Source organism: Coturnix japonica, chromosome 28, assembly GCF_054131305.1.
Source record: "Coturnix japonica strain WE chromosome 28, WE-NBRP24, whole genome shotgun sequence".
Classification (NCBI taxonomy): domain Eukaryota; kingdom Metazoa; phylum Chordata; class Aves; order Galliformes; family Phasianidae; genus Coturnix; species Coturnix japonica.
In genome coordinates this window covers 4,303,805-4,592,162 of record NC_140690.1, presented here as the reverse complement: position 1 = coordinate 4,592,162, position 288,358 = coordinate 4,303,805, and the positions used below count along the sequence as shown (strand labels likewise).

The 288,358-nt window shown below is 43.4% G+C and overlaps 3 protein-coding genes and 1 long non-coding RNA gene across 10 annotated transcripts in view; 2 read left to right on the top strand and 2 right to left on the bottom strand.

Annotated features, from left to right (window-relative positions):
* LOC146756115 (uncharacterized) overlaps nucleotides 1-3,938 on the top strand; it is a 4,766-nt gene extending 828 nt beyond the window's left edge. The window contains exons 1-5 of the mRNA XM_085524863.1: nucleotides 1-2,740; nucleotides 2,824-2,895; nucleotides 3,007-3,078; nucleotides 3,183-3,251; nucleotides 3,360-3,938. The exon at nucleotides 1-2,740 is cut by the window's left edge and continues 828 nt beyond it. Of these exons, the coding sequence (XP_085380989.1) occupies nucleotides 2,155-2,740; nucleotides 2,824-2,895; nucleotides 3,007-3,078; nucleotides 3,183-3,251; nucleotides 3,360-3,931 (1,371 nt within the window). The 5' untranslated portion in view covers nucleotides 1-2,154 and the 3' untranslated portion in view covers nucleotides 3,932-3,938. The remainder of the gene's footprint in view (nucleotides 2,741-2,823; nucleotides 2,896-3,006; nucleotides 3,079-3,182; nucleotides 3,252-3,359) is intronic.
* Nucleotides 3,939-27,299: 23,361 nt separating this feature from the next.
* Nucleotides 27,300-29,057, bottom strand: LOC146756114 (uncharacterized). Of its 3 annotated transcripts, XR_014937587.1 has the most exons (5): nucleotides 28,925-29,042; nucleotides 28,788-28,823; nucleotides 28,201-28,236; nucleotides 27,814-27,882; nucleotides 27,300-27,641 (listed from the first exon to the last, which is right to left on the bottom strand). It is a non-coding gene; the product is annotated as an uncharacterized LOC146756114 (long non-coding RNA). The 3 variants fall into 3 exon arrangements; XR_014937585.1 differs by lacking the exon at nucleotides 28,788-28,823 and having other exon boundaries at nucleotides 27,300-27,450; nucleotides 28,925-29,057; XR_014937586.1 differs by lacking the exon at nucleotides 28,788-28,823 and having other exon boundaries at nucleotides 27,300-27,428; nucleotides 28,925-29,057.
* A 22,081-nt stretch (nucleotides 29,058-51,138) lies between these two features.
* LOC146756113 (uncharacterized) lies at nucleotides 51,139-54,788 on the top strand. Of its 2 annotated transcripts, XM_085524927.1 has the most exons (6): nucleotides 51,139-51,755; nucleotides 52,178-52,249; nucleotides 52,341-52,442; nucleotides 53,144-53,287; nucleotides 53,812-53,953; nucleotides 54,139-54,788. In XM_085524927.1, exons 1-6 carry the CDS (start codon nucleotides 51,728-51,730, stop codon nucleotides 54,233-54,235), a joined length of 585 nt encoding a protein of 194 aa, XP_085381053.1. In that variant the 5' UTR covers nucleotides 51,139-51,727; the 3' UTR covers nucleotides 54,236-54,788. The 2 variants fall into 2 exon arrangements, with proteins under 2 accessions (XP_085381053.1, XP_085381055.1); XM_085524929.1 differs by lacking the exons at nucleotides 53,144-53,287; nucleotides 53,812-53,953; nucleotides 54,139-54,788 and adding an exon at nucleotides 52,583-53,017 and having other exon boundaries at nucleotides 51,142-51,755.
* An 11,164-nt stretch (nucleotides 54,789-65,952) lies between these two features.
* LOC146756112 (receptor-type tyrosine-protein phosphatase T-like) lies at nucleotides 65,953-280,942 on the bottom strand. Of its 4 annotated transcripts, none has more exons than XM_085524866.1 (10): nucleotides 280,757-280,942; nucleotides 276,044-276,128; nucleotides 274,523-274,743; nucleotides 215,995-216,120; nucleotides 163,690-163,961; nucleotides 159,469-159,550; nucleotides 156,438-156,553; nucleotides 154,111-154,285; nucleotides 119,708-120,001; nucleotides 65,953-66,272 (listed from the first exon to the last, which is right to left on the bottom strand). In XM_085524866.1, the coding sequence occupies exons 3-10, from the start codon at nucleotides 274,644-274,646 to the stop codon at nucleotides 66,262-66,264; spliced, it is 1,200 nt and encodes a 399-aa protein (XP_085380992.1). In that variant the 5' UTR covers nucleotides 274,647-274,743; nucleotides 276,044-276,128; nucleotides 280,757-280,942; the 3' UTR covers nucleotides 65,953-66,261. The 4 variants fall into 4 exon arrangements, with proteins under 4 accessions (XP_085380992.1, XP_085380991.1, XP_085380990.1 ...); XM_085524865.1 differs by lacking the exon at nucleotides 65,953-66,272 and adding an exon at nucleotides 116,953-119,066; XM_085524864.1 differs by lacking the exon at nucleotides 65,953-66,272 and having other exon boundaries at nucleotides 119,192-120,001.
* Nucleotides 280,943-288,358: the final 7,416 nt, after the last annotated feature.

Here is a 288,358-nt window from a genome sequence, read left to right as displayed (position 1 = left end):
CCCAGCTTTTCCTGCTGCAGTTGAGCTGCTGGAAGTAGGAACTACTTCTATCTGCCCCCTGCTGTTCCAGATACAGGACGAACAAACAGATTTCTCCAACCTGTTACTTCATTTCCATTAAAAAGAATCTTGTAAGCCTAATGGTTTTGTTCTTGTTGCTGTGGTGTTATTTTGTTGTTGTTTATTTGTTTGATTTTTCCTGTCATGAGACATGTATGTCTTCATTTCCAGTAGTGAACTCTGTATTAGGGTCATGACCAAACTTACAAAATAAAAATGTACAGTCACTTGAGAACACCAGGTATGGTATCTGCTTGAGATTTTCGCTCTACGGAGCCCTTAACCTCTATGCCAAAACTTAACTGTTGCAGCAACGTGAAAATTATCATCTCTTTCTGAATGGAGAAAACTTACCCCACATAACATAATTTTCTAGTGCACAGAATGTTAATTTATACTGTTCACTAACGTGAATGAAATGATCAGCAAAATATATTTAGGATGTAAAACTTCACAAGTCAGATAAACAGGACAGCAATCACTATATCCCAGCAGTCTAAAGTCTGTACATATATACTGGCAGCAGCAAGACCAGCAGATTTTTATTCCCCATCCTGCAGCAATCTCCATTACACTTCAAAAGTTTCAGTCGCAGTAGATAGCAAGCTGGATTTAGGATGAGGTACAGCGTGCCAAGAGCTATGACAACCTTTTGTGAGCTGCAGACTTGACTGTCTCACTCCAGAAGCACTTCCAGCAAACACTAAAAGCTTAGCTCATATTTTCCATCATTTTGGTTCTTAGAGAATTACTGGTCATGTTGAGAACATGTCCTTCAATACAGATGTCTTTAACTAGTTCCTTTTCCTGTTCAATCATATAAAATCACACACAAATACATGAGTATCTTTCTCCACCCCAAAAGTAATTCTGACATAGAGCTGCGGTGCAGGCACTGGACACTGAGCAGAGCAGGAGAAGAGCAGCAGACGGGAAGAGCGGATACAGGTAAGACAGAACTAAAGAAGAGCAGAAGAGAGGAATGAAAAAGGATGCAGGTAAGAAAGAAGAGCAGCGGACAAAAGGGGCAACACAGGAAAGGAGCGGAGGCAGGCAAGGCAGCAAAACAACGGTAAGAGGAGATGAGCAGAAGAGGAGAAGAGCAGAACAAAAAGGAGAGGGTGTAGGTAAGGAAGACGTGCAGACAAGGAGAAGAGCAGAAAGGGAGATGAGCAGACAGAGGTAAGGCAGAAGGGCACAAGTGGAGAGGAGCTGAAGAGGAGAAGAGTGAATGGCTGTATGGCAGAAGGATGGAAGACGGGAAGAGAGGACAGCGGTCAGTGAGAAGTGCAGAAGAGGAGAAGAGCAGAAGGGAGGAAGAGAGGGCAGAAGAGCAGAGAAGGAAAAGCAGCCTGGAGCAGAAGAGCAGAGAGTGGTCGGAAGAGAAGAACAGTAGAGAATGAGAGGTGCAAAGAGGATGCAGTGAAGTGGGAAGAGCAGATGAGAAGAACGGGAGAGGATGCGGGTAAGAAAGAAAAGCAGAAGAGGAGTAGACGTGCAAGAGAGGAGTGAGAATCCAAGGAAAGAAAAAGAGCAGAAGAGCTGAAGAGGAGTCAGGGAGAAGAGTCAGGGAGAAGAGCTGAAGGTTGGATGGTGGATGAGGAAAGGGAAGCAGCCAAGAGGGAAGAGCAGCAAAGACACTGCGGTGTGTTCTGCCCCAAGATACGTTGGAAGCCAGGAGAAAAGGCCCACGCTCTCAGGTTAGAGATGGGACGGGAAGGATGTTTGGGTCTGACAAATGGAACCATGGCAAGCCTGGGGGAAAGGGGCTGAGCCCAACGGCCACAGAAGCCCCGTTGGGGGAGGGGCTCCCCTAACTGCCACTCTCCAGCTGTCATGGCAGGTAAGGCAGCAGGCTCCCCCTGCTCCCGTGCTTCAGCTGGCCCCAGCTGAAGCCCCAGATCCCAGCTGAAGCCCCACATGCCACCCTTGTGAGCCACATCTCAGCCCAGCAGCCCAGCAGCCCAGATCTCAGCCCAGTGCCCCTTCTGGCCTTTCCCCACAGAGAGAATCCCTCGAGGAGCGCTGACGGTGCCTGTGACGCCTGAAGCCACTTTCATTGAAGCCACTGTGCCGCCACCGGACCCCGCCTGGATGCAGCCCACCATCCGCGGACCGATGCCGGTACCACCCCAACCCCTCCCTGTCCCCAGTGCCACCCACCTGGTGCCTCAGGCCTCTGTCTGGCCTGGGGTACCAGGTGTCTGGGGACAGGCAGCACAGCAGCTCCCACCTGGGGGGCTGCCCCCAACTGCGGGGCTGCACTCACCGCTGCTGCAGCTGCTGCCTGGGGGGCTGCACCCACCAATGGCTCCCCCCGCTGCCCCTGCTCACTGCTGGGGACATCCCCTGCTGGCAGGGACGCTGCTGCCCCAGCAGCCCATGGGGCTGTGGCCTGGGGCCGTGCCCCATGCAGAGCCTCCGCAGCCCGCAGGCACCTGCCTGCCGCAGGCCCCCGGCCGCCCCGGCCCCCCGCCACTTCTTTTGCAGGTACCGGCTCTGCAGCAGCACGTGCTCCCCGTGCCCTGCACCCTGCCCGCCAGCTGGGAGCCGCCCATGGAGCCCTTGCAAGACGCCGTGCTGCTCATGGAGGACCAGGGGCACCCAGCGCCCACCCATGGCTGCCCCCATCCTGACACGGCTCTGCTCACCTGCAGCGCTGCCACGCCGCAATCAGGCGGTGAGTTCAGGGGCTGCAGAGCGGGCGGCTGGCTGTGGAAAGCTGCCGGCATTGCCCCACTGGGGATCTTCTGGCTTTTCCAGCAGGGACAACAAGCACAGGCACCCTGCAGGACACAGCAGACATGGATCATCTGCTGGCATGGATCGACCATGGTGAGTTTGTTGGCAGCAGAGCTGGCCAGGCTTGGTGGCACCCAGTGCTCCCAGCTGTGGGAGAGCTGCCAGCATTGCCCCACTGGGCAATGGATTTTCTTCCTTCCCCAGAAGTCACATCTGAGACGGCCATTCAAGACGACAGCGCAGACTTTGACCAGCTGCTGACGTGGATCAGCCAGGGTGAGTCTGGGGGCAGCAGAGCTGCTGGGGGGGTGTCTGCACCGAGTGGCCGAGTGGGAAAGCTGGCACTGCCCCACTGGGGATTTTCTTCCATCCTTTTCCAGAAGAGACACCCAACAGCAACAGATGTGAGGACGACATGGAAATGGACAGTTTCCTCACCTGGATTCTTGGTGAGTTTGTGGCTTACAGAGGTGATTGACGGGTGGCTGTCTGCACCCAGCAGGTGTGGGAAGGCTGCCATCATCCTTCTGCTCTGGGGGATGCTCTTGCTTTTTCAGAAGCGACGAGTGCTCTGGAGGTCCCCCAGCACAACCAGGGCCTGCCTGCAGTCACAAGAGAGGGGACCAAAGAGAATAAGAACAACACAGAGCACCCTGACTCCCTGGGGGTCAGCAGGGAGCTCAGCAAAGAGCCTGATCCTGAATCAGGGCTCCTCGCAAACCCGCTCTGGCGGCAGCCAGCATTGCCTGAGCTGCCTGAGCCGACCCCCCTGGCTGCCCCCGCACCTCCGTCGCCCCGCACCGCACATCTGATGGAAGAGGCGCGGCGGAGGCAGCCCCGGGTGCATCTCAGACGCCTGGCACTGCCACCCGGGTGCATCTCCTGCCGGCTGGCAGACAAGGACAAGCAGCACAGGGACAGCAGCCAGCCGGCCAAGCACCCCGTGCCTCCTCTGATGCAAACTGGACAGCTCATGGAGGAGGCACGGCGAAGGCAGCCCCGAGTGCTTCTCACCCGCCTGGCACTGCCCACCCCCCTGGCTGCCCCCGCACCTCCGTCGCCCAGCACTGCACACCTGATGGAGGAGGCACGGCGGAGGCAGCCCCAGGTGCTGCTCAGCCGCCTTTGACTGCCACCCGGCTGCATCTCCTGCCAAATGGCAGACAAGCAGCACGGGGACAGCTGCCAGCCGGCCAAGTGCCCAGCACCCACCTGCACCACCACAAGAGGCCAGAGCAGCGCGCACAAGCAGCACACTGGCAGCCAGTGTCCCCGCCACAACCAGGAAGCCACCGCGCTGCCAGCACGTTCCAGGCCACAACCACCGGCGCCAGGCGAAGCTGCCTGTGTCAGCATGGCGGCCAGCAGGAGGACTCGGTGCCCATCACACCCCAACAGCGGCTCCAGCGGGAGCGGACCAGGAAACCGGCCCACTTGGTGGAGCAGGAGACGTGGCCGTAACCGACCAAGGCGCTTCCCTGTAGCCCTGGGCTCCTGGCTGGCCCCCACCACACCCAGAGAGCAGCGGCAGTGTTCCAGGGGCACCAGCACCGGCCCCAGCCCTACCCCTCCCAAACTGGGCTGTCCGCAAAATGGCATCTTGGACTGGGGCACTGCGGGGCTCTGAAGCTGATGGACCGACAAAGCGTTGCACTGTCAAAGCTCCGGGCTGGGAAATGCTGGGTGGGGGGGTGGGAAATGGTTGGGGGGGGAAGGGGTGGGAATTCTTGGGGTGGCCAATATTAGGGTGGGAATTGGGGGTGGCTGGTGGGTGGGAATTGGGGGTGGGGAATTTTTGGGGTGGGGGAGTGGTTGGGGGGCGGGAGTTTCGGGTGGGAATTCGTGGGAATTGGCGGTGGGACCTTTTTGGGGTGGGCAATGAAATGGCTGCACTCTGCTACTGGTGGGGTGGGAATCTGGGGGGCCGTTGTAATACCAGAAGAATTTTACAGAGCAGCAGCCATGCATCAAGAGAAGGGCTTCACAGAGCAGCAGCTGTGGAGGGAGAAACAGCATGAGAACCAAGGACACCTCTAGGAAAAGAATGAGTAGCTCACGGCTTTCAAGGGGGAGTTTTTGAAGGGGGGGTTGTTATTGCGGTAGCTTTCCTCCAATTGGTGTCTGTGGTTTTTAAACACCCTCGTCTGTCTGCTATAAAAGCATGGCTTTTCGGGCAGTCGATGGACGCAGCCATATTTAACCATACTGCTGTCTGGCTGTTTGTCCTAGCGGGCTGACCTTTTGCCTTCAGGTTCGCCAACTACTGTCTCAGGAACCAGAGTTATTAGGCATTATCCAGGTTATCGTGTGCTTCTACTATGTTAATAGATTGGATGTGAATCCAATGGGGTCTGATGTTACCAATGGTGCTGGAATCTGCGGCAATAATCATTGAATGTATTAGTAATGCTCGGTTATGATGCTATTACCTCTCTTATATCCAACTAATTTGGATTTTTCAAATATGACCACGCATCACTTGAGAGGAAGGTGCACGCTCATAGAACTGAATGGGGGAGTTGATTTCATTTTCCAAGCAGGTGTTCCACTTGGGCTCTGTATCACGCACTGGCCATGCGGATATGGAGTACAACTGGAAGAAATACTTCAGACCCTGAATGCAGGAGAGAATGTGTGGTGGGTGAGAGAGGAAAGGTGCACTTTGAAGCAGGGGACGCCCTGCTGGCACTGCCTGTCGCATCCACCACCAACACGGTTTGCTCTTTATCCTGCTCCACAGCTGCTGCTCTGTTAAGTCCTTCTCTTGATCCATGGCTGCTGCCATTCTTCTTGGATTACAACAGGGGGCTGGGAGGTTTTTTTGCACAGTGAGGGACCTATTGGTGGGAGGGAGCGGGGGGCGAGAAGTTGATTGGGGGTGGGAGTTTGAGGGGGTGGGATCAGAAAGGATTGTTAGGATGGGAAATGGTTGGGAATACTGTCATTTCTTGACTGTTTGCTACGTTCAATTATTAAATTCCTTGCATTCACTTTGCTACACCTCTGCTTGCAGCCGCTAGTTCAGTTACAAAGCCCACCAGGCCCCCAGGCCCACCTTCAGGGCAAAGTGGGCAGCAGAAAGGGCAGTGTCCCAGATCTGCCACCACCATGGGACCCATCCCTCCTCTCCTCAGTCAGTTCTGCGTGGGAATGGAGGGATGAGAAAGGGGGATGGACGGGAATTCTGGGAGAGCTGAGTGGCTCAGCCTGGAGTGGAGGAGGCTCACTGCCATCCCAGATACAGCCATCAGTCCCCAGGTGCAGAGAGGACTGAGCCAGGCTGCACCCTGCAGCACCCAGCAGCAGGATCCCAGTCCGAGGCCTGCCTAGGTCGTGTGGCTGCGCTGCAGGCTGAGCTATGGAGAAAGCCCCACTTGGAGATTTCTTCGCTCCCTGAATGTTCCCCCCTTTCTCCATCTTGCTCTGCTCCATCCCCAGCCGCAGCCCGGCGTCCCCGACATGTTGCTGTGCTTGCAGAGCTGGACTTGGCCCTTGACCTGTACAGGCCCCTGTCCCCACCTGTCGGATATCCACCTTGCCTTCTCACCCCTCTCTCTAGATCCAGTTCATGCCCCATCTATCTCACCTCCATGTCCCACCTACGTCCTCTCTACGTCTTTTGGTCTCCCCCAAACCACCCTCACGGTGCCTTACCTCCTGGCAGGCTCAGGGAAGGAGCACCCGGTGCCCTGAGCCCACAGGCCCAGCCCTGCACAGCACTGCACACAGCACTGTCATGGCGGCGCCCGGTGCTGCCGCACAGCATCCTGGGAGTGGTAGTTCCTGCGGGGCCTGCAGCTCCCAGCAGGCCCGGGCGAGGGCAGAGGGGAGCAGTGCTGTCAGCCGGGAGCTCGCCCAGAGAGCCCGATGTTCGGAGCACTTCACACCAGGAACTTTGGACTCGGCTGCTTCTGTCCACAACGTCCCTGAGCTGCTCAGGAAGCACAACTGTCTCACCCTCTGAGAGCTGGGCTGTGCAAAGGAGGCTGCAGTTGCAGGCTCAGCTCTGCCCTGTTCCAGCAATGCACTTCCTTACAACTGGAGCACTGTCACGCTTGCTTCTTGCTTCAACGGAGCAATCGCCCACCGCTTTGCACACCTCTGTGCTCGTGCAAATGGCCACCACCCCATCCCTGCACACACACACACACACACACACACGTACCACCCCATCCCTGCACACACACACACACACACACACACGTACCACCCCATCCCTGCACACACACACACACACACACACGTACCACCCCATCCCTGCACACACACACACACACACACACACGTACCACCCCATCCCTGCACACACACACACACACACACACACACACGTTCCACCCCATCCCTACACACCCTGACATTCAGCCCCATCCTTGCACACATACACGTGAAAGAACATCCCTTCACACACTGCTTAGGCACGTGCATCCACATGCTTGCAGACACTCTGCACATCCACATGCAAATACCATCCAGGAACACTTTTGCGTCTTCACACATGTACAACCCCACCCCTTTGCACACCCCTCTGCTCATACCAATGTGCACAACCCCATCCTTGCACTCCATGCACATGCATGCACACACATTTCCCACCCATCCCTGCACACACTCACACTTGCACTCACACACTTTTGCTACCCCACTTCTCCGCACACTCCTGTGTACACACTTCTGCAGCTGCTTTTCCCATCCAGCAGCCGGCAATGCTCCAACCTGAGGCATGCCTGGCTGTGAGAGGAACGTCTCAGTGGAAGCGTGGCTGTTCCTCCCCTCTGACGGGGCAGATGGTGTGGGATAGAAGAGGAAAGCAGAATGTGCCCACACTTTCTTTGTGGCTCCTAGTTCCTGTCTTATGGTGGGAAACGAGCTGAGCCTCTCTGCCTCTCTATGATGCTCAGCTCTGTACCTCTGCCATCATCTCTATACACAGATGTTTCTTGACGCAATGCTCCACACAATGAGCCTGCAGATCCCAAAGGAATCCTTGGCTGCTCTCCCCCACATGGAGGTTGCAGGGTGCTGGGCCTCCTGCCTGTACTTCCTTCCTGGCGTCATTTGCAAGACCCTGTATGTAAAAGGGATATCGAAAGTTTTCCTTCACCAGACACCAGCCGTACCAGCACCTCAGTGTACCGAGGTACCACTGGGACAAGGACAAATAGGCTGTGTAAACTCCCCACTCACTAGTGGAGAAGTCAGACGTTTTATAAAGGAATTGAAATCCTCGACTGAAGATCCTATAAGAGAAGCAGAACAATTAGATCAATTTCTGGGGCCAAATTTGTACTCGTGGATGGAAATGATGTCTATTATGGATATGTTGTTTACTGGAGAAGAAAGAGGCATGATTAGGCGAGCAGCTACACAAGAGTGGGAAAAGAATAACCCTCCTGGGCGTCCTGGAGTGGTACCAGCAGAGCAAAAATAGCCAGTGGAAGACCCCAGCTGGGGTAGTAATAACACACAACATCGGCAAAATATCGGTGAGACATAATAATGGCTGGGATTAGGGAGGCAGTCAGTACCCAAGTCCCCGAATCTTACCTAGGCATTTGGGATTCAGCAGGATAGGGAAGAACCCCCCAGTGATTTTCTGGAAAGGCTTAGAGATAAAATGAGAAAATACTCGGGAATGAATCCTGAGGATCCTATAGCCCAAGGGCTTCTAAAAGTTAACTCTGTAACCAAGGCGCAGCCAGATGTGCAAAAGAGGCTTCAGAAGACAGAAGGATGGAGTAAGAGGTCTCTGGAGGAGATCTTACGAGAGGCTCAGAGCATGTACGTTAGAAGGGGAGATGAGAAGGAAAAACGAAAGGCAAAGTTAATGGTTTCCATGGCAGAACAGGTGGTGAAACAAAGAATGGGTAATAGGGAAAAGAAAATTGGAGGAAGGTTGTGCCCTGGAGGGAGGCAGGGAGAAGGAAGATCCTAAGGATATCCAGTGAGGCCCCAGTTGCAACCAAGTGTAGGGAAATGCTTCTGGTGTGGTCAGCCAGGACACATAAAGAAAAACTGCCCAGAACGGAAGAGAGAGGAAAAGTTACCAGCTGCTTTGAATTCAGAATAGGGGGGTCCGGGGTTTTCAAAACTGTGGTCCCACCAGGAGCCCCTTGTAAATATAAAAGTGGAACCTGAGGGGGAAGAATTTGTGTTTTTACAGGGCCAGCTTGTTCATCGCTGGCCCATAAGGTGTCAGGACTCAAATTAAGAAATGAGACCTTAAAGACAAATGGGATAGAGGGAAATGGGATGAAAGTATCGAGTTGAAACTGGGGTTTAAAGCAATCACAGGACAATTATTCTACGTACCTGATGCAGGGACTAACTTGCTGGGGAGAGTTCTCATGATGAAACCAGGAATACAAACAACAACGTGTCAAGATGGAATTACTGTATCAATAAATGTATTAACTGAGGCAGATGAGAGAAGGATAGACCCTGTGGTTTGGGTCAAAGAAGGAAACAGAGGGGGATTAAAAATAACCCATTTGAAAATAAAAATGCAAGCAAAATATGAAGTCATAAGACAGAGACAATATCCACATCCATTTGAGGGACGTATTGGCCTTAAACCTGTAATACAGTGATTACTAAGGGATGGGTTGCTGGAACATGGCTGTCACCTTTCAATACCCCCATTTTGCCAGTTAAAAAAACCCGATGGTTCCTACTGATTAGTGCAAGATTTGAGAAAAATGAATGACATAGTACAAAATATAGTGGCTCCAAACCCATATACCTTGATGAGCAAAATCCCAAATGGGAACAGGCGGTTCAGTGTTATAGATTTAAAGGATGCCCTTTTGGTCTTCTCCATTGGATCTGAAAGCAGAGACATATTTGCCTTTGAGTGGGAAGATCCTGAGCGTGGGCGGAAACAACAGTATTGGTGGACAGTTCTAGCCCAGGGGTTCACAGAGTCACCCAATTGGTTCGGGCAAACCTTGGAACAAATATTAGAACATTTTCAGCCACCAGAGGGAGCATTACTCCTACAAGATGTAGGTTACCTCGTGTTGTCAGGGTCAGAGAAGGTGGGAGTTAAAAGAGCCACAAATGAACTGCTAAACTTCCTAGGGAAACAAGGACTGAGAGTGTCAAAGAATAAGCCACAGTCTGTGGAAAGAGAAGTCAAGTCTTTGGGACAGCTGGTCTCTGAGGGAATGTATAAAATAACCCCAGGGAGGATTCAGGGAGTTATCGAGCTACCCATGCCCAGAACAAAGAGGAAACTGAGAAAATTCCTGGGGGTAGTAGGATATTGCAGACTCTGGATAGAGGCATATGCTCAGAATATCAAGGGCTGATACCTTAAGTTATTAGATGAAGAACTCAACATGCTTCAGTGGACTACTGAAGAGAAGGAACTAAGAAAAGAATTAAAACAAGGACAAATTACAGCCCCAGTCCTAGCTCTTCCTGCCTTGAAGCCCTTCCAGCTTTTTGTTACTGTAGATCGAGGGGCAGCACTGGGAGTGCTAACCCAGGAATGGGGACATAAGCGTGAACCAGCGGCATACCTATCTAAATTGATAGATCCAGTATCACAAGGGTGGCCAGAGTACATCCAAGCCGTAGCAGCAACCGCCCTTTGGGTAGAAGAGAGCAGAAAATTGACCTTTGGACGGCAATTGGTAGTCACAGCCCCAGACCAGGTTAGAACTATTCTAACTCAAAAACTCATCCTCGCGCTCCCCAGCTGCATGCATACATGCACCACCATTCTTGCACTCCCTGCCTGCACACACACACACACACACACACGTACCACCCTGTCCCTGCACACACACACACACACACACACACGTACCACCTCATCCTTGCACACCCTCCCACATGCGTGCACAAATCTCTGCAGTGCATGGACACACCTGTGCACACCCACGTGTGTGCAGCCCCAGCACTGCCCACAGCTCCGTGCACGCTCATTTGTGCATGAAGAGGAACGTCTCAGTGGAAGCGTGGCTGTTCCTCCCCTCTGACGGGGCTGGTGTGGGACAGAAGAGGAAAGCAGAATGCGGCCACATTTTCCTCGTGGCTCCTAGTTCCTGTCTCACCATGGGAAACAAGATGAGCAACTCTCCCTCTCTGTGATGCTTAGCTCTGTACCTCTGCCATCATCTCTATACTCAGATGCTCCTGCATGTAATGCTGCACACAGTGAACCTGCAGGTCCCAAAGGAATCCTTGGCTGCTCTCCCTCACCTGGAGGTTGCAGGGTGCTGGGCCTCCTGCCTGTACCTCCTTCCAGGTGTTATTTGCCAGACCCTGTATGTCCAGCTGGTTGGAACTGCAGTCAGCTAACACAAACAAGATGTATGAAAGTAGTCTTTCCATTCCCCAGGCATTCATCTTTATAAAAACATGTTGTGCTGTGAAGCACAGCAGGAAGCAACTGAACTGTGCAACAAATACTTGGAGCCTTGTTTCATCCCTCCCTAACCTCACTGAAAGGCTGACTGACACCTGCTTGCCAGCAGTGACTGTGGGTCTTTCCTCAGAGTCCAGAGCACATTAATCTCTTCTGATACTCACACTCATTCGTGTTTCTTTTGTAGTTGCTGTTGCATTCATCAGGAAGGAAATGCACTGCACTTATTCTGCTGCATGTGCAGGCTCACTCTGCAGTGCCCAAGATGCCTTCATGAGGAGGAAAGGCAGCAAAGCCCTCTGTCAGCAGGGCCATGGAATCGTATGTCTACGGCACCACATCTCAGCAGAGCACTCACTGCGCCTGCTCCTCCCTGCTGAAATACACGGCCACCTCCACAAAGCTCGAGTCTCCTGCAAGCAAGCAAGAAACGCCAGTGCCAGTGGCTTTTCTGTCCCCGGCACACAAATGCTGGCTGAGAGCATCTCGCTGTCTCCCTGCACTCCCATCTCTTGCCCCTTGCCTTCTCCAAAACCTTCCCTGGAGAACCAGGCTGATCAAGTCCATGCTCATCAGCATCTCCCACAGGTACTGTTCCAGCTCTTGCTGTCTTTTTGGCCTTCTCATCCACCGGCATCCCTCTGTCTGAGTCTCACCAGCTTTGTCACCAGAAGAGATTTCAACACTCGAGAATGAAGAACGCACATCTGGCTCCAAGGAATGTAACTCTCCTGTCTCCCAGAGATCCACGCCCTCTGTGTGCCATCTCACCTGGTCGTGAGCGTCCCTCACAGCCAGCCAGAAAAGCAAGCAGAGGCTGAGACCAAGGAACCCCTCCCTGATGTGCAGCTCTCTGACAGTTTCTCTTTACACAGAGTGCTGGCCGCAGCCGTGTGCATTATCACACGCACTTGTATGGGCAGTTGGTGTCTAGACGTGAAGGAGACTTGCCAAGTGCTCTGCTGACATGTAGGGACAGAAAGAAAATTTCAAGGGGGAGCTGGAGCATGTATATAAAGGATGTACGGACCTACAGTTAAGGATGTGGATTTGCATCAGAGTCCGTGCCTGCAGACGATGCAAGCGCTATGCATCGTCACCCAATGGAAATGATCAAACAGCTGCTTTGGGACAGACTGTCTGTAGGGCTCAGGAAGTGTGGCCTTCCCAGGTACTTCAGGTGTCCCAAAGAACAGAGGCAAGCAGTGATGATTCCTTTCTCTCTTGATTCTAATACTTGTAGGTAGAGCGCTTGAGAAAGACTTTGGAGGCTTTCCTCAGCCTCTACCTTTCCTTGTACCTTTAAAAAAGCAGACTGTCTTAAAACAAGAAGACTGGACACACTTTTTGGGTTTGGTTATTTTTATTAGTATTTTTTTAATATTATAATATATATAATATAATATTATTTATTATTGTATTTATTATATTATATATATTATGTATATAATGTATATTATATATATTATAATATTATTATATAATAATAATATAATATATATAATATATAAATAATATATAATATATAAATTTTGTAAAGTTGTTTTGGTTTTTTTTGGTGTTTTTTGTTGTTTTTTGTTGTTTTAGTCCAGTCCAAAATAAATTCTCAGTCTTACAAGGGATGAATTTTTAAGGCCTTCCTGCTGATGGACCACACTCCACTTGAACATCAAGTGGAGCATGAGGTAGCCTTCATCCAGAAAGGTGGAATCTTGATGGGATGTTGCTGTCTTATGGAGAGGAATCTCGGCGTCCCCCAGGCTGAGCCAACACACGGACACAGATTTCTGGATGGTGACCATCACTTTCTGCCCCTGCTCCTGCTGCCTGGTCTCTCTTCATCATCGGTATCCAGCAGGAGATCACGAAGCCCTGGAGGCATGGTGGTATCCAGGTCATCATCTGAAACTTCTTCTACCAGATTGGAAGGGACCAGTCCTCTTGTGCCGTCCGTCAGCTCTCCCAGAAACCAGCCATCCTCATCCATGTCTCCACAGATGTAAACGTATTGTCCAGCTGTCAGTGGAAGCTCGTTTTCTGGGTCCTCATTAGGGCCCTCATAAGGATTTTGTAGCTGTGACGAGCTAAGAAGCTTCGTTTTGGTGGTGATGGTCTGCGAAAATGTAGATGCAGACTGCCACTGGCCACACTTTTGACTCCCTTGGCTTTTCCTGGGGATTGGGGCATTCCTGTTTGGGATTTCTGTGCAGCCTCATCTTCTTCCCCATCTCCTGGAGCTGTGTGCATTTTTCCTCCAGGCGCAGCATAAATTGTCAGTATTTCTGTATGTAGCATAGGAAAAGTTGCCTTTCACAAAGAAAGCTTCCGAACAGAGTAAACTTGAGACTAGGGCATTCTGACCACAGTAAAATTGGCATAGGCACCAGGTGAGGTAATTATGTAGGGCAGGGACAAAAAGACAAAAAATGGACACAAAATGTACACAAATCGGACAAAGGATTAGACAAAAAATAGAGAAAATAATTGTATTAAGAAAGTAAAAAGGAAAAGAACTGGACAAAAAAAATTGGAATAAGAAACTTAAAAGGACAAAGAATTGGACAAAAATGGGAGAAAGAACTTGAAAGGAAGAGAACTGGACCTGAAGCTTCATCACAGAATCACAGAACTGTAGGGGTTGGAAGGGACCTCTAGAGATCATCGAGTCCAACCCCCCTGCCAAAGCAGGCTCCCTACACCATGTTGCACAGCTCGGCATCCAGGTGGGTCTTGAATAGCTCCAGAGAAGGAGACTCCACCACCTCCCTGGGCAGCCTGTTCCAGTGCTCCGTCACCCTCACCGTAAAGAAGTTCTTGCACACATTAATGCGGAACTTCCTATGCTGAAGTTTCAGCCCGTTACCCCTAGTCCTGTCCCCACGCACTACTGAAAAGAGACCAGACACACCACTATGGCTCCCACACTTCAGGTATTTATAAACCTGGATCAAGTCCCCTCTCAGCCTTCTTTTCTCAAGGCTAAACAGACCCAGTTCACTTAGTCTCTCCTCATAGGGGAGATGCTTCAGGCCCTTCACCATCTTTGTGACCCTCCGCTGGACTCTTTCCAAGAGATCCCTGTCTTTTTTGTACTGGGGAGCCATGAACTGGACACAATATTCCAGATGAGGCCTCACCAGGGCAGAGTAGAGGGGGAGGATCACTTCCTTCGACCTGCTGGACACGCTCTTTTTAATGCACCCCATAATGCCATTGGCTTTTTTGGCTACAAGGGCACACTGCTGGCTCATGGTCAATCTGTCGTCCACCAGGATGCCCAGGTCCCTCTCAGCAGAGCTCCTCTCCAGCAGCTCTTCCCCCAGCCTGCACCGGTGCATGCAATTATTTCTCCCTAGGTGCAAGACTCTACACTTGCTTTTGTTGACCCTCATCTGGTTTCTTACTTCCCAGCTCTCCAGCCTGTCCAGGTCTCGCTGAATGGCAGCACAGCCTTCAGGCGTGTCAGCCAATCTTCCCAACTTCGTGTCATCAGCAAACTTGCTGAGGGTGGTCACTATCCCCTCATCAAGGTCATTGATGAAGCCGTTGAACAAGACCGGACCCAGTACAAACCCCAGGGGGATGCTGCTAGTTACAGGCCTCCAGCCAGACACCCTACCACCAAGGACAACTCTCTGCGCTCTGCCAGTCAGCCAATTCTCGACCCACTTCACTGTCCACTCATCTATCCCATATTTCCTCAGCTTTGTTATAAGGATGTCATGGGGGACAGTATCAAAAGCCTTACTGAAATCAAGGTAGACTACATATACTGCTCTCCCCCCGTCAACTCAGCTAGTGACATCTTCATAAAAAGCCACCAGGTTGGTCGAGCACGACCTACCCTTGGTGAACCCATGCTGGGTACTCCTGATAACCTCCTTATCTCCCAGTTGTCTGGAGATGGCATCCAGCACAAGCTGTTCCATCACCTTCCCTGGGACAGAGGTGAGGCTGACTGGCCTATAATTACCCGGGTCTTCCTTCTTGCCCTTTCTGAAGACCGGACTGACACTGGCCATCCTCCAGTCTTCAGGCACCTCCCCAGTTCTCCAAGACATCTGATACATTACAGAGAGCGGCTCAGCAGTGACCTCCACCAGCTCTCTCAGCACCCACGAATGCACCCCTTCAGATCCCATGGCTTTATGAACATTGGTGTGGCCTAGGCGCTCAAGGGCTACCTCTTCCTTGACTAAAGGAAGTCTTTCATTCCCCAGACCCTCTCAGTAAGCTCCAGGGTATGGGATTCCTGAGGTTGACCTTTCTCACTGAAGACAGAAGCAAAGAAGGTCTTCAGTATCTCCACCTTCTCAGCATCCTTGGTTACCAGAATATCCCCCGTCACATAGTACAGGACCTACATTCTCCCTAGTCTTCCTTTTCCTGTTAGCATACTTTAAAAAGCCGTTATCACCATTGCCAGATTCAATCCCAGGTGGTTTTTAGCCTTCCAACAGCAGCAACTCATGTGCACATCTGGTCTAAGCCAAAAGGAGTCCCATCTCCCATGAGTCTGTGGGGAACTGAATCTCATTTCAACCCCTGGGTTTTACATCTGAAGATGAGAGACCCGCACTGACTGCCTCAGCTGAATGACAGCCCTGCAAATGGGAAGTCAGAGGGTCCCTGTCCTTGTCAGCGTGTCTTTTTTATTAAGGGCCAGGAGCAGAGCTTTCCAGATGAGGCATTTGCACTTCTGCCAGGAAAACACGATGTTAGGACAAACTGGCATAGTAAAAGAGATCTCAAAGTCAAAAGTCAGGTACATGGGCCCATAAACAAGTAGGATGTGCGGTTAAGACAAGGGAAGAACATCCTGCACACTAAAGGGAACATGTCTCAAGAAGTAGGCCAGAACCAGACTACTTCTATCAAACAAGATAGGGTAAAAAGGACAGAGCAAGGAAGACTTTGAGCCTTTGCAAGAAAGACGTCTGACTTCATCCCCATGACCGCTGGAGGGAGACCCCCGCTATAAACAGCACGTGCACCAGATTGAGGGGAAGAATGTAAATGATTTACTGGAAACAATGAATATGTAGATGAGTTCCAGGAAATTTGTTGGATATGTATCAGCTTGGCTTTCAAATATGTATCACTTCTGCTTGCTGCTGTGCAAGATAGGAGTGATCCCCTTTGCACCCAGTGCCTAATAAACGTATTCCTACTTAATAATCTAACTCTGGATTATAGAGTTTGATTCCACAACTCAAAATCATGCTTCTAGAATGAGTTAGTCCACTGGTGAATACTTGATCTGACACCCATATGCCTGTGCAGAGATGACCCTTCTGTCTGTCAGGAGCTTTCAGCCCTGGAGCCCCAGGGAAATCTCCAGGGGAAGCAGTGAGGAAGAGAAATTCAAATCCTCTGGTGTGCTGAGCTGTGCCACACTCCTGGGACTCAGGTAGCTCATACAAGTGGATGGTGCTGCAGAGAGACAGCTGTGTCCAGGAGCAGCTCTTGTGCACAGCACAGCCTGCAGCTGACAGAAGGAGAGGAGAGAAAGGGGAGAGAGTTTCCAGGATGTGTATGGTGTGAGCAGGCTGTGAGCTGGCAACAGGAACATTGCTCACAGACCATGACACGGTAAGTCTCATTGAAGACAATGCAGCTGCTATTCATAGAGTGTTAACTAAAACTGAGACATCCCATAGCAGATCTGGTTGCAGGCACTGCATGTTACTTTTCTTTGGAAAAAGACTTCTGCTTTGACAGTGGGCTTCCATGCTGCAGTATGAAAGCACAGCCCTGAGGGCTGCGTGGACCAAGATGGCCGCAGGCTGTGCAGCCAGGGCTCTGCAGGTGGGTGCTCAGGGCTGTCCTGCAGTGCAGGGTCCCTGCTGTGCCCCAGCGGCTGTGTGCTGAGGCAGAGACGCTGCCACCTGCCAGGCTCAGCACTCAGCCTGCCAGGGGAACTGCCCAGGGCGCTGCGGGGAGACGGGTGGGGGGAAAGAGTCCCCCGTCAGGGCTTGTGCTGCCACAGCTGCTGCCTGGGGCAGGGGATCACAGCTCCACTGCACAACAGAATGTTTTGCAAGAGCAGAGCCAAGGCAGGGATTTTCCATTTCCTGTTCTGAGGGAAGGCAAAAAGGATTGGAGGCAGAAATCTAAAAGGGGCTGTCAACTTTGAACACAGCTCTGAGACTCCTGAATTTTTCTGCAATCAATCGCTTGTTTTGTGAACAGTCACACAGGCTGTGCTTTCAGCTTCTCCTCTCTTGAAGGGTGATTCTAGTTAAAATTATCATCATTTTCTGTTTATGTGTATAATGCACTTATCCTGCCAACAGGCAGATTTCTCTAAGACAAAGTGCACAGAGGTTGGGACTGGGGACACTAAGAGAAGTGCGAGTAAAGGTATGAGACATAAAACAGACCAAAATATCCAGGGATATGGAATAAGATCAGAAAATGAGAGGAAGGTTAAGGCTCTATATGCTTTATTTGCTTAAGGAATGCTGAACTTCATGAAATTAAATTCAAATAATGGTGCTAAATGAACATTGTCATAGTAGAATTTCATTTCATGATTTAATAATACATCATTTCATAATACATCAGGAAGAGTGTGTCTGAGAATGGTCTGGACTTGTCATTATCTTCTGCACTCTGAGCAGGACTCCAAGCCCAACAACAGCAGATGCCCAACAGCAGCTCCATCAGCGAGTTCCTCCTGCTGCCGTTGGCAGACACGCGGCAGCTGCAGCTCCTGCACTTCTGGCTCTTCCTGGGCATCTACCTGGCTGCCCTCCTGGGCAACGGCCTCATCAGCACAGCCATAGCCTGCGACCGCTGCCTGCACACCCCCATGTACTTCTTCCTCCTCAACCTGGCCCTCCTCGACCTGGGCTGCATCTCCACCACTCTCCCCAAAGACATGGCCAATGCCCTCTGGGACACAAGGGCCATCTCCTACACAGGTTGTGCTGCACAGCTCTTTTTCGTTCTCTTCTTCATCTCAGCAGAGTATTCCCTTCTCACCATCATGTCCTATGACTGCTACATTTCCATCTGCAAGCCCCTGCACTATGGGACCCTCCTGGACAGCAGAGCTTGTGCCACCATGGCAGCAGCTGCCTGAGGCACTGGGGTTCTCTATTCCCTGCTGCACACTGCCAGTACGTTTTCACTGCCTCTCTGCCCAGGCAATGTTGTCAACCAATTTTTCTGTGAAATCCCACAGATCCTCAAACTCTCCTGCTCTGGCTCCTACCTCAGGGAAGTTGTGTTTATCATTTTTAGTGTCAGTTTAGGCTTTGGGTGCTTTGTTTTCATAGTTGTGTCCTACGTGCAGATCTTCCTTGCTGTGCTGAGGATGCCCTCTGAGCAGGGACGGCACAAAGCCTTCTCCACATGCCTTCCTCATCTGGCCGTGGTCACCCTGTTTCTCAGCACTGTCCTTTATGCCTACCTGAAGCCCCACTCCATCTCCTCTCCATCCATGGACCTGATGGTGGCAGTTCTGTACTCAGTGGTGCCTCCAGCAGTGAACCCCCTCATCTACAGCATGAGGAACAAGGAGGTCAAGGATGCAGTGAGGAAAGTGATTATTAAATGTGTTTCACAAGCAGTGAACTGCATGTCTCTTTGAATTCATGACTTGTATTGAGCTTTTTACTGAATCAAACTCTCCTTTTTGTATGTATTGTGCAATTTTATAAGTGTAATTTATTAAATCTTATTCTTTTTTTTTTTAAATACTGTAATGTTTTTCACTAAAACCTTAGGATTGAAATCAATTCCTTTTCAGCTTGCACCTTTGTAGCGTAGCCACACTGTACATTATGAACTAGCCTCTCCATGAACCGTAACAAAATAAAGAACATGCGGTCACTCTGTCTGTCCTGCATCTTCTGAGACATTTCTGGAGCTGTTGCGGTCAGATGTTCTCAGAAACTTACAGTCCAGCAGGAAGCACACAGCTGTTCATCAGATTGTGCAGTGACTACAGCCTTCAGCAGCTTATGGACCATCCCTGGGCTCCTGGCTGGCATCTGTGCTTTCAGGCTCACATCTGTCAGTGCCTCTGTGTTGTGGGTTTATGATTTCTGTTGTCTGTATTCCACATCAGAACATCATACAGACCAGTGGAAGTTAAAGAGTTCATGTTCTCATTCTGTGTTACCACCATTTTCGGCATTTTGGGTTCCCATAGTCAGGGAGGGAGGGGGGGGATCATCCCCAGTGGACTTGGCATTAAAAGGAAGCGGGGTGAGACTCCGGACTAGACCCCAGCTGCTCTCTGCCTGTGGCCTTCTCAGCTCCCCACAGAGAAAAGCACGTGCTGCTCTCGCACTATCATGGTTTGACTCCTACTTTGGGTACTCTTCTCTCTCTCATTTTGTTTGATTTTTCTGCTCTCCTGAAGGCTGGGATGATCATGGCTGGAAGGCAGAAGGTGAACTGGAGCCTGCAGGGACAAGAGAAATGGCAGGGAAGCTGTGAGGGAACACAGCAGTCAATGTGCCAGCCCAGCCCTCCCCAGCCCTTCTGCAGGGGGTGTCACAGCAGGCCCTGCACAGGAAGACAATGAGCAGCAACACTGATAACACTCTGGCTAATGTGGATTACAAATGCAGATGTTGCCCGCGGGGTCCCCAAGGGGAAACTGGGAGCTGCTGGGGCGGAGGGTGGGCAGGGGAGTGAAAATTCCCCCCTTGGAGACTTCACATTAAGACACTCAAAAGGAGGCATCGGGGAGTTTAAAGCTACAATACAGTCCATGTATGTAGAGCTGCGGAGTGAGGTCATCTCGTGTCTCCTGCGGCCCAGAGCAAGTAAAGCAGTCCCAGCTGCACTCTGAAACAGAGAGCCAACCGGGCAGCAGAGAATGCTAACCTCTACTCCCTTCCTTTCTGTCCCAGCTGCAACCCCTTCCTGTGCCCCTCGGAGCCCAACCCGGGCTGCAACACGCCTGGGAACCGCTGCTCCCCTGGTTGCAGCCCGTCTGGCCCAGTAAACCTGCTGCACTGGGCAGGAGCTGGAGCCGGGACCAAGGTCCCGCCTGGGGTATGGCAGTGCCAGGCAGTGTACTTGGGGATGACCCTACGTACCCAGTGCAATACATTCCAAATAGCCACAGACATCAACTGACTGCCATACTTTTCTCACCAGACATCGATATAAATGGACTGCTTGGTGGTTCTGTGCTATGGCTGTCTTCTCGCCACAAGCTGCACATCTCTCACTGAATGGTAGCACCACTCATGAGAAAAGTTGTCTTGGAGAATCATGTAGCACTGGAAAAATGGACAGCTATCCAGGAGGGTACCTGTGCCATCATCAGCAGTGATTGTTGTGAATACATTCCTGACATTTACAACATGGAATTCCTATGATGACACAGATGGAAACCCAAATTGTTCCAATCAGCCCACTAAGGACAAACAATCGGACCATGTCTCAGTTCTCCAGTAGTGGCTGTGGCTGCCCTGGTTCAGCCCAATCTACATTGCTCTCATTACATACATTGCTCTCATCTACATACCCCTCATTAGAGGTGCTGAGGTGCTGTAAGGCATGCCTGACTCAGAAAGGGGAGAGCTGTTCTGAGGAGCTTTGCAGTTTCCTACAGCTGTTGTCAAATATAAAAGGATGAAAATAAATTTAGTTGTGAGAAAGGAAAGCTATTGCTTGTGGGGGGCTTCAGGTAGGCATAAAGGACAGTGCTGAGAAACAAGGAGACCACAGCCAGATGAGGAAGGCACGTGGAGAAGGCTCTGTGCTGTCCCTGCTCAGAGGGACCGCTGCCCAGGAGGTTACTGTTATAGATTCTCATGACAAAACCAGACAAAGTCCAGTGTGATACATAAAGGGAGAGCTTTATTTAATTAAGCAAGGCAGTAAAGTGAGCAAAACAGCGCTGGGCACCCAAGGGGAGTCTACACTCCACCAAGGTTGGGATTTGAACAAAGGATTGCCTCTGTATTTATACAATTCCCATCTCCTGCATAAATTCCAGTCATTCTTGCTGCTGCACAGGTTGTTGCTGGTGTCACAGGTTGTTGCTGAGGATTGGTTTTCCTGCCTCTTGGTGGTCAGTAGTCTTTTCCATTATTCTTTGGTTATTTTCTAGCAGCTTCTGTGCCCTGGCAATGTGTAGTTTGCAATGCCTTCAGCTTCTTAGTTTCTGTCATCTATTACAACACGATTTAAATTTTACAACACTATTTAAATTCTCGGACACCTGAGAAAGCACCACTGAGTTTTGATTTGACTAACAAACTTAACCCTTTCCTATCACAATCCCCCCTCTTCTATTTTATCCTGATTTTGTTCATCAAATAGTTTTACTGCTTCTTTAGCCCTTTGGTGGATAGATTCATCCTCTTCCTTGCTATCGATTTGTTCATGCTGTTTTCTTACTAACATTAAATGGGCTATTTCTAACCGTCCCTTAACAATAGCAAATAGTTTATCGAACAGAAATGGTCCAAAAGTTAGTCCCAGGATTAATAAAATAAGAGGTTCCACTAAAGTAGACAGCAAGGTAGTCAGCCAGGAAGAATATCAAGGGTATCACAGAATATGGGACTACTCATCTAATTGCTTAGTTCTCTTCAGAGTCAGTTTTAGTCCTTGGGGGGGTCCCACCACTTTCCAGTTCACTGATTCTCAAAGTGCCTTCACTCTAGACACGTGTCCATCCTCACTCAGTAGTCCGGATATCAGTCTCTGTGGTGAGAAAGACAAGAAAGGGTCCCTCCCAGCAAAGAGTAATAGATGACTCCTTGCAATTCTTTATTAATACTTTATCTCTTGGTTTTACATGTCAATTTCTAAAGGGGGTTGCTGTACCACCATTGCCTTTTTACGTACTTCTTCTCTTCTGGACATTAGTTGCGTAACATAAGGATGCAAGTTCCTTTCATCTAACATGGGGTGATCTAGGGGAAGGTCGATGTTGTAAGGCATATCGTATAACATCTTGAAAGGTGAAAGCCTGGTGTCAGCACGGGGTTGTGTTCTAATATTTAGAAGGGCTAAAGGGAGACATTTCACCCGTGATAATTTTGTTTCTAACATTAACTTTGTAAGTTGTTTCCTAATCTCTCCATTCATCCTTTCTACCTTTCTTGAGCTTTGGGGGTGATACGGTGTATGGTATTCCTATTTAGTACCTACTAATACCACCACCTCTAATACCATCTCTGAGGTGAAACAAGGTCCCCGGTCGGAATCAATGACAATGATGACCCCGTATCAGGGAATTATTTCTTCAAACAAAATTTTTACCACTGTGTGTGCAGCTGCTCTAGCCATAGGGAACGCATCAAACTATGTGACGTGGTCCACCGTAACAAGAAGATATCTAAATCTTCCAACCTTAGGGAGCTCATTAAAGTCTACCTGTAACCGTGCAAACAGGAGATGGGTCATTTCCCTTCCCCCATGTATTTTCTCTCTTAATTGATGTTGGTTAATCTTATGGCAAGGTAAGCACTCCCCTACAACTCTTTTAGCTACATTTTAGGCCCCTATGCACAAAAAATTTATTGCAAAATGATCGTTTAGTGCTTGCTCTCCCCACTGTGTTCTATATTTATCATGATATCTCCTCATTACTCTGAGTGCCATTGCTTTCAGGAACACTTCCTTTCTATTGGGTAATCTCCACTTCCCACGTCTCCTAAAAAATCCTGTTTTAAATAAAAAGCCTGTCGCAAGTCCATGGAACCAGGTGGGCTCCACCCTTGGGTACTGGGGGAGCTGGCAGGGGTGATTGCTGAGCTACTCTCTGCCATCTACCAGCATTCCTGGTTATCTGGATAGGTCTCAGAGGATTGGAGGCTTGCTGATGTGACTCCCATCTACAAGAAGGGCCGTAAGGAGGATCCAGGGAACTACAGGCCTGTCAACTGAACCTGGTACCGGGGAAAGTTACGGAACATATCATCTTGGGTGAGATCATACAGCTTCTGTGTGGCATCTAGAGGATCAAGCAAAGCAAGCATGGGTTTGAGAAAGGCATGTTGTGCTTGACCAACCTCATTTCCTTCTATGACTGGATGACCAGACTCGTCCATGAGGGAAAGGCTGTTGATGAAGTCTACCTAGACTTCAGCAAAGCCTTTGGCACATTCTCTCACAGTATTCTCCCAGGGGAACTGGCTGCCAGTGGCCTGGACAGGTATACCCTTCTTTGGGTAAGGAACTGGCTAGAGGGTCATGCTTAGCAGGTAGCTGTTAATGGAGTTAAGTTCAGCTAGTGACCCATTACAAGTGGTGTCCCCCGGGGGTTAGGTACTGGGGCCCATCTTGTTTAATATCTTTATTGATGGCCTAGATGAGGGGATTTAGTGTACCCTCAGTAAGTTTGCAGATGACACCAAGTTGGAGGTGGTGTCGATCTGCTGAGGGTAGGGAGGCCCTTCAGAGGAATCTGGATAGGCTGGATCGCTGGGCTGAGGTGAATGGGATGAGGTGCAACAAGACTAAATGCTATGTCCTGCATTTTGGCCACAATAACCCCATGCAGCACTATCAGCTTGGGGTTGAGTGGCTGGATGACTGTGAAGAGGAAAGGGACCTGGGGGTGTTGCTCGATGCTCAGCTGAACATGAGCCAGCAATGTGCCCAGGTGGCCAAGAAGGCCAACAGCATCCTGGCCTGTATAAGAAATAGTATGGCCAGCAGGAGCAGAGAGGTGATCATCCCTCTGTACTCAGCTCTGGTGTGGCTGCATCTTGAGTACTGTGTTCAGTTTTGCCCTCCTCACTACAAGAAAGACATTGAGGCCCTGGAACGTGTCCAGAGAAGGGCAACAAAACTTGTGAGGGTTTGGAGCACAAGTCTTATGAGGAGCAGCTCAGGGTGCTGGGATTGTTTAGCCTGGAGAAGAGGAGGCTCAGGGGAGACCTCATTGCACTTTACAACTTCCTGAAGGGAGGTTGTGACGAGGAGGGACTTGACCTCTTCTGCCAGGCAACAAACAGGGCCCGAGGAAATGGCCTCAAGTTGTATCAGATGAGGTTTAGACTGGACATACGAAGGAACTTTTTTTCTCAGAGAGTGGTCAGGCACTGGAATGGCTGTCCAGGGAGGTGGTGGAGTCACCATCCCTGGCAGTGTTCAAGAAGCGTCTGGGTAGGGAGCTAGGAGATATGGGTTAGTGGTTTTCTGTAGGTATGGTAAAGGGAGGATGGTTGGACTAGATTCCCTTGTAGGTCCTTTCCAACCTTGTGATTCTATGATTCTGTGATATATACTGCCACACTTCAAAAAGTTTACTGCGAAAGTTTTGGGGTTTTTTAGTTAACATAAATCACAGATGGTTTCAGTGATGGACATTTGAGCTCAAAAGAGAATTCTTCAATTGCCACTTTTTTTCTCAGGGTGTTTAGATATGTCCCATGTGAAGTCGTTTCTGCTGGAAGTCAGAAGGGAGGGGCTGCAAAACGGGGCCGATGGCTCTTGGTGGATGACTAAAACTTCTGTTGGATGATAATATGTCCATGAGAACAAGTGCTGAATTTCTCTTGTTCCTTTAATCTGTAATTGCCCACATTTCATTTTCTTCTTTTTCTTCTTCTTCTTCTTTTTTTCTTTTTTCTTTTTTTTTTTTTTTTCTTTTCTTTTTTTCCCCTATTTTCTAAGCCTCACATTTCCTTTTGGGGAATTATCTGCTATGTTCTCTTTGCTGCAAGGAAGCATGACACAAATCACTGCAGAAACCAGAAATAATTACTCTGAAGTCAAACACAAATTCCATTCAGCTTTTAGCCACCTGTATTCCAAGGCAAACTATTTAATAATATTGGTTTGCCCCCCCTAGGAAATTACTCGAGATGATTTTAATGAGGTCTCAGTAGATGTGGTTAAAAAGTTGGTGCCTGACAAATGACAGTGATGCAACTCAGCGCCTGAGTTTAAGCTTGTTTAAATTGTCTCCACTGTGCATTATTAGAGTCTCAAGGTTTCTCTCCTTGAAGTTAGCAGCTCTCCAGTTAGGCACCCAGGCTTGACTATGGCTCTAATGTAGGGGACAGCAAGAGACTGCCCCAAAAGAAATATGGCCTATGAGAACCGGAAAGATATCTACAGTGCTTTAGTTAGATCCCAAGAAAAGTGAAGGTACTCTTGTCTAATCAGTGCAATTTGTAAATCATGGGTCAAGCAGAGCTAGCTGCATGTTGGTGGCTGGTTCTAATGCTGTTTAGAGTGGGCTGGTTTCAAACAGCTTCTAACTCTCCTAGTCTCAGAAATGGTTCTTAGTGAAAATAAGGCCAATTGAGAGCACACCTGGTCCTCCCCCCAGCTGCCCTGGGGCTCCCGTTCTGCAGAACTCTCATGGACATTCCTTCTTCCCAGACCCTGTATGGTCATTGTTGGAGAGAGTGACACTGAACATGAATAAGATGCACACTAATGATTTTCCGCTGTACTACAGATAAGCAGCAGCAGGTGTATGGGAGATCCACCACACACATATCTCCAGGTTGCTCTGAGGTGAGGAAAACTACTCGGGAAATTGGAATTTGACTTGAGTCTGAATAATGCCTTCTCTCCAGGCAACATATGATGTGCAGGCATTTGGACTTAAGACCTCATCCTTTTTCCTGAACAATATTTCAGCGTTGCTGCAATGACTGCACATGTACCGAACATTTCAGTCTCTGGTGTATGCAGAGGCAAGAAGTCTAGCCTTATAAACACACAATTCACTAGGCCTTGGTACGCATGTGGTTAATAAAACTGATTAAAATATTTGCATGACACAACACAGCTGAGGAAGCATTTGGTTACTGATGACATTCACAAGAGTTTAAAGGCTATGTTTGCACGTGGTAGATGGGAGTGGTGTGTGTGTAGCTCATTATGACCTTGGGACTTAGTGGTACCTTATCTGCAAACCTGGATATTTGCAGTCTTATGGGAACAACATGGCAAGTAAGCTCTGCTTCTGCTGGTGGGTGAGGCTTTCTCATCCTCTGGCTAAAAGTAGCTAGTAGGGTCTTCCTTTGATTGACCTGGTGGAGGTCCACAACTTGCAGCCTAAGGCGTCAGCAAACTTAGACACTTTTGCTGAGCAAGACACATTAAGTTCTGTATAAGTATTATACAATATAATGCTTTTGTAAGCTTTGATTTGTAGCTCACTTTGAATGCTAAACAACTGAAGTCCTATTGGGCTATAGGCAAATACACTTGGGGAATGTACTTCATCAATTGTGGAGGCTGAGTTATTAGCACTGGGTTGTTAAGAGCAGGCCTGGGAGTTGGCATACCAGTAAGCAAACAGCCCCCACACAGAGTGGAGGCCCAATCATGATTCTACAGACTTGCAGGATGTCTGTCACTTGTTCTTGGGACTGCTGTCAGTTTACATGGGCCTTATGTCTGTGGTGATGAGTTAGCTACATAGAAATTTTGGCCCTAGTACAGGCAGAGCTGATGGCAGGAGTCAATGCCCAGCCAGGTGTGCCCGACCCAGCCCAGCTGGGCAGGGATAACAAGGTAACCCGCAGGGCCATTGGCTTAGGCTGCAGCTATCTTACACTGCTGGAGGTTGTTCCAGCCTTGTCTCTGTGCCTCTGCTGGATCCAGAGCTCAAGATGGACGAGCAGAACCTCTGTGGGAGTTGTGTTTTAATCCAGCAGGTGCTTGAGCAACATATGCTCATCTGCTCACTCCCCACTCTTCCTAGTGATCACTGATCAAGAGAGGGTGTCACTTGGTCATCAGGAGATTTGAGGCGTCCATGGGAGGGGGTGAGCAGACCTTGTTCTGGGAGATGGGGCACCAATGCAAGAGGACTAAAGCAGACCCAAAGGAGGGACAAGTGGCTGCAGAAAGACTGGGGGTAAAAGGAGGGTGATGTAGTCACGCTGTGTCCATGGATCAAAGTGTAATGAGTTTGGGAGGAAAAGTATGGATGAGCTGAGAGAGAGCAGAGGGAGGGTACTGGGGCTGCTTGGCAGCATGAGGATCTCCATCCTTTAGGACTTTGAGGCAGATGATGAGAGAGGGTGGTGAAGCCCACAGGGGTGCAGGACATGGTGCGCATGGCATGGAGCTGGGGAAGCTTCCCAGCACTTTGAGGTGACCACTGCCAGGCAGAGACAGATCCAAGCAGTCCATGCTGAGCATGAGAACAAGGACACAGACACACAGAGTGTAGCTTTGCTGAGGGATTTATTGATCATCAGAGGGTGTCATTGATCATCAGGGTCTTCATTGGTCATCAGAGGGCAACACTGGTCATCAGAGGGCAGCAATGGTCATCAGAGGATGTCAGAGGGCATCACTGGAAAGGAGAAGCCTTGTCCCTGCAGGGTTTGTCCCCAAGGACTTAGGGCAGGAGAAGGACTGGCAGCAGCCAAGAGACCCAGGGCAGGATGTGGGTCCCATGGGAACAGAAGCCATACCCCCTGTCTCAGCTGCATGGTGACTCTGGGCCATCCATAGGGCACCCTGAGCCTGCCCCCTCCAGATCTGTTCCTCTGCACATCGCTGTAGACTGCAAGGGAAGGGCTGGAGGTGAGAGTGCCCAGGTCCCCCTGGAACAGGTCAGGGACAGTCCCCTCCATACCATCAATTCCCAGCACCTGATGCCCAGTCCTCAGGGCTCCAGATACAGCCAGGGTCCCCTAAGTCCCCTGTGGGGTTGTAAGCATCCCTGTGCTGCTCACCTAGACATGTAAATCCAGGGCCACACGTCTCACGCGCGGGGGATTCTCCTCTGTCCTGCTGAGCACATCCTGGGGAAAAAGGGGTCGTTAGGGACACACAGAGGGTATGGGGAGAATGGAACACACTGGGAGCAATAAGACACAGGGGACACCCTGAAGGTGCAGGGACCCATTGTGGGCACAAGAACAGCATGGCCAAGGCACGGTCCTGTAGCCAGCTCAGCCCCAACTGTCCCCCATTGCCTCCCCCCCCTGACCATTGCCCTCCCACATCTGGAGGGAGCCCAACAGAGGCTTTGGGGCGGCAGGAGTGTCTCCAAGTCTCAGGGGAACTGAGAACAGCAAGACATCCCAGCCCCATCCTTGCCCCATGGTCACCCAACTCACCAATCCAGGAAGGGCAACAGCAACAGGTGGTGGCACCTGGGGAAGAAGAGCCATGAGGCAGCAATGAGGGAACTGTGAGTCTGGGGGATCACAGGGTGACCCCATCCAAGCAGCCTGGTTGGTCGCAGGGCTGCCCCCAACCTCATGGTTGCCAAGGTCTTTGTGCACCTCTGCCCATGGAGGAGCCCAGGGCTGGGGCTGGGGCTGGGTATAAGGACAGAGCAGGGGTTTGGGGGGCCCAAAGGAGGGGAATAGGGGTGCCAAACAGAGAGGAACAGAGAATGAGGGAAAATGAAACACAAGGGATTGGGGACCTAAAGAGATGAGAATTGGGTTGCCAATTAAAGGAGATCTGTTGGTGCAAAAAGCATGGGATGTGGGGACCCAAAGAGAGGGCATTTGGAACAGCCAAGAAAAGGGATTTGGGGGAGCCAGAGAAAAGATGACTAGGGTGCAAATGGAAGAAATTTGGATGTGCCAAATATAGGGGCAGCCTCTGCCAGGCAGGTACAGACCCCACCCGCTCCTTCAGAGCTCCCTGCAGGGCCATCCTTGGGCACAATCAGCATGGCTGCCCAGGCACTCACCACAGCAACTTCAGAGTCCGGCACTTGCACAAGTGACTGTGGGGAGAGGAGTAGGAGAGAGAGTGAGAGATTGTGTTGGGGATCCCCAGTAGCCAATCACCTCCAGCCCCAGCCCACATCCCCCACAGATGCTTCACCTGAGCTTCCACTGTGCAGCACAGGGCAGCAAGGAGCATCACGAGGCTGAGCACAGCTGCCTTCATCTTCCTCTGTGCTCTGGGAGCTGGGTGAGGCTGCAGGAGGCAAGGTCTGCATTTATCCTCCCTGAGCCCCTCCCACTCCCCAGATGCCCCTGGGCTTGGCAGACTCCCCTGACATGGACTGAGCCCAGCATGCAGCTGTCCCCTTCCTTGGCCCCAGGAAACATGAGGAAGCCAGGGATCAGAGGAAGAACACTGAGTGCTGGGATCCTGATGGCATTGAGCCCAAAGCCCTCAGGTCCCAGCACTCAGCACACACGGCCTTTCTTTCCCCCAGGACCACCCAGAGATAATGCTGTCCTCATACCATGTCTTTGTCCAAGGACTCATCCCTGAGTTCTGTCCTGTCCTGTGAGACTACATGGTGTGAGGCTGATTCTTCTTGGGAACTAGGATACAGCATTTGGGGACACTGGGAGGTGAGAGGGTAATAGGGACATGGGTAGTGAGGAACTTATGGAGATATTTGGAAGGCAAGGGGACACAGGGATATGAGGACATGAAGATATGAGAACATCATGTGATACGAACACATCATGGGAACATGAGTATGTCACGGCAGTTTGGGGAAGTCATGGAGATATGGGAAAATGGGGACGTGCAACCAAATGGGAACTTCTTGGTGACAGGGATCTGGAAGTTTGTAGGTGGGGCCATCATGGCCAGGCTGGATGTAGCTTTGGGCAGCCTGGTCTGGTGATTGGTGACCCTGCACATAGCAGGGTGATTGAAACTAGATGATCATATGGTATGTTTAACTCAGGCCATTCTATGATTCTGTGTGGGCAGTGGGGACAGTTGGGTGATGGGGAAACATACACACAGGAAGGTTGGCAGTGTTCACTCAGTGCCTTTGTCATCATGCTGGAGATCAGGAGTGAATAACAGAACTTGGCTATGGCTGATTGGTTTCCTCCTCATTTATTGCTTCAAAGCCCAAAGACCATGCCTTTTAGAATCATGGAATCTCAAAATCACGGAGTACCTGAACCATGGAATCACAGACTAGAATCAGCAAGTCATGGAATCACAGAGCCATGAAATCACAGCACCATAGAACTATAGAATCATGGCATCATTCACGTGGGACAAGACCACTTAAGTCACGTCAGGAGATGTGTCATGTATTTTCTGCTGTCTTTACATAGCCAAGAGCAGAAGTCCCCATGTTACGTCCAGATATCTGCATTGCATGTCTGAGATGGCAGTAGTGCTGCCTCTGTCCATGAGGACAGTTTGCCATTAGGACACGCAGGCACGGAATCCAAGGCTGGGGGTGAAAACTGGCTGAAGGTACCTGAATAAGTTCTGAAGTCACTGGGCTGTGTGCCTGAGCTTCAGCAGAACAAAGGTGTCCTGCGGGTTTTGTTCCCATGATGGTCCAGCCTCCTGTCATGGCTTCAAAGAAAGTGAGTCTTGTTGTATCTGGATGAAAGGAAAGAAATAATAGAGAGCTGATAAATGGCTTAGAACTGCAAACAACTCAAGGATTCTACAAGGAAACATGATATGCCAATTTGAAGTGCTTCATCTGACAGAACAGCCAGCTGGTCACAGCTTTCACGGGGCATTTCCCATAAACAGGAGAGCTGCTGTGGACAATCTCTGACAAGAACACTTGAATGTTTACGTTGGAAATTGCCCAGAGAGCAGCCAGCTGGAAGAGTTTCCTTTGGGCTGCTTCTGCTCTGTGCAGTATTTGTCAGAGCTGATCAGTGCTGCCTCATTCACTGCACTTAAATGTAACGTGGCATTATCCCTACTCTGGGGTTCTTTTGGAAAGAACCAGCCAATTGCCCGTGCTGCCATCAGTGAGGAATCTTGACTGAGGTGAGGTACAGGCTGTCTTTGAGATCAGTGTAAAGTAGGTGGATGACATTTGATAGCAATTAGACGTGAAAGGTTCTCCTTGGGAAAACCCCTCGGCTGGTTTGATATCTAAAAAGAAACACCCAGGCTTTTGTAACAGTCAAACACTGAACAAGTGAAATGTGACATGGTTGGAGTTCTCAGGTTGCTCAGCCAACAGCCTCCCCTGTAGTGATTTCCCCATCACGGCATCATTTAGGTTAGAAATTACCTCTCAGGTCTCTAACTGTTAACTCAGAGCTGTCAAGTCCACTGCTAAACCTGTATCTGTGACACATCACCTGATCTGTGCTATGGCACCCTGCTGGGCCCTGAACTTGTGGTGCTGGGGAACAGGTGTAGGGACTTCCATGGCAAAGCATGTTCTTGGCTGGGCTTGATGACCTTAGAGGTCTTCTTGTACCTAGATGATTCTGGGATTCTAGGACTTTCAGGTTCCATCACGATAGTAGGATTCTCATATTTGATGTTGTTTCTCCAATTGTAGATTTCTAGGATTCTAGAGCTGCAGGAGTGTAGAAATTCCAGCACGTAGGATTCTTGCTTTGTAGGATTCTGGATTTTTCCTTTTCTTAGGTTTGTAGGATGGTAGGACTCCGTTTCTTAGATTCCTAGATTTCAATGGGTCGCTATGCCCCCTGGTGGCCGTCTTTTTGTCTCGGGGTGCGGCCCCAATGTTCCGGGCTCTGTACCGCTGTGTCAGAGAGCTGCCGCTGTGAGGAGAGCAGTAGCAGCTGTCAGCTGCTCCCTGAGGAGATCCTTTGCTTCTGCATGGAATGTGAACCTTCCAACCAACTTCCCATTACGTGTTGCTGCCATGTGACAGATGACAGCAGAGAGGCAGTCTGACAGAATGGCATCTGACATGGAAGTGCACATGAAGCAAAGGTGTGCCATTGAATTCCTCCAAGCAGAAAAAGGTTGCACTCGTTAACATTCAACAATGTTTGCTGAATGCTTCTGGAGACCAAACAGTGCATGTGAGCAGAGTGTGTCAATGGGAGGTGTTTTTCAGCAGTGGTAATGGCTTAGAACTGCAAACAACTCAAGGATTCTACAAGGAAACATGATATGCCAATTTGAAGTGCTTCATCTGACAGAACAGCCAGCTGGTCACAGCTTTCATGGGGCATTTCCCATAAACAGGAGAGCCCTCGTCTGGACTGATGACATCTAAAAAGAAGCAGGCTTTTGTAACAGTCAGACACTGAACAAGTGAAATGTGATGTGGTCTGAGTTCTCAGGCTGCTTAACATACAGCCTCCACTGCAGTGATCTCCCCACCACGGCATCATTTAGGTTAGAAATGACCTCTCAGGTCAACCAACTGTTAACTCAGATAAGAGCTGCTTCAGAAATAATGCCTCATCTTATGTGACACGGACCGTAAAATCAAAGGCGGATGTTGGAGATGTGACTGTAGAGGATGAACCTTCCCAACAACATCTCATTACGTGTTGCTGCCGGGTGACAGTTGTCAGCAGATGGGCAGCCTGACAGAATGGCATCTGACATAGAAGTGCATATGAAGCAAAAGCGTGCCATTCAATAACAACAAGTGTAAAAAAGTTACATTTGTTGACACTGACCAATATTTGCTGAATGTTTCTGGAGACCAAACAGTGGATGTGAGCAGAGCTAGGCAGAGCGAGGTGTGTTTCAGCAGTGGTAATGGTGGGTCACCTTCTCTGGTGGAGATGCATATAAGCAGGGCATGTAGGCTCCTCTTCCTTACCCTCACTCTCCCATCTCTGTTCTCCAGGATTCTCCTGACCTCATGTCAGTCATCTCACTAGGGGCAGCTTTCTACCTACATCCCTATGTTCCGGAATGTCTCCTGTAGGACCTATCAGAGCTTTGTGCACAGTTCCTCTTCCACATACCATCCAGGAGGCAGTGACCACCTCTCTGTACAAAATGGAAGAAGCCCTGGAGGAAGCTTGGACACTTCTGACATGATAACCCATATCCAAGAACTTGTCCAGTGCAGGGTCTCACAGGGAATGAGGAAGAAGGAATCTGACAACCAACGTACAAACCAGCTGCTGCTGCTGGACACTCAGAGGCACTGACGATGTGAGCCTGAAAACACAGACCCCACCCAGGAGCCCAGGGATGACCCGTCAGCTGTTGCAGGCTGATTGCACAGACGGATGAACAGCTGTGTGATTCCTGCTGGACTGTGGGCTTCTGAGAACATCAGACCTTGACAGCTCCAGAAATGTCTCACAAGAAGGAGGATGGACAGAGTCACTGCATGACCTTTATTATGTTATGGTTCACAGAGAGCCCATTTCACTATATACAGAGTGTCTGGGCTAAACTACAAAGGTACAAGCTGAATAGGAAATGATTTGAGTAATGACTTTGTAATGAAAATCACTATAGACTTACTTTTAAAATAATAAGAATAAATTACACAGATAAATTGGCACAAAACAAACAAAAAGGAGAGTTTGATTCAGTAAAAAGCTGCATTACAAGTCAAGAATTCGAAAAGGTGGGCAGTTCACTGCTTTTGAAATACATTTGGTCATAACTTTCCTCACTGCATCCTTGACCTCCCTGCTCCTCATGCTGTAGATGAGGGGGTTCAATGCTGGAGGAACCACTGAGTACAGAAGTGCCACCATCAGGTCCATGGATGGAGAGGAGATGGAGTGGGGCTTCAGGTAGGCATAAAAGTCAGTGCTGACAAATAGGGAGACCACGGCCAGGTGAGGAAGGCATGTGGAGAAGGCTTTGTGCCGTCCCTGCTCAGAGGGCATCCTCAGCACAGCAAGGAAGATCTGCACGTAGGACACAACAATGAACACAAAGCACCCAAAGACTAAACTGACACTAAAAATGATAATCACAACTTCCCTGAGGTAGGAGCCAGAGCAAGAGAGTTTGAGGATTTGGGGGATTTCACAGAAAAACTGGTTCACAACATTGCCTTGGCAGAGAGACAGTGAAAACGTACTGGCAGTGTGCAGCAGGGAATGAAGAACCCCAGTGCCCCAGGCAGCTGCTGCCATGGTGGCACAAGCTCTGCTGTCCATCAAGGTCCCGTAGTGCAGGGGCTTGCAGATGGCAACGTAGCGGTCATAGGACATGATGGTGAGAAGGGAATACTCTGCTGAGATGAAGAAGACAAAGAAAAAGAGCTGTGCAGCACATCCTGTGTAGGAGATGGCCCTGGTGTCCCAGAGGGCGTTGGCCAAGGCTTTGGGGAGAGTGGTGGAGATGCAGCCCAGGTCGAGGAGGGCCAGGTTGAGGAGGAAGAAGTACATGGGAGTGTGCAGGCAGCGGTCACAGGCTACGGCTGTGCTGATGAGGCCGTTGCCCAGGAGGGCAGCCAGGTAGATGCCCAGGAAGAGCCAGAAGTGCAGGAGCTGCAGCTGCCATGTGTCTGCCAGTGCCAGGAGGAGGAACTCACTGGTGGAGCTGCTGTTGGGCATCTGCTGTTCTTGGGCTTGGAGTCCTGCTCAGAGTGCAGAAGGTAATGACAAGTCTAGACCATTTTCAGAGACATTCCTCCTGCTATACTATATAAGTTTTCCTTTTGCTTAGTAAAATAATTATTTAACTCCATAACTTGTGTTTACTTACATGAGCTTCACCATCCCTTAAGGAGTAGAATACTGGGGAGCTCTTATTTTCTTCTCATTTCCTAATCATACCCCAACCTCCTGGGTATTTTCCTCTTTACTGCAGCTGCTCTTCGAGACCCCAGCCCTAGCCTCTGTGCACTTCAGTTTGTCTTAGAGAAATCTGCCTGTTTGCAGGACAGTGAACTATTAATGCCTGCAGAAAACAACTATAACTTTTGCTTTAGGTAGGTGAGGCTGAAAGCACAGCCTGTGTGACTGTTCAAAAAACAGCCAAGTGATTGGAGATATATTTGGGAGTCTCCGAGCTGTGTTCAAAGTTGACAGCCCCTCTTAGATTTCTTCCCCCAATCCTTTCTGCTTTCACTCAGAACAGGAAATGGAAACCCCCTGCCTTGGCTCTCCTCTTGCAAAGTGCCCTAGAAACATTCCGTTGTGCAGTGGAGCTGTGATCCCCCTGCCCCAGGCAGCAGCTGTGGCAGCACAAGCCCTGCCGGGGGGCTCCTTCCCCCCACACATCTCCCCGCAGCGCCCTGGGCAGCTCCCCGGGCAGGCTGAGTGCTGAGCCTGGCAGGCGGCAGAGTCCCATACCCGGCACACAGCCCCTGGGGCACAGCAGGGACCCTGCTCTGCAGGACAGCCCTGGGCACCCGCCCGCAGCCCCAGCTGCACAGCCTGCAGCTGTGCTGGGACACGCAGCCCTCAGGGCTGTGCTTTCATAGTGTAGTATGGAAACCCTCAGCTAAAGCAGAAATCTTTTTCCACAAGAAAGAAACATGCAGTGCCTGCAGCCAGATCTGCTATGGGATGTCTCAGTTTTAGTTAGCCCTATAGGAACACAAGCTGCATGGTCTGCAGTGAGACTTACCGTGGCATGTGAGCTCTCCTGTCCCGAGCTCTCAGTCTGCTCATGCTGTACTCATCCTCTCTCCCCTTTCTCTCCTCTCCTTCTGTCAGCTGCAGGCTGTGTTGTGCACAAGAGCTGCTCCTGGGCACAGCTGTCTCTCTGCAGCACTGCCCACTTGTATGAGCTCCCAGTGTCCCAGTAGCCTGGCCCAGCTCAGCACACTTGAGGATTTGAGTTTCTCTTCCTCACTGCTTCCCCTGAAGAAATCCCTGGGGCTCCAGGGCTGAAAGCTCCTGGTAGGCAGCAACTATGGCCATACCAGGTATGCAGGAGTCCACTGGGTTCCATCTACTGTGGAAATACAAGCATACACTCGGCCCTATGTGAAAAGATCTGTGGGATCCTCCCATTTAGAAGATTCGGGCATTCAACACAGGATCACAAAATCACAGAATCTTAGAATCACAGAATCACAGAATGACCCGGGTTGGAAAGGATCTCAAGGATCATGAAGCTCCAACCTTCCTGCTTGGCAGGGCCACCAAACTTACACCTTTACTAGATCAGGTTGCCCAGGGCCCCGTCCAGCCTGGCCTTGAACACCACCAGGGACGGGGCATCCACAACCTCACTGGGCAGCCTGTTCCAAGACCTCACCACTCTCCTAGTAAAGAACTTCCCCCTAACATCCAACCTAAATCTTCCCTCTTTCAACTTAAAACCATGTCCCCTTGTCCTGCTATTATCGGCCCTTTCAAAGAGTTTACTCCCCTCCTGGTTCTAGGTTCCCTAGAATACTAGATACTGAAAGGTTGCAATGAGGTTACCCGGCATCCTTCTTTTCCCCAGGTTGAACAAGCCCAACTCCCTCAGCCTGTCTTCACAGGGGACATGCTCCAGCCCCCTGATTATCTTCTTGGCCCTCCTCTGGACCCTTTCCAAGAGCTCTATGTCTTTCTTGTACTGAGGGCTCCATACCTGAACACAGTACTCCAGATGGGGCCTCACAAGAGCAGAGAGGGACAATCACCTCCCTATCCCTGCTGGCCACTCCTCTCCTGATGGAGCAAGAGCACACTGCTGGCTCATGTTAAGTTTCTCATTCATCAGGACACCTCTGCTGAGCTGATCTGAAGGACTACTCCCAGTCTGTACAGATGCCCGGGGTTCTTATGGCCCAAGTGCAAAACCTTGCACTTTGGCATGTTGAACCTCACTAAGTTCACCCAGGCCCACCTTTCAAGTTTGTCAAGGTCCCTCTGAATGGCACCCCTTCCTTCCTCCATGTCAACCTTCCCACTCAGCTTGGTGTCATCAGCAAACTTGCTGAGGGTGCACTCAATTCCATCATTGATGTAGCTGATATAGATGTTAAAGAGCACCGGTCCCAAGACAGACCCCTGGGGGATTCCACTTGTTACCGGACTCCACCTGGACATTGATCACCATCCCTTGTCTGTGGCCTTTCAAATGATTTCTTATCCATTGAGTGGTCCACCCATCAAATCCACATCCCTCCAATTTGGAGATGAGGATGTAGTGGGGGACCATGTCAAAGGCTTTGCTCAAGTCCAGGTAAGTGACATCAGTTGTCTTCCCTTCATCAATCAATACCTTCACTCCATCATAGAAGGCCACAAAATTGGTTAAGCATGACCTTCCCCTTGTGAAGCCGTGCTGGCTGTCTCAGATTGCACGCTCATTCCTCATGTGATTAATCATGTCGTCCAGGAGGATCTGTTCCATGATCTTCCCAGGCACAGAGGTGAGACTCACCAGCCTGCAGTTCCCTACGTCCTCCTTGCTCCCCTTCTTGTATATGGGAGTGATGTGACCCTTCCTCCAGTCATCTGGAACCTCATCTGACAGCCACAACTTCTCAAATACGATGGAGAATGTCTCGGCAACCTCCTCAGCCAGCTCCTTCAGAACCCTGGGATAAACGCTGCCTGGCCCCATAGGCTTGTGCTCATTCAGTCTCATGAGGCACTATCGGACTTGCTCTGCCCTTACAGTGGGAAGGTATTCACCTCCCTGGTCCCCAAATAGAGGTTTGGGGATGCAGGGCTTAGGGACGTGAGAAAGACTAGAATCCTGCCCGCCAGTGAAGACTGAGGCAAAGAACTCATTCACTAGCTCAGCTTTCTCCTCATCCTTTGAAACCAGTTCTCCTTTTAGATTTATCAAAGAAGGTACACCCGTTTTGTCCTGTCTCTTCTGACCAATGTACCTGTAGAATGTCTCCTTATTGTTTTTCACGTCCCTCACCAAGTTCAGTTCTACCTGTGCCTTGGCTTTCCTGATTCCACATCTGCAAGTCTGGACGGCATCCCTGTATTCTCCCCAGGTGACACGGCCTTGTTTCCAGAGCTGGTATGTCCCTTTTTTTGCCCTCACCTCACTCAGCAGGTCCTTGCCAAGCCATGCTGGTTTCCTACATCATCTGCCCACTTTCTTATTCAGAGGGATGGAGACCTCTTGTGCTTTCAGGAGGGCATTCTTGAAGAGTATCCAGCTCTCCTCAAAATCCTTGTCTTTAAGGACAGAGCTCCAGGGGATCTTGGCCCTTGATCCATTGAGTAGCTTGAAGTCTGCTCTTCTGAAGTTCAGAGTCCTGCCCCCACTCTTTGCCAGGCCCACATCCCTCAAGATCACAAACTTGACCAGGGCGTGGTCGCTGCAGCCCAGGCTGCCTCCAACCATAACGCGTTTGATGATCTCCTCCACATTGGTGAGCAGCAGGTCCATCAACGCTTCACCTCTGGTCGGTCTGTTCAATATCTGGACCAAAAAGTTACCATCAATGGATTCCATGAGCCTTCTGGAGCTCTTGCAGCTTGCCCTGTGGTCTTTCCAATAGACGTCTGGATGGTTTAAGTCCCCCACCAGGACGGGAGTCCATGAGCATGAAGCCTCCTGCATCTGGAGCAAGAAAACCTCATCTACAGCCTCGCCTTGGTCAGGTGGCCTGTAGTATTCCACTAACACCAGCTGACCTTTATTAGTCCCATCTTTAATTCTAACCTGCAGGCCCTCAACCTGTTTCTGACTGTTTCTCAGAGGGATCTCCTCACAGCCTATCCACTTGTCACGGGTTACTTAGATTTACCTAGGCCCGTGACAGGGGAAGCCACCCCGTAGGGCCCCTGGAGCCCGGAAAGGAGGGGGAAAAGGGAAATGGGATAAAATCAGTGGCAGTCTAAAGAGGAAAAGCTGATTTTACTAAATATGATATCGGAATACAAGATAACACAATATAATATAATTGAGGTTAATAAATCGAACGAAACAGAGAGAGAGAGTCCCCGAAAACCAACAGGCCTACTGGGAACTCTAGGCGACACGGCTGGAATGCTTCCCACTCTCCGAGAAGTCCAAGAGAGAGAGAACACTCCAGCCTGGGAACAAGATCATATAGCGTCCTGGTCCCGTGACTCATCCCTGACAGTGTTGTTCTCTGGGATATGTAGTCTTCTGCACTATGGGACCTTGATGGACAGCAGAGCTTGTGCCACCATGGCAGCAGCTGCCTGGGGCACTGGGGTTCTCTATTCCCTGCTGCACACTGCCAGTACGTTTTCACTGCCTCTCTGCCAAGGCAATGTTGTGAACCAGTTTTTCTGTGAAATCCCACAGATCCTCAAGCTCTCCTGCTCAGAATCAAATCTCAGGGAAGTTGTGTTTATCTTTTTTGGTGTGAATTTAGGCTTTGGTTGCTTTGTTTTCATAGTTGTGTCCTATGTGCAGATCTTCATGGCTGTGCTGAGGATGCCCTCTGAGCAGGGACGGCACAAAGCCTTCTCCACGTGCCTCCCTCACCTGGCTGTGGTCTCCCTATTTGTCAGCACTGCCATTTTTGCCTACCTGAAACCCCGCTCCATTTCCTCCCCACTCCTGGATCTGACAGTGGCACTTCTGTACTCAGTGGTTCCTCCAACACTGAACCCTATTATCTACAGCATGAGGAACAGAGAGATCAAGCACGCTCTCAGGAAGGTGTTGCAATAAGCACTATTCCAGCTACAATAAAATGGACAACTTCCTCATAGGATTCCCAGTGATGGTTCTTCATGTTTTATGCATCTTTGATTGTTTGATTATGTGAGATATAGCAACCTGCAAAAAAATGTTATTGAACTTATAAATAAAAATGTATTACACTTATTTCCTACCTAATTTCCATTTTTTCACTCCAAGAGCTCATGTAAACATGTATCCAGATTCCCCGAATACGTTAAAGTATACCTAAAAAGGTTTCAAAATAGACTTTTACTTAGCTTTTCTTTTTTCCTACTTTGTCTGGATTTGGGGAGGTACAGCCACAGACAGCAGCACAAAGTGCTCTTTTCATTTCTGATCTCTACACCACCACAGTGCTCTCAAGTCCTCTCATTTGTGCAGTCCTGATGGTCTTGTGTGTCTCACAACCGTCCTGTTGTCTCTACAGCAGCAATCCAGGGCTGCAGTCAGTAGCCGGCAATATGAACAGCTGTGTCAGAGCTGGTCTCCTTGCTGGCACTGCCATAACAAGAGGGCCCCTTTAGAGCAGGACCAGAGAACTGGAGGGAGGCCTCTTCCAAAGCTGGTGTAAGGAATATACATCAGGAGCTGCTCCCTGAGAAAACCTCGAGATCTTCTGATGCTCTTCAGTGTGTGACCAGATCAGATTGAATAGTCCCAAGGAGATCTGTAAGCGTCTCAGGGCAGTGCTGTGGTTTAAGGTTTATGGGTTGAGACAAAGAGAAAAAGAAAAGGATAATAATTATGACAAATGTATTTATACATATATAATATATTTAGTGTATTTTCACACATATACAACATATGCAGTTGCAAACATATATGAACTAATTCCTATGCGCATCTGTTTGCAAGTCCAGGACTAGTTGCAGGGGTTTTAACAGCCACAGGGTTCACTGTAGGAGCTGAAGTGGCTGTTGGGCTGTTGCAGGAGTTGAAGTGACCTCAGAGTTCATTGCCAGAGCTGAAACCACCACAGGACCTGTGACTATGTTGGAGCAGCCACTGGGCTCATTGGAGGGGTTGGAGCCACCGCAGGGCTGTACTTCCTCCCTTGGGAGGAATTTGTAGCATTTTCTTATTACCATACTTGGAACAGCTACAGGACCCATAGCAGGAGTGACTGCAGAGCTCATTATGAGGGGTGGAGTGACAGCGGGATCTGTCCCAGAGCTTGGAGCAACTGCAGGACGTGTAGCAAAACCTTGGAGCTGCTGCAGGGTCTGTGCCAGGAGTTGCAGAGGCTGCAGCACTGTCAGCAGATCCAGCTCTCTGGATCTGGCACACTGCAGTCATTTGTGCCTCTTGGGGATTACCAGTGCCACAGCAGACCTGCCCCCAATATTCTACCAGTTTCTCAGGATCCTGCAGTTGCTCGGATATGAAGTTCCAAAGCCCTGGGGGTGCCCACCACTCCAGGCAGCTGCCCAGACTGTCCCACACCCCCTGCCATGCAGAGCCTTCTCACCTTGGGGCAGATCTCTCACTGATATTCCTGAATAATTGTTTAACCTCAATCCTAGATTCATAGAATCACCAATGTTGGAAAAGGCCTAAAAGATCATCCAGTCCAACCGTTCACCTATTACCAGTAGCTCCCACTAAACCTCATCCCTCCACACAATATCCAGTCACTCCTTGAATAACCCTGGGCTCCCAGAAGACAATGTAAAATGTGTAATTCCTAATCATACCAGCAATATTACTTCCAAAACCCAAAGATGACCACAGAGCTGAATGTGCACAAAACTTCACTTTGTCAGCTGCCAATTTTATCGTGGTACAAACTGAGGTCAAACAGCATAGCAAAATAAATACCCTAATCCAGCAACCAAGCACCAAGTAAGGAGCTGTGCAGTGAAGCTTCATGAGAAGACTCAACAAGCTCCACAAATAGGGAAACAATTAGCATCATGGCCTGCACTTTTCCAACTCCCACAAAGCCCTGAGTCTCACTCTGGACAGTTGTGCTGCTATCTCAACCCTTGGAGCCTCACATCAGGCACCGAAATGACAGTGGTTGTTGAACCCAACATATGGCTCAGCAGCACACAGTGCTTTGTGCACTGCCCTATTCACTGTGGGATGGGGAAGAGAATTGGGAAAAAAAAGTACAGCTTGTGGGTTGTAACAAAGCAATTTACTAAGAGTGATAAAAGGAGAGGAGTAATAGTTATCACTATATATCCGTTGATATAGAATCGTATGTAACAACTGATGCACAAGCACTTGCTCAGCACCACCAGACTGATGCTCAGCTGGGCCCTGGGCAGTGAAGAGACTGAGATGAACTCCCACCCATTTCAATACAATTTCTGCTTGCTGTCAGCTGATAGAGAACGTCCCTTTGGCCACTTTGAGTCAGCTGTCCTCACTCTGTTCCCTCCCAGCTCCATGTGCCCTTTACTGACCATGGCCTTGGCTCCGTACAACACTGCTTAGCAGCAGCTGTAAACACCAGAGTGCTATCAGTGGTTTTCTCCTAGAACCAAAACAGTGCACCATAGCAGGCAGTCTGAAGAAAACAATTCCATCTGAGCTGTAACTCAGATTCCTGCCTGTCCCCTCTTCTTGTTCTTACTGATCAGGAAGCAAGGAACAGAATCTGCCGCTCTCCTCTTTGAGCCCTTTCCATCAGTTCTCAGCTGGCTACTCTGCCATCCCCAGGCAGAGCTCAGTGCACTCTCACAGAGGGCAGCAGCCGTTCCTCATCTTCCTTGGCCATCCGTCAAAAAGATTCTCTATGCCATTTGCTACAGCTAAGAGGTAGGAACCATCCCACCATGTCTCTGCGAGACAAACAAGACTGTAGGCCTGAAAATGCACAGTGATTTCGAGCTCACTGAGTGAATGCTTGTGGTCTTCTCATTAGTGTAAAGACTCTTCAGAAAGCATCTCTTTCAAGAAGCATGACTAGATTTAGCTTGGCTTGGTCTCACATCTACAACATGGTACTGCTGTTCAGAAGGTGCCACACAGGAACGAGACCCATTGTGGGGCTCACAGTTGTCCAGCAAGACTGATGCTCAGCTGGGCCCTGGCTTAGGGTGTGCTGGAGACCCCACGGAAATGCCATTTAAATGAGAGCCCAAAACAAAGAAAGGTGCCATCAGTGACAGAATGTGTGTTTGTCACAGCTTTGGAATGGCATCAGCTCTGGAATTTTCACTAGACGTATAGAGAAAGATCTGTCTCTTTTTTTGGTGTATTCATCCATTTGGTCAGCTGAATAACTCTGCACTCTCAGGTGCCTATTACTCACAGAATCACAGACTCACACAATCTTAGGGGTTGAAAGGGACCTCTAGAGATCATCAAGTCCAACCCCCCTGCCAAAGCAGGCTCCCTACACCATGTCACGCAGGTAGGCATCCAAGTGGGTCTTGAATATCTCCAGAGAAGGAGACTCCACCACCTCCCTGGGCAGCCTGTTCCAGTGCTCCATCACCCTCACTGTAAAGAAGTTCTTGTACACATTAGTGTGGAACTTCCTATGCTGTACTTTCATCCCATTACCCCTAGTCCTATCCCCACGCACTACTGAAAAGAGACCAGCCTTGCCACTATGGCCCCCACACCTCAGGTACCCACTTCTCTGACTTGTCCACATCTCTCTGCAAGTCCTCTCCACCCTCAGTGGAGGCAACAGCACCTCCTCATCTGGTATCATCCTCAAACTTGCTAAGAACTACTTCTAGTCCTGCATTCAAGTCATCTGCATAAACATGAAAGGAAACTGGCCCTGAAATGGAACCCTGGGGAACTCTGATAGTGACCATGTACCAGCCCGATGGAACCCACTGACTATAAGCCTTTGGGGCAGACCTACTGGCCAACTGCTCACCCACCACTGCTGGTGAACCTGAAAGGCAAAATGTCAGTGTGCTGGGACAAACAGACAAACACCAATATGGTTAAATATAGCTGCATCAATTTATTGCCCGAAAAGACATACTTTTATAGGAGACAGACAAGGGTGTCCAAAAATCACACACACTAATTGGAGGAAAGCTACTGCAATAACAACCTGTCATGGTTTTGTAATTTTGTAATTTTGCTATCAGTATTCCACATCATAACATCATGTAAAGTATGGATACTTCTATTGAATGTGTAGTCCACAGAAGAAGACTACATATACCAGAGACCAACAGGGTTAATGATAAGTCACGGGACCAGAACGCTATATAATCTCGTTCCCAGGCTGGAGTGCCCTCCTTCTTCTCTCGAACTTCTCGGAGAGTGGGAAGCGTTCCAGCCGTGTCGCCTAAAGTTCACAGTAGGCCTCTCGGTTTTCGGGGACTCTCTCTCTCTGTTTCGTTCGATTTGTTAGCCTCAATTATATTATATTGTGTTATCTTGTATTTCGATATCATATTTAGTAAAATAAGTTTTTCCTCCTTAGATTGTCGCTGTTTTATCCCACTCCCCTTTTCCCCTCCTTTCCGGGCCCCGGGGTGGTAGGCCCACGGGGTGGCTTCCCCTGTCACGGGCATAGGTAAATCTAAGTAACCCGTGACACACCGTTTGTGTTAACAGCAGCTATCCCAAAGGCCCATCGATACCCCTTGGGATCCTTAAAATATCCCATCCTAAGGTAATCGATACCCAAAATACATGGAGCCTCTGGACGAGTCACAATAGGGTGTCTCTGCCAGTTTTTACCAGTGAGGCTTATTTCGGCCTCCAACATAGTCAATTCTTGGGAACCCCCAGTCACTCCATGTATATATATTGGTTGTGTTCCTTGGTGACTTGAGGGCATTAGGGTGCATTGTGCACCAGTGTCCACCAAGGCTTTATATTTCTGTGGTCGAGATGTGCCAGGCCACTTAATCCACACAGTCCAGTATACTCTATTGTCCCTTTCCCCCCACTGGCTGGGGGCAGGGCCCCTCTATTGTTTACCTCAGTGGCTTGCAGCAACTGGAACTTTCCCCTTCTTGGAAGAGTTCACCTTGGTGGTTGTTTCACATTGTAATTCTTTCACTCGTGCCTGAAGTGCAGAAGTGGATGAATTACACCACTTCTTCATGTCCTCCCCATGACTACAGAGGAAATACAACAAGGCAAGACGTGTAGTCTTATCATTGTCATTTGCTTGAATATGAGGACGTCTCTTTTTTATGGTTGAGATTTTCAATGATACGGGTCGAGAGGAACTCATGTTGTTTAGCTTTCTCAATAGGCGATCGTGGAAATCCTGGTCTCCGTCATCTTGTACCACCGTGGATTCATCTACATCAGGCACATTAGCCAATTTGTCAATAATATCACTTTGTGTTCCCTCCATTTTCTTTAATCTTTCCACAATTTTGACAATGGCTGAAGTATACAGATTAACTTCTGTAGCGCTTATAAATAATTCACGTTCCTGAAGTCTGCTAATTAGTTCATTCATAAGGGGTTTACTTTCCCCTTTGCCATATACTAATGCAAGTGCACTGGCATGCTTTTCTGGAGCTGCCTTTGTAAAGTCACGCCACATTTGTCGTGGAACGCGGACTGTTTCAGGATCATGTAATTGGTTTGGATCGTTACGATTGAACTCGGGGCTGTATAGCATTTCCACCAGAGCACTTTCTCTCAAAAATTGAATACCTTTCTCTATATCAGTCCATTTCTTTTTCTCAGGCTCCAAGTCCCGTTTAAAGGGGAATCTATCTCTTACCGCTATCAACATCCACTTCCAGAGGGTTTAGGACTGATTTTGGCATGTGCCAATACCTCTGTCCACACGTGAGTCCCTGGAAATGCTACCCAGTTGGCGAGCTTCACTGCCATCGAGCCATGCACTGTTGGCACCATTGTCCCAGCAGCGAAGAAACCAAGTGGCCATATTTTCTTTTGGCTGACGTGTGAAATCCTTTCTTAGATCTCGAATTTCACTCAGTTTAAAAGATCGATCAATAATGGTTGTAATACTTTGCTCGCCTTTGGCTCTATCAAGAGTCCCAGGTGTTGATGGTGGCAACTGTGTTGATGAGGCTGCCCCATCTATAAGTTTGGACTCGAGAAATTCTCGTAATGAAAATCTAACTTTTGGCTCCTCTTCTTCTTCTAACTCTGACTCTTGTATTATTTCCTCCAGGTAACCCTCCTTCTTTTTCCTCTCTCCTAACTTCCTCTGCTCCTCTAACATCTTCTTATACTCCTCTAACATCCTCTGCTCCTCCAACTTCCTCTGGTCTTCTGACTCCCCCTGCGCTCCTGAGTCCCCCTGCTCTCCTGAGTCTCCCTGCTCTCCCGAGTCCTGCTCTCCTAACTCCCTCTGCTCTTCTAACTCCTTCTGCATTTTCTCTAACTGAGTTGAGACTCGTTTTGGTTTTCGCCCTCTTACAGGGGCAACCAACATTGTATCTGGTGCCCCCGGTGGTTTGTTAAGTTCGAGTATATACGGTTCAGACTTGAGGGTGTTGCATTCTGCCCTGAGGATGTTATAACTAGACTGGAGGGCGTCGTGCTTGCACTTGAGGGCGTTGCACTCTGCCCGGAGAGTGTCATACCTGGACCGGAGGTCTTTGTGGTCAGACTGGAAAGCGTCATGCCCGATCTGGAGGTCATCGTACAAAGACCAGAGGGTGTTACGATTGGCTTTGAGGGCGTTGTAGTCGATCATGAGGTCAGTGTACAAAGAGTCAATAGCGTCATGCTTGAACTGGAGATTGACGCACTCAGATTGGAGGGCATCGTGTTTGGACTGGAGAGCGAGGCACTCGGATCGGAAGGTGTTGTGCTCAGACTGGAGAGCATTATACTCAGACTCGAGGGCGATGTGCCTGGCCCGGAGAGTGTCGTGCTCAGACCGGAGGGCACTGTGCTTGGACTGGAGAGTGTCATGCTCGGACGGGAGGGCGCTGTGCTCGGACTGGAGAGTGTCGAGTTTGGATTGCAGGGAGCTTTTCTCATTTCGGAGAGCCTCTCCCTCATACCAAAAGGTGTCTCTTTGATATAGGAGATCTTTTCTCTCAGCTTCAAAAGCTTTTTCTCTCTCTACCTTGTCAGCCCAAAGTCTTTCTCCCTCAGCTCTAAGACTCTCCTTCGCATACCAGAATGAGTCTCATAGATACAGGCAGTCTTTTCTCTCAGCTCTAAGACTCTCATTCTCGGCCCTGAGACTCTCTCTCTCAGCTTCAAAAACTTCCATTCTGTCCTGTCCCAGTTTGGTCCGTTCCGTTCAGTCCAGTCCTGTGGTTCCGTTCCCGCAGCAGAGCCCTCAGCAGGGCCGGCAGCCCCATGGAGTCGCACCACGGCTCCCATATAGGGCCGTGATCCCTTATAGGGCCCTGATCCCATAGGGGGTCCTGATCCCATATAGGGCTGTGCTCCCTTATAGGGCCGTGCTCCCCTATAGGGCCATGCTCCCTTATGGGGCCATGCTCCTCTATAGGGCCCTGATCCCATATAGGGCCCTAATCCCATATAGGGCTGTGATCCCTTATAGAGCCATGCTCCCATAGCCGTCCATGCTCCACTACAGGGCCGTGCTCCCGTTGCCGTCCGTGCTCCATTCCCGCCCCCAGCCCTGTCCCCCACCTCCTTTATCCCCCGACTCCCCCCCTTATCCCCCCCCATTGGAGCCGCCTCGTCTGCCCTGTGGGGCGGCGGCATCTGGGGCTGCTGCCGTGTGGGGTTGGTGGTGCTGCTGTGGGGTGGGGCTGGCACCGGGGGAGCGTTGGGTGGGGGGCACCTCATGGGGATTGGACGAGCTCGGGACGGGGAACGAAGGCACCTGGCGACGGGGAAACTGCTCCTCAAAGCCGCACCGACGAACCTAAAATAAGGGCACAAGCAAACCGGTTAACCCCTAGTAATTTTTGTGCACGAAGGCCGAGCGAAGACCCACTGAGTGGGTAAGTATAGGCCGGTGAAGCCGTTCGGTTGGGGTTGGGTTCCCCGGGGCACAACAACTGAGACGTCCAATTGCGGGCGAAGCAAGTGCGGACCCCTCGGTAGTGTGGTTCCCACATCCCGCGAGGGACTGGGTGACGAAAAGGGGGAAGCGTGTGTGTGCATGTGTGCGTGTGTGTGTGTGTGTGTGCGTGTGTGTGCGAGTGTGTTTGCGTGTGTGTGCGTGTGTGCGTGTGTGCGTGTGTGTGTGTGTGCGTGTGTGTGTGTGTGCGTGTGTGTGTGTGTGCGTGCGTGTGTGCATGTGTGTGTGTGTGCGTGTGTGCGTGCGTGTGTGCATGTGTGTGTGTGTGTGCGTGTGTGCGTGCATGTCCGTGTGTGCGAGTGTGCGTGCGTGTGTGTGTGTGTGCATGTCCGTGTGTGCGAGTGTGCGTGAGTGTGTGTGCGCGTGCATGTCCGTGTGTGCGAGTGTGTGTGCGTGTGTGTGTGCGTGAGTGTGTGCGCGCGTGTGCGCGTGTGTGCATGACTATGGAAAAAGAAAAGATGATACAAACGGGAATTTGGGAAAATGAAATGGGAAAATGGACATTACCTGATGGATGGGTGGTTTTACCAAAATCAGTAGCTATGAGGGTGTTACGGAGGTTCCATGTTACATTGGGGTACTCAGGCCTTAGTGTATCAGTTTGCCAATAATTATATGTGTACAGGGCTATAGAACATAGCAAAGGGGATTGTTAATGGATATATGACTTGCTGGAGGGTGAATGCAAAGAATATGAGAAAAAGAATCCCAGGAGGGCGAGAATTGGCTTATCGACCCTTCGCAAGGATCCAGTTGGACTTTACTGAACTCCCTAAAACTGGGAGATATAAATATTTGTTAGTGATTGTAGACCATCTTACAAACTATGTTGAGGCATTCCCTAAAGCAAGGGCTACAGCACAAACAGTAGTGAAGGTACTATTAGAAAATATAATTCCTCGATATGGAATTAGAGAAGCAATAGATTCTGACAGGTGACCTCATTTTGTGTCAAAGGTTACACGTGACACAATGAAAATTCTAAGGATTAAATGGGAATATCATACTCCTTGGCACCCTCAGAGCTCTGGTAAAGTAGAACGAATGAATGGGGAAATTAAAAAACCACTTAGAAAATTAATGATAGGAACTAAGACATCTTGGATGAAATGCTTGCTGTTAGCTCTGTTAAATATATGTGTGAAGCCCAGAACTGATCTGGGAATTTCGCCTTTTGAAATGCTGTATGGTATGCCCTATAATCTTGAAATACCTCTTGGTCACCCCCATTTACAAGATGATCAATTAAAATCTTATACAATTAATGAATGGGTGCAAGGAACTACAAGAAGGATCTGATTGCAGAGCAGTCCCCATTGGAGATAGCAATCCATAGGATACAGCCAGGGGATGGGGTCCTAATAAAAACTTGGAAAGAAGCTACACTAACACCACAAGGGGAAGGTCCCTATGTTGTTTTATTTACTGCAGAAACAGCTATTCGAACCGCAGAGAGAGGATGGACTCATGCCAGCCGTGTTAAAGGACCCATTGGTGACGAGAAGTGGGAGGTAGCTCCTGGGAGTGACGACTTGAAACTCACACTGCGACAAGCCCAATGGGTATTCCAGGTAAAGGCTTCCCCTGAAGAACACTACTGCTGCTGAGAAGAACTAAAAAAACCCCTCGTAGCTGGTTGCAACCCAGTTGACGAGTGAGGCAGAGGAGTGAATTGTGGAGAAAGATGGGCCTTAGGGGTATCCATTGGTACTTGGGGATTCTCACAGTGATCACATTTTGTATAGCAGCACAACGCCACCCACACCAAGCTTCCTTACATCCCTGTGTGACCTGGTACCTATACAGCCCAGTCTAAACCAAAAGGGTTACTATTTTTGCCTAAGCTCAAACCCAGGGAGGGGATACTGTAACCACCCAGGCTCATATTACTGTGCCTATTAGGGATGTGAAACTATTGCCTCAGATTGGGCACCTGGGGCTGGGCAGGATAAATATCTACAAGCAGGGCATGGACCCTATGGGTGCACACCTCCTAACCGAAACCCACAGTTGGGAAGATGGGCTGTGTGGGATTAAAGACAGAGAGAGAGAGAGAAACATCTGCCAGCAACTATGGATATGTGTAACAAATCCAGATAACCCAGTGTGGCTGTTAGGGAAAATATGGGGTGTAAGTGACTTGCGGAATCAAACTCTATAACACATAGATGGGTTATAAAGCAGGTATGTTTATTCCAGCGCTGGGTGCAAGGGGGATAGCTCCACCAGACTTGCACACGGACTTGTAAAATCGTGACACAGATATAGGTACATCTCATACATAGTCAATGATTTCTCAGAATTCTGATACATATTCAGTAGTTGTTTAGCATGCAGACCCCCTCTTGTTCTTATCAGGGGGATGCAACTCCTCTTCTGGTATTTACAACGTCTATTCTCCTCCTTGCCTGATGTCTTCCGTGAGGTCTCACTCCTTATCTGCATCCTTCCTGCTCTCCCAGACCCCTTGTTTCCTTAAAACAAAGAGGGAAGGAAGGGAGGGGTGCTCTGGGGGGGGAATGGGAGGGGTGGAGGAGGGTTGATGTCAGACTGTGAAATCAATTTTTTTAATCTTAATTCTGCTTCAGAAACAACATCTGATTCCCACAATCTCTGCTTGGTATTTTGTCTTTTGATGCAAACATGTAAGCCCCATTGGTGCCTGGTTCAGCAGTTCAGCTTCCTTTGCGCCCTTTGCCTGGTTGTAGGGAAGGTGGCAGGCTCTGTTTCAATGAGGGTGTTGTATGGACACAGTATTTATCGCCATGTATCCAAAGGTGCAACAGTTTCTGGAGACCTGTGTGGGATCCTATAGGTGTTGGTTCTCTCGCCACCAAGCATCCAGTTGCCAGCAGTGGGTGAGTTCACTGGGACTTTGGGGATGGGAGGTGCCAACTAGCAAGCCTTCAATATCTGCTACTAAAATCAGGCTTGGAAGCACGTTACTCGTGGGAAATACACTTGGTGCAGGAAAGGGGATTTCCTTAGCCATCAAAAAAAGATGAAACTGCAGATCTATCAACAAAAATGTAAGCACGTGACACTTGACTTGGCGGGTCTGTGGGAAGGTCAGCTTCTCTGTGTTTGTATTTCAGCCATCATCCTCCACACTGGAGAGGATTTATCCGCTTGGCTTGCTTAATTGCAGCACGTTTCACACGCGTGGATAACCTGTGCATATTGCGTCACTACCTCTGTGGCCTGAGGTGGTGCACCAGGCTGGAAATAATGCCTTCTTGGGGTTGTTGAAGCTCTGCAAAAGTTTGCCAAGCAAAGTTGTGGATGCTCCATCCCTGGAGGTGTTCAAGGCCAGGCTGGATGGAGCTCTGGGCAGCAAGACTCTGTGGGTGGCATCTCTGCCCGAGGCAGTGGGGCTGGGGTTCTGAGTTCTTCACTGTCCCTTGCAAGCCAAGCCATTCTATGATTCTGCATTTCTATTATGTAAGCACCAGCCCCACACAGCCCTGGTGCAGTGCATCACAAGAGCAGCAGCCTGCGGGGAGCCACCACCCGGAATCACAGAGATGTGAGGTCACAATGCCCCATCCTATGACTGTGCTGAGCTGCGTCATGAGCTCACAAGGCCTGGCTGCAGGCTTGGCTCAGTGCGACACTCACTGTGGCTGCAGCGGTGGTGTTGGAAGCGTGGTGCAAGTGTGGGGGCGGCCATGGACCCTGCCCGCCTTGTCCTCTTCCTCCTATTGGTGGCCATGAGTTTTCATGAGAGCTGTGCTGCTCCATGGCGAGCACGGGGAGCAGGTGAGTGGGTAGAGATGGGACCCAAACTGAGCAGCGCTGGGAGCAAGAAGTCAGGCTGTGTCCCCACGGCCCTGTAGTACACTCGCCTGGGGCCTGCCTTCCATGGGGGTGTTGCTGGGTAGGGGGTGATGGGCAGCACTGCAGGAGCCGGGCAAGAGCCCGTGGCTGCGCTGCTCCCCAGGGCTGGCTCCAGCCATGCCAGGCTGTAGCTCTGCTAATTGCTGGCTGCAGCACAGCCTTCGTCCTGGGAGATGCCCGGGGAGAGTTCAGAAGAGGCGTGCTGGGCGTGCATGAGCAATGCTTCAGGCTCATGGCACTCCCCAGTTTCCAAGCCAGAGCCCCAGTCCACAGCCCAGGGGAAGAGACAGGTGTGCTTTCCTCCAGTGCCTCAGTGTGACCTTGCTGTCCATCAGAGGCCTCCCAGTAAGAAAGCCCTGGGGGGCTGCATCTTCTTCCACGTAATCTGTGAGAGATGTGGCACGTGGCCCGGAGAGAGCACTGCATACGCTGCCAGGTGCCAGCCTATGGGTCATCCCGTCCACCCTGCAACTTTGGAAATCATGACCTGAGTTATTCTCCCATGCCCCACATCCAGTTACTGAGGGAGAAGTAGATCACACCATATAGTGTATATAAGTGGGAACTTCTCTCATCTGTTCTTGATTCTAGATGATGAGCTTCGTGCTCCCTTTCCGGATGCTCCTTTGGATCCGGACTTCATGCCTGTGCCTGGGGGACAACCCAGGGGTAAGTTGTGAGTGTCTGTTTCCTTGGAGGCTGAAACGTTCATGCTCTCATGGTTTACCTGGGTGCAATTTTACTGGAGATCCTCTCCAGGTCTTCCAAGCCTGTTTGTGCTCGGAAGGGTTTGCACAGATGAGCCATGAGTATTTTTTCTCTCGGAGAGCTGCCACTTTTCAGTGGGAAGGTTACCGCTGCCCCTCTGCAGCTGAGGGAGCCCAGACCTTTGTATTCGGGCTGTGGCATTCCCCAACCACCGCCAGACCCTACAGGTCACTCAGGGAAAAGGAGGCCCCCACATGTGCCGGAAGCTCTCCTCACCTGTGTCTGATCACACTTGTGTCTGCAGGCCCTGTCCCCTGTACGCTCTGCTACTCGGTTGATGCTGTAGTGTGTGACTAAAACTTTTCATGGGTCTTTGGTTGCAGAAGTGCCCCCAGTGTGGGCCTTGCCCGGTCATCGGTTTCCTCCTGTGCTGGAGCCCAGCTGGAATCCCAGCAGTGAGTACTCTGTCTTCACTGACTTGGCTGACTCGCCGCTGATCTTCAGATCTTCATGCACATGATATTTAACTTCATACATTATGTTAAGGTCCGGAAAGAGAAGAGGATGAATCCAAACGAGGAAAATACTCTCAGGGCTCATCCCGTCTCCTGAAGCGACTGCTGAAGGAAATGGAGAAGGCAGAGCGTGGTGGGTATACTTCAGTCTGTTCACTGTGGGACCTGGGAAGCTGAGGTGTGATATACAGGTGTGGGCAGGCTGTAGCCTGCACAGCAGGAAGGGATGGGTCAGAGCCGTGCTGCAGCCGTGTTCCATGTATCACCTTGCAGGTGCTGTCAAGCACCAGAGCTGGTCTGCTGCCAGATGGTCTGCATCCAGCCAAGACCCAGAGGCAGCTGCTCCCCCAGCACAACCATTACTTGTCAGAGCTGCTTTGTGCAGTCGTTGGCACCCAGATGGCAGCAAGTGGCAAGCGCTGTGCTTCTGTTCATCCAAAGCCCTCCGTGCAGCTGAGCAAGTTCAAGGCAGGAGGAGCATCCCGAGCAGGGTTGGCTGCCTTTGCTAATGCTGGAAATGAGGTGGAGATGCTAATTCTGAAGGCTTGGACTGTGTGTTAGTGCTTGGATTTCAGCCTGCAGCTACCTGGCTGTGAAAGGCTGGTGACAGCACAGTATGTGAGGGCCTTGCACAGGAGCTGATTCCTCAAGAGGTGTGAGGGAGTCAGCATTGTCCAATAGCTGGGAGGGCCCAAATGCCCTTGGGTAACAGAGGGGCTCACAGTGTACTTGGGGGGGGGCCCTGGACTTTACCTGAGTTCGGGATTGGAGAAGCTCAGTTTTTGATGAGGGCACGTGACATCCCAATCCTACTACCCTGCTTTCTTTCTAAAGGAACGGACCAACAAAGTGAGCCGGATGCACTGCAGGAAGGTGGATATCCCACACTGCCCGTCCCGGATGCACTGCAGGAAGGTGGATATCCCACACTGCCTGTCCCGGACAGAGGAATGCAGGCAGCACCAACCGGCATGCCAGGTAATTTCTGTCCTATGATCATACGGTGTCACGAACCAGAGTCACTGCGTGCCTGCAGGCTCTTGCTGCCAGCTCTTGCACACCAGGTCAGCAGCCAGACCTGAGCGTGTGAGCATAGAGCACATGTAAAAGAAGCAGGAGTGTTTCTCCCCTGTGCTGGCTCTGGCTGTGCCCTGTGCTGGCTGAAGCCTGACCTTCAGCCTGGGGGGCGTCCCACAGGAGAGCTCAGGACACGCATGCCGGGAAAAGCGTGAGGGATTCTGCTCTGTAGCTCTCCCCACGGACCAAGCCCAGACCCCAGAGTACAGCCACAGCTCTCGGCCCAGAGGAGGACACAGGTAGTGCCTGTGCAGCCTCTCTGTACCCAACGAGAGGTGGAAGCAATCCTTCTTGTCCTCCGGTGCTTCGGCACCAGAGATGGAGGCACCCACTGACAAAATGACCTCTTGGGTCCATGAAACACACTGAGAGATTATCTGTAGCGCAGCTGAAGGTAACGTGGGACATTGTCTCATTTTTTCCAGGGATGAACACAGGCAAAAGCACAGAGGCTGCTGCTCACACATCTGTGCGGAAGCGCCACATTCCGGTGACGGTCTCAGCGATGCTGCTGCCTGCGCTGGTGCTGGCCGTTGGTGTTGGGATATGGGTGCTCAAAGACTACCTGTGAGTTGGCCTTTCCCCAGAACACCTTATTGCTGCATTTGGCAATGAAGCATTTGTGGTGCCAGGATCCTGGACGGCCAAATCAGCCGCTGGCAGTACACTGCCAGGACTTAGGTTGCAAAGTCTTTCAAGTTTCCCCTTATTTCCTGTCACTGAGTAGTGCTTTCTGAAACTCATTCTCACAGAGCACGCAAGAGGGAAAAGAGAGCAGCAGAAGCAGCAGATGGAGCTGGGGAAGGCAACGAGACAGATTCTGACCGAGTCAAACAGGAATCTCCGTAATAGCGCCAGTCCGTTCCATTCTGCCATTGAAGAGGCCCGAAGTCTTCAAGATCATCTGGAAGACCAGGAGCTTGAACTGAAAGCCATGAAAGAGATCCTTGGGAACAGTCCTGAGTGCTGCCTTCTGTCAGAGGATGGCCCTGAATGTGAGAGCAGAGCTTTTGTCCTTCATCCTGCATTCTCCAGGACAGGTATAACCAGCAGTTTGAAGATTCTTAGCTCGACACAGCTACATTCCTGTTGAGGGTCCTAATGAGGACCCAGAAAACGAGCTTCCTCTGACTGCCGGACAAAACGTAATGTCTTTGGAGATGTGGGTGAGAATGGCTGGTTTCAGGGAGAGCTGACAGATGGCACAAGAGGACTGGTCCCTTCCAATTGCATTGCTCCATCTGCAAGACTACCATTGCTCCACTCAATGGAACAACTCGATGTTGAGCAGAATGTGGTTGAGCTCCTTCGGGAACTCTCTGAGGCGACTGACAGCGGAACTGCATAGCTTTATTGTATATTAAAAACAACCAAACAACTGTCCCCTCCCTCTCCCTTCCCCTCGCACCCCTCCACCCCTCCCCCTCTCCCCCCCCCACCCCCCCCTCAAAAAAAAAAAAGACAAAAAAAACAAAAATAAACCCTAAAAAACCAACAAAAAACAACCCACCAAAACCAATTAAAATCTCAATGCTGTTCTTTTTCTGGGATACACTGAGGTGACGCTTCTTCTAGCTTAGACTTTGCAATGAGTTTGTGTCACGGAGTTCTCTCTGGAGCTCACTCGGTGACAGTGGGAACAAACCCAGGGAGAGAAGGAACAAAGAACCTCCCCTCTCTAACAGCGCGGTGCGGCGCGGCCGAGAGGGGAAGGGAAGGGAGATTGTGAATGGGTCTAGGAGGGAAAAAATGAAAAAAAACCAACGATCTGAGAATGAACAGCAGTTTAACGAACCCAGTGACACTAAACAACAACGATGTTGCAGAACGGCGGGAGAAAAGCAGACAATCACACCTGTCATTGACATGATCAGCGAATCTCGTTTATTCCTTGGCTGCGTGTACCTTTATAATACGGATAATTAGCTCATACATATTGCAAAAGTGGAGCTCATCATTGGTTCCCAATTACATACCATCCCCGAGTATCTTAACAGCTTGTTGTTATCATCCTGAAAGATACTCCCTTGCTGAGTTCCCAGAACCATGGCTAGTTTCTAACCATCACAGGGCATCCTGATGTTCTCACTGTCCTTGCAGGTGTTATGGCTGCTTGATTAACCGCACCGTGTTTACGACCCTTCTCAGCTAACTAGCTGTAAAAACCACTCTCTACAGGACCCCACAGATTACCTTCAGAATTCAACAGTTAGTTCTGTTTCCTTTCGGAGTGCATAACAACCTGAGCAAATGAATTGAATGACGTGGCTTGTTAGTCTGGTACAAACTCTGCTGTACACTGGAACGTGGTCCATTTGTAAGCAGGACTTTGTCCATCTCTGCAGGACAGCAGAAAACCCTTTGTGCTAATCATGATGCCAAGAAGCAGAATGCGGCTAATGGCAGATGATCCAACTGCTTCAGGTGTTCATTTCCTTAAAACTGTGAATAGTTTTGGACTGAGAGTTTGTAAGCAGAACGGAGCTCTTAAAGCTGTCAGAGATTATTTCTGCACTGTTCAATTCTATCTGCCTAACATACACAGGATCTCAGAACTGCGTTGCTTGAACTGGTGGAACTTGTTGAAGTGAACTGGGATGAGCAAGTTTTAGAACTTAGTCAGAGTGCTGTAAAAAATGGATAATCTCATGAGTATTAAGGTACAGGATTGCTATTTCTGCACTGAATTTGTTTTTATTTTACATGGCTGTGATCTGAAAGTTCCTAACCTTTATTCTGATTCTAAAATCGTCCCTAACTCCAAATGTAACAACAAAAATGATGCTAGAAATTTGTAGCAAAAGGAACCTTAACCCTGATCATAATCCAAAAAACAATCATTAAGGTAACAATAATCTTTACCTTAAGAGTAATATTAATCAGAGCCCAGATGATGCCTGCATCCAATCAGAAGCATGCTTTGTATTATTTAAGAGTTGTATTTTTTCCAATGAACTCTCTCTATTATCACTTTTATAAAGTAACAGAGTCTGTTCTTTTTCTCCTGACACTATGCCTTACTCCTGACATCCCCTGTAAATGACCCAGATAGGGCACCATCAAAGTAATGCTAATAGTAATGTCAACCCTAAGGGTATCTCTAGCCTCAGTGTTAATGGGACGCTAACAACAATCCCAACAGCCTTAAACATCCTGGTGGTGTGAAAGAGGTGCTGCCTTGCACATGCTGGGCAGTCCCATTGCCTGTTAAATGCAGGCGGCAGCGTAGAAACATGATGCCCGTGGTCAGAATGCCCTGTGGCAGATCCTGGCACCGGAGAACTGACCGGAGAACCATGAGAGAACTGACAACAAATCACTCGACATCAGAACCGACCCAGTGGTTATTTACAAGCCTTGGGTGACCCAGACAGGATCTCAGAGTAGTGAATGTAGGTACAGAAGTTGTTACTACTCTGTTTTCTTCTAAAAGCTGCTCAGCTGCTTTGCGTTTCAGACCATCCCTGGCTTCACTGTGTGCATCTGTCCAATTGATACCAGGTGGTTTTTTTTCATCTCAGAAGCTGGGGGGGGGGGGGGGGGGGGGGGGAAGGGACATCAATTCAATTACTCATTTATTTATTGACAGAGATTCACGTTTGCTACGTTTGGAGAAGTTTTTATTTGTTTTCTGTGGTTTGGTTTTTTCTTTTTTTCTTTTTTTTTCCCCCCTTCTTTTTTCTTCCATCTTTCTGTTCTTCTCCTATAACCAAAAGAGAACGGATCCCCAGGGTCTGTCCCGCAGACGTTCTTTCCGTGGTCTCTGCTGCCACCTGCTGGCCAATGCACGGAACTGCCACTGTTGGGTGTTTGGTGCCGCAGGAAGCACAACGCAGATCTGAGTTCTGACCGGTCTACGCAGCAAATCCGCCAATCTTTATTGTGATAAGCCCTCCACATGGCATCGCGCATGCACTCGAACACGCAGCAGGAATAGATTTCTCCTAACTCCTTGAGGAGCAGGCAAGCAGAACAACTGAGCGCAGCACTGCTTGTGATTGGGCCACCCCCATCATAGAGATGTGTGTTAGATCTTTTACCCACCCCTGGACTGGCCTTGTTGTTTAACGATAACCTCTTAAATCTGAGTTACTGGATCTACCACCTGTAGTGTATAATAGGTAGCCAATAAATGCTTTTCAACTGTGATGTATCTTTATTCTGCTCCATGCCAAACCTGTGACCAAAACCTCATAGGGGTTCACAAAGAACTCTGGCTCTGCCAGAGCCCCCATCCAGACCCTTCTTGAGTTACATTCACATCTAGTTTGGCTGAAAAGGTTGGACTATAAATACTCAGTGCTTGGGCCTGTTTAACAGATATTTTTTCCTGATTATGCTGTCCATCGATCTTTTTAAACTGAACTCCTGCTCTAATCTGGTCTTTAAACATTTGTTGTCTCAAGACCCTAATGGGTCCAGACTGGATTACCTTAGGGGCTGGACGCCTAAGTCATGGCAGCAGATGGTTCTTTGACCTTTCCACCACCATTCAGAGCCTGCATCTGGCCATAGGCACTCTTGTCTCCCCATCAATTGGGCAGCCTGTTGTATTACAGCACCTGAGGGCCACTGGGGGGTTCAGTATGGATAACATAGACCCATCCTGATGTAAAGGTGATGGCTGTAGGATGAGATCCCTCGTTCCTGATGAAAAATTTATGGACTGGGCTCTCAAAATCATCTTCATAGATTGCCTCTTTCATGCCTAATTCTCTAATATAATTTTGTTAGTCCTCCATAGAGGACCACAGGCTGATATTTAATGGTATGTCATTCTTATTTGGCCATGTTATATGACACACAGCCATAAATCATTCACTGATCAAATGGCTATCATCATTATGTTGGACTGAGCATACAGTCTTTGCCTGAGGGCAGGGTGAGTAGTAATGGATGTCAGTTTTGAAATTTCCAGTCCATTCACCACAGCGCTTTCTGCCTCCATGTCCCATAACCAGAGCAGCTATGCTGGCATGCTCTCTTGGTTTCTGTCTAAACCACTGTACTATATCCATCAGTTCAGCTGCTGTATTATGGGCAGCAGGGTTTGGGGGGTTGGACACTGGTCAGGGCACTCCCACCAGCCTATCCTGCATTTATTTATGTTTTTTTTTCATTTTTGGGTTACAATCAGTCAGATCTCAAATAGATCTAGTCCAAATGGAACCTCAAAATCTGACCTTTTAGTGCCTTCATTTACAGAGTCCATTTTATACAGATTCCCTGTACAGGGTCCCCATGGTCTTCCAGAGAGATGTTCCTGATCTTCCATAGGAGAATGATTGAATTAGGTTTTTTCCCCATCAAAACTGCCACCTGTCTTTCCAGTTTTTCAACACTATCATTCAATAGCTGATTTGCATCAGCCTGAGCCTCTTCAGTTATGTTCAGACAGTTCAAGGCCATCAGCAGTGGCCATGCCACCATGAACGCAGCTAACTGTCATTCTCAAGTTGTAAGTATGTCTTTGCTAAGACCATGGAAATACTCAGTCAGGTGGGCCAGGGACTCATGGACCCTCCCTCCAATCCACACAGGGCCCCATTTTTCAGTGACAGAAGCAGTGCTGCATTTTGAGGATCCTAGGAATCCCAGGACATGCCCTGACAAAAGGTCATTCAAAGGGGTAGTCTTTCCCCATCCAAACCACCCCATGATATTCACAGAATCACAGAATTGTAGGGGTTGGAAGGGACCTCCAGAGACCATTGAGTCCAGCCCCCCTGCCAAAGCAGGTTCCCTACACCACGTCGCACAGCTCAGCATCCAGGCAGGTCTTGAATATCTCCAGAGAAGGAGATTCCACAACCACCCTGGGCTGCCTGTTCCAGTGCTCTGTCACTCTCACCATAAAGAAGTTATTGCACACATTACTTGCCCACTTCACTGTCCACTCACCTATCCCATACTTCCTCAGCTTTGTTATAAGTATGTCATGGGAGACTGTATCAGTTATAGAGGTTATAGAGTTCAATTCCTGTAGTCAATTTGGCGGCCCAGGTGGGACCAGCTCTGTTCGCTGCAGGACCAGCTGAGAGGGAGACACTTTTGGTGCACCCTGAGATTTCTCTGAAGGACTCCCTTCCTCACCTGATCACTGCAGGGACAGACAAGGACCACCCATAGGTGGACCAGGTATGTGTATGGTAAGTGGAGCCCATATGTCTTGAGGAGACATCCTACACAGTTTACAGCCATACGTGCTGCTCCCAGGGAGGTGAGCTCATGGCTTTGGTTGCCAGCTGGGGTAGGAAGACTCCTTGGGTGAGTTCCTATGAAAGGGAACTGTATGTCATATGAATGGAAACAAGAACAAATACTCTCTCCCAGGTAGCTGACAAGAGGAGGGACCTAGGTTGGTCTCTCCTACGGGTATGGGATATAGTGGATAGCCTGTCAAATGGTAGCCTGGGTTCTCCAAGTTGTAATCATGGGGCTTATAGGTTGTATGTTCAGTATTATCATCTGCTTTAAGTGTTTGGTACCGTGTGTCAAGCCGACTCTGGGAAAAAACATTAACGTTTGCAACTGGTCGACCAGAGTATGAGTGTTATTAAGATTCCAGCTAGAAAACATTGTCAGCATTGTGTAGTATGAATTAACCATGGTTTTTGATCTAAATGTCAGAGTGAGTGTGGTGTGAGTGAGACACAGAACAGCTGCAGGGTGAGTGCCGAGTCCCGATCCATGTTTCCTTCCTCCTGTGAGGGAAATGGCCAGACACGGACAAAGTGAAAGACTGTGTTGTCTGTCCACTCATATGTACTTTCTGCTTGTATGTAAGAAGATGGGAGTTTGTACTCTGTAGATTAGTAAGATGCTCAGGACCAGTGTGTCATGACTGTGTACATGTACATGCTCAGGAGAGGTGTACATTCCACCCGACCAATGAGTGTCAACCCATTTATGTAATACTATGTACTGCTTGTGAGGAAGTGTGTGAGGGAGGTGATTCAATCAGTGCTGGTTCTGTGGCACAGTGTTTATAACTGAAGAATACAGACTGTATTAAGGGAGTTTATGTGAACTGAAGAACCGTACTGTTTGACAAACTGTTTTGATGGTATAAGAAAGTGTAATTGTTAATTGTACATGAAAGTGTACTTGAGGGAATGTGGAAGTGTATCTGAGCATAGAAACAGAGGAAGCATTTACAGAGGAAAAAGGGTTAAAGCGAGTTTACCTGCACTGACATGAGAGCAACACCCTGCACCGCTGCCCTGTGAGCTGAGCAGAGCAGAGCAGAGACACAGTCCCCATGTATCAGGTAGTGTTATTCTGCTTACCAAATGAATGAGTTCACTACAGAAGAGGCAAATCTTCCCCTCTGCTCCATTTGTGGCATACTCTGGAGTTCAAGGCATTGCAAAGCTATGGCACATCTACTTTCTTTCAATGATGACACCTTAGTGTGCTCTGGGCTGTCATTTCAATTGCATCTAAAGAAGTCTAGGGTCATGCCAGCTGACAGGAAGCTGGCAAATGTTGACTCATTGTAAGGAAGAGCAAGAAAGATGACATGGGCAATTATGGACCTGTCAGTCCAGAGCCTGGTAAAATTATGGAGAAAATGATGGTGGGAGTTATGGAAAAACATCTGAAGGACAATTCTGTCATTGGTCGCAGCCAACACAAGTTTGTGAGGCAAAGGTCCTGTTTAATTTAAGCTCATTTTGTGACACAGTTATCCGTTTAGTTGACCAAGGGAAGCCAGTTGATGTAATCCTTGAGGATTTCAGTGGAGATTTTGATACTGTTTCTCACAACAACCTTCCGGACAGAATGTTCTGCATATGGCTAGACAGAAACACAACGTGGTGGGTGAGCAGTTGGCCAGTAGTTCTGTCCCAAAGGATTATAGTCAGTGGGTTCCATCAGGCTGGTAGATGGTCACTGTCGGGGTCCCCAGGGTTCCATTTTGGGGCCACTTTCCTTTCATGTTTATGCAGATGACTTGAATGCAGGACTAGAAGACGTTCTGAGCAAGTTTGCTGATAAGACCAGATGAGGAGGTGCTGTTGCCTTGACTGAGGGTGGAGAGGACTTGCAGAGAGATGTGCACAAGTCAGAGAACTGGGTACCAGTTGGCACTAAGCACCAAGTGCATAAAGTATAACAAGAACAAGTGCCTGATTGTGCACCTGGGTAGGGGCAATGCTGGACATACACACTGACTGGATATGGGACACTGGAGAGGAGTCTGACTGGAAAGGATTGGGGTGCTGGTCAGCATCACACTGAATGTGAGTCAGCAGTGTGCCAAGGCAGCCAGGAAAGCCAACAGTCCCCTGGAGTGCATGAAGCAACTTATTGCCAGCTAGGTGAGGGAAAGGATCATCCCTCTGATCTGCATTGCTACTGCCTCACTAGCAGCACTGGGTGCACTTCTGGGCAGCGCAGAACATAAAGGACATCAAACTCTGGGAGAATGTGCAAAGGAGGGCACTGGAACTGAGAGATCTGAAGTTCAGAGTTTTACAGGGATTGACTGCTTGTTCATACTGGGCCCTTCTCACATCCCACATCCTGCGATGAAACATAGGTCTCATATGGGACATGAACCTCACAGCGTCCTTGCACCACATGTAGAGCCTGGGATCTTCTGTCCCCATGTCTTTCATTTAACATCATACAAAACTCCAACCCATTGCCCCAGGAAATGCCCAGAGCCAACATGAGATACAGGACCTCTCTACCACTGGTCTTGCAATCAGGGCTTGACCTGTCTGCTTTGTAAGGCAAAGGAGAGGTTTCTTAGCATGCCAGTGCCTTTGCCTGCCTTTAGTCATGGCTTCCAGTTATCTTCTCTAACAAGTCCCTTGGGAAGCTTGCTTGTTAATGTTCCTCAGTGAGCCCATTAATACTCCAAGAAACTTCACTGTTACTTCTGACTTTGTCTTGTTGAGCACTTTGTGCAAACTTCTCTCTGCACTGGAGGCTGATGAACTCAGCATCAAATGCACCCTGGGACCATTATAACCTAAAGAATCTCCTGTGCCTTATGCCATCTTGTTATCTTCTTCAGGTTATCAGAACTTGTTCAGCAAAAAGGAGGGATATCTGGAGAGAGCTTAAAGAGAAAGAATCCATTATAAATTTATTGTCTCTTTATTTATAGCTGGTATTAAAGCAGCACTGTGCAACTGATACCAATCCAGGATGTCCCAATGAGTGGGACACTCAACTGTGTCCCCATGGTCCAAACAGGAGCTCAGGCCAGCAGCTCTACCAAGATTTCTAGCTTCTTGTGTGTTGGTGTTTGCATTAGTGCAAAACCACATAAGTAAACATCCTAATTGAAAAGCATCACTGGACATAGCCTGACTGGATAGCTCATCTATGGTATCAGTGTGCAGAAGGTGGCACACAAACATTAGACCGATCGTGGGTCTTGGAGGTGACGTAGCAGCACGGACACACCATGGGCATGGCTTTGCTGAAGGCCCTGTGCTGCACTTGTAGCTGTGAGTGAATTCACCGGACAGCCGGTGCTATCCCCTCTCTGGCCCTCAGCTGAAGCCCAGGAAGGAACTGTCTATCTTAGGGACTTCCCACACAGTTTACAAGCTCTGGCACACATCAGGAGCAGCCCAGGCACCTTGGGCATCACCCAGTGTCTGTGTGTGAGCAGCTGCCTCCCAGCTGAAGAACCGAGGACTCAGAGCAGGAGCTCACATGCAGGCAACTCCTTGTGCACTTCTGAACTGAACCAGAGGAATCCCAGCTCCTGTGGGTGTGTAGGGAGCTGAATCCCATTTCATCTCCACGATTTCTGTCAAGGGATGAGACTCCTGCACTGCCTCAGCTGGATCACTGTCCTGCACAGGGAAAGTCCAAACCTCGCCTTCCTTGTCTGGTTGCCCTTATTGTTTCATCAAACGAACTCTGGGAGCACTCCCCATATGTCTCCAATCAGTCACTGACCACTGGACATGTGGTGGTTAATTGAGTGGATTTCAAAGCACAGTCATGATGCTGTTGTCTTTCAGGAGCTGTTGGCCATGAGGACCCAGGGACATGTCAGGGGAAATGAGTGGAAAGGATAAAAATGACATCATCTGTTGCTGAGCTGGGCCAGGCTCCTGGGACACAGGGAGCTCATAAATGAGGGCAGAGCTGCAGAGAGACAGCTGTGCCCAGGAGCAGCTCTTGTGCACAGCACAGCCTGCAGGTGACAGAAGGAGAGGAGAGAAATTGGAGAGAGCTTGCAGGATGTGTGTGGTGTGAGCGGGCTGTGAGCTCACTGCAGGAGCATTGCTCACAGACCATGACAAGGTAAGTCTCACTGCAGACCATGAGCTGCTTTTCATTGAGGGTCAACTTAATTTGGGATATCCCATAGCAGATCTGGATGCAGGCAGTGCATGTTTCTTTACTGTGGAAAAAGCCTTCTGCTCCAGCTGGGGGCTTCCATGCTGCAGTGTCAGAGCACAGCCCTGAGGGCTGCATGTCCCAGCACGGCTGCAGGCTGTGCAACCAGGGCTGCAGGCGGGTGCCCAGGGCTGTCCTGCAGAGCAGGGTCCCTGCTGTGCCCCAGGGGCTGTGTGCCGGGTATGGGACTCTGCCGCCTGCCAGGCTCAGCACTCAGCCTGCCCGGGGAGCTGCCCAGGGCACTGCAGGGAGACGTGTGGGGGGAAGGAGCCCCCCGGCAGGGCTTGTGCTGCCACAGCTGCTGCCTGGGGCAGGGGATCTCAGCTCCACTGCACAACAGTATGTTTAGGAGGGCACTTCGCAAGAGGAGAGCCAAGGCAGGGGATTTCCATTTCCTGTTCTGAGGCAAAGAGGTTTGGAGTCAGAAATCTAAAAGGGACAATAAGAGTTATGAGAATTTTTTGTCAATCAATTGCTTGTTTTGTGAACAGTCATACATGATGTGCTTTCAGTCTCCCCTTTCTCAAAGGATGGAATTATCATCATTTTCTGTAGGCATGAATAACAGCATTTTCTAACTGAAACTGAATGCTACAGAAGCTTGGGTAGGGGGCTTTAAGAGCAGTTGGGGTAAAGATATGAGACTTGAAACAGATGAAAATATCCAGGGAGAAGGCATAAGAAAATAAGAGGAAGGTTAGAGCTCCATATGCTGCTTCTGCTTAAGGAATGTTGAAATACATGAAATTAAATGCAAGTAATGGTGCTAAATGTACACTGTTGTAAGAGAATAAAAACATTTCATAGTATAGCAGGAGGAGTGTCTCTGAGAATAGTCTGGACTTGTCATTATCTTCTGCACTCTGAGCAGGACTCCAAGCCCAACAACAGCAGATGCCCAACAGCAGCTCCATCAGCGAGTTCCTCCTGCTGCCGTTGGCAGACACGCGGCAGCTGCAGCTCCTGCACTTCTGGCTCTTCCTGGGCATCTACCTGGCTGCCCTCCTGGGCAACGGCCTCATCAGCACAGCCGTAGCCTGCGACCGCCGCCTGCACACCCCCATGTACTTCTTCCTCCTCAACCTGGCCCTCCTCGACCTGGGCTGCATCTCCACCACTCTCCCCAAAGCCATGGCCAACGCCCTCTGGGACACCAGGGCCATCTCCTACACAGGATGTGCTGCACAGGTCTTTTTCTTTACCTTCTTCATCTCAGCAGAGTATTACCTTCTCACCATCATGTCCTATGACCGCTATGTTGCCATCTGCAAGCCCCTGCACTACGGGACCTTGATGGACAGCAGAGCTTGTGCCACCATGGCAGCAGCTGCCTGTGGCTCTGGGGTTCTTCATTCCCTGCTGCACACTGTCAATACGTTTTCACTGCCTCTCTGCCAAGGCAATGTAGTGAAACAGTTTTTCTGTGAAATCCCCCAGATCCTCAAGCTCTCCTGCTCAGAATCAAATCTCAAAGAAGTTGTGTTTATCTTTTTTGGTGTGAGTTTAGGCTTTGGTTGCTTTGTTTTCATAGCTGTGTCCTATGTGCAGATCTTCATGGCTGTGCTGAGGATGCCCTCTGAGCAGGGACGGCACAAAGCCTTCTCCACGTGCCTCCCTCACCTGGCCGTTGTCTCCCTATTTGTCAGCACTGCCATTTTTGCCTACCTGAAACCCCACTCCATTTCCTCCCCACTCCTGGATCTGACAGTGGCACTTCTGTACTCAGTGGTTCCTCCAACACTGAACCCTATTATCTACAGCATGAGGAACAGGGAGATCAAGCACGCTTTCAGGAAGGTGTTGCAATAAGCACTATTCCAGCTTCCATAATATGGACAACTTCCTCATAGGATTCCCAGTGATGGTTCTTCATGTTTTATGCATCTTTGATTGTTTGATTATGTGAGATATCGCAACGTGCAAAAAATCTGTTATTGGACTTATAAATAAAAATGTATTACACTTATTTCCTACCTAATTTCCATTTTTTCACTCCAAGAGCTCATGTAAACATGTATCCAGATTCCCCGAATACGTTAAAGTATACCAAAAAGGTTTCAAAATAGACTTTTAATTAGCTTTTCTTTTTTCCTACTTTGTCTGGATTTGGGGAGGTACAGCCGCAGACAGCAGCTCAACGTGCTCTTTTCATTTCTGATCTCTTTACACCACCACAGTGCTCTCAAGTCCTCTCATTTGTGCAGTCCTGAAGGTCTTGTGTGTCTCACGACAGTCCTGTTGTCTCTACAGCAGCACTCCAGGGCTGCAGTCAGTGGCAGGCAATACGAACAGCTGTGTCAGAGCTGGTCTCCTTGCTGGCACTGCCATAACAAGAGGGCTCCTTTAGAGCAGGACCAGAGAACTGGAGGGAGGCCTCTTCCAAAGCTGGTGTAAGGAATATACCTCAGGAGCTGCTCCCTGAGAAAACCTTGAGATCTTCAGGTGCTCTTCACTGTGTGACCAGATCAGATTGAATAGTCCCAAGGAGATCTGTAAGCGTCTCAGGGCAGTGCTGTGGTTTAAGGTTTATGGGTTGAGACAAAGAGAAAAAGAAAAGGATAATAATTATGACAAATGTATTTATACATATATAATATATTTAGTGTATTTTCACACATATACAACATATGCAGTTGCAAACATATATGAACTAATCCCTATGCGCATCTGTTTGCAAGTCCAGGACTAGTTGCAGGGGTTTTAACAGCCACAGGGTTCACTGTAGGAGCTGAAGTGGCTGTTGGGCTGTTGCAGGAGTTGAAGTGACCTCAGAGTTCTTTGCCAGAGCTGGAACCACCACAGGACCTGTGACTATGTTGGAGCAGCCACTGGGCTCATTGGAGGGGTTGGAGCCACCGCAGGGCTGTACTTCCTCCCTTGGGAGGAATTTGTACCATTTTCTTATTACCATACTTGGAACAGCTACAGGACCTGTAGCAGGAGTGACTGCAGAGCTCATTATGAGGGGTGCAGTGACAGCGGGATCTGTCCCAGAGCTTGGAGCAACCACAGGGCATGTAGCAAAACCTTGGAGCTGCTGCAGGGTCTGTGCCAGGAGTTGCAGAGGCTGCAGCACTGTCAGCAGATCCAGCTCTCTGGATCTGGCACACTGCAGTCGGGATTACCAGAGTCACAGCAGACCTGCCCCCAATATTCTACCAGTTTCTCAGGATCCTGCAGTTGCTCGGAGATGAAGTTCCAAAGCCCTGGGGGTGCCCACCACTCCAGGCAGCTGCCCAGACTGTCCCACACCCCCTGCCATGCAGAGCCTTCTCACCTTGGGGCAGATCTCTCAGTGATATTCCTGAATAATTGTTTAACCTCAATCCTAGATCAATAGAATCAGCAAGGTTGAAAAAGGCCTAAAAGATCATCCATTCCAACCGTTCACCTATTACCTATAGCTCCCACTAAACCATGTCCCTCAACACAATATCCAGTACACCCCCGGACTCACAGAGGCGACAATGTAAATTGTGTAATTCCTAATCATATGGACAATGTTACTTCCAAAACCCAAAGATGACCGCAGAGCTGAATGTGCACAAAACTTCACTTTGTCAGCTGCCAATTTTAACATGGTACAAACTGAGGTCAAACAGCATAGCAAAATAAATACCCTAATCCAGCAACCAAGCACCAAGTAAGGAGCTGTGCAGTGAAGCTTCATAAGAAGACTCAACAAGCTCCACAAATAGGGAAACTATCAGCACCATGGCCTGCACTTTTCCAACTCCCACAGAGCCCTGAGTTATCTCAATCTGGACAGATGTGCTGTTATCTCTACCCTTGGAGTCTCACATCAGGCACCGAAATGACAGTGGTTGTTGAACCCAACATATGGCTCAGCAGCACACAGTGCTTGGTGCACTGCCCCATTCCCTGTGGGATGGGGAAGAGAATTGGGAAAAAAAAGTACAGCTTGTGTGTTGTAACAAAGCAATTTACTAAGAGAGATAAAAGGAGAGGAGTAATAGTTATCACTATATATCCGTTGATATGGAATCGTATGTAACAACTGATGCACAAGCACTTGCTCAGCACCACCAGACTGATGCTCAGCTGGGCCCTGGGCAGTGAAGAGACTGAGATGAACTCCCACCCCTTTCAATACAATTTCTGCTTGCTGTCAGCTGATAGAGAACGTCTCTTTGGCCACTATCAGTCAGCTGTCCTCACTCTGTTCCCTCCCAGCTCCATGTGCCCTTTACTGACCATGGCCTTGGCTCCGTACAACACTGCTTAGCAGCAGCTGTAAACATCAGAGTGTTATCAATGGTTTTCTCCTAGAACCAAAACACTGCACCATAGCGGACAGTCTGAAGAAAACAATTCCATCTCAGCTGTAACTCAAGCACCTGCCTGTCCCCCTCCTCTTGTTCTTCCTGATCAGGAAGCAAGGAACAGAATCTGCTGCTCTTCTTTTTGAAACCTTTCCATCAGTATTCAGGTGGCTCCTCTGCCATCCCCAGGCAGAACTCAGTGCACTCTCACAGATGGCAGCAGCCTCTCTTCATCTTCATTGCCTAATCGTAATGAAGAGTCTGTACCTACTTTGCTACAGTTCAGAGGTGGGAACCATCCCACCATGTCTCTGTGAGACAAACAAGACCCTAGGTCCACAAAGGCACAGAGATTTGGAGTTCGCTGAGTGAATGTTTGTGGTCCTCTCATTAGTGTAGGGATTCTTCAGAAAGCATCCCCTAACAGAAGCATGTTTTGATTTAGCCTGGCTGGGTCTTCCATCTACACTGTGGTACTGGTGTTCAGGGCCTTGCTCAGAAGCAGCAGCCCTCATGAAAGGAAGTGCTCGGTGGTTTTCTCTTGATTTGTCCCGTTTATTTCCCATGCTACCTGCACTGGTCTGCAGGCACTTTAGGGCAGCAGTAGGTTGGGGTTACCCCCGAGGGTTCACAATAAGATTTAGGATGGGGTATTGGCAACAAGACTTTCTCTGAGGAATCCTCACACAATCCTATAGAACAACTCAGAGGCTTTCCATTCAATCTCCAACAGCAACAACATCCCTCAGCCCTTCTCTGTCACATCCAATTCCCCACCCTTCCCCATTTGGACCTGGTTTAAAGCCCTTTAATCAATCAGTGCAGGAGCATTTCAGATGGGGTCATGGAGGAGGCAGACTGCCATTCTTGGGGTGGCCATTTTCCCAGGAGGGCATGGTGGGAGGGCTTTGTCCCATCTGGTTCCACCAACACTTGCATCCACCCAGCAGAAGGCTGTGCCCTCTGTGTCCCACTTGAACTCTGCATGGAGCTTACAGTTGGCAGTGACATGGCTGAGAAGCTCTTGGCATGGATTAAGGGACAGGGAAGTAATGTGCCTTCCTAACTTCCTCCCTGCATGCCTTAGCAACTTCCTTGTAATCTCCCCAAGTACCCAGCCCCTTCTTCCAGAGGACGGAGATTCTCTTTTTCTTCCTGAGTCTCAACAATTGTTCCCAGTTCATCTGCACTGGTCTTCTTCTCCTATGGCTCACCTTATGGCATTCAGGGACAGCCTGATCTTGTGCCTTTAAGATTTCCATCTTGAGGAGTGTCCAGGCTTCCTGGACCCCGTTACCCATAAGAGCGACTCCCAAGGGACCTGTGCTACAAGTGTCCTGAACAGGTCAAAGTCCGCCCTCTAGAAGTTCAGGATAGTAGTTTTGCTAGTCACCCTTCTGACATCTCCAAGAATAGAGAATTCTACCATTTCATGGCCACCCTGCCCAAGACAGTCCTCAGCCTTCTCAACTCCTACCAGTCCTTCACTGTTAGTGAAGAGCAGGTCTAGCAAGGAACCACCCCTGGTAGGCCTTCATACCAGCTGTGTAAGGAAGCTGTCTTCCATACAATCTAGAAACCTCTTGGACTGATTCCTCTGCTCTTTATTATATTCCGAGCATATATCAGGGAGGTTGAAGTCTCCCAAGAGAATGAGTGCTGGCGATCGTGCGACTTCAGTAAGCTGCTCATAGAATGCCTCACCCATCAATTCACCTTGATTAGGCGGTCTATAAGAGACTTTTAGCAAGATGTCACACCTACAGGTCTTTCCCCTGATCCTTACAAACATGCACGCATCTTGATGGTTCTGAAGCCCAAGCTCTTCAACATCAAAACTCTCTTTAATATAAAGGGCCACACCACCACCCTTCCTTCCTCATCTATCCCTTCTGAAGAGCTTGTAACCATCCATCACAGCACTCCAGTCATGGCAGTGGTCCCACCATGGGTCGGTAATAGCAACTAGGTCATGGTTTTTCGGATGCACAGTTGCTTCCAGCTCCTCCTGCTTGTTGACCAAGCTGCGTGCGTTGGTGTAGATGCACTTCAGCTGAGGCATCTGCCTCTCTCCCAGTTCAAACAGCATTTCCCTAGGCTTATATCTGGTAAGCCCTGTTTTGTCCCCTCCCCCATCGTAGCTAGTTTAAAGCTCTTTCGATAAGCCCCGCTACCGTCTGTGCTAGGATTCACTTCCCCCTTTGAGACAGTTGGGTTCCATTCATGGATAACAGACCATGGGCCAAGTAAACTGCCCTGTGATCAAAGAACTCAAAGTTTCTGGCTCAATACCAGTCTCTGAGACAACTGTTCATTGCTTTGCTTTCCAAGCCTGCTCCGTGTCCCTCACTGCCACTGAAGGTATAGAACAAAAAATCACTTGATCTCCCACTCTGTGAACTAAATGGCCTAAATTCCTGAAATCTCTTTTTATAGTTTGTAGTCTTATCTAAGAAATTTCATCACTGCCCACCTAAACTATGAGTAGTGGAAAATAATCAGTGGACCTAACCAGCATTGGGAGTTTCCTTGTTATGTCCCTGACCTGCAGCCAAGAAGGCAGCAGACTTCCTGACAACTCAGGTCCAGTCTGCAAATGGGGCCCTCTATTCCTCTGAGAAGGGAGTCACCCACCACGACCACCCTTCTTTCTTTCATGGCAGAGGAAGTCACAAGGCTTGGTAGTGACTGCCTTGCATTAGGTTCCCTCCTAGGCAGATCCTCCATTGCCTCCCTATTCTTATCTCCTTCAGATTTCAGAGTGTCAAACCTGTTGCTTATATGGATCAGGGGTCGAGGGCTATGCAGGCATGGGGGGGCTCCTGTGATGTTGAGTTGGGACTCTCTTCCAACCCTCCTCATCAGTCAGGTCTGTCTGACTGTGACAGGGCAGGGAGTCAACCACTTTTCTGGGGGTATCTGCCTGGCAGCCTTCCCTCGGGGATCCCAGCAAGTCACTCCACCAGCCCATCTCCCGATCACACACCCTGATGGTAAATTGTGAGTAAAACCTTGAGTAAAGAGAGAGTTCACCTAGATAAAAGTATGAGTAGAAACCTGGATTGACGTGAGGGTAAACCCAGAGTAAAACCAGGATCCCATCCATCATCATGCTCAGCCTCTAAGGGGAACATTTTCCAGTGTTGCTGTGTAAAAATATAGGTTCCTCACATCTAACCTATGTCTCCCCTTTTTAATTTAAATCCGTTTCCATTTGTCCTGTTATCAACAGACCATCCCATCCTTATTCTAGTGTTAGGCATCTCATCCTCAGATGGAAACCCTGGGGCCGAATTGGGATCAGTTTTTCAAAGAACCACGGGAGCTGCAAGTTCACCTAGCTGAGTTCAGATGTGCACAGTGAGGTGTCTGTGTGTGAGTCCCTCATCTGAATCCTTGGTTTTTATTCCACAGCGACTGCACTGCTCGTACACAGTCTCTCAGTGATGCCCAAGGTGCCTTGGGTGATCCTAGTTTTGTGCTAGTGCTTGTAAACTGTGACGGAAAATCTATGAGATAGACAGCTCCTTCTGGAGCATCAGCTGAGGGCCAGAAGGGAGGTATTCTTGGCCATCCTAAATACCACTGCAGCCCCATGCTTAGGGCACCCAGTGTGTCTTTTGCACCTGATCCCATGGAGTACATAGTGATATTCAGCTTATCGAAAGGATGAGCTCAGAACAGAAGAGGCAGATTTTCCTCTCTGCTCCATCTGTGGCATAGTCTGGATTTCAAGGCATTGCAAAGCTATGGCACATCTATGTTCTTGCAGTGATGACACTTTAGCATGCTCTGGGCTTGCATTTCAATGGAATCTAATAAATCTAGGGTCATACCTGTTGACAGGAAGCTGGCAAATGTTGTCACATTGTAAGGAAGAGCAAGAAAGATGACACGGGCAACTATGGACCTGTCAGTCTCACTACAGTGCTTGGTAAAATTTTGGAGAAAATGATGGTGGGAGTTATGGAAAAACAACTGAAGGACAGGTCACAGACAACACAAGATACAGAGGGGAAGGTCCTATTTAATTTCAGGTCTTTTTATGATACCTTTATCCATTGAGCTGAACAAGGGAAGGCAGTTGATGTAATCCTTGAGGATTTCAGTAGAGCTTTTGATACTATTTCTCCAGCACCCTTCTGGACAGAAATTCCTGCATACAGCTAGACAGAAACAGAACGTGGTGTGTTGTAATACAAGAAGAATTTTACAGAGCAGCAGCCATGGATTGAGATAAGGAGTTCACAGAGCAGCAGCTGCGGAGCAGGATAAACAGCATGAGAACCAAGGACATCTCTAGGAAAAGAATGAATGGCTCGTGGCTTTGAAGGGGGGTTATAGGGTTGTTATTGCAGTAGCTTTCCTCCAATTAGCGTGTGTGATTTTTGGACACCCTTGTCTGTCTCCTTTAAAATCATGGCTTTTCGGGCAATAAATTGACGCAGCTATATGTAACCATATTGGTGTTTGTCTGTTTGTCCCAGCATGCTGACATTTTGCCTTTCAGGTTCACCAGCAGTGGTGGGTGAGCAGTTGGCCAGTAGTTCTGTCCCAAAGGATTATAGTCAGTGGGTTCCATCGGGCTGGTAGATGGTCACTTCCAGAGTTCCCCAGGGTTCCATTTTAGGGCCACTTTCCTTTCATGTTTATGCAGATGACTTGCATGCAGGACTAGAAGATGTTCTGAGCAAGTTTGCTGATAAGACCAGATGAGGAGGTGCTGTTGCCTCCACTGAGGGTGGAGAGGACTTGCAGAGAGATGTGGACAAGTCAGAGAACTGGGTACCAGTTGGTACTAAGCACCAAGTGCATAATGCATAACAAGAACAAGTGCCTGATTGTGCACCTGGGTATACCTGGACATAAACACTGTCTGTATATTGGACACATGAGAGACGTCTGACTGAAAAGGATTGGGGGTCCTGCTCAACATAAAATTTTAAGTGAGTCAGCAGTGTGCCCAGCCAGCCAAGAAGGCCAACAGTCCCCTAAAGTGCATCAAGCAATTTATTGCCAGCTGGGTGGGAGAAAGGTTTGTCCCTCTTTGCTCTGCACTGCTACAGCCTCACGTGGAGCACTGGGTGCACTTCTGGGCAATGCAGAACATAAAGAACATCAAACTATGGGAGAGTGTGCACAGGAGGGCAATGGAACTGAGAGATCTGAAGTTCAGAGTTTCACTGGGATTGACTGCTTGTTCAGACTGGGCCCTTCTCACACCCCACATCCTGTGATGAGACACAGGGCACATGTGGGATATGAAATTTAAAAGCATCCTTGCACCACATGCAAATGCTTTTCCCAGTGCTTCAGTGTTCCACCACCCATTGCTTTCAACGTAGTTTTCAACACCCCATTGTATCTTTTAATTTTACCAGAAGCTGGTGCATGGTAGGGGATATGATAAATCCACTCAATGCCGTGAACTTTGGCCCGAGTATTTATTAAGGGAATTTTTGAAATGTGTCCCATTATGAGACTCAGTTCTTTCTGAGGTGTCATGTCTCTATAGGACTTGTTTCTAACAACCCAATATTGTGTTTCTGGCAGTAGCATGGGGTACTGCGTATGTTTCAAGCCACCCAGTGGTTGCTTCCACCATGGTAAGCACAAAACACTTATCACTATGAGATCCTGGCAAGGTGACGTCATTCACCTGTCACTCCTCCCCATATTTATACTTTTGCCTTGGCCTTCCCCCCAGAGAGGCTTCATATTCTTGGCTTGTTTAATTATGGCACATGATTCACAGTCATGAATAACCAGTGCAGTAGCATCCATAGTTAAGTCCACCCCTCAGTCTCTAGCCCAGTTATATGTTATGTCCATTCCTTGATGGCCTGAGGTCTCATGGAACCATCAAGCTTGAAATAATTCACTCTTGTTCTGCCAGTCCAAGTCTATTTGAGCCACCTCAATTCTGGCAGCTCGACCTACCTGATGGTTGTTTTGTTGTTCTGCAATAGCCCGACTCTTGGGCAAGCGTGCATCCACGTGACACACCTTTACAATCATATCTTTTTTTTGAGCAGTTATGTTTTTCTACAGTTCAGCAGCCCAAATAGGTTTACACATCTGTTGCCAGTTATTTTGTTCCCACTGCTGTAACAACCCCCATAAGGCATTTGCCACCATCCATGAGTCAGTATAAAGATACAGCATTGGCCACCTCTCCCGTTCAGCCACATCTAAGGTCAGCTGGACAGCTTTTACCTCTGCAAACTGACTTGATTCTCCTTTACCTTCAGTGGCCTCTGCAACTTGTCGTGTGGGGCTCCAAACAGCAGCTTTCCATCTCTGATGCTTCCCTACAATATGAAATGATCCATCAGTGAAAAGAGCATATTTCTTTTCATTTTCTGGTAGTTCGATGTATGGTGGGGCCGCTTTAGCACATGACACCTCTTCTCCTGGTGATGTTCCAAACTTTTTATCTTCAGTCCAGTTCATGATCACTTCTAAAATTCCTGGACGATTGAGGTTCCCCATCCGCGCTTGTTGTCTAATCAGTGCAATCCACTTGCTCCAGGTGGCATCGGTAGCATGATGGGTGGAGGGAACCTCCCCTTTCAACATCCGGTTCATCATTGACAGTCGAGGTGCCAGAAAGAGCTGCATTTCAGTACCAGCTACTTCGGAAGCAGCCTGAGCCCCCTTATACGTGGCTAAGATCTCCTTCTCAGTTGGAGTGTAGCACTCTTCAGACCCCTTGTACGCTCAGCTCCAAAGTCCCGGGGGTTGGTCATGGGTCCCTCCTGAGGCTCTTTGCCACAAACTCCAAGTGGGACCTTTCTCTCCAGCAGCAGTATAGAGGATGTTCTTTACATCCTGTCCAGTCCGTACTGGCCCCAGGTCCACAGCACAGGCCATCTCCTGTTTAATCTGTTCAAAAGCCTGCTGCTGCTCTGGGCCCTATGCAAAATCATTCTTCTTCTGCATCACCTGATAAAGGGGGCTTACAATGAGGCTGTAGTTTGGAATATGCATCCTCTAAAAGCCCACTGCACCCAGGAAAGATTGTGTCTCTTTCTTGCTAGTTGGTGGAGACATGGCAGTGATTTTGTCAATCACTGTTGGGATGTGATGACATCCATCCTGCCACTTTATACCTAAGAACTGAATTTCCTGGGCAGGCCCTTTTACTTTGCTTCACTTAATAGCAAAACTGGCTCATAGAAGAATTTGAATTATTTGCTCTCCAGCACAGCAGCACTCAGTGGGGGTGTGACCTCATTCAGGCCACGGTAGTCTACTGTCAGCCTCCATTCTCCACTGGCTTTACGCACTGGCCATATGGGACTGTTAAAAGGTGAGTGAGTTTTACTGATCACTCCCTGATTCTCCAACTGGCGAATCAAATCATGAATGGGGAGCAAGGAATCCCTGTTGGTGCGATACTGCCATCTGTGCACTGTCTTTGTAGCAATCAGTACCTGCTGCTCTTTTATTTTTACTCGTAGCAGCCTCACAACAGACGGGTCCTCTGACAGGCCAGGCAAAACAGAGAGCTGCTTAATGTTGTCCGTATCTGAGGTAATCAATACCAAGTATGAACGGAAACCCTGGGCCACTCACATAGGATGGTTTTTCCAGTCTTTACCAGTGAGGCTTATTTCAGCCTCCAACACAGTCAATTCTTGAGAGATATCCAGAAATATGGATTGATTCTGTCCCTTCATGACTGGAGGGCATTAGGGTGCACTGTGCACCGGTATCCACCAGTGCCTTATATTTTTGTGGTTCTGATGTGCCAGGCCATCAAATCCACACAGTCCAATAAACTCTATTATCCCTTCCACTCCCTTGACTGAGGGCAGGGCCCCTCTATTGGTTACCTGTGATAACTGGAGCAGCCGTACTGGTGGTTGGACTGTTTTGTAGTTCCCTCACCCGTGCTCATAGTACAGGAGTAGGCTGGTCATGCCACTTCCTCATGTCTTCTCTGTGGGCACATAGGTAACACCACAAGGAAACACGTGGTGCAATTGTACTGTTGTTCCTTGCTCGATCTGGAAAGCGTTTGTGTCTAATAGCTGAGAATTTTAATGATACACATGAAGGCTTTATGATCATTAATTTCTTTACGATCTCTCGCCTTCAACTGAAGCAGCAGCTAGGCCAATTACCAAGTGACACCAAGGAGATGAAGTGGCAAAATGGCGATTTATTGAAACAGACACATCCTTATATAACCTACGCCTTTTTGTCTACACCCACTGTATTACACTAAGATTCTTCCAGAATATGGGGAAGGGACTGTCACATCACAACAAGCTACCGTCCCAGCTGTCCCAACAGCGAAGCAACCAGGTAACAAGAGATTCATTCTGGTGCCGTGTGTACTCCTTTCTTACGCCTTGGATTTCAGTCATCTTCAGGGGTCAACAAACAGTAATAGAGATTTCCTCCTCATCACTCTCTTCTTCATGCCACTTTTCCTTTTGCCTTTCTCGGTGCTGATCCAAACCTGTCACCTGGATCTTCTGTTGACTCCTCCTCCACTTCTTTTTTCCGTTCTAGACGTGAGGACATCCATTTCCATTTCTTGCCTTCCACAGGGGCAACTGATATTGTTACTGGTGCCTCCTGTGACTGATCAAAATTGACTTGGGGATTTCACTTTTTGGCTTGAACCTCAGCTCGGAAACTCTCTCTTTTCGGAACAGTGTTCTATAGAGCACGGTAAGCACAAGCCAAGCCCCAAATAAGTCGTACCCCCTTGGACATCTCCAGGGATGAACAGGGCATAAACCTCAATGTCTAAAAGCAACAAACCTACAAGCATCATTCCCCATTGGTTCCCCTAGAAACTGTACCAAGAAATTACCAACAAGCCATTTTTGTACTCTTCTAGACCTGTTTTATACCAGCTGTGTGGTATTCACACTTAATGTCTGGCAAGTTGAAGTCACCATAAGGACAAGAGTGCCTGATCCACAGGTACCTCTCAGGTCCTTAAAGAATACATCATCAGTGTCATCATCCCAGGCTGGTGGCCTATGGTAGATGACACTTCACTTCCTCTCCCACAACTGCCCTGCCTGTCACTGATGGTCAGTAACAGTCCATCAGGACACAACAGGCACAGGGCTCTTCCCAACACATTTTGCTAATGCCAATGACACTGCAGCTATGGGACAGAGCCAAGACTTCCAACTTGCTCTACCTACTTCCACCTACTGTGAATTGGTGTATAAACATTTCAAGTGTGCTTCACTGTACCCTATTACTCATGGAAATGTCGGAAGGATCTCAGTAACACACAATCCCTAAAATTCTGGAGACTTCTCCCATGGTTTATCACCAGTGAGCCTGGTTTTATTTCTTTTCACACTTCAAATCATATGCACCCTTCATCCTCCTTCAAAACCAGCGCCATTGCCTCCCCACGCCCAACACAGCCATGTTTTGGTCACCATGGGACATTCTAACGGTCACAACTGCCACAGCTTTCTGATGTCACAAACCACCTCCCTGACAACCGCTATAAATACAGGGACCCTGACAACAGAACATCAGTCTTCAGTAGACTCGCGACTTGGTTGCACGCTTGTGGCCCAAGGAGCAATTCAAAAAGTCCCTTCCCACCTTTTGTGTTGTCCCTCGTGGAGGAGGATGGATCCTCCTCCACCAAAGAAGCCGCGGCTTCAGGGGAGCAGCAGCAAACCTGAGCCGATGGATGTCGATCCACCTGAGAGCAGCGTCGAGCCCATGGAGGTGGACATCCCTCTGGAAGAGGAACCCATGGAGGTGGATCCACCTCCATCGAGGCAGGGCAGGCACCACAACATCGTGTCTGCCTGGCGACGCTGCTACATCCATCGGCGGCACACCAGGGGCTCTCCATTTCCATCTTGGCGTTGAAATGGCACCATCCGCCAGAGAGCCCCTGCGCCAGCTGCTGCTCCCTGCCGCCCTTTCTTCCCCGCTCTCCATCCTCAGCCTTCCCCAAGACCTCTCACCTCTTCTTCCCCTAACTCTGAGGAGACGGGAAGGACTGGCACTGCTGTCCTACAAGCTGCTGCACTGGGACAAGACAAGGAGTCCAACAGATGGCTTTCAGCTTCCTGCAGCCTCCAGCTGAGCCCTGACAAGAGGGCAGGACTGGGACTGGTGTCCTCTCAGCTGCTGCACCACCACAGCACGAGGAGTCCAGCGGACGGCCCCGAGCTCCCTGCGGCCTCCAGGCGCTGGCACAGAAGCTACAGAGGCGGCTGTTCCTTTGGAGAAGCAGAGGACTTGGCTTTGGATGGGAAGAAGGGCTCAAGGGCAGCATGAAGGTCCACCGCAGTTGCTCCACTGGGACTTTTGTTTCAACACTGGGCCACAACCGATTTAAAAGGACAACACAAAATAATAAGAATAAAAACCTGAGCAATTCTTAAAAAAGCAAAACCAGTCTGTGCCTCTCCATGTGGGTACTTGAGGGTCTGCCCAGGCACGGCCTGTGCTCGGTGCTGGGCCCAGAAGGCCCAGGGGGGACAAGGGCGGTGATGATCTCCCGGCACGGCCCCCACCGGGCACGGAGCCGCGGCCTCCGCAGCCTCAATAACCGCCGCAGCCGCCCGGACGCGGCTCCGCATCCAACGTGCGGCCGGGCCTCGGGCTGCAGGGCTGCCCGGCTCTGTCAGCGCCCGACGGCAGCAGCAGGAACCGCTGCGGGAGCTGCACCCAACCCGTGTCCCCACCCTCGAGGCAGACGCAGCTCCTCCCAGCTGAGGCGCTGAACACGTGCTGACACGTTTCAAAGTGGACAGTAATTAAAAGAAACGTGCTCCATGCCGTAGTTTCTTTCCTTAACACGACCTGTTCATTACAGCAACCCACGAACAGCAGATGGGTTTGACTTCCTAAGCCAGAATCTAAACTATCAATTTCTGCTATAGGACTGAGACCCCCCTACACAAGCACAGAACATCCTGCATTCTCTCCTTCCTCAAAGGAAATTTGGATCTTCAGACATAAGAGGACAAAGCAACATGTCTGTCACCCATTAAGCAGTCTTACCTACTTCCTTTATATATATAATATATATATAATATATATAAAGGTCAGCTGGATATATACATACATACATACATACATACACATATATATATGTATGTATGTATATATCCAGCTGAGCTTTGAAGTTCATGGGTTGAGCATCCTTAGCAGTGTAGCCATTGAAATAGGCTGCAGTAGCCACATATGCTGCAATGCAAGTACCAACTCAGTAAATGCTGGTTTCTGAGCTGCTGCTGAATCCCAGGCTCTTCTGGGCTATGTGTCCAACAGGTCATTTACAAATCACCTTTGGATAACCGCAAAACCCACAGACAGTAACACCAGAGAGCAGTAAAAAACATGGATATGCAGTAAATATGCAAACAAACCATCAGAGAACAAGTACTGAGGAAAGAACTAGAAACGGAGGAAAGGAAATGTTCAGCCACAGAGTTATTGTGCTTGTGATAATAATCCTCCTATCCAAGATATGACAAATCCAACTCCCTAGGAGATGGCTTTGAGAAGTGAAATAAAGCTGCATTCAGCAGCAGTGGACAGAACACATCTGGTGCTTCTATTATAGGCAGAAATTAATACCCAGGTAGAAATAACCATAAATCAGTCTTACTTAGCTCATGAGCTGAAATACCAGCCTTTACATAAGAATACATCTTTGGCATTTCCAATCTTGTACGTCACTGTGATAAAAAGTCAGCCCTGTCAGTTAATCCTGGTCTGCTAATCAGGCAACCTGAGAAGAGGAGCTCACATCCCATCATTCCACATCTGAAGCAGCAGTGTGATGGAAGCTGCTCTGCTTACAGTGTGCATACAAATCTCTTTCCTACTTTTCCAACCCCTAAGTTTTAGGGGTTCCCCACTCCCAGCCCTGGCGGAGCAGTTCCCCACTTGCTGCTCCAAGTTCTAAATTTGCCATTGAATTCTAAACATTAAAACAAACCTTGGTATTCCTTCCATGAATGTATCAGCAGTTGTTTAGTTTAGCATTTCTATCTTTGAATTTTTAGCAAACTTCTGCTTTAGTTCATTCTCAATGCTTGCAATAGCAAGGACTGAGTTCTGTATCTGGATGTCATTTTGTCCACTCCAGGCAAGGCTTTTGTCAGCTGATAGTTGTAGCTGATATGCTTATACTGACCTATTTAGAATCTCAAATGGTTATAAAAGATGGGAAGCTTTTCAAAAGGCACTTCCAGAAGTGTTATTCAAAAGTAGAATGGTCCCATTTGTCAGAAATGTACGTTTGCCCTTTAGCACAGACCTGGTGCATATAATTGCTGACAAACTCCTTTCAAACCAGCTGCTCTCTTTGGGTTTCCATTGCCAACACTGAAAACACACTTTGATCTCAGTGCAGAGGGCATCCATTTTGCTTTAAGCTGCTCAAGAAGAAGAGGAAGTTGATCGTCCCTGGCACCAGCAGCCACCACTGGCTTCTCTTCATTGGAACATGCTCTTAACACATCTTCAATCTTGATAGACTTTAATTTGCCGTAAGGAAGAGAAGGGCAGGAATGAAATGCCTGTGCTGAAGGAGCACAGGATGAGCCCTACAGTGTGAACCGCTGTCATGGTTATGAGGTTTTCTTGCTGCTTTCAAACCATTTTGGATTGTGTTTTAGTACAATTGCTGCACATCCTTTTCTTTTTGTCCTAGCGTAGGTAACCTTGGAGATAAATTGTTCGTGAATCAGCAAATAGTTGCATGTGTTCTTAAGATTTTCTGAAGTGAGATATTTACATCCTTAAATAATCCTAAGAGGAAACAGGTGGCTCTTCAATGTACTTGTGGCTTTTTCAATTACATGCTCAGGCTCACAGAACAGGCACTCAGGGGAGGGTGGTTAGTTGCTGTGTAATTGCCCTGCCATGGTAGGCAGTGTTAGAATAGCACTGAAATCTCCCTTACTAAACAGGAATGCATTGGTTTGCTTGTATGCAATTTGTACTATGGTATTGGTCTTGAATAGCTTTGCATTTGAATGCAAGCTGAACACATTTATTTCCATCTACTTTCACAGTTTACTTTGCATCCAGATTATAAGAACTTGTATGCACATTATGCTACAGACTAAAGAATGTAAATGGGGGCTGTTCTGGGATACACTGAGCAACTGAAACAAGAAACAGGTCTCAAGTCCTCGCCTTTCTCCCAAAGCAACAGAAAAACACTGTAGCTTGGATGGGTGCTGTGGAGATGGTACTGAGATCATTACATCAGAAACACAACCAAAGAGATGAAGGAAATCGGGGTTAGGAAGCAATACATTAATTATTTCTTCATCAAAAAGGGCCTTAAGCAGTCCATGCAAACAGGAGGGTAAAAAAGCGTGCACTGGCATTCTGACACAGGTGCTTTTTATGGTCCCTGTACAATGCCTTGGAGATTTCTCTGTCAGTCAAACTAAAGGCATTCGGATTTGCTCGTTATCTAATGCATCCAAATGAGTTTCATGAGGTCTGGAGACTGAAAGCACATTTGTAAATTAGCAGCTACTGACCTGTGATTGGCCTTCATGAGTGTGATCAATAGAGTGGTCAGTACCAGAGAGGATTAAAGACTGAAATTCTTCGAGCAAGTCCCAGTGAGATCAATCACATCGTGATCAGAAGTCCCCGAACTATTTTACAACAGATTTCCTTTTAAATACAGCTTTTCCTTAGACTTTTTTTTTTTTTTGGCCACCTGTTACTCAAGGCCTTTTAACTAAAAACCTGTTGTAAAATGAACAAGCACAACAAGACATGTGCTGTCACACTGCTCCAATCATCCACCACATCCATTCTGTTTCCATGCAAGAGGTTCTGTATGACAACCACTCCTCCTGAAGCAACACGTTTTGAACTGGCATCCTTCTAACCCATCAACACAAACGCTCACACGTTTGTTCATATCTAAGACCCGATATCAGAAAAAGTGACAGAAAAATATAAATGATCCTCTTTTCCAAAACATTACACTTACACAAACATGAAATTTAAATTAGCTCTGCCTCAGGACCACAGATCATTAAGATAATGTCCTCTGTCTCTGTAAAGCATGCTGTAGGAAATGAGCTGGCACTGCAATTTCCGTTCTAATCTTAAATGCCCCAGGCAGAGGTTACTAATTCTAATACATTTCCCAAGACTGAGGTTTATAATTATTATTTTGCTTTTGCTTTCTTTATTTCCATTCAACTATTCATAGCCATATTCTCAGTGTCATCCCAAATTCTTCTTCCCTCTCAATGTTTACAAATGTGTAAATTATTAATTTTCACTCTCTGCCCAGATGTTGGCCAATAGAGGCACAACACGTACATCTAATTACCTCTCCACAACCCACGTCTCTTTCCAGTTCCCTGAGCATTTGGAGTACTATTATTTCTAATCCTTCCAACTTTGCAGCATCTTGAAGATACCTGTGGATTACAACAGCGTGTTCATGAATGCAGCTTCTTCCCTTCGCATCTCTTCATGCTTCAAGCAGAACATGAGATGAGATGGGATGCCCCATCCCTGGAGGCATTCAAGGCCAGGCTGGTTGTGGCTCTGGGCAGCCTGGTCTGGTGGTTGGTGACCCTGCAGATAGCAGGGGGTTGAAACCAGATGGTCATTGTGGTCCTTTTCAACCCAGGCCATTCTATGGTTGTAAGATTCTATGTGCCTCTAAGACCCCTAAGGTCGGTAGGTCCAGCAGTCATTGATGCTGGGAAGCAGGCAGCTACCTGCCTCCCTGCCTCTTTTTGTCCTCCTTTTGAACTCAGCATCCAAAAATACTGTGAAAAAGAAGTATCTGAAAATGAATTTTAATGCCAAAGTTTGTGCATTATGTGGGGACAATGAGGAAGCATAGACAAATGTCACAAATAAATGATGAGGAAACAAATCTATCAAACAGGCATGGGGGGAGATGGGATGAGAGCTGGGCAGAATGTTTGCAGAACCACTAGAGAAAGGGTCAGATATTTCAAACAGTGCGGACAGAAACAGAGAGCTTGGAAGGTATTTCTGTTTGGAAATGGCAGGGAAATTCTAATCTATCCCTTTCAATCACTTCCCAAAACCCTTCTAAAGTTTGTTTATTCAAATGAAGGACTTGGGCCAAAATGTAACCGGAGACATTTACTGCAGCCCAAATCTCAGTTCTAATTCTGAAACAGCAATTACATCTGTGCTGAGATATGCCAGTTTTGCTTTAGAAAGCAGCAAAATACAGGATTCAGAATCCATTTGATTCAATTCAGAAGTTCCCGTGGTACATAAATTAGTTTCACTTCTTTCTCTAATATTCAGCATCAAAATTAAGGGTGCCTCCTATTCTGGGAGCACAAACCGACTGCTGCATGTTTCCTGCTGATCTTACCAAGAACTTCAAGAAACTTTATCCCCACTGAACACCAATGAGCATAAGACTCTGTTTTCTCCCATTTTTATAGTGGCTAATTAGCACGTCGTTGCAAGAGGTTAATAATCTACTGTCTTCCAAGGAGATGTTTGTTTAACAGTCAAAAATCAGCACATGGTTCACATCATTCACTGAAGCAATCAGAACACACTCCAGTCAACACCATTTATCAATGTCAACCCGAGGAGCAATTATATTTCATCCAAGCAAAAATAAACAGGCATCACAGATTGGATGGCACACAAACTACCAGCTGGAAGGCTCTCACCAAGTCCCCACTGACAACCAGTTGTACGCAGGTATTGGTGCTGGCAAGGGAATGGACTTGGTTGGAGTAATTAGAAAACAAAATTAGAACATGCTTGAAGAAGGTAAGTGAAGAACATAAAGCCTGGATGATGAAAAGGAAAAATAACAACATCAACATATATAATTCTGTGCTGTAAAGCCAGCATAACCCCACTAATATAAGCTCTCTGGTGGATGCAAGGGGAAGGACTCCGATGTAGGTTATTTTATGAAGCTAACACATGGAATCACAAGCCTATTAAACATTCAGCACTCTTCTCTGCTTAATACCAGCCACAATATTCTTTATTGCCTAATGTTTATCTCAAAGTGGTACCTGGAGAATCCAGTCAAGGTTAATGCACTGACATGCACAGAGCTCCATGAAGTCATAGGGGCTACTGAGTGATTTAGAATATATTAAGAGAAGTCAAACAGAAAAAGCAGGTAAGATACATATGCATTTGTGTACATTTTATTCTTATAAGGAATATAAGCTAACACCACATGTACCTACTGCTTTGAGAGCCTTATGGCTTTCAGCCACTTCTAACCACACTACCTAAATTTCCCCTCTAAGACCTGCTTTCCTTGCTCTTATGTATGAATCTGGTTCTCAATAGCAACAAAACACTCCAAGCAGGAAATTACTAGATATTAATGAATTTCTCAGGTGGTTTAAGCCACTTAATCTTTGGCCTCATGCCTTATAGTAACACCCAAGGCAGACTATAATCACCCTGAAATGCACTGCTTGATGTGTCTTTATTGCTTAATTATCAAGGTGAGATGCTCATATTTAATTAGGCATTTAATCATAAACACACAACTCTAAGCATTACTACCAAAAAAAGTTTACTTAGATAAATAATTTCTATTTTTGTTGTTGATGTTCCATTCTTGCATGATACCGAATTATACTTCGGAGCACAGCTGTTACCTTTGCCAAATGGATCTTGAAGCAGAAACTATACCAAGCTTTGGCTTATAGACATTAATGTTAGGTCAAACTGCAAAGCTGCCATTTAACCTGACTGCATCTCTCTATGCTCACTATAGACATGGGAAATAAATTACTCTCTTCTTTCCTTTAATGTTCTTGAAGAACACTATGTGCTTTACATGCTGTTCTCCAGACAAAACCACCCTAATGATTAATCTTGCCTTCCAGACCTCTGATTGTTCTTAATGCTTTCCCTTGGGCTCTTCCTATTGCTTTCCAGGTCTTACTTTGCAACATCCAATACTGGATTTGATTCTTCAGCTGCAGCCTTATTAATGCCTTATTACAATTGAGAGATAACAATGGTAAGGGGAACTCGGCTCAACAGCTGAAAGTTATGATGGAAAACAAAGTTTGTCCCTGACAGAGGTTAAAAGATTCAGGGTTAGCATGCAAAGATGTGGCTGTCCAGACTGACCTGCTTCTGGGACAACAGGCATCGTTTTTTCATAGGGTAAGAAGGGTGGCAGAGACCATTTCAGCCCATTCCACACACACTTGAACAGATACACACCGTACTGCAAGTTTTCCACAGACTTCAAGTACTGATTGCAGCATCTGAAGCTTGCCTAGAAACAACAGCTGACTGTAAAAGCAACATACAACAAGCCTTGGGAGATTAATTATTCCATTTTTAATAATGCTGTCTTGTTCCCCAAACACCTGCAGGCCACTTCTTCATAGGAGCCTTTTTGCATTACATTTGCAAAAGCAGTCTGAGTACTGCGATCTCTTTAGGATTTGCTGCAGGTACTTCACAAGCCAACAATAGAGGTAGAAGAGATGAAATCTACTACAAGAGCCCAAAAACTTTGCTGTAAGCAACCTGCCATAAAACACAGGCTGCCAGAAATGTCGCCCTTGGTTGATGAGCTTTTGGGGTTTGTCCATTGTGCTTGTTTTCTTCCTTCCTAGATAACAGCTCACTCTCCTGAGAGATCAGATGTATCATTTTAGACTTTGAGGCATGGAACAATTCATGTACTCCACAGTCACATCTGGAAGCTGATAAAATAGGGAGGAAGATAACCAGTATCTCATAGTAATGAGTGAGGGGAAACAACCACGAGCCACATTCCCACCTGCCAGACCATGTAGGAGCGGCTTAAGGAGAGAGGGAATCATTCTCCTCTCCTCTCCCATTTCCTTGAATCCCATCCCCAAACCAGGCGACCAGCTGGAGCTTATTAGAAACGATCTTCCCCATCTACAACATCAAGCTTTCAGATCCAGACAAAATGAACTGAGTTACAGCGTAAAAGAATATTTTAACATCTTTCTTCTCTTCCTGCACTATTTTAAGACCCACATTTAGAACCAGCTTAATGATCTTAACGTTCTCTTCCACCTGAACGATTCAGTGACTCTCAGAGTTCTGGAAAGCTGAAATGCAATACTACAAATAGGGCTGTTACTTTGGAGGCAGTAACTTACCTCAGACCAGCCACTGCAACTCTAATATTTACAGATAAGCATTTTTCTGGTGTTTGATTTTGTTTAGTTTGGGGTTTTTCTTTGCTTGTTTGTTTGGTGTTTTGGTGTTGTTGGGTTTTTTTTTGGCTAACTGGATCAAAAGCTCTCATGTTTGTGCTGGAAATATAATCAATCAATGTTTTCTATTTTATTAATCATATGCAAGAGAAGAGTTCCTGGTTTTACATGACACTTCTGCTAGAACTGGAAGCAGTCCCTAAAACCAAATGTATTGCCTGTGCCTCACACAGGAGCCCATGCATCTTTCTGAGCATCCGATATGGCAGACTAATGGCAAAAGCAGATGAGAAAGGCTGCATAAAGACACACACAGCAGAAACACCACCGACCATCAGCATGCTCTGCCACCTGTGCTCTCAGTCTCCAAAGTTCCAGATATCTTTGAGACATGAACATTATCTGTGACACTCCTTGAACAACGTGGGGTTTGCATTTTATCTTATCAGCCTCTTTCCTACCACTGCCCCACTCTTCCCAAACACACAACATGCATCCCTCTTCAATACACAGCAGTGAAGAAACATAACCTTGGGAAACTACTCTTAAGAAGCTTTTCATTCCAAGCACTGCAGTAAGCATGAGAGGGGGGAGGTGTTCTTTGATCGGCTCAAGATAATTCACTTTGCAATGCGGGACCGTAGGACAGCAAGTTTGATATCCTGCAGTTTGACACCTAATCCTTACAGTGCTGCAGGATGTTTGATCTGTTGGGTTTGACCCAGTGGGCATCCTTTGAAACAGTCCTTGAATGAGCTGCATTTTCTCTGAGTTTAGCTTTGTCGTGTTAATAATTACACTTGTGTTTGGATAATGAACTTAGATTTATAAAAGCGCCTTTCTGGCCTGTCAAAGAAGAGTAAAAAGAAGGTCCTGGCAATAAGCAGCCTCCTCCAGGGCACGAGGAAATGCATGAATGTACCATAAAATTAAAAACCAATAATAAGAAATCGACTGAGTCCCCATTCCAGAAGCAGCCCATTTGCTATTATAAAGTCCTCTCACAGACAGAAACTGCTGACTATTTCACACCAACAGGCACTAAGCCTTTTTTCCTCCTCCTAGAAATAAACATATACTCCCCAAACACACCGAGTTGCAGAGCCTACAATTAAGTACTAAAGTTTGTCATTGCAGTGCTACACTCCCATAGCCTGACACCAACTTCTGTCCATCTGGACAGGCACAGCAGTGCACAACATGACCTTGCACATGTGGGTATTCATGTGTTTGAGACCTCCTATTTCTATGTCTTATTTCTTAGAGCAGAACAAAATATTCTAAGTGCTTTTTTTCCCCACCGAAGCACAGCATAGGAAGTGGTGATCTTTCCCTCATTCACTTTATATACTCTATTGGCTTCCTATCTCACAAGAAGTGAAGAAACAATTGACATACAATGCCAACTCAGCAACAGAACCCAGTTTTAAAACTGATACTTCTCCGCAAACAGTCTGAGCAGCCCTGCTACGTTCAGAATTGCTCTTCTGTCTTTAGCAAACCATTCTAAAATCAGGTATTTCATAATGTGAAATACAGATGTCCATCAGATTTGTTATATATCTACAGTTCTCCCACGGAAAAACGCAACACGAGAAGATAAATGTGTAGCTCCTGCTTACGGGAGCACCAGCTGACTGCAAAACTTCCCATCTTTTTAATCATTCTCAGAAAAGCAATGGAAAACTTGTTAAACAGCCTGTGTGCAGCACTGGGCAGCAGAGGGACACCCTGCAGTGCTCCAGCTCTGTTGGGAAGATGCATCCTACTAATCTAGCTTGACAGAAGGAACCAATCTCATTCTATCTTTCCACTTGTAAATACTCCCACGTACTTCTCACCTAGTGGACGAGGATATTACTTCTCCACCTCTGAAAGCAATAAGAATTCATAAGACAAGAGAAAAGCTGCTGGTGTGATCCAAGGGAAAGGAAATAAGGTCTTCAATTCCAGTAGCTAGAAGTGCAACTAGAGAGAGCACCTAACCATCAGTTAGCATTCACATGAACATCAGACAAAGGGAATCACTATAATGGGCCAGTCTTGGATGACTGCAAGAGCGGAAAGGGAGCAAACAGACTATGCTTTCCATTTATCACACCTTCCTAGCTCAATTAATGCCAAAGGAGAGGTGTTAAATGGACAGAGCAGCTCCTGGGCAAGGTGCATGTGGGGAAACATAAGAGAAATTTTCTCATTTAGAAAAGAAACAGAACCGGTGGATCAAACCACTCATTGCTTCTGCAGGCCCAGCTGGCAGGGACACCACACTAGAGCCAGCAGCACAGTTTAGAGGGCACAGCAATTAAACTGGCATTTTACTGTCAGGTTGTCAAAGCTGTTCTTTTTCTTCTTTTCACTCTTTTATCAATTCAACATCAACAACTTCCCCTGACATTGCGTATGTGGCGCTGCAGGCATGGAAACCTGAGCAACCGGCACAGAGACTAACTATGGCAATTTGAAAATTATCCAAAGGGAAAAAAAATACCTGAAGAGAAAATACATGATGTTCAAGCAGTTGGCTTTTCCTTCCAAACTGTGCTCTGGGCTGACATTCTCCTACAGTGCCAGGCTGGACTCTGTCTTCTGCCCCAGGAGGTATCGGTGCCCAAACTCTGCAGTGCTCCATGGCAGGGATTTGCTGCTGGCTGTGGGATGCAGCCACGGCCTTACATGGATGCACCAAACCGGGAGGCTCTCAAGAAGTCCTAATCATGGTTCCAAATGAAAGACTTCACCCAGAAATGCCTCGTTTTTGCTCTACTCTTCAAAAACAGGATCTTATCACAATGGAACTAGTGGCATAAATAGCAATAAGAGGCTATTGCATAACTTCTCCTTAACTCACAGAAGATAATTAAAGCAAAAAGCACCAACCCCTTCTAACACCCAGTAGTTAAGAACACATCCAAAGAGAGTCATTAGGGATTGCTGAGACAGAATTTCAATGTTCTTTGAACATTTGAACCTGCACTGTTAACACCTCAGGTTCAATGCAAAGGAATTCACTCTGCATTCCACTGAGAAAAATCTCTCACTTTGCCCTGGGAGGTCACTGCATCAAAACCAGAAGGAAACTACATTAGTAACCAATACCAGCTCATCTGCACAGAGTTAACTTTTCCTCTATCTGAAAAGCCATTTAGGGAAAAGTATTCATACTAATCTGGAAGGAATAAAATGTGTGTGTCCCATTAGCACTGTTATTAATACCTGACTGCCCTGATGCAGCACAAGTATGCAGAACAGAAACAGAGACATAAAATGCGAGTATATTGGCATAAAGCATTTTCTGCCTACATACAGTAGCACTACGAGATTAATACTAATAATGCAACTCCCCAATCCCTCTTAGGGCCGAAGGTTGCTAACAACACCCAAGAGCAGCTCTGGGACAAGACCTGCTGCCTTATTCCCAGCTCAGAGAAAGGAGGGCTGCCAGCTGCATCCCCGAACTCTTAGAAGTGTGGGACCCAAGGAAGAAGAGCTGACATCACTTAGGAGAACTGCTGGTGTAGAAATGAGAGGTAGAATTTTGCAGTTGTAATGTACCATGCATCTTTTCATGCATGGGTGGCTCCAAAATCAATAGCGAGGTGCCCTGCATGAGGAAACATACAGCAGTTGAAGCACTGCAGCTTATGGGTAAGCTGATAGACTGACAAAAATCCTTTGATTCCTCCTGGGCAGATCTTTGATGTTTATGCCACAGCACATTCCGTTTGCTGTTTTTACATCTTCAAAGGCATCTAAAAACATTTTCTCTGGCCAAATTTCCCTCTAGCAATTCATTTATAGAGAAATGAAAAAACGAAACAGAACAAAACAGACAGTGGGGATGGTGTGAACAACCAAGTTCCTGCCTGCAAATGAGCGGCATCCAAACACATTTGTACTCATCCTCCAGGAAGGAAAACAAAATGAACACCTTGGTTTCAAAGCTGTAGCCGCCCCTCTGTATCTGAGCACCGCCGGGCTGGTGTGTTATTCGTGCCTGGGTTCTCTGCAGTAATACTCTTTCATTTCAACACTGCTGTCACATAAGAGATCCAACAATATCAAACAGAATTTATAGAAGCATACACTGCTCTTGCCAAAGGCTACAGCTATAAAATCCAGATTCTGCCTGCTTTTTTATTGTTTGTTTAATTTTAAATATATAGGGAGCAATAACAAAGTTTTAGTCCATCTATTCCAACGTTATTAGAACGAGGCACTAAATCAAGAAGTTCAATTAGATTTCTGTTTGAGCAGACTGACGTCTAATCTCATCTGCAGCAATACAGCACAAAGGTAAAAGCATAAAACAATACGAGTCAATAACGGATGGTGCTTTGCTACTCTGCTTGTGCATTGTATTTGAAGGCACTGTGGCATTAGAAGGCTCAGCCATCTTCTAATTAGTCACAATGGGCAGACAGAATATTTGCTTGTTGGCTGGCCATGGTTTTATAAAATATTTACACATCTATCACAGCCTAAACAATATTAAGATTGCTTTCTGTTTGCCCCTTTTCTAGTTCACACTGGGAAAGTTCACTGCTCAAAACATTTTAAAAGCAAACACAAAAACAACCAAAGAAAACCACCCACAAACAGCATTTTTGGTCAGAAATTAATTCCAATCCCCAAATCCAACAACCCCTGAAATGATACCACTCTCTACTTTGAAATGCTGCCCATTGACTTCTGTTGCGCTCCCTTTCCAAGCAATGCATTTTCCTTTCTTACACACACACCTCTTCCACAGCACAGAACCAGCTATTGCACACTATTGACATTTTTTATATCGTAGCTATGAAGAAACCTGAGCATTAATTGCACCTATAATGAGCTGCAGTGGGAAAGGTTAGCTACCTGTTAATGCTCTCTATGCAAACTGCCCTCACAACCATCGAGGCTTTGAGCCTCATGATAGCATTTAAACCTCACTGAAGAGCCAAGAGAACAAAGTCATCTGTTGGCAAATGTTTGGGGGATCTTCTGAGGAAGAATTTCCGCAAATGCAGTTCCTCCAACATATCACAGATCATGAGCTCAGGTGTCACTTACTTATAACCCAGTTTCTGAGTTTTACACAATGAAAGGCAAAATAAAATCTCACAGATGTAACCGATGACCTGAACAAGTAAACTCTGTGACCAGCAGCCCTCAGATGGCATCCAAACAATATCCCTGTGCACAAGAAACAGCGCTGTGTTGATGATGCATTTTATCCTCTGCAGTCTGGGTGTGCCCAGTGGTTTGGTTTGGGCTCTGGGTCTGTATGGGGCAGCATGGGGAGCTCCAGTCACTGTTCTGCAGCTGAATTTAGAACACCAGTAACATTACTGAGGCTATTTAGGTAAAAAATAAGACCCTCATCTCTATTTGATACCACAAATGCCAGAGATCAGCCTTTCCTCATCCTACATACTGTATTCATTGAGGTCTTCACTCCCCATGAAGCACTGGAAGACTCTAACAGCGCCTTTCTGTTATGCAAACACCACTCAGGGATGCTTTTCCCATCTTTTTCTACTGCCCAAACATTTTTGCTGTACTTCAGAATGGTGTATGTTCGCTGAACTGAGATGTATTATCTTCTCTTTGCAAAGAAGTTGTTAGCTCTTTTATCCACTTCCAAATTGAATTTCATATTGATTAGAAGTTCAGACAGACTAGTGATGTCTAGTTATCCCTGATGGGGAAGGACCTCACAAAATATTTAATTTTTCTATTACCCTCTATATTCAGTGTTTTCATATCACTGTATATTTTATCGCTGCTATAGAATTTTATGTGGGAAAGTCTTAAAAAAACACATTAGGAATAGACATTATAGAACCACAGAATGGCCTGGGTTGAAAAGGACCACAATGATCATCTGGTTTCAACCCCCCCTGCTATGTACAGGGTCGCCACTGCCCAGAGCCACATCCAGCCTGGCCTTGAATGCCTGCAGGGATGGGGCATCCACAGCCTCCTCGGGCAACCTGTTCCAGTGCATCACCACCCTCTGGGTGAAAAGCTTCCTCCTAAGATCCAACCTAAACCTCCCCTGTCTCAGTTTAAAACCATTCCTCCTTGTCTTATCGCTGCCCACCCTCACAAAAAGCCATTCCCCCTCCTGTTTATACACTCCCTTCAAGTACTGGAAGGCCACAATGAAGTCTCCCTGGAGCCTTTTCTTCTCCAAGCTAAACAAGCCCAGTTCCCTCAACCTTTCCTCACAGGAGAGGTGCTCCAGCCCCCTGATCATCTTAGTGACCCTCCTCTGGACCCACTCCAACAGCTCTTTATTAATTTCTGCTGCTTTTAGAAGCAGGATCCTGTTGGTTTCATCCTTCAGACACCATTCACGGTGTTTTGCAGGACACACAGAGATCAGCAGTGCAATACCTGCAGCACCCTCAAGCACTCAGGAGCTAGCTGTCATCTTCCCTGATGAATAACTGTTTAAATCAAACAGCGTATAAGGGTCAAAACTATGAAGCAATGAACCTGCAGCAAATGCTTTTTCCACCTAACAACGGTTCCTTTGAAAATAACTGATGTGCTCCTTTCTTCTAATTAAAGCATGAAATGAAACCACTAGGAGAGATGTAGAACAAGATATGGAAACAAACCACAATTGGCTGCGTAGCTGAACGTGTAACACCAGAGAAAAGGAAAAACCTGGTTTGAAACTCAGCAGTGACTTCGAGGGATGGATGGGAAAGGAAACAGTGTGAAGCAGTGACCCACAAGGGCGATTAAATGCCTGCTCACTCTAACCAAAGCGTTTGAGAAGAATAAGGCAATGCAATTCAATTGGGCTTCTTCATCAAAACACATCTGACTTCAGCCACCTTATGCTGGAGCTATGGAAATGCACTCCTACATTTTAGTTCCAGAGCCAGGAAGGTGCTGATGGGATGCTCAGCACCCAGCAGTGCACACTCACCTTCAGACAGCTCCGTCATTGGTGACACTTTGATTTCCTATCCTGCAGGACTGGCGTGGAACCAAGCACGCAGAAAAAGGAAAGATTAACAATATAGGAAAGAAACAAGCAGTCCCAACATTATAGCAGTGGCCTGAGGGCACATCCTAAGTGTTTTCAAGCATTACTCCAGTGTATTTTTCAAGTATCTCATACTTCCAGAAGCCTCTATAAAATGCAGCCAATACTCATACTATATTGCTGTGGTCACTGCCACAAAATGTGTTCTGGAAACAGCTGGGAATGTTTTATTGCATGGCCTTAATAGGAAGTAGCCTAAAGGTTTATAGGCTTAATAGCGAAAAAGAAATCTGCTGCTCCCCAGCCTTGTTGTTCTGTGCATTCCCATTACTGATGGCTCCATCACTGCACTGTATGAGCGCTGCAGTGCTGCACATTCGCCTGTACTGACATAGTCAAGATATTTTTTTCCTTCTGCCAGCGTTTCCTCTTCCATCTGTCCCCACACCATCCAGCACCAAGCTCATTTCCCATTTAAATTTCATTCTGGAAACTAAAAGGAATGCTCACAGATCCAGGGCTGCCAACCTGGGATCACTTGGGGTTTCCTATTGAGAAATAGAGGATGAGCTACAACTCCATGAATTGTTTTGAAAAAATGGTTACCAATACTGCATTTAAAAGGATTTCTATATTTTTCTGGTTTTCTTGTCATCTCATAGATGCAAATACAGCCTAATTCTTCAAGCTATATACACACGGGGGCTTCATAAAGTCAAGGTGGGTGGCTGCATGCAGGTAATTAATGGGGTCACAGGACAACAATCCTACCCAAACCAAGGGGTGCTCCTGAAGATGCTGTTTCCCCTTCTGCCATGCAGCAGAACATTCTTTTCCCCCCAACCAGAACACAGTCCTCAGCAGCCATGGGGCACTTCATACTATGCCTGGTCCCAGCAGACTTCAAATAACCCATGGGGAGGGCAAGGCAAAGCAAAACAAAAAAAGCCTTGATGTGGGTCTTTAATGCCACTCACGGAGCACATGAGTGCTGTGAAACAAGGGGCAGGGCCCTCATCCCACATGCACTGGCAAGGAAGCAGAGCTGCCTGTGCTTCTCCTACTGGCCTGATGCTTAAGCTCTCCCAAAAGCTCTGTAAAATCATTGAGTTTCTCTTTGCAGGCCTATATGCAGATTACACAGATTTCCATCAACAGAACAGCTAGGGAAATGAATCAAAATTTAAAGCAGATAAATGTGGAATTATCTGCACCTTTGTATTTTTCAAGCTTCATGCAGGAACTGAACTTTTTGATGCAGTTCCTCTTATCACTTGGTTGGCAACGGTCTCTGAGCCAATCAAACAGCCAGGGTGTGCTCTGCCAACATCATCCATATTCCAAAATCTCTTTACAACAATGGTTCCAAGTTTCAGAACATGGAACACCACCAAATCACACAGTTATCTGCAGTGTGTCAGGTCACATTTACTACGTGTCACTGATTTTCATGTATATGAAATGAACTGTTATAGTCCACGTGAATGCATGCATGCACGCATATGCCTGTCTGCATATGCCTTCTGTCTTCCCATTCTATTTCTTCAGCAAGCCATGGTGTACACCAAAGTGTTCTCTAGGATGTATGGTTTTTACCTGGGAAATAAACCTTCATGCAATGCAAAAGCACCTAAGACTTCTTTATTTGTTTTTAAAAGGGGGGAACAAGCACGTCCTCCTCACGTTTGCTACATGCTGAGCTACAAAAATCCAACCAAGGACTGCTACTGCCTCAGATTTTTGCTTCTGTTGACCTCTGGAAGTGAAATGAGAGGATTCTGTTCTGACTCTTGTGGAAGCTGGCAACAAAACAAGCCCATGAGCAACAGCAGGAAGAAATCCTCCTTCACCTCTGCACACTTGTCTGGGATGCTTCAGCCTTCTTCAGGGGCAGCTCAGGCAGCAAGGAGCAGCATTTCAGCCTCATGTTCCTCACTGAGCTTCTTGCTGGAGCACCCAATAAGTACATGGGTCTTCAGGAAACAGAATTGAGATTGCAAAATTTCACATAGAAGAAAATGGGAGATATATTTTTCTAGCATCTACAAGCTGCTTTTTAGGTAATTATTTCATCTTCTGGCCTTTTTTTGTTTTGTTGTTTGCTTTTTGTTTTAATGCTGATTTTCCCAGGCTCTTTAGTACTACAGACCGTACACATTCATTAAGCTTTAAACAAATGTTGCATCCCAGACTTGCTTGGGAACTTTGGAACAGAACAAGTTGCAGCTGCTGCTCAGGAGCCATGAAGATGCAGCAGTCGTGTCACTCACTGAGCCAGCTCAGCTTCACTCCTGCAGCTGGGTGCTGAGAAGAGGGGAATGTCCCTCTGTTCTCCTCTGCAAGAGGTGCAAGAAGAAAAGAGCTCTTTCCAAACTTGCATCTCCAAGAATGAATCAATATCACTTACTACAGCTAACAATTCTTCAAACAGCAGCCTTGAATGCAAACCTGGTTTTGTTTTTCTCCTGTAGCATGTTCAATCACCTTTACTCCAACTCGAAAGCATTGATCTTTGCACTCCTAACAGTTTCAGTGGAAAACAGCAGCATCTGTCTAAAAAGCAGGCTGAGATAAGCTGCGACTTCTAAAACTTAATCATAAAGATAAGCAATGTAACATAAGCAATGTAACATTATTTTCTCAACCTCATGAACTACAAAAAATGAAGAGGTCACTGAGGTCGAATAAGCCTTTTCACCTTCACCTGTGTAATGGACATGGCTCCTGCAGGGCATGCTGCAGATAAGGATGTATGACATGGACCCGTGCTACCAGCTCCTTGTGTTAAGGTGCTTTCTGTCTCTAGCTGTGATGATACTAAGACAGGGATAAGCAAACTCTGTGAGCTGCTGCTGCCATCACAGAGGGGCAGAGCAGTGGAATAGCAAAGAAGAGCTGTTCTGGAGGCTCCCAGTGCAGCTGTCCCATAACCAAGTGGATCATAGGGAACTGCTCCCTGGGCTCTTCTGGGCCAGTCAGGTGGGTTGAAAGCTCCAACTTTCAGCTTCAGGTTTGCTTTCTGTTCAGACATCCTCTGCAGCCTGGGTCTGATTGAAAGCAGCATGTCAGCGTGGCTCTGGATGGAAGGCTAACGATGGTATTTGGAGAGATATTTAGCGGGAACATATTGCCATATAAAATATCTTTAAGTAGAATGTTAGCCTACTGGGAAGACTCCTGGGCTCTTTAAATTTGTGCTTTTTATTTCTGACTCCTCAACAGAAAATCAGGCTTGCTTTATCATTTAAATCTCTAATACAGCAAAGATCAAAGTGCGGTGCTGCACAGTTTGCGCGCCTGATGAGCTAATCAGCAGCACTGCCTCCAGTTTGGGGGTATGCATAATGTAAGCAACAAAAAGCAAGAGGCAACTAAAAAGCAATCTGTACAAGAGCCTCGTGGCAAACCCACCCCCCTTCAGCAGACTAAAGCTCAGCTGGGCACAGCACAGAAGAGCTCGGCTTTCTACACAACTGAGACCTCACCATCAGAAGCAGCACAGTCCTCTCAGGTCTCTTCCATCTCAGGTTATTTCAGTACTGCTGTACCTGTAACGGCTGCTATTCTGCTATACTTGATGTGACTGCCATCCCAGCGTACAAAAACAGTCCATAAATGTACAAACCAATGCTAATGCGTATCAGAGCATCATATACATGAATGAGGACAGGAAAGCACTGCAGGACCAATACAGAACCTGAAGAGCCAATGCCCATTTTCTTTTTTACCACTAAGTAAAACAGACCCTAAGTACAAACCCGGGTACTGAGCATCCTGTTGTAAATGCCGCTGTGATATTGGGCCACTAAAGTTTGCACAGACACCAACATGCATCTCTGCACAGCGGTTTGCAGGCACAAAGAACTTTGGTTTATGATCGCAACTGAACCACCAGGCAGAAAAAAATGCATCCAACACAAGTTGTGATTGAAAACAAACCTCATCGACCCCAGTCTGACAGGAAACCCAGGCTAATGCAGCGATGCAATGAAAATCGTGTGGGCTCTAATGAAGCCAATGACACTTGGAGCTTCCATGGGGTGTGGCAGACAGACCCGGCTCCTTCCCAAAGACCCAAAGCAACAGATGGAGCAATTAGCTCCCTGCCCCTCAATATTGCTGGGCTTGGAACTGAGGGTGCCAGGGAAGATAATTGCTTTCCCTGCTCTCTTGGAGTATGCCACACTGTTTGCTGACAAATTCTCTTACTCAAAGCACACAGCAGAAAGCCCAGGGCACTGAAGCATTTGTCTGCCTTTGTAAACACATGTAAGCACCAAAACTCATCCCTAGTGCAACATCCAGCATGGGGAGGTCAGTCTCTGGAGCTGGGGATACATCAGCGTGCTGCCTTTATGTGCACTAAAATGGAGAGTTAAGAGATGCCTCCCCCCCCTCGTACCTCAAGCTACTGGTTAGTATATAACGTTCCCAAACAACATTAAAATGCCTGCCGTGGCTTCTCCTGGTAGCCACATTTCAGCAGCAGGCAATTTATGCCTGGCATTGTGGCACAGAGAGGAAAACTGGCTACAAAATGATAATTAAGCATTTTGAATTAATTATTATTATGGCCCTGACATTTAAACTTGTCAGTTCCCTGTAAGAGAAATATGACTGTTAGGGCTGCTTCAGCCTATGGTTCTTTACTTCTCCCTGCGAAACGTTATTTATACAATTAAAGCAAAGCATTTACAAACACATTTACAACCTCCATGTTCCTCAGCACACTGTAGCTGTGCACATACTTTGGTTTAACAACATTAGCAGGCTGAGAATAATGCTGGGTCATTCCTCACACCTAAATGGTCATGGAGACCATCCCTCCCCATAGAAACCCTTATAGAACCACAGAGTGGTCTGGCTTGAAAAGGGCCACAATGCTCATCTGGTTTCAACCCCCTGCTGTGTGCAGGGCTGTCAACCAACAGACCAGGCTGCCCAGAGCCACATCCAGCCTGGCCTTGAATGTCTGCAGGGATGGGGCATCCACAGCCTCCTTGGGCAACCTGTTCCAGTGCATCTCCACCCTCTGGGTGAAAAACTTGCTGCTCACACAAGTTGTTCTGCTTGCAGAACATATCAGTCTGGTGTTTTTTCCAACTGCTTTAACAAGCCACATGTGACTGATCAGGAACAACGCAGCCAGAGATTATTTCCCAAGACATCTCATGTCAGGTAGGTTCAATCCCCAGCTTTGCAGCATATTAATGAGCGTCACCTGTAACATATTCTGCCTTGAGATTATTTATGCAGTGCCCCAGAATTTGCCAAGTGCCATCCTTGATGATTTGCATCCTTAGTGAGATCTGATCATGTAAACCAGACTTGAAGATCTCCATGGGTTTGGACAGAACTCAGCACCTGCCAAAGGCTGCTCACGTAAATCTATTACAGGACTGACACACAGAAACGGTAACATTTGCTATGAAACGACACATTTTAAGCACAGCATATTGTGTGATGTTTCTCCCTAATGGAGCCGTCCTGCTCCTCGCTGTTCATTTAGCAGCTGGTGAATTCCAGCCCCCAGCCAATGCTCACTCTGTCACTGCTTGACTTTCTATCTTCAGTTTCTTTTCCAGAAGAACTGAGTGGCTGTCAGATAGAGCAGGGCCACCGGACTCTATGCCTGAAGCCACACACACATCGTTTCTGCCAGCCCAGCAAAGCACCTCTGCAGAAGCAGCTCCGTGGCCTTGGTGTGTCAGAGTTCTGCAGGATGCATGTGGTTTCATAGTGGAAATAGGGCATTATTTATAGTAAGTGGCAGAACATTATTTATTCATTTGGCATTGACTGTAAAGACAAAATGAGCCATCATGTCACTCGCAGGACCGTGCACAGCACAGTTCTGCTGCAGTTCAGCACAAAGGACACCGAAAGTATTTGATGTGAGAATGGTTCTTCAAGGATGTCTACAAGCAGCAGGACAGTAGTGGGAATCTACCCATGCTACTACAGCCCTGCTTTATCAGAGATAATTTGTTGCAGGGCCATTACCTACAACATGCAAAGTCACAGTATTTATCGGAGGGTCTGCCAAATCCTACTCTTTGCAGCACCGTGTGCTCTCCTGCTTCAGAACCTGGCACCGTGTTTCACTTGTGAAGTCATCAACGTGTTTATCTGGAAGATGGGATATTTCATATCACCACCTTCTGCTGTTGAATTCCCAGCAAGGAAAGCAGATGCTATGGAAAATCCTCATTGACAAGAGGCCTATGCCCCCAGCACAAGGGGCAAAAGCCCACTTGAGACACAAGTAGCAGCACACAGCATCCCAAGTGCCTTAACCCAGGCAGTGCTAGGACCGGACCTGCCCTTAGCAGCTCCCAGTAGGCAGCACCTCCTGCCCCTGAAGTGCTCCAGCCAACACAAACCCACTTGGCTGCAACCAGCGGTGACTTTAAGAAGATCCTGATGGAAACTGCATCATTTCCATGACCATGGAAGCACTGAACTACTTCTCCTCCCAGCTGCCACTGGAAGGCTCACTGTCCTTTCTCTAGTTTTATCCCTCAGAAAGACCTGATGGCAACAACAGATGCCACTAGAAGATCTTTTTGCACTTCAGTCTGCCTCAGCATCCTTTGTGCAACACTACTACACAGATCAGGCAGGGAACAAACATGAAGGCAGCACCCAGCTGAAGCACACTGTAAACACTGTTAAGTGCACCAGGATAACTGGGGTAACATCTTGTTGCTGTTTACCAAAGAGAGGATGGCAATGTGCTACAGATATCGTAGGGCTCCTACAATTGCAGTACCTAAAATAAACAAAAAAACACTATGCAAAGCAGCATTGCTAATCCTTGTTTTACAGATGGGAAAATGAAATGAACTCTTTATTTCCCCAGTGACTTCCAGGTCCTTTCAGGCTTTCCAACAACTCAGCCTTCCAGCTGAACCAACCCTACAAAACATCCAGTGCTTACAGGCAAAGAAACCAAGTCACAAAGACAGCAAGGACACTTTCTGCCCCTTCAGTCCATTAGAGATAGCACTTGGCAGTGGTCCCAGGGCAGGTAAAACAAACTGAGAGGTCCTCCCCACACTGCAAGCTTCCAAAAGACTATTTAGATATACCTGTGTTCATCCTGCTCTTGTACCTCACATCACCACCAACATCCTGTACCCCTAGAAGGGCAGATTCTTTGCCCAAAGTATCTGGCAATCCCTTCTGCACTCCCTGTTCTGAGGTTGTAAGAGAAAAAGAGATTATGAGTGTCATCACTGAGCCCCAGCACTGCACCAATACACAACATGTGCTTCAGTCTTGCACCAATGACTGTGCCGTCCTGCCAAGATGGCCATGGAAACATGTTAAAACAAGAAACACTTCCCTATCCCAAACCAGCATCAACTTCAAGCTCTTGGAGAAAGAACTCAGCTCCAGACTGGTTTAATCTTAATTTTCAGTAGTTTGAAATGCCCAAGTTTGGGAGCTCAAACAAACTTCCCTAAAAGTGACAAATGCTCTCCATTAGTGAAGTGCTATTGCCTCCTCCATGGCCAGTCTGTAATGATGGCCTGTGCAGGGCTGTTCAAGGTCAGGGATCTATTGCTCTGCTAAATATTAATCATGCTGATTTCAGTCATAAAATATGAGGCTATTGAATCCTCATCCATGTGCTTATACATACTGTGTACTTGCCTGCTCAGCAAAACCATCACCAGCCCAGCAGTGATTTTTCTTTCATAATGGTAACATTATGGAGTCTCCAAGGTGACAGAGAACCTATGGCTGGGGACTTCCCTTGCCCCATGATTTTTCACATCACCCTGCAGAGCTTTGAGCGCATGATAAAAGTTCACCCAAAGAAATCTCAGTCTAGACTGTACATGAGCTATCCACCCCGACAAACGCTTGCTGTAACAGATAGCACAATGTCTTTCTTTTTTTGTCTTTTCTTTTGTCAGGGATTCCTTTCTGTTATTATAATCTTTTATCAGCTTTCATTCTCAGTTGTCCACTTTGATTTAAGGTACATCTTTCTCTAGACCAACGAGGCAGCACGAAGCGGGCATATCAAAGATGAAGCCTTATTTACTTGGGAAATGCCAGCTTTGAAGATCTCTTTTTCCCTTAAATGAAGTCTTTCAAAGTCCAGTGTCTGCAATTCCCCACTGAGTAAAATCACTACACTTCTCATGCTGCTGCTTTTTGGTAGTTTGTGATACATCTGGGAGCTCTGGCAATTTATAAACGTGGCATAATAGAGTTAACACAAAATGCTGTTACCTCAGAGTTAAAAACACAATAAAGTTACATGAAGAACAGCGTAAAGAAGGTATTTGCAGAAAGAGTTCTCCATCAGTTCTGCATGCAGCAAGGCCTTTGTTCATAGCACCCATGGGAGAACAGCTGGCTTTTGCAGAACAACAATCCCCTCACAGGGTGACCTTAAAGTCGCATTTTTTCCCCTGTTCTCCTGAATCCTTGACTAAAAGTCCTCTGGTCCTTGATTTAGTTTGCAGCTTCCTCATCCTTCCCCCCCCCACCACCAACACCAGCCAATAGCTGGTGCAGCAACATTAAAAATCAAGAGTAACACACTCCTGGTCAGAAGGCAGAATTTGTTGAATAAGTGGAACAGTAAATGAAAAGTGTCAGTTAAAGGACAAGAGAAGCTGTTCTATAACCCAGTAAGGGTTGTGATGAAGAGGGATAAAAGCCAAAGAGGGAAAAAAGCCAATCCTGACGTCATTCGGGTTGGGGGAAACCTTTGCAAGTCATCTGGTCCAACAACTCCACATCCAAAACAGAATTTCAAAGTTACATTCAACTTCAAAATTCAACAGATATATTCTTCTGATCCTCTCCCTGTGCATCAAAAGGATGATTTCACTGTGTTCTCTCTATTACAGTTCACATAACAGCTACAGCAATCAGACACCATTCCCCTCCAGACCCACGTTTTCAGGTGGAACAAACTCATTTTAACTTCTCCTAGAAAGGCCTGGGCTGGAAAGGACCTCAAAGAGCATCCAGTTCCAACAATCACCTACCAAATGATTCAAGTTCTAATCTTTTTCATAGAATTGTTCTTGCTGCACTCCAAAAGCTTCTCGGACTGTTCATATCCTGCCATGCTGCCCTCCCAGCAGATGTTGGGGTTATTGAAGTTCAGCATGGGAATGGTACTTCCAAGAGGGTCTGTGGGCTTTCACAAGACCCCACAAACAGGCTTCATACCTCAAGTCCTGCCAGTCCACAGCTCTGTGTTACCACCATTGACCTGAAAGCAGCCGCACAGCCAGTTCATCCCCATCAAAACTACACTAGCACAAATAAGTGATCTTCATTTCACAAGCATCAAACATTGTAGTGAAAAGAGAGTAGTTGTATTTTACTATCAAAGAGAAAAAATATATATAGCAAAAAAATCACCATACTGAACATATGTTGCTTATGATCTTGGATAGGGAGAAATCTCTCAACGCCCTTCTCATTCCTTGATGTCAGAGAGCTTGCCAGGTTCTCCTTCTTCCCATTCACACCAGAGGTTGGTTTTGTGGGTTTTTCTTTTAGCTGAAATATACTGTATGAAGTTTTGACAGCCTTGACAGCATCGTGTGTCATCCAAAGCTTTCCAGCACAAACAAGAAAAAAATAGAAATGAAAAGTGAGTATAATTTCATGACTCACTAAGGGACAATTTGTGTGAGAGTCTGCACAGTGCTTTTGGTTAACTCATCAAGATTTTACACCAAAACAAAGCTCCCGTGACTCTACCCTGCTCTCCAAAAAGCAGGTAGGGTCCCCGCATCATTTTTGACAGCTCTCCCTTAAAAACGGAAAGAATCGCCTTGCAAATAGAATTCATCCCTGGAGGACATTAAACCCTGTTAATTTCAGTGGCCTTTATTCTTTATTTGACATCTCAGTTGCCTTGCTAGCAGTGTGGAATCAAGGCTTGATGCCTACTTTGCTGCTCAGCTCACCATGCAAAGAGCAGGTGGCAAATCTATGGATAGAATACTGAAACACAAAGCAAGTCCACAGCATTAATGCTGGAACCACGTTATGTGATTTTACACAGACAGGTTTTCCAGATTGTGACCGACTGGGAGATGCAGAATTTCATCACATATCTCAGAAGCACCAAAAGTGTTCAGTTAAATCCATTGCTGATGTGTGGCTATTTCAGTCCATGACTCTACGGTGATGTGCACCTGTTAAATACATGCAATCAAACACTAGCTATGTAAATGAATGCTGTCAGATTGAGTACAGGCATTAGGAAGAGATTAAGAAGTCTCTTCAGGAAACTAGTAAATTAACTAATATTGAACAGAGTATCAGGTGCCTCATTAAGAATGTAGAGCAACGTTCCACTGTATTTCCTTTCACTAACTTCTAAATTTAACAATACACTCAACAATTCAAATTCTCTCATTAAACAACTCACAGTAACATGCAATCTGCATTACAGATGTCCAACTCTGCTTTCAGATATGTGCCAATAGGACTCTAGTATGCTGGGCAAAAGTCTAGCCAAAGTTTATCTCAAAAGGTTTAATCCCCATTTCCAGTGGAAGTCCAATTTCCAGTTAAGGTCAATAGAACAAGGCTTCCCTGAATGTGAAAGACAGAAGATAAAATCAAGAAAACCACGCACCAGCAAAGCATGAAGAATTACGTGTCCATCACACTAAACTGTGAGCAACGCTGAGCCCATTGAGACCTGGGTCATCTGCATTTCTGAAACCACCAAGATTTCTAGTACATCCAACAGACTCAGCATACATGTGCTGCTTGCAAGGCCACATCTGTGACAGAAAAACCAACAGCACACAGCATCAAGAAGTCTCAGCAGTTTTCTAGAGCCTGGGATTCTCCCCGGAGTGCTCCTGAAATGCCCACCCCAAACACACACTAAACCTCTGTCCTTACTGAAGGCTGTAAGGTCTACATCAGTTGATTTGCACCAAAACCTCAGGGAGCCAAGTCTCAAGGAACCACACACACTTTTTATCTCTTTGAAAAGATAGATGGTGAAATAGATACTGAGTGGCAGAACTTGCAGGCTTGTTCTGCTGGAGGGCTGAGAGCAGTGCTGCTGACAGAGCAGTCCCAGCCCAGTCCAAAAGGAAGGACAGCACAGCCTCACCCCTGGCCATGTGCATGGAGCAGAAACTTCGCAGGTATAGAACTACAAGTGACAATCTTGCTCCTCCCCTGGTGAAAACTCTAGTTGAAACTACAGAAGATCATCTTTGCCTTTAAAAAGATTAAAAAGTAATAGCAGCTAACGAGTTCCTGCAGCATTCTATGCTGTCTAGTATTAACCAAGCACAATGTAAAAACGTTGATTCTCCATAAAGCTACAGAAAGCAACAACCATCAGGCAAACTATTCCGTAAAACCCACAAATCCTTCACGACTCGATGTGTTTAATAACAGTACTTCACTCAATGAATAACACACAACAATGACTCCACTAATATAACAATTACTTTTTTTGCTTCCCAACTATCTGCCACTACATAAAGTAGAATTTGGATCTATTATTATTATTAATTTTATCATCTTTTTTTTTTTTTTTTTTTTTTTTTTACAATTACCATTTTTTTCCTCTATTTAGAAACAAATGTAATTACTTCAGCTAGAGAAGACAGAATTACTTCTGCAGTCAGTCTTCTGCAGCACAGTCAAAACATGCATCAACACTCATTTTCTGTAATTATTTCACAAGCGCTCTGTCTGGCATCATTCTCACATGAAAAGAGCTTTCAGAAGGGCCTTTGGCTACTTGATGTGCGGCGCACAATCACAGGCACAGCTGAAGAATGAAACGAAAGGAAAAGAGAGGTTCTCGCCATTCATTTAACCTTCTCTTTTGGTGTCTGCCTTGAAACGAGAAGTAACTTCAGAGAACAAGATGAATCTCTTCATCCCCTCTCTTTCCCGCTGTACTTGACAAACAGAAGAGTTGCCAATCTCTTCTATGACCGAGAGGTGTCAAAACTGGGATATAAATACATACTGTGTGCCCATGTTTCACTTCGTAGTAATTTATTATTGGAGCACCTTGAAAAGTGTGTTGTCATTAACCTTAACTTTTTGAAATGATCATTTGTCAAGGTTGTTGTCTAGACAGAAAAAATCCAGCTCCCAAATCCCAGGCGAATCAGCGCACCCTAGAATGTCCATACTTAAAACAGTTGCGGAGCTGAACATAACGAGTAGAAACAAACATGGTTTAGAGTAACCTTCAGAAGACAAGAATAAGGCACATCATCGCGTTCACTAAAAGCCAGTAGCATGAGCAGGGCAGTGAGCATCGCCAGCTGAATGCCTGGATTAGCTGGAGCTTTGTTTCTGCTGCACATTGCAAGGAGTGGAAGCTGAGGATTGGAGGAACAAAGCAGGCAAGAGGAGACAGGCTGATCTTGACAGCCAGATTCTTCTCCTCTCTCATCAGTCTTAAGCTAAAATAAAATGTGACACGAGCATGACAAAAGGCTATTCCCTTCCCACTAGCTTCCTAAAGAAAAGATATGCAGGAAGTCCTATGTATTCTTCTAGCCTCCGCTCACGCAAATTCATCCCCTTCTGACACCCACAGCCTGACAACTCCTGCCATGAGCTTTTTTGAATTAAAAAAAAAAAAAGTTATTTTAAATTCAAATATGGTGACACAGTTATTTTTATACTCCTCTGCACTTCTAAGACAAACTTCCTCCAGGTCTCTTCCCAAATAGGTGCTCTGAGGCATGGATGAGTGAACTGTGCACTTTGCTTCCTCTCTCCATTCATTTTATTGCCAATAGCCGTCAGCATCACAGCAAAACACATTAAACGAAAGGGCTGAGGAGTCAAGAGTGGGTCCAACCTGAAGAAAGAACAGTTCCAAGAAAGTGCCGCAGCAGTGCATCATGCTAATAAGTAATGAAAGCAACGAGGAAGCTTCAGGTTTCAGCAGTACTAAGCTCAGATCATTGCGAGATTAGCGTTCATTTGGCAGGGAAAAAATTAAACTTCTAAAGATAAATCTGTAGAATCACAGACGATTTGTAAAACGGTGTCAAACAGTTTGCTATATATTTAAAAGATATTCAATGCAGCGAACAATCGTAAGATCTCCAATCCAGATAACAAGGCGGAACAGAATCTGGATGTTTCAAGAACCAAAGATGAATTTTAATGACTTAGGAGAAAATTGAGAAGGGAAATTGCCTTTCAAATCTTCTTCCACAGCAGTTAACGCTTCAAACTGCCAGTGACTGCACCAGATGAAACCTCATTTTGTCTCATCTCAGGATAGCAGAAACAGTAACCGAGAACCCAGAGCTGAACCTGCGCTGCATTTTAAATGCCACAGTTACTGCGTGGGTCAGGAGTCAGACTGAAACCTCATTTACCACAGACTTGTTTATTTCTGTATTTAGAACCTAAACTAGATCACTTATTTTCACTAAAACTATTTTTTGTATGGCATGCAGGGACAGGAAGGAAGCTGCTCCATTTGCTGTTTGGATGTCAGAGGCTGTGTTTGAAGAGCAGAGGAAGGCCACAGCCTGCTGGCCCTGCAACGAGTCCCATCCAGGGAGCAAGGAAAAGGACTCTTAATGCACTTCATATATTACACTATACACTATATATATATACACTATTAACGCTCAATGCTACAGACTCACTGAATGGGCTACAGGCCAGAAAGAAATTGATCAAACATTTGCAAGCTACTGATAGATACTTACAGATATTATATACAGAAAATTGCTCCTTGGTACTGATTCACACAGAAAGTTAAATAGAAAATTTCTTACTTTCCCCGTTAAATATTAAGCTTAACATCCCTACAATGGAAATGTTTTGTTGCTCATGGGGTTGAAAGGGATTCAAGATATCATTGAGTCCAGTCCCTGCTACAGCAGTTCCCTACAATAGGTCACACAGATGGGCATCCAGCCAGGCCTCGAATAACTCCATAGGAGACTCCCCAACCTTTGTGGGCAGCCTGCCGCAGCACTTCATCACCCTTACATAAAGAAGTTCTTCCACACGTTAGTACTGGACTTTCTATGTTCAACATTAAGGAGGCCATCGCTCCCCGTCCTATTGCTACACAACACCAAGAAGAGCTTGGCCCCATCCATTCGACAGAACACCAACCAAACACCAGTATTTAGACTTGGGTAGAATTAGAAGATTCTTCCTCTTTTGTGCAGCCTCAGCGACACTAAAAACAACAGAAGCCTTCAGTCTTCAAGTTTTGTCACAGAAATGGCTGCTCACCCACTTTTTGTGCGTGCACATTCAAGGATGGAGAAGGGCACAAAGTGCATCCATCCAGTTGCCAAAGTCTGATGCAATTCAATGATGCTCTTACCACATTTCACATCTCCTTCTACATTTATTAGTATTACATCAGTATTTTGGAGCCCTGGGTCCAGTTCAGGTTCCCACTGCACAAAAAGACAGGACTGCAGTTTCTACTGAGCACTTCTATGCACACAGACAACATGCATCAATACAACACACCGCAGGAGCATGATGTCTCCAGCTTCTGTTATTACAAAGGATACTCTATATGGTATCAAATAATGAGATCTTCCACAAAGCTGCTACTAAGCAAGTGACATTGCTTAGATGTTTAATTGCCACACATTTTATTCAGAGGTTTTTTGCCTTTCCCCACACAGATAATTTTTAAAATTTAGGTTCTCGGGCAATTTGACCTGGAGTTATAAAACCGTATCTAAGGAATGTTATAAGAGTTTGATTATTTGAAAACGTGGTGTTTTCCAGTGACATGCAAGGCCCTAAGGAGCTTAAATATAACCCAAAGGCTTTGCAGATGACACAGTATGAGGGATGAAAAACCCCCATTCCGTGATGCTTCATCCTCCTAGGACAATACCTGGAATTCACGCACTACCCACCTGACACAGCAGTCAAAGCAAGGAGGCACTCGAGAGCTGAAAGCTGGCACAGTGCTTAAAGAAAGCAGAGATCTGAGACTGTGCTTGGAGGGAGGAGAAGGTGAGCTCTTATTCCCGTGAGGATGAAGCATCAGCTCAACTCTGAAATTTAAAAATACTTCTTTTTCAGCGGAAGGAAAAGAGATAATAAAATTTAAAGAAAATAATGGAAACAGAAGCAAGAGATGTTAATGTGAAAGCTGAGCAGCACTCAGCCCAGCACTGCTGTATCTGCAGTAAACTCAACAGCATTCCAGACATCACTGCTCTTCTCCACTAAATTCAGCACTGCATATTAATACCATAATAGCTCTGTATATATATAAAAAATAAATATACATTGGTATAATGCAATGCAAAGGCTGCCAAGAAGCTGTGCTGTTCTGAAGCTTCATGTCAAACCTCCCCTTATAAATGTCTCTCTAGTATGGTACATCTTGACACCCATATGTTGTCTCAGCAGTGTAGGAAACGTAAAGCTTTGCAGATCACACTGACTGGCACAGTTCCTGAGCTCCCACGCTTCCTTTCAAGCAGACAACATACTACACAGAATAAGGCTCCCTAGATAGTCTAGGATAATATTTTAGTGTAAGTAGAGCTAAAATTATTGCAAGCTACATGACTTGGCAATTAGCATTGCAAGAAGCCCAGGTAGCTCAAAGGAATTGTTTGAGTTAATTGCGACCAGGTAAAGAGCAGTGCAGCAAAGATGCTCCTGGTGCTCTACAGAGACAGCAGGAGCAAATACCAGACCCTCTGCCATCAGCCCTGCAGTGCAAACAAATAGCACAGTCCTGGGGCAGCACATCCCACCACCTGCTGACTCTTTTGGGGCTGGACTCGAGGACAAACAGGCAGCAGAACCAACAAAGCAGTTTTTAGCAGCCTGCCCCCCAACTTGCCTTCTAGACAGAAAAGCTGTTGGTTTTACCACTGTGGAAATGTATTCAGTCTTGAAGTGGAGCAATGCAGAAGAGAGGATGCATGTAGATGGCAGCCTGGAGGCACAGCTCAATGCCTGTGGTTTTTGCATGGAGAACAAAACATCCATTTATGACTGTTAAATACACATGAAAGCATAAGCAAAAAGAAGGTTTAAAAACAAAAACCAGACCAGTTTTCCTGAGGTTGTTGGATGCAGGGAGTGGCGAATCAGATAGATGGTTTCTGACTCCAAAATTTTCAAGCTCTTTGGACCAATGGTACTAGAACTGTCATAAAAATCACAAAAGCAAACCAGAAAGGGTTTTTAAGGATAGACCTGTCAACACAATCTGGGAATCGCTCAGCTTTGCTGCCCAGAATCCGATCACGTTGTTGTTCCTTCCATGCTCTGAATACACAAGAAGGCAACCTGCAGCTGTGTGAAGGGTGCCCAGAGCATCTCACACTGTCCTTGTGCTCTCAGGAGGGAACAGATGGACGGCTGCAGGCTACAATTTGCTATTTTTCAGCCTGACTCCTTTGAGAAAGACCAATTGAAAGGAAATGCTGAAGGTGATACACCACCAGTGCCCCAGTCCTTAACCCAGGGGACAACCCAAGGTAGGATTTTTTTTCATAAACCCTTTAAGGTATTTAGGTTTCAAAGCTGTCAACACATTCAAGTACATTATCTGAGGCAATGGCATTTCATGAATCCCATGCAGCTGCCATGCAAAGTATGGCCATTTTTGTCCTGCAATGGAGAATACTGGAGATTTCTTCATGATGTTTATGAAGTCTGTCACTCAGGCAGCAGTTTAATCATGCCTTCTTGGATATATCTTTTTCCCCCTTAACCCCAGGGAGGATAACCTGGTTTTATTTACCCGAAATGGAAAATATATGGTCAAACAGATGTTGGTATAAGGGGGTAACTGTTAAGGTTTGCTGACAACTGGAAAGGTCTGAGCAATCAAACTGTCAATGGTTAAACAGATAAAAGTGACCGTGCCAAGTGGGACAGCTAACTGAGGACAGGCACTCCAGCAGAGAGAAAACCATCACCGAGTGCAGGCAAGCTGTTTGCAGGGACCGGAGGGCATAGATTCCAGGCATGTAAGAGAAAACTCAACTCTGATTTCAGAAATCAGAGATAGAAGAAAATATTATTTGAAAGGAAAGGTTGAATTAGATGAAAGCTTCACAGGCAGGAATTTGTTTAGAATTGAGGCAGAGACAGAGACAGGAGAAAACAAAAATGCATACGGATGTCTAACTCTCCATATTCTTATAGCAGCAATTGCTTGAGATTTCTTTTATAAAACCCTGTCACAAGCACTTCCAATGATGGGCCATTCCCAACGAAATAGCTGGAAGCCCTGAATTCCCCCAGCTGGTGGTTCAGAGGAATCCCCCACCTCCAATACAGACTGCCCAGGGCAGAGCTTCGGCCACAGCACCAGGTTTGGAGTGTCCAGGTCACAGACCTGTTCCTGGATGGCAGTGACAAAGAGTGCCTGCCCCACAGCTGTTGGGCCCTGCTTCCCAGAGCACGGCTGCTGCTTTGGCTTGAAATACAAATGCATAGTTCTACATCTCAGATGCAACACCAGAAACCTCTGGTGTCTCCCGCAAGCTGAGCTGTAGCATCATGCTGCTCTAACGTTAATCTTCCTATTACTCCTGTGAGGAAACAAAATACATAATATATCTATAACGTGAATAGCATAATGCCTCATAATCCGTTCTATCTCACTGTTTATATGATTCCATATGTACTTCTGTGGATACTACCGCTTCCAGATCTGAAACTGAGGAATCAATGCAGCAATTATGGACAAAGAAATGCAGAATTATACACAGGGTTATTTTTCATGCTGTGAATGAAGGCAAGTGCATTGCAAAAACAAAACTCATTATCCATTCTTTAAAATAATTATTTTCATGAAGCCAAAGTATTCTTTAGGATATTTAAATGCAGATTCAATCCAACACCTACCAACTTCACCCAGCATTTTTCTTATGCAAAAACTTCCAACATGTGCACAATTGCACATACGCCAATATTTATGGTGGCCACACAAACTGCAAGTCAAACACCACCGAGATATTTTGCTAGACAAACTAAGTTTCACTGCACATATGCAGACTGACTTTACATTTGTTCATTCCACTGTCATCCGTGTCATCTACAGTTAAGACTCAGGTATGTTCTGTGTTTTTATAACTCCTATTACTTTAACTTTCTCTTGCCACATGCATAGGAAAACAAGATCCAAGGATCTCAGGGTTACTGGAGGATCACATGGCTTAAGGATGAACGCGAGGAGAACATTCTTCATTTTTAATTACTGTCTCTGAGTGAAATGATTGAGAAAATTTCAGGTGAACGTAAATATTTTGTAGCAAACGGCTCCAATCAGAAGGAAAAACAACATCAAAAAAAACCACAACAACCCTTTTCCTGCACAAAGAAACTCAGCACTGAAGTGATTCAGCTCAGAACACACACATCCCCAGAAAACAGCCTGTGATTTGAAACCAATTTTTAGAGTGTTTTTCAGTACAGTGAGAATATCCCCCCACTGCTTTCATTTTAGGTTCTTCCATTGCACTTTTGGAAATGTACCCTTTGCTTAACACATCTAAGCAATCATTGAATGGTAGAATTGCTCAGGTTGAAAAGACCTTAAAGATTATCAAGTCCAACCATAACCTAACCGTACTATCCCAAATCTTAACAACCCTCCACTAAATCATGTCCCCGAGTACCACATCCAAATGGTTTTTAAACACATCCAGGGATGGTGACTCAACCACCTCCGTGGGGAGCCTATTGCAGTGTTTAACAGCTCTTTCTGTAAAGAAGTTTTTCCTGATATCCAACCTAAACAATGCAGTGCCTTCCCCTCTTTCAACAAGTGCTTGCTTTTAAAACCTCCTTGTTCTACTCCCAAGGGACCCCCAGTGTCCCAAAGAAAAGGCAGCAACAACAGGGTGATGCTGCTGATGCCCCCAGCCCCCAGGTGCAGCCCTGCAATACAAGGAACTGCCTGCAGCCTGAGATTGCACCCCTGCTGTGCTGCAGCAGTGCAGGAGCTTTGGGAGATTCAGCTCCTGATAGGCTGTAACATGCTGTACTGCTTGCTCACCTGTTTGCACAGAATGCAATTCCAGCTCTTTTACACTGAGGTTATTTGCTTCTGTGGGAAAAGAAGTAAATATTTGCTCTGCTGTGCCAGCTGGATCAAGGGAAAGCTATATATTGCACAAACCTTTGAGAGGAGGTAGGAAGAAGGCAGGTATTTGCAGTACACATGCACAGCACAAACTGAAACCAGCAGTGACTGAAAACCACTTTGGAACAAGCAGGAGCACAGGCAGCGCACAGAGGGCTGAGTTTAACTCTGTGGGTTTTAGGCCAGGTCAAAATTCAGCTTTCATGTCTGTGTTTCATGTTCTCTTCATTGAAATTAGGGTGATTTAGAAGGAAGACAATAACCTGTGGAGGACTGAGTATCCACGCTCACAATGATCACAGCACATACAGTATTTGGTACCTGAGATTGCCTTTGGTGCAGCGTTCATTGCCTTGTAGCTGATGTCCTGTTTCTTTGCCTCACTCCCTTCTCTGTTAAAAATAACTCAGTACTAACAACTTACCTATTACAAGCATTGCTAAACCAAACGTACCTTAAAAATTCCACGTTGGACAAATAGATCACTCTAAGACTTCATCTCCAAAGTGATGGACTTCCTCGATAAATAGCCTTCCTTGATAAATAATCTTTCAAGCTCACCAAATATGTTTCTTCACCCTTCCTTTACTCACAAATCAGCTTCTGGAGATCTGGATATATTCAAGGACTCCTTCCCTCCTGCATTATTCTTCATTTTCTAGTAAATGCTGGAAAAATTTTCCAAGTGCCACAGGGAGAAATCTGTTATGTTAAGGTTTCAGAGTTTGTTATTTTGGCACTTGTGGTTCTCCACGTAAATCCCTTTCCAATGGTTTCTGCACCAAGATTTTAGTTTAATACTTGAAGGATTATTGGCAGCTAAGGGGAGGATTTGTGGATGTTGAATGAAGTACATTGTAATAACAACTGTCAGGCTGATTATGATGCTCAGGCCTGTACGCCTCTCCAGCAACATCTGAATACTTTGATATGGTCACAGCTATGGCCTACATGAAAATGTCTAGAGTCAAAAAACAGTCTACTACTAAACATGCTTTAGAAGCACAGCTTTTATTAAATCACAATAAAAAGCTTTTATAAGCTAAAAGCTTATAGATTAAGTTTAAAGGAGGTGAAAGCATTTCCTTTCACTTACTTTGAGCTCAGTGGAATAACAAAGAATTAAGATGGCAGCAAAGCTTCCGTCTCCTATCAATCCCATGGCAAACAAACTGCACCACAATCCAAAGACTGTGGAGCTCGGGGTCTTTGCTTCTCCACCTGCAAAATGCAAACTGAGATACAGAGGGATTCTGGCACCCTCTGAGGAGGGAGGACAAGTCTAGCTCATTCCTGGCTTTGTCATATTCAGATGCCATAAAGTAATGGATCATAGAAGCATCCACGAACAAAAGAGGGGCTAAAAACCCATGCAAACAGACAAACCCACAACGAACTTTCAAGCTCAACCAGGGTGAGATCCAAATGAAAATGAAAAGTATTTATGAAGGTGAACTCACACACCAGCACATAAAAGGCTCTGTACTCTCATACTCCACCTGCTGGCTCTCCTCAGTAGGGATCAGTTGTATTTCTATGTTCAGTTTGGGTTTTCTACTTCTTTTTTCCCCGCTTCTCTCATAAGCTGTGCACCATCCCAGCTGATAGGGGTAAGCTGGAGAGCACTGGGCAGGAAGCCACACTCACCTTAATATTTCAACATCCAGTGGGGAAAAAGTAAAAGGGTAAAATATTCACGGCAATGTAAAACAATTGACAATGTATGGAACAAAACACTTTCTAAATGTTTCACAAATATTTCAGGGTTAAAAGAGTAAAGCGAGGCTAAAGATGCAGTGTTCTATTCAGTTCAGCCCCTACCTTGCTTTTGTGTTACATGCTGGAGCTTCTAAAAAAGCCAATTAAAGTGCCTTTTATTCTATGAAATGTTTAAAATTGGGCACTTTTGGTATACAAACCCTAAGCATCTGTTATTATTTGGGTGCTTTTTCATGCAGACTCGCGTACATCAAAATGAAAAGGCATTTATTTTTCAGCTGCCTTTAGAAAAGCAGAAAGAGAAGCGTAAGCAGGAAGCAGCGTTAGTCCCAGGACAAAGGTAGGTTCATGACTACACAAACACAGAGCTTCATGAATGCTTTGCAAGTGTGGGGTCTGTCATTTCACAATGTGAACTGTATAGAGAGGAAAAACAGCCTCCTCTCTTGGGTCACTCCCCAGTGGAAGCTCAGTGCTTCCCACAGGCACGGCAGGAACACACACAGTGTTCTCCGTTCCAGTTTCCTCCCACTAACTGGGCTTTTCACTCTCGTATAAAGCAACATCTGGAAATGATCATCTCATCGCACCCTCAAAAAGGCAGAGAAGCAGTAATAATATGGTAATAAGGGATTAAATTTTACGAGAGATGGCACTTAACTGAAGACTAAAAGACACCATGCAATTTCCATAAATTGCTTTTAGCAGGGGACTGAGTGACAATCAGGAAAAAAAACCACAACCCCACTCCCGGCCCTTTTTTTTTTGTGCAAATCATGGGCCCGACTTTCAACTGGTGTAAAATGGTGATGTTGGTACAGCAGTTCTGGTTGCACACAAACCCCTGAATACCATTTTGTGCAATGGCACTTTTAGGATCGTGTGGTGAAGAGACCCTCAAATCGAGGATGCTAAAATGAAGCTGCGAAAGCAAAGCGTAAAGAAGCCATCAGCGCGCCAAATATCCGCTTGTTTTGTTGCTCTCCCTTCTTTAAGTGAGCTTAAAAAGGAGAATCGAGCCATTATCTCCCCCCTCTGCATTTCCGCCTCTTCAGATCTGTCAGTTCAGGGTGAAACCCAGATGGGACTTGAGAGACAAGGAATATCAAGAGTGTCCCAACACAGCTGGCATGGAAACAGGTGCCAGGTAGGTTCTGTTCCTTTGGGAAAGAGATGCTGTCCCATCCCCGGCAAGATCTCCTCCTCTTACCATGAAAGCCTCATGCCTTTCTGAAAGGCTGGCCAGCCAGCCCACTCAGAATATGGTGCTATATTCATTCTGTAGTGCTATATTCAAACACCACTGTAGAAAGTCATTAGATTTAACACCAACGGCACCAAGCAGAAACAGGGGGATGTGGAAATGAATAAATAGACTTCAGACTAATAAATAAAAATAACCACTTCAGGATAACAAACTGCCTTTGCAGATAAAATGAAATAAATCCCTAGAATTTAAATCCATCATGAGCAAAATCCCACTGGAAAAAAACCTCCAGACCAAAACCCTATCATGACTGCTTCTACATTCATGAAAGTATTTATGCAGACTAAGATAAGGGTAGTCAATCCACACGCCTTGGGACAAAAGCTGATCTCCTGCAGGATCAGGATAAAGAAATTTCCTCACCACATGTGTCCTGATTCAGGGCAAAAGGAGACACGCTTTGCTAGGCTCGGGAGCTGCTAGAAGCAAGCCTTAGATCTGTGCCATGCTGATGAACTCCCACAGTAAATCCCAGCTTCTCCTCTGCACACTATCATTTCCCAATGCACTGAATGTACTGCCTGAACTTTGGCTGGGCTTCTCAAGCCTATCCACATAACCTGTCATACTCCAATCTGGCTCTTCAAGAGTCCTGTACTGTGAAGCATCCTGCTTCTCATTTCACCATTTAATTACACCCCTTCCTGCTCCCAGATTCTTTCTGTTCCTTGTAAGTCATCACCTTGTTACAGCTCAGACAACACAGTTGGTTGATGGCATTTTCCTCAGTTCCTTTCTAGTGTCCATAACTCCTAGTTACATACAATCAATCCTCTGTTCTCTGAAAGGTGTCACTTTGCTTTGACCACACTTCCACAGCTGGTGCATCTCTAACCTGGTATTGGCAGCTCCTCCAAGAGACACCTTTTGCCTGGGACACCCCTGGCACCAGCAGCACAAAGACAAAACAGAAACAACTTCTTCCTATGGAACTCAGCTCTTCAAACTGACACCATGTCTGCACTGTCCAGGAGGTCTGAATGTACCTATTATGGGCTACAAGAAATTAAAACCTGACAGATGAGGAAATTGCTCCACTCCAGCACGTCGACAGCCACAAAATGCATGTCATCAGGAAACACTACGCCCTTTCTTGCTGTTATTTAAAGGATAGATGCTGTTCTTCTGCTCCCCAAAAATTAGGAAGTGAGGAGGGAAAAAGGAGAAACCAAGAAACGTGCGTTATCTATTGAATCAATTAGACAGAGAAAGTCATCATCTCTCGTAAAAGGACATAAGCCATTAAGATGAAGTCCCTATTTTTCAATAACACCATCAGACTGTTTCCAAGCACCAACTGGGGATCAAGAAAAAGGAATATCATATTTCCTAAGTCTATTCTTATCTCTCCAGCTGCCATGCCAAAGGCTATTGAGGTGGAATGAAAGCAGAGTTTCAATCATCAACAAAACGCTGCAGCTCACGGACAGAGTCGCTCAAACAGGTACAAGTCCCACAGGCTTTGTGGGATCCACATATCAAAACGCAGATGTAAGATTGTGCCATCCTCAGCAGCTCACCTGCAGGGCTCTGTGGCTCTTGGGAACAGAAGCTATCAAGAGAAGAACAACTCATTTCATTGTGCTATACAAGCCTTTTTTTTGGGGAATATAGCAAAAACCAAACATGAACGGAACATGTGCCACTGAGCCTTGTGCCTTGTCTAGTGCAGTAAGAATAGAAAGTCCCTTACAACATTTACCAATAAAAACAGACAAGAAACATAAGTAAGTAACCCCAAATGTTATTTTCCAACATCAACAGGTAACGTTTCCCATTTAAGGGGAGTTATCACCTTAAAGGTAAATACAAAATGTTTTTGAAACTGTAAAAACTCAGTGTTTACCATGAACAGATGCTTTGGTTGCTCAGTTCACTCAGAAGATGGTGCTGAGCTGAACAGATCATTACTGGGAGCTGTGTTCAGACATATTATTTTGACCCTATTATCCCTTCCCTATTATTTTTGGGGGGAAAACAACCTAACATTTGATATCATCCTTTCCTCTAACTGCTCCTCAACCCTGTGTCTGGTTTTAACCTCCAACAGTCTTTCTCTTGTTCTCTTGTCTCTTCCCTGTGACTGCCAATGCACTGCCAGACCATTTAACCTTCTCATACCCCAAGTCAGGACCTATCACAGCCTATGGAAACAAACTACAAACAAAAATAATCATTTATTTGCAAGGGCAGGGTTTGCCCTTTCCCTGCATCTGGCTTTTTCCTGGAAGAAAGCAAGGTAGGACTTACTTCTCAGTATCATTTCTAAATATCAAATATAAATGAAGTCCTGCAATACCATCCTGTGTGAAAGCAAAAGCTCCACCAGTGGGATAAAAAAAGAAATTATAAAAAATTATATACATTATATATATTATATATAAGTTATAAAAAATAAGATATTATCTAGTTTAATAAAAACTTTGTATTATTTCTGTTTATTTAAAGCAAGACTCGTTACAAACAACATAAAACAGGACCATTTCACCACTTACTGATGACATACAAATGTGTGGGAGTTTGGTACTTCCCTCCCTGCTAAGAAAACACAATGACAAAAGAAAATAATGGGCTGAAAAAAAAGTGGAACTGCTCATCACTGAACTATTTAGAAAACAACAACTCTCTTTCAATTGATGTCATTCATTGGGTGCTGTAAGGAAAACCAAGGAGGTAGCGCTGCTTTCTTCATTCAGTACATTTCTGAAAGCCTTTACTATGAAAATTTTGTATAATTATACCAGAAATAGGTTATTTTGTAGTCCTGCCACCACATATGAAAATCAGGAAATACCACATGTTTTCTTGTCTATCATTTCAGTTAGCCCTTTCTAGAAGGCATACATCTTCAGACAGTAGGGAGGTCTCTTCCTTCGAGTCCATAAAGATCGCTACAAGTTCCCCCACCCAGTGCCCTAAACAAAACATAAATGCCACCATCATCAGCCTTAACAAGCTCTAAATTGCAACATATATTAACAGAATGACCTTCTCCAGTAAGATTTTCATTAGCAAACTAGGACGGAAAACAGCAAGTAGCACCACTTAGCCAATTTTAATAGATTATCTACATCATCCTTTATGACATCAGTTGATAATCAGAGCAAGAAATTGAGCAATTTGGGTTCCTGTACAAGCCGTCATAATGCACAAAGTTAACCACTTTTTTTTTTAATCCTGTATTACCTAGAAAGTATTACCAGACAGGCTTGCAAGTTTGGCTGTCGCAGAAAGTTGGCCTGCAAAGCTGCAAGAAACCCAACCTCAGCATGTCATAATTCCACATGGAGATGCACTGTGCCAGGTTATTTCTGCTGAAGGTTAGAAAATTTGACACCGACGTGACCACAACACTAGTGAATGAGGACAGCTGGAAGCACAGCACATGCCATTTCCCAAAGAGGCCAGCAGAACATCCATACCACTGAAGTAAAGCCTCCAAACATCTGTCTTCTGCCAATGTATAAGTGCTGAATATAGCAAACACCCAACTGCCAAATCCTTATGCTAAAGTTTCCTTTCTATTTTTTTTACCAATCAAAACTTCTCAAAGAGACTCCAGATGTTCACTGCTGTATAAGCCACACAAAAAGCAAAGGCAGTAGGGATGTGCCCCCAGCTCTGCCCTGCACTCTCAACCTGCCAGGCTTCTTTGGCAAAGGAAGAGGATGATGCTAGGGATACTTATGCTGTGAGAGACAGTGAGGAGCACTATTCTTGATTTCCATTAGTGATCCATTTATGAAAATGGGATGAATATACCTGAAACATGAAGAATGTGATCCTTTAATTTTAACTGATAAGTCCAAAATGCTTTAGAAAGATTTTTCATAACCTTGGATCAAAACTGATCTGTTCCAATATGAAAAGCAAAAAGGAAGACACTGTGCAGTGTTCAAATAGGTTTCTTTGTCAGAAGGTAGAGGAACAATCAGCACAATCAAATAGAATACAGAAATATATTCTAACAATTCAATGCTTACCGCTTATCCCTGTTGCACAGAATAGCCAACACTGAACTGCTTCTACTTAAGAAGAACACATATTTTGCTATAAACTTGCAGGGTGAAAATGTGATAATAGTCAAGTCCTAGGATCTATTTGCCTACTGGAGAATCAGTTGAAAAGCTCTCGTTTGCTTGTCCGTTTCAACAGAAAGCAGACATACCCTGTGGAAGAAAGTCTTGCAAGCAAACACACTGCATGAATAAAAACAACACTCTCAAACACTTGTCCATGGATAAAAAGTCAAAATATACCTACAGCATATCAAAATCCATAAAGTTCATTCAGATCTCCAAAGAAGCACATCTACAAGAAGGACAGGTAAAGTCCTGTCTGTTAATGCATCAGTAAGCAAACCAAAACATCCATGCAGTACTGGAAAGCAGCAGAAACACTACCTGCACATTTTGTCCTTGTTGTGAGTGGTGGTCCAGGTGGTCCCGTGCCTCCTTCTCCAGGGCGAGTCAGCAGCACTCTGATCTCATACTCCACATCTGGATCCAGATGCCACAGTTTGTAATTGGGAGAGTCCACAATGTGGGTTTCTGCCCAGTTCCCAGTGGTCGTCCGATACTCCACCTCTTTCAGTATGATGGGCCCGTCTCCGATGATGGAGTTGGCGTTGGGTTTGATCCACAGGTAGGTGGCTCCGACAGCCAGCAGCTCAGGAGGAGCAATAGGAGTTGGGGGTTCTGTAGACAAAAAGAAATCATGAGAGGCCTGAGGCCTTCCACTATGTACCTGTAAAGCAAGTCTGCCCCCAGTCCACTGTTAGTTATTGAATTTTTCCTGTTATTTACCAAATCTTTCATTTGGAATATTCTTTTTATGAAAGTATTTATTGCTTTACAGAAATAAAACAATAAAAAGGCACTATATTTGTTTTGAAGTTATTGCCCCTTGCACTGCTGTATTAATGCAACTGGTAGCATTACCAATGCAGAAACACCACTTCAAAAAATACAGTGCTTACAAAGCAACTTCTGCTGAAAATATAAAGCACAACAGTCATACATTTAAAAGAACAGAAGGTTTGTACTTATTTCCTCCTTTACGCATACACATACTGGCAGTCAATAGAACATAGGAGGAGGAAAAGAAGTCTTAAATAACACAGATTGAGCACACCTGTGTAGTGCTTAAAATGACACAACTAGCAAAGAGCAGAAAACTCAAATCACTTGTTCATTCTGAAGTTTTATAGAGGCAAACATACATGAAAAATAGGACAGATTTGCAGTGAAAGCACTGGCTATTTGTCTGAGAAGGTACTGCAGTTACAAACACTGGGGATCTTTCAGTGGTCCTGCACTCCAGGCACCACTAAAACTGACTGAGAGCTTTGATAGCTCAGAGCTAAAAAAAACAAAGGCACCAAGGATTGACTGTGAACTTGCTTAATTTCGTGAGCAGAAGTACCCAAATAAAGTCTGTGTGAGACTTGGAAGAGTGCCCAGATGTCTGAGAAGCATCACGAGGAACTCAGCCACTGAATATAACCTCTGTGATAGAAAAGCAAAGACAAGCACTGATATCTCAGCAGCACCCTGTGACAAAAGCCACTGATGGTCTCCTGAGCCCTGCCTGCCTGATCATCCCCCTCTGTTGGAAATAACACCTGGGTATTGGAAGCCACATGAATAGCATATGCTTTGTGGTTTTGAAAACCCGAGCTGAACTGTGCAAGATTATGAGCAATTTCATTAATTTCATTTAGCTTTTGCTCTGCCACACTCTAATGCAGTTTGCCTTCAGCCCAGAGGACACAAAACCTATTCTCTTGTGAAAACAAGGCAACGAAAAGGACATTTCTCTCTGAGAAAAAAAGAAACCTATGAATGTTACATCACGACATTAATTTTAGAGCCCTATGGGAATTACTCTGCAACTCCCACAGCTGATTCCTCACTGAGCACAGAAAACAGCAAGAGGGCAGAACCACGGGAATGGGGAAGAAAGGAGATGGAGCAACACGGGATGGAGGACCAGAGCACTTCCCCCTCTGGAGAAGTTTTGCAGGTTAACATCTGCTGAGTGAAGAGAAACAAATATACAGAAACCAGCGTAAATACAAAAGTACCAACTAAAGCGTTACCTAATTCACCTCCTCTGGCTATCTAATCACAATCAGCTATGCAGTAAAGTTATTTCTCTAAAAATAAAATAATTAGTTTTCAAGAAATGCATGTTGATACATTATCATTAAAAATCACATCATTATAAATCTTAAATTGTTTATTGCTTTTTTCTTGGTGCAAGAGCATTAAAAGATGGACTCACTGATTTTTATTCCCAGTGCAAAAAATGACATCTTGCAAAGTCACATTACAGCTGAGCACAAGACAAATGAAATATTAAGCATCATTCTCCTGGGCTGGTGATGCTTCAACAACAGCATGATCCAGGTTACTCTGGGATTTGATTGCCAGTTAGAACAGATTTATGGGCCTGAGTTTAATTAATAGAACAGTTTGTCCTGCTAACCAGACATTAAAGTCTTGTCTAGCAAGTTTAGAAACTAATATTGCCAAAGCAATTTAAATTAAGACGGCATCCAGCATTACTTCCCTGCCTACTTCAGGACAGATCTAAACCACCTCCCCTCCACCTCTGCCAAAACAGGGTTTCCATTTTCATCTACCCCTTCATTTTTGTCTCTCTAATAACATTAGAGGAAGAGATGTTGCAGAATAATGGAATATTAGGAGTTGAAACTGTTGTTCTCATTTTCCAAACAGAAGGAGCAAAGATGAGCAGATGTAATTGCAATTTTTCAAGACTCAGTAACACCTCACTGCACATAATGGGCTCTTTCCTACTGGCACCAACTGGACAGGAAGCTACTTTTCAATATCACTCTTTGCCAAACTATTGCAAGTGATCTTAACTAGTTATTCACTATTTAGCACAACTAGAACATAAACCAGGACCTTTTTTTTGGCCATTATAACTAAACCCACTTGTCAGTTACAGATGACCAGCCTCATGCTAACAGCTTCCTTTTGTAATTAAAACCTTTCTGCAACCTCGATTAACAGGGAAACAGATTGGGTCTGTACACATGTAATTGCAATCAGCAGTATTTTAAGCATCATTTGATCCATCCAGCCCATATTTTATATAGCAAGCTTTGTCCACCATGTTGCTCCCTTTCAGCCTTTATCCCTCTTCCTGCAGACACTGCAGGGAAGAGCACACCTGGAACTGGGCTGCTGCAACTGGGACGGCATCTAGCCTGAATGCCAGTCCCAGGATGGACACAAAAATGAGGGTTCAAGAAAAGAAAAGACATAGTACAAGCCCAAAATAGTTACTGAACATGCATAGATTTTACCCTGCACACAAAGTAGTTCCAATTATGCAGTCAGTGATGGAATTCAGGGTGTACTCTTCTGCCCTCCATAAGAAGAGAAATACTTCACATACAGCACCCATTTTACTCTTGGACAACCGCTTCTGGGTATCTCTACCCTTCTACTGGAATACTTCTCTACCTGACAATTCTAAGCAATTGCTTTAATTGAGCTCAAAAGGCTCCAAAATGAGGGAGAGAAAAGAGGATGAACCGAGTGCTCCGTGACAAAGCACTGGATGCAGCATGGGTGAAAAAGCTTGAAATGAGAACAGAGTTTATGTTCTATACTTAGTTTTTCAGTTATCTGTATAGTTCAGTGGTAAAACACTGTAAAGTGGACTAAAAGATGGAGAAAGTCAATAGAAGACTGCTAAGCTCTGTCCGTTGAGATCAATCGCGAAGGAAAACGGTATTACAGAAGACAAATTATTTGCTGGAGACACCTTCAACACGCTACTTTTTTTCTCTCCCATAAAGATGATGTAAGAAAATGTTATGTTGGAAAAAATCAACAAGTCTGTTAGAAACGTGGCAGGAAGCAGCTGGTCCATCAGTCCTTGGTAGAGGTCTAAACAGTTCTGGAGCTTTTAATGGAGCTCCCAATGAAAACATGAAATGTTACAGATTTTGATTGCTGCAGTTAAAGAAACTACAGTTATCTTCATAGGAGGTGCTGGGTAATCCTTTAAGTAGTAGATCAGTAGATGACCAATGTGTAAGCAACTGTAAAATGTACTAGATTGACTATCATTCAAGTAAAAGGCATGTAGTTGTTCTCCCAGCAGTGTGACAAATACTCCCCAATCAGCAATGACTTTCATCTCGGAAATGCACCCAGAGGTACATTAAGATTATTTCACAGAGTGCTTTTTCTGAACTCTTTTTTGCCAACTTCAGCCCAACTTACCTCTCACATCTAAAACCCCTGTGTGAAAAAGCAAGATGAGATTGCTGAAAACTAAGCAGCCTGTTCAAAAGCCAAATAGAACTGAGGGAAAAACTCCCTTTTGGCAGAAGCATAGGAGGAAGCAGACATGGCAAAAATTGTTTGAAAATACAGTTGCAAGAAACACACTCAGCCTAACTGGAACAGAGCTAAAGCCATTAATTTTATTATCCATTACTAAATACAAACAGAAACTGTTGATTATATTCCATATGGAGATAATCATAGAAGAGGTAATACCCACTAGGACAACCAATGAGCTATTTAAATGTTGCAGTGAATGTCACTTGCATTAATTCTGTCTGAAAGTTTGTATCATCTTTAAGAAAAAAGAGAGGCGATTCCTGAACAAGCCCTTGCTTATTGCCTATTCTAAACCACTGCAATCCCAGATGGAAAGCAATAATCCCCTCACTAAGAAAAAGACCTGAGCACGAAGCTGGAAAGGAGCACAGCTGAGATCTTGCTATATCAATCCTTGTGAAAGAAGGCTGAAGTTCCATCACCATGACATCCCTGATCTGTCCAGAGGAAAAGGGCAAACTCTACCAAGAGACCTTTAGAAAACCTCCATTGTTCTCCCAGGCACCAGAAAGGAACTGCCAAAGAAGCTGTCTCAAATTGAGACGTGAAAACAGGAGAATGTTGAGGGGTTTTTTTGTTTGTTGCTTTGCTCTAAATCAGAGCTTCTGATTTCTATAATAAAGTAAAAAACGTTCTATGCCAAATTGGCACGCTGCTGATGTTATTTTTTGGGGTTGCTGTTGCAATTAGATGGCTGTTTTTTGCTTTTTGGTGTTTTGAGACTTCATGCAAGTATCTCATGACAGAAGGGAATTATGTGAACAGCTTACATCAATTACAAAAGATTCAAGAAAATTAATTGGCAAAACTGAAGCCATGGAATGTTGCTGCTTTTTAAACAGGGATAGAAGAGACTGATCTGAGAGTAAAACAAAAGGGAAAGTAGCTGATGGCTTTACAGAGAGTTAGTTAATACTGGATACTTTTTCTTGCCCTGCTTCCATAGACAGCCATACACATGGGAACACAACATCAGCTCAACCTGATCAGCCCAAAGGTCTGTCACACTCAAAAACCAGTTCCAAGTCTACTTCTAGCAAAGCATAAGAACAGAAGAGTTACATGTTGATTTTCTACAGCACATAGTACTACGTAAGGACTTCCCAAGCTCCCTAAAAGAGTCTCCCAGTATCTGTATCATCCCAAGTAGTTTCACAGGACAAACCTCCAGCTGACCAGAGTCTCCACCTGAACTTAAAAATGCACCAAATGCAAGAACTCAGCTTAGAAATGTCAATAGCCGATTGAATACTGAAACATCAGAACTGTTTTCACTGTCTACTGTGATACAATTCATAAGAGAAAGGCGTTAGAAAAAAATCAACCCTGCATTTGCATGTTGGCCAAGAGATGATTTAAGATAAAAAAGAACCCCTATTGTTACAAGGCTGCCTGAGCCATCCAGTCTATACCTGTCACAGTGCTTGATATCCTGTAACATCAGTAGTACATGTCCTGTCTGTAGCCAGAAATCCCAAAGAGCAGCAAGACAGCTGCAGCCTGCCCAGACCCACATGCACACAGCCAAGAGCACAGGCTCCAACTACAAGCTCAAAGACACACAGTGCTTTTCATTCTTTGGCGGTTAAAGAGCTGAGGATGGGGAGCTGCTATTTGCTGGACAAGCAGGATTTGTGTTTCCAAACCTGATATTGCTTATTCCCCTACTAATAGGAACTGTAACCACAATTTTCTCACGGCATCCTCACTGAGCAGGTGAAACGGGTAAAGATGAGGCCAGAAGGCAAATGTCAAGCTTCTTAGAACCCTTTTTCTTCGAATAAAACAAAAACTGCAGAACAGAACATAATTGTGTGTTTTTTGGCACAACAGCCACAAACAGTGGCTACTGAGAATGTACATAATTAAATTTACATTTAAGAATGCAAACCCAGCTGTTTTAAGAAATGAAGTGGCAACACATTGAAGTGCCACTGTTGGGATTTTTCGTACCTCTGTCCTTGAAGATAAATCTGTCACCTTAGCACAGCTGTGTTGCACACCTTGTTTGTAATGACAGCTTCGAGCCAGTCATGTAAATGTCTGAACAGCATCTGTGTGACTCCTTCTACTTTTACACCCCTGTAATGAGCATTTTAAGCTCTGAATCATGGTATTTATATTGCTTATTAAGAGCACGTTACTGTTACAAATGCAGCCATTGAATTTTGCTTTCCAGTGACTGTCTGAACTTCCAGTTCCATTAACTGCACAAAGAAACAGCATGAGGATTTGACGAAATTTAGCATGAGACCATTTCACTGCACTGACAGACACGGTACTAATAGCTCTTTTGTCTATAAGAGAGACATTCAAATCAGTCTCTCGGTAATGCAATAGGCTGACAGCAATGGCATATGTCAACTGTGTTGGAAGAAATGTGCCAGTGGCGTTAATAAAGTGATTCATTAATTCACCTGCATGGGTAAATTGCACCAGTCTGCCTACTCTCAAAGAAAAGTGCCCAGAACCAGCTCTAAAATCAATAATTCTGAATATTTAATTAAAGCAAAAATCCACGGAAGAGAGAGAAGACAATGCCGGGTTTCTACAGTCTACAGAACAAAGATTCATACATCCTAAGGATGCAAAAGCCTTTCTTGCGAGAAGCTGGTTTTGTATCCCGTTATCCCATTTGTATCCCAACACAGCAGTCCCAACCTGCAATCACCACCCTTACAAACATTTCACTTCTCATCCTTCACAAGCACTCCTGCACTGCATGCAGAGGCCCAGCGGGTGTGCAGGTGTCTCGTTGGCCCTCTTGAGATCAACACTGCAGCCATTCCTGGGAACAATCAGAAGATTTTTATGTGCTTAACAATCAAAGACTTACAGAAAGAATGGGAACTTGGCAGGCTGGTACTTAGCTAAAGATCCAGGACACTGGAGTAGTAACTGGGGAGATGCAATTAGATGCTGCCATATTGTTTAATGCATTAGCAAATTAATGTCAGTCCTTTCCATGTGATACTCCTTCCAATGCAGAATTTACTAGCACACAGTAAGTAGCTTCAGTACGGTATGATACAGACCACACGTCATAGCATGTCATCTGCTTCTCACTTTTGCTTTCACGGCTAATATCTCTGCCTGCAAGGGACTGGACACAACATCATGATTTGATCAACTGTCTCCTGTCTTACAACAAAAAGGTCACCTACAAATATTAGCCAATGTCCACCACGTCATGAGGCAGGAATTCCTTCCCAAAAACTGAAGTTGTAGAAGACTCGGTCAAAAGTACTGGCATCAATGTCATGGGGAAGCAGAAGGAGCAGATACAGTGCAGATCTATGTGACAGATTAAGCTAGGAAATGCTTTAGTTTCCAAAAGCATAAGAAACAAAAGGTTGTTGGTATTTACAGTGGGAAAGGTGGAAAGTGGGAGGTTTTGTGTAGAAATGGAATTGCAAGTTGACAGCAAGGCAATCACAGCGATCTGGCTGAGAAGGACAGAAGTGAGAGCTGAAAAGGCACAAGTACAGGAGATCATACAGAGAATAAAAAGCAGTAAAACAAAGCCCATATGTAGAAGAAGCAGGGGAGAAAACATATGCGATCCAGAATGGTGTCAAAGAACTAAACAAAGTGGTCAAAAAACTCAACGCAATGGCAATAAAACAAGAGCAGAGCAGATCTCTGGGGATAGTAACTGTAATCACAGAAAGAAAAAAGAAGCTATTGGAGCAAGATAACCAATATTTGACAAGATGCTCATCTTCTGACACTCCCAAAGAGCTAATAGTCAAAACGTATGGAATTATATCCTTTACATCTCACAGCAGGGTAGGTGTAGTACTTTTGTTCTAAAGAACTTGCAGCCTGATGAGAATGAGGAACACACTCTCTATACATTTCCCCCTTAAAAAGCAGTGGAAATACTCCTCAGTGATTTGAATATGTCTGTTCTAAATTAAGCAACAGAGCTGCCTGGGTTTAAAGAGGGGAATGCAATGAAGTTTGTTAAGAGGTAAGATAATTCAGAAAACTTCTTGAAACCTTTTTGAAAGCACTGCAGTCACCAGATAAGACAGGTGGAACAAACCCTACTTAACAAAGTTTATCAGTGTCATCCTATTAAACAGAGATTTATGAACTTACCCTGAGACCAGAAAGAGTTGGTACAGTCCATCACCCCCTACCAACTCTTCTCCTAATTCTGTTATAGGTTAAAGGAGTGGGGCACGGATACTGATTGGGAATTACCATAGCATGCTATTTCATTAGCCTTTCATACTGTTTGTCTCTCAGAAGCTTAATCTGAATCCCACCAGAGCCTCCAAGGATGCTTTCATTCTCTAATAAAGAAGAAAATAGCATCGGATTAGTTGAACAGTATCTCATTTCCCAGCGTAAATTAAGTGAATTAGATGGAAGACTGCTCTAATTGTAAAGCTTATTACAAGAACCCACATAGATTAGAACTGAATGCTTCTCTTTGAGTCATCATTTGTAGTGTAAAAGAGGGAAAAAAGAAGGTGATTGTAGACTCTCCCAAGGCTCCCTAATGGCTCAGTATTGACGAGACACAACTGTATAAAAAGAATCAAAAACCTCCACTACTGTAGCAAGACACACTCATAAGTATTGTGCTCTCAGAGTGCTAGAAGGCAACCTTTCTTTACACAGATAGGAGTGCACAGGCAGTCTCCAGCTAATCTATGCGAGCATCAAGCTCCCCAGGGTTGCGAGTAATGGCCATTTAACTCATTTTTAATGTTTGTGTGATCTTCTCAACCACAGAATAGCTACACAATGACATCATGACAAGAGAAACAGCATCATGCTCCTTGTTGCTTATGGAATGACACTATTATGGAATACCATTCTTGTTACGGACATCTTTCACGAGAGACTCAACACAACACACTCCTATGTGTTAAGAACTTACATATCCATGAACTGATGGCAATACTCTAAAATTTAATGTGTAGCTTCTATATATTCAAGCTTGTACTAATCATCTCAAGTTCCCTCTATAGTCAATGGAGAGAAATGGACAATTTCAGACAATGTTCAAGGTAACTTTCATATCCAAGACAGATGAAGTCTCCTTTCTTATGGCTGCAACTACTCTGTACAAAGATACTGAAAACTGCATCCACATCCCATTCAAAAACAAGGAATTCTCAACAGCCAGTAGTCAGGGCCAGCTTTAGCTCTATCTCATGCTTCTAACTCTGGGCGCTACTTAAGCTCATATATCATGTGTTATTAAATCTATTTCAGCTTTCTGCATGAACAAGCTGCTAATCTCCCACAGGGACTGCAAATGTAAATTCAACAAGCACAAAAAAGTAGAAAGGCAGTAGTAGTAGTAAACACATAAACCGTGAAACATGTAATTTCAGGTCAACTCAGGTTCAAGCAGCTTCATCAGTTGCTATGCTACTAGCTTATGATGATGGGAAAGGATGGAGACAACAAGATTTTATAGGTTCTTCTAGAGAGGTTATTTAGCAACTTTGGCTTTCTGGCACATCTCTGTCTGCAGAATGAAGGATTGTCTGTCTCTAAGCTGCTGAAATGGCAAGTGACTGGTGGTATTGACTACTATGAGCAGCATGGAACAGTTTGTCCAGATTGATTAAGTAGTTTAATCCATAGCAACCTGCTAGGTTTGCAGGAAAAGCCTCAGGCAGGGTTTTTTCATTTCGTTTAAGGCAAACTGGGGAATTAAAACATCCCACTGCCCTTTACCATCAGCCACCTCTGAAAAGTATGTGAAAGATACTCATGCAAAGTGTAAAAAAGTCCAAGTGTGTCCTAATAGCACACCATGAAGCTCCATTTTGACATCCAGATCATAAAGGGATCTCTCTCCACCCTTAGCTTATATGCCAGACTCTTGTACATACTTCATACCAGCCAGAAAGAAAGAAATCTGCCTATTACACCAAGAAATACTCCCCAAACTGGTTATTTGTATTAGTACTTATGATTTCCAATGTGTGGTGTTGTTGTTTTTATTTCCATGAAGAACAAACTTTCTACTTCTGAATGTACCTAACAGAATACCTGAGAGTCGGTCCTATTAACCCCAAATACACTCCAACAAGATAAGGAATTCTTCAAAAAACCACTTTCACTGTCTAGTCCAAGTAATCTTAATGTAAGTTAAATGGGGCTTCAGACCAAGACCTTCTCCTTGCTGAAATGTTACAGTCCAAAAAGTGCCTGACAATATCCGTACAGCCCTAAAAGCCCCGTTATTTCAGAGATGATACAAACTGCACTCAATTTGTTTTCTATGTATCTGCTACTTACGTTAATCATGTGAATAAAACAAAGAATTTCTTGCAGAAGGGCTTGGTTTGTGGCATGGGGACCCATGAACACTGAAACCTATCATAGGTGTACAGCTCTAATAGAGCACTGCACTTGGGAAACTGCGCCTGTTGACACCGGGATTTTCAGGCCTGATAAATCCCCATTTTATTTAAAAAGTCTCACCCTGTATCATAAACTTCCCCCTGAAAAAGTATAAAAGAGGCATTTCAAAATCTCTTTTGTGTATGAAAGAATCTATTTTGTAGCCATTAAAGAAAAGAGATTGAAGGTCTAAGACAGCAATCTACAGTGGTGAACAATGAATGACATTTCTACCCAACTATTCTTAGAGCTACCAACTGAGTGAGCAGCCAATCGCAGAGAAATTACAGGGGATGAGAAGTAAGAGCTGGTAATTTCCTCAGCTGCAGCACAATGGAGAAAATGTCCCAAACACAGAGTGCAGCTCCCTAAACAAGAGGCCAGACCACATCAATAAATCTAATAGTCCAACTAAGCGAAGGCTGGTAGGATATTTCCTTTAGACTTGAAGACCAGCAGAAATCCAAGATCCCAAAAAAGGTGCTGCCATTTTACTGGTTTGGGTGTGCTTTGGCTTTTTGTCAAGCAGTCTCCCAGTATTCCCAAGGATGTCTGTAATTAGTTAATAAACTCTTTCAGTAAGTACATGTTCACTGCTTGTCCTGTTGTCACTGAGGGAGTTAGTTTGAAACAAGATCTCCTATAACCAGACAAACCTGGAAGCTTATTTGGTCATGGCTCCTGGAATACAGACTGTAACTGTAGAAGAGCTAAAGCAGGTTTTGATGTAGTGTACTGTATCTAGAAGTCAATGCAAAATTAGTATTAAGACAACTTGTGTCCTCCACAGACAAGATCTTGTACTTGAGCTTATGCAACAGAACCCTGTCCTTCTTGAGAAGATGCTATTTCTCATTCACGTCGCATCAAGTTTCACACACTTCCTGCATGACCTCAAATCAACTTCCTCCAAATAAAATCTCCATTATAAAAGTGTGTGTTCCAATGATATAAAATGATAGACTAAAATGATTTATGGAGGAACTAATGGATGGAATATTCACTTTGCTACAAATCTTACCTAAACAGAATCTGCAGGTGTCTGAGAACCATCTGCATATAAGACTCATCAGATTATTAGTAGTTTGTTCACTGAAGGACACTTTTCTGTCCAGAGTTTTCTGCTTAAAGTACATTATTACTCCATCTACCCATGCAAATTGAACCTGGGCAATCCTGAGTAGGTTCAGAATCTACCTGAATGTACTGATGTAATGAGCTGAGTGCTTCCCAAATAGTTTAGTTCCCTACAGACAAACATTCAGCGAAGTCTAAAAACAGAAGGGAAAATCTGTTAAGACATGCAAAGACAGCTTTGAAAACAAACAAAAACCCACAACAACCAAAAACTACAATCTCAAAAACACTTCAAAGGATTCAGGTCACAGCGACTCATCCTTTCAAGATGATGTGCTGTGGTACACAAGCTTTGATATACAATCTGTCAGCTTCTAATAGCAACACTCCCTAAGCATGGCCATCAAACAGGTCAAGAATCATCAAGAAAGAGCAGTTCACACATGCCTTCTGGCCGAAACAAGATCTGATTAAACACTACATTATTCCAAAGTGTGATTTGAGACCACTGCTGACAGAGAGGAGTGGATTACACATGTATACATGACTACACACCTGCACACGTTTTCACTGCCATACTATCTGTGTTATGGTGATAAGCACTGCACAGATGAAACTCTACACCAGGCTCATACCTGTACACACAGACAGGAGAACAGGAGCAGCACTGACTCCCAGCAGGAAGACTGGCTGGAACCTTTTTGCACCATCATCCTGTTACCAAGTACTTTGTAATCACAACAGCTAAATTGAGAGCTGCCAATTACCTTAATAGCTAATACGTAATTAGCAGCAGCCTGAACAATGTGTCATCCTGTGAATGTGAAGAATCAGCAACTAAAATGCAAAATGACCAACATACTATTCAGTATGAAAAAGTGTTATGCCTAGCTTAGATGAAAATGATGACTGGAAAAAAATATGTTTTCCTCAGTAAGGGACGTTTATCACTTTGTACAAGGTCTGTACTTCTTAACTCAGTGGAGAAGTCATTAATTTAGATCCATTTGAGTCACTGATGGAAAAACAGGTTTGATTAAAAAAGCCACAGAATTTAGAAAGGTAGGCTGTGAACTCTCAAGCTGTCATTCACATTGAAGCAACACAGCAAAGGCCATATGTTGATTATTTCAGCCTTTGGTACGTACATAAAATTGAGTTAGGGTACATAAGGGGTTTCTTTTTGCCCATTACTTTGTACGTGTGGAACTCCTGCTGATGCAGATCAATGGAGAACTTTAAGCAGACAAGTCCTCCATAAGCTGTCATTTACATAATCATGAACATCTGTGCTAAAAAAGTCAGCAATTTTCTCATTATGTAATTATGAGGCACTGGGTCAAAATTCACTTTTATTACTGTCAGTAATACCTGCCATGTACCTGCTGAAACTCTCAGATTCTTAATGCCTCTCAACATGAAGCAGCATTGCACTATGCCACTGAAACACAGGTACTGTAACAAAGAGCAGCAACAGAAAACATTTAGAACTGTCCTGTTATTATATGAATGGATAAGACCTGATTATACTGAGTTAAAAGTTCAGTTTCCTACTTTCTATCTGCACAAGCAGAAACCTAGTGTCCAAACAAACTGCGGGTAATACCTGATGAGATCTCCCTCCAGTGCAATAGAAAACCCTCTATTTCTTAGACTAGTGTCTAATCACAAGTGAATTGCTGCAGATAATCATGCACCCTAGAGGAGCTAGAGTAAAACACTACAGGTCAAATCTTACCCAAAGTACTTGCACAGCAAAATCTACTGCTTTGTAAGCACCGGTTAGATTGCATTCCTCAGAGTTCTTTTCAAAGCATACCCCTAAAAACATCTCCTGGTTGAGAACAGGAAGATATGGATTATGGTATAATATTTGGCTTTAACGAATAGCATCTGATCCTCTCACTCGTTAAATATTCATCAGCATAACTCCTTGCAGAATTGGCTGATTATTTAAGAAACACAAAGATGACTTGGCTCTGTGCCTAATTCTTCCCTAGTTTACTCTGGTACAAATGCAAAATAAATGGAGTTACCACTGTGAGGTAAATAAGCCAAGTTCCTGCTCTTTTGTCCCCGAGTAATCTGAAATATTGATAAATTCTTACCCTTCATAGGCAAGCTGGTAAGAAGATAAGCACCAGAGGGAACTATTTTCTAGCAGTATCTGTGCTGTGCCTGCTCTGAACCCATTTGTTGCTTAGTAGGACCCTGGCACAGCTCCACAGCCCAACAAACATGATTAAAAATGATTTGATGAACTTAGTCTGTTGAACAGGTGGCTATAATGAGCCTGGAGAGATACGAAAACCACTGTCAGCTACGTAGAAAGAGTTGATGCTTTCTAGAAATGTTTCAACACCAACAGATCTATGAATGTGAGTACAGATAAATGTTGAGCACCCCGCTGGTTGTCAGAAACTGTGATGACCAAGTGTTGAAAGTGAGGTCAAGAGAAAAGAAGCCATTGCACAGCTTCCTTTACTTTTTGCTCCAGCATGAATTAATGAGTAAGTCCTGGGGTGCTGGGAAATAGGAGATTATAAGAGAGTTTGACAGGAAAGGGTGGAAAGGATGCTACTTGGAGACAGTGGTTGCAAGCAAGGCAGTGGAGTGAAGCCGGCCCCTGAGGGTCTGGCTCAGCTCCCCAGCAAGCACAGGGAGAAGCAGAGCCAGCAGCTTGGAGTCAAAATAAGCCATTGCCAACTGGATAAGAAGTGACTGGAGACAAAGGAAGTGGATGGGGAGCTACTCAAACCACTAGGCACGCACTGACAACATCCAGAACTGGCATCTCTGGGGCACTAAGATAAAATACGAGAGTCTAAAATAGAGTTGTCAGTAGATTTTTAGTTTTAAGATCACATAAAACCCCAATTCTAAGAACTAGGCAATAATTTTATAAAAGGAAATAACTGTGGCAGTCAAATCTATCTGGAGTTTCTGAGAAGCTATGTTCATTTGTAGGTATTGGAAACCCTAGATAAAGTATTATAGTATATAACTTCCAGGAAAATTAGTTATAATTCAGAAAAAAAAGTAAACCAGGACTGATGGAACAGATACAGAACCAGACCCAGAACTGTAAGCAACCTTCTGGAATAAGCTCAATTACAAGTTGACTTGATTAATAAAAGTGAGAGAAGAAAAACGAACAGCGGAGATGAATCTGCCGCTTTCAGATTCAGCAAAATTTATTTCACAGGTTTTCCACAAGGAATTGGATATTTAATATGTTTTGTCCATGCCTTCAGCTCCTGCTGGTGATCTTGACAGCGGCATTTTAATTTATTTGGATAACTGTTATTGAAACTTATTCAAGTAAAACACAGAACGCAGTGAATCCATGCAATGATTTAGGACCATTATATATACATCTGTCACAAGCTGCCAGTGTGAATGCGATCTGCTGGGCAATCACTTCATTGGTAATAAAATTCGTGGCTGTATTTTCTTGGGATCTACCAATATTCACTGCATAAAAGCAGCAGGGCAGAAAAACTGAGATAAATTCATGTGGAAAGTGCAAGCATCAGATGAGAAGATAACAACAGTCTACTTCCTCTGATGGTGTTGGAAATGTATTATAACTGGGAATGTAACTCATCTCTGCACATGCATTAAAAAACTCCCGATGATGCACAGATGATAACCTGATACTATGAGGATTACAGGGAGGGACTAGCAGTCCACACATGCACTTCTTTCTTTTTATAGGGTTCTTAGGAGCTCGTTTGGAATTTACCGTGCATGTAAATGCCAAATGAATTTCAAGTACTGTGTTAGCTGCCAATCCATTACACAACCAACGCAATTTTCACTTACAACTCTTAACTGCCTGTGGTACCAATTCTGGATTCTAGTCCTCACAATTCATTGCTTAATATTTAGACAATCTTGTTATCTCATGGAAATCACAGTCCTGATATTTCATACCTTCTCCTAAACAAAGGTGTACTTACAACAGAACATTGCCCACTGTTTTATAAAGGGAACGAGCACACAGGAAGCTGTAAATAAGCTCTGCTCCATAGCAAAGGATTTCTACAGCTAAATGACTTTTACAGACAGTTATTAAATTTAACCACTACAGTTTAAGGTGCTTCTTTATAAGAGATTACCATAACATGGACGAGCATGAGGGGAAAAAAGCAGCACTGCCTCTCCCATCTAATTAGCTGCCATGACAGCCTTGTATTCTGCCACACCAGTATGGAAAATTGCAACTCCTTCCCCAGGAAATCCAGCACTCTGCATTTTGAGAGCTGTAGGGGTAACTGGACAGATCTACCTCAGTACTTCCTAAAAGGAATTTGCAAAAACACAGAGAAGACCTGCAGCTCCTTGAAAGCATTCAGGTTATAAAAATAAAAACAGAAATCTTATATTAGCTAACACAAGGGAAAAATAATCTCAACAAGACAAGCCTTACCAGTGTATGGTATGCAAAAGCTTTCAGTAAGCTTTAATTTTATAAAGACAGCAGGCAACGTAACAGACCATGAAGAAAGCAGCACACGCGTTGTTCCCATGGCCCACCCCCACAGGTATGCACAAATCTGGGCCAGAATGCAGCGCATAGGTTAAGATCCACAATTAGCTAACTTGACCCATGTGGCCTTTTCAAGTATCTTTGAAGTGCTTTTTACTTGAATTGTGCCTTACAAATCCCTTCATTTATTTGATTCATTGAGTTCAATGCCTCCTTCACACTTCTGGTAACAGCAGTTATCTGGCTCTTCAATCAGTGTAATCCTTCGGGAGACCTCAGTTAACCACATGAAAGGAGGACAGGTATACGAAAGTGGAGAATTTGAAATTTCCATCTGATACAATTAATTACTCGGCTAGGTTAATTTACCACTGCCTTGCACCCAATTCCTTTCTTCAGAAATCACAGCACAGATTTATGATGATCCTAATGATTCATATTAACCATACTTCAAAGACACAACGATGAAAATCTACCTACCTATTACCTCTGCAGGACAATGAGCTCCTGCAATAGAGCTCAGGTAGAAGAGCAGCAGCACTACCAGCTCATTTGCCTCTGGGCAGCCTATCTTGTTTTCAAATCACTGGAATTAAGAAAGTAAGAAAGATGTCCTAATGTGATATCAGCTAAAAGGAATTACTTCATTCTTCATTGCTCAGTTGAAAGTGCCTGGACATTAAAATTAGTTGTTTGTATAAGAGATCTCTCACTGAAAGAAATTTATGTAGATAATAACAGCATATGCATCTCAGAAGCCGTTATGAAATAAATCTTAAGGCACTATTATCTTGTATGTAAACAAGAAAAAATGCCTAGCAGCTGCATGTGAGCAGGAATTAGTTGGCAGACCTGAGTTCCTTGTATTTCTTTCAGGATGTTGCTACAAATTATTAGTAGAACTACCCATAGAGTAATTTAACACAAAAGGTAAATGCAGTGACTCAACCAAGCACTTAAACAGACACCACAACTCTCCTATACAAAGCCTATTTCAAAGCAAACTTAACAAGTCATGTCAATAAAGGACTGAGAATCTTGATTAAGTGATGTTTGAACTCAACAGTTGAACACAATCACGGCTAGACAAGATACAGATGTATATGCTGATTAAAAAAAAGAAGCAGCAATACGGTTCATACTTGGAAAAATATCTTCTCATTACCTCCACTCTAAGATCATCTGTATTGCGGGATTTACAGGGTACACTGCTATTGCTTCATTTGTTGGAAGGAGCAGTGGCAAATGTGATCATGGATCATTTATGATTGCTCAAACGACAAGCCACTCAGGGAACAGTTAAGAAGAATTGCAAAGTGAATATGCAATACACTTACATTTACAGTCTCTTCTTTTTCCAACAACAGGACAGGATGGTGCACTAACACACAAAAATTCACTCTGTCAGACATAAATCTTTTGATGTGCTTTAGCTTAAAAATAAAATAAAAGTACATCAAGGAAGACCTGGTTTGTGCTATTCCTGCTTTCCTGGTCTTTATAGTTATTGGTTAATCCACATAAGCGCATCCACATTAAAACCAAATAGATCCAGCCTTAGTAAATAATTAATCCCACCTATATTAAACACCACTGAATTCCTTTTGTCATACCAAGCTAACAAAAACAACAGGGATTCACTCTTGGGGCTCTAAGAACTCTTCTTCCTCCTCTTCCCAAGGAAGTAGATGGTTCCTACCAACATAAAGCATTCAGGATTCAGTCATTGAAATATTCCCTGCTCAGTCACTTCACAGCTGGAGGCACGTACTTTATCACCCAAGTTAGATGTTTCTCATCCTATAATCACCACCTACACATCCATTATATGGTGATATTTGTTCATCTGACAAGACACCTTTCCAAACAAAAAAGACCTGGTGCAAACCTTGAGTGCACCCATACAGAACCACAGAGGTGCAAAGAACTGGGCTTCTTTCATTCGTTCAACACATGGAACTTGGGACTGCCAGGTATGCTCCAGGATTCATGCCTGCTATAGGCAGTTTTAAGGCCAGCTTGTTTAATGGGTTATCTTTTCCAGTTGTTTGCCAGAGCTCAGTACCTCTCATAATGCAGTGTGAAGGTTTAGGGGGTTGTTTACTTCCATTAATAAGCTGAACAATAAACTGAACACATATTCAATTGATGAACCAGTGAGGTACAAAAGTATGCATTTGATATTGCAGCAACGGTTCCTTCTTAGTCTTTAAATGTAATGACAGGTCCTGTTACTGCAGTTGTTGTCATCACATCATTCTTTAAGTAATGGTTTTCCCAACGGCTGGATTGAGAGATCAGAATGTTTAGCCTTTAATATACATCACCAAATCTGGTAAGTACAGTAAAGGCAAATCTGGCAATCACAGTAAAGGAGCAGCTGTCAAAAACTGCACTATGCCAGCAATGTGAAGGAAAGCGTTAAAATGGTTTTCCTTTTTCAAAAGCACAGAGGAGTCTCCCAAACTCATTACCTAAGACTATGCATTCTAAAATACCAGCCCTATTGACCTTTCTTGTTAAAAACACACACACAAAAAAATCCATGAAGTAAAAAGGTGACTTCCACACTGCAGAGGTGCCAAACAGAAAGCAAAGCTCCTAAGGAAGCTCTCAGAGTAAAGAAAACAGGGCTTATAATGAGGCAGCCTAAATCGCTTCTGAAGAACAGAGATGAGGAAGGAGGGATATAATTACCCATGATCTGTTATTTCCTTTAAAAGCCACATTACAATAAACACAGAGCTGACTGCATTTATGTTCCAGTCCATCTCATCAAGGAAGTAAGAAGCAAAGAAAGTTTAATACTTAGTAAGTATTAAATGAAAATTTCCAATGAATTGGAGTCATGCAGACCTATTTGCAATGGACTTGTTCTTACCCTGTCTGCAGCTCTTTGCCAATCAGCACGACACAGCCAGACAAAGTGACTGCAAACAACAGCGGTGTGGATAAGGGTAATTGGACAGGGAATTACTTTCTCATTTTTGCCTCTTTCGCTCCTATTTCTCCATAGTTTCATCCTCTCTCTGCCATGTGTGTGGACACGGACAAAAAAAAAATTGGTGTCCTATGGGGTTTATTATTGACAAAGAGTAGATGAAGTTAGGCAGATTACTACTTAATACACTGTATTTGAGTCTGTCATCCTTTCTGTCAGCACCAGGTACTAAGCATGGACGTCCAGCTATCAAGTGTGTACCCTGCCCCAGTACCAGTTAGTTGTTGGCACAGTATATATATATAACCATCCCTCCTATTTAGGCAATATGTCTGGAAAAAAGAAGGGGAGCCTTCTTCCAACTCAGTAAAGGAATCTATACTCCAAGGAAAGAAAGTCACAAACAACCACTTTGCTACGAAATCACAGGATGCTGTTTTCTTGTAACTAGAAGGATTGTGGTTGCCCCATATCTAGAAAAGCTAAGCAGACAAGAAAACACTGCAGTACTAAATGACACATTAAAGGCTTATTTCTCCATAGGCATCCATCTTCCTATTTCAATGACAGCTCACACACCTGTGCTCAGTGCCTCAGTCCCAATTACATCAGATGTTTGACTTCTCCTCTATTAATCAGATGAGATTAACCACAACACAGATAGTGTGGGCCGCTCTCCACAAGCGTCAGAAATAGGCACACACATCCTAGGGAGATAAGACTAATATTTCTTTAGAAGCACCAGAACCTGAAAGGAGGAGGTCTTGAATGCTGAGCAATTATCTTTATCTCAAAGTGGACATTGCTATGTCCTTCACTCTGCCTTACACCTCTGTAAAGGAGGAATTTCACTCGCTTGTAAATAACACACAGATACCCAAGTGATGAGCAGCGCATCCCAGGTCCCACAGTTCATCTGCACTATAAATATCTCTTTTTCTCTAATAATAGCAGAAGTTCTCACTGTCCAGTTGCACAACAGGTGGAAAAACTTACACTTTGCTGAATTTTAATATCTTATCTGCCCTTCAACTTCACTTGCTCCCAAACTTCTCTAATCAAACTGAGTGCATGCAGACAGAAAAAAAATTCTTTTCAATTGAAACAGTGGCTACAGAAAGGGATTCCAACTGAAAAATTCACCCATCAAAACATTCTGCTTTCCTATGCATCTCTTTAAAGAGTCTTGCAAATGCCAATGGAAATGATGGGGCGTCTGATATTTTGACAGAAGCAAGAACGTCACTATGGTAAGAGCTGTCAGCAGGTATTTTATTTTCTCCCTGAAGAATCAGGCTACAGTTTAGTTTAGGCATTACTTTTTTTTTTTTTTTAAACTAAATATCTTTTATTCGTTATTTCCATTTCCAACGCAATCCCGAAAGATGGCATACTTTATTTCCCTGTGAACTAGATAGATTAGAGAATAACAGTGACAGCTTGTGAATAAAAGCACTACAACCATGCAAGATTCAAGTCAGTGGCCAGCAGAGATGCACTAATTGCCTTGCCACTGGGATAACTGAGGGAAACTATTCTGTACACCAATGTTTTCCTTATTAATACACTCAGAAAAATAACTAACAATGCTTAGGTGTAACGATAAGTGAGCAAAATTATACAAAATATTATTATTTCATACACATTGATATAAATTGCATTAATAGGAAAAGATGGCTTTCTGGATGTATGTAAAAACTCATAAAACTCATTGGGCATGACGAGCAATACGTAGTCAGACAGGTGGGTGACATCAAGCACGCAGGGAGCAGAGTATGAGCAGCCATGTCCAATGGATGACTTTGGGGTCTTCCATCACACTAAACGAAGATGAGAAACCAGAGCCAATATGCCACCCAAACCTGGGAGTGGGCACAGGAAAACAGCCACAGGCTGTGAGGTAACTCAAACTCAGTGATGCTTATTTAGCTTACATAGAGTAAGAACTAAACTCCTTTCCCAAGGAAGCGCTTACACATGGCCTTGGTACAGCAGAAGAGAGAGGTCAAAGGAGATTTACTAGCACGGACTCCTCAGAAGATATTTATTAATTGAGGAAGGGTTGAATCAGAAAGAGTAAATACAGGCTATTCCTTTATCGACAACAATACAATAGATGTTTGTGCTAATTGGTTTAATGGTACTTATTCAGAAATGCTTATTTAGTTATTAAAGAAACAAGAGGCACGTGAATAAGTATTGTTAGATGCCTTGAATACTGAAGAGAAGGCATTTTCTACGGCAGACGAATGAGAGAGTGAGTCAGATACTTATGTTCCCTTTCTAAAATAAAATTAGTAAGCTTTTAAAGGAACACACTGCTTCCAGATAACGGAAAAGGACGCATGATTATATCTGCAATTTACAACCAATGTAAAAGTGTTATTATTTTATTTCAGTGGGTACATGGCATTCCTTCCCATTTGTGTGGCCCACAATAGGGATCAACAAACACTTCCTTGGAGAGTGAAATAATTTCTGGAATGGGTTTCCCAGATCTTGCAAGGACATTCACAGCCCTAAAAGTTCTATCTCAAGTCCCTAAAAGTCCTATCTGAAACAAGTGGCAGCAGTATTTCCTGTAGGCTTTTTTTTCTCTCCTAAAAAGTCACAAAGAAAAAGCTGTTCTCAGTGATTTTTTTCTTTTCTACCATACAGCACCAAAATAAATCTTGTTACAACATTCCAGCTGATCTAATAAGAACTTTAACCTGCTTGAAACCAACACTCCCTAAGGCTGCATTTAAAGAACAGGAAAGACATTCTGTTGACTAATTATATTTGAAATTGTTTATTCAGTTGGAAAATAAAACACTAATTGCCTATAACTGATGTGAACAGAGATATCCCAGGCACTATGCTAATGGTCTGCTTGCCTTTCACTTGGAAAGACTTGGAAAATTCAAACCTTCCTACCCAGCAGGATTAGCCTCTTGATGGATGATACAACGACCTTGACTAACAGCAGTATTAATCTAGAAAGTATCATGTTTTGCCCTCCTGCTTCACAGAAACACGTGTGACAGAGATGATTTAAGTACGTTTCCTTCCAAGTTGTGTCTGGGAACAGGAGAAAAACTTCTTTTCCCTTGATACAGACCATAGCATGTCTATGCAAAGATCCAAACAGCATCATTGTTTTCTAAGGGCATTAGCAACAGGTTAAAGGTGTGTTTTCCTGATTAGGAGGCAAGGACAGGACTGAAGGAGTGAAATAAGAAAAATGAGGTGATGGAGGACAGATAGAGGAGGACAATAAGTAACTCAGAATGCTGTGGTCGTAGCAGACATTCAGAAGAATAAGAGAAGAAAGTATGGATTTAAGTGCATATAAAGCCCCACAGAGCTAAGGACAACCACCACAACTACAGACTGTGGGCACTGACTAGCAATGCTGCTCAAATCTGCTGAAGTATGTTCCATCTCAAAACAATTGTCAGTGCAAATGAATTGTATATAACTGAATGAAAAGTGAATTTTCTCACTCTAACAAGATACTGATCATTAATAAGAGCAGAGGAGGGGATGCAGGGGCAAGCAGGTGCCAATCAGTGTATTTAAACAAAAAACGTACACCTGCTACACTAATTCAACTTTCTGTTGTGTAGATCTGAACAAAACATCTATTATAAACTGCAGATGGATCCAAACATGCATTCCTACAAAAATCCATTTGCTTTTTCTTCTTGGATACGTATTTCATGCAATATTAACCACACCCCATCCTTCACAATTTTATTACACTAATTAAGTTGGCATTTGTTAATTTTCTTGAAAATTGAACCCAGTGGGGTTTTATTGAATACTCCCTTTTTTCCACCCCACCTCATCCCCCCCCCTCCTCCCCCCCCTAAAAAAAAGGATGGTTCCAAACAGGAATATATTAATGCATATAATGAAAAGAGGGCTGCAGATCCCAGCAAGATATGTGACAACTCATTTAACATATAAATTGTTTGAGGTGCTATTTCAGCTAAGTGATCTTAATGCATTGCCACATTTTATGCCATTAGCCTCAGGGCCCCAAGCACAATCATTTAGTTAGATATCATCTTAAAGTCCCCTGGGTTCATTTTTGCATGCATGTTAACAAATATAGGCTTAGATTTGCAATATGGTAAATGCTTACTTTTGCACGTGTGACACAATGTGGAGTGAGATCTGTACTTGTGCTTGTACTCCAGTATGATGGCATCCACTGTCCTAACTACAGAGATTATTTTAAGCCTGCTGTGCCTAAAGCTACAGCCGCTTTCGAAATGATATGCACATTAACTTGTACAAGTATAGCTATCCTGAGGATGAATTCCAGTCATCTAATGAAATGGCCTTGGAGAACAAGTGCCTCAGTCTCTTACACAGTTCACCCTGAAAGGCGGATGCCTTTGAAGCCATTGAGAGAAAGATCTGCTCAAGTTCAGATAACTCAGCTTTGGCAGACTGGATGCCATCCATTGTCAGCCAACCATCACATTCCTGTTTGAAAGCTTCCTAGAATTATAAATACCACCAGATCCACTGCCTTTGAGTTTGGCGAAAGCTTGTCTCCTGTCTCCATCTATTTACAAGAGTAAATACCCAAACTGATTCACTGCTGTGTACGTAGAACATGTTTTTCCCTTCAAGCATCAAAAGGCACAGGAAATGTGGTGCACGTCTGGTGACATGAATCAATTTGGAAGCAGTATTAGTAAACAGAGCTGCCACCCAGACCAGACATATATAAAGCATCAGAAAACATAAAATTAAAAAGAACACAAAAAAACAGCAGTGTAGGTCTCCAGATATTACATCTTTTTCAAATAACCACTATGTAATATTCAAGAGAAAACAACTGAAGAGAGTCACTGGTGAATCCCAGAATTGCCCACATAGTCAAGACTTGACAGATATATATGACTAAGACATCTCTATCCTAAAAATGAACTTTTAAGATGATTAAATCATGACAGATTCTGCAACAGCAGATGGGACAATAAGAACACATGGAACAATCAATAGTTATGTTTTAAGTTAGATTCTCTCACGCTTTCTACTAATCTGTTATTTGGGTTTTGTTTATTTTTTTCTACACATTTTGATGTAGAACACTATCAAATCATAGTTTGATCAGAAAAGTTGACTCATTTGTCCCCAAAGATATAAACACCTCACACATCCAACTACTAACTGAACTCTCCTCTCAATTTGTGATGTAACTGTCTGGACTCTTGGCTTGTTGGACACAAATGGCAAGAGAAAGAACGTATAGAAGACCGTAACCTTACAAATGTCACTCTGAACTCTTGGGCTTAGTGCCCAAGGAATTTCAGTTTAATGGAGGAGCCAAAATGAAAGAACATTTTGTGTACAACACTCTCACTACTTGTTTTGAAATACACTGGCTTTTCTCTTTTGCTTTTCTCACAAACATATCTAAAGCAAGGGGAATCAATAGTGCAGTCCCACGCAAGGAACTGAACTGTTGTAATTATACATAAACCTCTCCTATTCTGGAGTAACCCTAGCAACTCAAGTGTCTTACTTGTCAATTATCAGTAATTTGCTCTATTCCGTTCCACCAGAATTACCTACTGCTCCTTTCTTTGTTCAGACTGGAAACAGGATAAATATACCTTGCAGCAACCAGAGGGACATTTGTCTGATCTTACTGACAGAAGTTTGACTGATGTAAGGGAAATTATCACCTTGTCTGCAGCAAAACATTTTGATGTGGACAGACAAGTCAATGAGTGGATAACATTATGGCCTGTCATTTGAGTTGCTCCTCTTGAGAGCAGCTAACAGGAAAGAGAAGCAGCAGGTGCATATAAAAGCATAAGAACTGACACAGAGATGTGCAGTGGATTCACTAAGGATAGACACCTTACTTTTTTACTTATAAACAGATCGTACAGCATACAGCCGTAAATGCAGTAAATACGGAAGGCTGCTGATTTAGTGTACACAAACCACTTGAAATAATTGTCTCCCAGAACACATCACCAACTGTACAGTTTTAAACTTCAGAATTACTTTTTCATGCTCTTATGCTGTTCTCAGCTGATGCTTTTTGTGTCTTCCTGTAGTTCTTGGGAGCATCACTGTGGAAGCCCTTACCCAGGGGTAAGCAGTAATTCCATTGCCCAAGTGCTTGCCTCTACCAATGCTTAAGGTTCCTTGCTGAGACTTGAGAGAAGTTCATCCATAACACACACAAGGAAGCAGAAGTAAGCGATTTGGCAAGGCTCAACAAGTAGACAAAGGTATGTGGAAGACTAAGTAGTAGAGTGATGGCAAAAGAAAATGCAAGAGGAAACACAAAAGTGCTTATATTGAGAATTCCAACCTCAAAACCATGGAAAATACTGAGAAATACTGAGTTTGGAACAAAGGACTGAATAATACCATAATGCCAAGTAAGAGGGAATAAGATCTTCTCAGCACTGCTCACACGGGCCAGTCAGAAACTTAGAAACAGCAGAAACAAAAGAGAGAATTAAAGAAATAAGCAATTCAACCCTTTTCCATTTTAATTTGTGTCTGTATCCTGCTGAGGGAACAAGCAGTTTGTAAGTTGTAGTCTGCCATGTGATTCAGTATTAGCTGCAGGCTCATAAATAGGACAGTAAAGCACACGCAAAGACTGATTTATAGGATCCAAAGAGAGAGAGCCTAAGTCGTGCAGCTATTTGCATCCTCCTCACATACAAACGTGCACTGATAGAAAGTTTCCTGCCGAGAAAGAGAAGTGAGAGATGCTCGGGAGGGAAATCTCACCTGTAGAGAGATAGGTCTAGTCTGTACAAAGCCAAGAAACTTCATATTATGTTGATGTTTGTTTTTTTTTTCTGCCCTCAAATCCATAGGCTAAGGATTACAATAGAGGCAGGGCTTGCTGCAATCACACTACTTAACTGCTGCTCAGCAGGTTTCTGCCCCTACATCTGAAGGCATCTCTCAAAGTCACAGCAGGGCAGAAGTAACAGGAAGGATGTGAAGTGAGCAAAGCATCCCAGCACCAGTAAAGGAGGGCAACAAGTGGTGATATTTATCATGGAAGAAGATTAACACATCAGATCAAAGCTGAAAAGCATCACAACAGGTTTTGGGGTTTGTTGGTGATCATCTGGGATCTGCATTTCCTCACCTGACAGCTACCATGGATTCTGGGAAATCATTGGCTCAGATAAATTCCTCAGTGGAGCAGGGGGGAAGAAGTGGGACTGCAAAATCTAAATGCAAAACTGCAACTTCGGATATTTTCCTACCTCCAATAATCTCGAAGCTGAGTGGGAGCTGACTGCAGAGTGAGCATTCCTTCCCTAACGTTGAAAAATGCTCTTTAATCTTTTCATTTGGATAGGGCGAATGTTAACGTAACCAACACCCAGCTTCTCCCTGGAGTTCAGTTCTGCCGGCTTTGAATGCAAAGCAGTTCAGCTCCATCATTCAGAGGCAAATACTGTGTGAACTTTAAAAGCCCTGTTTCCCTCAATATCTAACAGAAGCTGGCTGAAGGGCCTCCATTCAGCACACCTGACTTCATTCAGTTGTCCAGTAGCAAATGTAATACTTTTGCAGCAAGCCTATTAGCTGCAGTAACTACTGCATTCCTGAAAGAGCTCAGTAACTATGCTTCCTTACACTCTGTGTGTCTAGCACCACAAACTTCCTACAATCTCCAGTCATCATGATCTGAGGCACCTGCATCCCAATAGAATGAGTTTACTCCCTTCATTTGAAATTCAACCATTTCTCACATATAAATGGAATCCGTGCTGTTTTGCCAGTTTACTCTGACAGGTTCTCTTATTAATAATGACCATTGCACACTGAGAAATCTAATGAATCTTTGCCCACATTTCATATTAAGTATAGCACTACAATTTGGGGCTTTTTTTCCCCCCTCCTGCAACAGAAAAGATATTTTGATGTAGAAAGGATATCCTTCCTGCGGAGATAACAGCTCATATCCACCAATTATATCTAACAAGTGTCAAAGGTCTCCTAATCATACCAGACTCCTCACCAATATCCAGTACAATGACAGATGGTACTTCAAGTGCCTTCTCTTGAATTAAAAGCACTTAACAGGATTGTAACCACAGCATGGGCAAATTAAGAATAGTTCTAGGTTCCATTTGCCAAGAGGTTTGAAAGTTCATTAATAACTTCCCTACAATTAAAGAGGCAGAAGAAAGATGAGTGGAAGAGAGACAGTTAACGACGCATGTGACTCAAACCTTCTGCTAAATTTCATAGTTGAGTCATAAGGTGGGTGGGGGGGCGTCATTTTGAATTGTAATATCATATGAGCATCACAAGCAATCAGCTGTTAGAAAACACCGTACCTTGGAAAGAAACAAAGAACAATGGAAAGTTCCAGATACATTTTGCATGGTGTACATCTGATCATCTGAGTTGCCAAGCTATCCTAACTGCAAGAACGTTTCCAGCTAGCAAAGGCTTTTAAGATATCTCCTTAGCATTTGATGCTTTTTTTCCTTCCGATAGCAGCACTCCTGAATTAATTTCTTTGCAGCTGCCTTCAACTTTTCTGATGATTTTAAATGGGCACGGAGAGGGCTGTGTGTTCTGACTGACAAATATCAACTACAGGCATAACCCAGCAGGATCAAACCCTACTAGAAACAGCAGCATAGATTGCAGAACAATTAACAAAGGGACAATTTTGTATTTTGACTATATTTTAGCCACCAAGCAAGAAAGCTAATGGGGACAATAAACAACACTGGCCAAGTAACTGCTACCCCTCCCATCCCTTTAAAAATAAACAAATGAGAATTGGTATTAGCAAGACTACAGACTGTCATATGAATACTACAGAACAACAGAAGCCTCCAGCAGTGAAAGTCCCTCAACATAAGTTAATACGCTGTACGCCCCAGCAGCAATAGATACTTGAAAATTGCATTACTGCTATCTTCCTCCACGATGTAAGGCAGCATGAAATATACGAAATTACCTTGTCTGTACTTTTCAAGCATGAGTGTAATCCTAGGCAGACTGAAACACATTCATTTGTTCTTGCAAGCTTCCCTCCTTCCACCAGCTGAACTGTTTGTTGGGAGCTTTCTCTACAATAGGAAGCTAATAGGTAGATGTTTACTGGAACACTAACCAAAAAACAACATATTATTTCCACCAACTTTTGGACCACATCTTTTATCTGAAGACCAAAACCTTATGTAAATTGTTTTGGCAATTTTAACATACTAAGATTGAAATTGTTATGATTAAACAGCTCATTTATTTACTTCGATTCCCACTTTATCCTTTGTATTTGTCTGATGTGGGGAGACACTTCTCAGAACAGCAGGTAGAAGAATAAGGTTATATAGAAATATGCAGGTCTACATGAATAGCTGATGGAAAAGTCAAGGAATGCCAGGGCAGTCTAGTGAGATGACAAAGTCTATCACACAGCAATGCTTTTCCTTTCATTACTTTTGCTCTTTGGAGATTTCCTCTCCTCTGTTTGGTAGAGGCAGGTTAAGAGGGTATAGGACAGGGCACAATTATTTCATACATTCAATACATTCATAACATTATCTTACTTAAAAGCAGCAAGAAGGCTTCTTCCCACAACAAATCTTGCAGTTACTCAGGTCAAGTTGAGAGGAAAGATTTAAAGAAACAAAACTAAAAACAAACAAGCCTTTTACTAAGTTAATCATTCCTAGCTATTTCTAGAGTCCTCTTCTAGAGAGAGAGAAGATGATAACCCTGGGAGAAGCCTCCTTGCTCCTACAAAGCTGTAACAGCTCTCTCTGCCTAAGACTGGTGAGGACTGCTTGCCCCATGGCTTTCAGCCAGCAGAACAACAGCTCACATGAGCCGTCTGCTCCCTGCACCATCACAACCGGTTCCTGAGATACATCAGGGAGGCTGCAGGTAACCACACTCAGAAAGCACAAGGATTTACTCAAGCTCCTTCACTTCAAAAAGATTGTTTTGTATTCTTTTTTTTTCTACTTGTTATTGCATTTTTATCTTGTATTCAGTTAAGAACTTTATACATCATGAGCATCACGCTTAGAAACATGCATATTAAGAACAATCCTAAGGAACTCAATCCCATGCCTACTTGTCTACCATGCTCAGTCAGGATTAAAACATAACTCCTTAATGCATCTCTAGGAGGAAAACAAACAAATCAAACACCACCAACCTCCACCCCCCCCCTCCAACGCCCAGCCTTCCCCCCATCCCAATCTCCAATTTCTTTCCTATATGCACAACACTGATAGTTCCTGAAACTCAAGTCAGTGCTGTGACAGGAAAGTTGTATTCATTTCCCAAGTGCCTACAATGAAGATAAAGTTCATACAGCAATCTCTGCTTGCTTAGCTTAGAAATTGAAGAGCTATGGCAGAAAGAAAAGAAATTGGAGACCTGAACTGTCAACAATTAGCTTAGGAAATGTCCTTGTATCACAGCTGTAGCTTTGTATTCTTCCCGGAAACACCCATTCTAATTCACACATCCTTGGCTAACGTAAACACTGAAAACAAGGAATACAAACATGGCAACACGACTGCAAGTCCACATTGCACAGTGCAGCTCTGAAAAATGGATCCAGTCTATAATATCATGTATGTCTATCAATCAGCTCCCAAGAAAGGCTTCATTTCCAGTTCTATTTTGGAGGTTAAACAGAAGGAGAAGGAAATATTTTCTTTTGAAATAACACGTATCATTCTTTCTAACTGCCTATTTCTATGAAACAACGGCTTTGTCCTCAGCGCTCTCCCCTCTTCCAAAAGCTATTAAGGCAGAGTGAAAGGAGAGGAAGCAAAGCTCTCAGTGAGAGGGAATGAGTGTTCAAAATCTCATCTCCCCTTTTCTCAGCACACAGACATCCAATGATTAGATCTCAGTTAAAGCAATAGCTATTGGACAACACCAAACTAGATGATTAAAACAGAGTGAAGAGTTCGAGTAATTATTAGCCAGATTTGAACACCAGGGTTTGGAGCATTGCATTCCCTACATCACTGTGACTACAGAGGAATAAAGGAATGGCAGCAGCTTCTTCAGGCACCCCGCAACCACAAAGTCAGTTTCTCATGTTCACTAATTTCATAACCTTCACAAATGGTTCACATCCACACATACACTCTGTGGTAATCCAAAAGAGCAACATTAACACACACCCGATCAAATCTACACTTAACTTCTCCTGGTGCTGCACACATTAACTCTGCAGACAATCCAGTTGTGTAAAAAGGCAAAGAGAGAACATGAGAGTGTGAGAGCATGAAGCCTGAGGAAAGCCCTCCCCATCACAGCTTTCCTGATACCGCTGACAGTGCCAACGAGAGATGCTTCCCTGTTCATAAAGTGATAACGTGCAGGACCTTGATTAATGCATATTACTCAGGCAGATGAATTCAAATCTACTCAGCAACTTTCACAACCTGGATGAGCCCGATTAATAGCCGTGAGGCACAAAAATTCCTATCTGAATTTCTGCACACTATAAAAAAATATTTTAACAGTGAAATCTAAAAAGCATTTATTTCCGACCATAGATGAGTTTCTCACCTAAATGGCTCCAAGTGAGGGGCCAGGTTAGGATCTTCCAGCTACTCTCAGGCAAAAGAAGATGACTGCAACATTGCTACTATTCTTATCAGTACCCCCAGCCCAGGGATCTGAGTACTGTTATGGCAATAGTTGCTATATTATCTTGTGATGGCAAGGGTATTATGATACATTTAATGAGTACTTTTCATACCAGTATCCTAAGGTACAAAATTATACATGTACTGTGGATGAATATGAAGTGAAAGACTATGGAGTTTATGGTCACAGAATCAAAGAATGGGTTGGAAGGGACCTTTAAGATCACCTCCTTCCAACCCCCCGCTGTAGGCAGGGACACCTCCCTCTAAGCCCAGGTTGCTCAGCCCCATCCAGCCTGGCCCTGAATGACGGCAGGGAAGGGGCATCCACAGCCTCAATGGGCAACCTGTGCCAGTGTCTCACCAGCCTCGCAGTAAGGAATTTCTCCCTGATATCACATCTAAATCAGCTTTAAACTGGAAGAGGGCAATTTCTGCTCATCCTGTCACTACAGGCCCCCATAACAATGTCATCCTAAGGAAGTACATTGAAGTCAATTGTATTTTCAGTCCAGATGCAAGCTCTAATCTGCAGTACATGCATAATGCCATATAATATACTTTCATATCTACACTCCCACTTGTTTCACCCAAGCAGACCTATGGAGGGCCTGATGCAACATCTCTATGGCCAGATCCAGCCTGGATCAGATGTGCGAGACATATCTTTATTTCTTATTTTTTTTAGGCTTTGGAAAGTTCTTTTTCCTAATAGTTCTTCCTGAAGCTTAATAATTAATTGAAACTACTCTGGATACAACTCCAATGGTACATACTGAGACTGGTCAAAATGCAGGTAGAGGTTGTCTACTTCATAATTTTTAATAGTGAATTTGCAAGGTATATCTCTATATATTTAATACTGAAGCAACTTAACCACATACATAGGTATTTTGTCTTAATGCATAATTATTTATTGTTATTTGTTGTCTTGACAGGCATCAGACCAGAAAAGAATTAGAGAAAAAACAGTAAGCAACACTGAGGAAAAAAACAACAACCCACCTCTCCCTCTGGCATCATTGCAAGTATCAGCTTCATGTCTGAAAACCTCAAGAAAAAAGTGACTGATAAACAGATGAGCTGTCCCAAACATCACATGGATGACAGAAAGCCACTCAGCTAAGGAACAGACTGTCTTACATCTGTGTTGAGTAATCAAATACTATAAAAATCAACAAAGGCAAAACTGAAGGGAAAAAGAACATATCCTGAGAGGTCTGTAAAGGGGTTTTGTCGCATACTGCAACTCCTGTTGTGGCAGCATAGAACAGATCTCATAAAAATCATCAGGTAGCAATAAAATGATCTCAAGGGACCTGCTGGTGAGCCAAGACTGCAAAAACAAACAGGTTCAAGAAAAAAGAAGTTACAAATTTCTACCACTCATTAATTTGGGCACTCAAACTACCTGAAATGGATCAGAAAAATAAATCGCAAACAACTTGCCAATACAAACACACGCACAGTTTAAAATGTTATTCACACTCCCACATGAAGTAAGAGGCTTTCTGGAAGGACACTCGAATTGTATCATTAATACAGATCTCACGTGTTCAGATCCTGGACAGTTTTGTAGTATTTTAAACAATCTTTACACAAGCAAAATATGCATTTATTTCAGAATATGGATAACTGCCATGCAGCTTTTACTTAAAAGAAAATTACGGACTAGAAGCATTCCATCTGCATGCGATCAGTACAGCAAGATGTAGAAGCTCTAGGATACTCGAAGCCTGCCCTACACAAAATTACTGTATGAGAGACTGTGAAAGTTAAGAAATAGAGGAGAGCTATTTTCCAGAGGAGCACCAAAGGATGGTAAGGTGTGCAGATGGAAATGATGGGTTTTGCAGGCTTTGTGATTACGATTCTGAAGTGCAAAGAGAAGAATAGATTTACTGCCACTTACAGAAGATATTTGCACATACAGTGAACAGCTCTGCAGTGGCAGTTCTCTAGCATTCTCAGTATTGGAAATATAATGTCCACATAGTCACGTATGACAACCGAAGGGGCTGGTTTGTGTTTAATATCACTGGTTTATTTGCTGAAAGAAGTATCTACGGTTCCAATTTCAAGTGTTGAGGTAGTAAATGTATTTCAAATAAAGATTCCTCAATCTGTGTCTACTAAATTATGCAGCATCAAGAACTGTAAATCACTTTCTCATTGCTGTAATAAAATATCTTACGGCTAAGGGAAGCAAACAGATCTTCACATGAGAAAGATATATAGATAGTTTTTTCAACCTTGACCTTTGTTGAAAAAATCCTACATGATTTTATGTTCAGCTAACTGGGAAAAAGCATGTGAGGCAAAGAATTAGCTTGGATTTAGTAGGTTTAGGGACAGGACTATCAATTGAGCAGAACTTCAATTACAGACTAATTTAATGTATACCCAAGTACATTACTGCAATTCAATAAACATCTCTTCAGAATTAAACAATTCCAATTTGCTTTCATTTCAGTCTGTATATATGTGTTGCGAATTTGCTATTACCCACGCTAAAATTAGCCAGACTAGAAGTACTCATCCATGCAATCCCAGTGTTTCACAGTGCTGCATCAAGCTAACCTCAAATGAACCACTTAACTTTGCCTGCTTACTAATACAGCAGCACAGAGCAGAGGAGTGTGCCTTCCCATAACAATATTCCTCTCCTCAAGTTTCTCTGCCTAGGTGTCTGCCTGGGTAATTCAGCAGTGAGTCTACCAATGTCCATCATGTTGGATGTCCAGCCATTCACATTTACAACTCACTCTTCTATTTTTCTCCTCCTCATACTGTTAAACATGAAAGTGTCAGGCACATGCCCAACTCTGCATACTCTAATATTGGTTGCTCTGGAAGACTGCCTTCCCTCTACTTAACAATTTTACAGTACCAATATGCTGCTTTTGGCAACTCGATTTCATTTTAATCATAAGTTAACTCCTCTAACAAGTGAGATAGTAGATAATTTGGTGGGAATTAAAAGCATTTCGCACCTAATCTGAACATTCTCTTCATGATCAGTGTAGCCTGAATATCTACAACATTGGATATTTAAAACATTGTGAAGGTGCTAGTGCTAAGTGACAGAAAAAGTTGCTAAAAAAGTACTACAGTAGAACAAAGTGATCTCATTTCTCCAACAGTCCTCTATCTCCATAACGTACAAAAGTTTTGATCAATAAAACTATATTCTCTGAGAAGATTCCTTCCACCCACATCAGTATTGCCTTCAATAGACACTAAAGCAGTCTAAGGGGAGACTGTCACCTTCTGGTTTGTTCTCCTAAGACACAGTGAGCATCCTTGTGGTGCAGCTTGGGTAACATTAATAAAGCAGCGCAGTAAATAGCATTTCATTCCGTGCATCATGGATGTTCTTAAGCAAATACCACCTTGCACGTGTCAGGCACAGCATCACCTCCTGAATCACAGTTAATAAGAGAGCTGAAACCTCCAGCTTCCATTAAGAGCTACTGATATCTGTACTGTGTGCTTCAGGACATCAACAGAATCATTCCAGATCACCTGCACCCAACAGTCTTGAACAGACTCTTCTGACATGCAACACTACCATAGGATTATTTGTGTCTGATGAAATGTAAAGCAAGCCAGATGAAGCTGACTGACAGATAAACTATTCTGCTGACTGCATTAAAATTATCCACAGCTACCATACATTACTTCAAGAGCTCATGAAGAAGGCTGTATTCAGATAAAGCTTTGATTCAAATACTCGTTTTAAGAAAATGATTGAAATTCATGTCACTTTTACCCATTTTTCCTACTTGAATCTAATAGGATTGAAAGAAAGAAAGGCCCAATAGGACGTCAAATTTTACACACAGTTGACACAGGAGGAAACGCTCAACTAACACCAAGTTGCTGTATTAATACAACTTACCTTTCACTATTAGTTCTGCATAATTTGAAACTCCAGATCCTCCATCTGAGCGAATGACACACCGGTATTTGCTGATGCTGCGCTGCGAAGTGTCAGCAACGCTGACGGTAGCAGAGAAACGCCTGTGGTTGACGACTCGAGTAACCATTAATGCTGTGTCCCTCCCATTCCACTGCTGTGGAGACAGATGAAAACAACTCACATCACAAAGGCACACAAATTATTCACTCTTCGTTACTCTTAAAACTGCTCAGACCTTCACTAGGTTAGATTTTGTACGAGTACAATTCATTCAGGAAAAGACAGCTGGTAACGTCCCTGAAAAATTTACAGGCTTTCTGGGTTTTATGAAGTAGTGGGCTTAAATGTTCTTATATATTTAAGTTTTTTGTATCTACTTAAACTCTGACATATTTTTGTGCGTTTGATGTGTTATGTATACTGAAAAGCCTGGAGAGTGACAGCTAAGACTATTTGTACTGGGTATATCCAGAAGCTTATCCAGGACATGAAAATACTACAAATGAATGCATTTTGTACTCCTGTGAAAATACTATAAGTGAACAGATTTTATAAACCTGTCATTTTCAGGCATAAAACTTTGTTTCCAGAACAATTTAAATACATTGCTTGGATGAACAGCAATGTTTATATGTCCAGCAATCCTCAATAAATCTTTCTCCACCAATGCCATGCAGCATTTTCCCAACTGGAAAAGTGACAGATGATGAATTAACTGGAAATCAGCATAAACACCTGAACTTGCTCAGTTGGTCTATTTTATTAGAAACCTCAATGGAAAACACAGAGTCATTGTGCCAGTTTCCAGTAATCAATTTTGGGAAGTATTTCCAAGGCTGTTTTCATTAAATCCTCCAGTTTAAAAGAATGGAAACCAGGATCCCCCTACCAATGATGATTTCCTCCCAAATCCCTTCTTCTCTTTGGAAAAAAGGTTCACAGTGCTTCAGATCGGAAGTTTTTTCACACACATATAATCTTTCCGTGGAAAGATTTCACAGAAATAATTCAAAAAAAGATATAGAATAAGCCAAAATATGTTTCTGTTAATGCTAAAAGTACAACATAGGCCAATAATTTTCAGGCTAAAAGGTATATTTTAAGATAACAGCTTTAATAATGTACAGTTAGAATGACTGTTATTTTTACAGAACGCCAACCACATTTCTCACCAACACAATCTTTTTCCCGGTATTAATTTTTGTTTACACCATTAGTAAACTGATTCTTGCCTGAGTATTTAGACTAGTGCAAGGTGGAATGATACAAAGATGGTAACAGATATTCAGAAGGTTATTTATGAGGAAAAACTCACTAATATGGATGCCTTCGCTGGGAAATGCTGAAGCAACCTCCACCAGGGAGCAATCTCCAAGAGATACTGCCTCAGTGGTGGTCAGCCCTTAAATGAGGTCTAGAGGAGGTGGAGTCAAGCTCCACCCCTTCTGGGACCACAGCCAAATTAGTCTCACCTGTGCTCCCACAGCTGACCTAACATTTGCCTCAGCTGATTAATCAGAGGTTCAGGCTGTGATTACCAATTTCAAACAATTTTCAACTCAACTATCTTCAAAGTCTCCAGAAGAACTCTAGTATAGAATATGTAAATGCTGGAACTCCACAGAGCCAAGTACTCCAAAGGGCACAAGTAATAACTTTGTCCTTCACTGGCAAACAGCACTCCACCCTTCCAGTTTGCTAAAAGCTCCATTTCTAACTCCAGAACTGAAAATCACTTAAGTTTGTCACTACGTGAATAGCACAACACAGTTTTTGAAGTCCAACCAGTAGAATGAAAATAGACACAAAGAGAAGGAACTCTTTGGTCATTTAGTGAGCAACCAGAGGAACATTCTGCTATCAATATAGAGCCAATGCAGAGCAAAAGCCAACGGAAACTGGGAGGAAGAAACAAAATGAGTACAAACTGGCTTTGTCCTTTTATAACATACCTTAAGGAATGTTTTCATCTCAACATACTTCCCTCAGCCTTTGTCAACAATATTTTTGGAGGGCAAAAGGAAAGAAGACCAAAAATTAAGCAGAAGGGAGGGATTATTGCACCTGTTCTGCCTTTTCTTTTTTATGAAGGAGTGCTTACAGGTCTGAAGATGTATGTTTAGAACTAACATTTTGCTGGCCACTTTTTCCATCTTCTGAAGCACAGTTCTGCATTTTATCATCTTGAATTCTGATCTGGAAACAACTCAAGGCAGTTCTCAAAGGATTTTGATGATAAACATTTGCCCCACCACCCTGCTGTCCTCTGTCTATTTATTTTACTTGAAAAAATTGCATCACTTTACCTGAAGCCAGAGTTTGTCATGCTGGGACCACTTCCCCCCGGCAATGCACTGGAATGTCGCATTCTGTCCCACATTAACCTCCACATTCTGAAGCCGTAAGAAATGAGGTGCTTTTCCTAACAAGAAATGCAAAGAATAGGAAGGGTAGAGCAAGGCAGCGATTGTGTTACATCAACACAGATATCAGAACAAAGCAAGTCATCCTACTCCTGACAAAGAGATTTAGCAAAATAAAGCTGTCCCTCAGTACTGAGCTACTTGGTGCAGAGCAAGGGGATCTTACAGATCTTTCATGGTCACCAAAACAATTTGTTACTCCCTTCTATTAAGAGTAACTGAGAACCTTTTTTCTCTTTAGGAAACTGTGGCTCTACCAAGGGCAAAATGAAATGAAATTGAGGTTGTCAAGTGTGGCTGGCCAAAACAAATTTGTATAAAGAATTTTCTCCTTTCAATTGTATTGACTATCAAATACATCCTGTAACTGTGGAGTAACAATGCCGCTGATATAAAATCACTGATATTAAATGAAACATTGATATTACTGATAAGTGTTGGATTGCTGCACTGGTTAATAACGCCAATATCTGCTTTTTGATGACAATAAATTCAGTATTCGTTCAACACTAAACCACCAACATCCAAATGCTGATATCACCAACATATTTTGTGACAGCAGAAAAAGATCATCTGATTAGCTTTGTGCTTGCTGGGCTTCAGAAGGAAGTTTGTGCACCAACCAAATACTCTCAGAGTAGGACACACAACAGCCTTCTAATACAGTAAGGGTCAGCATTTTTCAACTTCATCTTTACCTTTTGGATATAAGTAGCCAAGGAATTACATATTTTCAGAGCACAAACTAACCTACATTTTTCTATTGGAATTAAATAGGTTCAGAAGATGTAGGCATGTGTGTGCAGGAAGCCTGGCAAATAGATGGTTGTCTACTACAGGCACATGAACAGAAAACCCTTGCCCGCATGCTACGTCAGAGGTTTTTATCTAATTCCTGTGCCACATTCTCCATATGCACAGTTTGCTGACAACTCAAGCAAAGTGCAGGGATTCTGTACTATCGTGCTTTCTAGGGGTCAGAGCAGCGTGTCAAAGCCAACTGGTAAACCACCTCTGGGTGACAGGCAGCAAAGCAAGTACTATGTGCTGCTTGCAGGCTATTTAGGAGTGACTTCTGCCTATGTTCAGGTATGAGTGAGCTCCAAATCAGGCACATATAGCCACACCAGCCTCAAAACTAAAACATAACACCAATAATTTCAAGTGCCATTCAGGCTCAATCAGAAGCTTCCTCATTCCTGTGCTTTGAGTTTTAACAATTGTAAAATGAACCCGAGGGGCAAAGTAAGTCTGTACAGTGTCACTACTGAACAGCAAAGACAACACTGGGAATCAGACAGAAGTATTTGCAAAGACTGCAGAGAACTCATAGCTTGTAGGGACCTGCACACACTGCAGGTTGCCAACTGATTTCAAATGCACTGGATATAGTCTGAGTAATTCCAGCTTTGGGTCACCAAGATTGCATTTAATTTTCCAGAGGAACCTGCATGTACTTGGAGATGGAGTTTTAAACATCAGTTTTAATAATTCACCAAGCAGGATTTGGGGTTGCTATATATTTTTTAATCCCATAACCTTCTTGTCTTTGCCTCACAGTTGGTTCTGTGGCCTCTTTCCCAGTAAAGGGATCAGTCACCACCAAACATGCTTTGGAATGCATACACATCATTTGGGGGATTTGTTTGGAGGCTGCCAGTTATCAGCAACATCTGGTCAACACAGATTGTAAGTATTTCTTAATGAAGTAAATACACCCAAAGGCCCGAGGAACAAGCACATGGTAAATACAAATATAATTCAGTTAAACTGCAATTAACCATACTGCAGTCATCAGAAATGTCCTGTTAAACTTGAGCAGAGCCATGTACCTCACATTGCGAATGGTTGCTATTCTTTGAAATAAAATGGGTGAACCTCACCCACAGAATTTTGTTTGGAAGAGCTGCTGCTCATTTACTGAAACTAAGAACCAGTGAAAGGGGCTGTTAAAGCTCCAACCTGATGGGGGTGGTGGGCTACCTTCCCAAAGGACATCAGGCCACCTGGAAATACTACAGCATCAAAGTTATAAACAAACCTAAATATAATAAGCCAAAGTATCACCCATAAATTCAATTTAATCTGCTACATAACAATTAATAATTCAAGCACTAAAAGACATTAATTTATTATGGATTACTTTTTAAAAATACTATATTTTAAAGAGATATGTCTAAACTCATCAATGAACATGAAAGCTGTTAAAAATCTGTATGCTCCATACACAGTGTAGGGATACAAAAGTCCTTGAGCCTCTCAGTAGATGCACAGAGAAACCAAAGAAGTGCGCACACAAATGTAGAGGCTTAATGTCTCTATGCTGGAAAAATGTAAGCTGGGCATAGTACAGCTAAGGTAGGAGAAACAGAACAAATATTTCTGAACAGTGTAATGAACCTGCATTAGTTTTCGTTGCTGTGTAAGTCTAAATGAGATTTATTTATTAAATAACTCATGCAGAATCAAAAACCTTTCTTTTGAGAGATACCTTTAGGATATGTCTTTTCTTATTTTACTACTTTATATATCGAACCAATTTGTCTTATTTCCTTAAGTTAACCACGCAGGACATTATCAGAAACATTTAGATCTTTTCCTACAGCAGAACAATTCCGAAACAACAAAACAGAGTTTTATGTTCTTGTGACTCTTCTACAATGAGAAACTTCCACAAACATCCTGGCACAAGTGACCGAATCAGAGCACCTTTGCCTTTTGCACAAATTGTCAAGTTATTTAATTGCACAAGGCTGGCTGTCTTTAGTTGTTTTGGGGGATACCAAAACAGAAGAGATTTTACAGTTGGCACTATTGGATAAGTCACAACTTAAGACTGCCAAGCCCAGTATTATAGACTGCAAAGCCTGGTATTTAACGCATTGAGACGGTTAGAAGAACAAAGAATACTCACTGCATGGATGGGCAAGAACTCTGACTTCATCCACAGCTATGTACCCTGGATGTCCTTTCAAAGAGACAGATTCAAATATCACCTGAAATACAAAGAAAAGGTTTTCTTAGAAAGAACTGCACTAGTCATTTGGCCAGTCACCACATTCCACTCCTATTCCAATGTCTGATACATTCAAAGCATTTTATCATTAATAACAAAGGGGTACCTATGCAATACAGCATGAAGACACATGTCAAAGACAGAAAATCAATTTGACACAGATAACAAAAAGAGCAATATTAATTAGGATTAGTGAGAACTATGTACTGCTTCCATTTGGAAGAGCAAAGAAACCAATTACACACGTGTGCAATTACATCTGATTTGAAGTGTTCTATAAGTACAATACAAATACTGTGTGCAAAGAGTTTGGGGCAGGGCAAGGGGACTTTGGGAGACTGGTAAAATTCAAACTAATTAACTATTGCCAAATAAGCAAAATAAAATTCAGGAAAAAAACAGTATTAAATGCTGTAAAGTTTACAAGGACAAAGCTAATTAATGTGTTCAGCTGGCACAGTTACTACTACTGCAGCAGCCACTGTTTTTGCAGGATAATTCGTGACTATCAAAATCATTACCGGAACACCATTAAGTTTGTTAACTACTAAAAGCCAGTCTTCAACACTGCTATTCCCACTTTAAATAAAATTTGGCATTCCTAGCCTGTCACTATTGAGCCTTTTCTTCATCTCCTCCATTGGAAGATGTAACTCAACAAAAGATTCAGCTTTTTGAATGCCGACCACCACAGCTCAAGCTACAAAAGTGGAGCAGCATGTACTTCATAATCAGGTTGCCATTAATCATTTTGCTTTGCATTTGGGCTTCCATAATTTAGTTTCTACTTATATTCCCATTATATCTTAAGATCTACTCCCTCAGTTCAAAGCATTCCAAGTGGGAGCACTCCTGAAATAAGCCCTTTAGAAAAATGCCATGATAAAAACAGGTAGAATAAAGAAATAAAGGGGAAAAAACAAAGTAAGAAAAGCTCAGGTGCTAGCAATATAAACAGAGTTCTGCAGCAGATGAAGGTGGGCAAAAAATAGGTTGTCCGAAGGATAAGAGGAGGTAGCAAATATCTGGAAGATGATCAAACCATCAATAAATGTTTCCTGTGTTCAAGAATACTTTCTAAGGACTGTATAAACAAGGAATAGAATGCATGTCCTCAGTATGGAAATGACAATTTATTTGATAAATGAAAATTCATTCATGATAAACACGGCACTTACTGCTAAGGTCACACAGCAATTACTGTGACTCCCTTCAGACTAGGATTAAACTGCGCCTTCATAGCCACCAAACTTTACTTTGCTTATCTTATAGCTGAGAAGTTACAAGCTTTGCTGAATTACTACCTCAATTTCCTGAAAGCCAAGAACTTGGAAAGAATAATTCCCCGCTTCTTTGAGGTAAAAACAAACACATAGCGGACTGACCTCTGTTAATTAGTGACACAGTTCAGTGTCTTTAATAGAGCACAAAATAACCTAAACCTTGAGTCGGTAGCAGCTGTGTCAGCTTCTAAAAAGACCATGGATTTAATCTTCACATTGCTGCCAAAATCACTGACAAGAGCAGAGGGTCTCAATTCACACTGCTTTGTTTGGACAGCTATTTTATTACCTTTTTAACTCTACTCTCAGATCTCTTTATTTCTCAGTTCAGATTTCCACACTGTTCTCACCCTTTTATACAGTTTTGCACCACTTCAGCCCTGTCAGAGTGGGCAGAGCAGAAGCACCTGGGCTGAAGAACAAGTGTTTAATACTTAACAGTTTTGGAAGTTCTCAGAAATTAATATAATTCGCAAATGCAAAGTTTGGCTCTTCAACATTCTTAAATGCTCCTGAGAACTGCAAATACCAAGATTCATTTCATGTTTCCTTACCCATAAACAAACCCACATTTCACTGCTGCTATCTACCAGCAATGTCTGTGTTAGTGATGTAGCGTGGCTCATCTGTCGTGGTACGACAGACTTCTTCAGGCATGGATCAATACAGTACACAGGATCAGTACATCAAAACACCCCTTCCTGGCAGACTGTAGTGCTGTGCTCAGTGCATTCTGGGACTAAGTTAATCCTCGTGGCATGCAGTAATTCAAGAGCACACGTCTTACCTTTCTCCTAGAGCTATTATAGATTTTTCTCACTACACTACAAACGCTCGCAGACTGGGAATCCAGGCACAACTAACTCATGGGCAGAGCTGATAAACCTCTACCACCATCACATTAATACCTCAGCAGAGTGCTTCTGGATGTAGGTGACTCATACAATCCTTGTGCAGAATTGCCAGACCCAAACCACGACCCTCTGGCAATAGGCCTAGCACTGGTTTGCTGCTACTCACACCTCCAAAGCTCTGGGCACTTGTCAATACCTTGCATCCTGGGCAGTTGGCTTCAGATTTCTCAATGCACACAGCAATTACTGATGGTGTAATTGTTGGGTATTAAGAAAATAAACATTTTTTTTGACGTAGATTTCATTATTTAGGAGAAATACTTTTTTCCCCCCTGTGTTACCTTGTACTTTTGAAATACAGAATATCCATTCAGGCCTCTTCTGCACAAACTGTTCTCCGGGCGTGCAGTTTTGATTTAAAGTTGACAAATAACACTCTCACAGCATAATCTGGATTGTGAGTGTCAATGAGACGTTCCCCAGGCATCGGTACACAGAAGCTTTTATCACCATGCCACCTCTGGACTCCTTCAGCCACAAGTGTTACGATGTAACCAACAGTAATTTTGATAAAATTCCATGATTGCATTTCCCCCCCACTTTTGAGAGCTTAAAGTTTTCTTTCTTTTTTTCTTTTTTTCCTTAAACATAGAGAGTCACTAGATTGCAGAAACCAATGGACAAAATTAGGGACCAAGGACAGAGCAGACTATCAGATCCCTGACAACATTTTAAGAGCCATACTTTAGCAGAGGGAAATTAGAACTTTATCCATCATAAAGGTGAGGCTCAGGAGACGGAGAGAAAAAGAGAGAGAACATTTGCATTTTCTGGGCAGGAACCACTCCCAGGCAGTCACTGCTGCCTTTAGGCTCTTCGTTTTTGCACAGCGGTGCAAAATTCTTCTTTGATTTAAAGGATTTTCTTCCTCGGGAAAAGCAAACCTGACCTCTAAAAAAACTTGCAAAAGATGTAATGAGGTTCAGGAAGTCTGGAATTGGTATATCTAACAGTTGGATCTCGTGGTTTGAGATCAGACTGTCTTTTCCAGGTTTTTCAAGCACTGATTACCTGGGTGAAAGATCATTTCTGTTCTCTCTGTACAGCACCTACTACGAAGCAGATTCTGGTTGATGTTAATATGAAAGTAGTATCGATCACTTTAATATGATTTCAGAGCGAGTGACAAGTTGTGCACAGCCCTTAAAACACCACTTCCAGTGCATTTGCATCTCTTTATCCCATATTCCCCTTCACCCTGTACAGTGTGCTCTTATCTATTCTGCTGAAATCCTTGGCTCCTTTTTGGAGGCAGAACATTAAAGTGTTCTACTTTAGCTCAGATTTTACAGACCTACTACCCAGTTATTTAAAAAAAAAAAAAAAAAGCTTTTCTTCCTACTGTTTTCTATCCGTAGAGCATTCAATGCCTTTTCATAGTTTCTTTTACTGTAATTCCCATCTCACTCATGCTCTTTTTTCTTACACTATAATATGTATTTCTCCTTTTCCTGCAAGGTGTAGGGTGCAATTACCTCCCAGGCACTGTTTTTTTTCCCTTGAATGTAAAACGATAAAAATCAGAAGATAAGAGTTCTCATGTCTTCACTGCTTAACAAGGAGTATATGAGTCCATTGTGTGCATGGGAAGTGCCAATCCAAGTCCGTTTACATGCATATTTCATGATACATAAGTGGGTTCTAACTTTCCAATAATTTACTTCACCTGCCCAGCTTTTCCTCTGTGACCTGAGAACATATGTAAAGAAAAAGGGTGAGAAGAATTAAGTCAAGATGTCTCTATCATCTCTTGCTATAAAACTGTCATATGAAAACTCTATCTGATGCAAAAAAAAAAAAAAAAAAGCGGGGAAAAAAAGCTGTATTTAATTTTCAGAAGACTTATTGCTAACAACAGCTCATAGCTCACACCCAGCCAGACACTCAATGGAAACAGACAGAGAAATACTGTGAACTCATACCTGATAAAAATGCGGCCAGAAAGTACTGATGGCAAGCTCTGCCTTCACCCATCCTTCTGTTACAACCCCTGAGACATTCCATATGGGATTGCCCTGTGGTCCTCCGTTCACTTTCACGTAGACATTCAGAGAGCCAGGACTCGAACGATCTCTGCTGGACAAGTAATAATGGAAATCGATGCAATGTGTGTCATTTTCCTTCAACGTGGGCAAAAGTAAGTGAGCTTTCTGCCCGGATGCCCGTCCAGAGCTGTTCACCATCATGAAGGAGCCTGTACACAGACAAGGGAAAAAAGAATGAATACTAAACATCTGCTGAGCTCTTTCAGTTAAAGCAGATTCCCTAGAAAAGTCAATGATTCCTTTAGAAGCCAGCAAACAAAACAGTTCCTCCTAAGAACTCAAACTAGCTATTTTATGCTAGTTGTTAGGTAACAGAAAAGAAAGGAGATCTAAATTACAGGGTATAAATACAAATAGATTCATGGCCAGCTATAACCGCCTTAATTAGATAACTTAGAAATTATAAATACAACTTTGCTTTTATTGTTTTATAACACTGCAATAAAAGAGTCACCCTAAACAAAGTCATATTTACCTTCCAAGAAGCCACAGGGCTCTCCTACAGCGTACAGCCCCAAATACCTACTTTCCCAAAGGCACATTCAACACAAAAGAATGCTATAAAAGATCACATTCTCAGCTGGCATTTGCCTGCATGGTCTCTACCACCTTAGTGCCAATCTGTACCCGGGAACACTGTATCTTGGTGGTACAAGCTTTGGAAAGCAGCAAGGTGTTAAGAAAACCCAGTGTACAGAGCCTAGATGAATTAGGCTTGTTAGCACAAGAGCAACATCTCAACTAGCAATACAGCAACAAGGACAATTACACTTCTAGGAGGGAAGGACCGGCTGAATTTTAGGAGAGAAATCTATACTAAGGCAATTTATGAGTTTGTTAACCCTGAAGCTTGCATCATATTAAGCATGGCACTGGATGTTGAACTCATGTTTTGATTCATCAAGCAGTTATTTTACAGCACATTGTGTCTCAACTCATCTCTTTACAGATGCATCAAGGTGACAAATGTTAGCAATAAGAAAAAACATTATGAGAGTTATTTGATTCAATTCTGTTTAAGGGATCTGCTTTATGTGTGTGCAGACACTCACAGAAAAAGCTGAAGAAAATACCAAGATCAGGGGGAATAAAAAATCTATGTGTCAGCAGCTAGGCATAATAATTTTTAATCAAATGCAGCCTTCTTGACATTCAGAGTCCTGCTGCAGCTGCCAAGTCATGCTACAAATGTATTTCTCTACTGGCCTCTTGCAGTTCACAGCACACTGTGTTTGAAAAGCCTTGCCTCACTTCTAACCTATTGACTTCCCCAATTCCGTGCCACAGCAGTTTGACAGACACTCAGATGAGCCAGATAAACATTCTGATCAGTTTTGTCCAGTGGACAGCCATACATATTCTATTTTATTTTCTTTTAAGCCACCAGATACCAGCCACTTCCTCACACAAAACTGCTTTTGGTGGTTTGTTGGTTTGTTTCTGTTTATGTGATATGTGTATACATTTTGTAAAGGACTGCAAAGCACAGATGCAGAAGAAAGTGCATCTTTCACAAGAAATCACACATGCTCCTGAGACCTTGGAAAACTCGAGCACAGTGCAGGCACAGCTGGGGATGAGGCGGTACAAGCAAAAAAGCTACAGTAAGGTGCTCTCTAGCGATCCGATCTTTCATTTGGATAGGTTAAAAATCCCAATGGCCCCCAATCCAGAGATTCCAAATTCACAGTAAAGAGCTCAAGAAACAGAAAAGCTGAATCCAAGCCTTCAATTTTTTCTCTGATAATCAAAGTCTGTAAGGTGAGACTGATAAACATTCTCTGTTGATTCACTCCTGCTCTCAGTCAAACTCAAAACCCCCTTCGTCAGTTAGTTTCTCACTGAGTGCTGCAGTAATCTTCTGATCCACCCAAATAAACTAAAATAGTGGCAATCTGAGATTTGGGCTCAGACTGTATCACCTGGGATAATTTATGACCAGGAAGCACAGTTTCCAACACGTAAGATCCAGGGGTGATGCTACAGCCAAAGCAAACATTCAGTAAAGAAGAGGTCATTCATTTCTGTTCCATCTTTGATCAGATCTTAGCACACATCATTTCACTTCTGGGTGTCTTCCTCATCCTTTCCCTATTTGGAAATCCTTATCTATTTGGATAGTAGATGGATCCCTGCCCTAAAGATCTACTCTGAAGCTATACAGTGCCCAGCACAACAGGGTCCTGAACTGTACTACATCAGGCAGGCGTTTCAATGATAGAAAGACTTAAGGAGGATTTCACTTTTACAGATTCACGTATGAAAATAAGGAGCATTCCTCTGGGAGAAAAACATCAGCTTTTAGTAAAAGTTCAAAGCAATAATTACAATTTTAGTTTTTGACACCCACCAAAAATGAATCATACCCTATTTGCAGAACGACAATGGCCTTTTGTACAATAACTCTGGAGTATAGAGCCTGTACATAGAGACTGACACAACGTGAGTGAGTGAAATATCCATCAAGCAAAAAAACACTTAATAAAATAATCAGCCTTCGTTATGGGAAGAATAGCCTTACCAAAAAAAAAAAATAAATAAAAAAAAATCATTGCCATTTGCATGTTATTCACAGCCTTGGTTCTCATTTCTGGATGCCTTAGAAACAAAAACCCACACCCCATAGCATGCCTAGAAATACAAGAGAAAAGGCTCTAAGATCATAACTGTCTCCAGTAAAGTCCAGAGGGGAGAGACTGTTTTACATGATTGTGAAAAAGATAAAAAAAAATTCCACTACTGGTGCTGCTCCCATCTTTAACTGTGCCATCTGGTGTCTCTACCTGCTCTTACTTCCACAGAGACCTCAAATAGCAGCTGCCTCAGGAAGGTCTTTTCCTGCCAGGTCAAGTTGGTGCTCAACACCCCAATCCTGCCCTTAGGAGGGGATATTATTAAACTTCACCCATGCCATGACTGACAGTGGGTACAAGAACGTTGCTATCTCACAAAATCTCACTGCTGTGAATAATTTATACCCTCTACCACAAATTACCCTCCAAACAAACCTAGCTGTATGTGATTCTCATTTCCCTTCTTGCACTGTGAACCTGAATGCATAACCCATCCCCTACCCTCAAGGACCTTCCAAAGGTTGCTCTGTGTGCTCCTGGACCAGCAGCTGGGATGCACTGACTACCTGTCCATGCCACTAAAGCTTTTCTGGGCAGGACGCATTGCTTACCAGTAGCTCTGAGATCAGCAATAAGTAAACAAACAAACAGAGTTCAGAACAGCCTTTTAAGGACAAGCGTGTTTTGCCTTATTAGCTGTAATAAAAACTGACACATTGCGATTCAGAGCCTGACAGACTTCTTTAACATGAGCGCAGAATTGAAGCTGATGGGACTTCTTTTGAATTTATAGGCCTGTATGTGCAAATAAAAGAGGTACAAGCGGGTCTGGCACCAACAAGCCATTTGTCACATTTCTCACTCATATAAAGAACTAGGGAATGCATTAACGTGTCACAAACAGAAATTATTGATCAATGAATGACTGAAAACCTATTTAAATTTCTCCAGGCATGAATGTGTATAAAACAAAAGATTCCTTGAAGAAACTCTGATTTGGACTGACTTTGAACAGTAATGAGAGCAGAAAAAAACACTGAGTGCTGTTTTTGTTTACCTCCATCTGGAAAGTTCAAATGTCGTCAAATAGACACTGAAATGGGAAAGTTTGAAGAGAAGAAATGATCTCTGCTGTGTGAAAGTTGTTGGGTTGTTCTGTTTCTATTGGACACAGAAGTAAATGCTCATTAAAGGAGCTGAATATGAGGTCAATTAAATTTAGTGCTCTTGAACCAACAGGTTACATCAGTTAATATCTTGCTGGCTTTGCCACCTTCCTGAATAACTAAAACCAAATGTGCTGCGTTCAGATCAGTCAAAAGCATGGAGAAAAGAAAGATGGTAAATAAATTCATTTTTAAAAATCCATTCAAATGACAGTGAACATAAAAAGGCACTCTCTTATAGTTATTAAACATACCACCGAAAATTGGGGAATTAAACCATGAAGAGCTCTCTAGCTGGCCATAAATTTCAATTTTTCCCCTGCTTGGTGCATAATGATGCCTTGATAAGCTTCCTATTATTGATGCATCTGCAACATATACCCTCTTTTTGAGCTGAAATGCTGCTCTGTAGCAGATGGTGGCTATTGTGTTTACACATCAGCACTTTATGATTGCATTTTCTCACGTCTGCAGTAAAAAAGAAAGCCGTAATTGAGTTTTTAATGGCTTTGCACATTGTTCATTAAGATTACATGAGTGTGTTCTGACAAATGACAGCTGAAGAAATGAGCCACTGAGAACCCCTCATGATCACCAGACAGACCTCAGCTGATGCTCTTTCACTGCTGCCTTTGAAGAACTGCGCTGTTTAAAAGTAAAATTACAGCAACCATTAAAGACTGAATGTAAACTTGAAAAGAAAACTGTCAAAATGCTCAACTGCAAAAACAGCCTTCGGAAACCCTGAGAACCCAAATCAGAAAGTACAGAACTTTCTTTGAAACAGCAAACTCTTTCTCCCAGTACATCAATCTGCTTTTCCAGCAGCTCCATCACAGCACAGGCACTTTTTTTTTTCAGACACAGTGCTTCTGGTTACCAAAGAACAACTCTACCCTCAAAAAGGAAGGGCCTGACACCTGACCCTGTTAGCATGGAATGAAGCAACCTGAAATAATTTCAGTCAGAAGGGGCCTCAGGTAATATCTAAGGCATCATATTTAGTCCATTTCTGTGCTTAGAGCAGGGTCATCTCTTCTCCCCACTGACTCTCTAAAGCCTCCCAGATGGTCCAGTCCCTCTGGATAACCTGCTCCAGTACTTGGCTGCCCTCAGGTTGTTTTTTTGTCACCCCTATAACCTCTCATTTCAGCCCATACCCCTTGTCTCTCACCCTCCAGCCACTCAGTGCAGTAATGACTCTACCCCATCCTGGAGGCACTGAGGTGTTGCTCCCAGGACCCCCCCAAATCTTTCCTGCCCGAGCCTGAACAATGTCATCACTCCTCAACCTCTTGTCCCAGGGTGCTGGCTCCTGCCCTGACCACTCACTCGGTGGCCTTCACTTTCCTCCCTCCCTTTCATCAGAGTCTGTGATGTTGGGGCACCCGAAATTGGACACAATAGGCTAAAGGCAATCTAATGAGTGGCAAGCAAGGAAGGACCACTTCTATTTGTCTGCTGGCTAGGTCCCTGTTAATACAGCCCAGGATGGCATCAGCAGTCAGAACATGCTGATGACTTATATTCAGGCTGCCCTCTACCTGACTAGTCTACGTCCACATTCACAGTATTTCTTCCAGCCTGCCTCTACCCCTCTGGATGGTGGTCCTACCCTTGACTGTATCAACTGTTCCCATAGTTTGATGCCAAACTAGAGATGCCACCAATTACTGCCAGCCAACCAGTGCACACCTCCACAGCTACCACCACCAGCCCAGACCATAACAACACCCTGACCTGGAAACACATGAAGCTTTGTCCTGACTCTGGTCTCCGTAGTTTCATAGCACTTCTTCTGCAGTTGAATTACAGGACCAAGAGAGCTCTGGTAACTTCACATCTTACAAAACCAAAAAAGAAAGAAAGTATTTCCATATAATTGCTTAAAGTTAAAACCATGAAATTCACAGTTCTTCTTCGCAAAAAGTTACCATTGTACTTTCCTCATTTTTCTACCCCTGCCCTTCTCAGCTACATGTAATAACAGCTGAAGAAGGCTCAGAAATCTCTTCTCCTGACTGATGAACCACAGCGAGCAGCGCTTGTACAAACTCAGAATTAAACAAGGCGTATCTCATAGCTGCTATCCCTTCTTCAAATATTAGGACAAAATCAGACCCGTGGGTTTTATCTCTCAAATGTGGGCCACACTGAATTAATCTGCCATGGAATAAGAAAGAGCTTGATTCACTGATAAACAGGAATATAAACTGCAAGTTCAGTCCCATATAATTCATGAGGACAATTCATTCACTTGGGAAACTGTTGGATAATAGGAAAATATTTTTTAAAGAGACAGCCTTTATTTGTAAAGACGTTTTCTTCTGGATATTTATGTCGTGAAAAGAATTATGTTGCTGAGGGTTTTTATAAGATAAATCTTCTCTGGAAACAAGACTGATTACATATTGCTTCAGCGACTACAAATATTTGCTGTACTCATTGAAAGGATGTGAAGATTGTGGCACTGTCGCCTCACTGACCCTTCTGAAGCAGGGTCTCTTATTAGCAGAGGGACTTTGTGGCCTCACCACCAGCCCAGAGCAGTCCCAAGCAGCTATGCACTCAATGCAGGTATACCTGTACCCAAACTACTGCTAGATGCAGTGGAAGATCAGCACTTAGAGGTTAACTAACATCTGTATGGAGCACAAACACAGTAGTGATACTTAACTACAACTCTGATAACCAAAGAACCTCGATCTAAGCCTCCATCAGATGAATCCTGAAAGCAGTGCCATCTAACAGCCCTGGTCTGTAATAGGGATGATTTATCACAAAGACTCATGATAAAATTTCACACTTGAAGGTGCACAATGCTGTCCAGTGCTATTGCTTACCACTCAAGCCTCACAAGCAAGTTGCTTCCATCATCAACCAGAGGAGAACACCGGCAGCTGGTGTTTGCTGGAATAACATCTGTGCTCCAATCACCTCTTTCCCTCAAATTTTAATTTACAAAGCAAAAATCCTTGGTATCAGACCCCAGATGAAAGCCATCGCTCATGTGTTACATGTACCTTACAAATGCTCTGCGTACCGCAATGCTCCACAGTCATCTTCAGAATTGTCTTTCCATGTTTTGTAAATGTTTATTTATTGAAAGAGTGACTGTCACAGCCATCAGCCTGTTCCTGAGAAGCAAACAGTGCTGTGGAATCACAAACTATTCTATAAATCTCAATGGCGAACAACTTTTTAATGGATTCACTGCCTTCATTCATTGTTGCTAAGGTCACTGCTGTAGCATGCTTTGAGACTGTCCTTATTCCATTATTTATAAATACAGTATGAATTGCTTTGCAGTACTGCAAAAAAAGGATCCATTAGCAATGAAGTTACCCCAGTTTATCAGATAAATGAATCTTGTAATAATAAACACGTGTCTCTACAATCAAAAGATCAGAAGTCTCTTTGATTTTAATTATACCTTCTTGTTTGCATCATCATTTTTTAAATCGCATGAAAATATACACTAAAACCATGAGGAGTTATTGTTGATTTTCAGTTCCAGTAGTTTGATTACTATTCATCCTATCAATTACTACCTTAACACTTCGGTAAAATGTAGAGAACTGATTTAAACACTTAATAAGGCATAGGTTATTAAATGGGCAAATAAGCAAAATAGAGGGAATAGCCGTAACTCAGCATAATATCTATGTTTAAAGACATTGCAAATCTTGTTCTCAGCACTCAAGAGCTTTATTACAGCTGAGCCTTGAAAGAGAGGCCCACAGGAATGAGTTGTAGGGACATTAGTAAGCCTCAAAGCCTCTTGCAAATGTAGTTCCATAAAAGGCTCAGAGTTCAGCAGAATACTAAATAATAATAATAAATAAATAATACAGGTTAAATCTTCACCTGATTTAACCCATGGCCAACTGGCTGCTGCCAAGTGCTTCTCTCACTCATGGGAAACGCAGCATTTCAGTGTAGAACCCCCGGACCCACTCTCTGAAAACACACTGACCATTTATTTAGGTTCCAGGCATGCAAATGCTTGTGTAATGAGCATAATTTACAGACAGATGCTAAAGAACGCTCTCGTGAGGAAATGCCAACAACAAATGAGTTCAGAGGTAGCAGTCAGTACAGATTTTTCTGAACAAGTAATTGCTGTTTAGAACGTGCACCTCATAGCTTTGCTTACAAATATGGAACTTACTTTAAAAATAAAATTCCCCATCTCATTACAACTCAATGGCTAAAAATAAAGGTCTCTCCAACCAAGGCTCAAGGAAAGCATGTTTTCAGTTGTTGATTACAAGTCATTAAAGAATTAAATGAGTACATTACAGCTAATGCTACATCAGCTCTTATTGGAGGAAGGGCAGCAAGGCAAAGGGAAGCTCTGCTGCCCCTCTGGACTGGGACAGCCAATGGCAACAGGCTTTGATACGCCTGAACAGACACAGTATGCACTAAACCAGGAACATAATTTCTTTCTGGCTTTGAAAGCTGTTTTGTCTGAATGTTTCATATACAAGTAACGGCCAACAGACATGATATAACAACTTGTAACTACCCGCACAGAGCAACTATCCTGCACTGTTCAGATACAATGTCAGACCAGTCAAAGTCATTCAAAAACAACAGCCCCTCTTTAGAATACACTTTTATTCTCTACTTTTACTTTGTATTTACAGTGTTTCTCATTTCTGGTTTGCTTCTGAACACATTTTTTCTCTCCTCTACACACGTTCTAAAAGATGACTGCAAACTCCGTTATGCCTCATTCTTCAAGTATGCAGCAGACATCTGTTAGATGCAGCCTCATTTGAGTGGTGCGCGGATGGATGGCTCAAGGTTCACAGAACGGCTTGGTTTAGTTTACTTTACTTTCACTCATCTAAGGCCACTGAGATGGAACACCACCAGACACTTACCCTGCTGCTGGAGCTCAAGGTTCTCAGATGCTCCACAGCACCTAACTCTGCATCAGACAAAACCCACTGCCTGTTTCCAGTGCCCCATAAGACAGCCATCTGGAGCACATGTTCATAGACTCCTGGCTTTCTTGCTGTTGCAATTCATAAAAATTCTAAATGGCCATGCAAGTTGGACCTCAACACTTGTGTATTTTCCAAAAGGAACTTTGGAATAACCTTTGGAGTTGGCATGAGGGCTACCAGAAGTATTTTAGCAAAACTATTAGTCTATTAGAAGGTACTAGATTCCAAGTAATCCAAGCACAGTCTTATTTTCAATACACTGGATTCTATCTTTGCTTAATCATTAAAGACAAATGGCTAAATAATTTATTATGTCATTCCAAAGCATAAGAAGTGTGTTGTACGCCAGCCAGAACCAAATACCTCATTAGCAGGCATGCAGCTCCATTGCTGGCCAACTTTTACGGCCTCTGCAACTTGTGTAAAACTTCCATATGTCTGTCTATGTAACATTCACCAGGCAACCGCGGAGAGATTATTACCGTCTGTATTTGTGACAGAAAACACATATTAAATGCAATGCCAAAAGGCAACTGCAGCAAACAATGTCTGAAGAGGAATTGTTTCTTAAGGAGTTTGTTTTTACGTAACAGAGTTCTGACCATATGGTCACTTATTTACACACTTAAGAGATCAGCACCACAACTCTCAACTCAGAATATGACAAAGGTTGGCTGGTGAGTTATTTTTGTAACAAACTCCCAACTTCACGGAGCTTGGTTTTAACAGAAAGTGTTAATTGCTGTTAAGTCAGTGATGCTATTCTGGGTTTACTGCAGTGCAGCCAACGATGGAGTTTGGCAGAGAGAATTCAGAAAATAATGAAGCCCATCTCACAAGTCACCACACTGTATGGCAGAGCAAGAATTTCTCAAAAGGAGCAGCTCTAAACTGCAAAAGCAGAGGTTCATGCAGGCCACTGTGGAGGCGTATTGGCACAGCAAAAAGGAGCCTCAGTCATTTCAGCCCACACCTTTACCAGCTGTGATCACTGTGATTTGCTCATTCCCATGGGAACTAAATTAAACCAGATTTTTTCTTTTAAACAGGCAATGTTTGTTTGCCTATCATAACCCCTGGTACAATTACAGCAACCTAAGCAGAAGAGTCACCATCCTCATTTCCAAGCATGTTATCCTCTTAGGGTGGTCATTTTCTAGCTGAACATTATTTATGCCTCAGGAAGAGAAAATGAAATACTGCCTTGACTAACACTACCATTCAGAGAAGGTTTAAACTCTCCACAATAAAATACTAGTTTAATCCAAGCAGAAGACATTTCTCAGTAACAGGATGAATAGGTGGCTGGCTCAGAACACAAGGCAATATTTGTGCTCATAAAAAGTCCCAAACCATGCAGTTGCAATTAACGATTACTGAACTGGATCAATCACTACACAGAAGCCTAAGTAAAAGCCCAATAGTTACTGAATATTGACAAACATTTTTACTCAACTTGACAGCTGTACTCAATAACAAAGCTTTTCTTTGAGTAGCTTAAAAGAAGCTGCCTTTGAGCCACAGGACACATCCCTGTGCTTTAGTCAAACAAGTACGCTCAGCACACTCAATGTGCATAGTTTGCAATAGTTGATCATGACTCACTTCATGGTCTTTTTGATAGTAAGCAGCAACAAGATTATTAACATCCACAGAGGCTATTATTCACATGTGGTTTTTGGAGCCCAGTTGGACGCCTGTGTGAATTTATTTATTTTTACTAAATTGCCCAAAAGTGTGTATACATTTATGCCCTGTGGACTGCAGTTCATTTAGAACCTAATAGCGTTATACACACAATGTTAGATTTTGATTAGAAATTAATAGCATTAACTGAATCACATTTTCTGGCCATGCTCTTCCCTGCTGAGAAACATGGCTGTGCAACATCCATTCCAAGCTCCGCAGGTGATACAGACTGAGTTTATACCACTTTTTGGGTGAAAACTTCCAATATTTTACCTGCTAAGTTCTTTGACATAACCTAAATCCACCTTTATCCCCAGAAGGTAACTCAAATGTTGTACCAGCCACACCAAAATAACTGGTTAATGTAGCCATGAATTGACGCCACCGGGACCCCGCTTAAATGAAGAGCATTATTTAGCAACCACATAACAAACACTGCACCAAGTCCTGGCACTTTGGTTAAACACATGGAGCTAGAAGTGACAGAAGGGTTAAATGTACACAAACAGAGATGTTCAGAATGTGACGTAAATAGTTCATAACTTTGCTGAGAAATCCTCAGAGCCTCTAAACACCCAAGTATGCCAGCTCTTCCTTCAGCTCAAGTTCCTCACAGTTCTCAACAAATTTTGCAGTCAGTGCCATGCTACTTATTTAATTGTTCGCTTCCTCTTACAGAATGCAGTTTAATATGCTATTAGGAAAGTCATTTGGGCAATCCTTTGTTAACCTTCTGCCACATTTGACTATTTTCTATCTTCAGTAGCCTTCAAATCCCAAACAGAATTTTAACCCTCCCATGAGGATTACTTTATTTAATAAACTCTCGGGAGGTATTTCAAAAGCTTTGAAATCCCTGGTAAATCCAGTTTTTAATCCATTATTACACTGGCATTGAAGAAATTTCTGTAAATTAGAACGTCATAGTGCTCTGCTGGTTAGTCTGTCATGCTGGATTCACCTAAGTGGATTCATCTATTTGTTATTGTTTTAATCGTTTTTACCTCCAAGCTTTCTAGGATCATCTCTTTTTCTTTATGTTAAAGAAAGAGACTCCTGGCTCTTCTCTTCAGTAGCCAATTAAGCAGCTGAGAAAAAGCACATTAGCAAATCAAGTCCTTCCCCTAAAAAATTCCTCAGAGAATTATGAAGTTTTCTTGTTTGTTACTAAAACCACAAGTGGTTGTTTGACCAAGAATCAAAGAAGGAAAAAAAACCTCCCCCCACACCTCCCAAGAGAAAAAAAAAAATAATGCTAGTGCAAAGTAATCAGTTAGGTTACCTGAAGTGTAGATTTCTGTACCTAAAAAAGAACCCAATTACTGATATTCTGATTCTAGCTGACTCATCAGTCCTCAATTCCCGCAGCCAGGAGATTTAAATAAACTTAGAATCTCTTATTACCTTAGTCTGAAATTATCTTTCTACCCCAATTTCAAGTGTCTGTACTAGACCTCAAAGTTATTCTTAATAGGCTCTTTTTATTATTTAATTATTTTTTAAAGTGGAATGTTATTTTTATCTTCAAAGGGACAGCAATGATAAGATTGAATCTGAGTGGGTAAGGATCCAGGAGAAGACCAACAGGGCGAACATCCAGGTGGGGGTCTGTTAAAGACAACCTAATCGGGATGAAGAGACAGACAAGGCATTTCTGTGAACAGCTGGCACAGGCTGTATGATTGCCAGCCCTTGTTCTCATTGAGGACTTTAACTTCCCCTGATAAATACTGGAAATATAACGCTGCACATTAATCTAGACCCACAGTCTAGGAGGCTTCTAGAAGTTATGGAAGACAAACTTCACAGCTGGTAAGAGTGCCTACCAGGGGAGGTGCACTCCTAGACCTGGTGTTCACAAACAGAAGAACTGATGGAGATGTGGAGGCCAGGAGCTGTCTTATGCAGAGCAATCCCGCAATGGTAGAGTTCTCTATTCTTGGGGAAGGGCTAATGAGAATCTCCATCGTTTACTGGATGCAGATGGGTACCTGACCACTCAGGATAATGGCAGCCCATGGCTGGCATCAGTACCCTCTTTGCTGGGTAAAGAACTGGCTGAACACCAGGCCCAGAGAGTGGTGGTGAACAGAGTTAAATCCAACTGGTGACCAGGCACTAGTGGTGCTCCCCAGGGGTTCAGTACTGTGGTCTGTCCTGTTTAAGATCTTTATTGATGACCTGGATGAGAGGATTGAGTGCACTCTCAGTAAGTTTGCAGATGACACCAAGTCATCTTTTATGATTCTATGACTTATTTGCTTTATTCTATGGCAGCCCTAACAATCTCTCTTAGTTCATACTTTCAGTCTTCAAAGATGCCACCAAATGTAGCAACGCTTGAATAAACTTACTTCAGTGTAAGGACAAACAGTAGCATGGTTTCCTACACATAACCCTTCTTAATTCTTCAATTGGAACAGCAAGATAAAAAAACCTAAAACTCTGTGCGAGACAGCCTTGAAACAACATAAGTATCGAGACTTGAATGGAGGGCTGGGCAATTACAGCAGAACGTTTAAGATGGCCAAGAGGTAAAGTGAAAAATTCAGTTGTATTTTTAGAACATGAAGGAAGTTTTCAGTACTGGCATGAGTTCAAAAGGAAACAGATTTTTCCATAGGCAAAGCTCCCCCTTACCATTCCATGAGCACGCTGTTGAAACAGGCTGTAAACACTTTAGGTAGAAAGAACTCAAATTAAAACATACTTGAGCGGTTTTCTCAGGTTCTGATACTGCTCTAAATGAAGCAGACAAATAAAGCTCCTCCTGAACTCAGCACGATCAGGATCAGGGCCAAATTATTAACAAGCATCTTTCTGAGTAGGATTATCTATCTTTGAAAAATAATTGCTCCTCGTGGCCTTGCAAACAAATGAGCAATTTCTGTAGGACTTACACCGAGCTAACTAGAATTTCCACAAATTCATGCAAACAAACTAGCATTCCAAGCATGGGGACACAATTAAGCTTTCAGGCTTTCAGTTTTCCCATTAATCTCTATTACAGAAATGTACTCTGGAATCCTATTTCTATGCCTCCTGATTTAATATATTGAACTCTATTATTGCAGCTGCAGGAAGCTCTCAAGTCAACACCCTGGCAGAGATTTTGGGATGGAGATTTCTCTAGCATCCACATTCTGCTCCATTTTAGAAATAAGAAAATGCCTCAAAATGCGTAAGTCAGTTTTTTTTCCTCTGGTGATCATGTACAACATAAAACGTATCACTTTTAAACTTGTATTTATTAGCATTACTTACGCTTATAACATGATCCAAAAACATAGGCAGTTACATAGGCAAACACATAGTAAAAATATCAGAGGGATCTTAGGACTTCTTCCCTTTCTAGAGGCCACTTTCACTTTGACTGCAAGCAGCATAACTCTATGTGTGCTACAGCAGGGTCAGCATGCATTATTCTGCCCACAGGCACTGGGATGGCAGTCTACCCACAGGTGAAGACTTACAGAATAAATTAGGAAGTTCATACCCCAGGGGAACGATTGTTAAAATAAGCTCAGCATTTCTGACAGCCATGCAACGGTGTTTCTACTCTTGAGGTTTTATGGATGCTCAATTGAAATAACTTGCTTAGCTTGCTCACAGCTGCCATTCACAAGGAGCGCTGATCTACAAAATGCAGCATGGTGAGCAACCTCATGAAATCCATTAGATTTTCCTTTAAATGTCAGTGTACGTACAGGTAGCCTATTGGATCATCGGGCTAATCAGTTTTTCAAGGCAGTGGTATTGTGTTTGGATAGCACATGCATTTCTCAAGCAATCAAGATTACTCAGTTTTTAGTTTTATTTTTTAAGAGCATTTAAACTGTCTTCTTTAGTTACTTGTTAAAGCACTGAGACGCACTGGAATGCAGAGCCCAGTACCCAAAAGCTGACTGTGGAATACTGCCTGAAGTTTACCATCTTTGAGCCAGCGATACACAACAACATGGAGGTACTGCAACCAAACGTCAAGAGCCCAGTGTTGTTACACGCACAGAGCTGTTCCCTTCCCAGCTCTGAACTGAAAGGAATAGAGAATATACTACATTAAAAAAACATTGTCTAGAAGAGCAGTAAAAATGATAACAGCTTAAAACACAGTCCATGCTCAGATTGGCTCTGTATCCGTATCATTTTCAGCAGCTGGGGAGGAAAAGTACCCAAAACAGACAACTGCTGCTTGTGATATAAACATAAAAACTACATTTAAAAACAAATAAATAAATAAACACAAACCCCAAGCTCTTTTCCATTTGTTTAGTCTTTCCTCTTACTTTTGGTATTCAGAACACCATGATGTGAGCCCCCAGAGGAATGGAATTTGAGCAGTCCTGCTGCCTGACAATTTCCTTTGCTATTTTTCCTCCTCATACTGTAAAGGAAGAATCCAATTTCCAAACCTACAGACAGTTCATTTAAAACACATCTTTCCATTTTGAATGTGTACCACTTGCAGCTTGTGCTTTGAGGACACGCAATTATGTTTCACCCTAGTAAGGCAAAGGCTCAGCATATTCCACTAAAACTGGTAACAGGCTGAAGGTTTACATTTTCAACATAGATAACTTGATGAAAGTCTGATTTCACAGCGCTGTGAAACACATACCGTATGCTGAGTGCAAACTTTCCTCCAAGAGATCTTTCTGAATTCCATCCTGTTTTAATTTCCTCCTAACGTATTCTATTCAGAACGCTTTTACTTTAAACAGTTCAAGATTTTAGTTGTTCTATTTACAATAAGGCATAAAGGAATTAACAAGAACTGAGATCATTTGCTCCATTTCTATTTTGCATTCACACAGCCTCCATCCAGGGTGCTAATTTGGTAGAACAGTGGAGGATGATTTCCTCCTGCTCACAGAACCGCTTAGACTCAGCATGCAACAATTTGCCTATCAAACAGTTTGTTAAGAGCTGAAGGGTATATATTGCTCATCTTACTCTAATTCTCTTGGCCATGAGCACACTTATTTTTTCCGTAGTATTTTCAATATGGCTCAATACAATAGTAGATTTTAACTTCTTTCCATTTAGGAAACTACCAAATGACTCTATGTCATATGCAATGGTGCTAGAAATAAAATATCCAGAAGTATCTAAAATTCCAGATAGTACCAGTGCCATAAGGGTACACACAACTAAGGATTTGTACCAAACTCTGACAATGTCAGTGAAAGCACAGCACTTTAAATACGGCATTCACGCTGCCTACAGCTCCAGATACCTTTAAATCACGTGAAGTACAACAATTATGATTTCCAAAAGCCTGGTACATCTTGATTTCTGCATTCTCAACCCATACATGTGCTGCATGACATGATTTCATGCATTCAACCACACAGTTGTATGGCAATTGTAGACATGCTTGTAGCATGTAAAGCCTTTGGTATAGCAACGCATTTGCAGCTCTGAAAAGGCGTGGATTTTAATTACTCATCAATCTTTTGAAGATGTTCTTACTACTTTGACGTCTAAGATGCTCTACAGATCAGTCAAGGTACAAGCCTTAATAAGGCTCTGAAGGTTTTCTTAACCTTTACCAGAAGTGTTGTCTCATTTTTAGCAATGGAAGTCACCAAAGCATGAAGAAAAGCTTACCTCAAAGACCTAAGGAAAAAAACTGAAAGAAAGATTATGCATTGCATATATTATGCAAACATGACCATTGAAAATGTATTACACAGTTTTTCTCTCCTTCTGAATTAGAGTGAGCTGATTTTCCAACCATATCTAACACGAAAACAGATTTTCATAGAAAAGATAACTCTCTAAAACATTGTTTTCCTTCCTCAGCATATAGTGGATGAGCATTACATGCAGAAGGACATGGGAACGTCAAGACAAGGAAAGGCAGGCCTTGCCACCCAGCCTCCAGGGCAGCTTGCAAAGGCCTCTGCTGCAGTGAACATTCTCCCATAAATCATAAGTAGTACTGAAGCTACACATTTGATGTTGTATTTTTCTATTCTCAGCTACTGTAGTCCAGACTATCCCTAATAACTTCTTGAACTATATCCTACAATGCACAGTTTTCAGTACACAAAGCTGATACAAGGAAAGATTCCATTATGACAAGGGTGGCCAAACATTAGAACAAGCCTCCTACAGAGATGCTGACGCCCTGGGCATGTCAGTATTCAAGAGATACTCCAATGCCCTCACAAATTTGTTTCATCCCTAAAGAGGCCAAGAAGCTTTTTAAGTAGGTCCCTGCCAACTGAACCATTCTGTTCTATTTGGGGGAGACAACAGAACCAAGGCACCTTGGTCAAAGGTGGCTGCACTGACAGGGCTTGGATTTCTTGAATTCACTCCTCATACCACAGCTGTTTAATTACTGGAGTCAACAAATATCTATGCCAAAACACTTACTTTGCTCAGGATGATGAAATAGCCAAGGTAACGTAACAAAATAAGGCCAGATGTTGTGCTTATAGCAGTGACACAAAAACAAAGCAAAGATGAAACTGTTAGTCAGTGGAACATTGATCTCAGCAAGGGTGATCATATTCTTGGTAGAATGAATAAAATCACTGACATTCTACTAGTATGAAATGTCTTTCAAAGTGGGGAGCAAGTCTACAGAAAAAAAAAAATGCTGAAGCATTGCATTAGAATCCCGGCCCATTTTACCAGCTCCCCGTTCTGGATCACCTTTCCACACCATTCAGCTCGGCAAACCCTTGTAATACGATTGGAAATGCTTTGCACTGCTCTTTCTGCACACATGCAAGTGGGGTTTTGAGGAAGCAATGTCAAAGGCTATCCTGGCACTAACTAGATTCTTTTTCCTGTTAGGCCACCTGTTTGTGAAGAAGCATGGATTTATCTTGCACTGTCAATACAGGTATTTTTCTACTTGATGAATAAATCATTAGGGATAACAATAACCAAGTCCCATTATTTACATTTACAAGAAGAACTTTCAAGGCTGACACTGTCTAATTTCAAAATGATAATTCATAGACTTGATTTTCTATTTTCTTTGGGGCTTCTGCCTCACCTTGTTAACACATGGAACATGCACACACACAACGACCTTGCACACTGATTAATGTAACAAAATACATATATTTGCAGAATGCTTTTATGCACTACTTGAATCTTTGTACAAAGCAGACCCTAGTATTTACAGCAGCAATGACTTGTGCTTGTTGGAAGGATGTGTTAGGGATTCCCTCAGGAATTAGAGGTTACAAAATGATCCCCATGCTCTTGATTCTGGTTACGTGTCATATCACTGCTTACAGCCATGTTACATCTTCCACACAGCTCAATAAGGACTTAAACTCCTACCTGTTAAAAATCTAATCACCAGCTTACTCTTGAGTTCTGACATGCTACCAGAGGATGCAGAGGATTTCAGAAGCAAAGGTCACACTCCAAGCTCATCCTATTCAATGCAAGCTATGAGAACAGCTCCAAAAGTAAGGCCTCCTATTTTATTACGTTGGCCCAGGACATCAGAGGCAGATATTGGTGGTATTGATATCCTGGGTTGAAGTTTTGTGACAAATTCCCACCAGCCACCAAGGATTTGAAACTTCAACTTCAATGTTTAAAAGCAACAAACCTACAAACACCGTTCCCCATTGGTTCCCCTAGAACCTGTACCAAGAAATTACCATCAAGCCATTTTTAGGACTCTTCTGGACCTGTTTTATAGCAGCTGTGTGGTATTCACCCTTAACATCTGGCAAGTTGAAGTAATCGTAAGGACAAGAGCACCTGATGCACAGGTACCTCTCAGGTCCTTAAAGAATACATCATCAGTGTCATCATCCCAGAAGGGTGGCAACACTTCACTTCCTCTCCCACAACTGCCCTGCCTGTCGCTGATGAAGTTCCAGTAACCGTCCATCATGACACAACAGGCACAGGGCTCTTCCCAACACATTTTGCTAATGCCAATGACACTGCAGCTATGGGACACTGCCAAGACTTCCAGCTGCTCTACCTACTTCCACCTGCTGTGTGCACTGGTGTATAAATGTTTCAAATGCGCTTCACTGTACCCAGAACTCATGCAAATGACTGAAGGATCTCAATAGCATGCACTGCTTCAAAGTTTGTTGGCTTGTCTGTTTATTACTGTGAGCTGGTTTTATTTCTATTCATCTTTCAGATTATATGCACCCTCCATCCCCATTGAAAACTATGGCTGCTCTCAGGCCATTGCCTCCCCACGCCCAACACAGCCATGTTTTGGTCACCATGGGACATTCTAACGGTCACACTGCCATGGCTTTCTGATGTCACAAACCACCTCCCTGACAACCGCTATAAATACAGGGACCCTGACAACAGAACATCAGTCCTTAGTAGACTCGCGACTTGGTGACACACTTGTGGCCCGAGGAGCAACTCAAAGTCATTTCCCACCTTCCGTGTTGTCCCTCGTGGAGGAGGATGGATCCTCCTCCACCAAAGAAGCGGCGGCTTCAGGTGAGCAGCAGCAAACCTGAGCCGATGGATGTCGATCCACCTGAGAGTAGCGTCGAGCCCATGGAGGTGGACATCCCTCTGCAGGAGGAACCCATGGAGGTGGATCCACCTCCATCGAGGCAGGGCAGACACCCCAACATCGTGTCTGCCTGGCGACGCTGCTACCTCCATCGGCGGCGCACCAGGGGCTCTCCATTTCCATCTTGGCGTTGAAATGGCACCATCCGCCAGAGAGCCCCTGCGCCAGCTGCTGCTCCCTGCCGCCCTTTCTTCCCCGCCCTCCATCCTCAACCTTCCCCAAGACCTCTCACCTCTTCTTCCCCTAACTCTGAGGAGATGGGAAGGACTGGCACTGCTGTCCTACAAGCTGCTTCGCTGGGACAAGACAAGGAGTCCAACAGATGGCTTTCAGCTTCCTGCAGCCTCCAGCTGAGCCCTGACAAGAGGGCAGGACTGGGACTGGTGTCCTCTCAGCTGCTGCACCACCACAGCACGAGGAGTCCAGCGGACGGCCCCGAGCTCCCTGCGGCCTCCAGGCGCTGGCACAGAAGCTACAGAGGCGGCTGTTCCTTTGGAGAAGCAGAGGACTTGGCTTTGGACGGGAAGAAGGGCTCAAGGGCAACACCAAGGTGCACTGCAGTTGCTCCACTGGGACTTCTGTTTCAACACTGGGCCACAACCGATTTAAAAGGACAACACAAAGTAATAACAATTAAAACCTGAGCAATTCTTAAAAAAGCAAAAACAGTCTGTGCCTCTCCATGTGGGTACTTGAGGGTCTGCCTGGGGACTCCCATGTCCCCTCTTGCTCTCCCCAGTGGGAATGGCTCTGCCCCACAGGGTGAGGGCCCAATCCAGGTCTCAGTGCTGGGTAGGAGCCTGGGCACACAGCAGCCCAGGGCAGGCTGCGGGCATGGCCTGTGCTCAGCGCTGGGCACAGAAAGCCAAGAAGGGGGGATGGAAGGCAGCGAGGAACTGTTGCAGATGCCATGGAACAAAACAGGAGGCATTACTTTCAGAGCAGCAGAATCTGAGTTGTTCTACTGCCTCTTCTCAGAAGCCAGATGCCTTCCTTGTCCCATAAGGCCAGATGTTCTGCTTATAGCAGTGACACAAAAACAAAGCAAAGATGAAACTGTTAGTCAGAGGAACATTGATCTCTGCAAGGGTGATCATATGCTTGGTAGAATGAATAAAATCACTGACATTTTACTAGTATGAAACGTCTTTCAAAGTGGGGAGCAAGTCTACAGAAAAAAAAAAATGCTGAAGCATTGCATTAGAATCCCAGCCCTTTTTACCAGCTCCCCATTCTGGATCACCTTTCCACACCACTCTGCACTACAAACCCTTGTAATACAATTGGAAATGCTTTGCACTGCTCTTTCTGCACACATGCAAGTGGGGTTTTGAGGAAGCAATGTCAAAGGCTATCCTGGCACTAACTAGATTCTTTTTCCTGTTAGGCCACCTGTTTGTGAAGAAGCATGGATTTATCTTGCACTGTCAATACAGGTATTTTTCTACTTGATGAATAAATCATTAGGGATAACAATAACCAAGTCCCATTATTTACATTTACAAGAAGAACTTTCAAGGCTGACACTGTCTAATTTCAAAAAGATAATTCATAGACTTGATATTCTATTTTCTTTGGGGCTTCTGTCTCACCTTGTTAACACATGGAACATACACACACACAACGACCTTCCACACTGATTAACGTAACAAAATACATATATTTGCAGAATGCTTTTATGCACTACTTGAATCTTTGTACAAAGCAGACCCTAGTATTTACAGCAGCCATGACTTGTGCTTGCTGGAAGGATGTGTTCGAGATTCCCTCAGGAATTAGAGGTTACAAAATGATCCCCATGCTCTTGATTCTGGTTACATGTCATATCACTGCTTACAGCCATGTTACATCTTCCACACAGCTCAATAAGGACTTAAACTCCTACCTGTTAAAAATCTAATCACCAGCTTACTCTTGAGTTCTGACGTGCTACCAGAGGATGCAGAAGATTTCAGAAGCAAAGGTCACAATCCAAGCTCATCCTATTCAATGCAAGCTATGAGAACAGCTCCAAAAGTAACGCCTCCTATTTTATTACGTTGGCCCAGGACATAAGAGGCAGATATTAGTGGTATTGATATCCTAGGTTGAAGTTTTGTGACAAATTCCCACCCACCACCAAGGATTTGAAACTTCAACTTCAATGTTTAAAAGCAACAAACCTACAAGCACCATTCCCCATTGGTTCCCCTAGAACCTGTACCAAGAAATTACCATCAAGCCATTTTTTGGACTCTTCTGGACCTGTTTTATAGCAGCTGTGTGGTATTCACCCTTAACGTCAGGCAAGTTGAAGTCATCGTAAGGACAAGAGCACCTGATGCACAGGTACCTCTCAGGTCCTTAAAGAATACATCATCAGTGTCATCATCCCAGAAGGGTGGCAACACTTCACTTCCTCTCCCACAACTGCCCTGCCTGTCGCTGATGAAGTTCCAGTAACCGTCCATCATGACACAACAGGCACAGGGCTCTTCCCAACACATTTTGCTAATGCCAATGACACTGCAGCTATGGGACACTGCCAAGACTTCCAGCTGCTCTACCTACTTCCACCTGCTGTGTGCACTGGTATATAAATGTTTCAAATGTGCTTCACTGTACCCAGAACTCATGCAAATGACTGAAGGATCTCAATAGCATGCACTGCCTCAAAGTTTGTTGGCTTGTCTGTTTATTACTGTGAGCTGGTTTTATTTCTATTCATCTTTCAGATTATATGCACCCTCCATCCCCATTGAAAACTATGGCTGCTCTCAGGCCATTGCCTCCCCACGCCCAACACAGCCATGTTTTGGTCACCATGGGACATTCTAACGGTCACACTGCCACAGCTTTCTGATGTCACAAACCACCTCCCTGACAACCGCTATAAATACAGGGACCCTGACAACAGAACTTCAGTCCTTAGTCGACTCGCGACTTGGTGACACACTTGTGGCCCAAGGAGCAACATATAAAGTCCCTTCACACCTTTTGTGTTGTCCCTCGTGGAGGAGGATGGATCCTCCTCCACCAAAGAAGCGGCGGCTTCAGGGGAGCAGCAGCAAACCTGAGCCGATGGATGTCGATCCACCACAGAGCAGCGTCGAGCCCATGGAGGTGGACATCCCTCTGGAAGAGGAACCCATGGAGGTGGATCCACCTCCATCGAGGCAGGGCAGGCACCCCAACATCGTGTCTGCCTGGCGACGCTGCTACCTCCATCGGCGGCGCACCAGGGGCTCTCCATTTCCATCTTGGCGTTGAAATGGCACCATCCGCCAGAGAGCCCCTGCGCCAGCTGCTGCTCCCTGCCGCCCTTTCTTCCCCGCTCTCCATCCTCAGCCTTCCCCAAGACCTCTCACCTCTTCTTCCCCTAACTCTGAGGAGACGGGAAGGACTGGCACTGCTGTCCTAGAAGCTGCTGCGCCGGGACAAGACAAGGAGTCCAACAGATGGCTTTCAGCTTCCTGCAGCCTCCAGCTGAGCCCTGACAAGAGGGCAGGACTGGGACTGGTGTCCTCTCAGCTGCTGCACCACCACAGCACGAGGAGTCCAGCGGACGGCCCCGAGCTCCCTGCGGCCTCCAGCCGCTGGCACAGAAGCTACAGAGGCGGCTGTTCCTTTGGAGAAGCAGAGGACTTGGCTTTGGATGGGAAGAAGGGCTCAAGTGCAGCACCAATATGCACTGCAGTTGCTCCACTGGGACTTTTGATTCAACAATGGGCCACAACCGATTTAAAAGGTCAACACAAAATAATAACAATAAAAACTTAAGCAATTCTTAAAAAAGCAAAACCAGTCTGTGCCTCTCCATGTGGGTACTTGAGGGTCTGCCTGGAGAATCCCGTGTCCCCTCTTGCTCTCCCCAGTGGGAATGGCACTGCCCCGCAAGTTGAGGGCCCAGTCCAGGTCTCAGTGCTGGGTAGGAGCCTGGGCACACAGCAGCCCAGGGCAGGCTGCGGGCATGGCCTGTGCTCAGCGCTGGGCACAGAAAGCCAAGAAGGGGGGATGGAAGGCAGTGAGGAACTGTTGCAGATGCCATGGAACTAAACAGGAGGCATTACTTTCAGAGCAGCAGAATTTGAGCTTTTCTGCTGCCTCTTCTCAGAAGCCAGATGCCTTCCTTGTCCCATAAGGCCAGATGTTCTGCTTATAGCAGTAACACAAAAACAAAGCAAAGATGAAACTGTTAGTCAGTGGAACACCAATCTCAGCAAGGGTGATCATATGCTTGGAAGAATGAATAAAATCACTGACATTCTACTAGTATGAAATGTCTTTCAAAGTAGGGAGCAAGTATACAGAAAAAAAAAAATAAAAATGCTGAAGCATTGCATTAGAATCCCAGCCCTTTTTACCAGCTCCCCATTCTGGATCACCTTTCCACACCACTCTGCACTGCAAACCCTTGTAATACGATTGGAAATGCTTTGCACTGCTCTTTCTGCACACATGCAAGTGGGGTTTTGAGGAAGCAATGTCAAAGGCTATCCTGGCATTAACTAAATTATTTTTCCTGTTAGGCCACCTATTTTTGAAGAAGCATGGATTTATCTTGCACTGTCAATACAGGTATTTTTCTACCTGATGAATAAATCATTAGGGATAACAATAACCAAGACCCATTATTTACATTTACAAGAAGGACTTTCAAGGCTGACACTGTCTAATTTCAAAAAGATAATTCATAGACTTGATTTTCTATTTTCTTTGGGGCTTCTGCCTCATCTTGTTAACACATGGAACATACACACACACAACGACCTTGCACACTGATTAACGTAACAAAATACATATATTTGCAGAATGCTTTTATGCACTACTTGAATCTTTGTACAAAGCAGACCCTAGTATTTACAGCAGCCATGACTTGTGCTTGCTGGAAGGATGTGTTCGAGATTCCCTCAGGAATTAGAGGTTACAAAATGATCCCCATGCTCTTGATTCTGGTTACGTGTCATATCACTGCTTACAGCCATGTTACATCCTCCACACAGCTCAATAAGGACTTAAACTCCTATCTGTTAAAAATCTAATCACCAGCTTACTCTTGAGTTCTGACACGCTACCAGAGGATGCAGAGGATTTCAGAAGCAAAGGTCACACTCCAAGCTCATCCTATTCAATGCAAGCTATGAGAACAGCTCCAAAAGTAAGGCCTCCTATTTTATTATGTGTCCCAGGACATTAGAGGCAGATATTGGTGGTATTGATATCCTGGGTTGAAGTTTTGTGACAAATTCCCAACCACCACCAAGGATTTGAAACTTCAACTTCAATGTTTAAAAGGAACAAATCTACAAGCACCGTTCCTAATTGTCATCTACCATGGCCTATGGTAGATGACACTTCACTTTCTCTCCCACAACTGCCCTGCCTGTCGCTGATGAAGGGCCAGTAACCGTCCATCATGACACAACAGGCACAGGGCTCTTCCCAACACATTTTGCTAATGCCAATGACACTGCAGCTATGGGACACTGCCAAGACTTCCAGCTGCTCTACCTACTTCCACCTGCTGTGTGCACTGGTGTATAAATGTTTCAAATGCGCTTCACTGTACCCAGAACTCATGCAAATGACTGAAGGATCTCAATAGCATGCACTGCCTCAAAGTTTGTTGGCTTGTCTGTTTATTACTGTGAGCTGGTTTTATTTCTATTCATCTTTCAAATTATATGCACCCTACATCCCCATTGAAAGCTATGGCTGCTCTCAGGCCATTGCCTCCCCACGCCCAACACAGCCATGTTTTGGTCACCATGGGACATTCTAACGGTCACACTGCCATGGCTTTCTGATGTCACAAACCACCTCCCTGACAACCGCTATAAATACAGGGACCCTGACAACAGAACATCAGTCCTTAGTAGACTCGCGACTTGGTGACACCCTTGTGGCCCAAGGAGCAACATATAAAGTCCCTTCACACCTTTTGTGTTGTCCCTCGTGGAGGAGGATGGATCCTCCTCCACCAAAGAAGCGGCGGCTTCAGGGGAGCAGCAGCAAACCTGAGCCGATGGATGTCGATCCACCACAGAGCAGCGTCGAGCCCATGGAGGTGGACATCCCTCTGCAGGAGGAACCCATGGAGGTGGATCCACCTCCATCGAGGCAGGGCAGGCACCCCAACATCGTGTCTGCCTGGCGACGCTGCTACCTCCATCGGCGGCGCACCAGGGGCTCTCCATTTCCATCTTGGCGTTGAAATGGCACCATCCGCCAGAGAGCCCCTGCGCCAGCTGCTGCTCCCTGCCGCCCTTTCTTCCCCGCCCTCCATCCTCAGCCTTCCCCAAGACCTCTCACCTCTTCTTCCCCTAACTCTGAGGAGACGGGAAGGACTGGCACTGCTGTCCTACAAGCTGCTGCACCGGGACAAGACAAGGAGTCCAACAGATGGCTTTCAGCTTCCTGCAGCCTCCAGCTGAGCCCTGACAAGAGGGCAGGACTGGGACTGGTGTCCTCTCAGCTGCTGCACCACCACAGCACGAGGAGTCCAGCGGACGGCCCCGAGCTCCCTGCGGCCTCCAGGCGCTGGCACAGAAGCTACAGAGGCGGCTGTTCCTTTGGAGAAGCAGAGGACTTGGCTTTGGACGGGAAGAAGGGCTCAAGGGCAGCATGAAGGTCCACCGCAGTTGCTCCATTGGGACTTTTGTTTCAACACTGGGCCACAACCGATTTAAAAGGACAACACAAAGTAATAACAATAAAAACCTGAGCAATTCTTAAAAAAGCCAAAACAGTCTGTGCCTCTCCATGTGGGTACTTGAGGGTCTGCCTGGGGACTCCCATGTCCCCTCTTGCTCTCCCCAGTGGGAATAGCTCTGCCCCGCAGGGTGAGGGCCCAATCCAGGTCTCAGTGCTGGGTAGGAGCCTGGGCACACAGCAGCCCAGGGCAGGCTGCAGGTACGGCCTGTGCTCAGCGCTGGGCACAGAAAGCCAAGAAGGGGGGATGGAAGGCAGCGAGGAACTGTTGCAGATGCCATGGAACTAAACAGGAGGCATTACTTTCAGAGCAGCAAAATCTGAGTTGTTTTGCTGCCTCTTCCAAGAAGCCAGATGCCTTCCTTGTCCCATAAGGCCAGATGTTCTGCTTATAGCAGTGACACAAAAACAAAGCAAAGATGAAACTGTTAGTCAGAGGAACATTGATCTCTGCAAGGGTGATCATATGCTTGGTAGAATGAATAAAATCACTGACATTCTACTAGTATGAAATGTCTTTCAAAGAGGGGAGCAAGTCTACAGAAAAAAAAAATGCTGAAACATTGCATTAGAATCCCAGCCCTTTTTACCAGCTCCCCATTCTGGATCACCTTTCCACACCATTCTGCTCTGCAAACCCTTGTAATACGATTGGAAATGCTTTGCACTGCTCTTTCAGCACACATGCAAGTGGGGTTTTGAGGAAGCAATGTCAAAGGCTATCATGTCATTAACAAGATTCTTTTTCCTGTTAGGTCACCTGTTCAACAACAGGTCATGGAGGTGCTCCTTGTGAAATGCTGGCAGAGCAGAATGGATGCCAGCTGCAATCCTGGCACAGCTATTCAGCTAACTTAATCATAAAGATATTGTTTTGAAACAAACAAAAGAAATAATAAACGTACCAACTATACTAGCTCAGAAGTCACTACTATGAGAAGGTGGTGAGCAGAATTTCCTGAGTGATTTACTCTGTAACATGGAAACTGTTATTTATGAATTATTCACAAACCTAACTTGACACCTATGAATTTTCTTGGGGTTTCTAATAGTTTGGATTCTGTTTGTGGCATTTTTCAGCTGATGGGTTACTCACTGTTCATTTCTACTCATCACAACTTGTGCCTCCAAGCAACAAAGTCTATTTCTGGATCAGATCACTGAGCCTTTAATGAGCAAGGAACAACTGCTTCCAACATAAATAGCAAACACCATACAGCTCTTTTTTTCCTCCAGGTAGGCAATGCAGTTCTCAATAGCACCCATTTGCCCCAGTCTCCAAGCTTCAGCCCCCAAGAGCCCCCAAACATATTCATTCACACCACAACTGATTTCCCAATCTTTCTCTTGCTTCCAGTTTGTATTTCATTTGGCCTGATTGAGACAATATGACAAACACTCTCAGAAGTGGAAGAGAAACATCAACATCAGCCCAGGGCAGGCAGCCTTTGGCAGCAACACCAGACACAGCGTGAAAGCTGATTTTGATTGGACTGTACCAGTTGTGAGAGATTTGCAGGAAAAAAAAAAACAAAACCTCTGTATTTCAATATTCTGAACCAATCCTTTCCTTTAGATGCAGAAAACAGACAGAAGCCTCATCATAATAGCAGACTCAAACTGAAAAAAAATATATAACCACTGATGCATAGGTAACAAAAGCACAGCAACCATATTCCCAATGTATGCGGACAGCTCTGCCTTCAAAGAATTTCAGTTTAAAAACATTAGTAAGATTAGTGCTTTATTTTACTCGTAAACATTCTGAATTTGGAAGATATATCCTCAATAACCTGTAAATTATTTAGAAGTATTTTTATTTTAAGGAATTTCTTGTCTGAAACAGTGACAGAAAATGTTTTATTTAGTGCTCAATGCAAAATCTGCTTCAAGGACTCTTTAAGCCGTGGGCCTCAAGCAAGCTACAGAGACCCAGTAAGAAACTGGCCTCAACTGCTCTTCTAATCCTTAGGGATTTTAGACAGCAGCATGTCTACATTGCAAGTATCTCTACCATCATCATCTCATAGCAACATCAAAAGCACCATGTCAGCTCAAAAAAAGAGTGATCAAGCGTGGAAGTTTTGCTTAATGGCCATTTGAAAACAACTGCTGGCATGTATTGCTGGTGTTGTTCTAAAACCTACATAATAGTTTCTCAAGTAATTTCTAATACATTTCTAAATAGCTGTTTAAAACATTAAACTTGTCATGTAGCCCATGTCTCAACAGAGACAGCTGAGAAAGCATGAGAAGATTAAGCTGTTAAGGGTTAAATATGTCCATCCAAGGTGATTCCTTCCACAAACACCACAGGTCCTTTCTACACTTCAGGACAAGACAAACAACTCTGTGCTTGTCTACATCTTTAAATCTTGCATTATATCATGTCACTTTTTAGTTTTGTACATGGTTTAGAGCATTCAACTTGGCTATAAAGTCACAAACAACGCCTCTGGCAACCTAAGTCCTATTTCTATAAAACACACATGGATATCTGCCTCCTGTAACATTTTGTTCTTCTGCAATTTTATTTTTTGCTCAGCTCTAATGTTGCTTTTTAACAGCTATGGCTAAGATATCCAATAAAGTGAGACCAAGCAGCAGTAAAAAAAAAAAGAACCAAAAAAAACCCAACGGCAACATAGTTCAATTAAATCTACGAGAGTCCAGCTCCAGTGAAGCAAGACACACTGTACTTGCATGTGATAAAGTGTGACCCTCTAAAATTCCTAATTCCTGCAGCTGTTGCTGTAAGAGGAATTCAGCCTCTGATGGTTTGCTGAAGTCAAGGACTGAGGTTGTGAAGAGAAACTAGGCAGCGTTTCCACCTTTTGTGCAAAACCAAATACACGAACATTGCTTTAAGTGGAGTGACAGAAACATTCACAAATTAAATGAAAGCATTTTCACTGGAATGGAAAAAAAAAAATCCAACAACTCTGTGCCATTATCTTCTCTCCATGAGCTGATGCATCAGAAAGTACAGCATGAGGTATAACAAAGCTCCAGAGAGTACAGAGTCTTTCTGCTTAAGGCACAAAGTAAAAGAGTCCAGGTGGCACAGTAAATTGAAGCATCAGTTTCTCTACAAGATATGCAGAATAAGTTGCAGGTGAAGAAGAACTAACATCCTGAATGTTACTTGTTTACTTCCAGAACTGGTTTCAATGCCATCCAAGACACCTGGACAGTCATTTTTATACTGCAAGTATCAATTTCTCTCATTACTTGAATTACCTCAAATATGCGCAGTTATAAAAAACAAAAAAAAATTTAAAAAAAACACAGAAAAAACCCATTACAAACAGGCAGAAGACAAAATTAAGTAAACATGGGATACAAACTGAACACAAGATAGTAAATTCTCCTGAGCATTCAAAGCAAATTACTTTATCCTAATGTTTTAAATGGGTTTTATTGATTTATCTCACTGTTGCTCTAATTTCATATTTAAAGTTCTTCCCCATCTCATTTACTTTCCGCATAGACTCTCTCATGCAGTTTGCTATCAGCTCTCAGAACCTGTAGTGGATTACACTGATTATACATACCATATGCTGAAGTAGAAGTTATTCAAATCCTTTGCAACATTTAGAAAGTGCTAAGATATTACAACGTTTGAAAAGCACTGGGAATGAGAAGGCAGGTTGCAGAATGGGAAGTTCTTTCCTTGGGAAAACAAGTACATCTGATAGAGGCACTCCCTTCAAGACATAAATTCTCAACTGATAAAAACCAGCCAGGCTCCAAGAGAACTAAAGCACCATGTGGAAATCTGGCCTATTGGTTAAGAGGGGAAAAGAAAAACAACCAAGAAATAAATGATGGCAACAAAACCACACAATCAGAAAAGCCCACAAATTTCCACTTCAATTTGCTGTAAGGATACAATGCTGCCTTCATTATCTGCAAAGATCATTTGCCTCAAAGCAAGCACAAACCTTCAACACTTCTCAAGTGTATTTCTTTTCTAGTTAATTGGGAATTAAAACCTCACGCCAATTGGTAGACATCATATGGCAAAGAGGCACCATGAAGTTCATGCCATGTAGCGGTAAACATCCAATTTTTCCCTTAAAAATTATTCTGAGGACCAATTCATTCATCCTGGCTTTCACCAAAAGCCTACCTAGAAGAGACGAAGTCACACTGAGTGATTAAGCAGCACTCCCTGCTGAAGGACTTTCCAAAACTAAAAATTCCAGGGAGAAACAAGTGCACTTCTATGTTCACCATATACAGGACCAAACTGAGCAAATTCCTGTCAGAAGAGATGATGTTTGCCTGATTGATAGAAGAACTTTGACATTTCTTCCTGCAGTAAACCAATCCTCCAAAGAGATATGATGAAACAGAAAAGAACGTTTACATTGGATATCACCTCAGAGCAAGATCAATTTAATCTGTGAACATCACCTGTGGGAAACAACAGAATACCCACCACCAGAGTCACGTCAATGGGAAGGGTGCAGAAGATGGAAGATATTCCCATTGCCATTGTCCAAAGAACTGGGTCACTGACGGTACCAGTTTTCAGTCTCTATCAAATATTACTGACTTCACGCTGTAGTAATTGCATGCTTGATAGAACCCTCCCACAGATTTCAATATGTGCATTTGCAGCATACCTTTTGGAAAAACTGATGGCTTCATGAATAAAAATAAGTATTTAGGTTTTGCCTGCAAGAATTCGTTTGGCAACACTGGGTTTTTTTTTCAGATGCAAAAATCCATATTTATAACTTAGTTCTATTTACCATGATAACTACTGAAATTCTCACTCGACCAAGACAAAAATCATTGCTTCAGGACAGAGCAATGTTTTTAGAGTCTGAAAAACATCACCTGCACAACCAAGGTGTTGAAAATGTTGACCTGTTAGAGCAGCAAGTATCTAGGCAAGCTAATGAGCAGACTGCTTTTTAGTCAAAGTAACACCAAAAAAATCCACAAAATACGACTGTTCAGCGAGAACATGACTTGTCAAATACAGAACGTACCAAACTTTGTTTTGATGATGAGTATAGTTTAAATTGACACCTAGTAGTATAATTAGAGCAAGTCATCAATTAAAAATATAGCAGAAAACAGAAAAAAATAGTAGTACTGTGTATGATGCTCTACATACTGAACTAAATGTGGACAAAGCTGAAATGTGGTTTGGATCCTTTGCCTTCAGCTCTGCTGTGCGTTGTTCAGTCACTAGCACAGCAATACATATTGTTCTTCCCTAATAAAGTTCTGTGCCTGGGGAAGGCTGAGTAAAAAAACAGGATTAATGCAATCTCTGAAGAACTAGAAGGGTTAACCAAGCTATAAGTGCTAAAGAGCTAGGACTGACCAACAGTGCAGCCAGAAATTATCTTGAGGCAATACAGTTTCAATCTCATTCATCTTAAATTAAAATGAGCGTGTTTCACTAGAAGCTTTTATTCCACTGGAGAATGACTTCATCTCTAGCTTTTTAGAGAAGATTCTGTGTTCTTGTTCCAAAAGTCTAACTGCTGCAGATATTGAGCAAGGTGCAAACAATCCAGAGTGCTTACTAACTTCGATTTGCAGAAGCTGTTTTTGGGCTGAGATGTCTGTGTCTTCAGAAGAGCGTCTACTAAGAAAAAAGAAATAGAGTATTTCATGTGTAAAACTGTCAAGCAACAGAGACTTTGGGGGAAGGTCCAGCTAAACAGCAAGGTCAACTGGATGCTCATTTTCCACATAACTTCAGTATCCTCCTCTTCTTTCACTCTTTAGCCTGGACTTTCATGAACAATCCCAGTAGTCAGTTACTCTCTACTCTCTAACTCCATTCCAGTGATGTTAGGAGGAGTTAGATGTATAAAGCTCTTTTTCAAAGCAAGTCTGGAAAATTTTTATGGGGGACTGAAGGGCTGCTGGAAAACCACTTTTCTCCCCACACTCTGAAAGTTAAAACTTAGCTAATGTTTTAAAATTGCTTGGAGCATTTACCCTACTCTTCTTGAAAGTCTATTTGATGCATTACTCTTTAAGGAAATGTGGTTAAATTAATGTGCATGGCCCCCTCTCACAGCTCCTTGTTCCTAAATGCATCACCAGCTCAAGTATTCTTGTAGCATCTGCTCATTTTATTCCAAGCACATTCTTATAATTCAACAAGGCCCTCTGTTGATCACTTTCCTTCTCTGTTTTCTAAATGCTATTAAAATATTATTTTCCTGTTCTCTCATAATACTTTCAGATCCTCAGGACCCCAGACCACTTCAGTTTGACCTTTGCTGAATCCTCATCTCTCTTCTAACAGCTTCTCTATAATGGGGTAAGCTCCACTAAGTACAGTCATCCAGCAGCTATGAAGATACCTTTTGGCTTTTCACTACTTCTGTGTATCCACTGCAGAATTTGTTTGCTTTTCATTGTGCTTTTAATACTGCCAAGCAGCGCATTAAAGGCATCAGCTTTATCCTTTATAATCCCCTTTTTTTTTTCTATTACTGCCTTTGTGTGCTTGTACTTACACTGTTGTTTTTCAGCTTTTTGTGTTTTATTTCCTTACATTTGTCCAGAAATCACAAATCAATTCTTGTCCTAATCTCTTGGCAGGAACAAATTCTGATCCTTTTTTCCTTCTTTTGATTATAAATACCATTTTTTCTTTTCTTTAAACACTCTGGGTCTGTATTTTCAGCACCCTGCTACATTTTCATATGTCAGAAGATTCCATAGACCAGTTCTAGGACTGATCATTTTGACAACTTCATATGCTACGAAGACCTAATACATATACTTAATCCCAGCTCACATAGTTACTTCAGATCTCCATGGATATTTCTATGGAATAATAATAGTTCCTTTAATGCACACAAACAAGAACCTTCATTCCAGAGGCTGATGCAATTCTCTTTCCTCCTCCTACGGTCATTATCCTTTTATCTCCAGCCTTATACAGAACTAAATACACTGTTTATGTTGCCTACTCGGTCCTGATTCAAGATTCAATTCAACAACTATTCTCTTCTTGCATTTAATATCTCCCTCTGCATCTAGATTGGAAGTCACCTTTCAGGTATTGGAAGAGAACAATAAGGTCTCCCCTCAGCCTCCTTTTCCCCAGACTAAACAGCCCCAGTTCCCTCAGTTGCTCCTCGTAGGCAACGTTCTCCAAACCCCTCACAAGCTTTGTTGCCCTTCTTTGGACCTGAGTGTCCTTTCTTTACTGAGGTTCCCAAAACTGAATACAGCACTCGAGGTGAGGCCTCACCAGTGCAGAGTACTGGGCAGGATGACTTCCCTAGTCCTGCTCATCACACCACTCCTGATACAAGCCAGGATGCCATTGGCCTTCTTGGCCACCTGTGCACACTGCTGGTTCATATTCAGCTGACTGTCCATCAGCACACCAAGGTCCCTTTCCATCACGCAGCTTTCCAGCCATTCCTCCCAAAGCCCACAGGGTTGCCTGGGGTTGTTAAGACCAGAATGCAGGACCAGACATTTGGCCCTATTGAAACTCATACAGTTTACCCTGTCCCATCAATCCAGCCTATGCAGATCCCTCTGTAGTGCCTTTCTCCCCTCTGGCAGATCAACACTACCTCCCAACATGGCATCATCTGCAGACTGAGGGTGCACTCAACCCCCTCATCAAGATCATTAATAAAGATGTTAAATAGAAGCATCCCCAGCACCGAGCCCTGGGGAACAATGCATTATAAAACACACTGATTGTGATATAAGAAACCTGTCTGCGGGCTCTTACAATATGATTAGGAATTATGTTAGCAGTACATGGTATCTTATTGCACATACTTAAAACAGTCCATGGCTACAAATAAATGCTTTATAGGTAACATTCTCTGAAGTACTTAATATATATGTATATTTAAGATACCAGTAGGATTTACATTTCAAAACACTGAGTTATATATATGAGGGTGGGATTGAAGTACCTGAATTCCTTGAACACTCTGCAGATTTCTATGAGATTTTTCAGCTGATAAAGAAAAAATTCTAACTGCCTCCAAGTACCAACTAAAGCTATTCAGTATATTCTGCATATTCAGCATCGGAATACATGGTTGTATTTTTTTTTTAAAGAACTCAGAATGTACACAGGAATATCTGTGTCTTTTACATGCTGGAAAAAGTAATCCTAAACATACTGGAATAAAGCAATCCTTGAATGTTTCACTTTGCACTCCAAACCCCTAAGTGGTCACACAGCAACTACCAAAGGCAGAATGATTTTGTGGAAGGAGCAGCTTTCTTCTTATCTGATCCATAAGAGATTACTTCGTTGCAAAGAAACTATATGGATACCTGGGACTTTTTATGTAGAGATTGTTCCAAAAGTAATGCCTCCTATTTATTTCCACAGAAACAACAACAGATACAAAGAGCATAATATCACCATTCGTTAGAGCAAATTCTCACCTATAAAACATTCGTTTTCAACATAGTCATTCACTGTGCAATTTCACCAGTGATGGACAAGAAAAAGCCTGCATGCCATGCATGTCAAAATCTGCACCAGCAGAGATGGCCCAGTGGTTCCCAGCTGCTATGATGGCATTGCTGCTAGAAAAATCTTGTCTACACAGCCCATCTTTCATCACCCTGCACAGATGGAAGTCAGAGGGAGCCAAATCCAGACTATATGGTGAGTGCAGAAGGATAGTCCAACCAAGATGGGCAACATATTCCATGGTCCCTAAACAGGTATGTGGCTTTGTGTTATCTTGTAAAACTGAGACTGTCTCTGGCAGAGTCCAGAAGTTGAAGCTTTCAGCTTATTCAGATATGATGTAATGGTCAGAATTGATGGTTTGTCCAGTTTCCAGGTACTCCAGAAGGATCCTCCCCTTTCCTATTCCAAAGGACAGTGTATGTTTCTTTACCCACTGAGGGCTGCTGCATCTTGAGCTTTTTCTTCGATGCAGAATTCACATCACTCCTCCACAGACTGCCATTTTGACTCTAGCTTGTAGCAGTGATGCCACATCTTGTCACCGATAATGATGTGATCCAGAAAACTGTCACCTTCATCCTCACAGTGGTTCAATATGTCCTGACAAACCTGCATATGGTGCTCTTTCTGTTCCTGTGTGCGCATTTCTGGGACCCACTTGGCACAGGCTTTCCAATATTTTAACACAGTCACCATCACTTCCAACACACTGAAGATGATATTAAGCTCTGTACACAGTTCTCAAGTTGCTCATTCACGCAGATGAGCTGATGGAGACACTCTTCATTCCATGGTGTGACAGCTGTCCAGAATGAGGCTTGTCTTCCATGCTGCTGATATGCTCTACCCCCCACCCCATTGTGCCAACATGCACTGTTTGATTTCCATAAACTTTCAGCAAATGTCAATGAATGTTGATGGGTAACATTTCTTCCACATGGAGGAATTCAGTTCCAAACCTCTGCTTCATACATACTCCCATGTCAACATCGTTCTGTCAGACTGACCCTCTGCTGCCATCTGTCACACAGCAACAAAATTTAACAGGATATTGGTGGGAAGGTTCAACCTCTGCTGCCATCCCACCAACATACACCTCTGATGTTGCATGCCAGCATCATAAAATAGGAGGCATTACTTTTGGAGTAGCCCACATATGAGAAATCAGTATTTGTATTTCAGAATTATACATTACTCATCTCACTGCACAAAAAAAAAAAAAAAAAAAAAGGCCCAATTCTGTTTTAAATGACTTCAAAATGAAAATGAAATTGCTTTGTATCTTCAGATTTACTCCTGGAACAGTACGACCTGACTGAAGGTGGGAGAGAGATCAAAGCTTTCTGACGGCCATTTTCAGAGCTAGAAACTCCACAAACCCATCTTCAGTCCACATCAGTAAGTTAAATAAGCTTACAGGGAGTCTCCTGCCTTCTGCTTGCATTCTGTTTTATAGCTCTAAATGTAATTTAGAAAACAAAAGCTCTGAAAGCAGAGAAATACGGTATATAGCCAACATAGTATTTGGAGGGAAATAATGTAGATGGTCCAAATGTAAAAGCATGTATTCTCCAGTTAAGTACTTGATGTTTACTGTTCCATATAGATTAGAACCATGTCCCTCATGTACATCCTTGCCATTGAATGTCATAGTACAAATCTTGTCCCCAGAAAGATTCTATTGCCTTTCCATTGTATCAAAAACAGTACGTGACTTTGGCAACCAATTAAAAGTAAACAAGTCTTTAAATACCAAACAAGAATAATCACAAATGGCTGAAGGGTTGCTTTTGCTGTTGTTTTAGTTGTTGTTTTGTTTTTAAGTTTAAAAAAAAAAAAAAAAAAAAAAAAAAAGAAAAGGAAAAAAAAAAAGAAGACCTCAAAAAAAATGAGAGCATTGCAAATGAGAGACTAATTCAGGATAATTGCCATCTGGTTTAACATTTGAAAGCTGTGCTTTCTGCATGTGAGACTCATGTTATTTTCAGGGGAGACATCTCATTTGGGCAGGAAAGAAAAACAACCTGGTGACAGTCACAACAGTTAACTCAATGGGGCCCGGGGGCTTTAAATGCAACTAAGCAACTGCTGGGATTAAAACAAGTAAGTGCTGAATACAGAGTTTAGGGGGTGTCCTGAGTAGTTACAGATTTCTTCCACCACTTAAGGTGACACAGACAATACACAGGCTTGTAATAGAGAACCAGAGGACTACTTCCATTTCACTCCCTTCTGCTCCTCAAGAACAATAGCAGAGGAACCATGGGAAAATGAAGCAAATCTACCAGCCGTCTTCCATCAATATACCCCTTTTTATCATAGAATTTTAGAATGGCCTGGGTTGAAAAGGACCACAATGATCATCTGGTTTCAACCCCCTGTTATGTGCAGGGTCACAAACCAGCAGCCCAGGCTGCCCAGAGCCACATCCAGCCTGGCCTTGAATGCCTGCAGGGATGGGGCATCCACAGCCTCCTTGGGCAACCTGTTCCAGTGCATCACCACCCTCTGGGTGAAAAACCTCCTCCTAATATCCAACCTAAACCTCTCTTGTCTCAGTTTAAAACCATTCCTCCCTGTCCTATCACTGTCCACCCTTGTAATTAGCCATTGCCCCTCCTGTTTATATGCCCCAACTGTCTGGCTTTTTTGGAATCCATTCCACCGGTTTACAACTTAATTAACATCTCTAGCAGACCAGGTTCAGTTCACATACAGCATCCAAAGTGGAAGACTGTGTCCAGGTTGTCCATCCAGGCTCAGGATTGTCATCTCCCTGCTCACACAGCCCAGCTCTGTGCATGAAAGTAACCACACGCTGTGCACAAAGGCTGTGGGTAGGGTTGGTTGGTTGGGTTTTTTGATATTCCAAAAAGCATTCCTTAAAGGAGGCTTTTTGCTTTCTCACTGAATTATTCCTATCCCATTACACTACACACTTGTCGTTCAGACCTGCTGTTTATGGGATCTGCCATGCAACAATGTATGGTGATTTTCATTTGTTTCAGACTGCAAAGTACTGCAGGATGATTTCAAGATCAGCACAAACACAGAACCGTATTGTTCTTACAGCAGTGAGAAAGATAGGCCTGGCCCATGGTTATGGGGCAGCTTCATATGGCATTTCACTACTTTTGTCTGCACTTTTACATTAGTTTTAATTAGAAAAAAACTATTTCAGGATGGGGGGAAAAAAAGGATACAGTCACATAGCAAAAACCTGTGAATATGGTTTTACTATAGAAGTTACTGATTTGCAGTACGAGGTACTTATTTATTTATCCAGAGGTTTCGGTTGCACTTTATTAAACACTCAGGAACTGAGTTACTGATGGCAGCAGAAGGATCTCTGCCTCTGTGGATCTAGATCTGCCAATTCACAAAGGGTCACAAAATCAACACCTTTCCCATTTGCGTATTAAACTCTGAAATGCCTGAAGAAACGCATATGTCAGACATTTGTCTGAGCCTTCATTTCCATCATTCAATCTACGTTCAATATGTTTTCCTACAGAACTCAACAGAACCACATAAATCTCATTATATTGATTAATGTGCTATCCACACACTGCTGGCAAAGAAATACCAGAGCATAGAGAAGGAAAAATGCAGAAAATACTGCCCTAGATCAGCCCCCGCTCACACAGTGCAAATACAGTCATGTAGCTGCATCTGCCTTCCAACTCCCAGCTGAAGCACACAGGGCTATGGAGGGGAAAGACCTTTAAGAAGCAACAGCAGCAACATGGGGACAACATACAGAACCTGCATCAGTCTGCAGTCTTTGTTTAACTGATGCTAACTGCAGCTCTCAAGAATTTCCCAGAGCCAAAACCAGGAGAGCAAAGAATTTGCCAGGGCTCCGTTCCACCACATCTGGAAGGAGATTTTTGCTCCTGGCTACATTCTGTTCTGCCAAAATCTTGCTTAGGGTCTTCTGAGCACACCTTAAGGGTTACAGGGTAAGTATTTGCACTTCCCACAGAAGACAGGAGGCAAATCCAACTCCCCACAAAGGGAAAAGAACAAATTTACAACTAAACAATTACTTGTGGTATATTTATCCTAATCTCTCAACACACAAATGTTTTCAGTGACTGGAGGCAGATTGTTTCGCTTATAAGAGATACAAACTGTCAGGAAACAGCAAAAGGCAATTAGTAAATCACTATCGCTTTGGTAATCACTGATGAAATTTCCATGTTTTTTTTTCTAATTCTCTGTTGCTCATTCCCACAAACAAGCACGACATCACCTTGAAAATAAATGCAATTAATTATCTTAGCTGAAGCTTTTAAAACAGAATGGCTCCTAATCTACATTCCTTGGCAGCAATTCAGTAAGGCTGCACTACTGCAATGTTGACTGACTACTGTTGTGGTTGTACCACCATCCCCCTGTTTTCATTCTAACTTTTAAAGACTCATTTACAGAGTTTTTACAGTCCAGTGCTTTGAACTATTAAGTGTCCTGAAGTTGTGGTGAAAAGACTATGGAAAACATGGCTTACTCTGCAATGAAGCATTTTGATTCTGCACTAAAACATCCAATCGCTGTTAGCCCTACATGTCCAGCTACTCAAAAGTGAGCTGAATTCTCCTATGCACTTGAGCTAATTAGCCAATGTGCCTACCCACACTTACGCATTCTTTTCTTAGCACTTCTTGTGTTGGGATTACATCATTTCTGTTTAAGGATTTGGGGATTTCGCAGTATAACAGCAGCCACCACACTACTGATTTACTGCCTTAACAATAGAAACAAAAGTAAACAAACATAGCAGAAATGACCACACTGCCCAGGGTAACAGTTTTCATAGCAAACTTTCAGTTAGACATCCAAAGGCAAGAAAGATGACATGTGTGTATTTTTGATAACGGAATTGGTTGGCAAAATAAGTATTATAATTTATGACGATGTAAATAGGGAGGAAAAATGTAGACTGGTGGTTGGATCTCAAGCTGCAGCACGATGTGATAGCAGACAAAAATCATTTAGTTGCAAATTGGGTACATGTTCTACAAGCCCTGTAATCATTCTACAGCGGGATGACACTCCTATCATAGATGCACAAGAAAGCTCAGCTGTGGTCCAGCTGTGCCTTGTGAGCAAGGTACAAAAGAAAAGGGTGACATCTCTTAAATCAAGCAAATAAGCAACTACATAGGCAACACAGTTCCAGAAGTAAGCGTAGGTTAAGTGAATGAAAAAGCATAGCTGATGCCCTATAAATATCTACTATGTAAAGTATTGAGTAGGCTCTAAAGTTGATATGCTTTTATCATTTTCTCAAGTTAAGCAGTAGTATGTGAGTACATGCACAAAAGACACTGCATTCATGCCTGTGGAAATAATTTGTCATAGCCAGATGAATTCTGGATGGGCTGTCATACTGTACGTATATGGCACCAAGAGATGTTTCTTAGATTTCCTATCTGAGCTTAAGGCAGCTTTAAATATATTTAACATAAAGGAAATTATTTATTGCTTTTACTTTGGGAATAACGAAAAAGTATTCAAGAAGTGCAGGTAGGAGGATTAAATCTGATATCTGAGATTCTGAGGAAAAAAATAAAGCTTTAAGTGTGACCAAGGAAGCCCAACATTGATCATATTCTTTTAACTGAAGTAATATGGGAGAATCATTAGGTTAATTTCAACATGAGGAAAGAGTTGATTTCTGATAACAATGTTAGTAGCTTCTTTCTCCCCCATAAAGAAGTAGCTTGAATAGAGTCCTTGTGAAGGAACTGATGCAATGCTTTATTTTTACTATGGGAGGTATGACCTCTGTTTCAAAGGGAGGCTGTTGGTGAGTTTTTATCAGTACTTATCAGACAAGGGGAAACAAAGCTAAAGAGGGAGCTGAATAGAATACGAAAGCCTAAAGAATTCTTTAGCAATAGTACAGGGAAGGCTCTCCCAGAACTGTACTTAGATCCAAACAACAGTTTGTAACCAGTTCACACAGCAATGATATAATGATTTTAGCTAAATGTTTTCATCTCTTTCTTTATGGGTATGAAACAGAAGTTAAAACCTGCAGACTTTGCTATTTCAAGTTCAGCAATAGGACAGGCTAGAGGTGAAGCCATAGGCAGAACCTACACTTGTCAAGACCTCACATGAGATGAGAAAGGTAACGACTTGATTTAGACCGCACACGTGAAATAACATCTTAAAGATGATGTAAGGGGAAAAAAACAAACAAGGCTACAGTGAAACAGGTAAAGTTCACAATTTCATAGAGTAATAAACTCCCCAAATGGGGATACAGCTTTAATGTACTGTACACTATGATACTCCCTGACATTATCTCACAAACTATTGCTTCTCATCTTATGTCTTATTTAAGCTGCTATACACAGCAAGCAGTATGAGCTCCCAAGTGCTATAACCCTAACTCCTCTGCTGGCACAAGCATGGACTTCTATACATTTAAGTTATAGGAATTATCTCCTATATTCCAAGCCTTGGTTTGCTCTGTCTTTTGGAATAAAGTCATGTCTTTGTCAACTGCATGGACCGTTACTGCATGGAGGAAGATAAAAGAATACAGGAACATCTCTGTGTCTTATTACATACAAAGATTCAACAGCCAGTACTGATAAACTTATTCCACCCTGACAAACATCAGATTACAAAAAAGAACAAATCCACCTTGGGGAAGATTAGTTGAAGAACTCTGAGGCCCTGAATTGTAGAGGCCTTGGTTTTTCAGGGGGTTTGTCACAGTGCAGAAAGAAATTTAGTATTGCTATTGATACTCAGAGATGCTTTCCTACCTCATGTTAAATGTTTAAATATTTGCGAAGAAAAGGGTTTCTCTTTAGATGCAAGATTGGCATGTACACTTTTCTAACAAATGAACAGCTTGAATGGAAAAGATTAAAGTGCTAAAATATGCTTAAAGTTCTAGAAAGAGATGAAATAGATATACTCCATAAATCAGGCCAAATATATATCTTCATAGTCCACACTGCCAACACACTAAAGCATCAGGGACAGAGGAAGCCCTATGTGTAACAGCACTCACTTGTTTTACAGAGTTACAGCTCATTCCAACTGCTTTGTTGGTTTGGAGTGGCACGCTAATTAATACAATCAGAAGAGAAAGTTTCAGAAATCTCCCAACAGCGCACATTAGCATATACTGCCGAGAGACTTGATAGAGTTCAAAGCTTATCTTGTCGCCTACATGCTCCATGTTTGCTCAGAGCATCAGCTGGCCAAGTGATCTCCCTCCTTCTCAAAGAGCAAAATTAAATTAGATTAGATCATCTATTCTCCCTTGTAGAATTAAGATCGTGCCATGAAAACAAGCAAATTAGCTTTTAAAACCCTGTTTCTCACTTAAAGGGTAAAAGGCTGAGGGATGATTTCTGTACCAATTCAGCCAAGCTGCAACAGAATGCACATACCTTTTTTTCTAGGCAGCCTACAAGAATCAAGTGTGGCCCACTGGACTTGAGGCTGTGAGTAACAGGGAAGCCTGAGGTCAATGAAGAAGGAATCGAGGGAAAAACAGAAACAGTCACAAGGTTTTGAGATAGATGCACAGAAATGGTGTATTTCCTGGGATGGGCTGAAGGACCACAGAGTTCTGAGAGCTGCTTTGTTTGCTGCCATGTAAAAACACTCCAGACAACAAGAAAACTTGGTTCCTAGACAAATTATGACAAAGAACATTTTAGGAAAAGAAACGCTCACAGTATAAAGAATAGAAGGAAAAATGTAAGGGATAAGACTCTAAGGACCTAAAAGTTATCTTGAAGAACAAACGTTTGTGGATGATGAGTGGGATGGAGGATGAACACTTTGAATTCAGATACTGCAGTGATGCTAGATGCCACATTAGAAAAGGCACAACAGTGAATGAAGTTCAAAAGGGGCCATACAAATAAGACCCTACATTTAAAGGCTAGTTGCTCGCATTGCATCACTGCACACCAAGCTGTGAGGTCAGTTGGCACAGATGCGGTTAAACAAGCTTATAAAAATGTGTTCCCATTAAATTACCATGTTGCAGCAATTAGACACACTCCAGAAGATTGTCCTATGCAATCTGTTCTAGATGAACAGCTAATGAGAACTAAGCTAAAATACGATCTGGTTATGATTCCTCTTTTTAATATTCCCTCTATTACTAAACAGCTTAAACCTATAAAATGGAAAGGGTGAAAGATATTTGTCTGCTATGGTCAGATGGAGTAATCAGACTGGCCATGAGAGCACGTAATGAAGGCTGTGGTGCATCTTCACTCAATCAGCCTACGCTGCATCAAGTATAACAAGAACTTAATTTAAGTTATTGTAGCTTGATCAGTTTGGCTCAGGGTGAGCAAGAAGGCAACCTCAGCTGTACTGCCCAGATTCCCCACAGCTCAACCTTCACCACTGTAATTGTACAGATTAAAAGAAGATCTGTTCTGAAAAATCTTCAAATTAATCAGGTCTGTTATTTCAGGATATTGAGGAGTGCCGGCCACTCACTGCCCCTCTGTTTGTGCTTTCAGCATGTTTCTGCCCACTGCTTCTGTTGTGTGCACAGAGGCACAGCCATGAGACTGGACCAAGACATCAGCTGAAACTGCATCCTGGCTCAGCCAACATCCATACGCTGCAGTAGGTGGCATTTTCAAGGATCAAAGGGATACAATCAGATCTTTAATGTGAAGAATAGCCTTATTTCAGGTGAACTAAGAAGGCTTTTAGACACCTGAGCCATGTCTTTCATTTCCTATTCTGCTTTCCCTAAAACACCCTTAAGATCAACTCTGCCATTTCCTTCATATTAACTCTCATGTTTGCACTGTAAGTAAGACTGAAGGGGAAGACCAGGAGAAAAAAAAAATCTGTTTCCACAATTAGAAATATAAACCCCTAATAGTGATAGTAAGAGTCTTTGTTCTGTTTGTACAAGGCTGACTCTTAGTACTAAGTATAAGTACTGCAAATAAGGGCTTGACACCTCTCTATTTGTGAGCTGTACTGAAGACATTATGCTAAAAGTCAACCATTTCTCAAGGTAAATGAGAGCTCCAAAGGGCTGTGTCACAGCCTGAAATGTCTCAACTCCCTGTGAATTCCCTGTGACTTGACTGGTACCATTTTACTGCAGCTGTTCATTCAATTCAGAGTTCACATCGTGAAACACGACAGTGAGAAAAGGAACTGATGAGAATTCACTGAGTGCAGCTTTTCATTTGAAAAGATCCTCAAACATATAAAATTGCTTTATTTTGCTTAATTTTCCACATTTAAAAGCATAAATTGCATTTATTTTTCTAGTCCATACTGAAAACAAGCGATAATTTGTAGTATTACAACTTTCATCTCAAAGGAATACAACTGCAACAGTTCCCACTCCTTCTGAAAGAGGTGAATGCTATAGAAGGCATTGGATTGCCTAATGCAAGGGATGCATACATTATTTTTTCTCATGAGAATATGCGAAAGCTGTTGCTATCAGCTTCTTTTTGTACACACACAAATGACTTTCAGGAAAACAGACCTTTCTTTTTTTTTTTCTTTTTATGTGCTGAATTACATGCACTAAAGATTTACTATTGGAAATGGGAAATGCTGGTATTTCCTAAGAACAAAAAATGACTTAGGGCTCTTAGTAGTCACAGTTCTCAGCAGGATCACTTAACTGAGGTTATTACCATTCAATCCAAACAACCTGCATCCTTTTAAGGACTGAAGTATTTAAAAGCCTAGACTATGTACTCTGCCTATTATGAAATCTCATCTCATTTATTTTGAGGTTGGTGGAAAGGCTTTCACTTATTTCACTACACAACAAATTAGGCCTATGGTAAAGTTAAATAATTAATGACACTGGAATCTTAGATACCGCAATACAGATTTGTGCTCTGATGCTGAGTCTGGTTTTGTGAGAGAAGTAATAGTAATAATAAAAGTAGAAAGATGAGCTTACTGGGAAGAAATAAAACAGGAAAAGTACTGCATTAGTCAGACAATCATTACAACATACAGTACCCTTCAGTGACTGTATCCAGTATCCACTAAATTCAAAGGACTTCAGGAAAATTCCACTGACTTGGTGTTAAGCAGCTGCGAGGAGCTGAACACCCATAGAGAACTGCCCAAGACTCTGCTATAAAAGCAGATGATGGACTGGACCTTGACTAAACCTTTTGCCTTTCCTGTATTCCATTCAGTCTCTGCTCTGAATGCCTCCAAGGTTTTCCTCTGTTGCTTTCTGATCACTTCTGAGATGTAATTTTGCCTACTGTTTCCTCAGCATTTCCTTTCGTAAATCCTTATCTTTCAACGTTCGCTCCTCATTCACAATCTTATCCGAAGATATCTTATTCATATCTAATCTATCTTGACTTTGGCCATCTGTCCATACAGACTGCTCAGGTCATTCTTCTCTCAGACTTATTCCTTTTTGGGTCTACCTTCTCTAGATGACCTTAGTCATTGTTTTTCCTCTGTTCCTTAGTAGCCACTACTTTCACATTTATCAGTTTTACTATACCAGCTTCACCAGAAAGACCTTCTCTGAGCCTCTTCCTACTCACACATCTTGCTCGTCTTCCTATAGCGCACTTCTTTTCTTGCTCCAAACCTTCTAACAAGTGGAGTATAAAACTATCAATCTTCCCTTTGTTATAGGAAGCTATAGAATTAACTACTTAAAACAAAAGATCTTAGTCACAGGATAAGTAAACTCGTTTTCTACGCTAGCCTTATTTTAACACAACTATATTAACTTCTGTGGCATTTAAACTAGATCGTATTTATCCACTTGGAAGAAACCTAACATGAAAAGAAACATTTCTTTCCAACTCTCTAACATTTTCAAGTTTTAAATTAGAAACGTTTTTCCATTACTTTGGTTATACAGCGCCTTAACTTGGCTCTCAAACAACTACCCCATGGCACGTGGACAGCACGCCCTCATAGTCTGCATTGTTCCTAATCTAAGATGCTGAAAAACATCAGTTCCTGACAGAGCCAACAGGTTCTGAGAAAAATGAATATGCCTGGAACTATGGAAGATAAACATGTATAACAATGGATTTCTTGTCCTTCCTCCTAGCATGATGCTGAACGATGTTATGGCATTGCTTTTTAAGTGTCATGGTCTCTCTAATGGTGATAATGGAAAGGTCCTGGCACTCACAAACAGTCCCACTTCCGACTTTTTCCACTGAAAAGGATCAGAAATAGACTCACAACAGTTCAAACGTACCATTTAACACATCAAGTTGCAGTAACTACATGCATTCCCTACATGTTTCCTTCACGGTCATTAAAAGGCCTTCCTAGAAGTCATTCTTTCCACCCTCTTTGATTTATCTTGATATGTGCATGTTCAGAGCAAACTACGCTCCCTTGCTAAGCAAGATGACAGTACCAAAGTGCCAACTACATGGAAGCTTCTTCTGACCTCTCACAACGACGCATAAGGAAAGATTCTATTTCACAATGGACTGACAAAACATTAATAACCGGGATGTAGCTTCCTTCAGAAGCAAGCCTCTGGAGAGCTAAGAGTTCTTAATTAAATCAACTTCTCCTGCATATAACATCACAGAGTAGTTGGCTGACTTATGCTTATTATTTTTCAGCGCAAGATTGTTAATTTACAAGTCTGTAATTTCACACGTACTTTAATTCATTACTATTTATGGTCCACCCAAAATCAGTAGGTCTAACCACAGAAGAAATCTACTTGGTGTTAGAATACAGGAACACCAGATAGAAATCTAATATTTGGTACGAATCACCCTCAAGACTAATTGCTTAGATTTGCCTTCCTGAAAGCAATTGTGTGCAACAGAAGTAATTGCTCATGGTCTTCACTGCTAGTTTCCCTTGGCTGAAAAGCAAATTATATAGTAATGCAGGTATGATTTACTTACAGATAACCTAGACCAGAGAAAATAAGAAAAATATGGATGACAATATATTCCTCTGAGGGAAAGCTAAATACTAACACTGGGCTGCAAGCGGCTATTAAAGAATCAGCTGCAGTAATAGCTTCTGGGGAGACCCGATAGATAGCATAAGTGTGAGCAATTTAAAAGGTGCAGTTCAAAGTAAGTTCCCTCTAGTTGTTTACAATGTTCTGTCCATCCCAAAGCTGTATGGATAAACAGCTGTATGGATGAAAATCATTCATTTTCCCAATTCTAAGCATTCTTAGGTACACTTACCTAAAATAAAATCAGGGGAAAGATGTAAATCATCCCCCCAGACTCAAGTCAGTTTAAGTTAGTGATGAAAATTCAGAAGAATTATTTACAATTGTTACTATAAAAGCCAACCCCAAAATACAGACACTAAGTGAGATGGTAAAGAGCAGAATTAAAATGCACTGTGAAAAGTCTCCACAGATCCCTTTTTGCTCAGACCTTAAAAGCTGAGAAATTACTTTGAGTTCAGTCCCCAGTCCCCAGGCTAATCTATTTACTCCTATGGAAGTCAGAGAGTGGGAACAAACATATTTCACTCATTCTTAGTAATTTTCCCCCACAAAAAATACTTTTTGGAGAAACAATACATAGACAGCTGAGCCAATTTTCCTTCTCCCTTCTCAGACAAAATTGGATCATGATTCATCATAGACACAATTGGGTTTTAATTCATTCCTTTAACAAGTTTGTTTATTTTCTTGTAAGCAAGTATTAATCCACTCTGACACAGGAAAATGTTAATTCTACTGCACTGCCTTTCAAACTTAAAAAAGCTGAGTCTAACTCACGTTGGTGTTTACTCTAGCCTTGAAGAAATAAAACTAGAAATGCCTGATGTGTGTACAGAGGTCCTCTGTTCTTTGGGTAGGCTAACACTGACTGCACATCACTCCTCTCTGAATGAAACTGAACAATCCTGTCAGTCTTCTGTGTAGGCATAGATGGAAAGTTTATCATCTTCCCCAAAGAAAGCTGTTCCACAATTATTCATTCACACTAACTTCACAGTGCCACTCGCTGCAAAGAAGAAGGTGACACAGGAAAGCATGTGGCCTATTAGAGAAACATAAAACTTCACTCAGTTCAGTGGAGTCCAAGTAGAATTTAGCCATCTGGTATTCAGATATACATCATGCCTATGATGTTCACTTGCTAAATGGTTATTTCATGAAGCAATGCTAATGATGATAACCCTTCTGTTCTTTCAGTGAGAAGCTTAGTGAGCCCTCCAGCTACTGGAACAAAAGTACACGCCCAATTAGATGAGAGAAGAGTCCCCATCCCTTATCTCTGCTGCAAGAGAAAAGAAAAAATCCACTACAAGTTCAAGAGAAGCAATGCAATTCAAACACCAAGCACCTCTCAAGTTAGGTTCATTTCATTGTGTCATGCAATACCAACTCACATACGGAAGTTCACAGGACATGTTTGTGTCTTAACCTTACCATTATCTCAAAACATCTACAATTATAAGGTGTCAGCACAGAACCCTTCTCCATATTCATGTGAAGACTATAGGACAAATGCTGACTGCCATCTCTGAAGAGTGAACCTCTTATTTCAATGTTGCACTTGCCATTAGGGTTTAAACCAATAGGGCAGCTTGCAGTCTCTTGGTACTACCATACTCTGTCTTCTGAAGCACTGTGAAACAGTTCAAATGCTTTAGCTCAGCTGTAAACAGCAAGAGTGCAAATGCAGTACATGCACACTTCCATATCTGTGGTGCAATGCTACTTAGCAGCTATTTGAGAAGCACAACATAAATACACACAAGAAAACCCACAAAATTATGTACTCGTGGCATTTTCCACAAACATTTGCAGCTTCCAAACTGTCGGTTACACATTTCAAGTGAGTTCAACCCTTAGATAACAATGCATCCATTTCTAGCATGAAAATACTGCTGGCTGATAATGGGTCTTGTTGATTTTTGTGGTGTGAGGAAAGGTAAGCTGCCTGCACTCGGTAAGTGACACACTAATGCCACAGTGCTAATTCTGAATGCTCTGATTTCTTCTAACCTCTTAATTCAGCTCTAAGCTCATCTAAATTTGTTTCTTAGATAAACACAATGTCTACTTGATTCAGCCCAAAACAGCAGCGATATTGCTCATCTTTACAGGATAACTATGGATATACACACACACATACATACAAAGTAAACTAGCACTTACACTAAGTGCCAGTTTGTATAAATGAAAGGAAATCAGCAGTTGGGAAGATGAGGCCAGACCTTCAAACTGCTGTGTGCTGATTGCTTTCCACCAAACTTCACACAGCCAAACCAGCAGATTAACAGCCAGCCTAACACTGATGCACAAAGGCACATTGTACCATAGCTTTGCATTCAGAGGACGACTGTATTTAACACAATTAAAGTAATTGCTCCAGTCTAGTCAGCCCAGCAAGGTCTCCATTGGAGTTAATTAGTAAATGCCAGTAAAATACTTTGAACATGCAAATGCTAAATGTTAAATACTTCCATTATTAATATATTCTCACAAATGCTGCAAGGGTAGGCAGGTGCAGGGTTCCTGGAATGCTGCAGTGTCATAACATGCAAAGTAAAGCCAGTGTTTTTCTTAGTTTTAACACAAGAACTTGTTCCATGAACCAAGCTTTTGCCTCTGATATACACAACAGCTCAGGCCTTTTTATCAGCAAGGAAGCATCTTCTGTCATTCAACACAGACTAGACCCCCATGTTCATCTCAAATCATCTAATACATAAGCACATAAAGACTAGTTATTTGCGGGGAAAGAAAGAATAAAAACTGCATCAAGCAAATACAAGGAGCAGGATATAACTACGTACTGTAGTCTAAACTTCTGGAACAGAATTACAGCCACACATCCTGCCAAGACTCTTATACAGTGTATCAAACCCCAGCTTGATAAGAGAGCTTTAGGCAAATACCCCAAAAAGATAAGAAGGTAATGACTGAAGGCATTAAATAGAGAGAAGGAAGCAAAACATTCTGAATTAAAAGAGGTTAAAAGCACTGGGTCATACTTAGTCCTGGGAAACAAAGACTTAACCTCACACAGCTACGTCAGAGATAATAAAAGAGAGCAACAACTGATTATTCTTCCTAGTCATAGATAGAGAAAAAAATAATGAGATTAAGCCATAAAAGGGAAAATGGAAGATGAGTACTGAGAACCTTTATAACTCAAAGAGTGGAACAAGTAGCCCAGAGGCTGTAGAATACTCATCACTGAGGAAATTCAAGCTTAAGTAAACACCCATCTGTTATGGAATATTCTGTTATAATCGCTCCTGCTATCGTGCAAGGAGGTGGAAAGAGTTGCACCAAAGTCTGGGGACTAGATACCTACAAATTCATTTATTTCAGGTTGTCTGAAACGTTTATTTGAAACAACAAACATCTGGTTCTTAATCCTCCAATTAACACAGTTTCCAGCCCTAAGGAATTAACCACAGAATTCACGACAAACAGTTTATTTGCTAGCAGTGGTGTAAAACAAATTGCCTACAAACTTTTACATGGCTAATAGAGCAGTTTAATTGTGCTTTTTTTGTCCCCCTCCTTTGAGGAGCACACTTGGATTTCAAAATAATATAAATAAAAATAGGAAGTCATCCCTGAGCAGAGACCTTTGCAGCAGTGTCTGAGCAGAGAATTACATGGTATAACAGACTCAGGCTCTCATTCATGATACTGACCTCCTCTGAAGAGCACTCTGAGATCTAACGATGAAAAGGACTGTAAAAAGCACTAGATGTTATCATTAGTATTCAGGAGGATGGAATTCTGTGACTTAGTTCAATTCAAAGGGACCAGCTTTCATAAGCTGGTGCTTATGAAAGCCAACATTTTAAACAAGGAAATAGCTCTGAGAGCAACATTAATGTGGGCTGACCAGGATGGGGTGAGGCCACGCTTTTCTGCCAACGTCTCCCAGCAGGTTGCGCTGCAGACTTGTTTAGTATCGTGGAACCAATTTAATGTCTGCTCACTCATGCTTTACCACTTTCACAATACAGTATTTTATGCTGTTTCCAGTCACACAAGAACTGCATAGTGCCTAAAACAGCATCCTGATCAAGAAAACACACATTACTGCTCACAACTCTATGCATTCTTGCACTCCTGTTGCTCCTGCCCATGCTAAAAGAGATTTCCTGCCTCCAGTTGGCCACAGTTGCTTATTCCAACCACTGTTACCACCTTTGACACCCTTGCAAACTCGATGGATTTCCACCCTGCTGCTTTCAGCTGCTGTGGATAAATTAAACAAAATAGAAAGTCAATCACCAAATGTTCTGGTACTCTGGCTTTAAAGATGTCTCTGATTGTAGGAGCGGAACATGCTGTTCATCAGTTTATTTGGCTGGCTTTGCCACTAGATGATTTTTAAGTAATCCTTTATTCTCACAAAACAGACTTTCAAACAAGTAACCAATACAAACAACATATGCATTAAGATTCCATCCAGCAATACAGACTCCCAGTAATAGCGCTAGCATCTCTGCAAGCTTAAGGCAGTTTAATTGACCACCATAATTTACCTCGACGTTAGCATCATTTGGACAGCTTTTGAAAACATATTTTTGTTAGTGGAGAAATGTGTTCTGTACACATTTGCTGTGGTCAACCTTATTTTCCTACCTACTGATTTGACTTTCTGCTCTGCATGACTAGTACTGAGAAAACAATTAGTAAAGCGAAGCACTTTGTCATTGCCCCTCATACCCTTTAAGCTCACTTAAATGGCGTTTCAATATCAGCACACTATAAGTTGTTAGAAGCTTTCCCTCTTCTGTATTTCCATACAATTGAGATATCTGCATTTCTTTATGTTGCTTTTTGTTGTCGTTGTCATTAATTTGCAGTTGCTCTAACACTTTTATGGATCTAACTATTAGTGCTACCTGATAATATGGAACACAGCACTAAGAGAAAGAACCACACACATCTCTATCTACTTCTTAATTGGGAAAATCAATTCTGAAGGCCTTGTTAAGAAACACACTGCACTATTCTGGGGTTTTTTTGCCATCCCAGCCTGTTGATTGCCTATCAATTTCTCCACAGACCCAGCATCTTCAGATGATAAAACACTTTCAGATGGAAGCCAGGAAGATAGATTTTTCCTTCACATCTGGAGTTAGCAAAGTACTGAACTTTTCCAGTACAAGCCCTCCCATTAATTCCTTGCCTTCCAGATGGCATCACAGCTATGTCTGTTCCTATTCCTTCAGATCATTCTGAGATCTGTAAATTCAAATAACTGCCATCTCTCCCTAGTTAGGTCTACCATGAACAGGGACTGTGACACACACAAGAGCTGAAGGTGAGGAGATGTAGAAATAAAACTGCCCTCATTGAGAACACATTCAGAATAATGAAATGCATTCTTACAGACAAGACCAGAGACGTAACTTTCAGAATTAACTTTTGGGATACCAGAGTCTAAACAAATAGTCCTACAAGTCACATGCTATGAAAGATTCAGTTACTAACAGTTTCCAATCTAGGCTGTAATTAAAACAAACAAACAAACAAGTTTTCTTATTGTTTTGTTTCTTTTAATAGCTTTAACACACAGGGATGAACACCAGCCTGCCTCTCCACGGCTACAGCAGGGAACTATTGTTACATCAGCTCTCTGTGCTTCCCTTAACAGGCACCTGGCAATTTCAGGCTTCTTAGCCCAATAATTTACAGTCATATAAATACCACAACAACAACACAAGATGTTAATTCTGCCAAGTAGTTCATGCTTGTCAGAGTGCAATCAATTAACTGGAACAAATACTTTAAGACTGCAGTCAAGTTGGCTGGCCAGTTCTGTTTGCCATTGTGTCAATTGCTTTAGAGCAGGGACTTCAGCTATTTCAACTGCCAAAAAAGCACAAACTATGGTTTTCAGAAAAATATAGCGCCTTCTCCTAAAATATGCTTTTCTTCAGGGTCAACAAAGCATTCTGTGGGATTTATGCCATATACACCAACATATAATGTTAGTTTCCATTAAGAAATAAAACCACTGGAAGTTATCATTATTGTGAACTCTTCAGAGAATACTGAAAAGACAGTGGTGTTATGATGTGCTCACAATATATGTCAGTAATCTGTTCAGGGCTAACAGCTGATCCTCACAGAGTAACACCTCTGCTGCTGCTGAGGCTTCTCACTCACCAGTTGGGACTGCAGGATCCATCGTTGGCTTTTCCCAGGTATTGATCTGCTCCCAGGTAAATCCATTGGTTCCCATGGCCACGCTATAACCACAATTACTGTAGTGCTCATCAAAGGAACAACCACCTAAAAGCAAGAAAAACACATACATTCCTGCATTAATATTATACATAATCATGACACTAAAATCATTTAATTTCTCACACCTAGGTTTACAGAGGGAGAAATTTGGGGAACAAACAAGTCATGTATAATATATTTCAGAGAGCAGAGAAGGTATCCAGAAAACAGTTTTGAACGTTCAACCTTTTTGTATCCCTTAGAAGTCTTTCTTCTCACATTGCTGCTCTTCTCCTCCATCAGCTCCCTTTATTTCCACCTATTTTCTTATTACAGAAACCTCCAGGTCAGATTTTTTAAAGAAATAAGAGAAAGAAAGAACCCAAATGGCAAAGACAAGCAAAGTATCCCTATACTACAGCAATACACGCTTGATTTCACTTGAGATTCAAATTACACTGGGTTGGGTTGCACTTTGAGAACTTGCATCCTTCCTTGCAACCACCTCTTATGCTTAATAACACAAAGTCCTATGTGACACATGACTACTTCTCCAGGCCTTTCAGAACTGGACCTCACAGTGTAAGCCTTTAATTTCTCTACAATGGGAGAATAACAAGAAGTGGATAGAAACTGGCATTCACACCTTCCAGACTGTTGACTAAGTGATCTTTCCTACTCCGGTTCCTGAAATACTTGAATGTGGTTCACTGCCACCTGGCAGCTGCCTGAACACTTACAAATCAAGATAAATGCATTGACGGTGGGGGAAAAATATATATTTCAACACATGCTCGTGTGTCAGGCAAACTAATTCAATTAGTTTATCCCCATTTAGTACTAGTGGATCATTACTACACTGCTGAACCTCCCCTTCCATTGCCTCAGGTACATTCCTCACATCTCCCCATCTTGGTTTGCCAAACATATTGTAGTACTGGCTCTATTACATGAGGTAATTTGGGTGTTTGGGTTTTGACCTTAATTATGACAACAGTGTCACTGCTCTGCTTTTGTTTTCTCTTACAGAAGCAAGGAGAAATCTCTGGGCAGTTACTCCAAAGTCAGCTGGACATATCTAACACTTCTGGAGCTGCAGGGACTGAGCACTGCTCAGGGCTACACGATCTTGCTGTGCCAGCCAAACTGCCAATTGCTCCTGACACTAATCAGAGTTATATGCACAGAGACGTTCCCCGCTCTTTACCTTCCCACAGGCTGCATTCCCTACACATGCACAACGAATAGCAAGTACACAAGTGATCTCTGGTTTCAATTCAATAACCGTTACCCAGCAGTGGGTCATTTAAGCATTCTTTAGTTTTAACATGTGTTTTTTTTCTCTACGTGTCCCAAGGAAGACCAAACCCATCTCAGTTACATCAAAATTCCTCATACAATCCTTATTCTGCTAAAGGACTTAAAGTGCACTCCAACCACAAATGATTTTCTAAAAATTCATGTCAAAATTCACACAAATTATTCCTATTTAAGCACACGCTTGAAGGATTTGTTGGATAGAGTACCTGACCGTAGTCGGTGTTGTTCAAGTTTAAAGATTAAGCTTGTCGTAACAGAAAAAAATTGTTATGTTGTGTAATTTTAATATAAATAGTTCTGAGTTTAGCAGATTTTATGACCCTTGCAGCCTTGCCTGCTCCAGCAGAGACCTTGCAAATGTATTTCCTACAGCATTTAAAAGTAGTTTTTGCTTTAAATTTACAGTTCTTGTGAGGCTTTCAGAGCTGTCAAAATGAGCAGGACCGCACTTCAGCTGTTTCCCTCAAGTTTTAATTTAATTTAGGTGAAAAAGTTCAAGTTTAAAATATTAAATGTGCTTATTAAAATGTCTGACAGAAAAAACAGGTGCTCTGGATTGTCTGTGAGAAGCATGCAATGCAGCCAAAAATCACCTTCTCCCATAGCGAGCAGGCACAAGAGACAATATCAAATACTCTGCTCTCCGTCTCCACGCAGGGCATTCTAGTTTTAATAGATTCACTCTAATAGGAGGACTTCAGACAAACTCCATTTACACAACACCTCTCTAAAGCACGCTACAGTACAGTAAGTGGTGCTGTCTCTCAGCTCTTCCTTTGAAGGAGTTGCAAATAAATACTCTGATCAAGACATGCAATTGTACGAGGACTCGCGTACAGAGAAAATTACGCAGGTGCTGATAGTCTCAGAAGCAAAATGAGACGACAACAAAATACAGGGTAGAAGTCCTTATTTAACAGGGAACCTAATTGCTGATATACAGATACAATTAGCCAAATAGATTGTTTTATGTACACAGAGGCGGGTGAAGTTGGAGGGCAAGCTGAACAAGGATAGTGAGAGCTTCTGGAAATTAATTGGGAGTTTCCACTGATAAGAAACAACACCTTAAGAAGCTTGAAAGTGCCTTGAATGAAATTCAAGGCTAACCCGTGTAGTGAGATTGGATAAGAAAGGATAAACCATGGAGAGCCTTAAAAGCAGCTGCAAACACATCTACATTTCTGAAGAAAGAAAAGTTAGTGGAGGAACCACCAAATGCAAAGTGACAAGGCAATAAACCAGATGGATTAATTTACTGGAAGCAGAATTGGAATTTGGAGAGGTGAATTTGCAGGAAATGAGGACAGGGGGGAAAAAAAGCATTGGAGTCGATTCTCAATGCTCGGATAAGCAGAGTGGCTGCACAGGGAGCACACAACGGCTCAATCCTGGTGATCAAGAAGAGGAAAGCACCTGTCGGCTTTGTGCTAGAGAGTGGCAAAAGGGACAAGAACTAAAAGTGGACCTAGTTGGGACGCAGCCATGATCACCCGTGAGCAAGAAAGCTCTTTCTCAAACAATCTGTGCCCTGTGGAAGTGGTCATGCCCAGCCTAGCACAGCCCTGCCTTCTCCTCCCAGAGGTGCCCTGCTGCCAGCCCCCACTCATAGACACCCACTGCAGATATTTAGAGCACCAAACTCTGCTTTAATCCATGCATATGGCCACCAGATCAAATAGGATCACCCCATCCATGCAACCAGCAGCACCCCACTGCCCATGGAGCCCACAGCCTGGTCCAGGCTGCAGCAGGCTCTGAGCAGAGCAAACCGTGCATAAGGGGAGAAGAGAGAGTTTAAAGAGAAGCACAGCATCTTGCCTCTTCTGGGGAATACTGCTGACCCAACTGATGAGTGTGCTGTTATGTTCAAGTGTGTGTGCGTGAGAACAAGCTCCCAAGCAAGATGGCAAGGCAGCAAGGTGAAGGCACACGTGGCATTTGCACAAGTGCTAACCTGCTGGGATGGAGCCATCCGCTCTGCTACATGAGCAGCTCATTGCCAGGTCCTTAGAAATTCAATTACTCCCCACTGATTAATTTCAGTCTAAACAAAAAAATGTAATTACGGACTTTAAATGCCTACTTAAGTAGGGATAGCGACTCCAAAATGGCATAGTAGGCTGAAACCTGCAGGTGAGTTCCTTTCACTGGCAGCAGCACAAGCTTAATATTTACTATTTCCTAAGACATCACCTGTATGGATACCTAAAAGCTACAGCTCTGCAGGAACATAACAAGAGAAGAAAAACCACATAGATAAGTTCCATCTTAATACAAAATCAGCCACTGCTGAAACAAAACTGCTTGACTGCAGAACAGGGATTTTCATTAACAGAGAGAAGATAATTCATTATAAAAGATATCATGAAGTGAATTTAGATTCTAGGTTTGCACGTCACAGCTCTACCCACAGCGTCACAAAGCAGCTCAGAGGAAAAGTAAAGCACTTGCACACCAACCAAAATGGGGTTTGGTGTCTTCGTTAATAATTAACAGGGCTAAGGATTTCGGGATGCAAACCAGAATCTTTCCATTAATCAGCTAAAAATTAAGTGAAGAAATACAATTGCTAAGTAGGGCAAAAAAAGAAAGGAAACTGAGATGACTCTGATACTGTTAAGATAATGCATGTGGTGTTGACCATCTCTTTTCACACAAAATGAAAGCCAAAAAAGGATGAAGTCGTTCCCTTCCTGAAAAGGGTCATATTGAAGCAAATAACAGCTCACACAGGACAGATTAAATATCCCTTGTTTTACACTGCAGGCTTGTAACAATGCCACTGCTCGTCTGAGTGATGCTAATTAATCTTGAACAGACCTATCATCAGTTACTGAGTCTTGCCCCCGGATTAAATGTAAACCAGCCTTGCATAAATTGAGTGCCTCCTTTGAATATATAATTGAATTTGCAGAAGTGTGCGCCAGGGGGGTGTTTAAATAAGTGCACAAATATGATAAAAAGGACTTCACGCCATTATATCTAATTCAGTAAGCAAAAATAATGGCAGGGCACGTTCCAATTAGTGTTTGATTTATTTATTTTAACAAATCCAATTAGTAGAATGTTTTATAAAGTCATCCAATGTCAAACTCTCACAGACTCACTAGATAAAAAACAATACTTCTAAAGAGGGATAAAGAAATATACTAATGGGAGAAGCCTCGTTGGTTATCCTGTATTTCTAGATACAGACTGAAAATAACACACCCTCAGACAGTTCAATGAGGCATTTACAACATTCCCAGTGTGGGGAGGGGGGGAAGAGAGCAAGAACCTCAATAGTGCCGTTTGTCACCTTCCATGCCTTTGCTTTGGGGATAGAAATTATAACAGCACACACCATTCCAACCAATGCTTTTTCCCTGGAATACTTGTTCTGAAAATGGGTTGAAATTGATTCATTTCATTCTTAGCCTCACAAAATAAGAAGAGAGTTCAGGAAGAAACAGATGGTCATAGAATGAGACAGTGCTTGGGAATTGTAAGACTCCAGAAATTAAAACAAAACCAAACAACGCTCTCTGATCAATAATTTTTGTCTATACTTCACTGAAAGAGCTGCATTTGGCTCCTTAGAAAAACAATTTATTCCACACGATTTGTCTTACAAGAATCCATTTGTAATAAATTTCTCAGATTGCAGACTTCATGTAGCACAGGGTGTGCAAATCAACTTTGTGTTGAGCCACTTCATTTAAGACAGGGTAAATCTTTTCAAGGGCTATTGAGTTTTCTTTCATCAGGGGTGGTAGCTACAACTTCATATACCTTCTACTCCATCCAGAAAGGTTAACACAGAAGTCATCAGAAATACACGTACAAGCAACCAGAAATGCTAAGCTGAACAGATCCAACTTCGACAGACCTATTTCTGATGAGCACTGTCCAGTGACCTCAGCTCTCAACAGGCATCATACCAAAGAGAAGGCAGAGGGTGCTTGTCACTTGAGTCATCATTAGTTTCATGTGTAACAGCCTAGAAGTGATAAGCTTTGTGATTCTGCATAGTACAAGATAGGAAGTTTCAGAAAGGCTCATTCCTCAGAAAATCATCCTTCTGCCATCTTATCAATCTACTGTTGTAACTGGTTAATTTCAATCAATACCTCCTTATTTTCCTGAATTACTTCTATATTACCTGTTTTTTCAAGAAAAAGACTTTTGTAAAGAGAAAAGTTGCCTTTACCATCTCAAAACCTACCACGTGTTCGCTGCATATATTCAGAATATGAGGAAGATGCTTCTCTTTAAACTGCAGGGAAAGCTCTGGTAAGGTTTTGTCCCTCAGTCACCTGAGGGTCTACACCAGAAGAAATTAAGGAGCAGATTCCCCAGCATAAAACAAGGTATAATTTTCTTATGTCAGTTGCTTGAGCTCATACCTAACAGAAATTCAGATAACACAACTGTGAAATGCAAATCCACATTTACCCTTCAAAGTCTTGTGTTGACAGAGCTGCATTTCTCAAGCTATCCAGAAATTTTGGGCTTCAGGAGGAAGCACCAATGATTTCTCCAGTGCTTCAAACACATTCATTTCCCCTACAAGTACAATGACTTGTTGGTTCTCTGCTGCCATATCAGTCCTCACTGTCATGGGGTGGATTCATCTGCCACAGTGGAGATCCATTAACTTCCTTTCCATCTTACTTTCAACACAAAGTATTAGTTGGTTTGGACATATGCAAGGGAGGTTTTATCTATTCTCCAATTGTAACGTTGAATTGCTTTAAATATATACACGTTTATAAACCCAATGTTGTTTTAAGCTACAGCACCAAGTCAGTTCACCCAGCATGGCACATGAGCTGGCTCTCAAGGAATCCAGGCTTTGCAAATGAAGCTTAGCTTCAGGCTGCTGAAACACCAGGATTAACTTGCAGGAAGTTTTCGGGCCGGCCTATCTTCATGTAATTAAACTTCCAAGATTTGCACTCTGAAAATTATGACATTGTTGCTATCACAGAAACATGGTGGGATGACTCCCACAATTGGGATACTACCATCGATGGCTATAGGCTCTTTAGGAGAGATAGGCGAGGTAGGAAGGGTGGGGGAGTCGCCCTTTATGTCAGAGATTGGATAAACTGTGAGGAGCTCCCCATGAGAAACAGTCAAGAACAGGTTGAGAGCCTGTGGGTTAGGATTAGAGATGGGACTAATAAAGGTCAGCTGGTATTAGGGGTATACTACAGGCCACCTGATCAAGGGGAGGCTGCTGATGAGGCTTTCTTGCTCCAGATGCGTGAGGCGTCTGGCTCATGGGCTCTTGTCCTGGTGGGGGACTTCAACCATCCTGACATCTGTTGGGAAAACCACACGGCGAGCTGCAAGAGCTCCAGAAGGCTCTTGGAATCCATTGATGATAGCTTTCTGGTTCAGGTATTGGACAGACCGACCAGAGGTCAAGCGTTGCTGGACCTGCTGCTCACCAACGCTGAGGAGATCATCAAAGGCGTCAAGGTTGGAGGCTGCCTGGGCTCCAGCGATCATGCCCTGGTTGAGTTTGTGATCTCAAGCGATGTGGGCCTGGCAAAGAGCAGGACCAGGATGCTCAACTTTAGAAGAGCAGACTTCAAGCTACTCAATGGAATGCTGGCCAAGATCCCCTGGCGCGCTGCCCTCAAAGATAAGGACGTTGAGGAGAGCTGGCTACTGTTCAAGGATGCCCTCCTGGCAGCACAAGAGGTCTCCATTCCCCTGATTAAGAAAGTGGGCAGGAGAGGTAGAAAACCGGCATGGCTCAGCAAGGACCTGCTAAGAGAACTGAGGGTGAAGAAAGGGGTGTACAAGCTCTGGAAACAAGGCTGTGTCACCCGGGAAGAATACAGGGATGCCGTCCGAACTTGCAGATGTGGGATCAGGAAAGCCAAGGCACAGGCAGAACTGAACTTGGCGAGGGATGTGAAAAACAACAAGAAAACCTTCTACAGGTACATTGGCCAGAAGAGACAGGCCAAAACAGGCGTACCTACTCTGGTAAATTCAAAAGGAGAAATGGCTTCAACAGATGAAGAGAAAGCTGAGGTGCTGAATGAGTTCTTCACCTCGGTCTTCACTGGTGGCCAGGATTCTAGTCTTTTTCACGTCCCTAAGTCTTGCACCCCCATACCTCCATGTGGGGACCAAGGAGGTAAATCCCTCCCCACTGTAAGGGTAGAGCAAGTCCGAGAGTGCCTCCTTAGACTGAATGAGTATAAGTCCCTGGGGCCAGATGGCGTGCATCCCAGGGTCCTGAAGGAGCTGGCTGAGGTGGTTGCTGAGCCGCTCTCCATCATATTTGAGAAGTCGTGGCTGTCAGGTGAGGTCCCGGATGATTGGAGGAAGGGTCACGTCACTCCCATTTACAAGAAGGGGAGCAGGGACGACCCGGGGAACTACAGGCCGGTGAGTCTCACCTCTGTGCCTGGGAAGATTATGGAACAGATCCTCCTGGACAACATGCTTGATCACATAAAGAACAAGCATGTGATCCGAGACAGCCAGCATGGCTTCACCAGGGGAAGGTCATGCTTAACTAATCTTGTGGCCTTCTATGATGGAGTGACGGCGTTGGTGGATGAAGGGAAGGCGACCGATGTCATTTACCTGGACCTGAGCAAGGCCTTTGACATGGTCCCCCATCACATCCTCATCTCCAAATTGGAGGGAGGTGGATTTGATGGGTGGACAACTAGATGGATAAGCAATTGGTTGAAAGGCCGCAGACAGAGGGTGGTGGTCAATGGCTCTATGTCCAGGTGGAGGCCGGTAACGAGCGGCGTCCCTCAAGGGTCTGTCTTGGGACCGGTGCTCTTTAACATTTTTATTAATGACATCGATGAGGGAATGGAGTGCACCCTCAGCAAGTTTGCTGATGACACCAAGCTGAGTGGTGCAGTTGATACGGTGGAGGGAACAGATGCCATTCAGAGGGACCTTGACAGGCTGGAAAGCTGGGCTCGGGTGAACCTAATGAGGTTCAACACGGCAAAGTGCAAGGTTTTGCACTTGGGCCGGAAGAACCCCAGGCACCTGTACAGGCTGGGAGGAGTTGTCCTTGAGAGCAGCTCGGCTGAAAAAGACCTAGGGGTCCTGATAGATGAGAAACTTAACATGAGCCAGCAGTGCGCTCTGGCAGCCCGGAAAGCAAATGGGATCCTGGGCTCCATCAGGAGAGGGGTGGTCAGCAGGGATAGGGAGGTGATCGTCCCTCTCTACTCTGCTCTTGTGAGGCCCCATCTGGAGTACTGTGTCCAGGTGTGGAGCCCTCAGTACAAAAAAGATATGGAAATTTTGGAAAGGGTCCAGAGGAGGGCCACAAAGATGATCAGGGGGCTGGAGCACCTCCCCTATGAGGACAGGCTGAGGGAGTTGGGTTTGTTCAGCCTGGAGAAGAGAAGGTTGCGGGGTGACCTCATTGCAGCCTTTCAGTACCTGAAGGGAACTTACATCCAGGAGGGGAGTAAACTCTTCGAAAGGGCTGATAATAGCAGGACTAGGGGAAATGGTTTTAAGTTGAAGGAGGGAAGATTTAGGTTGGATGTTAGGGGTAAGTTCTTTACTAGAAGGGTGGTTAGGTCCTGGAACAGGCTGCCCAGTGAGGTTGTGGATGCCCCGTCCTTGGAGGTGTTCAAGACCAGGTTGGACGGGGCCCTGGGCAACCTGATCTAGTAAATGTGTATGTTTGGTGGCCCTGCTAGGCAGGGGGGTTGGAACTACATGATCCTTGAGGTCCCTTCCAACCCGGGTAATTCTGTGATTCTGTGATTCTGTGATTCTGTGATTAACACAGGTTTTCAAAATCATGAAACATTCTTAAATAGACATTCCCCAATGGCTTTTGTTACACTTCCAGTTAATCATATCCTTTTAATTCATTAGTCAGGTAGCTTTCCACTCCTGTAGGAGGCTTCTGTGCTATTCACAGTATGATAAAATTAAGATTCCTTTTTTAAAATGCAAATTCATAGCGCTTTACTTGACTTTATTTTTGTACCATAAATATAACCAAGTTTTACTTGGCTCCAATTTCTGCTTTTTAAGTTCCACAGCCACCTTTTTCCTCCTAATACAGTTTTATATTCCAAAATTAATATTCAACATTCAGTAACGTTGCTTTTCTTTCCTTCCAGCATCTGAAAAGTGCTGGGTCTGGTAACTCTGTAAATCTGAATGGGGTTATCTAATGTTATGTGTACGGTGCATTACAACCACATTCTACATCAGCTATTCCACTGGAGCTCTTGGATCAGTCAGAACGCTCTACTGACTGACTTTATTTCAGCATTTTATAATGTCACATTGAATAGCTAGATATTCAGCCTGCAGAGTCATTTAAATTACATATCTATGACTTTCCCCATCCACTAAGGCAGCGGAAAAGCTGCCTGAAGGTAGCTCTTTTGCACTTATTTTCTTTATTCTATTATGAACCCTAGCTTTTTTATTTAATTTTTTTAATAAGCCTAGAATTAGTATGTTAGAGCTTCAAACAAGCAGCAGTCATCGGTTCACTCATATTGTGCATGGCGATGAATGAAAACAAAAAGATGGACTATCAGGAATCCCAAGGAGGATCTCCTTGTAGCTGAGATGCTTTCTTTGAAGACTTCTAAGCTACTGTCCTTGTGAGTTCTGGCAATGGAACAGAAATCATGTTAACTGCCACAACAGTGAAAAAGGAAAGCAGTTAAACGCAATCTGGTTGCAATCAAAAGTAACTGAAACAGATTTTTATCACTTTTAGAGAGCAAAAAATTAAGCTGAGATTTTCAGAAGGCATTTTATTACCTCAGTGCTTTTCCCAAGTGAAATAAATAACTCCTTTTCTCTGTGGTAGTTGCTGTCATTCAGTCTGCAATGACCTCTCTAATTCTCTCTGCATCTGACATTCACTGATCCTTCACCACATTTCCAGAGCCAACCTCCACTAACACCTAGCATGATCCAAAGACCACCCCTCCATTTTATACTCATAGAAAGCTACATACAGCATGCATAAAGACAAGGTAGTCATGATTTGATTACAGATTGTGCCCGCATACAGGTAATTTTAAAAATACCTGTTTCAAAGTTTTCCTCTAGAAACTTAAATCCAATAGTTTCATAGGTTCACTGAATAGATTCATAGAATGGCCTGGGTTAAACAGGACCACAATGATCATCCGGTTTCAACCCCCCTGCTATGTGCAGGGTCGCCAGCCACCAGACCAGGATGCCCAGAGCCACATCCTAGTTTGATTCTTTCTGATCAATACTGATTTTTTTTTGTTAAACTGCTTCTGAAGCACTCGTGCAATTTAAGCATCCAGCGTGGCATAGATCTCCAAAGATTGCTTCTTGATATTTAAGCTGGTGTATATAAAATGTAATAGCTCAACTGCATACCAGTCAAATACCAGAGAGTTACCTAGAAAAATGGATATAACCTGTTCAGACAGAATCTCATTGGCTCATATCACAATAATAATAACTTGCAATGAGTGTTGCAATTGACATATCTTGTTAAATTTAATTCTGTGCTTATTGGAAGTTACTCCGAGTGTTTGGCTGCATAAATAAATTTTATTGAGGTCTATCAATTTTTGCAGCTATGAGTTTGCACCCTCCATAGACTGAGGTCCATAAAATACTCTCTTATTTGTTGCCAGCAGTTTCAATTTACATGTAAAGTGCAGGGTTCAAGGATAGTAGGAGATGTGTTTTTAAAACTGTTTTCAGTTGCATCATGATCTTCATTTAATGTGTCAGGAGAGACTCAGGCCTTGAAATAACAGCAGTGAGCCAGCTGCTCTGTTCTCAGGTGCCCTGCAGTCAGGCTGGGGGCAGGATGTCAAATGCTGGATGGACTACGCGAAAGACCTTGCAAAGTCTGGTCAGCTGAGTGATGGCCAAGGCACCAACAATCAGCTGGACTCAAAAGTTAATTATCTGTTACTTGATTTTTGTTTTCTTTTTTAAGTCCATTTATTTTCTATTTTTCACACATTTTGACGTTCTTGAGTGCCCCAATTGCACTGTAATAACAGAAATGCCTTCCAGAATCATAGTACAGTGGGGGCAAACAGCACCAGGAGCCTTGTTATCCTCTGCAGCACACTGCAAACATGGGAATCATGGGAAGATTTGCTTACTTTTAGCCTGTAGCACAAATATCTTTGTCCAAAGAGCAAAACACAGATAGGTGCCAGGAAAGACTAGATCCCTGCCTGATAGCAAACGAGTCCCTGAAAATATATAGAGCTCCCTTTCTGCTTAACCAAATATCCAACTTAGGTATGTGAGCAGAAATGCTAAAGTGCCCCTCTAATTACAGCTTTGAATCTTCAACTTGCAGTGCCAGACCCAGAACACGCATTTAGCAGAGACACAGCTGTTGGCTCCTAAACTGTGTATTAGAGAAGGACAGCAGGGGAAAGGAGAAAAAATTAAAGGCATTAACACAAATGCAACTCTCTAATAGCAGCTCATATTGTGTTAAAAAGGAGGCCACCAGAGCACATCTCACCGCACAGTGTTGTCCTGAAACAGCTGCAACCAGAGACAAAGCAAAGGTAATCTCAAATAATGACCATCAGCCATGTAATACTAAGGCAGTTCCACTAAGGGAGAAAACAGCTTCTCCTTCATCCTCTGATGCAGAAAATCATTTGCTAATAGAAGATTGAGAACAGTTCAATGCTATCCGCTCAGATCCTTGGTTTTAGAGGAATTCCAAACTGCACAAATGGGCTCATTTGTAATGTTTTAAGTTCACTACGCATTTCATTTCAAAATGGGTTCCGGCTGTGCTGTTGTTATAGAAAACCTGAATGGTAGCAGAAAAATAATAAACAGTATGCCCTCATCCAAAGCCTTCCTCCCATTTCTGGGATGGATCTTCTCCATTTTGAGTCTGAAACTTAGAATGCTACGTTTTAAATTGAAACTATTTCTAAAGGAGGATTTTCTGAATTCCTCCGTTCCTACTTCTTAAAATAGCATCAGTTTGAACCATGCCAGGAAGCATTATATGTTTAAAGCACCTCTTCCCAAGATATGAAAGGCAGAACATCAACACAATTACTTTTCAAGATACTCAACAGCCAATTTCTAGCAGGAAACCTTTTGCTGTCATATTTGGTCACGGTTTAAACCTTGTGTCATTGAGTTGAGAGACACGAACCAGGTACCCTGAGCTTCTTATCCCAAGTGCACACAGGTCTAACCTGTGCTTCATGCTCTAGTGCAAACATACTTGGTACAGCTGAGATGGCCCAGGGAAAGGCACCTAAAGATCCAAGTTTAGAACCTGGTCTGAATAGCATTTAACATACAGTAGGTCACAATACATCAATATTTCCTTTGAGTAACCTACAAGGATTTTGTGACGTTTTCTACATAGAGTGCAATACAAAACAGTTCTGCAGTCAAAGATTTCATCACTGTTCCTACATTGAAATAGTTCTGGCTCACAGGTGCGACTCAGATGCACAAAAAGCTCATTTGCTGAAGTCTAATTCTGGAAGAAGTCTTTGCATCACTCTAAGAAAGTAAATCCCTTTGCTTACAGAATTTCTCTTTACAGTAGAGGTCTAACAACGCTGCCTCTGTTAATTAGACAAACACTTACTCTACGATATTGTTCTATCCATACACCATCAAGCCCTAAAAAATTTCTCTCCCACTTGATTTTGGTAGAGGAAAGGGTATTTATGCACACAACTGCATGCACTCGCTTTACAAGATGACACAGGCAACCTCATTAACATGTAATGCATTCCCAGTGTCCCCAGGTGAAAGTGCAGATACTCAGAAGCAGAGATGAAAGCGCCATCCTAAAGATCTCAGCTATGCAGTTAAAATTGAGTGTAAAAATTCAAATCAACTCAGTGTTCTTCAATAATATTTTCATGCCAGACACTGTAATTTTAAAGTAATTGTGTAGAATCTGATTCATTAAATAGATAATGCTTCAAAACATTACAATGATAATATTAACTCAGAAATTAGATTCAGTTTCTGATCAAATGAATTGGTACTAAATATACCCATTAAATTAGAACCACATTGTAACTCCATTGATACTTCAGTTAGCAAGAACACGTAAGGCACTACTGCCAAAAATGTAAGAAATGAAGGTAATGCTTTCTTGGCGTTTGCCCCATGGTCCTTCTCTTAAGAAAAAGCAACTTAAGATCTTTCAGGCTTCAGATGCAGGTTTTAGCATATCACATCAAGCACAATAGTGACAAAAATAAGCTAGTCAGGTATCTCCATTTGTTATTCATGCACTTCCTAGCCTAAGAGAACAAGCATGGTACCGTATCAGACCTTTGTTGATGCCCCTGGGTTCCATCATAATCGCCTGAACCTGCACATATCTGAGGTTGGCAGAAGGAAAAGACAGCAGAGCACTTCATGCTGCTTCCAAAACAGAAGAGTGACAGCAGCACGTCAGACCAAAGGTCAGACATCTGCTAGACGTCACTTGGGAAAGATGCAGAAATAGGACATGCACACAACAGATCTTCTTCAAAACTCCTTCCCAGCCCCAAACAAGCCTCTCTCAAGTCAGTTGTTCTTTCCCCATGAATCTACCCAACCATTTTCAGAACCTTCACTTTTGTGATGCTTCAACAGCTGAACCGCACTCCGACAGCTGGCTACTACTTTCCTGGGGATACTTAGAGATGGGGTGATTTTTGCCCTTACGCAAAGCCATACAAGCACAGGACAGTGACGCTGTCTTTGCAGAGATGGCATTTACCTCATGTGCTGAACTGACACTTTAGTGATGAGAAAGGGATTACAGCGTATTGTTTTCCCATGTAAGTGACAGCGCTTGTCGGGCTGTACCCAGGAGGCATAACTGTTTTAAATCACATTCTGCACTTTGGGACAAGATAGACTTCTCACTAGGCTATCAGCCAACAGTACTTTTTTTTTTCCCTCTCCTTGTGAAGAACTGTCTCTCAGGGAGAAAAAGAATCGGTATACTTGACTGTATTGCAGCAGTTCTAGTAGTTTAAGGCTATTTTAAGATTATCTAATGAAGAGAAACCTGACAATGAGGTCCCAGCTGGAATAAAGATGTTATTTAACTACCTCTGAAAACACTTATCTGTGGCAGAAACTAATAGAATTTCCCAGAACTGTTACCACAATTAACATGGACTTTGAAGAGCAATATTTAACTAGCAGTTATCATTTTATTAGCATAAGGACTAAAAAGAATCAAGGCGATGGGCTTGGTTTCAAATGTAAAGATCATACCAAATCGTTTTGAGTAGTTCAAGTTTTACTTTAATGAAATCTTTCCCCTTTCTTCTTTTTTTTCCCTCCTCCTCTGAGAGATTTTATATCCATAAATCATCTGCATTCAAGTGCAGGACAGCTGGGAACATTGATTTATGGAATATATTTGACCTGACTTATAATTATGTCACCAACTTCCAAAAACACTGCTCCAACCTCAGCGATCCCACTCCTCACAGAATCACACAGTCTTCACGCTGTACACAGAGCTAATTGACGTAACGCTTCTTCTGCAGATTGGATGGCATCACGAACACTGAGTGAATTTGATTACACTCAACACTGAAAACAAGAATAAGTAGAGACCTTTTCTTTCTTCAGAGTGAGTTGACAGTAGCCACTGGGAATACTGCATGCATGACAGCAGCAACTAATGAAGGACTAAGCAATTATTGCTTGAGTCAAGTGCCAGGAATAAAAATTACATCATCTATTAGCAGAAAATCCAGCTTAATTACCTGATCATCTCTACCTGTACTGATTGAGGTAGAAAATATCAAGCCATTCTCAAGAGGACTATAGCCAATGGCATGGCATCCATTGGTATCATCACTTTTTCTTGCTGCTGTCACCAGAGATCATCTTGACGTGGCCTTTTAAGGCTCGACAGAGGGCACCATAGGGAGGACAAAACGATGTAGAAAAGAATATACTTCTAAGTCTCAAGGGGTTTGTACAAAACACTGTTTCACTTCAGCAAAAGTTCTCAGACTGCTCTAGAGTGAGGCTTCCACATCAAGAAAAAAAAACCTCATCAAAAAACACTGTTGTGAGAATGGTATCTTCAGACTTGCACAGGCTACACTCTCCTGAACACAAGAGATGGGGATGTGAGAACAAAGTTTACATTTACCTACACGATGGGAGAAAGCAAACCTGAGCTACCTCACCAAGAGGAAAGCACCAAGATGTTAAGCCATCCTACCACGATGCTTCTGGATGTGTAACTTGGTGACCTGGTCAGTGAAGGGGTGCCCATTAGAAAAATAGAGCAATCTGGAGTGTTTAGAGCATTCTGTTATTTTTCCTTTCTTTCTGTGTATTTCCATGAGGAGCCACTGTCTTTCCGGATTAATAAAGTCACACTCTTGTGGTCTTCTCACAGGGAAAGTTGTCAGTTTTACCAATAATCCTCATAGCCCTTCTTTGCATCTGTAATGTTCTGAATTAATCCTTCCTCTAAAGGAGCACCTAAGTTGTACAGAACATGCCAAATTAAGTTACTTTTTATCTGCATAACAGCATTCTTATTTTACCATCCTTCCTTACAGGAATTCGTTCCCTGCGTTAGGACAAATCTCTCACTCACCTCAATCTCCTTTTATTAATGCTCCAGCAGTTTTTTGTCACTTTCAGCTGATTCTCTATCTTTAAGTAAGAACCTAATTAATCCGGACATGCATGACCTTACACACTGCAATACTAAATTACATCCAATTTCGATTTCACCCCATTTCAAAGCTTTCGTTCCTCCAGTATGATTAATTTACTCTCTTCCAACTGCGCGTCTGTGAGTGCTTATGGATTGCACATCCATTGCTTTTACATCAGGAGCATCAGTGAAAAGAAGTTAGATCTCAAGAATCATCCTTTACTCCTTTAGCCAACTCCTCATATAGAAGAAAGGTATACACAAAGTTAACAACACTCAGGTTAGTCACAGACTCAGCCATTTAATATATTTCTTCTCTAAAGATACATCCAGTCTAACAGTATGCCCATGCACTGGTTCCCTCATAAACTCTATCTTGTAGGATCTTTATGAATGTTTCCAAATACTTCTGATCTAAATTAAATCTTTATCTGGCTGTAGCAATCAACACTGCACGATTCAGTAGTGACTGAAAAAATTTGTACCAGCTTGAGCCAATCTTTCACCCATCCAGTCCCACAGAGTTTATGACAGTAAAGGTTTTGACTACTTGATTTAATCTCTTAGATAAAGTCAGTGGACTGTCACGCTGGTACTGCTAAAACTGGGTAATTATTTAATAGATTCTGATTTCCAGTACTGTCAAATTGATGCAGTATTTAATAGATAGGAAAGGAATAATGAGAAACAAAGGAACAAGTATACTTGCTCTAAACCCTTCATTTAACAAGTTTCTATTTGACTTTTTCAAATCTTAAGTTACTGTTTTGACATGAAACATCAATGACTTAGAAATTAGTAACTCATAAGTACATTATCAGCTACTTCAAGCTTAGGTCTTCATTCATGGAGACTAGGGTGTAATTTTACAACAATGTTGACACGCACTATGTTTATAAAGCATGTTATTTCTCAAAGTGGCTTTAAAAGTTCATTTACATAAAATAATAATATATATGTATATGTAATACATGTAGACATAGTTAAGAATACCCATAATACCCTGTTTTTGCTAACTGTAAAAGTCAGGAAGTTCACTCCCCGTCTTTTATATGTGGATTGATAATAAGTATTGTTTTTCTGTTTTGAAAATAGAAATCATCTGTTAAGTAACAGTTTAATCACCTGTTTTTCATGTAAGAGCGACTGGCTGAAGACACCAAGTGAGAGTGCTTGGTTAGGAAGCAAGCCACAGAACCCTGTTGAAAACATTAAATATCTACCTTGTTTTATAGCACAACAACATGGTACTATGGTAACATCTGGGGTGTTCTATAAGAGAAACAAAACCACATCACAGAAACTCAAGCCCTTTTTTAAGGCTGTTTTACTAAATCACAATGGAATGCATTATCATCATCCTCTCCATTTCCACAGTCCTCCATTACAGAGCCGTCCAAGTTAAATGGTTATTCTTAACACCCCCAGGATAGAAGACTGAGAATTGGGGAACCGTGATGGAAATGAAGCCTTCTGCTGAGGAGCACAGTCCTCCTGTTACAATAAAAATACTGCAAGATTCTTCATATCATCTGCCTATGTTAATGCAAGCAAGACTTCCATTGCTTACCAACTGTGATGGTGTCAATAAGAAGCATAAGACACATCTGATGATTACTCACTTTAATGGTCCACAATGTACTTACATTTATGTGCAAGGACAATCAGTCCAGTGAGCTTAAAACCTTCTATAAGGCTCCTCTAGACCCAGTTTTAAACAACTATTAGTCATTCAAGATTTTCTCAGAAAGAGAGATTGCACACAGAGAAATAAATACATCTAGCAGGTGATCTTGTTTGTTTCATTCGCTGTAGAATTTCCAAATAGCTTCACGTATCTCCAGGCTCCTGCAAAGGTCACCTAATTCTGCCCATTAACATGCGATTTTCTACAGCAGATGGAGAAAGCTTCACCTGATTTTAATGACCTTTGCAGCCTTCATGAACTCTTAAGCTATTTTATACACACACACACCACTGTCTAGCATGATACACTGAAAACGTTTTCAAAAGAGATGCAAAACAGATTACAGAGCTAATCATTATCTCTTCTTAAGATTTTTAAGTCATGTTCCTTTTCTGTATGACTTTCAAATAAGTATTATCTGCTTGAAACCCCTCAGAACACAGACATGTACAAAGACACTGCTGGATTATAAATGATTATGTTCTTAATGTTCTAAATTATTAAAATTGCTGCCTTTCAGCACCAGTGTCTTCTGGACAAGTATAAAGTGTTTTCCAAGAGCCTTAAGTCTTTTTGACTAAGATATCAATCACAAGTCCTTTTCCAAAATGTCTCCTGGAATGAATATCCAAACCCTTTTCATTTTGCCAGAGATGAAAACTATACCCAGCTGAATATGCAACTTTCTATGCACTTGTATTATCAGAGCACCCCAGAGACTTAAATGATGGTCAGGATTTGAACAAATTCATGTTATTGTGCTAAACCTCTTCATTTCTTTGGAATTTTTAATACACTGCATGCTTTAAAGAATCAGTAATGGGTTCCCCAGATAACCAAGGTTTGGTAGTACGCTGGGAGGCTGAGAATTAGGAATCCAAATACCAGCCTGAGATTTGTTGCTAGAATAACACTAATTTATCTACTAAAATGTTGGTTTCCTGTAGGGTCACTGAATAAAGCCCTTGTAAGAAGACTAAAGGGGGAGAACTGAAGGACTACAGACATAATTCAGTTTCTAAAATATAGTTTAGCTTCTACAGTATAGTAAAAATAAAATCTGTTGTTATCTATACACCCAATTTGAATTGGGCCATTCACGACGGTGCCAGCTTTCTAAACACCTGGCTCCAAGTATCTGCTTTGGTGACTTCCCCCTTGAATATTTCACAGTTCAGGGATGCAGACTGTAGAGAGTTTGACAATCCTTGAATAGAGATAGAAGTAACTTAGAGTCCTAAGACTTGTGTATCATCTTTCCCTGTTAAGCTATTTTAGGACATTCAGTATTTTAATTTTTCTTTGTAACATTGTTCTCACTCAGCACATCTGCCTTACCTGGAAAACACAAAAGGCTCAGCAAAACCTTGACTGAAAGTTCACAATACCACCATTATCCATCAATCTATAAAGGAAGACAGGTTATAAAAGTAATGTTCTACTTTCTGTGCAGCTACTCTTGGAAAACCAGAAAGTAATGGATGCTTTAACTTCTTTAGGGACCTCAAATGCTCACCGTCCAACAGCAAACAGGCACTTTCAAGATAAATACTGCTTTCGAAGAAAGGGTTATTGTTTCCCCTTTTTCACAGGGCATGTGAAACAAAATAAACACTATGATCCTGTATCATTCATATACTTTCTTTTTAGGCAGATGCATTTCCAACATAGAAGCAAGCATAGACTTCCATCCATCTGTGTTCCCTCTTTTTTCCTTCACTGAACTCCTAACAGAACTCCCCAGCAGCTGACACACCAAGCGGACTCAATGCTCTGCAGATTAGCAAAGAGACCATAAGTCCTCCCTTTGGTGGAACACACATCTCCGTTCACGCTTCTGACACAACGGAGTCCAACTGCAGAATGCAATGCTTTGCTTTCTGCTATCAGATTGCATTCACACACACACCCCGCCGTCATGTTTGCATTCACGAGTGAGCAAACTTTCAGCGCCTGTAACTATAAAGCTTTCACTTGCAATTTAGGTTTGAAATTCTCTGAAAGGCAAACGATGTTAGAAACAATTTCATAATGTGGAATAAGTGTATCTACACCAAATTCAAATGCATCCTCGGGTAACTATGTTAAAATCACATGTAAGTTCTGAAACTGCTGACTTGCTAATTGACAAAAGCAGCAAAGTCACTTCCCCTTCAAATTGAATCTTAGATAAGAAGCCTATATACAAAAACAACCAGATTTCTCTTCTAGAGGGAAAAGCAGAGTCAATATTTGCCTTCAGTTTCAAGAACGTGAAAAAGCCTTCTAAGTGTGACTCTCTTTTTATATCTTTTCAGATAGATTACCTGAAACCAAGGATAATGCTGTAATAAAAGCAACGCAAAATCTTTTTGCTTCACGGGGAGAAAAATAAATATTTATAGACTTTTAATTTGGGCTTATTTGCAGAGAACTCTGCATAGCAGGATGTGCTAGCTATGAAAACAGTGAATAAAAATAGTCAAGGACATAAGAAGCAGGGCAGACGAGGAATCATCATTTTGATGACCTCCTTTGACAACTGCTCTGCATATGAGGAAAACACAACTGGCCTCTGCTGGTATTTTTTGAAAATAAATGGTTTTATTACAACCTTCCAATTGAATTAATACTGCTTGAAGATGTTATCTACTACTGCAACAACCATTATTTTCTCCCCCCAGCTCTTGCTGCTATGCTGAGCTGACCAGAGCCTGGATCTGCCCACCTTTTACCACCTTTTATCAACAGGAGTAGCTGCATTGAGTTTCACCTCCTCCATCAACCCCTTCCACACTCCTCCATCTTCTTTCCCAATGCCAACAACATCATAAAGAGTTCAAATGAAGACAAAATTACAGAGCCATGTTTGTGCCCCCCCCTTCCTTTTAAGCAACATTATTATGTTGAAAAAATGCAGCTCAAGTTGAATTTGAGGGGAGGAAAAGCTCAGTTAAAAAGTCAACTATAGAACCACAAATGGAGAACAATTAGATTGAAGCAAGTTTGAAGGCAGAGGCCTTGTCAGCACTTTCTCACCCTAATAACACCATGATAAAAGCAAGGGTTTAATTGCATTTTCTCTCCCATACAAGTGGACATACTAAAACTGTGTGTGGGAGAGAGGGGAGTTAACTTGATAAATTTTCTAGGACTGCAAAAAGGATGGTTGGTAAATAACAAGCAAGATATATACTGCAGTATGAACTCTCCAGTGCTGTGAAACAGAACCCAGAAGCACCAGGCCTTATCTGAGCCCGTTCTGCAACCATTGCACAATACCTGGGCATTTTAACACATTGGTGCTTCTGGTATACAGCAATATTCTAACATAAACTGAGAAAACTGTGCTTTTTTCCCTGTCCTACTCCATTTGAAGCATTTGGATCCTTCTTCCTCTTCTTCTCCCACAGTGCTCTTCCCTGCACCAGGTGCACTGAAAAGCTGTGGCCATCAGGATCATCTTCCCTTATTACCTGAGCTACAGTTCAGAAAGCCAGGATTCCTTCTCCCTTTGCACAATGCAGCAATTCAAGAAGCTTGTGCTTCTCAAGCAGAATCCTCACGCTCGGTGCATCCAAGCAATGATTTGATCTTGTAATTTAGGGATTCCTCAGAGGAGGATTTGACTATTCTAGAGGAAAACAAGAGACTATCTTTCACAGTAAACAGCATCAGTTCCCCCCAGAGGTGAAGACATATGGGCCCGCTCTGCACCACAGGACATGAGTGCTATAGCTGCTGCTTCTCACAGACAGCCCACAAGTACCTGGAAAAGGGAAGATTCTCTATTTCTCAAACATTTCCCACAAATCAAACTATTATGCAATAGTGTGTTCAAAAGAAGAACAAAAAAAAAACAAAAAACAAAAAAAAACCAAAGCAAATCTACTTTTTCCTGCTTTGCAGAGCTTTGGTCAGTTCACCCTCAGATGACCAAAGTTTATTTACTGTGTGCACTGTACTGTTTAGACATCCATACTTCATTACAGGTGCCAACCTTTCTGTGCCACAGAGCAACAACCACACACAGAACCATCAGCTGTTCTCTCACTTTGTTCTGCAACCAGCAAACCAAACCTCAAGCCCTCGAGCTCGGTAGCCCTTAATAGACCCTGGAGCACAGACAGCAGGTAGCACAAAGTACAATGTTTTTCCTAACACTGCAGAAAATACCCAAGTGCTCTTGACGGTCAGACTTAAAGCAGGATGGAATAAAAATACCACTACTTTTAACACATCTCAGCTGATGCTGAAATCAGCACTTTATTTGAAGCACGTACACAAATCAGGCTCTACCATTCCTCATCCACTGTCACAAATACGATCACCTAAATGTGCTGTCAGGGGGATAAGACAGAGTTGAAGGTTTGCTTCACACTGCTGGCATTCCACTGTTTCTCAGTTGCCCCCATCACCTCCACAACAAGTAGAACCAGATGAATATTTGCTCCATGACACAGATGCCTTGTTTCAGCCAAATCATTCAGACCCCGAAACAATGACAGAGAATGTTAAAAGTATTTTCTTGCTTTCTCTAATGCCTACCACTCATCCAGAGTAAGTCACACTGCTCCTTGCTCTTCTGAGAGGCTCAGGACCTGCCTTGTTAGCCTTGTGTGTTTGAAGAAAGCAAAGCAGTGAGAATGAACACAAATTGGAGCCAACAACTGAAACTTTTGGGGATGCATCCATAGGATTCTTTCTGGTAAGCCACTTAGATGTTTCTCTGCCTATTCTATTTACATCCTCACACTTGCCTGTTTAAACTATGAGGATTAAAGCAATCTGCACTCCAAGCAGCCAATAGTGAACTCACAGGCCCTTTACAAAGAAAGCACGTCCTACATTTACAGAAACAAAACCAGTGGCACCATGGCAACAAGTGAGCAAGCAGTGTAAATTCCTTCTAAAACTGGGGAGCAATCTTACCTCTAATCACACTGATACCAGGTGTACGACTCTTAAATACAGTCATTCCTGGCACACACTTTGCAGAAAGAAAACATTCAACTATGTGTACAAATATTCACTGAAAATATATTTACAGATGTGCACTAGCAATGAAAATTGAATCTGTAATACTGCCTGAGATGATTTTCATTCAAGTGGGAAATAATATGAAAATAATCAACTGTGTACAAAGCTGGGATTGCAAATAAGCACGAGCTTTGAAATAAATACATATATTTTGAAGTAAAAGCACTAAGGACTGATGTCTGTAGTCAACTTCAGCTAAAAAAAAAGCAGAAATAATCAACTAGATTTGTTTCAAAGCACACAGCTGTCAAACCAGAGTTGTTCTCTACTCGTTTAAAACTCCCTAGCCACAGATACCCTGGAAACATACAGACAAATGGCTAAGAGAACACTTTGAGACGAAGAACTTCCAAATAACACTTAACTCTTTGTTAATTTTTGGTGGAGAGACAAAAGGAAAAGAGGTGGGCATTTGATTTTGGGGGGGAGGGACTGGTAGTGGAAGGTGGTATCGATGTGACTTCAGCAGGTTATAAATGGGAGCTCAAAGGCTCAGCACAACCCAAAGGACCATCTCCAGTAGCTTCCTTGCCTCATTTGCCTTATTTCCTCTTTGGTTGAGGCCATGCAATCAGGTGGGTGAAATAGACTTAAGAAAAACATCCATCATGAAAGACCTGACTGCAGCATTAGCTTCAATGACCTTAAATAAGGAATCATACATCAAAAACAGAGCAATCCTGCATCAAGAAGCTAGAGATGGGGTGGAGGTCTTCCAAAGCCCTTCATCTGTATATTGCTGCTTGCACAAACTCACAACAGCAGTTCAAGCCTGAAGTGCTCTGTCCAAAATAAACTTTTTTTGGAGCAATTGGAGCATGGGGGGTACACCCTGCTCAAGCCCTCACTATGTCTGAAGTCAAACGTCTGAGGTTTTAGAAGTAAACTTTCTAACGTGCGGCCTTGCACCTCTTCACATTCCCACGACTTCATTGCAGCACTTCCCTGTCCCCTCCCAGAAACTTGAACCAGCTGGAGCAGAACAGAGAAGCACTGAGTGCAGCCCCCATCTGGGCATCTCAGTCCTACCTACTTCTCCACTGCTAAGAATTTACTTGAGACTAATTCCTATTTTGAATTTGTCTGAAGTTTCTAATTATTTCTAATTGCTAATTATCAGGAAAATAGGAATATAGCAACACTAGTAGAGATGGCTGAAGTTTAGGGATCTCAGGCTGTGACTATAGATTACAGGCATACAGACAGACTCACACATATAAGATCCTATACTTATTGATAAGAACTAGGTTACAGAAGTTACCAAATTCAGCTAAGGATGTCTGGATTTACATGCCATAAAAGCTGAAAAGGTACCAACATGCAACGCATAGGTTCCCAATTGTTCTGCCTGTCCTAGAATGGAGGCAACTATATGATCTCACACGGTTGCTATAAGTTACAAACACGGTTCTCATTGTCTTGTGATTTGAAACATATGGAAATGTAAAATGTGAAATTGCAAATGATTTCTACATCTTGCATCCAAAATACAATTACCTACAGATCTCATATTTTCTTTTGTGGCAAACAGTTCTGTAAGAGAGCTTATAAGCTTGAAAAAGCACTATGCTTCTGGTCCGGTACTTGCAATTTAAGGTAAAAATAGATTCCACTGCCCTGTACCTCAGTGAGCATATCCACCCTCCTAGTATTACATCTGAAGAATTCTGTATTGCTATTTTCTTCACATGAACAGAAAAGAAAGAAAACAGGAAAGTATTTCCTTCATTGACCCGATAAGCTCTGAATGGCAGACATCCCCACTCATCCTTCCATTAGACAGCCCTCCCCCTCTGTTCAATGCAGACCACCTGTCTTTCCCTACAGACATGCAAGAAATTACCTCCCATATTTGCACTTTCTTCTGTGTAATGAGTAGTTTCCCTCTGTGGAAATGGCTCATCAGGATTCCTAATGTAACATCATAAGAAAGCTGAGTAACCTTTAGCCTCATATGTCATCAGAGAGTGTTTATTACACCTTCCAAACAACCTCAAATCTGCAGGTTTTTGCTGTTTGTACCAGGAAAAACAGTTAAATGTGGCTGTTTTATCATGCCACGTCATTGCTTTCTCTTTGAAGTAGTCCTTAGTACATTTTAACCATCAAAAGAAAGAAACCCAAAGGATTATGCATGGTTAATCCCTGAACCAAAGAACTTCAAAGTTGCGGTAGGTACTGCTTAATAGCAAAGGTTTCTGTGGCTTTTAAAATACAAAAGCTTTTGATATCACGTTAATAATTAACAAATGACAGAGTTGATGATCTGTAGGTATAAACTGTGTGAAGGAGGACCCCACCAAAACTGCATTCATGCACACAGCCTGGCAATAGCATGGCTTGAATCATACAACAGCTTTGGTTGGAAAGGAACTTAAAGATCATCTGATCCCAACCCTCATCGGTGATTAATAACCACTATGAATAATTGGCACAGGATTTCAGATTCTTCCCACCTTTATCCGACACAAACACAGAAGGTACAACTTCAGGCTATGTTAAGCCTTAACAGCTCTTTTCACCCTGAGCAGTGACCTGGACTTTCACAATTCCATTTCCAGCCAGTCAGGCAGGTGGGTTAAGGGTTTCTATGTCCCCACAAAACACACTTTGGGCTTCTCCTACTGATAGCAGGAGCGTGCAACCCCTGAAACACCATCACCTTCTGCTTTCAACCTACAGAGGTTTGAATGCATTACTGTTGATGATCTCATCCAACTTGGCTTCTGGATGCTGCTGTGCCTTGAAGCACCGAGTTCAATCCCCATAGCTACACAGAGTACTTAAATTTCTGTGGCACATGGCACTTTGCATCATGCATTAACATCAGCCCTTTGATATTTTCTCCCTTCCCTAGTTGCTGTTTTATGCGTAATGACGTTCTACTTGAAGTCTGCTCCGGGGGAATGAATACTATGGGATGGATTTGTACACACAAGCTCCAGAATTAGGTCAAGGGCAGGCACCAGCTCTCACCTTTAGCTGCCAACACAGCTCTTAGGGACATGGGGACCTACAGAGGGGCTTGGCTGCAGTCATACAACATTTGCAGTAGAGGGGTCATGGAGAGCCAACAGTAAATAAATAAATCACCAGTACCAGCTTACGTGCATATAAGCTGTCAAACGGGTAATTCAGCAGGCAGCATGCTCCTTTGCTATTGGCACTGCTGGCAGAAGAGCCCACAACCTGAGGACACACTTCCAGTGCCATCTCAGCCTCACTAGAGCTCTTTGGATGGCATGGTGACTTGAAGGAGGGTCAGAAGCAGGAGCACTGCCTGTTACATACACACGGCCAAGACTGAATCTTCACAAGTGCTTTTTCCCCTGCCTATTGTAAGGGCCCACAGGGGAATGTGTCGCTGCTCCTTTCATCAGGAAGCAGCTTTGGCACAGCTCCTTTCACTTTAGCCAGGGCAGAATGCAGACAGGAGCAGGACCTGCTCCTGAAACAGCCACAAAACCCAAAGGGAAGAAGCTGTGCAGTTCCTGGCAATGACCTCCATCCATGATGGAAAACAGAAGTCACTGCCAGGAATAGTCAATGCCATTCCATTCCTCCATGGAGGAGGAGGGCCAATTTCCCAATAGTTAATTGTACCTACATTTTGAATACTCTTGTGGCAATAAGTATCTCATTATCAAAATTAATTAGAAGCTGCAGGAAGCAGAGGAGTGTGAAAAGATGATGCCTTAAACAAAACACCTCAACAGACAGAAGGACAACAGAGTCTGTTGCTTAGTAGGAGGGACAAACCTGCCTTGGCTCTAGCAAAGTAAGGATGCACTCTGTCACAGCTGAAAACGAGATGAAAAGAAGAGCAAGCATCTCTCAGGGGAGCAAAGGGACAGCATTAGAAAGTCAAGTTGAAGGCATCAGGCTGCATCAAAGAAGCTGAGCCAGGTCAGCCCACCGGGCTACATCTGGTAAGCTTTTAGACAAGTAGGATTTGTGTCTAGGCCACTTTTTTAGTCCTTGATCTCCTATGCCAAGGGGTGAGCCAGGATTTATTCTTTAAAGTTCCTTGGAAGTGATATTTTTTGGGGAGACGGGGTTTGTTGGTGTTTGTTATTTAAATAAAGGCTATCTATACACCCTACATACCCACCCACCACAGCTTACCCGGTCAGTAGAAGAGTCAGAGTTGTTGCCCATCACCCAGATTAAAAAAAATCAAGGAAACAGAGAAAGGTGCAGCCTTATACTGACAATTGTGAGATCACATCTCAGCAGCACTGCAGAGCCAGGAGAACTGGTGCTGCTGGGTGACAGCAGGATCCAACTGCAGCTTGGTGTCCGCTGCAAGCAGGGTGAGCTTTATGGAACCAGCTACAAAACAGAGCAGTAGCAATTTTTCTCCTCATTCCTCACGTATTTGTGTTTGCAACCATACGGGTGGGTGAATCCAGATCTCATGCAGCCATGGTTGTTTCTAAACAAAGCATGTTTCTGTAAACTAGGGGGATCCATTACAGAGCACAGAAAAGCATTCCAGCGCACAGTCTAATAACGTGTTTTGTCAATTAGCTCAGTCACCATTCAAAAGAGTCACAATTCTACCCTCTTCCCCCTCCTTTTTTTCTTTCCCCCTCCTTAGAAATAGAAAAAGCAGCAGTTTTAGAACAGATTCTTAAACTCAATTAGCATTTATTATAACTTCCCAGGTACAACCTACGCTTATCTCCCAACAGCATAAAGAGAGGTCTCGTTGAGAGGTTATGATAAAAGTAGTCATTTCACAGCTGATCTCCGCACACTGTTTTAACAATCCTGCCCGTTTCTAGAAAATCCTGTCACCCTATAATCTTCAGGAAGATTAAAGGTACTTAACAGAGCTTTAAAAACCCACGTGTGCTTAAGGTCTCTTATTAGTCAGGTTTTCCCGAAGCTCACTGTTCGTTATTGCTCACAGTCAGGCAATGCACTTCTGTAATCCCAGCTGTGTGTCAGCTGAGTGTGCAGAGATTCCTGGTGCCAGCAGGTCAGAGAGCATCCCAGAACCATTATGGGATGCAGAGGTGACAGCAGAACAATGTCTGGGGGGTCCTTTGATTGACTCCAGGTTTTCTGCATCCTCCCCCCTGCACAGTCACACCAACGCGATGCTCTTGAGAATAAGGGCGTTCATCTTCCAGGTAAAAATCAAAGCCCTGAGTACTCCTTAGCTCACTGCCTAACATACGCCCACAGAAGAGTGAGATATTAAGCACTACTCCAATAATTAGTGAAGGGCAGCATGTTCCCCTTCTTCCTGTTCCTTGTAACATCTGCTTGACTCACTGTTTTTTATTGTTGCTGTTCTTTGGGTTTTATTTTAAAAGAGTAGGCTGCTCCTATGAGGATTAATAATCTGTGATGGGAGAGGGACACAGCAAATGCTGTGCTGAACTCCCAGCTTTCATTTTCTCATCACCCAAAAGTGGTTTTATAAATGCTCATATAAGGAACAGCCACAGCAGCTCTCTGTGCAGGTGGCCAAACCAGACACGGAGCAGTTTGTATTAGTGTTTCTCTGTCAGCACAACAAGCACTGCATCCTCCCACAGTTCTGAGTGCTCAGACTGGGCTCATTTTGGGGCACTTTAATCTCTGAAGGAGTAGAGTGAGCACCAGAATGCTTCTCAAGAAGAAGAGGGTAAGTGGCACCGTACCTGAATCCATCTCTTTTCTGTTCAGTAGGGAGAAGCCACGGGCCCTGCTGATTTGTTTTGCACGTGGACTCAGTTCAGATGAGCACTACAACTGTCTCCTCAGCTCTCATTCCTGCTGCAGTGGCACAGCAGAGTGAGACCATCCAGAAGGATCACACTCAGATGATCACTGCTGGAAAGGACTCAGCTCCCGGCTCTGAAGGAGCCCTCCAGGTGTAGCAGAAACAAATACTGCTTCAGCAGCATGGTGTGCAGACAGGTGCACTGATTTAAAGGAATCGTTCACAGTTGGGTACTCCTCTGAAGTCTGACCTGCAGAACACACCAACTACTCAAAACAGCAACCGTACCGAGAGATGAAAGTATTGCACAAGAGACTGAGTACGGGCCCCACTTACATGTGCTTGTCAGTGAAGACATTTACATTTGGGCAGTGTGTGACCTTTAAGATTTTGCTCTGTCAATCAGGCATGAACAGAGAAGAACATTCACATCTGAGCACCTTAAAGCTCACCCACCCACTGGCCTCTGCGCCACCAGAATCCACCTGGGAGCAGAAACAGATACATCCAACTTCACCAAGTAGGGTTATCTGGAGCACTTCCCATCCCACCATAGTCTGGAAAGCTGCTTATCTAGGGATGCTTTTAGCTCAACTCTGAAGGGAACTGGGGAACATAAGAAATGTGAGCACTTAACTAAGAACTGAAATTCCTTAATTTCACCTGTTGCTTATAAAGCCATATTACATTTCCATTACAGTTCATGTCTTCTTACTACCAAATATAGTACTAGGAGGAAAAGAATCCCTTTTTAAACTCTGGCAGTTTGGTTTTACCTCCTTTCATCAGCAAGAAAATGGGACGTTACACCTTGCAGCAAAGCATCAACTTCTTTAGTGACTACTCTTGTGCTTTTTTTAGTTGTGGTCAATGAGACATGGCCAGACAACCCACTTCCCTACTGAAACTCGCAGAGTGCAAACACAGCAATCACATAAATGCAATAGAGTTCCTTGCATATACATGGCACCAAGCATGGTGCTTGCAGGAGCTTTACCTCCCTTTGGTCAAAGCATCAAGACACCTCAGCCTTGCCTCTGCAGGCAGAAAAGAAGAAAAGCTTGTGGTTCTTTTCCTAACAGAATCCATGCTAAAAACCAACTGCACAGCTCTGCCTGTAGTTGCCCAGATTCTTTTTATTCCAGTGGCAAAGCACAGATCTAAATTAAAGCTGGTTAGATCTAAATTAGCTAGTTTTTATACTCCTTAGCATCCAAAGATAAGGTGTGCTGGTTATTACTGCAGCTCATTAGAAGCAATTGGGATCAATGAGACGATCTGGAAGACACAAGGCAATGAGGTGGCTGAGCTCGCAACCACGGTGACTCACAGGTAACGGGTAAGAAATAATACCTTCCTAAAATATCACTACAGCACCACGTTCTGCGAGAAAACCAAGGTGTGATTTCCTCAGCCCTTCTGCACACTTAACTCACCCTCTGAAAAATGGAATGCTGATAACTTCAGCACAGTCTGCAGCCTAAGTCCTTCAGGTAACACTATTGGTGGCACGCGGCGATGCCGCGCAGAACTCAGCTCATGGCATGGCCCAAGGAGCATCCTATAGAACCACAGCTGGAGGAGCCCAAGCAATGTGCAAAGCCACGGCCAACACCTGCTTCCCTGTATTTGCTCTTGGGAGGGTTTGCCAGCCTGCAAAAAAAAAAAAAACCCACCCTGGTTGCCAAGGAAACTGAAATACCACAGTAAGGCAAAGGGAAGAAATATTCAACTGTCAGCGCAGAAAGAATAATTGTTCAGGCTTCCCCACACCTGCGTAAAACCAACACGGGGCTTTGTGTCATTTTACTCCCAACCTAAATTCCTTCCTGCTGGTTCCATCTGATATTTATGAGTGCTGTGATCCAGGAAGGCTCTTCCCTTCCACAGCGGCTGCCTCCCTGTGCTGCGGGAACAGTAACCCTACGCACACTGAGGGGAGGGAGCCCACGCCGCTATGTCTCCATCACATCGTGTCGGCAAAGTGCAGTAGGAAGAGGGGAAGGAAAGGAGAAAACGTCATAATTATCTTTAAAAAATTCCCTTTGGGCAGCACTCCTTGAATACCAATGGCTGCAGCACGACTCCTTGCTATGCAAGCAGCATCGCCGCGTAGCCTCTCTCTGAAAACAGCCAGCCTGAGCTCCACGGCTCATCTGATGGATTATTCCCAGGGGCTGTAAATCACTCACGTTCCCTATTAATGAAAAGCCTGAACAACTTTATGACCAATTAATTGGTGTACTTAGGTAAACGAAAGCAAGAGTAACACATCGGATGAAAGCAACGGAGCAACTTGCCCCGTGCTCAGCCCTGGTGCTGCGGGGAAGGAGATGCATCAAGGACCCTTCCACAACTCCTGACCCACAGCAGAGCGCAGGCTGATGCCCTGGGGCAGTGGCTTTGTATCTCTTCCCCAACTCCATCCTACATAATTTAACCATGGATTTTCAAGGAAGCGTCTGATCTTTCGCCAAGCCAAGTTACTTCCCCAAAAACGCCTCCAGACAGAACGGCACAAGTAAAATGTGCACTTCTCTTTTTCAATCAGTTCTAAATGCACAATGTGCTACCTTCCAAACTCCTTGGATGTCCCTTTGTTCCTGCACTGCAAGAGCAGCAAATAGCCATTAACAAAGAACTGCACAGATGTTGCATTGCCTCTGATGGATTTTTATGCATTTTAAGTGAGTTGCACACACAAAAAAGCCCAACATCAGTGATTTGTATTTTCATTCTGGATTAATCAATGGAATGCATGGCAAAGATAAGGACAAAAGCTAATTTGGAGAAGAGAACTAAGCTCATGTTCAGCACGAGGGGCTGGGGAGGCAGGTGGGGATGCTACAGTGCCAGAGGAAGCCAGACACAGCAGAAAACACTTCTGCTGGGTCATAAGACAATGCAAGGAGAAGGCTGCTTTCCTGAGAGTGGGAACAGGATGCAAAGGTGACGAGTAGCAGAACAGGCCACAGCAACACGGGTGTAACAATCTGATACACACAACTGGAAATCTTCAGTTTGTTTACAGAGTCAGTGTTAAACAAGAGGTTCAAAGTGCCACAATACTGTCACTGTTCTGTAGGCTGAAAGAGCTCACTGATGCACAGGTACAAAAACCCCTGGTTCATTTCCCAGTTTTAGGCAACAGCAAACGAACAGCAATGAGGATCAGAGGAGCAGTCTGTGCCAGCTGCTGCCAAACACCTCCATGCTCAGCTTGTGACCTTGCTGGTGCTCAGGTTGCTGCATTGGGACCACACAGTGGGAAAGGCTGCCATGGCCACCAGACCCCCAGATGGCACACAGAGCTCAGCATAGGGTTCATCTCCCATTGCTGTGCTGTGTGCACCTTCCAGCACATGTTATGCACACAGAAGCTGAACAATATCCTATATGCATAGCAGGCCCTTACTTTAGGATGAAGTTCACTTCCTCAATGAAGCCGCTGCCCAAAATCAATGTAAGAATCAGGAGGTGGCTTTGGTTGAGCACACAGTGCAGAGGGAGTGGCCAAAACTTTGCAGCCATGAGAGATCAGTGGAGATTCTCCTCAAAAACTGAAGCTACAACTAAAGCTCCTGCAACATCCACTTCATTTAGGGGAAGAACTCAGAGATGGGCCCAGGTAGCATCCTCACAGAAGCAATCTTCTTGCAAAGGTTAAATTATGGATTAGATGGGATTCCTTGTACTTGCAAAACACTCTATCTGCAATAATTTGCCATCGCTCCTCCTTCAGGCACAAAGGAACAGAGTGCTGCAGCAGTGCCTCTCCCAAAGCCCGTGCCACTTGAGCAGCAAAGAGCAGCTGTGTTACACGCTTGGCATTGTTTCTGATTACAGAATAAAAGGTGATAAACAAGCAAAGGGCACACATTTATATCTACAAGCCACGGCTACATCAGAGAAATCAGAAACAGTGACATTTCCTATAGCTACATTCATTTCTTGTTACGACTTCGCCAGAGCTGGCATACAAAATTTATTTGTATTTTCAATCTTTCTTTCCTTTATAAAGAGGATTGATAGGTTTGTCGGGGCTTTTAAAACTGCAAGAAAACACAGGCAGCTTTCAAAACCAGTGAGGCAAAGCTGAGCTGTTTCTTAATACAAATGTTACCTGAGGTCATTTCCAAAAAGACACAGCATTTAGAAACTGCTGTGTAGACAGATGTACATCTCTGACACATCCCTAAAAACATAAATCTGAAAAACAAAACCAATGACAACTCAGATGCATCAGATATTTTCTGCGGCTGGATCCAAAATTCATCCATATCAGCAGTATTACGTCAAAAAAATTAAGGAAATTAATCAGTCTGTTTGGGCTGGATGTGGCTTCAGCACACAGTCATGAGTTTTCAAATACTCCATCTCCAGTACAGCTGTTCCTTACAACTTCCAGCCTGACACTGCACTACAGGTCCCTCATTCAGAGCCTCAGAAGACCTCATTCCACAGCACTGCAAAGGATTTTGGCAGGGTTAACTTGGGATGTGTGCAGGGCACTTTGAACACAAACGCACCACGCACTATCAAATTGTTCCTTTTGAAAGAGACCAACCCAAACAACACTGCAGAAAACCTCACCACTGATCCCAACCTCAACCCCTTTCAGCTCAGCACTGGTTTGTTTAGGCATTATGGCTTCCTTGAGCTCTGCAAAATTCATGGACTTAAACCAATTCTGGTTGAAGATACTAATTTCTGTAAATTACAGTCTGCAATGCCCCAGGGTTTCAGGAGAAAAAAAAAAATTAAGCATTTTGTCTGCTAAAAGGAAAACCAGACAGATCCCCTGGGAATTGCTTAGTTTCTCTGCTCATGCCCTGAAACAGCAGAGAAGCAAATACACACAGGAGGGCACAACCCAGTGCACCCCCTGGGGATGGCCTGGAGCTGCAGCACTCCTAGTCATGGCTTCTCCCCAGCCTACCTTTGGCTGATGGGGCAGGAGGGGCTGTTTGCATTAGGATGTGCAGAATGGAGCAGTTCCTTCCCAGATGCTGATGGCCCAGGGTTGCATGAGCACAAAGATGTGTTTAATTCAATTTGACTTGCTCACAAATAAGACGGCCAGGCCCAGATGCTCTACAAAGCAGAGATTTTAGACACTGATATATGGCATCAGTTCCTAAACACACATTTAAGTAGATGTAAATTATCTGCACATACAAAGTCTTTCCCAGATCTTAACTGCACAGTTCTGCTTTCAGGTGAGAGAATTTGAGTTGAGAGTGAGCTTAATTCATCTGCTGAAGAATTAGTATCAGTTCTGGTGGGGAATGTCATGGAGTGTGCAGGAACGATGCTCAAGCCTTCTTAAAGAAGCAAACAGCAACAAAATACACATCGCTGAATCCTTCCATTGAGTGCTCTATGGAGACTCTGGCAGCTGCTGTTCCCTGTTGTTTCAAGATAAGCCATCTTCCATCTCAGTATTATGAATGGGTCTTTACAAACCGCTTTTATGCTCAAGATCTGTTCAGATCTCAAAGAACTTGAGCAGCTCTGCACTAGAGCGCAGACACACTACAAGGCTATAACAATACCACGGGCACACAGCATCCTTCCACTGCACAGCAAAGACTTGAGTGTAAAACAGGTTAGCCAGAAGAAGCTAACAAGAGCAGCCTACCTTCTTTGCAAGGTCTGCAAATCCCAAAGGTTAAAGGCAAGATTTCTTTAAGCAGCGACTCTATGTCTGTACCAACACATTTCAGAACAGGATTTGGCTGCAGTGCTGCCAGCCAGGATCCTCCCATGACCATACTAAATTAAAGTTTTTCTCTTTTAAAACAAGGCATCTAATGGGTATCCCCTCCCTTAGTGCCTACAGCCCCCAACACCACGCAGCTGGTACCCCACAGCCTTTAACATTTCTGTTCACAGGAGCAAAGAGCTGAATGTGGAGCTGCATCCTCAGCTGATGTGATGGGAACATCTATGCAGGCTCCACTCTGCAGCACAGTGCCAGTGCAGCAGCTGCCACCGTTTTGCAGCCCTGGTTTGAAGGTTTGGCTGGTTATTTTGCAATGTAGAACAGCTCAGCTTTGTATTTTTCTCTGCAGCTATAATCCATACTTCAGTCTCTTCTCCAGCTGCTAACAGCAATTACATTGACAAACAACTTCTTCACAGTAACCGAACTTAAACTCGGTTTCCAATGGCCAGAATACCAAAAAGCCATTGGTGGGACCCAGAGTGCAGACATACAAGAAAGAAAAGCCTAAGAAAGCCAAGCATAATTAATTTAGTCTTTCATAAGCATGCAAGCATACAGTCTCAGTGCAAGCTTCAAACTTCATAAGAAATTGATTAAACAACAGTTCTGAGCCCAGATTGAAACTTTACCAGCTTTGTTCTGACTAGTGAAAGCATCAGGACCAGCAGCCCTGGAGTTTTCACTGTAGCCCTGAGCTTGATAGTAGCCCTGAAGTACCACCAGCAGCTAATGGACGTCTATATGAATAAGGAAATATTTCTAGAGGGTACAGGTTTTGCATTGCACACACCAAGATTTACTTGCATTGCTTTACCACAAAAGGGGGCACGGGGAAAGCAGCCACTGCTGCAGAGGGATGCTCACCCTTATTGAGAACCCTGGCATCAGGGCAGCTGCATCATTTATTAAGGAAAAGGAAGTTACAAAAGAGCTGAGTAAAAGCCTGATAATTGATTTCTGGACCACAAGTGAGCCTGAGCTGTTACCGGCTGTGTATTTGCCAATGAAAGGGCAAAACTCCTCTGCTCTGTCTCTAACACAGCTCTATCCATGCCAGAAGCTCATCTCAGAACTTGAAGGTATCTGCATCTATGAATCAATAGCCATGTCTGAATCTGCCTGGAAAACACGTCTGGCATTTCCATACTATTTTTTTCAATAGTATATGAACACCAACTTCATAAAACCACTGTCAGATGTGTCTGCCAGGTATAACTTCATTAAACACATTTGGTGCAAGTTCACAAAGTACAAAATAATCCACCTCAGCAACTTCGCTTCAAACATACAGGAAGGCAGTTGCAAGCTTTAGTCTGTTCCAAAATAGAAACAAATAATTGTTTCTGACCAGGAACTGAGCTCATTAACGGATTGATTTTCACTTCAAAGTTTGCTGGCTCCGCACTTACGTGGATCAGAAGCAAAACCAACTTCAGCTAAGATAAACATGGACTTAGGAAGCAGTAGCCCAGTGCAGAGCTGCTGTTCAGCTTCCATACGGCTGCCGCTAAATGCCTGACTTCTCCAATAGAATGCAGTTAGAGCTGAGTTTGCATGAAGTAGATAAACACCATTACATTACACAGATAAATCCATTGTAAATGTAAAATACTTTTGTAAGCTTGCTTTCTTGTTCTGTAGACTGCATATTAAAGACAGCTTTATGCGCCTAAATATTTAAGTAACCTTCCCCCTCCCCCCAGTTATTTGAACACCAAACACTCACAGACAAAAGTAATAACTAAATTTAATGAAGAGGACCTGCATGATTCACCCAATGGCAGAAACATATAGAAAACAACCAAAAAACCCATATAGAGCATAAACCTGCTCCATTAATGCTCCTATCTACATTGCAGCCATAGCTATGAAGGGCCGAACCCTGCATTAACCTTCTCAGCATGCAGATCTCTCATCCACCGAGAATCAGCTCTTACCTGGGAAAGCAAAGCAAGGCCACATCCAGCACACCAGCTCACACTCATCGTTACAAACTCTAATTAAAACGCTAAATTAAGATGCAAAAAAAGATCAAGCCACTGTCGTGCTGGTTGAGTGCAAGCTCTTCAGAGACGGCAGCCTTACAGAGCTGACTGCAGCCTTACAGGGGCCAACGTCTGCAGCGTGGACTTGTCAAAATGTTCTTCATTAGCTTACATTGGCTCTAAATTACACCAGAGAGCCTTTCACCACTGACCTCTGTGAAAGCAGAATTAGGGCACCACGAGCACAACTCTGAGATCTTAACCTCTGCTAATATTTCCACTGGGTGCTGTGACTGCAGTCACCACACGTTACAGTTCCACCCTGGCTCCTTCCCTGCTCCACAGCCTGTGGTATTTCAGCTTTAATTGACTCAAAAAGAGCAATAATGAAATTCTACAACTCCATTTTTAAAAATTCAAGTGGCTTTCTTAGCATTTCTTATGAGGAGGAATAGATTGAAGCAGTCCATTGCACTCACGCTTCCCTTTCCAAGCTAACTCACTACTTTTTCCACATACATCCACATGCCACTGAAGGAATGAATGGTATCTGATTGGGATGACTTGGGGAGGGCAGAATCCTGCCCTCCTGAGTGTTTGCACTACAGAAGAGCCTCCTGTAGCACCAGCTGGGCAAGCACGTGCCCCACATCTATCCCATGGGATAGAACTGCATCATTGCAAGAACCACTTCAAACCCTACTGGGAAACTTGTTTCCTTTCCTTGAAAGTTCCAAAGTGGGGAAACAAAAGAAGAAAACATCTCTCACCTGTTTGTTTCTACCATGTGCCAATCAAGTCGCTACCACCTACACAACGATTCCTTTTTTGCTGCCTCCCCATCAGCAAATAGATGAAGGATATTGATTTGACTGGCAGAGAAATAAACAGAGAGATTCAGCTTCACTAAACTTTAATATAATATAATTTCAAGTTAAATACGTTCTGGACTGGTATCCAACAAAGCAGTGCTTCTAAATCTGAAAAAACTGATTCCACTTGAAGAACGATTACAGGAGATGGAGAGCAGGAAGGACAAGCATATTTCACTTGAAGGCCAGAGGCAGATAGATTGAGTAAAAACAAAGTACAAAGTCTTACACCAACGCCTGAGGAAAGGTCCTCTCAGCTCATAACCAATATTGAGTTTGTCTGACGTTTGCAATGTATTTACATGAAAGCCCAGCTTCTACTCCATGGAGCACAAGGAGAAATCAATCTCAGCGTATAGAGATAATTACAGTGACCACTCCGATACAGACCAGAATTAATAACAGCATTAAGAGGAAAGGATAATCTGAATTTCTGCTCCTCTAATCTCATCCCTCCCACAACCACTGAAGCACTGCAGCATTGCAGAACATGGGCTGGTAAGTATCCTGAAACAACATGAAATTAATTCAAGCATCCACTCCCCTCACAGTGTCCCCCAAGTCCATTATAGTCCCTGAAACATCCTCTCCCCCAGAGATCTGTGTGTGTAGCCCACTGCTCCAGGGGCAGCATGAATATAAACCTCCAGGTTTTCATACAAAGCCGAACTTTCAGATGAAAGACAAGAGAAGCTTTCAGATGCTGCTGTGGAAACCAAGCAACCAAAGGTTAGGAGCAGTGAGATGCTTGTGATCAAGTGCGCTCACACACAGCTCTTGATTGCACAGAATGCAAGAACCAAGGGAGAAATTTTAGTATAAAGGACTACAGGCCATGCTTCTAGAAGCAGCATTATCCCAAAAGCCACACAAAGGTAATTAGCATGACTTCAAGCAGCCAGGCCCACACAGCCCATAGAGAACATCAGCCCAGCTTGGCCAACAAGACTATTTTTGTTCTCACGCTGAGCACAGCACCCTCCCCTTGCACCCCACATTCCCAAACAGACACAGCCGGCACCTCCAGCCCCAGATTTGTCCCCCAGGTCAGTGTTACCCACATCCCTCATGCCCCTTCCCCATAGCTGTCCCAGGAGGAGCAGTGCTGTCCCATGCAGCCTTGCCCTGGGGTCCATTTGGAGCACAGCAAAAAGCCATAGGGACACAACACAACCTTCAGGCACAGACTCTCTTCTGCCTCCAAACACACACAGCTCTCCGTGGATAACAAGCTCAGAGTACCAACAGAACTCTCGTCTATGAAAAGCAATAGAAAGCAGCACAAACAACCACGAAGCAAATCTGTTTCAGAGTAACAAGAGATCTTTGTTTAAGAAAACAAAGCCAAACAAACGCACACAGAACCCACCAAAGTTGTGAGCTGAAGCACCAGCCAGAACACACAATTTGTGTGGATTCCACTTCTCTACTACTGACAGTCCTCAGCATCTGCCCAAACGGTGCCACCAGCTAATCCTACATACTTCCCACTGCTACAGTGCAGAGGATGGAGTCAGAATGGATACAAGGATGAAGAATGAGTAGTATTGCAAACATGTATCAACACTGGTACTCTAAAGCACAGTAAATCTGCTGCATAGCTGTGCAGATACCGCGATGTTGGCTCGTTTTTAAGAAGTTGCCAGAATGATGTGCACGAGAGCAGCAGAGAAACGGGGCATCCTTTGTGTGCAAACACTCTCACAGCGGGTGTGTAAAACCTTGGCAACCCCAAGTGGTCCACAGATGTTAAACACTATTAGATCACTTTAGGGGAAGATCATGAAGCACTGCTCTGTCAGATGCACAGCTGCTGTTCCAGAAAATTTCAGATTAGAAGGACACATTTTTTAACAGTAAGGGTGATTAAACGCTGTAGCAGAACACGATGGGGGAGAGCTGCATCCTCCGCATCTCTGTGTTTGAGATGAATCTCTTAAAGACACGCGCAAGCTAAAATCTGTTCGGTTTGATAACAGTCACAGTCCATTTCTAAGCTGTAAGAGAGAGAAAATAAGTAAAGAAGGAGCAGAAGTGCCTGTCAGGAGGTGTGGGAGCAGATGGCCTCTCCTACAGCTCATTCCTGGGAACCAACAAGTTATAGGGATGGTTACAGTACATGGTTCACTTTACAGCCTTCTGAACTTTGTGTCTTAAAAGGACGAGAAGAAACTGCTGAAGCTGAGCGGCATCCTTGGGTGATTCGGTCCTTAATCATCACATAATGCCCCATGGTTTCAACACTGCAAATAGGAGGAAGGTAATAAATTTGCTGTTGCGGAAAACGGGAAGCCAAACATCCTGGGATAGACTGCTTCAATAAAAATCAGAGCAGTGGCTGAGCTTAGGAAAACTCATATGAGAAAGTATTTACTGAAACCTGATGGTTAGATGAAGAGCTTTAACATTCAAGCAGGAAGCTCCATGAGATTTAATAAACAAGCAGAAGAGCAAAGAGAAGCAAGAAGATACAGATCAATAATCCTTCAGAAAATGACTACATTCCTTGATTTAGAGGAACACATGAAAGGGAGACCCCCAAAAAGCTGAAAAGCAGTCTTAATAAAACAGTTCTAATAAGGTTGCTGATGAAAACAACCAGACTATTAAGTGTACCCATTGCTGAGATTAATATAGACAAAACCTACACTAATATTGTTTATATGTTCACATGCCAGGATTTATTTCTAGAAGAAAACAAACCAACAAGAGCATGCTTGTTGATTCATCCAATATTGTTACTCTTCTATTAATTCCTCTGTACCACTGGAGTAGCAACAATCACAGGCAAAGCAAGAAAAGATCTTTGAAGAAACATTGTGATCTGACAGAAATGATGCTCCATCTCTAGAGGATGGTCAAGGTTTCCAGCTGGAAAATCAAGTGTTGGCAAAGAGTACAGAGAAAGGAAGGAAAAGAGAAGGGAAACCAGCAGATCTATTAAAGCTGAAAATATGCAATGGTTTCCTCCCCTAAACCAAAAATAGTACAATTATCATATGCAAAGGCTAGATTGACACCCATTGGCCTCAGAGGTTTTACACAGCATGTTGCATCACGCGTTTTACAAGATCTCCCTTAGGATGTTAATGTGGTTCAGTGGGCCACAAAAGGGAGTTTGCTTCTCAGAGAACTGAAGACCCATTTTATCCAGCTTCTGTGTTTTGTGAGGAAGAATTTTGTGGAAATGGCTTGAGAAGTCAAGTCTACAGAGACACATGATGTTAAAATTGCCTCATTTTAGATAACGTAACACTACTGTTCTTAACAAACATTTCCTATGGTATGACAAGCCCTAGATTGAGTTTGAACTATTCTTCTGTTTCTAGCAGAAGTGACTGCCATGGCATGATTGGGAATGCAAAGAGGATTTCAATAAAGCACTTAATCTGTTCAATCTTCCATACACAAGTCCAGAGCTGTAAGAACTTCACCTAACTATAAGACGAAATAAAACCACATTGTTTCAATCTCACAGCTCCTGCTTCCATCACCACCCCAAATGAAGTCTCATGTCCAGTTCTCCCATCCCTAAAGGTTACATATCTAACCTGGGCAGTTGTTCTCTTCACCAGGCCAACCCACAAAACAGAGCTGCAGTGTGCTCAGAGCAATATGTTTGGGACCAATGATCCTTCCACAGAGTAGCACAGATCTGAGCATATTACATAAAAAAAGGACTTGTTCAAGACAACTATTCCACATTGAATGAGTGCTTTAAAATTATATTCTATGTAGGAAAAAAAAACAAACCATGTACGATTTTGTTTTGGATACATGTTTTACTGCTGTTGCTTTCAAAAACAAAAAAGCCATTTTGCGATTACCTTCCTACATAATCAGAAAAATCTTGCCAGTACAAAGCTAAAATATTCTGTTGCTTAGTAGTTCTCATCTCTTAAAACAAGACGGCACAAAGGGACTTAGCACAGCCTCAGAAGCAAACAGTGCATTATTTCAGCATGCTTTCAGAAACAATAATCTCATCTTTACCAGCACTGAGCTTTAGAGCTTATACATCTGTGCAACTGAATGTTTTTATGGCTCTTATAAGATCGTTAGTCACTTTCTTACATCCCTTCTTTTCTTTCACGATAACAAATGAACGTGTCAGCTATACAAGAGGAATTCTCAGACCCTGATGCTATGTTTAGTTCCACAGAAGCACCAGCAGATCTCACGTGCCTCATGGTCATTCACATGCTCAGATGCTGTGGGTACAGTTAACACCTGGAAGCCATAACACAATTTACACGCTTACAGAAATTCATAGTAATTAAACGTCAGGTAATTAATCCCTTAACACTGTGACCACACTTTCTTTTTCTCCCCTTGAAATCCCACTGTCACAAGGACAGTGAAAACAGAGCGCTGGTCCTAGAGAAACACTAACCAGAATAAACAGCCATTGCTTCAGGACTGATCTGTGCTTAGCTGTGGTCTACAGACAGCATTTGTAGAATCATGGTGGGAGACAAGGAGGCAAAGATGTGGCAATTCTGCTTCTTCCATCACTTTCATTTCTCTGCTGTTGTATGGCATGGCAATTCTGAAAGCCTCGTTTCCTCAGAACCTCAGCACTAAGCCTCAGAATGTTGGTACCTTCTGGCAGGTTTACTTTGCCTTGGAGCATCAAATGACAGAATGGTTTGTGTAGGAAAGGACCTTTCAGATCATGTAGCTCCAATCCCCTGCTATAGGCAGGGACACCTTGGGTAACCTATGGCAAATTCTCTACTTTTGATTCCAAATCTTTCAAACAACATTGATATTCATCTTAGTTGTCTAAAGCACTCTGATCTGAGGCAGCAAGGCACACGCTAACTGGACAGGATCGAGTGATCTGCCTTTTCCAGCACAGCTGTTTACGCACTGTATGCTGGAGCCTATTTAAACAGCAAACCAGAAGGAAAAAAACAACAGAATGAATCAGCATCAGAACCTCTGTCAGATATCTATTATTTTATGGAACAGAGGTAGGGAAGGGAGTTTAGCAGAGATCAGCTGATAATACTGTTAAGCTGCACTTCCTAAACTTACAATTTCTGTTCATACAGACAGACATTACCCGAATTTACAAGTGTCCCCAGAGTAATATGTATTACAAATTGGCTTCATAAAGCATCTGAACAGGCAGAAGAAAAACTCGTGCTACTCTTCCATAAGGGCAGAAAAATGCCCCAAAACGTGCAGAACTCTCATACAACTGAAGTTTTAAGGGGTGCGTGTGCTTAATTATTTGCTGAGTTAATCAGCAAAGGCTGCCTTCAGAGGTAGGACAGCACAGTCTAATAATGCTTCAGATGAAGATCTCCATGATGCTAAATATACAGAAACCATTACCCCCCCCTTCTTCCCCACCATTTCCCAAGATTTCTTAAGCTGGAATAAGTCAGAACAAACACAAGCTGCATCCTGTGACTGATGGAACAAGAGATATTGATGAGGAGGATGTAAAAACCCAAATCCATCAGACAGGGTTTATTTATTGAAGTTGAAAGGCTTATCAATGCTCTGCAGCTTGGAGCATGCAGCCCATTCCAGCTGATGCAGGAAAGAAAACATCCCAAGGAGTTGCACTAGAACTCTCCCTCAGCAGAAGGAAGCTGAACCTGCTGCTCTGAACTGCTTAGTGAATTAATGTGTTACTTCTGCCAACTCCTAATGCAAAAAGAAGTCACACGTGACTGCCAGAGAACAGCTTCCCCCTCCAAAAACCTGAACAACCCCATTCCCAGCAAACCCAACCAAAAGCCATCTTTTTTCCTGAAAACATAACATGAGAAAGATATAAGGACTACTTATGCAAGGTATTTTATTTGATTTATAGATGGTTGCATCTCTTGCTACACAAGCCACACCGTGAGTGATAAATTACAGGGATGCATGAAATTACAGAGTACACGTTGTCAGAGATGCCAAGCGAAGATGCAAAGTGCATCCATTCACAACAGCCAGTGGAAATGAAGCTCTTTTTGTTTGAAACGTTCCTAGGTGTACAAGTTCCCTGTGTCTGATTTGTTAGTTTGGGGTTTTCAAGGAGGAAAGGAAAGAGAATACTCTCTTCATGCTCTAGCTATAGAGACTCAGATAAGCAACAGTAGTGCTTAAAGAGTGCTGGTACACCTCAGAAGAGTTCTTCAGCTTTCCTAGGGTTATCCCAAGCACTGAACTGCTGCTGCTGCTCATCCTGTGCATCCTCAGACAGTGGTCTGGGTCCTACCCAGAGATGATCACTTATTCTCTCTTCCACCTTCCTTGCTTGCCAAGAGCCACATGCACCAAGTCCAAGGTGAGAAGCCCAGCTGAGAGGCAGTGTTTGCTCAGCACTAGCACTGCATTGGTGCACTGACAGCTTCTGGACCAAACACCTATGGCCTGCAGGTATATGACAGGAACCAGTGCTAAGTGAACAGTTTGGGGGTAGACTAGATGACCTTAGTGGTCTTTCCAACATTAATGCTTCTAATTCAACAACCACGTGCCCTGCTGACAGGGCACTCACTGACTCCTATCCACATGGATCTCCAGCAAGGCAGAGCTGAGCACAAGGCAGCCCAGTGTCCATACATGCTCTCTTGCTCTTGCAGGGTTGACAGCAAGCAGTAATTTCTAGAGGTAGACATCCTTCGGTCCCTGTCACAGGCCTCCCTGGAGACCAGAAGTCTCCTCATCCTCTGAAAGATGGCTTAGAACCCCAAAGGGAACTGAAAAACCCACCTGATAAATAAGGAAAGCACAAAAGAAACACACCCATGGGGTATTAAGAGTTAAAGAACTGAAGGGAGCAAAGTAGATTTAGTTTTCTTTTTCCCATAGTAAGGACCATAATTTACACAATAGTAAAAGTCTCACATGCAAATGCAAACATCACTATAATCCCTATTAAGAAAGCACACAGAGAAATTAAAGCAAGCTTAACTAAGCAGTGTTTGTGAATATTAATGAGCCTAAAAAGCTAAATCCAAGCTTTAAAAGTTCTTTAATATAAAAAAAAAAGCAAAAAGAGGATTGTTTTCAAACTGATTTGTATTTTAAACTGGATGCTTTGCATGCGAAATGCAAGAAGAACCAACTATCTTGCCCTAGAAAAGCTTCAAAAATGAATACAACAAAGATCTTTAAAAACATCCGGATATCTGGATGGAGTCAGCATTTAAGCTGATACACTGAGCTGGGGATGTCACCGGACAGCAGCTCGTTCCAAATCTCCACGCTGCATTTCTATACAGAGATCAAAAGAATGCATATATTTCTTCCTTCCTGTCAGAGCCCCCAGAAGTGAGGCTTTTCCACCTGACAAGTGGAAGCAATGCAATTCGCCGCCCACTGAAGTTTAGGACAAATGCGGAACGGCTTTCACATCTCGCTGGCAGCTCGGGATGGGTTTGGTGAGTGTTGTACAGCCCTCACTCCAAACGGAATGCTTTGAAATCCCACCAACTCCAGGGAGGAACAGAAAGCATGTCAGCCAGGATCCACTTAATTCTTAATGTGTTGGTAACGCAGAGATCTACGCCACCTCTGCTGGCTGCAAAGACAGTAAAGAGACAACAGTACTTGTATTCTGCACGTCATCTCACCCTCATGTATGTGTCTGGGTGAGAGGAATCACCCTTGAGAACCACCAGCTCCTCTCCACTGATTTTTAAAGAGAATTGAGGACTTACTCTAGTGCAGTCCACAGTCCAGCTGTCTACAGTGCTGTCATGGTTTAATAATTTTGTAATTTTTGCTATCAGTATTCCACATCATAACATCATATTAAGCATGAATAATTTTACTGAATCTGCAACTTACAGAAGAAGACTACATCTCCCAGGGAACAACACGATAGGTCACGGGACTTGGACTCTATATTAACTCTGTCGCAGAACAGACTGACGTCTTTCGAGTTCTGGCGTTCAGGGGAGTGTGTGGGAGCCTTCAGCCGTTCGCCTAGATTTACAGTAGGCCTCTCGGTTACGGGACTCATTCTCTCTCCTATTTTGCTTGATTCGTTAGCTCAATTTTCAATTATATTGTATTATATTGTGTTATCCTGTATTTCGATATAGTATTTAGTAAATAAGTGTGCCTCCTTAGATCGTTGCCGCTGTTTTCTTTTCCTAATTAACTTTTTCCTTTCGGCCTAGGGCCCCTCCGGGGCCCACGGCCCCTGTCACAGACGCAGGTGGATTTTTAGTTCAAACCGTGACAGTGTAGTTGCCATAGGAACAGTACCGGGTGAACAGGTGCGTGGAAAGCTGTGATATATTAAATGACAGCTACCCTCTGCCACTGCGATGCAGATTGCCATTCTCAGGGTTTATTTATAGCAGGTAGTAATTAATCTGTGTGAATCTCATTTCACTGAGAAGGAAAAAACAAAAACGCACAGAATCATTAGCAAGATTCCTAATTACATCCATACCTTTGATTCTCAGAATTTTGTTGCCATCGGACAACCCTAACACAGAACTACTGGATTATTATTTGTGTGGAGCTGTCATTATGAGAAACTCTAAGCTGTCACCTGTAACAAATACCTTCTTACAGCTACCACATTAAAACTTGCATTAGCGTTGCTGCAGTGGAGCAACAAAATAGTTTTTACCCTTTAAAAAAGTAAAGAAACAAAAAGGAGATATAAGCTTTAGTTGGCTTTTAAATGGAGGCTCCTAATTCTGGAATGGGAATCAAGTGTACAGAAACCTGAATTTAGCCCAGACACCAACTGTTTCTGTGCCTGAAGCAAGCCCCTTAACCTCCGTTTCTCAGTCACTGTCTCTCAGGTGTTAGGTGAACTAAGAGCAAACAGTCTGAAAGCACTTCAAAGATGAAAAAACGACTCGTTATGCTATGAAAGGGATAAGCACTGTAATTTAAATGACTGCATGAAGTAGACTTATCTACCAGGCATACCAGGCATGACAGAGCCTGGTGTCTTAGAGCTGCTTGCGTAAAGTAGATAAGCTTGAGAAGACAAAACTAAACTACATTTTCTGTGGCTGATGAGAACAATGATTCTCATAGTGAGGCAATACTAGCACCAGGTAGAGTACATGGATCTTGCCTGTGTCTCAGTTTTCATCCTCTTGCTTTCTTATTATTATGTTTATGATCACAGTTAGCAGCAAACACTCCAAGAAAATAGAAGTGATAGAAAATGATCACATTCTCAAAACACTCTTCTAAAAGTTTTGTCAGTACACATCTCAGATGAAAACATACAGTGATTTCCAGTCGCTGTTAGGGATGCTGTTGGAAACATTCTTACAGGCAAGTGTTAGAATCACAGCAGTGTTATGGGATACCCTGCAGAACATTATTCTAGAAATCATGCAAAGGATCCACATCAAGATTTAATTTCAGCTACATTCCAAAACAGCATTTCGTTCGTGGTTCACCAGGTTCATATTAGAACCCTGTAGGCAACAGGTAAACTTGCAGTTCTAAGATAAAGCAAAAAATCACAATGATGTAGCAATTACTCATTTCTTGAATAGACCCAGTTAAATCACAGCATGAAAAATGAAGGCTACATTGGTATATGCCTAACCTGCTGGGAAATCCTCCCATGATAAAATCCTTCTTGAGAATATAAATATTTCACAGAAATGGGTTACACATGGTCTGAACCCTGATATTAATCACTGCCTACTCAGACCCTGACCTAGTTTTTAAGCTAAGCACATTCCACCTTTGCAACAGGCTCTACCAAGCTTAGTTCTGATGCTGGATAATACAGGGCAATAGAGAGAACATAACTCCTGCTATTGAGAAACTAAATCCCCTTTAACTGAGTCTTATACTAGACCTGCCTATATTTGATCAAATCCAAGAGATCTGATGAACATGAATTGAAATTCATTAGCAGTGTTTCCACATCATTATAGAAAATGAGGTCTCAGAACAATGGAAATGAGACTCTTGCAGACGAGACTGTTTCCACATCCAGGCTTGCGTGCTAAAGCTTTCTTCCAACTGGCCAGGAAGACCCACACCATTCTTAGTCTCAAGCAGATATTGCCCTGTTAGACCAGGCATAGCTGGAGAATGGGATGCTGTAACTTTAACTGCTGCTTGTATCCAGCATGAGTCAGGGACACTGAGCAGCCTGCAGACAGTTTATATGTGCTTTGTACCAGTTAAAATGTTGCTAAACTGGGCAAACCCAAACAGATTCCATCCTACTTCACGCAGCAAGAGAGGCCTGAGTATTAATGCAAAACTTTAGTTGGCAGGATATCAAACCTGAACCTCTCAAATCAGCTCATTGCTCAAAAATCCCCATTCAGGCCAATTTTTTTCCTAAGTGTTCCCTGCCTAATTAAAGATCCCAACCTAATTCACAGGTCAGAATTCCTCATGTTTTCCTACATCTGCCACAGGCCTCAAAAAATGAAAGAACACAGAGGCCAGCTTGGCAATTGGGAGCTCACATCTACTGGATGTTAACATGTAACCTCACAAGTTTCATCAGTTCCTTCAAAATCACTTCTTTTATCCCCAGTACCTGAATTGTCAGCTAGGAGAAGCTGCTGATAGCTTCTGAAGCTTACTGCATTACGTACTTGGTCTTCAAAACCAAAACCACATGGAGAACTGACCTTTGTAAACATGCTTTTTTCACTGTCTCTTCCTGATGCTGCTCCTTTGCTTACTGCACCTCACCATGGAGTCTAGTCCCAGTCAGACTGCAGCTTCCCCCAATAGGACCTCTCTCATTTTTAATCACACAACCACAGAACAGCAATAGTTCATAATGTAGTATATAACAGAGTTATGGTCAATCAAGGACATGGGCAAGAAAAGCACTGAATGGAAAGAGAAAATACTTCATTCTCCCCACCTCTCGCTAAGAGATGTTGGGGGGGGGGAAAAAAAAAAAAGACAAATTCTTTTACACCCAGGAGCTTGTCTTTTTTTTCCTTCCAACTCTACCCATTAGTTTAATAAAAGACAGTACTTGCTTTGCCTAATAATTATTAGGTCTAATGTCAAGAGAGTTAAGGTCTTAGTTAAACTCTATTTAAGCAGGATTTTAAATTTAAGCATTCAAACTTAGCACTCTTTACTGTGAGAGATCCCTTGTGTGCCTGTGTAAAAGAAGAAGGTGGACTGTATGGGTCACTGCTAGAACTCATTTAGAAATAGCAACCTGGATTATTTTTTTCTCCTCTCCCTTAGCAAAACCAGAAATATTAAAATGCAACACATGATTTCCACTAAGGCATTGGTTTTTACATGAAGCATATCAAGTACTCCATTTTGAACGCCTCTTCAGGGTCTCCCTTCTAAAGAAGCATCATGCAGTTCTAAGCTAAGGACCATACAACAGCCCTCTTCTGCAAATTCACATTCAGCTTGTGATTACTGTGTCACTTTTTCTAGGTGACACGACGTTTCTGCATCCAGAGGACAAGAGGAAAAGTTTTTCTGTTCTGCTAACGCAGGTTCCAAAGGTCTGATTCCTTATGAATCCATAAAAACAATCTCACAAGAGTTAACGCAGAATCAAAACTTATCACAGACTGATTACACCGCTGGGAAAATTGTCAGTAAAGGAAAAAGGGACCCACTATAATAACCCACATTCAAATTCCACTGCATGGCTGAAAAAGAGTCAGCTAGAATGACATCCAAACTAAACTTAGATTTGTGCAATCTGTGGAAAATACGTAATAGCCATCAAGGTTTGGGTCCAGCAAACTTCTGGACAATTAAGGAAACCTTTTGTTATTGTTTTGTTTTTAAATCAACAGGATTAACAACACACAGGAAATGGTCTTTATGAAGAAATCCAAGGCCTGCCTATCCAACTGTCTGTACAATTCATTGTCCGGTTTACTTCATGCTAACTTTGTCTTTCAGCCAAGCCAGCAAAGAGTTTCTCTATAATATTTACAAGAAAGCTTCATTTCACTTCAGTCCTTTCCCCCAATCCCAAAAGGAAACTTCTCTTTTCTTCATTGAACACACTCCCCTTTTACATTGCTTTGATAATTCCCACTTCATTGGCCTTTGTCAGAACTGTCATCTTTTCACTTCTGGAAAACCTTACTGGGATGTATCTCGGGACATGGCATCAGTGACACTTTAGTGACCACAGAGTTTGCTGTTGAATGAGCCCAACCTGCTGACTCTCAGATTAGAAGTTAGGTACCACAGCAGGTCTCTGCTAGAGCTTCAGAGCAAGCAGCAAAACAGTAAAACATTTGGTAGGGAAAGGAGAGGCATCATCAAATAGCACAAACTTTCAATATATGCAGAGACAGGAGGAAAGCTATCCATTGCAAATATTGTATCATTTCGGTTTATTTTCCAATCAGCCTCATCTTTCTCTTGCTTACCAGATTACTGCAAGGCACGGCTGCAGTTGTCCCAGGGCTCCCAGGCTCTGAAGGCAGCTTTCACTGAAGAGAATGGATTTTCCTCATAAGGATCCTCACCCTGCCTGGAAACTCTCAGTCAAGCATGCTCTGTGTGCCATGCACCCTGAACCAACTAGTTTAGACCATGCTTGTTTAGACAAAGAAAAAGGAAAGATCAGATCAAATTTCACTGGGATGTTTGAAGCCACTGAGGACTGCCAGTCCCACAGATGGCAAGCCTAGAAGAAACAACCAGCAGAAAAAATTAAGGGCACAATTATCTCAGAAGATACAATTGTTACAAGGTACGAGTGCACTGTATCCTAAAAATTTATGAAGAAACTTAAATTTATATTTATATACATGTATGTATGTATATACATATACATACATACATAAAATAGATATTCAAAGAGAAGAGATGAGAATTCAGAGCCATCAGCTGCTATGGGACATCGATAGTCCATTGTGATGCAATTCCTGATCATTTTAGCTAATAAGCCAATAGATTGATCTACCCATGCAATCCCTGCAAACCCAGCTCTGTGCTCAGCAGGCATTTTGCAGAGGATATTGCATCTTTTTTACTGCAGCTTGAAGTAGATCAAAATTCAACCTCAGCAGAGGCACAACCAACAGCTGCTGCTCCCTAGCACAGAAAAAAGCCATTGGAGTGCTTTTCAAAGCTAACCTTCTCAAGCTTGTGCCTGCGACCTGCTCCCCTCTCCATTCTGACCTCACCCAGGAAGCTTGCCTTCCTTGTAGCACATTCATTTTGTCTCTTTTGCATGGGTTGTACAGGCTGCTGTGTTTTCTTTTCCATCCACATCTTCACCCTCATCCTTCCCCCTACCTTTTTTTTTACTTCTTTTTTTATACTGTGCAGGCAAGCTGCCAGCATTAACACTTTGGTTAAGGACTAAGCTCAATCACTGGCCTGTTTCAATACAAATCCCTGAGCTGCTCTCCTGGGGGAAACAGGTTCTTCACTCCCCACTCCTCATTCAGTTTTCCCTCAGGAAACACCCGGCAGGGAACAGGCAGGGACTGGCACTGTACCCCGGAAGGACAGAGGAATAACTGGCTCAGACACTGCCCTCAGACCCAATGCACCTTCGTTCAGTGAGAAATAAGCAAATAAAAAAGCAGGGGAGAAGTTTCTCACCGCTTGCCCAACTCTGCTTTTGGAACATGCATCCAAATAGCTCAGAACTGTTCATACAAACACCTCATAGTGTGCACATCTCCATTAAATCAACACAGAAGCTTTTCCAGATAAATCTTCTCTGGAGAACAAACCAAAACACGTGATTCTATTTCTTTCCTCACCTCATTAATTAATGTGGGAGCGTTGTCTGACTCCCACATCCAGATCTGCTGCTGAACTGGTCTCTCTGGGCTGCTCTGCACATTGAGGCTCTTCTCACACATTACCACATGCCTCCTGCTCATCGAGATTCAAGTGCAACACTCACACATCTATTTTTTTGTCTGTTTACCGATCAAGACAAAGGTATCCTAAATTGACCTTTTCAGGAATTGCTGTCTTTAATACAGTTACTCCTCTAAGAAGCCCAGCCCTACACAACCCTATCAGAGTAGAGAAACAAAACAAAAAAGGGAGAGTGGTGCCCAAGGTTCATGTTCTCCTCCACCTGCATACAAACCATTCTCACTGGATTCTGTCCTTGAAGCAGCTTTTACGCCAGCCTGCAGCCCGCTGTCTCTTGGGCAGAGTGCTTGTACTTCCAAACACAAACACCTTCCAGCAGGAGAGCAATTCTCAGCAGTTCTCCTCTACTCTTGTTCTCTCAAGCATAGCAACCTTGTTTAGTACGACTGAATATTAAGACAGTCTTAAAAACATGTTCTTATCTTCCTCCTTGCCCCACAATTGCTTCTAACTAATGTCTTCACTGATGTAGCAAAGTTATAAGCAATTAGTAAGTTCTAAATAAGGTGATTTGGCTTGCTGCAGGTTTTTGTTCTGAATTTAAAACTTAAGCATTTTTTCAGTGCCAGCCCGTTGCCTCCAACAGTCAAGACAAACAACCAAGGAGCGAGTTTTAGGACTGAGTCTCCCCTCACCTTAAGAATTCTAATCCACACCTTTTCACAGCACCCAGGTATACCTTGCCAGTGCCTGATTATTCCAGGTCACTCAAACCCTAGTTAGTGTGCGCACAACTCACCAAGGCAGACTGCTGGCTTCTTGCCCCCTCAAATCATCTTCCCAGCTCCAAGGCAGTCACAGGACACACTCAAGATGTGTTTCATGAATAAACTTGTTTGGAGTCACAATGCCCAAACAGGTCACAGAATTAGTCCAAGAAATAAACTGATGTGGGGCAGAGGGAGTGACGTCTTCTTTTTCACCCAGGTCATCTCAAGAGTCAGCTTTCCAGCACAGACCTGCAAACGGCAGCACAAGGCACCTGAACCACATGCCAGCTTTCTCCCTGAGGAAAATAGATAGCAGAGCCAATCCGACTCCTTCAGAGAAGAGCAGCTAGTCAGACAGAAGGAGAGAAGGGACTACTAAAAGCTGAGCCAATCCAGCAATAGGAACCAAGTCAAATCCATAAAGATATGTCCTTGGTTTTGGATTTTGGCTTGTTTTAAGGATTTTTCTCGGTGGTGTTCATGTTTGGTGAACTTTTTGTTGTTGTTGTTCTTGTGTTTTGTTTTTTAAAGATAGTGTTCTTGAAGAGTTAAACTCACTCAAGTTCATTTTACAATGAAATCGGAATGTTTTAGATGGAAACAACCTCTTATAAGTGTAATCCTAAATTCCTAATAAGCAGAATTAACAGTTCTAGGACCATTGTTCTCTCACACACTGTAATGGAGAGCATTATACCAGCAATGGACCATCTGGAACAACAGGCAGGGAGAGCCTTGGAGGATCAGAATGGATAACCATTTGCAGACTACATGGTTTTGGGGGAGTGAGACTTTAATAGCAGAGTGCAAGCATCTGTTTTCCCAGATACATGATCTGATTTGAACCATGACTCTTTGATACTGGTACCTACTGTTTTACTAGAGCCAAGTGGCTCTAAACAATGTCTATTCAGTTACTGCTAGAGAGAAATAAACAAGTTATCAAGCTTATTTTCAATAAAGTTTAGAATTGGAAGAAGAATCTACTTATGTTGTGTAAATCTCCAGCTAGAAATTAAAATATCTGGACTTGGTTTAATTACATTTTGAATGTGGCCCCCAATAGGACTCTGTAACCTTTAGGGTTTAATAACTTCAGCTCATTTAATGTCCTTTCATTACATTACTGTAGCAATCCAAGAGTAAGGTTTGAAAACTAAAACTCTGTGCTTCCTCCTGGGCTTTCCCATATGTTCACCATCTTTAGCTTAGACTCCCAGGATACTCACGCCAAGTCTTACAAAATTGCCTTAGCAGAACAGAAAAATATCTTCTTTCACTTTATTCTATATACTTATTCTTTGTAGAGGAAGGAAAGGGGAAAAAAAGTTTGCCAAGCAATGCTCTGCTGAGTACCTACAGAAGATCCTGCCTAACTTCATGGAGAAAATCCAGGCAGCTCTCCTCATCCAGCCCCAGGAATAGGTCAGATAGCAAGGTACAGGCCCAAGACTGGCTGCTATGTTATGACCTATTAAAACACAGATTGCCCGACTTAAAACCTGCCACTAATAACCATGAATTTGAAAAACTCTGGATGAAGAGTGATAGAATTAACCAGACTGGAAGAGGCTTTTGGAGGTTGCATAATCCAACCATGCTCAAAACAGGGCTAACTTGCCCTAGTTGTAACAGCAAAGGACCCATTTGACAAAGTCTCCTACAGCACCTCCACTTCTCTCCTATGCATTATGTCAAATGAAGTGTTTTAGAATGTGGTTCTTGTGCTGACAGGCAGAATTAAAACATCTGGAGACTACATGTTCACATCTATGAACTCTAATGTCAAGGCAAAAATCATACTGGTGTGCAGGAAAGCAGAACCACAGAAATGCAGAGCGGGAGGCCAGTAGATGGGAAGCACCTCACTGCAGGAACCACTCTGTGCTGACACCACAGGTGGGATGCACATCACTGAGCTTCAGAGCTGATGACTGTGATACAAACATCTACTCTCCCTCCATAATCAGTGGAAAGAAATAAACCTCTCAGGCACAATTAATCTGACCTATTTAAGTGTTGCTTTAAGATAGCAGGAATTGCACTCGAGAATCTACTGACTGTCCTGATGTGATCTCCACTGACTCTAAAGAGACATAGTTGTAAGGAGATGAATCCTACCCAGTGATTGCTTTTACTCACAGCAAACCTTAAAATAGAAATAATGTGCATATGTGAACAAAGCAGGGGTGGAATATACCTTTCAAAGCCAATACCACTCAATGGAGACTGTAAAAGGATAGCGTTTCTCTTACAGTGAATAGATACAAATCTGTACAAAAGACTATCTAAAAATACATAGACATACACTTATAAGTGTTTCTCAGAGTTCCTTTCAACTACAATTTCTGCATCTCCAGGCAGCTGTCCCCCTTCATTAACAAGTGCGAATACATATCGAGATGCCTCTGACTCCACAAACAAACTGAATTCATGCTTTTACTTTACAGGGTGCTTTAAGAAAAAATATATATGTGTATATATATATATATATTTTTTTTTAATGACACTTCATTAATTTTTTTTCCTAAATCCTGTTCATAATAAACTAATTTCTCATGGCCCAATAACAGTGTGGATAGGAGGATGTTCTCTCCATGGATTAACATCAGGACTGTAAGTCCCAGTGCCACAATTTGGCCATGCCCACACAGACAAGTACTCTTCCCTCATTTGCCACTAAGGAAAGATTAGGACATCGTTTAATTTCTAGACTGTTCTAAATCCAGAACTGCTAGAAACAGAAAAGACCAAGATTCTTTTGATTCAGAGCTACTAGATATTGGAAAACACTGTGAAATTAATGCAACAGCCCAGAAAGGGAATGCAGTACATGGAGTGCTAACGCACAGATATAGAGTCTGCTGGCATATTTTTTCTTGTCTAAAAGCAGCCATAAGGAAGAGGAGCTCTTCAAAGCTCAAAGCCCAAGAGGACATAGCAGTTGCAATGCTCCACTACGAAATGAGAAATGCATGCAGGACGTTTCAGCCCTATTGTGAACCTATTTCCTAAGAGAAGGTCAACTCAGAGAGGCACGGAGGGTATTCAAAAGGCAAAAGCTTTTGACCCACAGGAGCTGTTGCTATGCCTGATATGGCTCTGAACAAAGACAACTGTTAAATCCAGGTATTATACACATATAGAGCACTTATACTTGAGTGCATAAAATACCCACTAGGGCAATTACCATTTAAAACCATAAAGGCAATGTTATAACAGAAGTCTAGTGTTGAACATCCTCTAAATATTATGGATATAAGTTAAGGTTTTAAGCCTGATACCTACTCCACTACAAAATGAACGTGAAAACTGCAGCACCAGACTATAATCCGACGTAGGTTTAATCAAGACTGAAATTTGTCACTACAGACGTACATTTAATTTAACAAATACATAGGTGAAACATCTGTGAATCTACCACGGCAAGTTTCAACTTGATGTTATGCGCCCCATGTTTAACACAGGCCAAAAAGACAAAGCTCTGATGATGGAAAGCCTCAAATCAGGAACAAACAGCTCCAGATTTGTACGGCTTTGTACTGCTGCCACAGCACCCATATATGTCATTTATGTATACAAATCCACTCATACACACTGCTGAGCTATTACCAAATCTTGAAAGGAATTTCCCAGCTGCACAAAAATGAACTACCACTTGGGCTAGCAAATGAATTTGTATGTGCAGCAATAACATCTGATTGATGTCACTGTCACATTCTCTTTAGTTTCAGAGAATTTGATAACCCCATCAGATACTGCTGCTGTGAGGAGAATCCCTATTTGTTAATCCAAATGGCATCTGTTACTGGAAAAAAGTAGAGACATCATTCCTCAAAGATGCAGTTCATATACTGTTGTTCATATATTCCCAGCTAGACATGATTTCAAGTACTCTGAAGATTAAAGAGGAGCTGTTTTGCGTTTCAATTAAGAAACAATTTGAATCAAACAATCAGCTTGCCTGCTCCTAAGGAATTATATTCTCGGTACATATATTTATGCCTACACAAATTACCTTTTGTGCATTCTCCTGAGTGTGTGTGGCATGTAGCTGTGTGTTGAGCTGCCCAGTGGGTGCTGGCAGACACCATACCTCTGTACTCATATTTGGGAGGAAGACGTACCAGCAACTGCCCCTAAGAAGTGTATTTATTGATGCTTGTACGCAAGTATGTCATGATGACCCATCGCTTCAGTTTTTCCTTCTGATCTCTTCCCCTCCCCTGCAAATCTCTGCTGAAGGCATAACAGTCCTTGAAGTATAGTTTTAAAGCAGATAAATGATTTCATTTAGGACTCGCCATAGATCCCTTTTTGTACCCAAGCTATCAAGACCAGACACTATCCTCTTCAATTCTGCTAAAACAGCAGAATGATACAAGTACAAGAACAGAGGTAAAAGTTGAATATGACAAGATTCATGTTATAGTCAGACATCAATTATATTACAAAAGCATTTTCATTTGTGTCTCTAACAGCTCTAGAAATAAACAAAAGGAAGGCACATATGATTTAAAAGTTACATCCGATTTTTAAAAGCCTGCTTTAAAAGTTCTGATTCCTATAACATATGTAAGAGCATTGAAAGTGGAAGAAGAACATGACTCTAAATAAGTACACGAAGATTTAAAGCAATACAGGGTAGGCAGTGTAACTGCCATTAGTGAAGTTGCAAGAGCAATTGACCTTATAGGACAATGATATTTTAAGTGTCTATAAACTGGTAGTAAAGATGTTTCAACATTAAGTGCCCATATAAGACTTCAATAATGTTTGCGGGGTTTTTTTTGAGTACTTCATGTTTTACTACACTGCATTTCTGGTAATAACAGAGCAAGTAAAACACAGCTTAAGATTTATAGCTTAAGATGGTCAAGAAATAAAGTCAAAGTTTTCTTTAAACGTAAATTATTTCTGCTCTCAAAAAATAACCTTAAATATCCATTGTTCACTATGCTCTCAATAAAGCAGTCTTTAATGAGACACTAAAATTTGTTTGTGGAGACTTGTTTTGTAACAGCACTGAGGACAAATCTATTCTAGCGTCATGTACAACCGTAACAGTGTTCCCTTTAACTTATCATCTTACACTACATTTTTAAATTAGAAAGACCAGATTATCTTTAACTAGCTAGTCAGCTGCAGCTGATGCGCTGAGGACCCCACAACTTCAGGTTTCTCACTCATATTGTGAGAATGGCTCTTCCTTACAGTTTCAAGCACCCAGGACTGACGAATGAAAACCTAACATGATGCACTCTGCCACAGCTACTGAATGAAATCTTGAGTGTGCAAAGCATCTGACCCAAAGCCCAGATGTAGACATGAGAGGCATGCAAAGCGTTTCCATTCAGAAATGAGCATAACAAAGCAACTTTGATTTCCCATGAATCTGACGTCCAGGATGATCAGAAGGGTGAGCGAGCACAGTGATTTTCAACCTGAGATCCATCATCCAGAGACACTGAGCCTGTTGGCCCAAGCCCCATCATCAACTAATGCAATGTGGGACTCTTACAGATGCCATGAATTCTGCAGGTTTCATTAAATGCCAGCAACTGACCAAAACATTCATAGGACTGCTCGTAAGTGTGGAATTTTGAAAGGCACAAGTTTCCCAGCCAATCAGACTAGTTTTCATATCTCCTGAGCATTATGTACCAGCATTTCCTATTTCCCTCTGATATTTTTATAATAGAAATTTATTACAAGAATTTAAATTAGCATCAACAAGATTAGTTAAGAGGTTTGTGTCTTTACTAGTTTCTAGAGCATCCCCCTCATGTGATTTGACACGTGGCTGAAATTGGTTAAATTAAGTCAATGAAAAAGGGCTTGCATTACATATTTTGTTCAATTGCATCTATGCAGATTCACAAATTCTTCTTGCTTATAAAATGAAAGAGTCTGAAGTTAAATTGGATTTTATGTCATTTCCTTTAGGTTCTGCCCATACGTTAGTACAGTGAGGTTACAAGAGTGTTCATGAAGAGCAAAACTGCTTTCCAGTTATGATTCTATGAGACTGGGCTCTTCCTACCTCCTCTCTTCACAGCAACAATGTGAAATTTAATTTAATCTATTTCAGAACTGCAAAGACAAGTACTCTTTTAGCAAAGCATAAGAGGGTTATCACTTTGAAGAACCACATTAGGCACTATAGTTCAGTCTTACACAAGAGATTAATTGACATGTGCTGTAGATTAATCAGAATAAGGCTTTTCATTATGAGTGGCCAAACATAACCAAATCACTTTGGAAGCAAATTACTGACTTGCCTAGAAATATATATGCAACAATTGCAAGTTTATTATTGCTGCTTGATCAAATGAAACAGGCTTTCAAAAACATTTACCTTGATTCTACATGAACCTCCTCTCACCTGCAGAATGCCTACATTAAAACTAAAACTAATCAAAAGCTACTCCACACTCAACAGAGTACTAAGTTGTCAAGCACAACTGGCATTCTCCTCTCAACAGCAGTGCTTGAGTCAAATTTCTGGCTGAAAAGGCTGCATCCTTTCATATACATCCAGTTGATAAACTATGTTCTACAAAGAGAAGTTTAATGAACAGGAAGAAAAGAAATGGAAATAGGAAAAAGAAACCACAGTTCTCCTTTTGTAGTATAGCCTTGTAACAAATAGTGCAGCGAAGAATATAGAAATTCTGATCTTTTGTCACCTGTCAAGGAATCCAAAGGAGGCAATACATGTTGCTGACACTGTGAAACCCAAACTTTTTCGTCTGACTCTCACACCCACTTTGCCCATTTTCCATTTGTTTTTAAATAAGGTCTGGAAAAAGCCCATAGAGCTACCACAGACTAAGAGCACAATTTAGGGCTGTAACACAACAGAAAGCACAACTACAACAGCAGAGGAGCAAGATCACAGGCTGCAACAAGTGAGGATTTGCTCAAACACAGCAGACACAGAAATAAAGAAAAGTAGCTACTTACTTTGAGAAGGCCTCAGGTATACAGGAATCTCCAACAAGATATCCTCACCTTCACCACCAACCCTCAAGTGAGGTGTTGGAAAGGGTAGATCTTGGCTCCAGCCCTTCCAATCACTCAGACACATTACATGCACTTAAGCTCCCCTGGGTAGGCCCTGCCTTCCCACCAGGAGCTCCGTCACTGGTGCAGGCTGTGACTCAGCAGTTCTGCTTCAAGAGTATCTATGGGGAATGAAATAGAGAGAAACTTACCAACCACTGCACCGTGAAATTCCACAACATGAAGAGTATTTTCCTGAGTGCCACACCACAAAAGAAAAACCTTCATACACGTGTCCCATTTTTTCATAGGCTATTACTTTTGTTACATGCTTCACCCACCAGAAGGCAAGTTCTAGTTCAAATTCATTTTGATTCAAGTTTAATTAGCATCCTTTTCATGGAAAATTATCCTGTGTAACTGCTGACATGTCAGTGCATCACATACTTGTTGATCTTTGTTTGGAAGTGGAGAAAATACATTTTTATGGCATTTCAAAAGAAAAGTACATCCACGTGGAAAAAAAAAAAATCACACACTTGACTATAAAACACAAAAGAACTTCACGTGTACCAAAGCAGCAGCATCTGTACACTCAGCCCAGAAAATAATGTTTCTTTCCTGTGTTAAGTGCAAGTTTCTAGCACAAATTTACTTGGTGCAATTTTGTTCTGGAAAAAAAAAAAAAAAAAATGTTAAAAACTGTTTGGATACACAGTGAAATCAGATGCAGTACATCTTTATTTTTAATGGAATAATAATTGTACCCAAATTTCATATTCAGCCTTTGAAACATTTACCAGGGAAAAAAAAAAACCAACAAAGGTGTGCTGTGAAGGTTTTTTCAGCATGACTCATATTGCTGTCATAAGAGTAAAAAAGTTTGAATTGATTTTGGTTGTATTGTTTCTTTATCTATAGCAATTGTCTGTCCTCTACTATCTATCTGGCCACCTACTACTTGTGTCAAACGAAGAGATCATCTAGCAAGTGACCCCTGACTTTGATTAGGACACTGATTGCACTATTACCTGATTGCATATTTGTATTCCTTGTAAAAGAGTCTGAACTACAAGAAGAAAGTATCTAAGCTCAATTTTGAATGAAATATTTTTGTTTTGTTTTGCAATAGATTCACCTCTCCTAGCACCTATATCACACCATCTTCTAGAAGTAAACAAGTGTAAGCCTTAAGTGAGATCTGATTTTGTCACTTATCATCTAGACACAAATGGACACAGAGCAGTCTTGTAAATAAACTTACAGATAAACAGGTAAAGGGCAAAGACCAAAGATTCCAAAACAAGGTTTATATGAATAACGTGTCCTCTCTATGAACTCTGTTTGACAGTGGATTGTGCACATATGGGTTTTCCAGGGCATAGGACAGGATATGTCAGTCAGAATAAGGTCATGAGCCCAAATGCTGACAACTACATTGCATGTGGAACACAGAGCTCAAATGCCAAGACTGGGACTCACCTTCTGGCATAAACCACCCACGAATCCCAGAGCCAGCAACTACCAGCAACTCATGAGAAATGAAGCTTGCCAGCACGGGTACAACCTGGAAAACAAATCAAGGACTGATTGGCCAGAAATTTATTCCCACGTAAGGAGTATGTTATTTGATTTCCATGCCATTGTTCTTCTTTTCAGAGGAGAAGCTGAGTTATTCAAGCTCAGTTTCTCTTTGTACTTATTCAGTTCATTAGTTAATGAAGGCTTCCTTATATTAGTTAAATTCAGCCACCATTCATCTACCTGTTCCAGAGTTCACAACAGATGCCCTCTGGCACTTCACAAAGACCAGAATCTGCCTCAAAACAGGAATAATATATCTTATGAAAATGGAGATGGTATTGTTCATATGCTTTACCCCTGACCTATTTCCTCTGCACTCACAGGGCTGACCTGTTCTCTATAATTTTATACTGACTAAAGCAGTAAAAGGCTGAAGTTTATTGTAATATTCCATCAGTCTTTGTTTAGCCAGAAAGGAGGAAACTGCATTCAATCTGTTTGGGTTCTTACTGAATAGTGAAGAGCTCTGTACTCATCCAAAAGCTGCAGGTTCCTCTTCCTCACTAGCAAACACTGATAGTCAGTTCCCTTCCTCAGGTCTTTTAATCCCTATTCTGCTACTACACACACCAGCTTCATTTATACCCCTACAGGTCACCTTCAGCTCTTCTCTTTCAGTCTTAATTAAAGCAAGTGGGTGCTGCCTACCTGTAAATCTTTCCCAGACTCAAAGCTGCTTCTTCTTCTCTTATTTCAGAGATGCTGATGCACACATTTTCATACTCCCAAACTGACTATCCTTGCTGGCAATCCTAACTCATTGTTTAACAGTTTGTACGGAGCAAACTCTGAATAACGCACTGATGTGTCAATTATGTGGGGTGGCCACAAACTGCTTGCTGACATTCTTGGCAGTGCCAACACACTGCCTGCCTCTTAGCTAACTTAAGTGCTGCTGATTGTTAAAAACTCCACACTGACACCATGAAATGTGGGAAAAGGTACAGAGCTGTGGACACCACCTCACTGTGGGAGCAAAGGGGAGCCCTGCTGGTGGAGTCTTACTGATATTCAATCCCCACAAAAAAACAGAGCTTATTCCTACTCAGAATGTAACTGATCCAAGGCTTTGCAAACTTCCTACTTAAAGATTAGAGACTGCCTGACTCTAACATGGGCCATCCCAACCGTCTCAGTGAATAATGGTGCTGATTATGGATCAAAGTCTGGTAACTCAGCTTTTCCATCAGCAAACCCACAGAGGGCTGCTTTCAGTCACCTTTCTGACCAGGGTGTAGGATTGCGCACCAGAAAGTTACCACGTCACTCACTTTCCGTGCTTGAATGTGAACTTCAGGATTCTGCCTTAAATATCCCCAGCTTAGGCATAACCCACTGCTCACTTGTTTTGAGAGCTTCTCTCCTGATTTGCTCAACACAGCAGACATAGTTATTTCCTAATTGCAGACAAGCTCCAGATGTAGGTCAGGGAGTATTTAGCTAGAGGAGGCTAATAAAACAAGTCCCCAAGTGATGGGCATGTCTTTGTTTCCCTGACATTGCTTACTTTTGAACATCAGAGACTACGAGACTGTTTTGGTACAGGAAGTATGTTATGGCTGATGTAGCATAACAAATACTAGCTCTACATCCTTCTATTTAGGCTTCAATAATGTCAGAGGGCAGAAGTGACAATCAATGTATTTTGCATTCAGCAGAGATGACAGGCAGCTAAGAGCAATGGACAGACACAACATGGCAGAACAGAAGGTACTTGCCTGGAATAAATATCGTCTTTGCTCCAGGCCTTCAAGAAATAACATTTCCGGTTTAGATTAATTCGTAATGCACAATGTATGATTGCAGACCTTGCTTTTGTACACAGACCTGGCCTTAAACATTGTTTGAACTGGTGTTGTCAGTCCTTTCTTGATCATTAAATTTATTTCCTAAAACTTAAGAAGCGTAAATGAAAGGCAGCTTCTGAAAAACAGTATTCAACATTTTTATGGAAAGTAGGTTTCTGGCTCTGCTCTTACTAATGCACCCTTCAATCATAAATAATAAAACTGGTGAGTTCTATCTCTTTTTCAGAAAAGTTAGACGGAACTATCACCCAGTGTATACAAAATAGGGCTTCAAAGACACCCGCACTGTAACATAATAGAAGAAATGGTGCTGAATGATGGATGGGAATCAGTTAAACTGATTTCTGGGACACGTTGTGCATTAATAAATCAGAGGCTGTGTGTTCACTGAAAGAAGCGTAGGAGGCACATTAAGAACTTTTACGGGAGTAAAGAAAAAAAAAGTTAACACTGTATTTCAAAGGAACCTACAGGAGGATTAGTACTAAAATCTTTTTATGAGCACTAATTCTGAGCACTTACATGAAGATCAAGAAAATAGTCAGCTCCACAGGAAATCCTGGAAGTTAATTTTTTTAGAAGACACTGCCGCATTTCACTGCATTTAATGACAACCATGCGCTATTTCTGAAGCGCTCTTGCCCAGCTCACAGCAAAGGTATTAGTTCCAACACTGATTGCTAATTCTAACACTACAAAAACACCTTCCTGCTTAGCAAGAACACAGCTTCAGAAACCAAGAGAAAAGCACTGAAACTAGAATCAAATATACACCTTCATCATGGATCCCAAGAAGTGCCCGCTGCAACACTATATTGTGAGCAGAGAGAGAAGCCTACAAGTCCTCGTGACTTGAGTCTGCAGACAACCTCAGTGCTATCTTATCTTCACCTTCCAAGTGGCTGGCTGAACTACATTTAAAAAGGAGGAAGAAAAAAAAAGAAAAAAAAACTCCTCCCAACCTGAACCAAAGATTGACTCCTTGCAGCTCCCAGGGACACAGAACTTGTGTAGGCAGAGAAATTTCACCGGAAAAAGGAAAAAAAAACAGATATTTTGTCTTATTCATTTACAGAACGACCCTGATGCTAATAGCACATTGAGGGTGCTGTTAGAGGCTACAGAGCAAAATGATTAAGACAACCATAGAACAGCTATATGCTAGGGAAACAACATTTCAGTTAATAAGACAAGATGGTGCAGAAGTCTGTGAACACAGAACCACTCTTCTGTCAATAAACTCTTACCCTGTTTTCCTACTTTATTCAATTACAGACTCTTAGAATAAATGTACCACCATATAGTGGGCTTATATACCATTCAGTTAAGGTAACCTAACCATAAATACTTCCATGATTTCAGTAAATTGGAAAAAAAAAACACGGTAAGTGAATACAAAATATGTCCTTCATTTACTGTCATTGTAATATAGTCGAGCTACAACACAATCTTCATTTAGGCAGCTCTAGGTACTAGACCACTTTCAGCAATGGACATTTTATAGCACAAAGAAACACGGGTTTCTTGAAAGCACTCCTGCATCAAAAGCTTAGCATTGTTATGGTGTGTGCATTTTAATGGAGTGGATTGTGTTGTGTATTCATCCTACAGCTCATAGGAGACACATTTTCTAGAAAGCTAGAGGTTAGACAGCATTCTTAAGATGAAGAGCAGGCTGTTATGAGAAAACATAAAAACATGATTTGAGACAACTAAACTAGAAATTTAGAAATATATTGTAAGGCTTATAAATAATTGAAAAGAGAATGTTCCAAAGTTTTGATGTGTCATAAAAGCTTAGTTTAGAAGGTGATGAAATTATTTCAATTAAACAGAACAAATGTCATCCGTGAATGCCTAAGCATTTTAATGTATTCATCCTGTAAAAGTACGGTGCATGCTGAGGCACGGAGGTGGTAGGGGCTCGCACAAAGGCAAGTTATTTGTGAATATAATTTGGACTGTACAAGAAATACGTTCCCAGACTGAGGAAGAGTTTCTCAATACAAAATCTGTAAAAGCTCCAGTGTTGCAGTAGAAAACACTGACTTCAGAATGACAATATACAAAGATGAGGATGCAAATGGTCCAAAGCTACCGAAACAGTTTGGTCATAGCAATAGAAAAAAAAACTTCTTTAACTTGATCCTAATGCATATAAAACAGTTTTGGAACAGACTGATTCCATCGTCTTAAATGGTAGCACTCCCCACCCTGTAAAGGATACAATATTTTCTCTAACATAGGAGCAATATCTAAGTACCTAGTCAGTCCAAAGACAACATTCCCCTCAAGCAAAAACATGAACAAGGCAAAGAAGCTACGCACAAACAAATACAGTGGGTAAATCTGGTACTCAGATTATTTCCCTTTAAGAAAAAGTGACCAGAGAAAGAAAATAATCAGAAGGCAACAAGCTTTAAAGTAAACAAAAACAACCTGCTGCTTGGGCACTTCAGAAACTATCAACTGTAGGACCCCAAAAGCACTTCAGAATTACAGCTGGTTTTGATACCATTTCTTCTTCTTTGAGCCTGATTCCCTCAACCAACCATATCATTGAACTTGATACCAGATTTATCATATTTGCTAAATAGTGAGCATACTTTACATACAGGTGAGTAAACAACCTGTGATGGTGCCCAATACTCCAACCTGTGGAATCCAGAGATCCCAAGCTACAGACTGTGTCATATGCATGTATTCAGTATGCTGATGTACAATGTGCATTGTTAGTTACGATACATTTTCAATTTGGCTGCATCTAACAGCAGCACCATGGACTCAGCTGATGTTATATTACCTGTAGATGAAGGTCTTAGGAAGGTGGCTTTGTCACATTGTAGAGTGAGAACCAAAATCAGTACTTCAGGAAAGGTCTCTTTCAGGCAACTTCGTATTCTTACACATCTTCCTGTAGGAGAGCAAATAAATGGATGATACTTGTAGCTGCTCACAGCAGTTCCTAAACACCTAAGAACAAATGGATTTGAGTTATGACAATCATATCAAACAGACAAACATACAGAAAAATATAATACAAGCTCGAAGCACTAAAGAAGAGTGTTTATTACTGGTATTTAGCTTCTCCCAGTATCTTCCAGTCATTCTATCCAGCCAAAAACAAAAGCTTCCAGATCATACAAATAAAACCTGATTCCTTTGCTCCACAGTAATAATAATGTACTGGACTATATTTCATAGAACTTATTTGTGTCCTGCGAAACAGACTTTTCCATGACTGCCTGTTGTTAATAACCTCTCATGGGCTCACGGGAAACCTCAGTTTATGGCACAGCGGGAGAAATGTCTCCAAATAATAGTTTCATTTTAAACTTCTTTGGCAATCCAGCCAGGTGCACCAACCTCACTAAGGAACAGGGATAGAGTTCCATCTAAGAGACTGTCAGATGAGTGGTAACTCACAAAGCCAAGGAAAATGGGTATTTGGTAGGTAAAATCAGGCCTGTTGGAGACTTCACATGGGACAACTGGAAATATCAAAGGCTTGTTGAAGTGCAAGACTGAGCACAGCAAACTGAGAACAGACTACAGTAATAGCACTTAGGGAATGGTGGAAGCTGTTACACAATCATTACAAACAGAAAGAAGGCAAAACACTGCAGGTATTCAGCAATTTGTAAGAAACAGCAGCCTCTGACAGGGTGTGAGCTATGTAGACAAAGAATGATTATGGATCTTCAGACTACAAATGAAATTCATTCCTAGGATTCAAGTGGAGAGCAAGCCAAACTTTTGTGAAGAAAACTAGAAGGTTTCTAAGCATTGAGGATCCTGAGCCTTGAGGATTCTAAGCTAAGCATTGAGGATGCTAAGCATTGAGGACGCTAAGCATTAAAGATGCTAAGCATTGAGTATTCTAAGCATTGAGGATTGTAAGCTATGCATTGAGGATTCTAAACACTGAGGATGTTAAGCATTGAGGATTCTAAGCATTCAGGTCTCTAAGCTATGCATTGAGGATTCTAAGCATTGAGGATTCTAAGCATTCAGGTTTCGAAGCAGTGAGGATTCTAAGCTAAGCACTGAGGATGCTAAGTATTGAGGTTTCTAAGCATTAAGGACTCTGTGCATTGAGGATTCTAAGCATTGAGGATTCTAAGCATTGAGGATTCTAAGCATTGAGGATTCTAAGCTAGGCATTGAGGATGCTAAGCATTGAGGATGCTAAGCATTGAGGATTCTAAGCATTGAGGATTCTAAGCCAAGCATTGAGTTTTCTAATATTTGAGGTTTCTAAACATTAAGGCCTCTATGCATTGAGGTTTGTAAGCATTAGGGATGCTAAGCATTGAGGTTTCAGAGCAATAAAATTTCTAAGCAATGAGGATTCTGCGCATTGAGGTTTCTAAGCAATGCATGGAGGATGCTAAGCATTGAGGTTCCTAAGCAGTGAGGATTCTGAGCTTTGAGTATTCTAAGCTAAGCAATGAGGATGCTAAGCATTGAGGATGCGAAGCAATGAGGATTCTAAGCATTGAGGATTCTAAGCTATGTAATGAGGATGCTAAGCATTGAGGATGCTAAGCATTGAGGATGCTAAGCAATGAGGATGCTAAGCATTGAGGATGCTAAGCATTGAGGATGCTAAGCATTGAGGTTTCTAAGCATTGGGGATTCTACTCATGAGGATAAGCACTGAGGATTATAAGCTTTCTGGTTTGTAAGCAGTGAGGATTCTATGGTGAGCACTGAGGATGCTAAGTATTGAGGTTTCTAAGCATTAAGGACTCTGTGCATTGAGGTTTCTAAGCATTGAGGATCCTGAGCTTTGAGGATTCTAAGCATTGAGGATGCTAAGCATTGAGGATGCTAAGCTTTGAGGATTCTAAGCATTGAGGATTCTAAGCATTGAGGATTCTAAGCTAAGCATAGAGCATACTAAGGATTGAAGATGCTAAGCATTGAGGATTCTAAGCACTGAGGATTCTAAGCCAAGCATTGAGGATTCTAAGCATTGAGGATTCTAAGCATTGAGGATTCTAAGCATTGAGGTTTGTAAGCATTTGGGATGCTAAGCAATGAGGTTTCAAACAATAAAATTTCTCAGCATTGAGGTTTGTAAGCATTGAGGATTCTAAGCATTGAGGATTCTAAGCTAAGCATACAGCATACTAAGGATTGAGGATGCTAAGCATTGAGGTTTCTAAGGATTGGCGATTCTACACATTGAGGATGCTAAGCACTGAGGATTATAAGCATTGAGGTTTCTAAGCAGTTAGGATTCTAAGCTAAGCACTGAGGATGCTAAGTATTGAGGTTTCTAAGCATTAAGGTCTCTGTGCATTGAGGTTTCTAAGCATTGAGGATCCTGAGCTTTGAGGATTCTAAGATATGCATTGAGGATGCTAAGCATTGAGGCTGTTAAGCATTGAGGATGCTAAGCATTGAGTTTTGTAAGCTAAGCATTGAGGATGCTAAGCATTGAGGATTCTAAGCATTGAGGATTCTAAGCATTGAGGATTCTAATCTAGGCATTGAGGATTCTAAGCATTGAGGATTGTAAGCTAGGCATTGAGGATTCTAAGCATTGAGGATTCTAAGCATTGAGGTTTCTAAGCAAAGCTTTGAGGATTCTAAGCATTGAGGATGCTAAGCATTGAGGATGCTAAGCATTGAGGATGCTAAGCATTGAGGATTCTAAGCATTGAGGATTCTAAGCATTGTGGACGCTAAGCATTGAGGATTCTAAGCATTGAGGATTCTAATCTAGGCATTGAGGATTCTAAGCATTGAGGATTCTAAGCATTGAGGTTTCTAAGCAAAGCATTGAGGATTCTAAGCATTGAGGATGCTAAGCATTGAGGATGCTAAGCATTGAGGATGCTAAGCATTGAGGATTCTAAGCATTGAGGATTCTAGGCATTGAGGATGCTAAGCATTGAGATGCTAAGCATTGAGGATTCTAAGCATTGAGGATTCTAAGCCAAGCATTGAGTTTTCTAATCTTTGTTGTTTCTAAACATTAAGGCCTCTATGCAATGAGGTTTGTAAGCATTAGGGTTGCTAAGCATTGAGGTTTCAGAGCAATAAAATTTCTAAGCAATGAGGATTCTGCGCATTGAGGTTTCTAAGCAATGCATGGAGGATGCTAAGCATTGAGGTTCCTATGCAGTGAGGATTCTGAGCTTTGAGGATTCTAAGCTAAGCAATGAGGATGCTAAGCAATGAGGATGCTAAGCAATGAGGATTCTAAGCATTGAGGATGCTAAGCATTGAGGATTCTAAGCATTGAGGTTTCTAAGCTAAGCATTGAGGATGCGAAGCATTGAGGATTCTAACTATTGAGGATTCTAAGCTATGCATGGAGGATTCTAAGCATTGAGGATTCTAAGCATTGAGGATTCTAAGCCAAGCATTGAGTTTTCTAATCTTTGAGGTTTCTAAGCATTAAGGCCTCTATGCATTGAGGTTTGTAAGCATTTGGGATGCTATGCAATGAGGTTTCAAACAATAAAATTTCTCAGCATTGAGGTTTGTAAGCATTGAGGATTCTAAGCATTGAGGATTCTAAGCTAAGCATAGAGCATACTAAGGATTTAGGATGCTAAGCATTGAGGATTCTAAGCATTGAGGATTCTAAGCTATGCATTGAGGATTCGAAACATTGAGGATTCTAAGCATTGAGGATTCTAAGCATAGAGTTTTCTAAGCTAAGCATTGAGGATGCTAAGCATTGAGGATTCTAAGCATTGAGGATTCTAAGCATTGAGGATTCTAAGCATTTAGGATTCTAATCTAGGCATTGAGGATTCTAAGCATTGAGGATTCTAAGCCTTGAGGATTCTAAGCATTGAGGTTTCTAAGCTGAGCATGGAGGATTCTAAGTATTGAGGATGCTAAGCATTGAGGATGCTAAGCATTGAGGATGCTAAGCATTGAGGATTCTAAGCATTGAGGATTCTAAGTATTGAGGATTCTAAGCTAGGCATTGAGGATTCTAAGGATTGAGGTTTCTAAGCAAAGCATTCAGGTTTCTAAGCATTGAGGATGCTAAGCATTGAGGATGCTAAGCATTGAGGATGCTAAGCAATGAGGATGCTAAGCATTGAGGATGCTAAGCATTGAGGATTCTAAGCATTGAGGTTTCTAAGCTAAGCATTGAGGATGCGAAGCATTGAGGATTCTAACTATTGAGGATTCTAAGCAATGCATGGAGGATGCTAAGCATTGAGGATTCTAAGCATTGAGGATTCTAAGCTATGCATGGAAGATTCTAAGCATTGAGGATTCTAAGCATAGAGGATTCTAAGCCAAGCATTGAGTTTTCCAATCCTTGAGGTTTCTAAGCATTAAGGCCTCTATGCATTGAGGTTTGCAAGCATTTGGGATGCTAAGCAATGAGGTTTCAAACAATAAAATTTCTCAGCATTGAGGTTTGTAAGCATTGAGGATTCTAAGCATTGAGGATTCTAAGCTAAGCATAGAGCATACTAAGGATTGAGGATGCTAAGCATTGAGGTTTCTAAGGATTGGCGATTCTACGCACTGAGGATGCTAAGCACTGAGGATTATAAGCATTGAGGTTTCTAAGCAGTTAGGATTCTAAGCTAAGCACTGAGGATGCTAAGTATTGAGGTTTCTAAGCATTAAGGACTCTGTGCATTGAGGTTTCTAAGCATTGAGGATCCTGAGCTTTGAGGATTCTAAGATATGCATTGAGGATGCTAAGCATTGAGGCTGTTAATCATTGAGGATGCTAAGCATTGAGTTTTGTAAGCTAAGCATTGAGGATGCTAAGCATTGAGGATTCTAAGCATTGAGGATTCTAAGCATTGAGGATTCTAAGCATTGAGGATTCTAATCTAGGCATTGAGGATTCTAAGCATTGAGGATTGTAAGCTAGGCATTGAGGATTCTAAGCATTGAGGATTCTAAGCATTGAGGTTTCTAAGCAAAGCTTTGAGGATTCTAAGCGTTGAGGATTCTAAGCATTGAGGATGCTAAGCATTGAGGATTCTAAGCATTGACGATTCTAATCTAGGCATTGAGGATTCTAAGCATTGAGGATTCTAAGCATTGAGGTTTCTAAGCAAAGCATTGAGGATTCTAAGCATTGAGGATGCTAAGCATTGAGGATGCTAAGCATTGAGGATTCTAAGCATTGAGGATTCTAGGCATTGAGGATGCTAAGCATTGAGGATGCTAAGCATTGAGGATGCTAAGCATTGAGGATTCTAAGCCAAGCATTGAGTTTTCTAATCTTTGTTGTTTCTAAACATTAAGGCCTCTATGCAATGAGGTTTGTAAGCATTAGGGTTGCTAAGCATTGAGGTTTCAGAGCAATAAAATTTCTAAGCAATGAGGATTCTGCGCATTGAGGTTTCTAAGCAATGCATGGAGTATGCTAAGCATCGAGGTTCCTATGCAGTGAGGATTCTGCAATGAGCATGCTAAGCAATGAGGATGCTAAGCAATGAGGTTTCTAAGCTAAGCATTGAGGATGCGAAGCATTGAGGATTCTAACTATTGAGGATTCTAAGCTATGCATGGAGGATTCTAAGCATTGAGGATTCTAAGCATTGAGGATTCTAAGCCAAGCATTGAGTTTTCTAATCTTTGAGGTTTCTAAGCATTAAGGCCTCTATGCATTGAGGTTTGTAAGCATTTGGGATGCTAAGCAATGAGGTTTCAAACAATAAAATTTCTCAGTATTGATGTTTGTAAGCATTGAGGATTCTAAGCATTGAGTTTTCTAAGCTAAGCATTGAGGATGCTAAGCATTGAGGATTCTAAGCATTGAGGATTCTAAGCATTGAGGATTCTAAGCATTTAGTATTCTAATCTAGGCATTGAGGATTCTAAGCATTGAGGATTCTAAGCCTTGAGGATTCTAAGAATTGAGGTTTCTAAGCTGAGCATGGAGGATTCTAAGTATTGAGGATGCTAAGCATTGAGGATGCTAAGCATTGAGGATGCTAAGCATTGAGGATGCTAAGCATTGAGGATTCTAAGCATTGAGGTTTCTAAGCTAAGCATTGAGGATGCGAAGCATTGAGGATTCTAACTATTGAGGATTCTAAGCAATGCATGGAGAATGCTAAGCATTGAGGATTCTAAGCATTGAGGATTCTAAGCTATGCATGGAAGATTCTAAGCATTGAGGATTCTAAGCATAGAGGATTCTAAGCCAAGCATTGAGTTTTCTAATCTTTGAGGTTTCTAAGCATTAAGGCCTCTATGTATTGAGGTTTGGAAGCATTTGGGATGCTAAGCAATGACGTTTCAAACAATAAAATTTCTCAGCATTGAGGTTTGTAAGCATTGAGGATTCTAAGCATTGAGGATTCTAAGCTAAGCATTGAGGATTCTAAACATTGAGGATGTTAAGCATTGAGGATTCTAAGCATTGAGGATTCTAAGCTATGCATTGAGGATTCTAAACATTGAGGATGTTAAGCATTGAGGATTCTAAGCATTGAGTTTTCTAAGCTAAGCATTGAGGATGCTAAGCATTGAGGATTCTAAGCATTGAGGATTCTAAGCTTTGAGGATTCTAAGCATTGAGGATTCTAAGCATTGAGGATTCTAATCTAGGCATTGAGGATTCTAAGCATTGAGGATTCTAAGCATTGAGGATTCTAAGCATTGAGGTTTCTAAGCTAAGCATGGAGGATTCTAAGCATTGAGGATGCTAAGCATTGAGGATGCTAAGCATTGAGGATTCTAAGCCTTGAGGATTCTAAGCATTGAGGATTCTAAGCATTGAGGATTCTAAGCTAGGCATTGAGGATTCTAAGCATTGAGGATTCTAAGCATTGAGGATTCTAAGCAAAGTATTGAGGTTTCTAAGCATTGAGGATGCTAAGCATTGAGGATGCTAAGCATTGAGGATGCTAAGCATTGAGGAATCTAAGCATTGAGGATTCTAGGCATTGAGGATGCTATGCATTGAGGATGCTAAGCATTGAGGATGCTAAGCATTGAGGATTCTAAGCATTGAGGATTCTAAGCTATGCATGGAGGATGCTAAGCATTGAGGATTCTACACGTTGAGGATGCTAAGCACTGAGGATTCTAAGCATTGAGGTTTCTAAGCAGTGAGGATTCTAAGCTAAGCAATGAGGATACTAAGTATTGAGGTTTCTAAGCATTAAGAACTCTGTGCATTAAGGTTTCTAAGCATTGAGGATACTGAGCTTTGAGGATTATAAGATATGCATCGAGGATGCTAAGCATTGAGGATGCTAAGTATTGAGGTTTCTAAGCATTGAGAATGCTAAGCATTGAGGATTCTAAGCATTGAGGATTCTAAGCTATGCATTGAGGAATCTAAACATTGAGGATGTTAAGCATTGAGGATTCTAAGCTAAGAACTGAGAATGCTAAGTATTGAGGATTCTAAGAATTAAGGACTCTGTGCATTGAGGTTTCTAAGCATTGA

Coding starts and splice junctions, on each gene's coding strand:
- LOC146756113 (XM_085524927.1), top strand. CDS start 51,728: ATGCCTGTGCCTGGGGGACAACCCAGGG. Junction 52,250..52,340: donor GCCCAGCTGGAATCCCAGCA/GTGAGTACTCTG, acceptor CATTATGTTAAG/GTCCGGAAAGAGAAGAGGAT. Junction 53,288..53,811: donor AGCACCAACCGGCATGCCAG/GTAATTTCTGTC, acceptor CATTTTTTCCAG/GGATGAACACAGGCAAAAGC.
- LOC146756112 (XM_085524864.1), bottom strand. CDS start 274,646: ATGTGTCTGAGTGATTGGAAGGGCTGGAGCCAAGATCTACCCTTTCCA. Junction 216,121..274,522: donor ATACCTGAGGCCTTCTCAAA/GTAAGTAGCTAC, acceptor TCTTGCTTTTAG/GTGGTTGTTCCTTTGATGAG. Junction 163,962..215,994: donor GGATCCTGCAGTCCCAACTG/GTGAGTGAGAAG, acceptor GTCTGTGTACAG/GCTCCTTCATGATGGTGAAC.